The sequence below is a fragment of the Moschus berezovskii genome, chromosome 20 (assembly GCF_049115385.1).
Source record: "Moschus berezovskii isolate FMDL1 chromosome 20, NW_MosBer_1.0, whole genome shotgun sequence".
Classification (NCBI taxonomy): domain Eukaryota; kingdom Metazoa; phylum Chordata; class Mammalia; order Artiodactyla; family Moschidae; genus Moschus; species Moschus berezovskii.
Window position 1 is genome coordinate 25,764,546 of NC_142479.1, and position 288,358 is coordinate 26,052,903.

The following is a 288,358-nucleotide window of genomic DNA, read 5'->3' on the forward strand; positions in this document are numbered from 1 at the left end:
AAGAAAACTAAAAAATCAGGCATGGAAGAAAAAAAAATCAGAAAAAGATGCTAATAGAAGTTTTGTTAAGTAGTAAAATTAGGGGTGATGCTTTCTCCTCTATCTCTCCTGGGTGTTTTGTTTTTTGTAATGTGACTTTTTTATCGATGGAAAAATAAATTACATGAGAACTAGTAAGACTGCAAATAGAAGTTTATAGTATTTTTCAATGAATAATATCTAGTTAATCCTTATGATAGCCATATAAGGTGCCATCTTTCGTCTCACAAAATAGCACAAGTATTAGGCAAGTTTCTATAGTAAATATGCTTTTTGATTTCTGTCCCTCTAGTTTTGGGGTTTTTTTGTTTTTAAATATTTTCCACATTTACAGTTTTCTCCCAGATATCTGGTGTCCACTGTCCCTCTTAAGGGACAGTAAAAAGGACAATAACATCAAGCTTTACTTCCCTGGGGGATTTGCATTTTTATAGCTATTAATGGCATAGATTCTGGAATTACAGGTATTAGTAAGCAGGCATTCCAGAGCCCTGGGACCTGATGACACCCTGAAATCAAGATTCTATAGACTGAGGAGCCCTGAACACAGCTATCTTCCAATTGTGACAGATATGTCAAATCTGTTGCCCATTTGTTAACCAGAAGAAGCAATACAAATGGAAGATGCAACTCTTTGAGGGACTCATGAAGGTCTGATTAGTCTCAGGAGCAGTCATTGCCCAAGCAATTAAGGAGAATATTTTTGGAAAGGCAGACATCAGAAGTCAAGCAGAGTAGAAGTTTCCACCCTCTATTTACTGGGTCTAATCAGATCTGCTATTATTTTGCACAGAAGCTACACTGCTCTAAAGCACTGCTTATTTAGATGTAGTCAGGAGCATCCACACCTTCCTTGGGCACAGACAAGTCAGATTTTTACAGCTGACGATTTCTAAGACATTCCTACATCTAAAATAATTGACACCTATAAATGTACCTATTTATAGTCTAGTGAAGTGCTGCCCAGTAAGGAAGCCACTGGCCTCATGAGGCTATTTACATTTAAATTGATTAAAATTAATTACAATTTAAAATTCAGTTCTTCAGTCACACTAGGCACATTTCAAGAGCTCAAAAGCCACGTGAGGCTAGCAGCTGCCATATTGGACAGGGCAGTACAGGTCATCTTCAGCCCCCAAAGTTCTATCCGACAGTGCTGGTCCAGAAGACAACACCTTCAAACTGCATTTTTTTGTCGAGGCCTCCATAAGCCCACATTTCCACATTCTGTAAAGGGATAAAGCACCTCCCTACCCACAGGCTTATATGTACAGTCACTAAATGATCTTTCTGAGTTTAGCACTTTTTCCTACTTTCCTTAATCTCTAGATCTTTACACATACATTACACTCAGCACAAACTTTATTTTAGCCCTCCTCCCTCCTCTTCCCTGATGAGGATTTGATTCTTCATGGTAGGCTTAGTTCTACAATGTGTGAAAATGCCCAGTTCCTTGTCACCAAGGAGCTGTTCTGGAAACCTGCCTTCTGTGTAATAAACAAGCTTGAATCTGAAGAGGGATGTATCTATCCGTGCTGCTGAGTCACCGAATTGACTGAAGGAAAGACTCGGGGGAGAGACAGAGAGGAAAGCAGCATACAATCGTTTCTATTAGTGATTGTGCTATTTTGGTATTGGCATGTCAAAAATAAGTCACTAGATGAATTGATGGTGGCACAATTTGGTACTGGGAAGATGCCTTTCCCAGGCAAGATTTGAACTCCTAATGTGTTATCCTGAATCAAATTCTGCATTTTTCTCTCTTCAAAAGATTAATTTTGCTTAATTTTAAGGCTTTCTCTCTTTATGACGGGAAAACTAGACATCTTTCCGTTTTAGGCCTTTTTAGCTCCCTTAAGATGATCACTAAAATGACTTTGACGTTATATTTTTGTCTGGAAAGCAGACAGAACTTTTGGATATTCCTGCACCTACGGAATGACTCGGAATCTGGTTGGAGATCAGAAAGAACATGAAAAAGCCTCAAAGCTTGCGGTTGAAGATGCAGGAGGTCAGGAGAGTGGGATGTAAACCCAAAGCGCTGTGTTCACTTCCCTCACCCATCCTTCCTCCCAAAACTATGATTACTTGTTTGACTGTTCAGCAACTCTGATGCCAATGATTTACACCGGTGAGGAGCTGGGGCTGGTGAGTAAAGGACTGGGTGTGGAGTCGGGACTTTTAGGAGACTGACTCACTGCCCAGCCTCGAGGAAGTTGTTTATACCTCCCCTCATCTGCCAGGGCAGGGTTGTATTGAATGTCTGCTCTGCATCTACTCAAGTTATAGATGGACAAACCTACATTAAAAAAAAAAAAAAAGAGTGACACAGCAAATAAGCCCTCCATGAATTAATGCATTCAGCCTGTGCTCTGGAGACCCTCAGCCCTGCCTTGGAGGCACAAGGTGTGTGGACTTGATGTTTTGAAACTCAGGTGCTACCTATGGTTCATGACAGTGGGTTGGCGGTCTTGGGGCAGGCAGAAGAAGGCCACATCTATAGCCACTTCTGGGCTTCCCTGGTGGGTCAGACGGTAAAGAATCACCTGCAATGCAGGAGACCTGGATTCGATCCCTGGGTTGGGAAGATCCCCTGGAGGAGGGCATGGCAACCCCCTCCAGTATTCTTGCCTAGAGAATCCCCACAGACAGAGGAGCCTGGCGGACTATAGTCCATGGGGTCGCAAAGAGTCGGACACGACTGAGCGACTAAGCACAGCACAGCACATAGCCTCCCACGGTCTCTAGAAACTGCCCATACCGGCCCAAGCAAAATTCAGCCAACAGTTGCCATGAGATTTATTTTCTCTTCACTCTTTGGTCCCAACTCGGGCTCCCCCTTGCAGGATGGAAGGTGGGGGTAGGAGATTAGTCACTAACTGCAATCTTCACACCTTTTATATTTGTATCGTTTTCTTGCCTTTAACCCTCTCACATCCACAAAGCACCCTAGTTCGCCATCCCTGGACCCTCGCCGGAACCTAGTTTGGAGGAAGACGCTCAAGCGGGGAAACAGCAGGGTCTTATGTTGTGACCCAGACGGGGACACCGCTGGGGTTCTCTGAGCAGAGGTCTGCCCGGGTACCAGGGATGCGCGCGCGGGATGCCAGACTCCGCGGCGGACCGCACACTGCGCACGCGCTCCGCCTGCGGCTCCGCGCGCCCCCGGGGTCTGCGGGCCGGGCGCCCGCCTCTCGCCTCTCGCGCCAAGGCCCGGCTCCCGCCCCGAGCGCCGAGGCCCCGCCCCGAGCGCCGAGGCCCCGCCCCCGCCCCGAGCGCCCGCCCCGCCCCCGGGAGAGGGCGGCGGGGCGCAGCGAGCGTGCGCGCGGCCCGCCCCGGGCGCGGGCGGAGGAGAGAAGGAGGGGCGCGCGCGGCGGCCAGCCCGCAGACGCCGGGAGCCGCGCAGCAGAGAAGAACGCTGGCCGCGAGCCTGGGCGAGCCGGTACGGGGCCCGCGGGCTCGGGCGGGGGGCAGCGGGCGGGCGGGATTTGGCGCCGAGCGGGCTCCGGGGGACCTGGCCGGAGTGGACAGCCGTGGGCCCGCGCGAGCCGGGTCTCCAGAAACTTTGTGCCGGCATCCCCCACCTGCTCCCGGGCGCTTCTCGCATCTTCTGGTCGGCGGGGAGAGGAGAGGCCCGGCGACCTCCGCCGCGACCCCTCCTTCCCGCCCGGCCGCGCCTCGCGGGCGCTGGGGGCACGCCCCGACTCCGGCCGCCCACCCGGGCTGCCCTCCTGCCGCGGCGGCGCCTGCGCCCGGGTCCCGGCCCTCGGCTGCTCGCGAGCATCCTCTCTGCTCCCCTCCCCCTCCCTGATCCCTCTGCTCCCCGGTCCAGCCATGGCCTCTCTCAGCCTCCTCGCCCCGCCGCCCCCGTTCGTCCGCTCCGAGCCTCGGGAGCGTCGGCGGCTTCTTGCCTCTTCCGAAGGTTTCTGGTGCATTGATAGAAGCAACTTGACTTTCAGCAATGCCAAGTATTCAACTTGAGGGTTTCTCTACGGTGGTGGATTGGTGTGCACAGTGCCAACGTTATCTTTTTGTTTCTCTTTAAGTACCCTTGCTCCAATGCGAAGTTGAGTTCTCGTTTGCGAAAGGAGTTAGTTGCATGCTGTATGTAGCTGCCTTCGCTGGATTGTATATTTTATTTAGGTGGATGTTGCCAGTGGTACCAGCTAGTGTTGTGGTAACTGGGCATCCCAGAGGCAAGGGAAGGAGGTGTGACTTTAAAATGCAGTTCTACTGTGTAGGGATTTTTTTTTTTTTTTTAAGTACCTTGTTCTTTTCATCCAGGAAGACCTCAGGGCATTTAGCATGTGTTAACTAGCTGTTAGTTTTATGAGAGAGGTAGGTAAAGAGCAGTACCATCCTATTTTACAGATGTGAACATGGAGGCAAAATTCAAGTCCTGATTCTTTACTCATCTGACAGGAATATAGAGCAGAGTTCCTGGAATTCCTAGTCCATGAGGGATTCTTAGTCAGAAGTGTCATGGAATGTTGGAACTGACTCCCTGAGATTGTACAGAGCAGTTAAAAGCCACAGAGGCTGGAAGTGTCAGCATCTCCATGCTTGGGCCTCAGCGGTGTCACAAAGTTAAGTGATAACAGGCAAGTCATAGCTGCTCTCCGTGTGTTTCCTGCTCTTTACAACCAGAGAAACAAAGGTGCTGTATTCTTTCCAAAGTTAACTGAACGTGTAAGAAAGCTCCGCTTTCTTGAGCTGCGTTTGGTGTTTCGTGATTGTTCCTTGTTGTGGACTCCTAAAGGCCTCCATTCTTGGATTGTCTTTAGAAATGCGGGGAAGGAGGCACCCCTTAGAATGAATAGCTGCCTCTTCTTGACTAGGGACACCCCTGAGCCTTCACAGCAGGGACAGGCTGAGGCAGGGACCCTAACCTGGGTGGGGGCAGAGGATTGCCTGGTGGAGGTAGGAAGGCGCCCTGCACGGGCGGCTTGACACATGGGCCCTATTCCTGCCTCCAGCTCTGACTCATCTTCTGACGCTTGGGGGAGGAGAGGTAGATGCTTGATATTTTTGGCTTCCCCCCATAAAACGGGAGACAGTTTCCTTCATTCCAAGGCTTTTAAACGTCAGTGTCCAGCGTGTCTATGCTGAGTTATCAGTTGAACTCTCACAGTGGTTGAATGCAGGTATGATTTCTGCAGTATTCTTTAATACAATGGTATAAATGTATATTCTTATTATTATTATTAAAAAAACTGGCCAGGTGTGTAAGTCCAAGAAATCCTTTAATATTTTAGCATTTTAAAATGTTGGTTCTTAAGGAGGAATCTGTTTGGTAGATTCTTTTGCAATTGGGATTTTATTTTAAGGCAAGGTGGGTTACAAATACTTTTCCCCAGTACCACAAGAATTAAACATTCTGTTTTAAAAAATTAAAACTTTAAAGATAAGATTAAAACTTTCTTTTGAGCATCTGTCCCCAGAGTAATCACTGCGTATATTTTTATTGGTTTATGTGTGTTCTTTTAGACTTTGCTGAGCATTTTCTTGAATGATTCTTTTTTTCTGGTCTGCATAGTCTGGTAACCTCTAGCTTCTCTATTTTTTTTTTCTGAGTGACATTTTTAACTAAATTATTTTATTATTTTTAAGTATTAACTTTAAAATGTCCTGTTTTAGACACTTGGTTTCTGTCTAGAACAAGTGTTTTTAGTCCAGCTGGTCGTTAAGTTTTACTAACCCTGATAGCACTGGTAGTATTTTCTCCAGACAATAGGCAAATGACCCTTTCTTAACTTCAAAACAGTTAAATCATTAAGATCCTTGGTGTTTCTCTTGGTTGCAAAGGAAAACTTTGCCATTAAAAAAAAAAATCTCGTATATTTGTCTTTGCTTATGAGGAGGCGTAAAAGGGAGTGGAAGGTGAAGGGAGTTGCTGAAGCAACAGTCCTCGTTGTAAACTTAGCAAGCGTTTAAGATGATAGCTTTAGTTATTTATGAAAGCCTCACTGGGGTAAAGACAGAGAAAGGAAACGTTCACGTTTTCCATGAAAACCGTTCAAATCAGTGGTTTCAGAAGATAGGTGAGCTAAAACAAAATTCACGTGAAAGAGTTTATGGATTCCTGGCGGCCCAGTGGTTCGGACCCTGCAATTTTGCTGCTGAGTCCTGGGTCCAGTCCCTGATCAGGGAACTAAGATTTCACAAGTTGTTGGGCCTGGCCAAAAGAAAAAAAAAAAGAGTTTATGGGTTTACGTGTTAGACATTTATTGAGACTTCTGCTATGTGAAAAGTTAAGTGCTGAATCCTGGGGTAGAAGGCAAATAAGGTCACTGACCTCATGAAACGGACAGGCAGTAGTGATACTCCAAGCAGAAGGATTCTCTCCCCAGATTGGCCAGAATTGTAAGGCTTCTGAATTCCTGAAAACCAGCATTGTGTTTATTTAACCTTTCTTAACTTGTGAATAGTAACACACAAAAGGGTATAAAACATAAATGGATAACTTAATTACTTTAAAGCAAGCACAGCTGTAACCGTCTTGCAGGTCAGGAAGCACACTCTTTTCCAGTGACCACCTCTCTCCTCACCCTAGAGGTAACCCAGCCAGTAACTAGCTTCATTTCTGTGAAAATAATTTCCTTTCTTTTCTATAGTTTTTGTTACCTAAATATATGTATGTTTTCATTCATTTATTTTGTTTTGGGCCCCTCTGGGTCTTTATTCCTGTGTGTGCTCTTGTTGCGCTGTGCAAGCTTCTCCTCGCGGCTTCTCTTGTTTCAGAACTTGGGCTCGAGGTACGCAGGCTTCAGTAGTTGCGGTACACGAGCTTAGTTGCCCCGAGGCATGTACGATCTTCCAGACCAGGGTTTGAACTCGTGTCCTGTGCATTGGCAGGTAGATTCTTACCCACTGTACTACTAATGCTGCTGCTGTTAAGTCACTTCAGTCGTGTCCGACTCTGTGTGACCCCATAGACGGCAGCCCACCAGGCTCCCCCGTCCCTGGGATTCTCCAGGCAAGAACACTGGAGTGGGTTGCCATTTCCTTCTCCAATGTGTGAAAGTGAAAAGTGAAGTCGCTCAGTCATGTCCGACCCTTAGCGACCCCACGGACTGCAGCCTACCAGGCTCCTTCATCCATGGGATTTTCTAGGCAAGAGTACTGGAGTGGCTTGCCATTGCCTTCTCCGAAAGATTAATCTCTAAACAATATAGTTTCGTTTTGCCTGGTTTTCAGCTTTATGCAAGTAGAATCAAAGTAGGTATTCTTGTAAATCCTTTTTTGGGGGGTGGCAGCCAATGTCACATATATATATATGTAAGTGTGTGTATATATACATTCATGTATGTATTTACACACATACATGATTTTTTGGTTTAAATTCTTGCTGCATTACAGTTTTTTAGGATTCATCCATGTTGTTACCTGTGACTGTAATTAGTTCATATTTGTCTGAATATTCCACAGTTATCTATTTGTCATCTGCTGTTGATGGACATCTGGGTTATTTCTAGTCCAGGGCAGTTATGAGTACTGCTGTGTCATAGATGCCTGTATCCTCAACTTTACTAGCTGAGGCCAATTTTCCAAAGTGGTTGTACCAATTTACATTCCTCCGTTGGTGTCAGCCTTGAATTTATAATCCACTGTGCTTGCTGTTTAACCACAATATGTTTGGATATTTCCCAAGTGATTGAATAAATGTCACAGAGGTGGTGTGATTTGATCCCTGGCCCTTCCTGTACCACTGTATTTTTATATACTTATGTTTAATTGTATGGTTTGAACTAACATAACACCCAGAGCCAGAGATGGTTTTCCACTCTGTGTGGCTGAGAAATACACAATAGGATCCTTCCAAAGATCTTTTTTTCTTAGATAGATGTGTAGTTATAGGGCAATTTAAATATTGTAAAAGGAAGCATTAAAAATTAAAGTGTCTAGTAGTCTTTTAAAAGTTTTGGAAGACTTACCGCTTGGGCCATGAGATGCTTTGTGGTGGTGAGGTGCATCGTGCTGGAGAAGACTTGCTTGCTGCCCGGCCCTGAATGTGCAGGCTTAGTGTGTGACATATGCAGGAACCCAGGCTAGTCCTTGTGAAAACACCGTCTGAGGGAGGGTTTGTACTCACATGCTTGTGTACATGTGCAGATCCTGAGAGGCACCAATGCAGGAATTCCCTGGCAATACCAAAGGAGCCACAGCTTCTTTGCTACGAGAAGAAATGCTTTTACAGTCTTTGAAATGTCCGTTTCTCCAGGTCTCCCTTCGTGCTGAACGGTAGAGGTAGTTCACGGCTGGGGTTTATGGTTCCTGCTTTCTGAGTAACCAGGTGCCGGGTTAACTTGAATCACTTGTGTTTGGTGTTGCTGGCTGGATTTAAAACCGGTGTATGTGTGAGAGAGAGAGAAGAGGAGAGAAGGAGGGAGGGAGAGGGGATAGGGAGGTCATGTCAGGACAAATTAAATTATTAAGTCCAGGTGTGTGTTGAGCATCTAGTGTACCTGGTATTATCTGCTGACAGTCTGTCTATATCCTAGGGGCAGAGTTACAGTTCTGGAGGTTTAGAAAACACCCTTCAACTGTCACCATGAAATTAACTGATAAATGGGCATCTGAAAAAAAAAAAAAATGAAAACAGGGCTTCCCCGATGGCTCAGCAGTAAAGAATCGCCTGCAGTGCAGGAGACCTGGGTTCAATCCCTGGGTTGGGAAGATCCCCTGGAGAAGGAAATGGCAACCCACTCCAGTATTTTCCTGGGAAAATATCCCAGTCCATGGGGCCACAAAGAGTCAGACACAACTGAGTGACTAAGCGCACACACACACACACGAAAGAATGTAAGGTTTGTAACACTTCTTTATTTCTTCTGTGAGGCATCTTGGAAAATGGCTGAGTTGGTCTATTTTCAGTCTTTACAAGTCATGCATACTTTTTCACTCATATACTAAATAAAGGGTCCCCCCCCCCAGATTCTCTAAAATAACCATAATTTTAAAAAACTACTTATATATAAATTAGAATTTTTTAAGAAAAGATACTCATGGGGGAAGATGAAAAGTAGAGTCAGAACCTCTTAGTGATGGGGGAGATATCTTATTCGTGTTTTTTGATATCCTTTTCCAAAGGATGTAATTTACAGAAGAACTGCGTTTTCCCCGTTGCAGGGAGGAGGAGGAGCTCTGGTGCCGAGGTCATGGCCCTGCCTGCTCACCTCATCATTTCCCATTCTTACCCTTATGTTGACAGAGAGTGACCTCCCATCCAGTTTGGTCAGCTTTCTGCTACCATCTGGAGGTCTCCGTGGACAGAAGGGCCCTTTTGAAATTCATATGCAACTGCTGGGCCCGCTGGTGCCTTGTCCATCGTCAGTGGACCGTGGCAGGTCTTTTTGACTCTTTAGGTCTTTGAGTTTATGGAGTGGCAGGAAAAAACTCTTTTAACAAGAGGGTGTTGCTTCTGTTGACTAGTAAACAGTGACGTAGCGGATAGAGCACCCCTGGAGCCTTCCAGCCAGCAGCCCAGTGAGTCTCACGCAGGATTCTCATGTAGGTCCTTAGGGCCACTTGGAAAAATATTTCTTTGCCATCTACTGTGATGGCTTTATAACATAATTTCAGGGATAGGCAATTTTTTTTCTATGAAGGGTCAGATAGTACATATTTTAGGCTTGTGGGTCATACTGTTTCTGTTGCAACCATTTAACTTGCTGTTTTAAACTTACCTTGGCCGTAGTTAATATGTAACAAATGAGCGTGGCTGTGCGCCAGTAAAAACTTGACTCATGAACACTGAAATTTTAATCTCACACAGTTTTTGTGTGCCATGGAATGCTGTTCTTTTGAGTTCTCTGTAAACGGTTTAGAAATGTATTAACCATTCTTAGCTCATGGGTGGTAGAGAAAGAGATGACTGACCAGACATGGCCCGCCTGCCATAGTTTGCCGGCCCCTGATTTGAACAAGAGTAGAGTTCGGACACAACTGAGCGACTTCACTTTCACTTTTCACTTTCATGCATTGGAGAAGGAAATGACAACCCACTCCAGTGTTCTTGCCTGGAGAATCCCAGGGACAGGGGAGCCTGGTGGGCTGCCGTCTATGGGGTCGCACAGAGTCAGACATGACAGACGTGACTTAGCAGCAGCAGAGTTTAGGTTCAGGGGGCTTCCCAGGTGGCGCTAGTGGTAAAGAATTGGCCTGCCAATGCAGGAGACGCAGGTTCGATCCCTGGGTTGGGAAGATGCCCTGGAGAAGGAAATGGCAACCCACACCAGTATTGCTGGGATAATCCCATGGACAGAGGAGCCTGGCAGGCTACAGTTCATAGGGTCTGAAAGAATCAGACACGACTGAGCAGGCACACAGAATGAGGTTCATAGCCCATTGGATTCTCATTAAGCATGTGACTAGTAATTAGTAGTATAATCTAAAAACACAGGGAGCTGTGTATTATCTTTTTGTATGAGATTATTTCGTACTTAGTTTTGGCTGCGCGGGGTCTTTGTTGCTGTCTGCGGGCTTTCTCTAGTTTCAGCGGCTTCTCTTGTTGCAGAGCGCGGGCTTGGGTGCACAGGCTCGGTAGTTGCGGTGCTTTGGCTTTGTTGTTGCACGGCATGTGGCATCTTCCTGGATCAGGGATTGAACCCATGTCTCCTGCACTGGCTGGAGGATTCATGGAGCCACCAGGGAAGCCCAACATTATTTCTTTAGGAGACAGGTAAAGCCGAGGGAATAACTTCAGTATACTATGTTCTTTAACTCCTGTTTAACTAAAACTTTAATCTCTCCCTTTGCTCCAGGAAGGCTAAGATACACAGTTGCCCTCAGAATTTGGGAAGCCTGCTGTCCTTTGGCAGGGATATAGGGGTATGTGTGGCATTATCTGGTTCCCTCCCTCCAGCTAATGCGAGAGACCTAACCTGGTTATCTTGTTCAGCTCAGAAACGCTCATAGATGCCACTTCCCTCGTGGCTCAGCTGGTAAAGAATCCGTCTGCAAGGCAGGAGACCTGGGTTCAATCCCTGGGTTGGGAAGATCCCCCGGAGAAGGGAAAGGCTACCCACTCCAATATTCTGGCCTGGAGAATCCCATGGACTATATAGTCCATGGGTCGCAAAGAGTCGGACACGACTGAGCGACTTTCATTTTTGGTTTATAAAGAAAAATGGGAGGTTAATTCATCAGTAGTTTACAAATGAAGTTAATTTGGTGTAAAAGTACTAAAAATGTGGAATTTGGCCAGGAGCATGAAAAATAAATCCCTGTGGGGAGAAAGTTGAGGCTCACAGTTTGAGTTTTAATGATGTTGATATATCCAGTGAGACGTCAAATGGTTAGAAGATCAGAGTGCTCAACTCTTCACTCTTGAGCTCTTAGTCCTATGAACTTTATTCTAATTTTTAAATTCATTTTTGTCTTCTTTAAATTAATAAGGAACTTTTAAGTACTGAGATCTTATTTGTGAATGGACCTGAGATTTCATGATTCTGCTTTTCAAGGAATTTTGAGGCAAACTTATACTTAACCTTGGGTTTAGTTGCTGATGTGTAATTTTTTTTCTTTTCTTTTTTTTAATACTGTGGGTTGGGCTTTCCTGGTGGCTCAGACAGGAAAGAATCCACCTACAATGTGGGAGACCTGGGTTGGGAAGATCCCCTGGAGGAGGGCGTGGCAACCCACTCCAGTGTTCTTGCCTGGAGAATCCCATGGACAGAGGAGCCTGGCGGGCAAAGAGTCAGACACAACTGAGCAACTGAGCACAGCACAGCTGAATACTGTGGCTCCAGATGTGCTTCCCTATGGAAATCAGAGTTTACCAGTTAACCAGGAATCTATGATTCATGTTTACTTTTTACCCTTTACTCTTTGAGATTTAAAAGTATTATTTGTATAGGTTGTGGCATAAATTGGTTTCCAGTTATTACCAAGCAAGCTTAAATGTGATTGTGGAAATATTGCACCCATTTTCTTGGTTCAAGTTGATCAGGTTTTTTACACCCAAAGACCATCTCATACCACTTAGCGGTTTAGGATATTTTAGATGAATATCCATATTATAGATTAAGCACAATCAGACTGACCTTACATTCCACAATTTCTTTCTTTCTGTAGTTTTTGTTTTCTTCCCTGGTGAGATGTACATTTTGGTAGTCTTCGGATCAGTCAATCAGTTGTGGTCAGATTGTATGACTCATCAATAAATGAACCACTCATGGAGAAAGAGGTTCTGGCCCCAGTGGGGGTACTCACTTTCTGTGTGGAGTCTGGGAAAGCCTCTTAGCATCCATTTGCCTCTGATTCCTCATCTGGGAACCATGACAACACAAGGATACTGATCCCAGAGAGGCTGAGCATGCTCGTGTGGCTTCAGCAAAACAGGCACTCGAGTTTGCCTCAGCAAGTCCTGCGGGACCGACGGAGGCAGATTAATGAGGCCTGCGCCTCTCGCCCTTCAGTGTGTGTACAGCTTACCGGGGATCTTGTTAAGCTGCAAAACCGGATTCCGCAGGTGTGGGATGGGGCCCGAGATTCTGCATTCAAGCTCCAGGTTGATGGCTACTGGGCCCCATTTTGTGAGCAGTGGTGTTCTTCATTTGGAATCTCCAAGTAGGGAGACTTCTTGCAAAGCAGGAACGGAACGGCGCCTGCCTAAATGGATTGGAGAAAAAGCATGATAGTGTAATCTCGGAGACACTTCCCCGAGAAACAGCTCAGGTTTTCAGCACCACTGACAGTTTTCCTTTGTCTTGACCCTGTTGCCTTCTCTGCATTGCTGCAGCACCCACTGTTTGTACCACTCATTCGATCCACTTGATGTTAGTCTATCTCTTACTGTTGCTCAGCTGTTTTCTATGTGCATCCTGTGTCATCTCTTGAAGATGATCAAATCCTAGCACAGGGTGATATCCCTTGTTACCTTGTATCCCTGTTCTGGTGACTCTTGGTGCATAGCACACCATTCCAAAACTCAGTGGTGTAAAAGTCATTTTTCTTTTGCTCACAGTTTCATGCAGGTCAAGAATTTGGACCTTATGTAGTAAGGACAACTTGTCTTTGTTCCACAGTGTCTGGAGGTGACTTGATGGTTGGGAGCTAGGTTCACTGGGGTGTCTTTTTTTAAAAGAAATATTTTTATTTATTTGACTGTGCTGGGTCTTAGTTGCAGCATGTGGGATCTAGTTTCCTGACCAGGGATGGAACCCAGGCCCCCTGCACTGGGAGTGTGAAGTCCTGGCCACTAGACCTCCAGGAAAGTCCCGAGAACCACTGAAGTGTCTTGATTCACACATTTAGTAGTTGATCCTGGCTGTCAGCTGGGGTTTCCGCGCTGCCGGCTGGAACTCCCACAAGTGACCCCTCCACACGGTGACTCTGGCTTCTTTGGGCTGCCTCAGCCCATAGCAGCTGGGTTCCAAGAGCGCATCTTAGGAGACCAGGGAGAGGGGTCTGACTGGTTCGTGATCTCGCCTCAGAAGCCTCATTTCTACTGTACGGTTTTGGTTGGTCACGTGGGATGCAGGGTGTTATTGTGGCCATTTCTGGCAAATCCATTCTGCCACAGTCCCCAACAGCACTTGGAATAGTATTGAGCACATGGCATGAGCTCAGTAAATACTGGCGTGTGAATGAGCGACAGATAAACACCAGGGGGGCGAGGACCAGATTCAAAAACTCAGGTCCAAATGGGGACAGACTGCCCCCGGTACAAGCACATGCACACTTTCACCTTTTATAGGTAGTTAGTTATCGTCTCCTCTCCTGTCTCCAGCATGAGACTCTATGAGTTTGTCCGTGGAGCTGAGCTCCTGAAGCCCGTGCACCTCTGTCACTGCCGGCACGCTCTCTTCCCCGCTCTTGCCAAGTGGGCCGCTCATGTCTTCCTTTGGACGTGGTCTGTTCTCCACCCAGCAGCTGGCTAGTGTCTTCAAACGATGAGCCTTTGTTAGGCTCAGTTCACGGGCTGGTTGGTTGATATCCATCGGAGGATATCGAGGTGTCAGCCAGGCCACGACGACACAGGCAGTTGCTCTACAGCTACACTCTCAGGGAGTATCTGTGGCCAAAATGTCTAAATGGTGATTCTCAGATTCCTTAGCTCTCTGTGTATAATGTATATCTATCCTCTTCCCAGCCATTGCATCAGTTAAATTGTATGGCAGGAAAAGCAAAAACAACCCCTCCTCCAAATCTAAAATGTTTCAGCAAATTAGCTTTCCAAATTTAGCTCTCCAGATAAGTGAGAACAATTTGTGACTATCTTTTATTTCATTTTAACATGAATGCAGCTCAGTATTTGTTTGAATTTTATTCTCAATGCTTTATCAGAAAGTTTTTTTTTTCCCCTTAAATTTTGCCACACTGTGATTTTTTTTTGTAAGAGTTAACTTTTTCCCCCCAGTGGAACACATTTCTTTTACTTAACATTTTTTTAATATTTATATTTGGTCCACCAGGTCTTCGTTATCGCACACAGGATCTTTAGTTGTGGCTTGCGAACTCTTAGCTCTTAGATCCCCGACCAGGGATCAAACCCAGGCCCCCTGCATTGGGAGCACAGAGTCTTAGCCACTGGACCGTGAGGGAAGTCCCCCCAGTGGAACACATTTCTGATTTAATAATGAAATATAATGAGAAAAGTAGTATTTATTTACTTAGAGCAGTGTAGGCTAATGCCTCTATTTTGATGAGTTTAAGGGTTTTTTTTTTTTGAAACTAGACATTTAATGGAAGAATAAAATGTGATTACATAGGCTTTTCGTGTATTAAAAAATAAAAAGTATAGGCCTCCAGTATATATTCCAAACCTCTGAAATTCCTAAAGCTAAAAATACCTTAGATATTTTAAAGGGTCATCACTGGCACTATTGTGGCCATTTTTTCTGCTTATTCAAAAGAAGAAGAAAAAGCTGTAGATAGAATTTCAGTTCTTTAAGTCCTGATTCTAGTGGTTTTCTTGTCATGATCTTTTTTTTTTAAAGGTAGCTTCGGTGGCAGTGGGATGGATACTGTGAATAGACTGACTGCAGGTAGCCAGTCTGCACCTGCTCCAGGTTAGATCCTGGTGCCCATCCCAGGAGCGCTCCAGTTGTTGTTAACAGCTTATGCTTTCCGGAGATTACAGGCCCCCTGCTGCTGCTGCTAAGTCACTTCAGTAGACACTAATTCTGCATTTTGTTTAGCACTTAGCCCTTTGATGTTCATTATTCAGAAACCAGCATCATCCTTGACATTTCTTATAACTTGTTAAAAAAAAACAACTCTGGCGTTGGTTTAGGACAGCTCCTCCTTTTTGCCCTTCACCTCACCCCCACTCTCCTGGCCCAGAAAACATTTGTTCGCTCTCAGAAGTCAATGCAAACTGAGCGCTGTGAACATCAGTGAATGAGCTGAACACCATGGACAGCGACATGGGCATTCTTTGGCGTTCTATCTGGTCATCCTTGTCCCAGGGATCAGGGCGCTGCAGTGGGAGCAGTGCTGTCACTCAGAGGGCACCTTGGAATCCCTGATCCCTCAAACGTGGTCAGTCTTTTACTCTCCCAGCAGATATCCTGTTTTCCCTGCACACATTCACTGAGTTGATTTTGACACACCTGTGATGTCGTACCCATGTTTTCTTTTATTCATTTTGATCAGACTCTGCTAATCTTAGACATGAAGCAGACTAGGGCTTCTTGCTCTGCCTTCCCCAGGGCCTGCTTCTTGTGGTGGTCCCTCCCTCTGCCATCAGAAGGGCTTTCTGGGACCTGGAGGGTGTACCGTCTGTGGCACTGTTTCTGTCTTCTGGGCAGTAGGAGAAGCTGGAGCAGCTCAGCCTATCTGGGTCAGTCTTCGCTGTGTGGAGCCTTTGATCTGCTTAGGCAGAGCTGAGGCCCCTTTCATGCACCGAAGGCGCTGGTGGTGTGGAGGCGCTGGAAGGGCGGGCGAGGAGACCGCAGGCACCCGCCCTGGGCACCGTGAAGCCGTCTGTGGGCTTGAGCCAGGAGCCCAGACACCTTGGGTCTTTTCTCTTGAAGAGCCCTGCGCCTTGTCCTCTCCCAGGTGAAGTCACCTCACCCTTTCCGAACTTTGTGTTTTCCGGTCTGCGAGAAGGGTTTGGGAGTCTCGGTCAGAGGATCATCTGTAGCCGGTGCCCTCTGAGTGCTCTCTGGCAGAAGTTGTTTTTCTGAACCTTGGACTTGGCTTTGGCAGTTTAAGCAGGTTTTTGGCACGAGACTGACTAGCAGCAGCAGGAAGGGAGCATCCTGTCTGTCTCGCTTGGATTCTGCCCTGAGGATTCACAATCTGCTTGCTTTTCCCTGCAGCACCAAGTACCCTCTCACTGCCCAGCGAAGGAGGAGTTAACTAAGCTAGGCTTTCAGCCCACCCATCCCTTACCCATGGCCCTTGATGAAGACCTTTCTGCTGAAAAGGCCAGTGAACCTGGGACTCCAGCCTGAGGAGGGCAAGTGGCTTCCCAAACAGGATAATTATTTGGGAGCCCACAGGACATTAGTCCCTCTTCATTAGACAGTAACTGGATAACCTGGTTGGAAATTTGATTAGCATCTTCCACATTGAGGATGGAGTTATCATCAGCAGTTCAGAAGCCTTGCTTGGTGTGTTTATTGCCGCGTGGTGACTTTGCTTTTTAAACTATTAGGATTCTGCCAGGGAGAGACTTGGAAGCGGCATGAGACTGCGCTCTGCTGCAGGACGGGCTGTCCTCCCGAAGTTCTGCCCGTTTCCATGTGCATCTCACCCTCACGTCCGCACTCATTTCCTCACGCAGCTGCTTCCTCGTTTGTCTTCTTGATGCGATTTCACCTACGCGTGACCCCTGTGTCACTGGTCGGCCGATGTGGGCCCCACACAAGTGCTGGGAAGCTTGGGAGAGGCAGCTCCCTTGTAGTGAGCAAGGGCAGTTTCTGGGGAGACCCTGGGGGGTCAGCAGCGGCACTCTGAGTGCCTCAGTCAGGAAGGGGAATCGGGGGGGCGGCGCCTCGCACCATCACCTCTGCAGGGGCGCTCAGTGTCCCCGACCAGCAGCAGCAGCGTCACCTGGGAAATAAATGCCAGCTCTCGAGCCCCCTCTCCGAACCAAGTCAGGCCCTCTGGGGGCGGGGCCTAGCCGTCTGCCTCAACAAGCCCTCCAGGTGATTCTGATGCTCGCCAAGTGTGAGAACCACTGCAGCGTAAGGTCAGTTTCAGGTAGACCACGTAACGATTCCATGTTTGTACATACTGCAGAATGGTCACCACAGTAAGTCTGTCACCACAGTCAACAGAGTTTTCTTGTGGCAAGAACTTCTAAGATTTTTCTCTTAGTAGCTTTCAAATATGCAGTACAGCGCTGATGATAGTCACCATGCTGTATATCGCATCCCCGTGACTGACTTTAAAACTGGAAGTTTGTATCTGTTAACCCTCTTCATCCATTTAGTCCCCACCTCTGAGAACCAGCAATCTGTTCTCTGTAGCTTTGAACTCTTTTTCTCCAAGACTCCACGTGTAACTGCTGCTATGCAGTATTTGACTTACTTCACTTAGCATAATGCCCTCAAGGTCCATCTGTGTTGTTGGAAATGGCACGCTCTCCTCTTTTTTATGGCTCATTAATATTCCACGGTGTTTGTATATATACTGCATGTTCTTTATCCATACATCCATGCATGGACACATTAGGTTGTTTCCATGTCTTGGCAGTGAACATGGGGGTGCATCTATCTTCCTGAGTTAGTGTTTTTATTTTTGTTGGATAAATATCCAGAAATGGAATTGCTAGCTCATATGGTAATCCTATTTTTAACTTTTCAGGGACCCTGCATATGGTTTTCTACAGTGGTTGCACCAACTTATATTTGCATAAACAGTACACAGGGGTTCCTTTTTCTCCACATCCTTGCCAGTACTTGTTATTTGTCTTTTTTATAACAGCCATTATAAAAAGTGTGAATGAGGTTTTGGTTTGTATTTCCCTGATAATTAGTGATGTTGAATACCTTTTCGTGTACCTGTTGACCATCTATATTCTGTGGGAAAGTGTCTAGTCAACCCTCTGCCCATTTTATTTATTTATTTATTTTTATGTAATTAATTTATTTTTTATTGGAGGCAAATTATTTTACAATATTATATTGGTTGGTTTTGCCATACATTGATATGAATTTGCCCCGGGTTTACATAAGTTCCCCCTCCTGAACCCCCCTCCCACCTCCCTCCTCCCTTTATCCTCCCTCTGGATCATCCCCGCATGCCAGCCCCGAGCATCCTATAACATGCATCCTCTGCCCATTTTAAAATTTGATTTTTCTATTGAATTGCATGTACTTTTTATATAGTTTGGATCTTAACCCCTTATTGGTCAAATCATTCGCAAATATTTTCTCCCATTCCATATGTTGCCTTTTCATTTTTTTAGTTTCCTTTGCTGTGCAGGAGCTTTTTACTTTGATGTTGTCCTCCTTGTTTATTTTTGCTTTTGTTGCCAAATCCAAAAAATCACTACTAAGACCAGTGTCCTTGGTTTTCTTCTCAGAGTTTTATGGTTCCATGCTTTTATTATTGTGGTGTGTCACACTGATTGATTTGCAGATGTTGTACCATCCTTAAATTCCTGGGATAAACTCCACCAGATCATTGTGTATGATCCTCTTAATATATTCAGTAATATAGTCTGTTGATATTTTGAGGAGTTTTCCATTAGGTTTATCAGAGATACTGGTCTGTAATTTTCTTGTGTCCTTGTCTGGTTTTGGTATTAATGTTAACGCTGGCCTTGTAGGATGACTTTGAAAGCGTTTGCTCCTCTTCTGTGTTTTAGAAGAGTTTGGGGATTGGTACATATTCTGTAAATGTTTGGTAGAATTCACCGGAAAAGCTGTCTGTATCTTAAACTTTTGTTCATTGGTGGCACGGGGTTGTGGAGGGTGCGGGTTGATTAGGGATTCAGTCTTCTTCCTGGTTATTGGTCTGTTCAGATTTTTTATTTCTTCATGAGTCAGCCTAGGTGTATAATTACTAGTAGTCTCTTAATGATCCTCCGTATTTCTGTTGTGTATCAGTTGTGAAATTTTTTCCTTCATGTCTGATTTTGAGTCCTTTGTGTGTGTGAGTCTAGCTGAAGATTTGCCAATTTTGTTTATTATTCAAGGAGTGACCTCTTAGTTTCACTGATCTTTTCTGTTGTCTTTTTAAAAATGTTTATTTGGTTGCTTTGGGGCTTAGTTGCAGCACCCGATCTTTGGTCTTGGTGGCAGCATGCAAACTCTTGTTGCAGCCTGTGGGATCCAGTTCCCTGGCCAGGGATCACACCCAAGCCCCCTGCAGCGGGAGCGTGAAGTCTCAGCCACTCAGTCACCAAGGAAGTCCTTCTTCTCTTTCACAGTCTGTTTCTTTTCACTCTGCTCTTCGCTACTTCTTTCCTTTTACTAACTCGGGACTTTGTTCTTTTTCTGGGTCCTTGAGGTGTCAGGTTAGACTCTGAGGTCTTGTTTCTTGCCATGCGGGCAGTTATCATTATGAACTTCTTAGTTCTGCTTCTGCTGTCTCCCGTGAGTTTTGGTATGCTGTATTTCCACTTTTGTTTGTCGCAGGTATGCTTTTATTTCTCTCTTGTTTTCTTCTGTGACCCGTTGGTTGTTCAGTAACATGTTGTTTAATCTCCACTTATTTGCAGATTTTCCAGTTTTCTTCTTGTGATGATTTCTAGTTTCAGACTGGTTGATTGGAAAAGATGTCTGATGTGATTTCAGTCTTAAGTTTATTAAGAGTTGTTTTGTGGCCTAAATATATGATCTGTCTTGGAGATTGTTGCATATGCACTTGACAGGACTATGTATTCTGTTGCTTTCGGATGGAATGTTCTGTACGTATGTGTTAAGGTTACCTGGTCTAATGTGTGTATTTAAAACGGATGTGTCCTTACTGATACTGTCTGGATGATCTGTCCATTGATGAAAATGGAGTTTAAAGTCCTGTATTATTACATTACTGTCTGTTTCTCCCTTGAGGTCTGTTAATATTCCTTTATATATTTAGATGCACCTATATTGGGTGCAGAAATATTTACGAGTGTTTGATCCTTTTGGGGACATTCCCCCTCCTTTATCGTTATGTAATGCCCTTCGTTGTCTCTTTATTTTAAAGTCCATTTTGTCTAAGTGTAGCTACCCCAGCTTTCTTTTGGTTTCCACTTGTATGGAATATCTTTCCCCGTCCTCACTTTCAGTCTGTATATCCTTACATCAGAGGTAGGCAGCATGTCTTTTTCTGTTTGTTTTAATCCATTCAGCCACTTTCTGTCTTTTGATTGTAGAATTTGGTCCATATACATTTAAAGTAATTATTGATAAGTATGTCCTTACTGCTGTTTGGTTAGTTGTTTTCTGGCTATTTTGTAGTTTCTCTGTTCTCTCACTGTGCTGCTTTGTGGTTTGCTGATTTTATTTATTTATTTATGGCCCCACTGGGTCTTCATTGCCGCACGGGGGCTTTCTCTCTGTGGAGTAGGGGCTACACTTTAGTTGTGGCCTGCGGGCTTCTCCTTGCGGTGGCTTTTCTTGTCGAGTACCAACTCTAGGGCGCTCAGGCTTCAGTAGTTGCAGTGCGGGGGCACAGTAGTTGTGGCACACGGGCTGAGCTGGCCCACGGCGTGTGGAATCTTCCTGGAGCAGGGTTGAATCCATGGTGGATTCTTAACCCCTGGACCACCAAGGAAGTCCTGATGACTTTCTATAGTAGTATGTTTAGTTTATTTATTTTAGTAGAATGTTTATTAGTTTATTTCTCAGATCTTTTGTGAATCTCCCATGAATAGGTTTTTGCTTTATGATTACCGTGAGGGTTCAGTTCAGTTCAGTTCAGTTCAGTCGCTCAGTCGTGTCCGACTCTCCGCGACCCCATGAATCACAGCACGCCAGGCCTCCCTGTCCATCACCAACTCCCGGAGTACACTCAAACTCATGTCCACAGAGTCGGTGATGCCATCCAGCCATCTCATTCTCCGTCGTCCCCTTCTCCTCCCGCCCCCAACCTTTCCCAGCATCAGAGTCTTTTCCAGTGAGTCAACTCGTCGCATGAGGTGGCCAAAGTATTGGAGTTTCAGCTTTAGCATCAGGGTTACACGTAACTTATTAACAGTCAAAGTTTCAGTCATTCTAAAACTCTACCTTTTTACTCTATCCCCTGCGTTTTGTTTTTGTTGTGTTTTACACCATTTTATCTTGTATATCCCTTAACTATTATATTTTTGCAAGTGTATTTTTTTAACCTTCATACTGGCTTTATGAGTAACTCATCCATACTACCTTTACGTTTTATTTTTCTAAATTGTACTATATTTACCTCGACTAGTGAGATTTATATTTTCATATATTTTCCTACTACTACTTAGTGGCCTTTATTTTTCAGCTTAAGAAAGTTGCCTTAATTCTTGTAAGGCCGGTTTAGTTTTTGCTAGTCTGGAAAACTTGATCTTTAAATTCTGAATGACAGCTTTGCTGAGTATTCTTGTCTGGAAGTGTTTTCTTTCAACATCTTGAATATATCATGCCACTCCCTTTTGACCTGGAAAGTTTTTGCTGAAAAACTTGCTGATAGTCTTCTGGTGGTTCCCTTGCATGTACCTAGTTGTTTTCTTCTGCTTTTATTAAGGTTTACTTGTGTTTTCACTTTTAACAATTTAATTATAATGTGTCTTGGTATGGGTCTCTTTGAGGTTTGGAACTTTCCAAGCTTCCTGGATCTGAATGTGTTTTCATCCCTAGGTTAGGGAAGTTTTCAGAACTTTTTCTTTCTTTTCATGCTGTGCTCATTTGATCAGTCAGGTCCAACTCTTTGCTACCCCATGGACTGTGGCCCACCAGGCTCCTCTGTCCGTGGGGATTCTCCAGGCAAGAATACTGGAGTGGGTTGCCATACCCTTCTCCAGGGGATCTTTCCAACCCAGGGATTGAACCAAGGTCTCCCGCACTGCAGGCAGATTCTTTACTGTCTGAGCCACCAGGGAAGCCTTGGGACTCCCGTAATATAAATGTTTGCAATTTACATGTTTGCTTAAGTCCCTTAAGCAATCTTCACTTTTTTTTTCATTCTTTTTTCTTTTTACTGCTCTGTTGGTTTGAGTTTCACTGTCCTGTGTTTGAATTCATTAATCCTTTTTACTGTCATCTAGTCTGCTGTTGAACTCCTCGAGCGTATTTTTCAGTTAAATTATTATATCCTTCAACTCTGTGACTTCTTTTTGGTACTTTCTTACATTTTCTCTTTGTTGAAGTTCATTCATTCTTTTCTCAAGTGAGCATCATTATGACCACGATTTTGAACTCTCTAACAGGTAAATCATTTGTCTCCACTTCAGTAAGGACATTTTCTGAGGTTTTATCTTGTTCTTTCATTTGGAACATAGCCCTCTACTTCTTCATCTTCCTTAACTCTCTGTTGGTTTCTGTGCATTAAATGAAACAGCCGCCTCTCCCGGTTTTGGAGGAGTGGCTTTTTGGTTTCTCTTAAATCTTTATGATCGTCTGAGTAGCCTGTTTTCAGTGGCTCCCGGTAGTTAGGTGGACCCCGAACTGTCAGAGTTCTATTGGGAAAGGTCTCAGTCACCAGCTTTTAAAGTGTGTAAATTCACAGGCGTATGGGACCACTAGCATTAAGTCCCACTGTCCACCAGAAACAGGTGATCTAACGTTGTTCCCTGGTCTGCAGTCAGGGAAATTGGGTACCAGATGAGTACACAAATTCCTTTCTAGAAGATACCAGAGAGCTGGAGTGAGACAGAGGGAGAACAAGAGATGGTGTCTGCCGACCTCTGTTCCCATCCCCCTTAAGGGAGAAGCGGCCCCTTAAGTCGAAGCTCCCGGACAAGCAAATGGGCCTCTCACAGAAAGACTGAGTGTGTGTGGATGCCTGTGTAGTGCCCCAGGGCTGGTAGCCGGCCCAGAATTGTGTTTGCCTTAGAGGTAGGTGATCAGGAAGTGTCCCCTGGGTCTCAGCCTCAGAATCCATGGCAGCGCACACACCAGTGCCCTGGAGCACAGCAGAGGGAAACTGTGAAGATCGTGCTCAGCCTCTGAGGTCTTAGCGGGGGAGGGTTACGGTAGCCTGCCCCACAGGCTGAAAGCTGTAACTGTTGTTTAAAAACTATTTTAAAATGTTAAATATGCACATGTCATATGACCCAGCCCTTCCACTCCATGGACTTCCCTGGTGGCTCAGCTGGTAAAGAATCTGCCTGCAGTGCAGGCTGATTCAGTCCTGCCTGGGTTCAATCCCTGGGTTGGGAAGGTCCCCTGGAGAAGGGAAAGGCTACCCACTCCAGTATTCTGGCCTGGAGAATTCCCCTGTATACAATCCATGGGGTCGCAAAAAGCCTCGGACATGACTGAGAGACTTTCACTTCCCAATCCTAGGTAGTTAACCAGGAGAAAGGAAGGTGTATATCCACACAAATACCTGTATTACATCAACTTCACTTGTGCTAGTCTAAAACTAGTGTCAATAGATGAACAAACTGTATCTGCACAGTGGAATACTACTCAGCAATAAAAAGAAAGGAATGACCTATTAATAGACAGAATTTCACGGGTGAATGTGAAAATAATTATGGTGAGTGAAAGCCAGGCCAAACAGAAAAACACTGTATCGAATGAGTCCACTGTATAAGTCTAGAAAATGTAAACTATAGTGACAGAAAGTGGATCAGTGGTTGCTTGGGAATGGGGCTGGAGGGTGAGGGAGGCATGAATTATAAAGGAGCATGAGGACGTTCTGGGGGGTGATGGTGTCGAGTGTACATGTATCACTGTTTTACATCAGATTGTATGTCAGTTATAGCTGCACAGAGCTGTAAAAAAAAAAAAAAAATGAAAATTTCAGTGTACTGGTTACCTGGGAAAGACACAGGGACAGGCAGGAGCGGAACGAGCTGGTTCCCGTTATGCACGTGTTCCTTCCCATTGTGGTTCATCACAGTTCTGAGTGCTTGTGTGGTAGCGCCATGGTGTTCATCCATCCTGTGTGTCATAGCGATGGTTTGCAACCGCTGATCCTGAACTCCCAGTCCTCCCCTCCCCCACACCCCGTCCTTTTGGACAGGTCTCTTCTCTGTATCTGAGTCTGTTTTGTAGATATATGTGTGTCCTATGTTAGACTCCACATACAAGTTACACCATATGGCATCTATCTGACTTCACTTAGTGTAATGATGTCTAGGTCCATCCACATGGCTGCAAATGGCAATAGTTTGTTGGGCTTGCCCTGGTGGCTCAGAGGTTAAAGCGTCTGCCTCCAATGCGGGAGACCCAGGTTCGATCCCTGGGTCGGGAAGATCCCCTGGAGAAGGAAACGGTAACCCACTCCAGTATTCTTGCCTGGAGAATCCCACGGACGGAGAAGCCTGGTAGGCTACAGTCCACGGGGTCGCAAAGAGTCGGACACGACTGAGCGACGGGACGAACGAACGAATATTCCAGTGTGTGTGTTTATCACATCTTTATCCATTCAACAACTTCAGTTTCCCATGTTTTGGCTGTTGTTAACAGTGCTATGAACACTGGGGTGCGTGTATCTTTTCAAATTAGTTTTGTCTGGATATATGCCCAGGAGTGGGATTGCTGGAGTCAGACATGACTTAGTGACTAAACCACGTACCAAGTGGTAACTCTTGGGCTTCCCTGATGGCTCAGCAGGTAAAGAATAGACACAGGATGAGATGGGTTTGATCCCTGGGTTGGGAAGATCCCCTGGAGGAGGAAATGGCAACCCACTCCAGTATTCTTGCCTGGGAAATCCCCATGGACAGAGGGGCCTGGAGGGCTACAGTCTGTGGGGTCACAACGAGTCGGACACGACTGAGTGGCTAAGCACACATGGTGACTCATTTTAGTGTTTTAAGGAACCTCCATACTGTTCTCCATAGGGACTAATTTACATTCCCCCCAGCAGTGCAGGAGGGTTCCCTTTTCTCCACACCCCCTTCTGCACTTGTTATTTGTAAACTTAAATTATGTACATTCTGGCTGGTGTGAGGTAGTACCTCATTGTAGTTTTGTGTTTCTCTGATAATTAGCAGTAAGCATCTTTTCACGTGCCTAGTGTTCTTGCCTGGAGAATCCCAGGGACGGGGGAGCCTGGTGGGCTTCCGACTAAGGGGTCACACAGAGTCGGACACGACTGAAGTGACTCAGCAGCAGCAGCAGCAGCAGCATTGGTCATCTGTATGTGTTTTGGTGTCTGGTATTAAGGTCTAATGCCCATTTTTTGGTTGGGTTTGTTAAGAGTTGTATGAGCTGTTTATATATTTTGGTAATTAAACCCTTGTCTGTCACATCATTTGCAAATATTTTCTCCCAATTGTTGTCTTCTCATTTTGTTTATGGTTTCCCTTGCTGTGCAAAAGCTTGTAAGTTTGATTAGGTCCCATTTGTTTATTTTTGCTTTTATTTCTATTGCCTTGGGAGACTGACCTAAGAAAACATTGGTACTTTTCATGTCAGAGACTGTTTTCCCTGCGTTCTAGGAGTTTTACGGTGTCGTGTCTTGTATTTAGGGCTTTGGGCCATTTTGAGTTTATCTTTGTGTGTGGTGTGTTCTCACTTCATCGATTTGCATGTGACTGGGGGTCACATTTTTAATAATACTGATTGGTGCTCACAGTGTTGCATAGATGAGTAATGAGAGGGCCAACATGGACGAGAAAACACAGTGAGAGTCACTGCAGACTGCTCTCACCACCAGCACCGTTCATGGCCGAGGCCACCTCTGCAGTGCTGCTCTTTGTGAAGCTGGCTGGCTCCCTGCACCCAGTCCCACACTGCTGGCACAGCGAAGAGAGTTGAGTTTCCTGTGCCTTTCTTGCAGGCCCCTTGAGCAGAGCCTTACATTTCAATATGCTGTCTCTGAATCCTCCTCTCAAAAATTCATCTTTACTGTGGCCAAAAGTGCACTTAACGACACATAACCTGTGGTGTGAAAAATCTTAACAAAAAGCTGAGACTTGGGTTGATAGTTTTTCTTCAAAATGTTTACGTGGCTGCATTTACCTGGTCTCAGCTGCAGCACATGGGCATATGAACTCAGTTCTTTAAGTTACAGCATGCGGGATCAAGTTCCCTGACCCTGCATTGGGAGCACTGTGTTTTAGCCCCTGGACCACCAGGGAAGTCCCAGGTTGATAGGTCTCACTGGCACATTCTTTAAATACACATGGAGATATATTTAACACGCTTTCCACTTCCTAGCTTTATTCCAGTCAAACCCAGTTTCATAGTAAAAAAAAAAACCCAGGAGGATTTCTTTTGATCTTCCTGATTGACCACATTCCCACCTCCTTGTCTTTCTACAGATCTGATTTGTATCCAGTCTGATCAGCACTCCCTCACATAAGATTTTCCAGACCCAGGACTCCAGAGGAACCAGCCCCCTCACAAGTGAGTAGCCCCAGAGCCACCTCTGTCTGTGGAACGGGGATGCTCTTCTGACTGGAATCACTCCAGGCAGCCCTGTGGGGCCCTGGGTGGGGGATACGCACACTTCTCAGGGCACAGACTAAAGTGGTATGAAAGACTACACAGACATTCTGTTAAACTTTATTTCCAACACACATCTTAAGCCAGGGGTGGTGATACATCTTGGAGATTAGAAAAATCTTGGGCTGAGGAAAGTGTATTTGGCCACATGCAGGGTCAGGTCAGCGAAAATGCTCATTAACTTAGATGAGTGAATTTTTGCTATCATGACCTTGAAGTTACCTGGGATTGTTTCCATGGAAATGTCATAGCACAGGTATTCAGATGTCACAAATAATAAATATGATACAGTTAGCTCTTTTAAATTATAAAGAGCTAAGGTGACCATATGTTCCTGGCTTTCTATAACTGATCCAATTCAGTATCTCTTTAGTCCACAAAGCCCATTCATTGGAATATAATACCTAAAGCGGTATCATTTTTACATCTTTGAAAGATCTCTATGTCTAGAGTTAGGCTTATGAAAATATGGCCATCATAGCCGTGGAGGTAGGCAGGAACATATGAAAGAGCACGGCCTTAGGTGGGATCAGAAGTTCGGATCTGTTCCTAAGTACCACTGAACACCACTCCCCTCGGTAAGAGCAGGACCCCACAAGGCTGTTATTCAGGGATTAGCTGCACTTGTTTCTGTCTTTAACGCTCCCTAAAATAGGAAGACTTTCTCTTTAGTGCCTTTAAAAAAAAAAATCACCAGAGCGCTGAATTTTACATTGATTATGCATGTTGGCATCTTTGACCACCTTTCCTGTTAGTCAATGAAAATGATTGGTCTCCATCCTGGGAAGAACACGCTATTATAGAACACGACCATCTCCAATCCTCTCACCTTCCCGTTCTGCAGACACTGCAGAAGGCTGCAATGAATCAGTAGCATTTAGGGTACTGATGGATACCTGTATCTTGCAGGAAGGCGACTGTAACTTCCGGTTCCTTGGTGGAGGAAAAGAATACACTCTGGTCTTGCTTCCAACGATGCAAGTGTGATTGCTGGCATCTTCATGAGCTCCAGAGGTCACAGCACGCTCCCCCGGACTCTCATGGCCCCCCGGATGATTTCTGAGGGAGACCTAGGAGGCATCGCACAGATCACCTCCTCGCTCTTCCTGGGCAGAGGCAGCGTAGCCTCCAACCGGCACCTCCTCCAGGCTCGTGGCATCACCTGCATTGTGAACGCTACCATCGAGATCCCCAATTTCAACTGGCCCCAGTTTGAATACGTTAAAGTGCCTCTGGCTGACATGCCTCATGCCCCCATTGGGCTGTACTTTGACACCGTGGCCGACAAGATCCACAGCGTGAGCCGGAAACACGGGGCCACCCTGGTGCACTGTGCTGCAGGGGTCAGCCGCTCGGCCACGCTCTGCATCGCGTACCTGATGAAATTTCACAACGTGTGCCTGCTGGAGGCCTACAACTGGGTGAAAGCCCGGAGGCCCGTCATCAGGCCCAACGTCGGCTTCTGGAGGCAGCTGATAGACTACGAGCGCCAGCTCTTTGGGAAGTCGACAGTTAAAATGGTACAGACACCGTACGGCATAGTGCCAGACGTTTACGAGAAGGAGTCCCGACACCTGATGCCTTACTGGGGGATCTGAGCCACCGGGGCCCGCAGCAGCAGCCCCTCGAGCAGTACCAGCATCTGCTTCACGCCGTCTGCTCTCCTCCTCACCTTTCTTCCCAAATGGTGGACAAATGCTCCTCCCTGAAGTGTTTTTTTTTTTTTTACACTGGGTGTTCATGTTTTATTTTGGGAGAGGGAGCGGAGGGGAGGGGAGGAAGACACGGGGAATGCTCACATTGCTACTAACATTTTTAAAACTAACATTTTGGAATAGTGTTTATGAAAATCTTGAACTGGCTTTTAATCATTTTTAACAGTTTCAACAGTTTAATAAACTGTTTGGTTCTGCTCTGTTCTCAACCCCATGCCTCTTGGCATCATGGGAGGAGCTCAGTGCAAAAATCACTTTGGACCCCCATTAACCCTTTAGATACAGGCTTTGCCCAGGCTGCCGACCAAACAAATGCTTAGGGAACACTGATACCAGCATCAGTCTCCACTGGATCAGCCCTACTCTTTCCTTTCCTTCTATTATTTAGTGACTCTGTAAGTTTAAAAAAAAAAAAGAGCCTTTATTATTTAGCTGTTAAATAATTATAATGCAATCTGCTGCAAATACCCTCTTGGAATCATTGTGCCCCAGGAGTATATTAGCATTATTTTTAATAAATACATCTGCTTAACATATTGGAATTTTTACTAATGAGAATCTCAGGGTGTGTGTGTATGTGTGTTGATGGACAAAAGACAGCTCTTGAGTAACCATTAAGGGTATGGCTCCTGGGATAATTATGAATGCTACTTAAAACAGATATCCCCTTGAGTCATGTCAGCATTTCCCATCCTTGCAGATGGGCGGATAGTAACATCGTTCACCATGCTTGGACAATAGAAAAACAGCGTGGTGTAGACTAATAAAGTGCAGTTCTCAGCTGTCTCTTGGTAACCGGAGGGCACCAATGCGGTGAGTCCTCCATGAAAGCGATTGTTTTTTAACAGAAGGTATGCCCCTTTGCCTGCCTGACTTACACAGAAATGCCCTAAACCAAACCTCAGCACAAATGACAAGCTAACACAATGGCGTCCTTTGTTGAAACTTGGAAATGTCACTGCCCCTCGTAAATCTGACAACACAACAGGGAACCAGGTACACGTTTCTGCTAGCGTCTCACTCCACGCCCCTGGGAAGCCACTGGGAGTTCCCGGGGTGCCCCTTCCTTTTCTAGGAGACCAGCTTGTCCCAGCAACAGCTTGCGTTTACTTCATTTGCCAGGTAGGTTGTAGCCTGCCTTATCCATAGAAAAATTTCCTAGATTTTGGGTTTGTGTGGCAAGAAGCCCTACATATAATGCCAGTAGCCGCATATTTATATAAATCATATTCTTCAGATTTTACCTGGTTTGTGACAGTGGTCTCCCTCTGCATTCTAATTTTTAAAATTTGCCCACTTAAAAACATGTGCCGTTATTCTCTGCATGAAACTTAAAATGAAATTAATAGTTTCTGTGGGAAATCGGAGCAATCCATAAATGCCTTGGCAGCACATGATCAAAAATCAATCAGAAAGCAAACCAATCTACGGTTGTAGAGGCTGGGCTCCTACAATATGAAGGCAAAGCCTAGGCTTGGTGGTCTCTGGAGGAACATCCACAAGTTGCCTCTGTGCACAGGAAGAAACGCGGCGACAGATGTGCTCTGTAGTGAAGGGCATTTTCCTGCAGAGGTCCTGGCGAACATCAATGCTGGGATGCAGCTAAGACCATTCTTGACACTTAGGAAGTCTGACACCTTTCTAATCTAAATGTCAGTTTATTAGCTAATAGTCACAAAGGAAGGTGTGTGGCCTCCAAGGTGTGAGGGGAATTTCTGTAGTGATCCATATCATAAAGGCCCTATCATTTTTTCTAAGCTTAAGAACACACTAGTCATTAAATAAAAAACAATTAGAAGGCACCTGTAAATAAATAATTACGTAGATGCACACCAAATACATTCAGATAATTTAAGCAATCTCTATGAACTGCTAAGCAGTAGCCACAGGAGAAAACAAAGCATGGATAATATCCTGACAGACCCTGCGCTGCTGCTGTCTCAAGCATGTCCGGACAAAACTACACAGTAAGCCATAAAAAACTGAAAGGCAAAATACACCACCAAAACAGCGCTTACTAATTGCCACTCAAGCAGGGGGGTGAAGCAGCTCGCACAATGCATTGTATGGAAGTGAGTAACCTTGGTTACTGTTTCCAAGGACACTGGGCTCTTGGCTAACAAGCACTGAGGTGAAGCTGAATGCAGTGTTGACGCATTTTAATAAACCTGCGTAAAGAAAATCAACGTGACGGTATTCCATGCTCCCCAAATCTTTATTGATCTAATAAAGCATTTCCAATACTAAACAAGATAACAAAAGCAGTGAATACTCTGCAGCAAAGTATTTCTGTTGATGCCTGCTGCATTTCTCCTCTGGCACCTCCCACGAAGTGACTAAACCTATCACACTTGCTCCTAAGGTCAGCAGTAATTATACTTACGAGTTTTACCTGAGGCGTTCCGGAATACATCTAGAAATGGAAACCTATTTAGCTAACAGGTGAGTGTTGTCATCAATATGGACCACTGTGACAGAAGACTAGTCCACACAGCCTTTCCAAAAACGTCTCTGCCGTGGAAATTCTGTCAAACAAACTGGGAGACGTTTCTTGTTGCAAAGGTAGATGTGTGACCATGTTCTATCATGGAATGTATGAGACCACCGAGAAGGCTGCTTGAATTCTGGTGCCATGGGGAAACCCGAGGCACTGCTCAGGCTGGAGTGGAGCCCGGAGGCCCCAGGCAAGGTTCACTAGAGACTGGCCTGTTTGTGTCACCACTAACACCCACCGGCCCTGTGGAGGCAAAGGCAACAACTCAGAAACAGCTGTTCTGGTCATTAGCAGCTGGAGATGGCCTCATCCACAACAGATGAGAAAAAACAGACTGACCTCAGCAACACTTGTCTGTGCATCCTGGCATGCAGCCAGGTAAAGCAGAAGCCTCAACAGCTCAGGAATGAAAACATTCTCTACCTTTCTTGGGGAGGGTGGAAGTAAAAGATGTAAGATGGAGCAAAACTGAACTGCCCCGAGTTTTGTCCTGAGGAGGGAAAAATGATCTAATTAATTATGTAAAGCAGCAATTACACAGACAAAACCACCTTTTCCAGTTTACAAACAAAAACTAAGTCTATCTCAGACAGCTTAAGCCACACACAGTGAAGCACACAAGGTTCAAACTCGCTTCATAAGCACGTAATTCACAACAGAGAAACGTGTGTCCCAGATTGACGTGTTCCCAGAACAACACAGTCCTTACTACTGGACTTTTTTCCCCCTGATTTCACACATTTGGTTTAAGTGGCAAAGAAAATTCCCCACACCAGAGAGCATGACAGAGTTCCCTGGTAACCCAGTGGTGTGGACTCCGTGCTTTCACTGCTGTAGACGCAGGTGCAATCCCTGGTAGGGAAGCTATGATCCCACAAGCTACACAGTGAGGCCAAAAAAAAAAAACCACACAACAGACAGCATGAGCCTTTTCCTTCTAAAATTCAGTGCTGGTTCTGAACAATTTCCTGCCATTGCTTCTAAGTCACGTGCCTCTACCACAAATACACACCTTACTCTTCTCCTTGCTGGGCCATGAGCTCCACCATCCAACCCTAAGCAATTTCCAGGTCTCTCACAGAGAAACGGATTGGTCCCTGTGCAGGCATTCTTGGAAATCTGGACAGAGGCCTTCGCAAAGAGATTTCATTCAGCTGCCTTTCCAAACCTTGTATGAAAAAGAAATACCGTGTTCACAGTCTGTGTGTGAGGTAACACAGGGCTTTCAGTGAAGACCCCCAAGGGCAACAATAATTCATCCAGATACATCAAGATTCAGGGCTCGGTCGAAATGAATGTTCTTCTCCACCGCAAAGTTCCCAGGTATGCTTTGAAAGTTTTCTTGAAAGCTGAGTCTTACACATGCACGAACAGAGTGGAGAACTGGTTCTGTTCACTAATGTTGGTAAATCCACCCTCACCCACCTGCCACTGTCCAGTGGAGAGAAGCAGAAATTTTTCTATAAAAAGAATATCCATTTAATCACAATTTCCCCTTTTCTATTCATTTTAGATATTAACACATTAAATGTGGCTAAATGCATTCTACTTCACACAACAGTAAGTATTCCAGACACACAAACACTAGCTCAAAATCCTTCTGACTCCAGTCCTAGAGCAAGAATTTAGTTTTCTTCAAATATCAATTCTTCACAGTTTCAATGCCGCAGCAGCAAATTATTCCTTAGATAAAGGCAACTGTGGTCCATATTTTAAAACATCTTAAGAGAGCTAGAGATGAGTTAGCAAACTGCCAGTGCCACGTGCAGTTTGGGTACGGCAGTTTGACCTGAAATCCCAAAGACTGGCCGCGGGAACTTGGGGGCAAAGGTTGTCTGTGGGAAAGACTGGGAACTTGCACAGCCCCTCCCCCCACCTCTTGAGGCTTTCCTCCTGATGGGGTGGGGGGTGGGGCTCCACAGCACTCACATTCCGTTTATTGGTCCCTGTCACCCCAAGGGGTGTGGTGGAAAAAAACAAACCCAGCTAGGTACGTCATAGAGGAGCTGTCAGGAGCTTTCAGAGCAAATCAGGCAGGATCAAGCCAGGAGGTTTCGGTTCGACACAGTTGATCCAGAAGTTGGCACAGCTGGCATGATACTGGTGTCCCCCGTACGCCAGCTTGAAGCTGTCAGTTTCTGAGTTGAACGCCTGCCAGGAAGAAACAGACACGGAGGGGGAACGGTCAGGCCCCCTCCACACCCAGGCGCTGACCGGCAGCCGCACGGACCCCACTCCAGGACACAGAGGCTGAGGCCAGACTGGCACACACACAAAAGCTGAGCAGGTGGTTACAGGAATTCAAGCGAGAAAAGTTTTATGGCACTAATTAAAGGCATGAAAAAAATCTTTACTGTTGTTAAACCCAGTTTCAGCAAAAAGAGGCCAAATCTTTCCTAGAAAAGGCACACAGAGGCTGTGGGGGGTTGGCAGGGGTCATGACAGGGGAACGAAAATAGCCAAGGGCCGGGGATCATTTTGATCTCTTTGTGAAGAAGGAAGCCCTTCCCTGAGGCTGGCATTTGACTGTCACATGCCATCCCTGAGGTCTCGGAGGCTCATAGAGCCCTATCATCAGAGAAAACTCAAGATTAAAATGGGTCTAATGCCACTGGGAGCTGAGAGCCGAACTGACATCATTAAAATGTCCAAATGGGTTCAGGGTTTGTAAAAAAGATACCAAACACCTAAGAATGCTTTCCAAATGAATAATGCTTGCAGGTAAGTTACAGCCAGCCAGGCCTAACCTCAGCCACCTCCTAGGGTGCTTTCTAAATGTCTACAAATAAAATTCTAACCTCCCCGCCCCCCAAATTTGTTTCTGTCTGCTAACAGCCAAGTGCTGAAGCTCTCTAACCTCCTCTGTGTCACGATGACCTGGTTTTCCAGAAGGTGCCCTTTCTGTTACCCTGTTCCTCTCAGAGGAAAATAACCACCACACCAGAAGCCGATTCTGAGCCACAAAGCATGCACACAAGACGGAAGTGACCCACGTGGACACGTCAGTTGACTGAATCGGACACTGTGGGAATGGAAAGGACTCAGCAAAGCATCTATGATTGGAACAGCTCAGGATGACAGTGGAATCACTGAACTTGCCCTCCACATTCAAAATTAAGATGGGAGACACTAAGGTAACAAGTAAGTTGTTCATACTTTTTTAGGATGCTCTTCTGCAGGCTGCTCTTCTTTCTGAAATAATGTTGAAACCATAAGGTCAACAAAATTCCCAGCACAGGGCCTCTGGCCTGCAAATAAGTCCTTACAGGTTGACCCTTCTCCCTGTGCCACCCTGCCTGCAGAGGGGGCTGCAGGCACAAGGCAAACGAGCCCGCTCCACAGAAAGGCAAGACCTGCATCCACTCCTAAAACAGTTCCCCTCACCGCCCCTTGGAAGGAAGTCTCTGCTTCTGTGGTCCCATCTCAGGAGTTGATCAGCTCCCCACCTCTGGTCACAGACCGTGCGGAGAAGTGGGCCAGGTGGGCTTGTGCCCCGGGTCCTGGCAGGGACGTGCTCTGCCTTGGAAGTGGTGTGGGGGAGGTGGTGACTTACCCGGCTCCTGGAGTCCACGTTCAAGAGGCACACCCCGCAAGCCAGCTCCTGAGCGTTTTTAATCCCAGGCCGGAGCATACAAGAGGAAAAATCCAGTGAATTTTCATCAGGCTGTGAGGAGAAGACAGACGGGTAAGGAGCCTGCAGTTCCCCACGCTGCTTGGCTCAGTTCTCTGATCCCGCCTCCCAGTACGTCCAGCAGCAAATTCAGTGAACGCTCTACCACCGCCAGCACGATCATTCCATTTCCCTGGGGATGTCAGGATGCGTGAAAAATGGTCCCTACCCTCAGAGCTCAGTTTAGGGTCGGGGTGAGGTGGGTGTCAGGCAACACAGTGTGATGAGAGCCACACTAGCATGCGTGTAAGAACCGAGGGCCAGAGCAAAGCGTGGAGGGGCTGGGGCACTGACCTGACTCAGGGGAAAGGAGCGGGGTGGCAGAGGACGCTTCCCAGAACTTACAGCCATCGGGGCTGAGTCCTGAGGCGTGTCTGCTGGGGGAGGGGTGGGGCAGGATGAGGTGGGGAGGGAAGGATATTTACGTAGAATGAGCAGCATGGGCAAGGGCCTCTAGCAGATCGGGTAGGAGGAAAAATCTAGCGGGTGGGAGCTGAGCTTATGGACAGAGGGAGGAGATGAAGCTGGAGCACGAAGGCCTTGAAAGGAATACGAGGGGCTGAGACTTCATCCTGGAAAGCCCTAAGGGTTGTCACGGTTAGCTGACAGGATGAGGTGTGCGCTCTGGACAGAGCTCCGTGGCTGCAGCGCAGGCAATGAACTGGGGACTGGTCTCATTACAAGGCTGCTGTAGTGAGCAGTAGTCGGGTCCTGAAGGGCAGAATGGAGGGAGCAACGGTGGAGCGCGACAGACACACAGGGAGCTATTAAGGCCACGGAAGCAACAGGCCTGCAGGACTGGGCGCTGAGAGGATCCACCCTACCGAGGCGTGTGAGAGGAAAACAAGTTTGGGGTGGAAACAGGGAGAAGAGCCCAGGTTGGTACAAGCCAAATCGAAGCTGCCTGTGGGTCAGCGGAGCTCTGACGCTCCATGAGCAGGCAGACGGATATGTGGCTCTAGCGCTCCAGAAAGAGGGAGCTGGACATTACTAGCTAGAGAGACTACATATTGGGCTGGCCAGATAGTTAAGAGTTTTTCCATAAAATGTTACAGGAAAACCCGAACGACCTTGTATGCCAACCCAAGATAATAACAGCTAATAAATCAAGCCCTTACCTATGCTAAGCAGTACACTAGGCTCTTTATATGCGTTATTTTATTCCTTACCAAAAAAAGTATGAACTATATGGAATGTGTAGACTAAAGCTGTTAATTTGTTTAAAGTTATAATACACACCTATCATATGAAGTTTTTAATTCCTAGATATTTATCCAAGAGAAACTCAAACACGTTAACAAAAATCTTGTATGACAAATGTTCATAGTAGCTCTGTTCATATTAGCCCAAACTGGAAACAGCTTGTATCGATAAACAAGAAAATGGATTTCAAAAGAACATAGCATATTAATACAATGAAATATTACTCAGTGATAAAAGGGGATCAAACTGATACAACACAGATGAATTTTTACAACACGCAATTTAAAAGAAGCTGACACAAGAGCATATGCAGCGCATAATTTCATTTATATTAGGTTCCAGAACAGGCAAATCTAGGATAATGGAAAGTCACAGAAAATAGATGGCTGTTTTGAGAATCAGATCAGAGGACTGGGAAGGGGCAAAAGGGAACTTTCCCAGGGACGGGGGATCCTGGTGGGCTTCCATCTATGGGGTCACACAGAGTCGGACACGACTGAAGTGACTTAGCAGCAGTAGCGGGTGATGAAAGCACTCCATATATTGACGGGGTGTGGGCTACATGGTTGTGTGCATTTGTCAAAACTGATCCAACTATACATTTAAGATCGGAGCATTTCATTGCATGTAAGTTATTCTGCAATTATGAAATACACTGAATAATAAAACAAGACAAAAACAACCAAAATGACAAAGCAGAAAAATGAAACAAAAAACCAGAATGGGAGAAAATATTTGCAAACAATGGGACTGACAGGGGCTTAATATCCAAAATATACCAACAGCTCACACAACTCAACAAAACAACCCAATCAAAAAATGGGCAGAGGACCTAAATAGACACTTCTTTAAACAAGACATACAGATGGCTAGCAGGCACATGAAAAGATGCTCAACATCACTAATTATTAGATAAATGCAAATCAAAACTACAGTGAAGTACCACCTCCCACCAGTCAGAATGGCCATTATTAAAAAGTCTACAAATAACAAATGCTGGAGAGAGTGTGAAGAAAAATGAACCTTCCTGCACTGTTGGTGGGAATATAAATTGGTGCAGCCACTATGGAGAACAGTCTGGATGTTCCTCAAAAAACTGAAAAGAGAGTTGCCATATGATCCAACAATCCCACTCCTGGCCTTATACCCAGACAAAACTATAATTTGAAAAGACACATGCACCCCTGTGTTCACAGCAGCACTATCTCCAGACAAGCCAAGACATGGAAACCACCCACTGATAGACGAATGGATAAAGAAGATGTGGCACATGTATACAAGGGAATAAAAAAGAACCACAAAAAAGAACAACCGACAAAGACCACACGATATCACTTACATGTGGACTCTAAAAACATGACACAGATGAGCCTATCTATGAAACAGAAACACAGACAGAGGGAATAGTCTCGTGGTTGCCAGGAGGGTGGGGACCGAGGGAGGGGCAGAGTGGGAGGTTGAGGTTAGCAGATATAAGCTTTTACATATAGAACAGGTAAACAACAGGGTCTACTGTACAGCCCAGAGAACTATGTTCAATATCCTATGATACACCATAACGAAAAAGAATATTAAAAAAGAATGTATATACATAAGTGAGCCACTTTTCTGTACAGCAGAAATCATATATTATAAATCAATTATACTTCAATTAAAAAAACTAATCAAGAAAATAAGATTTTGGATTCTTAATGGGTAAAAGTTAGGTATACCTGAACTAATTTATCTTTCTTATATATGCCCCAGAACAAGTTTCTTAAACTTGGCGCCACTGACATTTTAAGCTGGTTAAATCTTTGCTGTGGGGCCTGTCCTTTGCATGTAGGATGTTTAGCAGGATCCCTGGTTAATCTGGGGACAAAATTCTCCCTTCCTGGCTCAATTAAGAACTGACTTTCCAAAGAGAAAGACGTATGCGTGCATGCATGCATGTAAATATACACATACACACAAACCCACACACGTAAGCTTATTATAAACTTTACTGATACGAAGAATGTGTAGCACACATTTTACAAATAATAAAATATACCATCCTTTTATTGTAAATTTCACATAGTACCTTTTTTTTTTTTAAACTGCACTGCACAGCATGTGGGATCTTAGTTGCCCCAACAGTGAAAGTGTGGAGTCTTACCACTGGACTGCCAGGGAAGTTCTCCCGCCCACCCACCCCCATTTTATCTTATTCTCACAAAATGCTTTCTTGGATTTTTGCCCAACTCTTAGATCAACAGTCAACCTCTGCTTGCTCTCCTGAAAGAGTGTTATTTCTCATGTGAATGCTGATGTCTGATGTGAAGGACAAGAGCTAGATTGTCACCACTCAGACATACCTTGGAACTTCATTTGTCTGTCAAATACATGAGTGACTTCTTTGCTGAATCAGATAATAGTTTTTGAATACTGCAGAATCTTTACCCAACTTTTGGGTCTACTCACAACATAAGGGCTACACAGAGAGCATACTTTTGAGTTTAACCTACATTAATATTTTCTCTGGATCACTTTAAATCTAGAAAATCAACAAGTCAAGCCCCAGTTTGAAGCATTTGTGGACGTCCATGGTATAAATACTCCGCCATGGTTGATTTTGAGCTACCAGTGCAATGTCACTGAACACAGGGGTGGGAAGAGATGTATGTGGCACCATCATATAGTATTTCCACATATGAAAACTGTGGACTAGGGTGACCAACTTCCTGGTCTGTGCAAGACTATCCCCATTTTATGGACTTCCTGGTGGTCCAGTGGCTAAGAATCCACCTGCCAATGTGGGGGACATGGATTCGATTCCTGGTCTGGGAAGATCCCACACGCCAAAAGGCAACCAGGCCCATGTGCCTCAACTACGGAGGCCTGCACCCCATGGAGCCTGTGCTCCGCGACAAGAGAAGCCACCGGGACAAGAGAAAGCAGCTCCCACTTGCTGCAACTAGAGAAAGCCTGGAAGCAGCACAGCCAAAAATAATAACTTTTTAAAAATGACTGTTCCCATCTTAGCTCTGAGGAAACCCCTTGGTCCTGAGCAAACCGAGACAGCTGACTGTCCTCGGACAGACAGGAATAATCTCAAACGCTAAGGAACATGCTTCATCACATGGGAAAGGAAGATGGAAGGGACTCCACAGGAGCAAGGAAAAAGGGTCAACCGTCCTGTCTGAGAACCAGAAACAACAGCAGAGCAAATCGAGAGCGAGAAAGGTCTCAAGTTACCAAGTTGGGCTCAGAAAAATGTCTGAGTTTAAGACTGCCTCCGCTCTGCAGTGTGAGGCTTGATAACAGTCCGGAGTGATCATGCAAGTGGGTGGCTTTAGTGAAACAGAGACTAGGGCTTGTAGTTCAGACAGTCATGGATCTGGAAGCCTGGAGAGTTGGTTTTGGTTTTTCTTCATGAATACTGAGATGACCAGGATAACGGCAAATTTGATGATTAAATAATGGCTACCTGTTCCATAGTTACTTTAGGCTGAACCACCACTCTGTCTTGGTATTTGCATAACTATATATATCATTTTTTCCCAGGGGGAAAAATAGGGCCACCAGGAAAATGTGTAGATTATATACGATAGTTCCCCATCCCTTTCGAATCTGAAATGATAAACCATGTGCCAGGTTCCACAAACATCTCAAACTAACCTGAGCTAAATCCATTCAGACCACACTTAGGGAAGGAAGTATGATAGACATTTCTCAAAGAAGAGAAGGGGAGGTGGAAGTTTCAACTGTATGAACCTACTCCACCTGAGCCAAGTCAGAGGATAATTCTTTTTTAGTGCAATCATGACCTATTTGGTCAAACCGAGAAGCAGGTAGCACTGTCACTTGTTTGTCGGCCAATTCTGTCCTTTGTAAAATGGCAACAATTTCACATGCCGTCCCTCCCTCCTTCAGCTGGTGTTAGGATCTTCACAGACACATAGAAAGGGTGTTGAAAAGGATCGAATACTCTAAATGATTATCACAATTATTCACTTTGATAAAATCTAACATGCTCTTTGAACTGATTAAAAACATAGTAGCATGTCTGTAATCTACATTACAGACATTCATCATGCCTGTTTGAGAAATAACTAGAACCCAAGGCAACTAAATCCTGAAGAAAAAAAAAGTTAATAAAAGTCCTTTAATATATGTTTACCTAATGAATAAAAGAAGCAAATGAAAAGGTCATATTGTAAACTCCAGTGAAAATCATAAGGCTCTGCATAAAGTACTCTGTAGTCAAATTAATCTTTCAAATGACAAAATTAACCTTTGTAAATACACATCTATTAGCAAGGGGATTACTGTAGTCCACAATTACAGTGTGACACCAATCAAAGGGCCCTAATTCTAGAAGGAGGCATGCCCTCTACAGGCCACCTTAAATTGCGTGTCACCTACTTTAATTGGCAAGTATGTCACGTATTTAGCGAAGATTAAAAACCAGCGATATTATACTTGACCTGTATACACTGACAAGTCCCAGAGGCAGGCTGGGATATATTGGTATAATCCTGAAACTTTAGCCAATAATAAACTACTAAAATGGTATCCAAGAAAATCACTATTAAGGAAGAAGAGTTTGGTAGCAATTAGCATTCCTTACCGATAGCCTTATTCTCCTTCTCTGTCCCTCTGAATTAGACACGGCTGTGTGACTTGTCATGGTGTTAAGAGACTGAGGGTAAGTAATATGCTCACTTTTGGAAGGAAGTCTTTCAGGCCAATGTGCTATGCGTCATGTTCCCTTGACCCTCTCCTGGCGGCCAGCTGTGCTCCACTCAGTGAAGCTCTACCAACCCAGGTGCTGGAGGAAAGTCACACCTTCCCACCTGAGAAGGTCACAGACCAGAAGCCGGCAACAGAGCTCTGCTGTTTCACACTGCGGAAGAGTGCGGTGCTGCTGGTGTTTGTTACCATCAAGCTTAATTTGACTGAAATAAAATTTATTCTCTTACAGTTCTGGAGGTCAGAAGTCTAAGATGAGTTGGCAACACTGCTTTTCTTATGGGAATTCTAGGGAAGAACACATATCTTCATCTTTTCTCGTGTCCAGAGACTGCCTGCGCACTCCGTGGATCACAGTTCCAGCTCCAAAGCCAAGAGTGCAGCATCCGCCAGTCTCTCTCTCTTTGGATTGTCACGCTGCTTTGCAGCCATGAAATTAAAAGATGCCTGTTATTGGAAGAAAAGCTATGACAAGCCTAGACAGCATATTAAAATGCAGAGACATCACTTTGCCAATAAGGTCCATATAGTCAAAGCAAGGTTTTTCCAGTGGTCATGTATGGATGTTTAAGAGCTGGATCATAAAGAAGGCTGAGTGCCGAAGAATTGATGTTTTCAAACTGTGGTGTTGGAGAAGATTCTTGAGAGTCCCCTGGACAGCAAGGAGAACAAGTCAATCCTAAAGAAAATCAACCCTGAATATTCACTGGAAGGACTGATGCTGAAGCTCCAATACTTTGGCCACCTGATGAAAAGAGCTGACTCATTGGAAAAGACCCCGATGCTGGGAAAGACTGAAGGCAGGAGGAGAGGGGACCACCAGGGAAGTCCTCTTGGCTTCCTCTTATAAGGATCCTTGTCATGCCTCTGGGCCTGCCGAGATAACCCAGGCTAAGTTTCCCATTCAAAGACCCTTAATGTAATCACATCTGCAAAGTCCCTTCTACCACCTAAGGTAAAACATTCACAGGTTCTAGGGCTTAGAAAATGAACATCCTGGGGTTGGGGAGGCGTTATCCTGTCTACCATATCTACCTTCGGTCAAATAAAGATGGTCGTGTGGAGACGATGAATATTCTGTCTCTAAAACACTATGCAGATTGGCCAGATGATAAAAATGCTATCATTATTAAAAAAAAATAAACTGTTCGCCTGACATGCCACAGCAACAGGAAGTACTCTGAAATTCACTGCTTATTTCACATTGAAAGGAAGCAGGGAAGAATTTTATTAGACTGAGGTTAACAGTGGAATCACAGAGCGTGGGTGATTTTCAGTTGACTAGAGGTCAGGAGAGTCACAGTCCTGTCTCTTCTCATAGATTTTATATGGCAAAATAGATCAGTTTTGCTTTCCAGGCCTGAAGTCTTGGTTACAAACCTACTGAACTTCAATCCACAACCATGAGATAAAACCTCAACATAATAATTCACTCATCAGACTTCCCCGGTGGCACAGTGGATAGGAATCCGCCTGCCAATGCAGGGGACATGGGTTCGATCCCTGATCCAGGAAGATTCCACATGCTGCAGAGCAAATAAGCCCACGTGTCACAACTACCAAGCTGCGTGCTACAACTACTGAAGCCCAAGGGTCTTAGAGCCTGTGCTCTGCAACAAGAGAAAGGGGGGCTTCTCCGCCAGCATACTGAGAAGCCCACGCACCACAACTAGAGAGCAGCCCCTGCTCTCAGCAACTAGAGCAAAGCCCCCGTGCAGCAACAAAGATCCAGAGCAACCAAAAAAAAAAAGCACTCACCTCACTAAAATAGATGATTTTTCTCTCTTGAGAAAAAAGTTTCTTCAATCAGTGCTCAGAAGAGGTACGCTTTTGCCACAAGAGGGAGTTTTAGTCCATGGATTAAGGGAGCGTTAAACAGAGGACCATGTAAAACTCTGCTGCCAGTGTAACTTCCAGCTTAAAGAAATAGTAAGGAGCCGCAATCTGGAGGTTAAGACTAGTGCTCTGCTTCCCTTAGCCCAAGCGTCACTGCTGCACCCAGAACTTTTTCACTTGGCAAAAGTAATGCAGTCTCCTTTTGATGCAGAGAGTCCCATAGAGTCTTTGTGGGAAGAAACGAGTCATTTTTTAATACTTTGGAAGCTGGGACTAACACAGTAGGAAAAGTGGTTTTAGGCAATGATTTACATTCAAATCCCAGCTTTGTGAGTTTCAGGCAAGTTTCACCTTTTCTGAGCTCCACTTCTGCACTTGTAAAACTGGGGATTATGCTGACCTTATGGGATTGTTACCAGGACTGAATGAGAAGGAATACAGCACAATGTCCAGCAGGTTCTAGGTGCAAAAGAAACAGTAACTGTGTTATCAATGTTACTGGAACCAAAGAGCCTGGCTGTAGTGATTTAGTTCATTAAGTAAAGCACAGAGCACGGGGACCTCCAGGGAAGTCCCTCAGGTAAGTTTTAAGGACCAAAGACCTACCAGTTATCAAGAGCAAATGATATGTATATATAATCAGGAGAAATATGAGTAGGGAATGATTATTTTTCACAGCTGGAAGAGCATGGGTGACTGTGGAAATAAATACTCAGCAGCAGCCACAATGTGCAATGTACTCCTGTGCTGTCTAGTGGCAGACATCTATCCTTCTGGGGACTAAAAAAAATGTCAGGTAAAGTCATACAAGCATCCAGATCCAGACATGGCTGCTAGAGATGGCTGTCCCAGTGGGAGTCTGAAGGGGGGGCATGAATGCCTGGCCACTCTTCCCCTTCACTTCCTCTGTTGCCATGTGGAGGGATTCAGAGCCACCGTAAGTGAGGGGGCAACACTCCCAGGCTAGGCAGGTGACTAGTTCACAGAATCACAAACCAAATTCTAAGGCTCCTTTAAATAGGTCTGGGCAAAACTAATCCTTCATGTAAAAAATCAGAACATGGCTTATCTCTGAGTGGGGCGAAGACAACAAAGGAGCGGAAGGAAAGCTTCTGGGAAGACGGGCTATCCTGGACCTCGACCAGGCATGGGTTACATGTGGCATGCATCTGTCAAAACCACTGAGCGGTATAACTAAGATTTTTGCATTTTACTAAGTATATATTTTATGTAAAAAGGAAAAAAGAAAATTAAAGAAAGCCAGGAAGGGCGATCAGAATCTCGAAGGCAAGCCTTTCTCATGAGCAAGATGTACAAGGACGAAACTAGCTTCCACCTCACCCCAACAGCAGCTCCCTCAGAGCCGTAATCAAGGCTAAGATTCTCCCCAAATATCCTTTGCTCTAACACATAATGAAGCTGCCTAACACACTTGGTCTTCTGTGATATCTTTTCTTTAGAGTTCACAGCTTAAAAAAAAAAAGTTCTGCCATCGCAGCCACCTTTTTCTAACAGTACCAGAAGAGATAGATTTGCATAGCAGTCTAGTTTTCAGTGTTAATTACAATAAGAAACCAACTGCCATCAAAACAAAGAACCTTAAAATCTAAGTGGCAAGGGGGACTCCTTTAAGCTCCTCTACAGTCCTGAGATATTAACCGGGGGAAAAAGTATACAGAAAGTAACTTGACTGTTTAGATCAAGTCACTGCCAAGACAGACTTCCGGTGTTTCATCTCTTTAACCCCAAAGCTAAGGAACAACCCATCTTCTGCAAGAAGGCTTTTGCCTTTCTGTTTTCACCCATCCATCTGCCCATTTCAAGGAGGCAACAGAGTACTGTGGTTGAAAAAGCAGACTTAGGACTCTTTCAAACTGAGTTCAGGTCTCACCGATATCTTTGTGCTTCAGTTTCATCTAATCAGGGGAGAATAATATTATCTACCCTCAAGACTGCTGTGTTCATTACATCCATGTAAAGAGTCATGAATAGGGTCTGGCACACAGTAAGCACTCAGTAAGCGTTGGCTAATGATGCTGACGATGTTTAGGCTTAATGTGGTCCATAGGAGTAGAGAGTTAGGAGCAGAAGATGGGTGAATTAGGAAACGCCCAGACCCACACATTCCTAATGTGTGGCTGTAGAGAACTCTCTGCTATAAAAACATGGAACAAACGGGTGTTGAGGTGAGACCTTTGTGAGACTGAATACAGAGGCTCTGATGAACGTGGATGCTAACAGTGCAAAGGGGACACACTGGATTTTATGACATCCCTCTCCATCTCATAGCCTCACGGGCACCCACGTGCATCACCAGCCAATCAACTTCATTTGTGACTGGAGTTTGGAAATACTTTTTTTAAAATGTCAGGGTTGGGACTTACTGGTGGTCCAAGGGCTAAGACTCTGAGTTACTAATTCAGGGGGCCTGGGTTTGATCCTTGGTAAGGGAACTAGATCTTGCATGCCGCAACAAAGATCAACGATCCCGGGTGCCACAACTACAACCCAGCACAGCCAAATAAAACAAACAAAAACCACCAGAGTTTTATGACCCACACACAACCCTATTACCATTCTGGCAAATTCCCTTCCAGCACTGTAATAACAGTTCTGTGTTATCTCAAGCTTTGCAATCCTTTAAAAAACGACTATGTAACACCCTACTACGAAGATTCACACAATTATATTCTCCAGATTTGGACTGTCAGGCTATTTTCAACTTTTCACTTTTACAAAGAACAACTTGTGCATTTGAGCTGCTTCTTTTTGTGAGTTTGTATGTAGAACCCTCTACCTTAGGAGTTTTCCAAAAAGTGGAACTACTTAATCAAGTGCTCTGGAGGTCTGTAAATCTTTTCATTCATCCAGCGTTCACTGGGTATTGACACAGTGCCTGGCACGGTGCTCAGAGCAGACAGACGGCGGACATGTGGTCCTGGTCCTTGTCCTCAGTGAGTTTCCAGGCGGTAGGGAAAGCATGCTGCCAGACACCTTTCCCATTGGGTGGCACCAATTTCTTAATGAATTAATTCCCAATAAATTCCCTAAGAAGCAGTCCAATTTTACCACATCAACATGCTGCTGCTAAGTCACTTCAGTCGTGTCCGACTCTGTGCGACCCCATAGACGGCAGCCCACCAGGCTCCCCCGTCCCGGGGATTCTCCAGGCAAGAACACTGGAGGGGGCTGCCATTTCCTTCTCCAACGTGTGAAAGTGAAAAGTGAAAGTGAAGTCGCTCAGTCATGTCTGACTCGTAGCGACCCCATGGACTGCAGCCTACCAGGCTCCTCTGTCCATGGGATTTTCTAGGCAAGAGTACAGGAGTGGCTTGCCATTGCCTTCTCCGCATCAACATGCTAAAGGTTCAAATAAATAAACCGAATCCCAAACTGGGTTTATTAGGTGGTAAAAAAACAAAAACAAACAAACCTTGTTTTAACTTGAATTACTGTTTACTGATTAGCCGTGCCTCCTCTTTTATGAATCACTTCATGTTTTTGCTCTGACTTGACTGGAAGCTGGTGTAGTTTGCACTGATTTATGTGTTTTCTTTACCGAACAAAGACTTGAGGCCACTGTCAGTAAAAACTGCCACCCTTTTTTTTCTCCTTTACCATTTCATCTATCGTGCTCCCCACCTGGAATAACTTTCACTTACTGGGGCTATGCCATTTGATCTACAAGGAAAGATTTCCTAAGAAACTACTTAATGAAACCTGTTGCTTTCTTCTGAAAGGGTTATTTTTGACGATAATGTAGATGATGTTAGTTTCCTCTCTACGAGAACCCACAAAAGAAATTTCTTTCAGATATAAGTACCAGGAATAGTTATGCTTCCTGAGTAGAGGGTTTATTTTTCTGTTATGAACACAGTGAATCATGGAACTGAGCACGTCTTCTTTAATCAGTGTCTGGAAGGGTCAACGGTACAGCTCACCACTAGCAAATGCCAACACTTTAAAAGCACACATTTTTGCACACAACTTCATTCCTGGCTTTAACATTTCCTGCCTTCATTTTCCTTATCCATTTATTAAAAAAATTTAAACCAGTTATTAAAATAATGAGGTATAAAAATGCTTATCTTGTTTGAAAATAAAGGTAAGGTTCAAAAAGTATAAAACAAAAGATACGAAGTCCCACTAATCGCTACGTAAGAACACAAAGAGATAAAGGACACATACTATATGATATCACTTACACATGGAATCTAAAAAATATGAATGAATATATGCACAAAACAGACACAAAGACATAGAAAACAAACTTATGGCTACCAAAGGAAAGAGGGAGGGGGGATGGACCAATTAGAGGAGTATGAAACTAACAGATACCAACCACTGATACTACATAAAATGGTTAAGTAACAAGGATTTACCGTATAGCACAGGAAATACATCCAATGTCGTGTAATAACCCAAAGTGGAATATAATGTGTCAAAAAAAAAAAAAGCAAAAACTAAACGAATCACTATGCTATATACCTGAAACTAACACAATACTGTAAAATCAACTATATTTTTCTTTTTTGGCTGAACTGTGCATACGGGATCTTAGTTCCCTGACAAGGGATTGAACCCACATCCACTGCACTGAAGTGCAAAGTCAACCACTGGACCACCAGGGAAGCCCCAGATCAACTATATTTCAGTTTAACAAACAGAAAAAAAGGACACAGTCCTGATCTTAAGGAGCTGAGAAGCTAGTGGGCAAGAAATAAGAAGACACAATTACCAAGAAGCATGGGAAGTGCCTCCCTGACCAGAACATGCTATGGACACACACAGGAAAGGGGCATCTAAAGCAGACTGAAGGTCTCTTGGGATGATTTCTGGGGAAAATGACGCAGAGTCCAGAGGGAAAAGTGATTGAACAGAGAAAGACAGGCCAGGGCAGCCCAAGTGATGGAAAAGACCTTACACACTGAGCTAAAGAGTTTAAACTTGACCCTGAAGACCATGGAGAGTCACTGCAGGATTTCAAATGGGATATAAAGCCACAATCAGATTAGCATTTTAGAAAGACCCGCTGATAGTGGTGTGTAGAACACATTGACTGTGGATAAAAAATGAACCAGTGTCTGCAGCTAAGCAGTCAGAAGTGGTAAGGGCCTGAATGATTTACCACATTAAAAAAAAGAGGCTTCCATTTTTATTATATTTTATTCCTATTGTTAATATATGGGAATGTGGTGACGTTTTGCCAAACTCATTAAATTTAACCTCTTGAATTCAGTTTTCTGGAGGCATTTATCATCAAATAAACAATTCTATCTCTTCTTTTCTAATATGCATACTTCAATTCTTATTGTATTGGCCACAATAGTATTTTTAAAAAATAATTATCCAAACAGTTTTAAGTTATAAATCGAAAAATGGCCCAAGGGAATAATATAAGAGATTTCGGAAATGATTCAAATGCTTTCGGAACTTAATATTACAAATCAGAAGCAACGTAACAATGGCGAGGACCTGCCGCTGATGACAGACAGGTTGCTGGGCGACGTGGGGTCCTCCCACCCAGCAGCGCGGCACAAAGAGAGCTGGTTGCTCTTAGAAATGGGGCACCTGGTTCAGTGTGCGGAAAGAAGGAAAGAAAATGGAACTGTGCATTTATTCCAGCTGTGGAAGGAAGATAAATTTGACTATTGTGAAATAAAGGATATTATCTGAGAAAAACTGAATTAGCATGAATATATAAAAATAAAATAGCTTTACCCAGTGAAATATTAAAAAAAAAAAAAAAAGGTGGAAGAAACAGAAGAGGCAAAAATTAACTGATATCATCTTATGTGCATATGCGTGTGTGTGAATAAATCTATTACAAATATGAAATGTATACAGTCAAAAACAATATTTCACTGAATATGTGGCCAGTCAAAAGAGAGAAATGATCAGCTTACTCACAAAGGAAATAAAAATAGTAAATCATCATTTGAGACACTAGACAGTCCCTCAGGAAGTGAAAGAAATTTAAAAAACACTTTCAGGGAATTGCTAACACACTTTTTAAATTAAGAAATTGACAAAGCTAGAATACAATGAAATGTATACTTTTATGTACTGCTGTCAACTAGCCTCTAAGCTACTTGGAAATCCATATCACACATGGAACAGCAGCTATACGCAGGCATGCATGTACATGTGCAACCACGCACTCTGATTTCTTAAGTCCTCTTGCAGAAACTGCACCATCAAAAGGGGAAACAGTCATTTATTCAATGGTATTCAGAGTAAAACTATTCATAACAGGAAAAAATGAAAACAATTCAAGACCTTAAGAAAGTAAAATGGCTCAATGAGCCACAGGATAGCAACAAGATGTATCATACAGTCTTCTGTTTTACTTAGGTCTAAAAAAATTTTTTTGCAGTATAGTTGATGTAGAATATTGTATTAGTTTTATCTATATAAGAGTGATTCACAACTTTAAAAGGTTATAGTCCATGGATCATTACTATAAAATATTGCCTATATTCCCTATGCTGTACCATGTGTCCTAGTAGCTTCCTGATTTTCTACATGGTAGTTCGTACCTATTAACCCCCTAGCTCCTGTGCTGCCCCTCCCTGCTCCCTTCTCCTCACTGGTAGCCACTAGTTTGCTCTCTGTATCTGAGTCTGCTTCTTTTCTGTGATATTCACTAGTTTGTTGTATTTCTTTGGATTCCACATGTAAGTGACATTATTCTGTCTCAGTCTTTCTCTGACTTCTTTCACTTAGCATAATGCCCTTTCCGTCCACCCACGTTGCTGCAGATGGTTAAATTTCACTCTTTTTCATGGCTAAGTAGTATTCCATCTTCTTTATCCATTCATCTGTTGACGGACACTTAGGCTGCTTCCATGTCTTAGCTGCTGTAAATAGTGTTGGTATGAACATTCAGGTGCATGTATCTTTTTGAATTAACATTTTTTTAAAAGGACACTAATGGGGAAAAAACTAGAAATGTAAAGGTAGAAACTCAAATCAATGCTTTGCAAAACAGTGACTTAAGATATAGATAGAGAATATTTTCCTACACTCTCATTTAGGTACACTGGGCCTGGAGGCCAACCTGGTGCTATTCAGCTAACAGCACAAATGTTATTAGTATCTCCTTCCTTTATAACATAACTGGCTACTGTAGGGACCTTCATCCTCCAATCAAAGGAATGTACAGTCAGCTTTATGGCTTAGGTTTTTGCAAGGAAAGCAACTGCTGAATTGTCTCGTGGGCTTACCGTGAGTGTGGCAAGTGACATGAAGCCAATCAGGTTGTTCCATACTTTATCGATGTCCTTTAGCAACTGCTGGAGTTTCTCACTGCACACCGCAGTGGCTTTTATCCCCAGCTCCACACGTTTTGTTACCCTGTACACCTCGACAACACCTGGCAGGGTGAGAGAGGAAAGAGTTAGGTGCTGGAAGTGAAGAGAAAGAGATCAATGAGACTCAGCAGCTTTACTGCTGGCTGATATCCCAGGTGAAACAGGGACTGCATCTGGACAGATGTGAGCTTATTATTCCTTGGGATCAACCAACTTTTTTGGCCCGCAACCCCTGGCATGTGGGATCTTAGTTCCTTGACCAGGGATTTAACCTATGCCTCCTGCACTGGAAGCATGGAGTCTTTTTATTTATTTTTTAAAAATTAATTAATTTACTTTAATTGGAGGCTAATTACTTTACAGTATTGTAGTGGTTTTTGCCAGACATTGACATGAATCCGCCCTGGGTGTACATGTGTTCCCCATCCTGAACCCCCCATCCACCTCCCTTCCCATCCCCTCCCTCAGGGTCATCCCGGGGCACCAGCCCTGAGCACCCTGCCTCATGCATCAAACCTGGACTGGCAATCTAATTCCACATATGATAATATACATGTTTCAATGCTATTCTCTCAAATCATCCCACCCTCGCCTTCTCCCACAGAGTCCAAAAGTCTGTTCTTTACATCTGTGTCTTTTTTGCTATCTCGCATATAGGGTCATCGTTACCATTTTTCTAAATTCCATATATATGCATTAATATACTGTACTGCTGTTTTTCTGACTTACTTCACTCTGTATAATAGGCTCCAGTTTCATCTCATTAGAACTGATTCAAATGCATTCTTTTTAATGGCTGAATACTCCATTGTGTATATGTACCACAGCTTTCTTACGCATTCATCTGTCGATGGACATCTTCCCAGGGAAGCCCAGGAACCATAAACTGTTAACGCCGCAGTATAAACTCCCTGGTAAGAGCGCAGACTGTGGAGCTACACCACCTGGATTCAAGTCCAAGCTCTGCCACTTACTAGCTGTGTGACCTCAGGCAGGGAGCAGACCTCTCTCTACTTCAGCCTCCTCATCTGTAACCTTCTCAAAGGACGGCTGAAGAGGGTAAACTGGTTAAAACTGCAGAAGGCTTAGAACAGCAGACATTAACCAAATATTAGCTATTTTTTTTCTGGAATCTTTATGAGTCCATCTGTTTGAATTTGGGAAATACAGTTATACTCACTGAAAATGGGAATATTAACAGTTTAAAAGAATCGCAATGTCAGGATCACTATAACGCACAGGCAGACCTTGATTTACTGCACTTCCCTCTGTTGTGGTTTCCAGATACAAATATATGAATTTTTTTTTACAAATTGAAAGGTTGTGGTAACCGTGCATGAAGCAGGTCTATAAGCACCATCTTCCTTCCTGACAGCATCTGTTCACTTTGCTTCTCTGTCACAGTTTGGTAATTCTCACAATAGTTCAAACATTTCCATTATCATCATATTCGCTATGGTGATCTGTGATCTATGATGTTACTGCTATAGTTGTCTGGGGGCACCATGAACCACCCAGCATTTGTTCTGACTGCTCCGCTGACCTTCTCCACCCACCCATCTCCTCCTCAGGCCTCCCTATTCCCTGAGACACAACAATATTGAAATTAGGTCAATTAACAACCCAATGACAGCCTCTAAGTGTTCAAGGCAAAGAGGAGTCTTACGTCTCTCACTTCAAACCAAAAACTAGAAATGATTAAGCTTAGTGAGGAAAGCATGTCGAAAGCCAAGATAGGCCAGAAGTTAGGTCTCTTGTGCCAGCTAACCAACTTTCGAAAGAAAGGAAAAGTTCTTGAAAGAAATCAAAAGGGCTACTCTAGGGAACACACGAATGGTAAGAAAGCAAAACAGTCTTATATGCTGATACGCAGAAAGTCTGAGTGCTCTGGAGAGATGACCGTACCAGCCACAGCATTCCCTCATCCCAAACAAGGCCCTGACTCTCTTCAGTTCTATGAGGGCTGAGACATAAGGAACCTGCAGAAGAAAAGTCTGAAGCCAGCAGCGGTTGCTCATGAAGGTTAAGGAAAGAAGCCATCTCCATAATATCCCCATAACATAAAGGGGCAAGGCGAAGCAAGTGTTGATACAAAAGCTGCAGCAAGTTACCCAGAAGACCTAGCTCAGATAATTAACGAAGGTGGCTACGCTAACCAACAGATTTTCAATGTAGATGAAACTGCTTTCTTATTGGAAGAAGATGCCATCCAGGAACTTTCATAGCTAGAGAGGAGAAGTCAATGCCTGCCTTCAAAGCTTTCAATGACAGGCTGACTTTCCTGTTAGGAGCTGATGCAGCTGGGGACGTTAAGCTGAAGCCAATGCTCATTTACTATTTCAGAAATCCGAGGGTCCTGAAGAATTATGCTACACCTACTTTGCCTGTGCTCTCTCTATAAGCGGAACAACAAAGCCTGGATGATAACACATCTGTTCACAACATGGTTTACAGAATATTTTAAGCTCACTGTTGTGGACTACTGCTCAGAAAAAAAAAAAAAAGATTAAAATATGACTGCTCAGTGACAACGCATCTGTCACCCAATACCTCTGATAAAGATATACAAGAAGATTAATGTTTTCATGCCTGCTAATAACAGAACATCCATTCTGCAGCCCATGGGTCAAGTAATAATTTCTATTTTCAAGTCTTTAGGAAATACATTTTAAGAGGCTATAGCTGCCACAAGTGAAGAGAAACTCAAAAGCCTCTTGATGAAAGTGAAAGAGGAGAGTGAAAAGGTTGGCTTGAAGCTCAACATTCAGAAAACAAAGATCATGGCATCTGGTCCCATCACTTCATGGGAAATAGATGGAAAAACAGTGGAAACAGTGTCAGACTTTATTTTTTTGGGCTCCAAAATCACTGCAGATGCTGATTGCAGCCACGAAATTAAAAGACGCTTGCTCCTTGGAAGGAAAGTTATGACCAACCTTGATAGTATATTAAAAAGCAGAGACATTACTTTGCCAACCAAGGTCCATCTAGTCAAGGCAATGGTTTTTCCCGTGGTCATGTATGGATGTGAGAGTTGGACTGTGAAGAAAGCTGATTGCCGAAGAATCGATGCTTTTGAACTGTGGTGTTGGAGAAGACTCTTGAGAGTCCCTTATACTGCAAGGACATCCAACCAGTCCATTCTAAAGGAGATCAATCCTGGGTGTTCATTGGAGGGACTGATGCTAAAGCTGAAACTGCAATACTTTGGCCACCTCATGCGACGAGTTGACTCACTGGAAAAGTCTCTGATGCTGGGAAAGGTTGGGGGCGGGAGGAGAAGGGGACGACGGAGAATGAGATGGCTGAATGCCATCACCGACTCTGTGGACATGAGTTTGAGTGTACTCCGGGAGTTGGTGATGGACAGGGAGGCCTGGCGTGCTGTGATTCATGGGGTCGCGGAGAGTCGGACACGACTGAGCGACTGAACTGAACTGAACTGAACTGATAGCTGCCACAGATGGTAATTCCTCTGGTACATCTGGGGAAAATAAATTGAAAACCTCCCGGAAAGGATTCACTATTCTAGATGTCATTAAGAACATCTAGGATTCATGGGAAGAGGTCACAATATCAACAAGAGGAATTTGGAAGAAGTTGATTCCAACCCTCATGGGTGACTCTGAGGGGTTCAAGACTTCAGTGGAGGAAGTAACCACGGACATGATGGGAATAGCAAGGGAATAGAATTACAAGTAGACCCTTAAGATGTGACTAATTTTCTACAATCTCATGATAAATCTTTAACAATGAGCAAAGAAAGTGGTTTCTTGGGGTGGAATCCACTCCCTGGTGATGACTGTTAAAATGACAGCAAAGAACTTAGAATATTACATTATCTTAGCTGATAAAGCAGCGCAGATTTCAAGAAGATTGATACCAATTCTGAAAAAAAGTTCTCCTGTGGGTAAAATGCTATCAAACAGCATTGTATACTATATAGAGAAATTGTTCATCAGTGAAAGAGTCCATCGGTGAAACAAACTTCATTGTCTTATTTTAAGAAATGACCACAGCCACCCCAACCTTCAGCAACTACCATCCTGATCTGCCAGCAGCCATCAACATCAAGGCAAGAGCCTCCACCAGCAGGAAGATTATGACTTGCTAAAGACTCAGGTAGATGATGGCTAGCCTTTTTTAATCAATTTTTTTTCAATATTTTTATTTAAGGTTTTTCAGACATAATGCTATTGCACACTTAATGGACTACAGTCCTAAGGTAAACATAACTTTTCTATGAACTGGGAAACCAAAATATTCATGCAACTCGCTTCACTGAGCTATAAGCTTTACTGCAGCGGTCTGGAATCAAACCTTCAATGTCTCCCAGTGAAGTGAAAGTGAAAGTCATTCAGTTGTGTCCAACTCTTTGCGACCCCATGGACTTCACAATCCGTGGAATTCTCCAGGCCAGAATACTGGAGTGGGTAGCCATTCCCTTCTCCAGGGGAATCTTCCCAAACTAGGGATCGAACCCAGGTCTCCCGCATTGCAGGAGGATTTTTTTACCAGCTGAGCCACAAGGGAAGCCCAAGAATACTGGAGTGGGTAGCCTGTCCCTTCTCCAGGGGATCTTCCTGACCCAGGAATTGAACTGGGGTCTCCTGCATTGCAGGCTGATTCTTTACCAACTGAGCTATCAGGGAAGCCCCAATATCTCCCAGGTCTGCCTGTAATTAAGAAATATTTCACTCCTCTGAATGCCCAAAGATTTAGAAAGTCTATGGCTTCATGTATCTTTTATACACTTAACAGGACACAGAATGGTTCTTTTCCTGTGGTCTCTGAATTATGGCTGAATTCTTCCAGCAAGGATGAGAGCTGCAAAGGTCTCCAAAGACTAAGGACAGCTGCCAGGCATTACCCAACCCCTCCCCTAGACTGTTCCAGAGAGAACTGGAAGAATGCCAGGGGGTCTTCGGTGGTACACGCTCAGCCTATATACAGCACTGTGGCTTGTCCTTCCTTCCCCAGGGGAAGGTTAGGAATTGCTGCCCACTCTGAGCCAAGTGAGGGGGCTTCTGAGTCAATCTTTCATACTAGGAAACTACTAGAGGGAAATATAGGCACCCTATGAGCTGGTGAGCATTTGCTTATGAGGCAGACTTATGCCTGTCTGGGCAGGAAAGAGGAACAAGAGCAGGAGGCAGGAGTAAGGAGAGCTCACAGCCCTTCAGAGCCACTCACCCAGAGAGCATACGCAAGTGACCACTGTGCACCCAGCACTAGGCGAGGTGCTGGAAACCCAGCCTGAAGCAAAACACACCCAAATCTCTCCCTTCTTGGAGGTGGATTTTAGTGGAGACAGATAATACATACAAATAATAGAAAGTAAAGTATTTAAGATAGTAAATGTGACAGGGCTAGGGAGAAAATCAAGCAGGGAGACGGACAGCAAGTGACAGGGTTGGGAGAGGGAACACGGTTTTGAGTGAGAGGGGCGAGAAGACCTCACTTAGAAGGTGACATCTGAGTAAAGGTCTGAAGAAGATTAGGGAGAGTCCAGTGCCTATGGTTCTGGCTACAGGCAAACCCTGAGCAGCAGAGGACCACTGAGAAGGACAGGGACTGAGATTTCACATTAGACTGGGACTCGTGAGCGCTGAAGGCGGCCAGGAAGTTAAGGAATCTGTGAGGTTGGTAAGGGATAGAAAGGCAGAATTCAACAGAGCATGGTAAAAGCTGATTGGGGACCCAATAATTTACTTTTCTTTTTTAAACCAATGATTTAATTTTAATGCCTCATCTAGTTCAGACTCTTTGATAAACCAGTAACATGTGACTTTACATTGTGTATAACAAGGACTGAGAAACCTGGCCACAGAGACCTTAAGCCAAACAGTTGTTTCAGGGTAGGATTTAAGTGTCTTATCTATAAAAGCAGAAGCTACTTAGTGAAGTCCTATGAGACCTGAGAGATCTAGATTAAACTACTTGAAATAGGGACAGCTTGAAAAGCCTCCAAAGTGTTATAATTTTGAAGAAGTAAAATATGAAAGCACATACCTAATAAGTACTCCATGCCTTGAGCTGACTGAATTACTTCTGTGCATACAGAGCTACTACTGATTCCATTTAAGGTATCATTGGCCTTCTTAATGACCTACGAAGAAATGAAATCACATCACGTTACATAGTCAGGAAGAGTCATTACAAAGCAGTTTACTGTTAGTAGAAAACCCAAAGGAAAGCAGGGAGGTGTGAAAATGCATGACTGATTGATGTGTGCAGTTGACTATGCTGAAACAAATCTGAGAATTTCATTTTGACATTGATGAACCAAGCCTCCGTTTGTTTGGAAGTGGAAAGACAAAGGTTCTTCAGCTTAAATGTTATTTTAACTTGGGCAGAGATAATGATATCACTTTGTTACACCTTAAACTCAGTGATGGAAGAGGGCACCGTAAGTCAAGTGAGCGGAGTCTGCTACAACAGGTGGGAAAGAAGTCTCACTGAAGACGTGTGCCTTTCCACACAGGTCCTCCTAGTGCAAGGCCATCAAGGCAGTGCTCGCCTCAAGTCCATCCAAAGGAACCAAGAAGGCAAGACGACACAAGAGGCACATGCGGACGTGGAAACACATGGAAGGGACAGACTCACCTCCAGAGCACTCCCCAGACACCGCTGCCATTCATACGCATACCTCTCATTCTCCTGTGAAATTTGTAAAAAAGAACTGCGTCAAGCGGGCAAGCCTGGAATCCTACTTGTGACTGCTGTCAGTTCAGAGTCCTGAAGACTTACTTTCATGTCTATGAAAATCACTAATCCAAGTGCAGTTGATCTTCTGAACCCACTAATGATGATTTTTATTGATAGTTCCTGATAACTATAACTTCTAAACACATGACTTGTAAATTGGAGGGAAATAGTTTTTAGTGTATTCCCTTTGTAAACGTTGCCTCATTTGTTCCATTAATAGTGGAAGCTTCTTTAAAGGTACCTACCACGTAGGTGTCTAGCACGTGAGCCAGTATCAAACCACAGCTTCCTGCTCCACAGTCAGGAAGCTATGTGTGCGAGTGAACGCGGGTCTGACAGGATGGGGAGGAGGATGCTAAGAGTGTTGGCTGGAGGAGGAAGCAGCCTGGGACGAACATTAACCACGAGAGGATCCAGCACATCTGTCCTCTTTTTTTTTCCCTTAAAGATGCTTACTTAATGTGGGCCAGTTTTTAAATTAGCTACAATATTACTTCTGATTTTTTTTTTTTTTTAATGTCTTGGTTTTTTGGCCATGAGGCATGTGGAATCTTAGTTTCCTGATCAGCAACTGAATCCACATGCCCTGCACTGGAAGGTGAAGTCCTAACCACTGGGTTTCCAGGGAAGTTCCTCCCGCCCCCAACCCCCGCTCCACCTTTTGAGGTTTTACCACTAAGATGATAAAGTCCACATGCTCAAAAAGAACGCCCTGAAGAAACACTTCCCTCCTTGTGAAGTCTCAGGAATAATTCCACTTTTAGGGTCACTAACTACTCTCAGTGATGTCACATCTAGGAGGAATCTTCGTCCAGGGCTAAGGTCACCATGCCCTCACTTTAGTGACCATCTCAGGCCGGGGGCCTTGGGACGGTCTGTCCCTCGTTCCCCAGGTGACCGAGGCAAGCACTTTCTCTCGGGGCCCCGGGGACGTGGAGACCGCTCACCTCCACCTCTCCCGTCAGGTCTTTGTACTTGTCGCGGATGACAGGCAGGGCAGGCTTCTCACTCAGCGTGTTGGACCGGTCCCTGAAAGCCTGCTCCAAAGCCGGGGAAGGAGAAGAGCGGCTTATTTCTTTATCACCAAGGCTCAGGCTCCTCTTGTGTGATCCTGGGGGAGATGGATGGCACAAAGGTGCTGATTACTTAGCTTAATCCAAGCAGAGGCTTTTCCTTGCTCACATGACCCTCTTCTCCAGACGCTGGCGTCAGGAGGTGGTCAGAATCACACTTCTCATTTCGCCTGTCTGGCAAGCGACACGTTGAACCCTTTCCCTTGTTCTCTCATGCCTGAGTCCCCTTTCTTTAATTTTCTCCATTACGCTTCTTTAATCTGTCACAATACTTCATAACTCTGAGTGTGGGATCACTGGAGTCTAGAGGACTAGGGTCTTTCTAAGTATCAGTGTGCAAGAGTGTGGCTGCTTTTCCAGTCATCACTTGTGGATTGGTATTGACTTCTTCCCTCTTTCTCAATGAACAGAAATCAATGAGCCCTTCTGTCACGGTGGGATTAAAACCAAAGGGGCAAACTCGAATGCCTTCAGAGAGCAGGCGGGCAAAGGAAATGACTGAAGCAGGTCAGCTGGAGAGGAACGTGGTGGGAACCATGGCACAGGGCAGACCTCACATCATCTGCTGGAGGGGATGATGCTACTCTGCTCCAGCTGATCATCAAGAGGTGGGAACACAGGCCTAGGACTGCCAGATATTATGCCTTTCCAAGAAAGGTGAGAAATCCAGGTTGTGAAGTGTCATGGTTTTTATGCATCGGCAACTGCTTCACACATTAGAAATCCTTCAGTGTGGGTCAATCAAAAGAGGTCTGCAGACTGGACCCAGATCCATAGGTACTATGCAGCACTTGGGATGAAAAGATATATTCTGTAGCCAGGGATCAAGAGCAGGACTCACTGGCCCACACGGGGGTCAAACCACTTCTCTGACTCTTCTAATACAGCACACTTCTCCCCAAAACAAGCCAACAAACTGACCATGTGCTGCACTTAATTTTAACCCCCAAAGCTGTCATCTGATGAATACTGGTTTAATTTCAGTTCAGTCTCAGGGAAACCCTCTTTTATAGTCCTTTGTCACAGACTCTGATTTTAAACATTGGAAAATATATTTCCTGCCAACCCTGGGACCAACTTCTTATTCTAAGAACGAACAAACACTTAAACGCAGTGGTAGAAACCAGGATGTAAAATCTGTGTTGAAAGCTACTCACCTTGAACAGAAAGGTCAAAGGTTGCTAGCTCACTTTTGATCATTTCTTCACTGGATTTCATTTTGCCTTGTGAATTGGCCACTAAAAAGTCAAATTTGCTGATTTTGGGCTTCTCACTCTGAAACTCTCCGAAGTCATCTGTGCATTCCTTGGGGGTGTCGTGAGAAGCGCTGCTGGAGGCCGGGCTCAGGCAGGCAGCCTCTTGGCTCCGCTCGCCTACAGGCAGGTCTTGTCTGGTGAAATCCCTGAAGTCCCCGCTTTCATACTCCTTTGGCTCGCTGGCCTGCGGGATCACGTCCTTAAAATTGGCGAAAGCTGGGAAGGTGGTCTCTGGAAGAGGATCCTCGCTGGCGAAGGTTGTGACTTTGGAGAGAGATGTCACGGTGAGGTTTTCAGAACTGCCAAACGAAGTCTCTTTCTTTTGAAGAACTGAGGCGGCTGAGGAGGCTCCGCTTCCTGCTGAGAGGACAAATGGGGACAGTTTTCTGCCCTGAGAGGCATCATCCCTGTCTGACCAGTCATAGCTCGTAAGTGTGCTGACTGCAAAATTGCTACTGTAGGTTCCAAAAGCAGCATATTTTAAGTCCTCTATATCTGAAAGGGAAATAAGACCCCACAGTTAGAGGCAAGCTCACCATGTAGGCAAAATGCCCTAAACTCTGCAGAACCAAAATGTCCAGCGTCTTTGATTAGTTCCATGCAATATTGGAATTGACTAAATTTACAGCTTGTACTAAAATTAAAGGAGCTGGGCTGTAAAATCTGATCTTTAAAAACCCACATTAGCCTTGAGCTGGCATTTATATTTAGTAACAAAGAGTCCTTTTCTTCTGATACGACAGTTCCTAAAAAAAAGACAGGAGGTTCATCCACCAATGTATATACTGTTTGATAGAAGGATAGGGTCATTTAACAAAATGTCCACTCACTTGTAAACTTGAAAATGTATTTACAATATTCCTTGCCCCAAACAAGTCCCTTACGTTTTGACTTCACTGGAACATGTTCATTTATAACATGCTCATATGAAATGTATATGACACACTAGTTAAAAATTGACTATCTTGAAACTAAAGTAAAAAAAATGTTATAGCTAACTTTTAATCAATTACTAGGAGTTTCTGTCTAGGCAAGGCCAAATATGAGATTTTAATTAAGTAGTTACTTACCCAGTTGTTATTTTGGTCACTATGGACGTCATACTGCTGTGATGGAGTATGAGGGAAAAAAAAATCAATCTAAGCTAACTTTAGCCTCTAAACAAATAGAATCAAAAGTCTGGGTCCTTTTGGGCTCTTGTTTCTCTTTCAACTATGTGTAATCTCCTCATTAAAAAAGGAAAAGAAAGAAATGCTTGGGAGGAAGATTCATTTTACATGTTTAATACATATTTAAATAATTTAAGAGGTGGCACCAAACAGCAAAAAGAATATAGGTTTTTAATTCAGACAGACCTGCATTCAACTCCCAGCTGCGCCACCTACCACTTGTGTGACACTAGGTGAACTATTTAATATCTCAACTTTGGCTCGCTTATATGTTAAAAAAACAAAAAAAGCAAAAAACAGACCAGGCACTTGGAAGGGCTGTGTTGTGCCATTAATGACAGTGTGTATAAAGGGATGTGTGACAGCCCAGAGCCTAGTGAGCAGCACAGCAATTATTACACAACACAGTTACCACCAGCCTCAATGTGAAATTTAGCTGCCTGCCTTAGGGCTTAAAATAGAATCGTTTCAAAGTAAAATGTGAAAAGTCAACCCATCACTTTGGTGGTCTTAGCAGGGAAAATCTCTTGCCCACTTTCTTGAAGCCAAACCAGCTGGGGCTGAGTCACACTGGTGTGGAGAAGCCACCTTCCAGCGCCAAGGTCCATTCAATCTGGCCGAGATGCGTTTGGTCTCATTTGGGTCACTGTCTACCAGGTAAGAAAGCCAAATGCAAGACTCCCCCTCTCCGACAACCAAAAGCAGGGCTTACAAGGAAAATGCTCGGAAAGTTCTGTGACCTAGATTCTCGTAACTCAGTTAAAAGGTGAGCCAACACTGGGCCTCTTCGTTTCTCTTACACAGCGACGCTGCCTGGTTTATGAGAGGGACGCCATTCCTGACACCGCTCCTATAACAGTGTACCACAAGTGTCTCTCTCAATCCTATTAGGAAAAGGGCACTAACTTAACATAAACAGGAGCGGGGAGGAAAAGATTTAGGTGAGAACATACAGTTTAGAACGAATGAAACAAGACTTTAGACAGAATGCCTTCTTAGTCTCTGGCTGCTGTGTTTGTTTTCCCCACTATTTAAAGGGATCAGAGGGTTCCCTGACATTAATTAAGTGAAATTCAATCAGAAGGCAGATGCAGTTAAACACAAGATGAGTGAGTCTGCAAAGGGTTCATTCAGAAGAATGTGTCACAACATAAATTTTTTATTATTAGATCCTACCAGAAAGCTCTTTGAAGAAGCTATGTTATGAACTACTCCGAGAATCTCATCTACTAAATTGGTAGCAATTTTCATAGAGACCAAAGATAAACTTAATAAAAAGTTAAGCTCTTGTTCAACCACAACTAAGTTGCTATGGTAATAAAAAGATCCTTTTGTGCAAGTATGCAACAAGAAAAAACAAGTTAAAAAAACAACAACAACCAGAAATGACTATAATATAATCAGGTAAAAGGCATTATAAACACTAAGGGAATACCTTAGTTGAAGAGCTTTCAAGTATTTTGTGTAATACTTCAACAAATCTTATTTTTACTATGAATGATAAACACAACATTCTGCCTTTTGGAACAACTCACAGAAATGACCAAACAAAAGACTAAAATGGAAATATTTTGTATTCCAAAAAATAATGCAGAGTAATTATACAGGATATATGAAAGTTAAACCTCAAGGTTGATTTTTAAATTTTACTTTTGCTTATTTACTGGCTAGACAGTGTAAAAAAAAATAAGTTACTAAAGTGCAATTTATGTGGACACAAAAGGAAGTACTGCCATTATATAAGGAACATAAGAACACTGTATTCCTAAACCAAAGCACTTTATAAGCCATATAAAAATGAGTTGTATTTCCTGGCATGGTGAATATTAGTAAACCATTTTTTTTTTTGATGTGGTAAATTAGTTCACTAAACGTAGGTTAAACCAAGAAAATTCTTCATTTCCCACATTAACAGTTCTGTTTTCTAAGCAATCAAATGATATGTATTACTGTAAGTTGGTCTTAAAAATATTAAAGATTCTGTTAAACCTACAACATGAGTGATGGAAAAATAACATGGAATAACCCACAACTTGTAATCACTGAAGTTGCTGTAGGTGAGTTTTCAATTTGACAGCTGAATTCTGAAAACTGCAGGAGAAAAAGGAAAAGAAAACAGAATGGATGCAATAAAAGGAATAGAGAATCACCTGTATTTCCAATTCTATTGGAAAACTCGGGCTGTGCTGGATTGAACTGCAATTGCACACAGACAGTGCAACAAACTGTGTGCTTTAATATACTTATTTGTTTGCAACCAGCAATGTCCTATTACCAAACCAGAGGAATAAACTACACAATCTGCTTTCCATCTTGGGTCTCAAATCAAGACATGGATTTCCTGCTTATGCTGGCAAGTAACCCCATCAGTCTCTCCCATAACCTCTATTCAAATCCCATCTGAACAGATGTACATGAGAACAAGGTATTTCTTGGAACAAAGAATGTCAGCTGCCACTACAGGACGCAGAAGGCCACACTGATTTCCATGGATCTTTTCTAAAGCTGTAAGCATGTGCCCAGGTGATTAAGAGTTATTAGCTTTTGAGAAAGCATTTAGAAAAAGAAAAAAAAAAAAAAGAGTTACATGCGCAAATTCCACCACTCCTCAGTGCTTAACAGGGCAATAAAAATGTTCATTGGACTAAGGGATTTCCAATACTGATTTAGTCCAAACTCCGTTTTACCAAAGCAAATCATGAAATATTTATACATATATTTAATATATTTAAACTTCTGTCCATTTCTGGTCTTACTCCTCCTTCTGAGATCAATCACGTTCTCTGTTAACTGTAGAGCCTGGTCTGACTGTATTGTCTTAAGTAGCAAACACCCAGACGGTGTTGTTAAAACAGGAATGAAAGTGATCACAGTGTAAGCATGACAGGCCATAAAATGCTGCTGTATAATCGCCTTCCAGTATTTTCTAACCTGCATAGAAACCTACCATTCTTCATTTGTACAGACCCATGTAAATCTAAGGTTTAAGTGCCATCAGTCTATTAGTAAGCACCTGCAGGTTTCTGGGTCAGTGTTTTAAGTTCAATTAAAAAAAAAAAAAGGTAATCCTCTGGATAGTTTCAGGTGGAGGAGGCAGAAGGCCATGGAATAGTGCCAAGACATACAGTGGGATATGGTCATCATTTTAAAAATCTCATTAAAAAAACATTAAATGAGCACAGAAGATGGCAATTACAACTGGAGCCTTTTGGCCATGCAAGGGAGAGGGCAGCACCCGGGAGAACCTCCTATGTATATCACCCCATATATAGTGACCCTATACAGCTAATGGGCCAACATTTTCCAAAACAACTTATGAAAAGCATTCAACTGATGGAAAAACGAAGCTGGAAGCTCTTTAAAAATAAAATGGCTTGATTTTTTGAGTTACTTTAGGATTTTGCTCAGCTTCTTTGATATTGATAAAATTATCACCATGTTCATCAGCTACTTTTAAAAATCAGTAGGGATTTTAATGAGAAAAACAGAGTGATTGTAAAATAGAAATACATCCGAATAATTTCTCAGACACCGAGGTGTGAAGTCAGGCACTAGCCACATCTCACTTTACTTGGCATGGGGGTAAACCAAATAGTATTTTTTGGTTTGTTGGAACTTACAGAAGAGAAGTACAGTCCTTCAAATCTGTATTGTGAATTTATATTGTTATATGTATTATCAAAACTTTCTCCCTAAAAAGTAGTAACTTTTATTGAGTAATTGCTCAGCTTATGAATGTGATTAAGTTTTATGCACAGTTATGTTCATTTACTGCAGCCTGATTTAAAGGAGAAAGGAGTTAAAGTAGCCCCAGATGGACCACACTACCACTAAACTCCATTGACAAAAGAATTCCTTCACCAAAGCCAAAAGACTGGCACAAGAAAATTCTAAATGAAAGGCAACTGATATTATTGCTAGATAGAAGCTACACCAAAATCTTTCTTCCAAATTAGTTAGCACAGATCATAATTAAAACATAATATGATTACACAAGGTTTTGCAAACCAAGTATTATTCAACTTGCTAAAGCATTATGCTCTGGAAAATACAGTATTTTGAAGGGTAGACCCACATTTTCTTAGCCTCAATATGCAATCTCCACCCCAGCCCCCGACCCATGGCATACTTCAGTTACTGAAAGTAATCTCTGGGGAATTCTATTCAAAATCTTCACCTTCAATGGTTTAATTTCCTTTCTGACTCAAATTTTTTAAAGGAAGTGTCAAAATATAAGAAAAAAAAAAAAAAAACCATGGAAATAACTCCTTTTCCCCAAAGTTTTTCTCTACTATTATACTCTAAAATGGTAAAAAAAAAAAAAAAAAAAAGCCCAAATTTGGCTTACTCTTGTGGCTGATTTCATGGGTCTTTCTTAAAAAAAAATTCTTTTCTTAAAAATGCAGAGTTAAGAACTTGCCTCGTGGACTAAGTTAAAAAAGACCAAAGGAAGGTGGCTTCATAATACATTCTGAAGTTGGAAAGGTAATGCACCCTACAGTTAGAGGATGAAGTACTCAACTTCAAACTCAAATTCAGTCCTGGAGACTCCCTAGTATTAACAATGAACACTTTCCATTGCAAAGATTATCAATCTAAATTTGGTTCACATATACTCTGTTCAGAAGTCCATCTCAATATCATTTGATAATTTAATTTATAGATACCTAGTTATTAACAGATGTGGCCCTATTTCCCCAACACTGAACTGAGGTCTTTCCTTTCTCTCTCAGTTTAACTCCTAGTTGAGGCAGGCTCTAAGATGTTTACAAAGCAATAAAATCTACTCAGTTTTGTCACTAGAGGTATGGAATAAAATTTCTAACAAGTAACATAATGTAAGGTTTATACTTTTTAAATGTTTTAAGTTATATTTTAATCCAGTGCCATGTTAAACAGTTATATCAGTGGAATTATAAGAAGAAAAGACTACAATGTACCAATACTTTCTTAGGAAAAAGGTGTTTGAGGAAACAAAATAAACAAAAAGGAAAAAACCCTCTAACCACAGGAGGGTTTAAATTTAATATGGACCAGGTATTTTTCTTTGGTCTAACCCTGGAGAAGTATAAATTACACACATCCCCACACTTTCAAAATATGCCAAAGAATTATTTATTAACGTAGGACTTACAGATCACAAAAGAGAGTGATACAGAAGAGCTGGAAAAAAAGTCATCAGAATAAGCATGCAGATCAGTATTTGCAGAGGAATATACCAAAGCAAGTTCGAAAAGGCACATTCACACAGAAAATGTCCCAATTGAAAAAAAAAGACATCAGAAAAGCAGCCAAAAAATAATAATAAGGCGCTGATTAAAATACAAAGATTTTCAATGTCAAAGAAGAGCTACTTTACAGGTAGGTAAGTAGGTAGCTACAGAAGTCTTGCTAACCCTTTGACAGTGTCACAAAGAGGGTCAGCTCTTGCTGCCAACGAAACCAGATGATCTCAATGACTGCACATCAAGCTGCTTTAGTGCTGAGAGATTCAATTTAGTAGGGGGAGGGTGGGGGTGGGGACAAAAGCAGCCTAGTTGAAATTATACGCAGCAAGGGCTCAAAAGGTTAAATGTAATAATATGCAGAGAAATCAGGCAATGTTATTAGTATTATCTACCTTCCATACAAAGAATCATAGCAGGAGTTAAAAGAGACAGTATCCCCTTCAGAGTTAAGTTAGGGTTTCCAAACAGAATTAAGGTCCAGAGATAAACTACTAGGTCTTATTCTCTCTTCATCAGCTCACTTCTTATTTCTCCAACAAAATGTACCTTTAATCCACAATCTAAGAGAGCAAAAGCTACTGTGGTCAAGATGAAGATAATGTAAAACCAAACTGCACTGGAGAAGTCTCTGTCATTTACCTTCTCCAATACATTCACGCAGCAGTTCTGCTCAAGAACAATACAGATCATTGGTCAGACATCAACCCCTTTTACAACCACTCTAAAGGGATACTGCTCCTTTCAGACAGGAGGTTTACAGATCAAAAGGAGAGAACAATCCGCTTTTAAGAATATCCTCAAATCGAAGAAACTTGGCTTGAACAACATTACAGGTTCCAAGCTGGGAATGTTCCAAATATACATAAAAGGACATGAGCACAGAAGATTATTTTAAACAGGTCAATCAGAACAAGCTCAGTCATGAAACCAATCTCCCCTCCCAAAATGGGAAAAAAAAAAAAGACACCCCAAGCCCCGAATAGACTCATCTCGTAACAACATCTAGTTTGGCACTGTGAAAGAATAGACTCACTTTCAGAAAAATAGCTTCTAATTCATAACTTCAGAGTCCAAAAGGCTAGTGTACATGTTATGAGATTTTAAAATAAAAAGCCATTATTATTGTTGAGAAAACAGAGCGCTTTGCAACCGACTGCTGTAGCTTAAGCAGCTCATACAAAAAAAGAGAAACAGAATCTCTCCAGCAAACAAAGAGCAGCAAAAAAGAAAAGAAAAACATCTGAAGAAAAGTACATTTAAAAAAAGAAGTAGACAGGCAGGGGCACAAGTTGCCCTGCAGACAGCCCACTGCACTTGGCAAAGGCCTTAGCAAAGAGCCCGTGGAACACAGCACTCCTCCAATACCTTGCTCCCGATTCAGCACCCTGTTTAAGACCATTTCCAACATCTCAATAGCCAAAGGATGGATGTAATTTTGTTTTCTGACTTGACCAATTCGATGTATGCAAAAGCCGTCATACTTTACAACTTCTGCCTGAATCTGTAAACTTGGGAGTGTCTTAAGTGTCTCTCTGGTTAAACAATGAACCCTTCACACATGTATGCATTTTTCTGAAATAATACAGTAATGCTGAGATATTTCTCATTATTAAAGGCCACAAAATAGGTGTATCTTTCTATATATATATCAAAGAACGAAACAAAATAAAGACTAAGACACTTGGGAATCTAGTTTTTCTGACAGGAAGTTGGACTAGAAAATCAACTGCTACATGTAAATCCACATGGAATTTAAACAGGGTTCCCTTCTAAGATGTTCTCAAACGTTTTCTGAGGAAGTTAGTAGTTACCCTATTCTACCGTCTACAGATCTGTTACAATTTAATACTTCTAGTCATAGCATTAGCACTGAAAACCTTACCTGAATTCCACTAACAACTGGTGCCCTTCTCCTTGCCAGACCCTGGCACGCAGGGCGCCCATACACAAGTTCTTGCCCTCTTCTTCTCTTGTAGGGATGTGGCAAACTGCAGTACCACTGGCTAGACATTTTTACTTACTTGGCCTAACACGAGTTGGTTTCTGCAAACCAAAAAGAATCCTCTATGGGCAGCTGACAAACATACCCCAGAGAAGAAAAAAGGAGGAAACACTGACTTCACTCACAGAAACAGAGGGACACTACTGACACCGCAAACGTCTTTATAAAATTTCTAGCAATGTGTGGCTCGTTTAGCAGTGGATTTTGATGTGCCTCGAACACCAAGCTGGTGTCAGGTTTCAAATGTCAAACTATTTTAGCTATCCAAGTTTCACTGTATTCACGGTAACCACATATCCGAGTAGCCAGAGAATCAAAAGCAACACTGCTTTAAGGGGACCGGCAATGAAGAGGTTAATTATCAGACATTCATAAAGGTTAAGAGCCAGAGCCTTCCTCTTCTGTAAATGAACACCCACAGAACCACCTCTGACATCTGCGTCACCATCACCAGAGTAATCTCACCAATTCCTCACCTGCGGCAGGAGGATGCTGGCCACTAACTGTCGGTAAATCCAAAGAGCTATCAGACATGACATGCTTAAGCTCTCCTCCCACATCAGCCAGTTTCATGTCAAACTGAACAGAGAGTGCGTCTTCTGAGTCCTCCTTGCCGACACTGCTGCCCCCGATGGAAGGGAGATCGAGGGACTTCACCGAAGCAGAGTCTTCTTTGGTGTGTCTGAAAGCCACCGCTTTCTCTCCCAGGGATTTGTCCGAGTTCATGGAGGAAAATTTACTGGAGTGGAAGTCAGCAAAATCATCATCGCTCTTGCCCGAAGAAGTGCTGTCTTTCAGCTCTTCACCACCTAGTCCAGATCCCTCCAGAGAGAGCTGTTTGAAGACGTCATATTTTGTGGACGTAGCAGCAGAGTTCTGTCCACTCTTCCCCGTGATGCCTGTGCTGCTGGTTAGAGGAACAGGACTAGCTTCCTCTTTAAGGGCCTCATATTTGTCATCTGCCTTTTGCTCTGACGAAACAGAACTATTACTGAAAGCCATAAAATCTGCAAAGTCATCCTGTTCCCCAACAGAGGCTGGACTAGAATATTCCCCAAAAAGGTTGAATTCTCCAAAATCATCAGCCAAACTAGCAGTCTTAGTTGACACCAATGCTGTACTGGGTGCCGCAGACCCTGCCGGCTGGGGTCGTGTGGAAACGGATTTTGATACGCTGAATGCAGCTGAAAAGGACAATGGTTTCTCGTTGCTGCAAGTAACTGAGGAAAACATATCTAGATCTGCTAAGTTCAGAGGATTTTTCACTTGTGTTTGTGGTTTCTGTTGGGTAGCGCCTGAGGGGAAGGTAGCTGGAAAAGGTTTGTCTTTTGCTGGTGGCTCTAGTGGTGAGATACTATCGGCGGTTTTAAAATCAGTGAAGCCATCATCGGTCCCTGCAGATCTGAATTCTGCAAAGTTTTCTCCTGAAAGAAAAAACACAACCAAATACAGAAGAATGCCAAGCTGAAAGGCACACGTTGCAAAGCACGTTACAGAACAAGCATATTACAGACGTTTGCCTCACAGGCTTCATATTATTTAACCATCAGTTTGATAACACCCTACACCATGTATCCTTTTTGTTTCCACACTGAAGGCTAGTGATAGGGAAATAAATAAAAATCAAACCAAACACACGTATCATATCATTTTCATTTTCTCATTTCAGTGTGGTAAGTCTGTATCAGAGCCTTCAACTTGCCGAAAGCATTGCTCTCAGGATGTTTCCTCACTATGGCTACCCAGATAAGCCTCCAGGAGGATAAGAAATGGGCGCTAGAGGTACCTGAAGAGAGGCTTATTAAAATTGTGGCCCTTTAAAGATAAAATGTGCTACACAGTGATCAATCAGGAAAAAAAAAATCACAGTACCTATGAAATATTACAAAGAATTCTACATGAAATATTTAGGATGTACAAGATTCTGCTCAGTTAGGCACTTAAAGCTTATGGTTAGATTCTATGTGGTTTTGCTGAAGTATAAGAGGCATTAATTTGAAGGAAATTTGGTGAAAATTTCTGAAAAGGCATCTACTTACTCGCAGAGCATTTTTGCTAAGGGCATATTATATGTTGCACTCCCGCGCTGTGCAACAAATACACTGAATCTTACAAAAAAAAATCTATGAGTACTTGGGCTTTTCTTGAAGTCAGCCATCTCACGATACCAATCAGCTCTTGTTCTTATTAAAATTCAAAGGGATCTGAACACCAATTGTTATAAAAATTTAGAGGGTTGGATTTAAACTTTATTTTATACTGGGATACTCTGGGGATAGAGTTACTGACAGAATTTATTTTTTTAGTTAGAGAAAATAGGTACTAAGGTATTTCTCAGAAATAATTAAACAGATGCAGTTAAGATACTGGTAAAAAAAAATCTGGGCCATGGTTCTTAGTAGGGTTTCTGTTCTTCACTATCACAGTCATGTTATCACTGGGTTTCCCTGGTGGCTCAGACGGTAAAGAATCCGCCTGCAATGAGGGAGACGTGGGTTCGATCCCTGGGTCAGGAAGATCCCCTGGAGGAGGGCATGACAACCCACTCCAGTATTCTTGCCTGAAGAATCCTCATGGACAGAGGAGCCTGGTGGGCTACAGTCCATGGGATGGCGAAGAGTCGGACACAGCTGAGCAACGAAAGCACAGGAGAGCATGTAATCACTCACGGGCATGACATTAGGACGTTCAAACAATCTCCATTTTCTAATAGCACCTGAAGGTCTCCCATACAATCCACCAGGTTATACCAGGTAATGAAAACCAGAGGTAAACCAATTATAAATGTAGCTATACTAACATCACTTGTTATTTAAAAATACGAGTGCCATTCTGGAGAGTTATAAACTAAAACACAAGAAGCTTTAATTTCCTCATCTACTTTTTAAAATTATATTTTCCCCTAAAAATGATAAAGAAGCATATAAACTAGAAAAATGTATGTAAAATCAAAATATAATTCTGAAAATTATCATGAAAATAATACAGGCTTTAAATATTCTGTGCTTGTAACATGATATATACTTTGATATATCATATGAAAAAAAGCATGGAAAATAATGGAAGCTTATTTTTCTTCCTAATCTGAGATAGTTAACCAATCCACCAGCATACTTTATCAACACAGGGAAATCTGTTTACTATTACCAGGGAAATTTTAAAAAGAGAGGAAGAGTATTCAGAGTTTCTATAGTTTATGTTTTCATACATATCACTAATAAAACTAAAGTCAATTTCACAAATTGACAGGAGAAGCAGATATAAAACTTAAAAAACTGCCCTAGAATTTTAGGCAAGTATATCACTGATAATATTTATTTCTGTAAAATAAAAAGGTAACAAGCAGCCAATTTTGACATGCTGCTTTAAAATATTTGTGAAATTGACAAGTTTTGCTTGGTTACTTTGTAAAAGAAATCAACACAGCAAACTAAACTTACTGAAGAATTGTAAATGTTTCCACTAGAAATGTAAGCTGGGTGAAAGGGTTAAAAAGAAATAAAAATGGGTGGGTTTACATGTTCAAAAACACAAGAGATTTTTGGGCAAATGAATTAGCCACAGTCATTGGACACCTGCTTATCAGGAGGTACATAAAGCATATGACTTCGTGGCTACTTTTTCAGTCCCACTTCTGAATCCTCATTAAGTTTCCCTAACCACTACTTTCTAGGCTCTAAAAACATTTCAAAAGATATCACTTTTTGCTAAAACTTAAACAAAAAGAGTCACTTCTCTATATAGTATATTTTCTGCATCTACTTTATGGTTTAAACTATAGGGGTAGTAAAAAGGAAATATTACTAAACTCGGTCATTTGGACTTAAGAAACTACACCTCTGCCATAACAGTAATGAAGCCAGTCCAACTTTTTTTTTTAGTGGTTATATAATCGAATGACAAAGAGCTACTGAAATAAAATTGCTAAATTCTACACAAAACTGATTACTTGACTAATAATATTTTATCAAGGCAAGGCAATACTATCTTAACCCTTTGTGTTATTACCTTCTGTATCAAATATTTTAAAAAATCAATCCACCTGATCAGTTTTCTACAAAGTTTGCCTTTAACATGAGAGCCCCAGTCAACTGCAAAAGTATTATAAGTCAACAAAGTTTCATTCCATGAGAGTCAGATGGCCTTCAAGGAGGTTTAATTAAATGTCACACAATCATCTTCCTGTTTTACTTCAAATTTTTGCAGTCCAATGTATTCTTAACAGGAGTAGAAATAAAATAGATTCTCCCCAAATGAACAAAGTAGGCATCGCTACATGGAGAGCCTTAAAGATAAGACTGGAATAAAAGCAGGGGGATAGCAACAACTGTCTGGGAATATGTCAGGAAGGTACTGAGAAAGCAGGGCTCGGGTGACTGCTTACACTGTGGGGGCACCAGAGCATTTCCCAGGAATAACACAGATATCACACAACCGCTAACACCAGAGCATAGAAAGAACCGTCATATTAACCCACGCTCTTTACTCCAAACTTGCCTTGGCCCATGAGCTGATGACAGCAACGCTAGGAGTAAATGCCCAGTCAACAAGCCTAAGGTTCCTCTGGGGTTTATCTTTGTACTCCTGGTATCTAATACAAGCACTGAGGGAGAAAGCTACTACATTCTGTACTATTACTAGGAAACCCAAGGAAACAGTTCTAGAACCTAAGAGCTGTAAAATATTGAATATTTCTAGAGATATTTAAGCAGTATACTTCCTGTTGATAGTTTAAATTTCACATGTATGTCTTATCCTTCCTGTAACTTCCCTTCACCTCCCCGAACCCACCCCATTACTTGGAGAGAAGGTTGGAACAAATGACTGTGGAAAGATGTTCCAACTTTGAGTGTCCAATACACTCAAAGGTAGAATGTGGTACTGTCCCCAGGAAGAACTCCTCAGTAGAGGATACGAATCTCACAGCATGCATGGGTTAAGCTTTGAAGGACGTCATTTGACCTATGGATTATCTAAATCCTACACATGAGGTTTCTAGCAGGATTTTGCCACAAATAAAACTTTGTCTTTACGTATATGGCTCTCAAATTATCACTCTAAATTCCCTTCCACTCTATTCAAGTCCTTCTATTAGAGATGGGAACCACACAGGCACACACACCCCTCTCACTCTTCTCATTAAATTATAGCAAATTTTGAAAATCTTGAGGCATACAGACTGGTTGCTGCTGCCTTTTGCGCAGTCCACAGATTGCCACACCGCCAATAGCTCCGAGTCTTACTGAGCATTAAAATAACTGAAAGTGGCCACAGGAGCCTAACGAGACTTGAAGACTTCCAGTGAAAGGGAATGCACTGTCTTCAAAGGAAATTGCATCAATTTGGGGTCTGCCCTAATTTTTAGAAAATAATTTCCAATAACTGAACCACATTTCGCTTCCTTGTAATTTCCAGAGCCACAAAACAAGAACACGGCCACAAACAGTAAAATAAAAGAACGTTTGGGATGTTACTGAAAGAGTCATAAAAATCTCGTATTAAACAATGAAATAATTCATCCATTTAAGGAATCAAAAACTTACCCAAAGATTTACTCTCTGCTGTCTGTTCGAGCTCTCTGAAAGCACTATATTTATCACCAGGCTCTATGATAAAAAGACAGAAGCTCAATTAAGGTTAGGAACCTTGAGATCACAACTCAAGGACATTTACCATAAAAGGTCACCACTGAAAACTAAGATTTACATTCACAGGTTCACGAATTTATGAACTGCTTTTACCTCCAAACGGAACAGTATTTTCAGAGGACTTGTCAGCTGCAATTCCTTTAAACACAGCATATTTATCCGTTGAAGCTGATGCTTTAGTTCCAGGAAGAGGCATCAACAAAGAAGGGGCACTAAAAGGGAAAAAGAAGTATTTCTTAATGACTAGAACATTGTCTCCCTACCATGTTATCAAGGAAGAACTTGGAATTAAAATGGCACACAGACACCTAGTTAAAACTCGTGGCTCCCTGCTTTAAAGAAACTATATATGTACACCACATATGACCACAGACACTTTTTTTCCCTTGAAAAAAATAGACTGAAACAACATTCAAGCAGTAATTCTTCCTCTGATCATGTGAAGAGGGGGTCAGATCCATGCTGACCATCTAAATCATCTTTAAGCTATAAAAACCACTGGAGTGGGACTTTCTGTTGGTCCAGTGATTAAGAATCCGCCAACCAATGCAGGGGACACAGGTTCCATACATGCCACATGACAGCAAAGCTTGTGTGCCACAACTACTGAGCCCACGCTCTAGAGCCTGAGTGCTGCACCTCCAGAAGCCCGCACTCCTAGAGCCTGTGCTCTGCAACGAGAGAAGCCACCGCAGTGAGAAGCCTGTGCACTGCAACCAAGGGTCACCTCTGCTCTCTGCTACTAGAGAAAGCCTGTGTGCAGCAAGGAAGAGCCAGCATAGCCAAAAAATTAGTTAATTAATTAAAGGGAAAAACCCACTGGAGTGGCATTAGAAATATTATAGAACAATGACCCACCTGCAATTTTAGACTTAGGTCCATAAACCTGTGAAAGTGAACTGCTCCAAGTATGTAAACCCAGGATTTTAAATTATGTTAACCTGGTGGACTTATTGGGCTTCCCTGGTGGCTCAGAGGATAAAGCGTCTGCCTACAAATGTGGGAGACCCGGGTTCGATTCCTGGGTCGGGAAGATTCCCTGGAGAAGGAAATGGCAACCCACTCCAGTACTCTTGCCTGGAAAATCCCATGGACTGAGAAGCCTGGTAGGCTACAGTCCGTGGGGTCGCAAAGAGTCACACACGGCTGAGCAACTTCACTTTCACTTTCATGTAAATTATTCTCTCAAACGGGTTCAGAATGCAGAGGCGGAATAGTTAAGATAAAAATCTATTTCTGAAATGCTGTTCAACCAAGATGCAAACTGTCCCTCTTGATCACACTACACTGCTTACTCGCAGGAGTTCCCACCTCTGATAAGGAGCAGTAAGAGTTAATACATTCAATCTGCATTATTACAAGGGTCACATCAAGAAGTTCCAGAAGCTATCTTTGCAGCAAAACAACAATCACTTCAAAATTAGATAAAGATACTTTTGCCTGTGGACACATTTCCCTGCTGAATGGAAAAACAGTGTAATGAGTAGTATCTGTGTGGGTAATTCTTGGATGGCTTAAACACATACTACAAAAGCTTTGCTTTTTTTTTTTTCCTTATCAGACCCTGGCAGCTCCCGGGAAGAACCACCTTTGCATATGAATGACTACATTCCACTACTATTTTGTGTCATTCAATACCACCACACACGCAAGTTATATAAATGGATTTCTATTGAGTTCTTCACCCTGGAGCAAAAATCTTTCCACAGTCATTTAAATCTTCTTATCAGTGGCCAACAAGCAAGGTAAAAACCTAGCTCATACACATGTGTGCTAATGGGCGCCCACAGTGCTGGAGGAGTTAGGGCTACCAAATACTGTCATTTCACTCTACTACCAGACACCTGCTACATATTTGATCTGGCCAAACAGGTCACTGTTTATACAGAATAGGCGGGGTTGAACAGTTCCATAAGTAATTAAATGACAACTCATTGGACAGAATGCTGCACAGGAATAAAAGTAATGAATGTCTCAGGAAAAACCCCACAGAGCTGAATGATTTGTTTTTTCATGATGTGCGAAAAATCATGGGCTTTTAAAGTCTATTGTAAAATCTTCTACTAAATGCGATATCTGAATAGCATTAATTTAAAAATTATTTTCAGAAGTGGGAAAAAACAGAGGCTCTTCAGAGTAATGAAGCAAAAAAAAGCTATGACTCAGACCGTAGTTTTATGCATATTAAAAATAATTTACTCAGTTCTATCCTTGAGGCAATTACTAAATAAAACTGTAACCATCATGAAAGTGTTTATGCCAGTCATGTAACATGTTTCATGTTCCAAACATGGAAACGGTTATTACTATTGTTTAATACTAATGAAAGACATTCAGTGACAGCGGCATATTGTTTTAAAATTTAAGAACCTGCATTCTATTGAAAGATGAGACTTTAAATGATTTAGTCACCAGAAACTGTTTTCTTCTTACTCTCTAGTTATCATTTAGGTTTTACAGTTACTCCATGCAGCTGTGGTAGATGATTTTACCTAGTTGCTCACCCTGCTAACTAAACCCATTTCAAAAGCAAAAGAAGGACTTCCCTGGTGGTCCAGGGGTTAAGAATCTGCCTGCCCCTACCAATGCAGGGGACACGGGTTCAGTCCCTGACCCGGGAGGATCCCACATGCCATCGGGCAACTAAGCCTGTGCACCACATTACTGAGTCTGTGCTCCGCAGCAAGAGCAGCCATGGCAGTAAAAAGGCTGCACTCGGAACCCAGAGTAGACCCCACTCACCAGAGAAAGTCACGCACAGCAACCAGGACCCAGCACAGCCAAAATATATAAATATAAAAAATACATAAAAATTAAAAGCAAAAGAAAATAAGCCAACTCAAAACCCCAATGTGCTTTAATCCTTTTGAACTATTCCAGCATCAGCACCCCATGTATGTTTTGTTTTACTGTATGCGGTTCCCCAGTGCCTGGCACACGGCAAATACTTTCCAAATGAATGATGCTGCTCCCTTCCAGATGCCCTTTCATGCCAGCTCTCCAGGACTCTGACATCCAGTTCAACACTGAGTCCAACCAATTTTTCAGATAAACCCTTCTCAGTACCTGTAACTCTGAGAGGAGAGCATCTCTCATCATCATGGAAGTTGCATTTATCCCATGCACAGTAGCAAGAATCACTTTCACCATGCCACTTATTTCTAAAACGCTTTACAGATTATGTCACAAATCATAAGGAAGTCCATAACCAGTGCCTGCTCTTAACTAATGTCATTTTCTCCCCACAGACTAACGATACTCTCCGCTCCAGCCTATTTCTAACACTTTATTTCCCTTTTCGTCTTCTCAGACAAACAATGCCTATTTTTTGGTTATAAATGCTGCCCAAAGTGGTCTTACCTAGGCTTAACTATTTATATCATGACTTAACAAATATCTTTTTCAAATAATTGACAATATGGAATACAGATCATCGTTAAGATAGGGAATTCATTACACATGAAGATACACATGACTGAAGGAGCATTTCTAAGAAAGTTTTATTAGACAATATAAATACCCAGATAAAGCTAAGCATCTTTAGAGCAGGAACTGTGCCGTTCGCGTCTGTATTTCCAGTGACTATCCCAATGTCTGGCACACAGCAGATGCTATGCAAATGTGTCTGAATGAATAAACAAACACTGAGTGTGAATTCTTAAGACACGAACAAATGTTTTTTTATGGAAACCATAGTAGTAGTCAAGCCAGAATTGAAGAAGAAAAACCTGCAAAGTATGGCTATACATGAAAGTAAACTATTACATGGAGATAATTCCACACAAAACTGCTAATACCCTATTAAATAGTTCAAGTCAGGCCACCATCTTAAAGCTTTCTATGCTCAAATTTCAGTTTCATCTGCTAAAGAGTTTTCTCCCAGAGGAATGAATCATCAATTTGATAAATTCAGTTTGTAACCTTCATACTACAATATATTCATCCAACAAACCTTTATGAGCTACATATTGTGGGCTAAGTAATATATATAGACACATGAAATCCTGTCGTCAGTTACCTACAGCCGAGGGAGGGGGAACAGTCAGGTAAACCAGTAACGGCAGTTGCTGCTGCTGCTAAGTCACTTCAGTCGTGTCCGACTCCGTGTGACCCCACAGACGGAAGCCCACCAGGCTCCCCCGTCCCTGGGATTCTCCAGGCAAGAACACTGGAGTGGGTTGCCATTTCCTTCTCCAATGTGTGAAAGTGAAAAGTGAAGTCGCTCAGTCGTGTCAGACCCTTAGTGACCCCACGGACTGCAGCCTACCAGGCTCCTCCATCCATGGGATTTTCCAGGCAAGAGTACTGGAGTGGCTTGCCAGTACCTTCTCCGAGTAACGGCAGTTAGGGCAAAGATATTCACAAGCTGCCATGGCAGTAGAGAAGGAGACGCCCTGAACTCATCTTGGAGGTAGGGACTGATGGAGAAGGGTTAGTAAAACCTTCCTGTATTAAATCAATTTTGACATGGAACTAGAATTAACTATAGAGAGAGCTTCAGATGGAAGAAAACAGGATGTAAAAGGCCAGAAGCCTGAGAGAGCATGGAAAGTTTGGCGGTTTAGGTGTGGCTGGAAATAAGCTATGGAGAAATAGCAATAATCAAGAGGGCTGGCAGAAGCCAGATCACACAGGGCCTTTTCCCACACCGAGCAGAAGCAAGGAAGGGGTCAAAACCAACATGTTTCTGATTAGGTGACTGGATATGTGATTTAACAAATTTTTATTTAGCTTTAGCAGGAAAATAATGAATCGTTTTATGCAATAATTTGAGATGCCTTGGGTATATTCAGACATGTTCTAGACAAGAGCAGAACATATCAATTTGTGGGATTTCCCTGGTGGTCCAGTGGCTAGGACTCCAAGTTCCCAATGCAGAGGGCCCGGGTTCAATCCCTGGTCAGGTAACTAGATCCCACAAGACACAACAAAAAATTCCACGTGTCACAACTAAGATCTGGCAGAGCCAAATACATATATATCTATCTATCAATGTGTGCACAGGAAGAGACCTGAGAAAGGAGGATTATGTGTTTACCACATTAATAATACATGTGTGGCTTGGGACTCTCAGTACTTCAGTCACATCCCTCATATGTCCATGTGTCATTTACAAGTGTCTGATGTAGTCTTCAAACTAAGAAAATAGTTCTTTCCCTATGCCTATCCCTAAATTCTTCGTATAGTATCTGCAGGAAGTGCTGACTAAGAGATAATCAATTGGTTAAAACAGAAAAGATAAGTGAAATTGCACAAACAGGAATATGAGAGAAATGGAATATGTATCCTGACAAAAGCAAGTTCCCAAAACAACCAAAGAAATTCACACTGCTTACTCAAAGCCTCATACGCTCTACTCGGTAGAAGAAGTATTTATTAATGAATACTTTTAAAAGACGATGGAGGGACTTCCCTGGTGGACCAGTGGTTAAGAATCTGCCTGCCAATGCAGAGAACATGGGTTCGATCCCTAGTCAGGAAACTAAGATCCTATGTGTCTCTGGGCAACGAAGCCCATGCATCACAACTACTGAAGTCCATGTGCCCGAGAGCCCGTGCTCCACAAGAGAAGCCTCCACGACGAGAGTCTCAAGCACTGCAACGAGAGAAAGCCCGCGTGAAGCAATGAAGACCCAGCACAGCCAAGAATAAGTGAATAAATTTTTAAAAAATAATGGAGGGACTTCCTTGGCCTGTCAGTGGTTAAGACTTTGCCCTCCAATGCAGGAGGTGGGGTTCAATCCCTGGTCGGGGAGCCAAGACTCTACATGCCTTGTGGCCAAAAAACCAAGGCATAAAACAGAAGCAATACTGTAACAACTTGAATAAAGACTTTAAGAATGGTCCATAACAAACAAACAAAAAAGTCTTAAAGCAAATGGAAAGGCGTTGACCACATCCTGAATCAGTTACTGTACCTAAAAATAAGCTAGTACATAAAACATTAGAAAGACATTTACGGAACTGCGGCTCAGATGGTAAAGAATCTGCCTACAATGCAGGAGACCTGGGTTCGACCCCTGGGTCAGAAAGATCCCCCGGAGAAGCAAATGGCTACCCACTCCAGTATTTTTGCCTGGAGAATCCCAAGGACACAGGAGCCTGGCAGGCTACAGTCTATGGGGTCACAAAGAGTCAGACACAACTGAGTGACTAACATTTTCATGCAAACAGAAAGCTCAAGGCCTCAAAGCCACCAATTTCACCTTAAACATGAGAGACATGAATTTTTATATTTCATGTCTATTCATATTTCAATTTGAAATATATATTCATTTCAATTTCTAAATAATGATTTCTGCAAATAGTATGCAATAATATATTAGTATATGGTACAGATTAGCAATAATATATACTGTATTGCAACATGTTAAAATATGTACACCCTGTCTATAAAGCTTTTCAGCAGTTGAATAATATAAGAATATGAAGTCATCCTTGCCACAAATACACCCAGTTGTAATAAATCAGGTTGAGCACAAGTAGAAAGAAATACTGTCAAGTAGGTGTATAGTGGGAGGGATGGTAGAAGCCGAAGTTTAAAGTGGACAAAGGGGAGAGAAGTTTGGAGAATAAAAGTATGAATACAGTGGGAATCATCTAGAAATCATGAGAGTAAGGAGCCTTAATTCTCTTGTTTATATTGAGGCTTCTTATTGTGGTCTGCCTCTTTCTCAGTTATTAAACACCGTATTAGCGACATGCCACTCTGTTCTACCTGTTTCCATGCTGAGAACTACTTGACTTTGAGGAAGCCGGCAGCTCCTGGAAATCACTGAACGAGTCATCAAGTGACCCTGACTTGGAAGCATCTTGAAACTCCTGGAAGTCGTCATCTTCTGGTTTGACCACCTAGGTTTACAGAGGACATTGAAACAGAAGACACCCAGTAATAAAAAGCTCAATAACAAATCTTTAACCATCAACCTCAAAGACAACCTTTTAAAATGCTCCCACTTCAGTACAAATATATAATTTTAGGAGAACACCCTTTAGACATAACATCAGCTCAACTGCTTAAGGCAGGAATGCTGCTTAGTACTTGCAAATACTCTTGTAAAAATGGTAAGACTGGTTTAAACTTAATTTATATAATTTTTAAATAGCTGAATCACACTTAACAAACTGAGAAACTGCCATCTTTATGAGACAGTTAAATCACGTTTGTATATGACACAGTGATACAAACTTGTTTTCATCTATCACACTTACGTATAAACTGTGAACACTGACTCGTAATCCCATGCTCTAGGAAGTGAACACAGTTAACAGTTCATTTGTTTTATCAAAAAGCAAGCTTATACTATATTGCTTTGCACTTCAATGAAATTATTTAACATGGACATCTTTTTCACACAGTACATGTGCATCCACCACATTCATCTGAATAATCCAACAGTTTACCACTGTATAGATAAACCAAAACTTATTTAACGTTTTTCTTCTGGTTGATAGATATGCAGCTATTCCTAATTTTCACTCTAACAAACAATGCTACACCAAATATTCTTGTATATTTTTGCTCATCTGAGTTACTAGCTCTGTGATATGGACTCCTAATAGCATGACTGCTGGGTCAGAAGGCACGAATATTTAGAATTTTGATAGCTACTGCCGAACGTGCCTTCCAAAAAGGCTGCACCAAAAAATCCTTTTCCGCACATTTTTACTAACACTAAATATATGTTAAATTTTTTTTTTTTTGCTAAACTGAGAAATGAAAAATAAACTGAAACATCTTAATCAGGCTTAGCAGCTTTTTCAAAAGAAACAGCTTAAGAATTTAACTAGCTTTATTAAACTTGATGTTTAAAATATGTATGATAAAGAACTATACGTTTTTAGCCAAAATTCAAGTATCTGAAGGCTTCAGAAATCCTTTTGCTTTTTAAATGATGAAAAATTCAATGTTGTATTAACACTGCTTAATTTCCACTGCCAGTGTCCATCATAATCCAGGAATCTTTTCTACGTTTCTTGGAAAAAACACTTGCTCGGATTCACTTTCAGAGATAACTTGGAATACACACAGCCTCTTCATCTACCTGATTTGCAGGGTAAGCTGACATGAAGCCGCTGGAAGTCTGGGCTGCAGCTCCCCCGACTGGCCCAACAAGGTTAATGCCCATGACTGGCTGTCCGAGGGTGAGAGGCATGGAGCCTGCAGGGCCTGAGGGCATCCCTGTGGGCTGACTCACAGCAGCTGGCAAAGTCACAGGAAAGCCACTTAATGTTGGAACAGGAGCCGCTGGAAACTGATTTAAAGCATCGGGACTCATGGCAGGAACACCCCTCTACACAGAACACGAGGAAAATGGGAACATTTTAGGAAACTGCAAACCACATACGGCCCACATCTGACACAGAGACCTAAATGTAAAATCTGTGGCCCTGGGGTTTTCTACTCTGACTCTCCCAGAATTCAGGAATTTGACACCAGAAAATAAGGTATAAGGTTAATGTAAATCTAATATTTAGCAAAGAAATAGCCAACACACACTCAATCTGACATTTTCACTCTCTGACAAGTTTGGTTAATTCACTGTAATTAAATCCTTTACAATGATTTTGTAATATGAGAAAAACTGCTGCCAGACCAAGTACACTTTATCTACGGAATTTTAGACACGGACTTCAAAGGACAGAGAGAGTAACTTCATCTATTACTAACTTTCAAGCTCAAAAGGATTACAGTTAGGTCAGAGAATGTTATTAATAAAAGTCTTTAAACAAAAGAGTATTGTGCTAGCATGCATATCATATAAACAATACATTCTGAAAAACTCTATCCTGAAAATAACCTAAATTTTAATGTCCAAAGAGTTCTATAAGTTGTAGAAAAAAGGATTCATATTCTCTCAGTTTATATTGAAAATATAAACCTAACCTTCCAAAGAATGTCTACCTGTGTCACTGCTATCATGGCAAGAACGGTATAAAGTTCTTCTTTAGTCAGTTTTCCAGGTGTGGTTCGATTAGCTAGGGCCCATATCTGTCCAAGAGTTTCCCTGGGAAGCCCAGATGACATCAGGATGGGATAAAGTTTAGCAGTGTCTATTCCAGTTGGAGTCATTGTGGTTTCTAAAATTTTCTTATAGGCATCTATTAAAGGAAAGACCAGATTACAAATGCAAATATTACAAATGACTCACCTTTTTGTTGTCATTGATGCTTATACATGAATAATCCTAAGTCAAACTGCTTTAACAGAACTGAAGCCACATCAAGGGTTTGAGTTGCTATAAAGATATTCAAGTGGAAATGTCCAACAGACAATTAGGGTCTGGAGCTTAAAAGAAAGGCTGGAGTTTGGTTCTACAGATGAAGATTTTGGGTTAAAGGTAAGAGGGAGTCTTCTCATTAGGAGACAGTACCAGCAGTAAGACAGAGGTGGTATAAGCAGATGCTTTGGATTTTAAAAAAGAAGTTGTACAGTAATGATGTTGGAACTAATCTGCAAATGTTAATAGCAGAGGGAAGCACAAATTATACCCATATCACCTTTCTCTTGTCCCAGTAAAGCAGAGGCTACTAGAGAAAACATCAACGGGTAAGGTGTTTGGGAACAGAGCCTTCAGAGAAAGACACAGTTACAGTTGAAGCAAGAGAGGAGAATAAGTGTTTGAAAAAAGAAAGGGTTCACTGGGGAGTCTTTCACAATAAAATGGACTTTCCAAAGGATAAAGTGGGAAAAGCTGTTAGGGACAGGGTTGCTGAATAAAATACAAATGCCAATACTGCATGGGGTATACTTATTCTAAATAATTATTTGCTGTTTATATAAAATTCAAATTTAACTGGACGTTCTGTATGCAGATTTGCTGAATCTGGTGACCCTAGTCAGGGGAGTTGACGGATGAAAGTAGGGTTAAGGTAGACAGAGAAAAATGTTTAAAAATAAATTTTACATCTAGCATTACAGATGGATTAAAGGTTAGCAGGCGTACCATACAAACATATGTTTTTTAAATTTGTATTTATTTATTTGGCTGTGCTGGGTCTTCACTCCTGCATGCGGGCTTCTTATTACGGTGATTCTTTTGCTGCGGAGCATGGGATCTAGGGCATGCGGGTTTCAACAGTTGTGGCTCACGGGCTTAGCTACTCTGCGGCATGTGGCATCCTCCCAGACCAGGGATGGAACCCACGTCCCCTGTATTGGCAGGCGGATTCTTAACCACTGGACCACCAGGGAAGTCCAAGAACACATATTTTGGCTAGGAAATTATATGTGTGTTTAAAAGCTTCAGTTGCTAAGTCGAGTCCGACCCTTTGCAATCTCGTGGACTGCAGCACACCAGGATTCCCTGTTCTTCACTATCTCCCAGAGTTTGCTCTAATTCATGTCCCCTGAGTTGGTGATGCTATATTTTGATAGTGTCTTTTAAAACAGTAAATCTAAGACAACCTTTTAGAAATGAAAGTTATATGATGGTCATTAAAACATTACAGCAAAACACTTTTCCTTCATTTATACAGTTATTTCATATATGAGGCAGTCATAAACACTAGCTGTACTGTATTTTTTCTGTACTTTCAGAAAAAATAAAGTTGTAATTTCTTCTGCATATTCTGTAGCCACAATAATAAACATTTACAACTACATTACAACATTTGAAGTAAAGTATCCAGATAGGAATCTTGGGCAAAAAAGCTCTTTTTACCTGGAACCAAACTCTCATTGTAAATCCAAGGAGGCATCCTGGGCTGAACAGGATCCTGTGAGGGAAACACGCCCACACCTAGGAGATAAAGAACCTCATCTAATGCATGAACGGTCCACGCAACAGAGGCGGAGATCACAGTCACGGTGTTTTATAAGAAGAGCGCTGGCTGGGGACACTAAAAAAAGTCACCAATTCAACCAAAATTTGGTTTCTAAGCAACTCTTGTACATTAACATTGTCCTAAGGCATAAAACATAAAACAAACAAAACAAAAAACCCTAAGATGTACCAAATCAATACTCTAGATCATAGGAGGCTTGTGCATTCACATATATTTACAAATTAAAGGCAAAAACATGATAGGCAATGGTTTAAAAATTACGTGTACAAAAAAAAAAAAAATTGCCCAAGCTTCACTTGCAGCTTTTAATAATGTTTCTTTGCAGTCTTATGTTTTAAAATCTTGAATATGACACTGCTGCCTCAGATGTATAGCATTTTTATTTTTTTTGTTTTTCACTTTGTCCTGTAAAATAGCCTCCACGAGTTTGCCTCCTGGGTTGTCCACATTCATCTCTGCAAGCTGAGTTTACAAAAATGTGGATCTTCAGGCAGCGGTGTGTATTGTTCATTTCAAAGAAGCAAAACATATTCTCATTGGTGACTTTTCCAGTTAAATTTTAACTTTTCAACCTTAAGGAAGAACAGAAAGTTTAAGAGGGGAAAAAGTTTTTATAAAATAAAAGAAGAAATATTAAATCAGGAATGATTTTGATTAAAAAACTGGTTATCAAAAAATTTCTTAAAGGAGTAACTGTGTTGAAAGAATTCAGAGCAAAATCGTAGGGGTTAATTACAGAAAAGAATGCGTTACATATATTTTAAGCAAAATTTCAATCAGCAAAATCAAGCAGCATTCATTTTAAGATTAACGCTTAAGGTGTTAGCACTTGAGCGACATTTGGTTAAATAAACTTTTTGCTGAAAATTTCATGAGCTCACCACTCTCTTCAATGGACAGGTTTTGGTATGAAGTCTTTTCTGCCTCTGCAGTAGTGGTACCACTTACACGTCCATCTACAGCACCCCCATTATTGGCCATTAAACTGGGGTGGTTCTTACTGGAACCTGGGCCTAGGGCTTTGTGCCCAACTTCAGAGGTATTTAATTTAATTTGTTCCTGCCCAGATGTACTTAAATCACAAGATACTAGGAGCTTCTCCTCCAAGGAAGAGCCTAAACAAACAGCATGAAGGATTATTTGTATATTATTGCAAGCTTCTAATTTTTCAACCATCCATTTCCACCCCCAGATTCTAAAGGGAAGGCCTGCCACATATAATTTAAATTTTGAAATAATTCAAGCCCACATGTTTGTACAGGACTTGAGATACTTTAGTGATTTTAGAGAACTTTACCATCATTATCTTCTTTGATTCTCAGGAATCTACCTACTACCACTACCTGTGAGACAGTAGGTAGAACAGCATGGTGGAAGATGTGTTACCTTAGAAATTTGGTGACCTACACAAGATACAGACGCTTCTATAGACTACTGCCTATTTCTGCATCTGTCAATTGAGAAAGTGTGGACAAGAACATGTCAGCTAAGAGCCCTCTCAGCACTATTCTAAATCTCAAGATAGAGTAAGTGCCCCCTTCACCCCTCGCTCCCAAATGTGATTAAAACCGAGGTACAAAAATATTCAAAGTTTTGTCCAAGGACAAACTGATAGTCAGTGGAGACCCTGGGCTTCTGAACCCCCACATTCCTTATCACTGAACCAGAGAGCACTTTCTAAAGCAGCCTTCCCTGGCTCATCACTCTTAAGAAAATGATTGTGGGTATTTCCCCAAACAAGAGTCACCTTCTGAAAAAACCAGTTTGTTCTTAAAGTTCTAACGTGGTTTAAATGGATCCTAACTTCTTAGATACACCTATCGTTCAAAAGTGGGCATTTAATTTCTAATACATGGGGTTTTTAAAATAATCTTTGCTATTAATTCTCATTTTGAAATTAATTTCTCATTTAAATGTATCTTCTCTGCAATCAGCCTTTGTGTTTTTTCAGTCTTTTAACTTTATTGAGGCTTTCAAAGGCTAAGTTTTGGTAAATGTCACAGTGCACTTGAAAATACGTGGGTTATTTTCAAATACCTTTTGATGTTGATTTCTAATATAATTTCATAGTAATAAGAGAACAGACTCTGCATCCTTCCCACACCTTTAGACCATGAAATTTTTGCACCCAGTTTTTTTTTCACCTTGTTTTATGTCCCTGGATATGTTCCAGCGTCTCCTGATTTACAGTTCAGGAAATATGAACAGAGTTTGTATCCTGCTGTTGTATGAAAACTGTATAAATCTTAATTGTTGAATTGGTTCACAGTGTTTTTCAGGTCTACTATATACCTCTGTTTTTCTGTCTATTCATTCTATTGATTTTTGAGAGCTTGATACTGAAACTTTAACAAAAACTCTTAATTTATTTACTTAAAAATAATTGTAATATTTAGTGGAACTGTATGTAACTTTTTTCTGTATTTTCCAAGTCTCCTGTAAATGTGTTAGCATACTTTCGTAATTTAAAAAATAATAATAAAAAAAAGGTCCCAAATTTAGCAATAGAAGTTTCAAATCACTTTTTCAGAATGTGAGACTCCCGGATTTAAAACAAAAAATCCAGAGTCTTATTTTGGTGAATTTCAATAGTACTCACATATTCAGGCCCATGTTTCTTTGCCAACACTGTATTATTCTACGTATTTAAGTGAAATAAATTTTTCTAGATTTTTCAAAATACTTTCATTAAGAGCTTAGGAGTTACCTGTTTCTTGCACATTGTATGAGGCCGAAGCAGTAAAGAAACAAGGAATTTGCCCAGGGACACCATGTAAGGCAACAGACACCGGACTCTGACCTGGAGGGAGAGGCGGTGCCCCAGCCTTCTGTACATGCAACTGGCCAAGTGGGGTGGTGGAATGGAAAGACTGAAAAGGCTGGGAAGTGGAGGAAGGCCCACATGTGGGAACTTCAACAGGCCCCTGCATAAAGTCACTGAATTCTTCTTCATCAAGAAAGGCAGGTGATGGGGAGACAGTTTTAGTAGAATGAGATGATGTAGGATAATCTGCAAAACGGAAAACGGCAATGAAACACACAGAAATGAAAATTAACAGGGAAAAGAAACTGAGATGTAGTACAACTCCAAAAGAATATACTGAAACATGAACAGCGGAGGTGATGAAGAAATAACATGTAACAGCAGTCATACGGAATCATACAAGGAATGCAAAACACTGATGTCTATCTATAAATAACTTTTTGGTCTTTTTAAAAAAGAGGTTTTATAGCTATTTTGCATTTGTTCAAAGGCAGAAAACTGTAAAGTTCAAAATTTCTTTCCTTCTTTTATCAGGATAGCACTAATTTTTTTCTTTGAGACCACTAGTAATTTACATCAAAGTGGTGATTACTTTTGAAACTCAACTGATCTGTTTATCTGGATAATATTTTCTCAAACCAATATAAATAAGAAAATCTACCTACATGCTGCTGAATACATTTTACAGATATATGCTGATGACTAAATTTCATCAGGTTAGTAAAAAACAATGCATGACACATAATTTTTGATAAATCATGCCTAACTGATACTTAGCATAGTTCATATTTCATATGAGGATGAAAGCTACTATACAGGGAATGAAAATTACAGGGGCAACAAGAACATCAAACACATTACCAAAGTGATGCTTTCTCGTGTGAAGCACCAAAATTAGGACACCATAAAGCGTTAAGTCAAATAACTTAGCAGCCAATTTAAAAAAATAAACCCTAGCTAAGAGCTATGTTTAAAAGAACTTTACCTCTAAAAGATACAAATGTCACTATGGCTTTTCACTGTCAAATATGAGATTCACGTCTATAATAAACCTCTCTACAGGGATGAGGTTTACTACAAGGCTCATTATTATTATTGTTGCTTCTTCACATTGCAAACTCTGAATTGCTATAACATTTATTAATACTAAAGTCTAATGTCACAAGGAGCAGTCTTTTGTTTTTTTAAAGCCCTCATTTGAAAAATGGGGACACTATGTGCTTCTCTTTTGGATCCATGAAATAAAACCTGGAAGCTTTAAAGTTCTATGAAAAATGCAAAATGACTATAAAAAATGAATAAAAAAGAAAAAAGCCATGTCATAATGAATCCCAACCCTCCCAATAATGGTTACTGAGAGTGTCTGAGAGTGTGTACTTAAGTTCTCAGTTTCGGTTCTCTGCCATTACTGGTAGAAAATAGCAATAATGGAAAACTGAGAGCTACTATGAATATTGTTCCGTTCCATCGCTCAGTCGTGTCCGACTCTTTGCGACCCCGTGGACTGTAGCCTACCAGGCTTCTCCATCCATGGGATTCTCCAGGCAAGAATACTAGAGTGGGTTACCGTTTCCTTCTCCAGGTGAATATTGTTAGGTGGATTCTATTTGGGCTAAACCATTTTTTTTTTAGGCTATACCAATATTTGCATTTGACTGGAATTACTTTAATTCTATGTGGTATATGGGCTTCCCTGGTGGCTCAGAGGTTAAAGCGTCTGCCTCCAATGCGGGAGACCCGGGTTCGATCCCTGGGTCGGGAAGATCCCCTGGAGAAGGAAATGGTAACCCACTCCAGTATTCTTGCCTGGAGAATCCCATGGACGGAGAAGCCTGGTAGGCTACAGTCCACGGGGTCGCAAAGAGTCGGACACGACTGAGCGACTGAACGGAACGGAACGGATGTGGTATATATTTGGCTTAAAAAGTCATAGCTATATATATGATTAATAAGAAGTAAAAAATTATGTGATACAGGTTGTATTCACTATTTTAAGATAAACAGTCTATGGGCGAAAATTAAAAGATGTCTTTGGTGGAAAAAGGCTGGAAACTCTTTAGGTGCTTTAGGCCTAGGTTTAAGATCCTAGCAGGAGAAGCTCTGGTAATTCCTTGGGTTTGCTTCAGAAAAAAAGTATTTTTCTAGCTAAGCATGAAGCAGTTAACTAGAAACTGCATGCATGCTGAATGAACTCAAGAGATTAACTGAACATCAAAACCCCAATTTATTATTTAACCTGTAGGGTTGTTAAACTATACCTGGTTGCCCAAACAAGGCATTCCATACGGATAGAACAGTATGTGACCTGACAGTGACCATCCCTCGCTGCCGCCTTCTTCTTCTAAGCTCCATGCTGGATCCAATTTTACCATTCCAACGACAATACTTCAATGATTTACTCACTAGCTTATTCAGCTTATCATTTTCACCATGAGGTATGCTCTTCCTTTCTAAACTCATTCTGATCACTAATATCCATTCCCTTTTCAATCTCAGTATATATTTTACTTTGGGGCACATTTTTTGTAATGATAACCTGAGTATATAAACTAACAAGTGAAATTAATGGACAGAGGCAAAGCTGTTCCAGAAAGTCAAGAGCTCATTACTGTGCCAAAATTAGATTATTTCTTCTGATATCACCTATAAAAGATACTATAAAGGTTTAAGATAAAATTTGTCAATATGATATATGCTAGGAAAAAACAGTATTTAACTGAATTATGAAAACTATTCACCCATTAATGGAATCTTGAAATTAGCTGAGAATAAAATGTCAAAATATCAAATTTTAAAAAAGTATGTGGTAACAGCTATGTGAAGATAAGATTCATTTCAACTGCTACATGTTTAATACATATGCAATCCCGCCCCCCGCCCCCCACGAATTTCCTTTACTCTGCTTTATCAGGTACTTTTCCTTTGCTTATTTGATGATGATATAATGAAAGGATTATAAAAAATAATGAAACAAAAACCACAAAGAAATAGTATTTTCATTTCTACAAAGAAAAAACTAAAATTTCATAAGAAAATTACTAAATCCATGACTTTTTAAAGGAATCATTGAGAAAATTTGTAAGTTTAATCACATTGAGTAAAACCCAAACTAGTTCACTAGTTCATAAAAAGTAAAATTAATTAAAAATAATAAGAATGCAATAGTAAACTAATTTACTACATTTGCTTTGAGTGAATGAATTTTACTAATGTTAACATACTCATTTATACAGAAGATTTACAACTAAAGTTGACATACTGACATTTACTAGAAGACAAGAAGGTTCCCCCCGCCCAAGACAGTTATCTAGACCAGAGCTCTTAATCCACTATAAATTTTAAAACATCTAAATCTGTATTTATCTTGAAGGAAGAATTCAACACTCACTCTCCATACACACACACCGGTCAATTAAAAACACAGGGAATTCAATCATCCTCCATCAAAAGAAAATTAAAATTAAAACTACCTGGTTTCTTAGGGTGTGATGCTGGAGTAGGGTGCATCTTAGCATCTCTGGAAAACCCATCTAAGTTTCCTTTTATGGCTTCCAAAGCATCATCTCTACTCTTCTCTCCTGTCTGAGAGAATAAATGTATATATATTTCTTTACTTACCTCTCACACTTTGTCCTAAATCCACACAAGATGAAAGAGAACTGCATATATTCAACTATTTCCAATATTTTTACCACATATGTCAGTGAATTCCCCAAGTCAGAAAAACAGACACACAGCAAAATAAAACAATACTCCATAGAATATTATTAAAAGGTCCATTTAAAAATACTTTAGGGCAGGGGTCCCCAACCTTTTTGGTACCAGGGGCCAGATCACGGAAGGCAATTTCTCCGCAGATGGGGACGGGGATGGCAGGTGTGTGTATTGGGAGGGGCGATGGGGAAGGCGGAGATTGTTTTAGGATAATTCAAGCATGTGACATTTATTATGCACTTTATTTCTGTTACATCAGCTCCACTTCAGATCATCAGGAATTAGATCCCAGAGGCTGGGGACCCCTGCTTTAGGGTATAGGTGTTCTATATTAAGTCTCCAGTGTTAATGCTTCCCAAGAAAAGGTTATAAGCACTCCAAAGGTAGTACACACAGGTAGAGAGTGACTGACATCTCAATCCTTCAACAATAAAGTCTCTTTATAGAAAAAGAAAAGTCCTTCACTTTTGGACTTAAGACAAAAGGAAAATCAATCAACCACACCTACGGCCTGGGCTGGTGTCCGGTGACAAAATCCACTGAATGAGTGAGCAGAGGCACGCGCGGGGGTGTGCTGTGGGGCGGAGTATGTTACCTTGGGTTTCACGCTACTCAGAAGTCTGAGCTTTTGCTTCTGCTCTTCAAACTGGCGTCTTTTTCTTTCTTCTTCTAGGAGCTTTTGCTGCTGTTCAAATCGTTTTCTGAAGGAAAAACAACAACTAAAGAGCCAGCTTCAGGGATTATTAACTGTTAGATTCATACTACTTCTACTAATAGTTTCAGCAATGTCATCGTGCATTTCTAGAATTAAAAACTTCACTGATAATTGTATCTAATTTTCTGAAGATAATCCTATGCTCCACTATATTAATTTCCAAATATATGAAATAAGTCTAAAAAATGATTTACCTAAATTATAGACCTGAACTTATTTCTTATCTAATTTGCAACAGTAGGAGACAACACTCTATATTCAAAGTGTGTGTGTGTGTGTATATATATATATATATATATAAACAAACAGGGAGGAAGACAAAATAAACACACTCTTTGCTCTGCCTATAAAAAAGAAACTTCTACTTGGGGAGGCAGTATCATACATGAGAAAGAGCAACGGCTCTGGGAATCAGGAGGCCTGCACTTGGGTCCAGGTTCTTCCAGTAACTGTGTAGCCTGGGCTGACAAGTTGCTTATTTCTTTGGACTTCATTTTCCCCAGATGTAACGTCAGCGGATTGAATTCTAGGATCTCTAAGGTCCCTTCTGGCTTTAAACTTTTAAAGAATAAGAGCATTTTAGAGCTCTAAGGGCACCTGACTGTTTCCCCTTCAAATCTGCACTACAGATTATCTGCCCATTTTAAACTTAATTGCTATCGGGCATCTTCCTGAGGTTTCTTACTGCTGCTCCTCGGCAAACTGCTTCTGCATGTCTGGAGTGTACTGCGGGCCTGGAGGACGCATTCCCAGGAACGGTGCTTGTCCCAGGTAAGGCATTCCTCCTGCTGGTATTGGTCCCATGGGGATCCCTGCCTAGAAACAACAGACAAAGACTTAGGCTTAAAAACACAATTTCTCCTCTTTTTTTGGCTGTGCTACGCAGCATGTGGGATCAGTTCCCTGGCCTGGAATGGCACCTGTGCCCCCTGTAGTGGGAGCACAGGGTCTTAACCACTGGATTGCCAGGGAAGTCCCCACAATTTTTTCTTTTAACTACTACAAAGAAACACTGTAGCTTCCATAACTTTTCTTATTTTTAATTAACAAACTACTTAAATGCATTTTTAATAAAGCATAGCTTATTTTTTTAATTTTATTTTTGATTGCTCTGGGTCTTTATTGCTGTGCGAGGACTTTCTCGAGTTGAGGCAAGCAGGGGTTCCTCTTTAGTTGCTGGTGTGTGCTTCTCATTGCGGTAGCTTCCCTCGCAGAGCACAGGTTCTAGGGTGATCGGGCATCAGCAGTCGTGGCGAATGGGCTTAGCTGCCTGGCGCCACATGGAATCTTCCCAAATCAGGGAAGATGGAACCGGTGTCCCCTGCATTGGCAGGCAGATTCTTAACCACTGGACCACAAGGGAAGTCCTGTGTTAATTAATTTTAATAGAAGATTCAAAGGACACAGGCTAAAAATGAAAAGCTCCCCTTAATATCTTGCCTCTTCCACTGCCTTCATGTCTTCGAGAGGACCACGACTAACAGTCTGAGGAAGTGTGTATCACATCTTTCTGACTGGGTGTGTTAGAAAGCACACACACACACGAGTTATATCTGGTGAGCTCACTGATCCGTATACTCTTTGAGGTGTCGTATCTTACATGTCTTTGTATTTCTAGTAAGAGCCTGGCATACGGCAGTTATTCCACAAATGAGATTAAACATGATTTCCAATATGTATGAAAGGATATTATCATACCCTTGGTATCCAAACTTTTACAGAAAAAAATATATGTAATGAATACTAAATGACATATCAATACAATAGTATAAAGTTTACTGAAGTGTCCTGAAGAATAGCACTGCACAAGAGCTAACTACAAAACTTAATATGAATCATGATGATGGTGACAATGGAAATGATGGTTAACAGCTAATTTTACTAAGTGAAAATGTCTCTATTCTTCAACCTTCTCCCTGAAAGGTTCCCCTTCAGTTCCCTAACTTGAAACTTCGCTGTCCCTGGAAGCCCTCTCACTTGGACACTGCTACTTTTCTTCCAACATTTCCTGTAAATGGACAATATTCTCCTTGATTTTAAACCCATTTTCTCGTCTCTTTTCCTTCAAAAACCTGAACACATTTTAATTTCTTGCAATCAGACTTCATCAGTTACTCTCCTACCCTGTTTATGCCATCTACTCCCTCACTCTTCAAATCCTTGCTACGGTCCATTCTACTTTTAAACTGCTCCTGGCGAGGGTCAATAATCACGTGGATGACTCATCTAACACTGGCGTCTCAGGTCTCCTCATCACAATCATGTTCAACATACCACTCTAGTTTCCCATTCCATGGTCATCGCCCTGCTTCTCTGGCCCAGTGGCTACATCATCTCCAAAATCTTGATTTTAAGCATGCCAATAATTGACCACCACTTTCTACTCTTTCAGTTCATGCTCTCCAGCAATTCTTTTATTTCATTAATACTTCCCTCCCATCCACTAATCTTTCCACTTTCCCGCCATCCATCATGCTCATCATGTCCTCACTTCTCTTCTTGCTCAGCTTAGAGTCCAGGATTCAATATTAAATATCCTTGTAAACATCCTTAGCTCCCCTACCTCTGGCTTCCTTGGTATGGTCACCTGGGACTTCATTTTTGTTAGTCAACTAATCACTGTCTCTTATCCTTATACCCAAACCACTTAATCTTACTGGAGAGAGAAACCTTGAAGAGTCACCTTAAATTCTTTTTTTAAAATGCTTGTTTTTGGGGGGCTGTGCTGGGTCTTTGCTGCTGTGAGGGCTTTTCTCTAGTTGTGGTGAGCAGGGGCTACTCTCTAGAGGCGGTGCACACACTTCTCACTGAGGTAGAAGCTCATTATGGAGCACAGACTCTAGGGCATGCAGGCCTCAGTAGCTTCGGCTCCCAGGCTCTAGAGCACAGGCTCAATAGTTGTGGTACATGGGTCTGGGTACTCTGAGCCATGTGGGATCTTCCCAGACGAGGGACTGAATCCATATCGCCTGCATTGGCAGGTGGATTCTTTGTTGCTGAGCCACCAGGAAAGCCCCATCCTAAATTTCTGCCTACAAATCTCAAATGGTTTCCCAACACAGGAGTCTTAGAGAGACTCCTACCTTGTAAGATTTCAATCCCTTGAAATGCTTGAGATTTGCTATGGCCCAGCATATTTCAATTTCAATATTCCATGTTTGCTTAAAAAGAAAGTAATTTGAGGACTTCCTTGGTGGTCCAGTGATTAAGACTCCATGCTCCCAAAGCAGGGGCATGAGTTCGATCCCTGGTCGGGTAACTAGGATCCTGTATGCCACATTGTGTGGCCAAAAAAAGAGTGTTTTGGAATTGCTGGACACAGTATCCTATTATCCATTAATCAAGTTTAAGAAGCTCGTTTAAATGTGTATCTTGATTCACTGGAAAAGACTCTGGGCTGGGAAAGGTTGGGGGCGGGAGGAGAAGGGGACGACAGAGAATGAGATGGCTGGATGGCATCACGGACTCTGTGGACATGAGTTTGAGTGAACTCCAGGAGTTGGTGATGGACAGGGAGGCCTGGCGTGCTGTGATTCATAGGGTCACGAAGAATCGGACATGACTGAGCGACTGAACTGAACTGAAAGAAAGGCCAGTTCTTGGGCAAGACACATTGTTGCACAAGGCTTAAGGAAAGCAAGAGGGAGAAAGTTCACCTTCTCCTTAAAGGGCCCTGGACTGTCTAAGCTTTAATTCTCTCTTTCACAGTAAAATAACAAAAAAAAATCCAACAAGAAAATGGACAGAAGATAGGAACAGACACTTCTTAGAAGAGAATATAAGGATAGCAAGTAAGCACATGAAAGTATGTCTAGCATCATTAAAGAAAAACCAATATGGAGGCTGCACTCTGAATATACCCCTAGACCACAGGCTCACAGTCACATAACCAAATTGTAACACTGTTCTCATTTCCCTGAAATGCTGCCTGACCTTAAACAAAACCTAAGCTTTCAAGGCAATGGTTTTTCCTGTGTTCATGTATGGATGTGAGAGTTGGACTGTGAAGAAAGCTGAGCGCCGAAGAATCGATGCTTTTGAACTGTGGCGTTGGAGAAGACTCTTGAGAGTCCCTTATACTGCAAGGACATCCAACCAGTCCACTCTAAAGGAGATCAATCCTGGGTGTTCATTGGAGGGACTGATGCTAAAGCTGAAACTGCAATACTTTGGTCACCTCATGCGACGAGTTGACTCACTGGAAAAGACGCTGATGCTGGGAAAGGTTGGGGGCGGGAGGAGAAGGGGACGACCGAGAATGAGATGGCTGGATGGCATCACCGACTCTGTGGACATGAGTTTGAGTGAACTCTGGGAGTTGGTGATGGACAGGGAGGCCTGGCGTGCTGTGATTCATGGGGTCACGGAGAGTCGGACACGACTGAGCGACTGAACTGAACTGAACTGAAGCTTTCTTCCTGTTAATGTGACCTCACAGTATTCTAGCTAATAAGCTACAAAAAAGTAAGCTTAGCAATGAAAAGAAAAGTAAGTTTCTAGAAACTAATCACAGTAGAAAACAATGAATTCATTCATGTCTATAATGAACTGCTGGAATCACTTGTGGTTTGAGGTCTCCCTGTTCAGGAATAATTTGTTTCTTGCCCAATAAAATATCCACATCAAGTAAAGCTCCCTGAATTTTCTTTTGACATTAGTCACAAGGGAAATGCAAATTAAAATAATGAGATATCACAACGTACCTATCAAATGGCTAAAACAGAAAATAACACCAAATGCTAGCAAGGATGCAGAGAAACTGGATCACTCCTATATGGCCTGTGAGAATGTAAAAGGGTATAACCACTCTAGAAAATAGTTTAACAATTTCTTTAAAAACTAAACTTCCAAATACCATGTCATCCAGTATTCCTGGGCATTAATCCCAGAGAAATGAAGCCTTATGTTCAAAAATCTCTATCACAGCTAAAACGTAAAAACAGTCCAGATGTCCTTCAGTGGGTGAATGGTTAAGCAGTCAATAGTATATCCAGTAATGGAATATTACTCAATAATAAAAATGAAGGGAATTATTGATGCATGCAACAACTTGGATGAATTTAAAGAGAATTATGCAGAGCAAAAAAAGTCAGTCTCAAAAGGTTAGTGATTCAATTTAGGTAATGCTGAAATCATATAATTATAGAAATGGGGGACATATATATGAGTGATTGACAAGGGTTAGGGGGTCATGAAGTGGGAGGGAAGTAAATTTGGTTATAAAATGGCAACATGAGGAGATCCCTGGGGTGGTGGAAATGTTCTGTATCTTGACTGTATCAATGCCAACACCCAGCTGTGATATTATAGTATCATTCTCCAAGTAGTTACCACTGGGGGACTCTCTGTATTATTCCTTATATACACATGTACCTACTTTACCTCAAAATTAAAAGTTTAACTAAAAATGGTTTACTGGCTCACACATTGTTCATCATATATTTCATTCTTACCTGTATACCTGAAATATTTTGAATATTAACCTCAAAACATATTCAAAATCTTGTTAAGTGTGTTCTTTTAATGAGTTCTGGGGAGTAGAGGGCTATGAGGCAACCAAGACTAATTTTCATCTTTGACTTTTATTTGTGTATCCTTCAAAGATTTAAGGGATGACAAGAATAAGAGGTATTCATACACGTCTGTGGTTGGTTAAGACTACTAAGTTTGGAGGAAAAAGGTAAGATTTCTTAAGTTTCTCCTTTAAGAATAGTGAACAGCTTCCAAGTAGCATATAATACCTGCCAGCAAGACTAAAGGTTAAGGAAAAAGATTTTGGATTCATTTATCATTTTTTAAATTTATTTATTTAGGCTGCACTGGGTCTTCATTGCTGCACGCGGGCTTTCTCGAGTTGCAGCAAGCCCAGGCTACTACTCTTCTGTGCGGGATCTTCCTAGAGCTGGGATCAAACCCACGTTCCCTGTATTGGCAGGTGGATTCTTAACCACTGGACCACCAGGGAAGTCTATTTACTTTAAGATCATTTAGGAACTCCTGGTACTGAGGGAAATTATTTCGGTGGTATCAAACCTAGTAGTTCACTTATTTACTGTCGCTCTGTATGTTAGAGATCCTTACTGCTTTTTGGTTATTTCAAACTCTTTAACACATTTTTCAGATAATTACATAAGTCAGAAGGGGCTTCCCAGGTGGTGCAGTGGTAAAGAATCCACCTGCCAATGCAGGAGACGCATGTTCGATTCCTGGGTTGGGAAGACTCCCTGGAGAAGGAAATGGCAACCTACTCCAGTATTCTTGCCTGGAAAAATTCCATGGACAGAGAAGACTGAGGGCTACAGTCACAGGGTCACAACAGAGCACACATACGCACAAGTCAGAAAACAGTATTTAGTGTGAAAATTGATTTTAAAATTGTATCATTTGTTAAGATTTCAGCAGGAAGCTTACAAAATCTTAATTAGAAACACACGGTATTCTTTGGTGGACTGTTTACAATGACTTGCTGCCCTTACTATAAGGAGTTGGCACATCCCTATGTGGTGTGCACTTCCCCTGGTAGACTCCCTATTGATGTTTGTTTGGGCCATGTTACCTTTGTAAGCAGAAGTGATTGATAACTCCTACCTTTGACAGAAAGCTTTAAAAGACATCACAGGGTTTGGTCATCTCTTTTTATTTAAGCCAGGAGTCTGGGATGTCCGAGGTAAAGGTCTCAGGACAAAGAACACGGAGCTGAGTCAAAGCCAACTCATCAAAGGACATGTATCTCAAATGAGAAATCTGTTTCTGTAAGTCATTGAGATTTAGGGATTTTTGTTTCTGCAACATAACCTAGTGAAAGCTGAGTAACTTGAACTTAAACCCTACAAAAGCTTATTTATTCCCATTTTCTTCCTACTGGAGATGAATAAAGAATGATTTGGGGATTTCCCCAGGTGGTCCAGAGGTCAAGAATATACCTGCCAATGCAGAGGACACAGATTTAATTCCTGGTCCAAGAAGATTCCACATGCCATGGGGCAACTAAGCCCCTGTGCCCCAACTACTGAGTACATGTGCCGTAGAGCCCGTGCTCTGCAACAAGAGGAGCCACTGCAGTGAGAAGCCCGTGCACCACGGCTAGAGGACAGCCCCCACCAGACGCAACGAGAGAATGCCCGCACGCAGCAATGAAGACCAGCACAGCCAAAACTTCAAAAAATTAAATAAAAAAAAAATGATTTGGAAATTTCCCTAAATCTTTACAGACAACATAGAAACTTCATTTGCTTAAATGACTTCAATGTGAGAACAGTTTAAATTCTGATTAACTCAACATTATTTATAAGTTACATACATGTGCTTTTGTACTAATATACATATAAAACATGCAGAAATAGAAAATTTTAAATAATTAGGTAAAAAATGAAATATATGGTACTTAAAATATTAGTAATACAAAATTCTTTTGCTCTGGTTTATTTGTGAATGCTTTCCCCCCCTTTTTCCTCTCTCCTTCTCCCTTTGAAAAAAATATAACACTTTTTGAATTCCACCAAAGATTTGACTCCCAGATTCAGTTTCAGCAGTTCAGTTCACTCGCTCAGTCGTGTCCGACTCTCCGCGACCCCATGAATCACAGCACGCCAGGCCTCCCTGTCCATCACCAACTCCCGGAGTTCACTCAAACTCATGTCCATAGAGTCGGTGATGCCATCCAGCCATCTCATTCTCTGTCGTCCCCTTCTCCTCCCGCCCCCAACCTTTCCCAGCATCAGCATCTTTTCCAGTGAGTCAACTCATCGCAGATTCAGTTTACTTGGTTTAAATGGATACCATGGCTGAAGAAGATAGTTTACAAAGATAAGGAAATCTAAATGGATATGGATAAAGCCCATTTCTTAGGCTGCACTTATTAAATCATGATACTATCAATTTCATTCACCGATTCTAAACCAAAACAAAACAGAATTATTTGCTTTAATCTACACTATCTGTGATCATGACCAGTTATACAGGGACACATGTTCAGCATGACAGCAGGAAAACTTTAATTCCATTGCAACTCTCAGATTCCCATCTATGTCTCGTTTTAAGTGTTATTTTCACCAATCCCTCGCTTTTTTTTCTAATTGAAAACTCACAGAAAACTTGAAAGAACAGTATAAAATTATCATTTTGCTCTGTTTCTACACATCTATACTTTTTTTTGGTTGAGCCACTTACAGGTAAATTGTAGACATAATTTCCTTCTTTTTAAAACAAAGAGAAAGTAAACATGAGGTTTATCAACTTCAATGAGTAACAGCATCTAGCTAGCTTTTGGTAATACTGTTTTGATTCACCATATTTATTTTTTTGGTTATCCTCTGTTTACAACGAATGAGGTTTTCTATTTACTTAGTAAGAAAAGACTCCTTTAAGAATTTTTGAAAAACATAATCAACTAAAAATGTTAATTAAATAATACACGGCAAAAAAAAAGCCCACTCCTGTAATCAAGACAGTGGAGTAGAAGGACGTGTGCTCATCTTCTCCTGCAAGAGCACCAAAAACACAAACGGCTGCTGAACCACCACTGACAGGAGGATGCTGTAACCCACCGAAACAAGAACACCCCATGGCCAAGGACACAGGGAAAGCCGCAAGTAGGAGGGGCGCAGTCACATTAAAATCAAATCCCGTACTCGCCAAGTGGGCGACCCACAAACGGGAGAACAATAATGCCAAAGAAGGTATCGCACTGCTGCAAAGCTTCTAGGCCCCACATCAGACTTTCCAACCTGAGGATCCGGTAAAGGGACAGGGAACCCCCAAGGAATCTGACTCTGGACAGTGGGATCTGATTACAGAACTTCCATAGGACTCAGCGAAAGAGACTCTTGGAGGGCACAAACAAAACCTTGTGCATACCAGGACCCAGGGGAAAGGAACAGTGACCCCACAACTGAGCCAGACCTGCCTGTGAGTGTTTGAGGATCTCCCCGTGGAGGCGTGGGTTGGGGCAGTGGCACTTATTCACTTTATTTCAAAGGAAGCCACCTAAGATGCAGACCACACATTTCTAAATATAACATTAAGCTCTGAGGACGTAGCTTGGTATGTAGACAATTAACAATAACTTTGTAAACACTGGCTAAAAAGAGGCAAGTACCTGCATAGCAATAGGTCCCTGCGACATCTGAGAGCTGTAATTCATCCCTATCATGCCTTGCATGTTAGGCTGCATGACAGAGACCATAGGAAATCCTTGCTGCTGCATCGGCATCAGACCTGCTGAAAAACAAAGATATCGTTAAGGTCGATGTGTCTTACAGTTTACTTTCTTAAAACTCTAAGTACCTAAAGGACTTGTTTCTTGGAAAGTGGCAGAGTAGAGAGGAAAAGGCACAGGCTCTGGAGTGAGATAGACTTGCTTTGAATTCCAGGTCCATCATTTACTTAGGTTTGTGATCTTGGGCAAGCTAACAAAACTTCATCTGTAAAATGAAGATAATAATACTTGTACAGAATTTTTGCGCATATTTAAAAAATACACAGTATGACCTATCTGGCCTTCAAGACGACCCCTGGGGATCTCTATTTCTTGGCATTCATGTCCTTGTCCTTCCCTCCCACACTGAATAGAGCTGACCAGTATAACCAATGGGACACTGGCTTGTTCTCAGTAACTGTGCAGCTTCATCCTTGTTCTCTGGGATCAGCTGTTGGGAAAGCCACTGCCACATCATAAGAATACTCAAGCAGTCCTATGGAGAATCCACGTGACAAGAACTGAAACCTACTACCAAAAGGCAGCACAAATTTGCCATCTATGTGAATGAGCCATCTCAGAAACAGATCTTCCAGCCCCATCAAAGCTTTAGATGACTACAGTCCTGGCTGACATCTTTACTGCAATCTCCTTGGTCCTGAGCCAAAACCACCCAGTGAGGTTACTCCCAGATACCTGACTCACAGACACAGTGTGGTTTACTATTTTAATAGTAAACTGTTTAAGTTTGGGGGTAATTTTCTATGCAGCAGCAAATAACTTTTAGTTAAGAGTTAATACTAATTAAGCTACTTTTAATACAAAAGTAGGTTAAGAGCGTGAACTTTTGAAGTCAACTAAAAATATCACTTGCTAGGTTTGGGACTTTGGGCAAACTTGCTTAACTTCTTTCTGTACCTCGGTTTCATAGTCACACGACTGTTTAATACCTAATATGCTTAAAGAAATGGTACTTCTCTTCTTTTTCCTTACATGGTTAATATAACACCACAAAACAGCCACTGTCATGCAAAGTATATAATGGATGAAAGTGTGATTTATAGTATGGTACCTCCCAAACTTTTCCAAAGAAGCAGTCCCAAGAGGAGAATGAAAACTACATTCCTCCAGGGATTTACTAAATACTAAATGTCTACTATATTTTAGGCACAGTTCTAAATACTTGGTATACAATAGAGAATAAAACAAAATCCCTACATAGCCTGAACACAAATTTCATCCTAATTTTACACTGTGCCACAGATCATATCTATGCTAGTTCTAGTATAAGGATTAAAAGAATCAAATTTTGATTAAAAAAAATTAAAGGTCTGGTAAAGTCTATATGCTTATCTAGTGGATTTTGTGTACCTTCAAGGATATTTACGGAGTTTAGTATCAGAAGCATGGATATTACATTTGAGGTAACACTGATCACAGTGGCAAGTTATTCATTTATATTAATCATTTATTCAAATATTTGAAGCCCTACTCCATGTCAGGCATCATTCTAGGTATACAGCATTAGACAAAGCCAGGTCTTTACTCTTATGGAACTTACACTGTTACTGGGGTAGATAATAAAAAAAAATAAGTGGACATCAGGTGAGGGTAGGGGTAAGAGAGTCAGTGAGAGAAGTGGCTGCTATTTCATAGCCAGAAGAAGTTTCACCAAAAGGAGGACATTTAAGCAAAGACTTGAAAGAGTAAGGGAGTGAGCCACGTGGCCACCACGGAGGAGCAGTCTAGACAAAGGAACACCAAATGCGAAGGCCTTGAGGCGTCACGGCCAATGAGAATGCAGAGACTGGATAGAGCACAGGAGGATGTCATCCCTCTGATGCCTTTAGACCTACAGTTTTATTTATTTTCATAATTTTATTTAAGTCCTGAACAGGTAACTCAAAGATATGGCATGACGTTTAAAGGCACAGAAGTACATACAGTTGAAAAACAAGTCCTGTTTCTCTCCTGTCTCCCATTCACCTTGGTGGCCACTCTTCTTGTCAGTTCCTTGTACAGACCTTCAGAAATAACCCATGCGTAATTTAAAGCCTTCAAAAGATCAAAAAGTCCACTCTAACACACTCCGTAAAAAAAAAAAAAAACAACAAACCTCTAAAACAGCTGCAAATTCCAGAAGAAAAAAGTATCAGGCAACCTTTTGGGCTCTATCCTTGTCCTGTTCCTTTGCTTCATATGTAGATTTTTACTTGAAAGTTTATAAAAATGCAAAATGAAGAGCCACAAAAATAAACACAAAACGCTGTGATGCCTTCCTAAACAACAACAGACCTCCAACCACTTGATCCAAATCTAGGACACATCTAATTACAGAGAGTTTAAATAATGAATAAGCGTGAGTCCAATGAAAAGAATACAACTGACCCTTGGAAAAATTTACCTGAAACTCAGCCTCCATCACTGATTATGAATGGAGACACTGACCGCCTGCTACTGAGCCGCTCTTTATCATTCATCTCTACTGGTGACCTGGGAGTCTCTGTTCTGTAGCAGGCCTACCATAACTGGTCAACACTGGCTGTGTGAGAAGGGCCAGTTTTCAGAGAGGCTTGGACTGTGGAGAGGAAGTGGGTACACAGGAGTGGGAGAAGTGAGAAGACAGACAAGCATATTCTTCTGTCAATGTTCTGTCCCAGTGGAACAGAGACACGTGCTGAGATCCTACCCTTTCACTCCTGTTTTCTTGAAGACAAAGCTAGAATAGATATTGGTGGGCCCTTGTCTGAAACCTAGCAGACAAACTGCTAGAAATAAAAGAGACTTAAAATAGTTTAAGCAGAATATGTGATAACTTATGTACATGATTATAGTAAGATCAAATTCATATACAGAAAACACAGGTTTAAAACAACTAAAGAGGTTCATTTATTCATTCCATAAGCAGCTATAAAGACCTGATTATTTTCTATCAGCATGCTGGGTGCTGGAGATACTCACGAGCGTGAGGCAGACACAGCCCTTGCCCCACAGAGCTAACAATCTAGAAGACAAGAGAAAGTTGGCATTCAGAGAACTACAACTCATTTCATTTTTGTCACTTGTTTAATACTCTTGTCTTAAAAGTCTCCTTCATCTCTGAGGTTAAACAACAACCCCTTGATTTGATATTTAAATAAGTTTGGGAGAAATGAGGAATAATTTTTCTTATTCCCCAGATTACCCAATTTTTGAGAAATTTTAGGAGTAAGCTATCAGGCTCAAGACAACAAGAAAATTTTACTCTTTTTGGCAACAACAGAACTTTTTTTATTCATTTAATCCCCAAGTTCAGAGACAAACAATGGAAAATGAAAGCTGACAACATAAACTTTCACGTACCTTGAGGGGGTCTCAATCCACTGGCAACCGGAAACATGAAGCTGCAAACAGAATAAAGATGCATCAGGACTGAGACCTCCCTGGTGGTCCAGGGGCCGAGAATCTGCCGTGCAGTGCAGGGGAGGTGGGGTCGATCCCTGGCTGCAGAACTAAGACCACACGCCTGGGGCAACTAAGCCTGCCTGTCCCAGCTACTGAACCAGCATGTTGCAACCGAGACCCAATGCAGCCAAATAAATAGTATGTTTAAAAAATATATGAGGATCTTCCTAGTGCAAAGATTTCAGATAAAATATGTAATATTTTACATAAGTAAAACTATAGCCAAGGCCCTGGTATCTGTTCCACGGTATAATATTTAATTATCCACCATCAAAACGGGTTGAGCACCCACAGTATGCATGACAGTCAGCAGGTTAGCCAAGGGGGAAAATTTTGAACCAGAAGAGAGAAGACTTTGAAACTGATACTGGTTCTGTCACTGTGTGACTCCCCTGGACTCTGATCTCTCCATCCATAAAATGAGAGGGCTGGATTAGATTCAATTCAGTGAACATTCATTGGGTGCCTATTACACGACAGGCCTGAATGAGCTCAGGCTTGCTGAAGACACAGATTCAGGCAAATAACTTTCAACATAGGATAGACTGTACTAGGGCCTGTGAGAGGGCCAGAATACTAACAGAAATGAGAAGAAAACAGATTAATTTGATGGGTTAAATCTTGGGAAGGTTTCTGGAGGTACCTCTTGATCTGTATCTTAAAAGAAAGGCACATTATACAGCAATAGTTTGAACAGAAGTTCAGAGGCCAAAGCTGTAGCGTGTTCAGAAAAATGATTTAAGGTTGAATACAAGACACAGGATTAGAAAAGTAAGCAGATTGGAGAAGGCCTTTAAAATGTTTGATTTTGAATAGCACATAAAGTCAGATTTTTAAGAATTGTGGAGACAGGGACGACAGAGAATGAGATGGCTGGATGGCATCACCGACTTGATGGACATGAGTTTGAGTGAACTCCGGGAGTTGGTGATGGACAGGGAGGCCTGGCGTGCTGTGATTCATGGGGTCGCAAAGAGTTGGACGCGACTGAGCAACTGAACTGAACTGAAAATATACAGAATATAAAATGTTACCATTTTAACCGTTTTTAAGTGTACGGTTCAGTGGCATTACGATGTTGTACAACCACCTCCAAGATCCATTTCCATAACTTTTTCACCATCACAAACAGAAACTCTGTAGTCTTTAAACAATAACTCCCCATTACTTTCTGCCCCCTCAACCCCTGGTAACCACTATTCTGCTTTTTGGTTTGATGAATTTGTCTATCCTAGCCACCTTAGACAGAGAAGGCAATGGCAAGCCACTCCAGTACTCTTGCCTAGAAAATCCCATGGATGGAGGAGCCTGGTAGGCTGCAGTCCATGGGGTCGCTAAGGGTCAGACACGACTGAGCGACTTCGCTTTCACTTTTCATTTTCACACATTGGAGAAGGAAATGGCAACCCACTCCAGTGTTCTTGCCTGGAGAATCCCAGGGACAGGGGAGCCTGGTGGGCTTCCGTCTATGGGGTCACACAGAGTCGGACACGACTGAAGTGACTTAGCAGCAGCAGCAGCAGCAGCCACCTTAGATGGAGAAGGAAATGGCAACCCACTCCAGTGTTCTTGCCTGGAGAATCCCAGGGGTGGGGGAGCCTGGTGGGCTTCCGTCTATGGGGTCACACAGAGTCGGACACGACTGAAGCGACTTAGCAGCAGCAGCCACCTTAGATGGAATCATACAATACTGGTCCTTTTGCATCTGGCTTGTTTCACTTAGCATAACATTTCCAAGGTTCATCAAGTTGTAGCATGTGTCAGAACTTCATTCCCTTTCATGGCTGAATGATATTCCACTGTTTGTACTTAACCACATTTTGCTTATCCAACTCATCTGCTGATGGACAGCTGGGTTGGCTGCTGTGAATAATGCTGTTATGAACACTGATGTATGAGTATTTCTTGGAGTCCCTCTTTCAATTCTTTTGGGTCTCTACCTAGGAGTGGAGATGCTGGGTCATATAGTAATTCTATGGTTACTTTTTGAAAAACTGCCTGTTTTCCACAGCAGTTGTGCCATGTTACATTCCCAGTGGACCAGGTGGAGGTTCCACATCCTCCACCAACACTTATATTCTGGATTTTTGTTTGTTTGTTTATAATGATAGTTATCCTAATGAGTGTGATGGACTATCTCATTGTGATTTGGATGTACATTTCCCTGATGTCAGAGATTCTCAGCAGGGAAATGATCAGAAATGTACTGTACGTTTCTCTGGTAATGGGGTATGCAGAGAAGACTTGAAGTAACAAGAAACAGCTAAAGAAACTATTAAAGTAATCTTAATAAACCAGAGTAGTAGGAATGGAAAAGAAGAGGTAAATGAAAGTTATTTAAAAGGAAGAATCAACAGGACTTTGGAGAACAGTATTGAAAAAGCTGAAAGAACTGAAGATGCCTCTGCAATTTTGGGCCTGAGTGACTACAAGGATGGTGACGCTGTTCACTGCAGACAGGAACCCAGTGTCAGCAGGTGTGGGGAATAAGGTGCTAGGAAGGTGTCCACGAGGAGCATTCTAGAGCAATCAGAGAAGTAACACCAGATCAAGAGAAGGGTCTGCATCAATCTAGCTAGGCTCTTTATTTTTTGGCCACACTTTGTGGCATGTGGAATCTTAGTTCTCTGACTAGGGATCAAACCTGTGCCCCCTGAAGTGGAAGTACAGAGTCTTAATCACTGGACTACCAGTGATTAAGTAAGGACGTCCCCTGCTGCTGGTGCCAAGTCACTTCAGTCGTGTCCGACTCTTTGTGACCCCATAGACGGAAGCCCACCAGGCTCCCCCGTCCCTGGGATTCTCCAGGCAAGAACACCGGAGTGGGTTGCCATTTCCTTCTCCAATGTGTGAAAGTGAAAAGTGAAAGCGAAGTCGCTCAGTCGTGTCTGACCCTTAGCGACCCCATGGACTGCAGCCTACCAGGCTCCTCCATCCATGGGATTTTCTAGGCAAGAGTACTGGAGTGGCTTGCCATTGCCTTCTCCGAGGAAGTCCCCTAGGCTCTTTTAAATAAAGGTAAAAAGAGAAAAAAAAAGTTCAGGTCTGGTTGTGGATGTGTCAAAGGGATGTGTATACATAGTGAGAAGACAACAAAAGGCAACCTTGGAGAATTCTTAGTGAAAACTGTGTAGAGAATGGTCACTGAGAACCAAGGAAATTGATTATAACTGAAAGTTATAACTGGAGTAGGACCACATTTAAGGAAGGAGTTACCAGTGTCTAATGCTATAGAGAAGTTGGTAAGAATGAGGGTTAATAAATAAAGATTGCTGTTTTAAAAAATAATGACCTTTGAGTGAACAGTTTCATCACAGGAAACAGGACCTGCAGAGATAAAGACTTAGGATACAGAAGATATAATTAGAGACTGAGAAACAAGGTTTTTGAGTGGACAGGATTAACACAGCAAAACGATGAAGGACTTCTTTCTCTGAGACCAGAGGGAAAGAAAATAGGACAAATACAGAGGAAGAAAAAATCCGAGTGGGAAAAATCGTTATATCTGGAAGATAAGAATCTGAAGGGGAGTTCTGAGAGTCTTTATAGGCACATAGTGAGATCCAGGAATAGTATGCCAAATTTAGGTGTCTTTGCAATTTTTGATTGCACGACACCCACCTTGACCCAGGAAAAGGGCTAAAACCCAAACTGCAGAGTCTTCTAACTTTAAAATACTTTGATCAAGAACTTTTTTGGTAAGGTGGTTTACAAATTTCTAGTTGGACAGCTATCTGGTTACATATCATTTACAGCCTTGTAAAGGATATGAAACACTCACAAATTCTGCTGGCAAGTGGGCCTGCACCCAAACAGAGGCCTGAACAGTAAACTGCTTTTCTGAAGGGCGCACAAAATGTATTAGCTAAGCAATGTGTTAACTGGATAAAATGTTTAAACTGCAAGTTGAAATTTGGTAGGATTCAGGTTTTTTTAAAGTTAATGATATACTAAGATTTATAAACTGAGGAGCAATGCGTTTAAGTAGTCAACATGTTGAGACTTCAAAATCAGTTTAAAAGATTATAGACCTATAAAGGTTACTTTGAAAACATACACAAAAACTAAATTAAGGATGTTACTAGATAAAGAAGATGTAGTACATAATTACAATGGAATAACACTCGGCAATAAAAAGGAACAGAACTGGGTCATTTGTAGAGACCTGGATGGATCTAGAGACTGTCACACAGAGTAAAGCAAGTCAGAAAAACAAATATCGTATATTAATGCATATATGTGGAATCTAGAAAAATGATACAGATGATCTTATTTTCAAAACAGAAACAGAGACACAGGCATAGAGAACAAAGGTATGAACACCAAGGGGGAGAAAGGGAGTGGAGGGAGGAACTGAGAGAGGGATTGACACATATACACTACTGATACTATACATATACTATATAACTATGAGAACCTACTGTATAGTTCAGGGAACCCTATTCAGTGCTCTCTGGTGACCTAAATAGGAAAGAAATCCAACAAAGAGGGGACATATGTATATATATAGCTGATTCACTTTGCTGTACAGTAGAAACTGACATAACACTGTAAAGCAACTACATTTTAACAAAAAATAAAATAAGAGTATTACTGACAAACATGACTTACTCCAATAATTATACAACAACCCAAACTACCTACTGACCTATGTACCACTCATAATACTCTCTGAAATGTTTAGACTAATACCCACCATACGAAAAGACCAGTAAGATACTGATAAAGACAGCAAAAGTTTGGCCAAAAACTGGGCAGCAAGATGACAAGCAATTTGATTTCAAAGAGAAACCACTATGCATTACTTATGTCCTACTATGAAAGCAGCACTGTGAGCTCTATTCGTCACATGCCTATCTCATTCATCCTCCACTTTCAGCTACCTTCACGACTAGCCCAGATCAGCCTTCACTTCTCTCTGAAGCCTGGACTCAACAACGGATCTCCCCACCGGCAGACTCTATGGCTTCTAATGCAGTTCATGCAGCACAGGTGAGGCATCTCCCTAGTGGGCCATCTGATAAGGCTGCATGTGTGCATGCTAAGTGGCTTCAGTCATGCCTGATTCTTTGTGACCCCACGGACTGTAGCCTGCCAGGCTCCTCTGTCCATGGGATTCTCCAGGCAAGAATACCGGAGTGGGATATATGCCGTCCTCCAGGGGATCTTCCCCAGCCAGGGATCGAACCCACGTCTCTCACATCTCCTGCACTGCCAGGCAGGTTCTTTACCACTAGCGCCACCTGTGAAGCCCTTGATAAGGCTGCTCCTGGAATTAAAACAATGTAGTGATTCCTCCTTAAATCAAATTTCCTTATATTCAAGGCCCGCTCCAGTGCCACAGTCCATCCAGCCAGCCTACCTGCTGTCCCCTATAGTTCATTAGGCCTTTCTATCTCCATGACAATCTCTGACCCCTTCCTCTTCCTCAAAATGAGGCCCAGCTGAAATAGCTCTTCTTTGCCTCCAATGATGCGTGAATCCACAAATATTTATAGAATGTTTTCTGTGTGTACAATGTGCTAGAGCCATGGAAGATAAAAAGATGAGGTGGCCCTTAAGGAGCTTATAAAAGCAGGAAATGGACAAGCTTACAAATGATACTATCCCAGAAGGATACAGACCAACCAAGATTTTTCAACTTTTTTTTCCCCTAGTATACTTAGTGCTTTTTTACTTCTCATCTCTTGGGTAAATTTTGCCCTTTACACAACTCTACAATTTATTCCAAGTAGCCCATTCAGGATACTAGACAAAAGTAGGCTAACTTTAGTAAAGTTGGAAAATGCCAGTGCTTTTTGCTTAGCCTCTTAGCAAACAGATAAGTACCTAAGAAATATAGTAAATTATGGTTAATGGATTTTCTCTATTAAAAGCTGAAAGAGACCACCTGGTTCTTTTTCTTTTTCCCTAAAATATACTTAGGTTGCAGCCATAGTAGGTTGCAGCCATAGCTTCTTCAGCCCTCGCCACTGGTCTCTAAAAATCATACACTTTTTAAATTAAGCAGTTTGTCAGCCTCAGAAAATCTCCAATACATGGAATACTTTTTTAATATTAAATTGAGTCATTCTCTCATATATCCTCTAGTTCAAGAACGCAACATTACTACAAACAAATTTTAAACAGGAAACAAAAATTTAAAGTTCTATCACAATTCAGGCTATATTTAGGGAAAAAAAAACTGTGCTCATGTTAAACTACTACAGACTAAAGGAAAGAATCCACTCAACTTTCTACACCAAAGATACCTTCATCTTTTTTGGAAAAAAAAAAAATGAAAAACAACCCTCCCCAAAAAAACCCAAAACAACAAAAAAACCCAAACCTGTGTCTGCTGATACTGCTGCTAAGTCGCTTTAGTCGTGTCCAACTCTGTGCAACCCCACAGACGGAAGCCCACCAGGCTCCCCCGTCCCTGGGATTCTCCAGGCAAGAACAACGGAGTGGGTTGCCATTTCTTTCTCCAAAACCTGTGTCTAGAATGCCGAATTCTTTCAAGTTTATATTTCCCCAGAACTTGGTGCCATGATTCATCATATACTTGATCAAATTAATGCCACTCACAAACATTTTAGAAACGGTGCTGACGTTCAGAAAAGAGATTTACACATTTGCCTTCTCCAGTCAGTAATGACTTATGCTAAAAAAAATAACAAATATGCTGAAAAACTAATGCAACAGTGAAAATCTGAAAACAAAAGGGAAAAAAAAGCAGTCTTAAATCTATAGAGAAAATGAAAGATGGAGTCGCACACAGGTGGTTTATTTAACAGCAACTGCTTATTTTTTCTGGCATATATATATATTACAAGCACCTGCAGGAGGTGATGACTTAAAGGCTTCACACTGTGGTATTCATGACTCCAAAATTAAAACCCTGCATATCAAAAAACTAACACTTGGTTTTCCAAAAATAATTTGGGATGCTTAAGATAAAGAACTGGATTTATCTCCAAACGTGTATGAACCTCGGGTTGGCTAGCAAAACAAAGTCAGACTAGGTCATTAACAGAAGTGGGATGTAAACTTCCCAGAATCAAGCATTTCCTTAAACGGTAAACTTGCAGGTTGCACTCATTCATTTCTTTAATCGTTCTGGATATGAGAAGCATTGGCAATCAGCAGCTGAAATATGACAGAAAGCAAATTTGCTTAAGGATTAAGTAAAAGTCTAGAAGCTTTGTCCTGATAACTGCATACGTGCTGTTCAACAGTGAATTGGTGTTTATTGAGGAGACAGGTGTTAAGAATTACCTCTACAAGAGCTCTTTAGCAAATGCAAAGGTTTTCAGGTTTTCCTGTTTCTGGTTATGTTAAGGAGGTAAAAGGACAAGACGGTGAAAGACGAACAGTGTGCGAAGAGACACACACACATATATCTCGGAAACACCCGTCCAGCTCTGTGAAAAGATCTTTCGGAGCCCCTGGTGAAGCCCTGGGAAAGGGAAGTCTCTGGCAGCTCAGATCCAGCCGGGCTAGAAGCGAGGCGTCGCTGTCCCTCCCTGACCCACCCGGCTGCCAGCCGCGCCAAAGGGACCCTCGCCTCCTCCCCGCTCCGCCCCAGCGCACCCGAGCGTAGAGGACAGGAGTCCGGCGCCCAGGCTCCATCCGCCCCTTCGGCCTAGGTTACCGGACGACGACCCTTCTCCCGCAGCCCTAGTTTCGAGGGAACAGGGGTGGGCGCCGGCGGAAACCGCCATAACCGCCGACCACCCGTCGCCGGTGCGGGGCCCCTGCGTCGGCGGGGCGCGTCCCGGCCCAGCTCCTCACACCCACCTGCCTCCCCCGGCGGCCCCCGCGCCGGCCCCCGCGGCCCCGCCGCCGCCAGCTCCACTTCCCGGCCGCAGCGCCATCTTGCTCCGGGCCCGCCGCCGCCACCTTCCCAGCAGCTGTCAGCTCCCGACAGCCACTTCCGGGGCGAACGCCAGGCCCCACCTTGCCGCGGCCCGGGGCGACGGGGCGGGGCCGCGGGCCCACGTGACCCTCAGCGCGTGGGGGCGGGGCCGCGCCACCTCGTCACGTGACCCGGCCGCCGCCTAGGGGACTCCCGGTGCAATTCTGTTTCGGGGAGGCTGGCGGGGCGGTCTGGGCGCAGTTCTAGGGGAGCTGATTCGTTCTCTGGGAAGGCTTTGTGGAGGGCACAGCTGGCCGAGCGGCAGGTAGTCGTCGTCGTTCCTCCGTTCGAAAAGCCATCATCTTAAAAAAAAAAAGCCATCATCATAGTTAATGGAAAGAATAGAGCGAGTCCAGTTTTGAATTTCAAACTGGTGGTGGGTACACGGGTGTTCTTTTATTGTTACTTTTTACACAAAGGATAGATGGAGCCTGAATGCCCCTTTGATAGCTTCACAGAGTCCTTTAGTGATGAGCTCTACTTCCCCCCTGGAACTTGGAAGATTTTTTTTGGCACCTCTCCTAAAAGCTTAAGTCACCTGGTAACCCGCGTTTTCCTTTTACTTACAATCAGGGCCAAAGCGGTGGTGCATGGGAAGGTTTATTGCACCTAACCTATCTGGGCATATTTTTACTGTGACTTTTTTCCTAGTCAAACTACTGTAAGTAAATGTAAAAGTTGAATGTAAACTTTTTCAAGCCTTGAGGTAGCGTTTGCTTTTTAACAAGTAACGGGTTTGTCGGGTTGAAGGAATCACAAGTTGGGATCAAGATTGCGGGGTCGGGGGTGGGGGGGGATGGATATCGATAATCTCAGATATGCAAATAACTGACAAAGTGAAGGAAAACTAAAGAGCCTCTTGATGAGGGTGAAAGAGGAGTGAAAAAGCTGGCTTGAAACTGAACATGAAAACTAAGGTCAGGACATCCAGCCCCATCACTTCATGGCAAATAGAAGGGGAAAAAGGGGAAAGTGACAGATTTTATTTTCTTAGGCTCCAAAATCACTGCGGACAGTGCAGAAGGTAATGGCAGCCATGAAATTAAAGGACGCTTTCTCCTTGGAAGGAAATCTGTGACAAACCTAAGCAGTGTATTAAAAAGCAGAGACTTCACTTTGCCGACAAAGGTTTGTGTAGTCAAAGCTATGGTTTTTCCAATAGTCATGTACGGGTGTGAGAGTTGGACCATAAAGAAGGCTGAGCACCAAAGAAGTGATTCGTTGGAATTGTGGTGCTGGAGAAGACTCTATATAGAGTCCCTTGGACTGTAAGGAGATCAAACTAGTCAATCCCCAAGGAAATCAATCCTGAATATTCCTTGGAAAGACTGATGCTGAAGCTCCAATACTTTGGCTCCCTGATGCGAAGAGCTGAGTCACTGCAAAAGGCTCTGGTGCTGGGAAAGAGTAAAGGCAAAGGGAGAGGGGAGCACCCGAGGATGAGATGGTTAGACGGCATCACCCACTCAATGGCCATGAATCTGAGCAAACTCTGGGAGATAGTGGAGGACAGGGGAGCCTGGCATGCTGCAGTCCTTGGGATTGCAGAGTCAGATACACTTAGCCACTGAACACATAACATTATAGTTAGCTTTATCTTTCACTTTTGCCTCAGGGATTTTACAGGGAAACAGTTTGTAATAATATTGTTTATTGGGCACAAATTACTGGTTAGAAACTTTACTGTATTATTTCAAATCCTCAGTGTCCTTAAGAGTTACTATTGGCCTTTCACAGATATCTAAGAAAACCAAGGTTAAAAGAAGTTATAATTCAGACCACAAGCTGCAAAACACCAGGACCAGGATCCAAGTTCAAGTGTTTGACCTCAAAGTCCTTGCTCATTTCAACTACAGTGTACTATGTTTTTCCCCTCACGTCCACACATTTCATTCCTCCCCTTTTTAGATGGCACTGTGTAGCAGATGTTCCTATTGATATAAACTGATACATACAACAGAAAGAGAGAAAGAAAGTGAAGTCAGTCGTGTTCGACTCTCTGTGATCGCATGGAATGTAGTCTATCAGGCTTCTCTGTCCACGGGATTTTCCAGGCAAGAGTACTGGAGTGGGTTGCCTTTTCCTTCTCCAGGGGACCCAGGGATCAAACCCAGGTCTCCTGCATTGCAGGCAGATGCTTTACCCTCTGAGCCACCAGGGAAGCCCTCCATATAAATCCATTGACAAATCAAGTTGATATAGTCTTATGTAGCCACTTTAAAAGATGGGTGATTTTAAAAGACAGGAAAAACTACTTAAAAAGAAAGTCAAATGAAGGGAGTATTTCAAGGATCATACAAGACATAATTTGTTTCTGCTGGGAATACTTTGTTCTCTTTTGCATGCTGGCTGTTACAAGTCTCTGGCTGTCAACCTCTCCTGACATTTCCAGTTCAGGTTAGGTGCTTTCATGTGATGCTTCAGCACTGTGGCCTTATGTCTAACATGGCATTTACCACACTATTTGTTCCTTTACTTTATCCCCACCACTACACTGTTAGGGCAGGGACTATGCTATGATGTTCTGTATTCCTAACCAAATACATAATGTTTATTTAAAGAATATTTTTTGTGACGTGATCACATGTCAGGCACAGTGCTGAGTGCTTCTAATCTTGAGACATAGTTGGTATTACCCTCAATTTCAGTAATAAAAAAAAACTGGCAAATGGGTGGCACCAGTACATCCACCTCCAGACTATATTGTGAGTCAAGGATCTGTTTGCAAGAACAAAAGCATCACAGGCTTGTTAAAGTATTTCTTGCACCCTGCAGCAATAGGTCTCCATTTACATAAATCCTGAAGATGAACAATTTTTGTCCCATCTAAAATATTTTAAGTTGGAGTCCACCCATCCTGACTCTAGAATAAAAGACTGAATAAAGGAGATAAATGTTTAATTCAAATGTTGCGGGGGAAAGTTTATTATAGTATTGATGACAATAACTAACATTCATGTCAGGTGCCATTCCAAGTACCTTACATGTATGAAGTCAATTTTTTATTCCATTGTACAAAACTCAGTTCAGTCACTCAGTCATGTCCAACTCTTTGCGACCCCATGGACTGCAGCACATCGGGCCTCCCTGTCCACTGCCAACTCCTGGAGTTTACTCAAACTTGTGTTCATTGAGTCGGTGATGCCATCTAACCATCTCATCCTCTGTCGTCCCCTTCTCCTCCTGCCTTCAATCTTTCCCAGCATCAGGGTCTTTTCAAATGAGTCAGCTCTTCGCATCAGGTGGCCAAAGTATTGGGGTTTCAGCTTCAGCATCAGTCCTTCCAATGAATATTCAGGACTGATCTCCTTTAGAATGTACTGGTTGGATCTCCTTGCTGTCCAAGGGACTCTCAAGAGTCTTCAACACCACAGTTCAAAAGCATCAATTCTTTGGGGCTCAGCTTTCTTTATACTCCAACTCTCACATCCATACATGACTACTTGAAAAACCATAGCTTTGACTAGACGGACCTTGGTTGGCAAAGTAATGTCTCTGCTTTTTAATATACTATCAAGGTTGGTCATAACTTTCCTTCCAAGGAGTAAGCGTCAATTTCATGGCTGCAATCAGCATCCGCAGTGATTTTGGAGCCCCCAAAAATAAAAGTCTGACACTGTATCCACTGTTATCCCATCTATTTCCCATGAAGTGATGGGACCAGATGCCATGATCTTAGTTTTCTGAATGTTGAGCTTCAAGCCAACCTTTTCACTTTCCTCTTTCACTTTCATCAAGAGGCTTTGGAGTTCTGACTCTTCACTTTCTGCCATAAGGGTGGTGTCATCTGCATATCTGAGATTATTGATATTTCTCCCAGCAATCCTGATTCCAGCGTGTGCTTCTTCCAGCCCAGCGTTCCTCATGATGTACTCTGCATATAAGTTAAATAAGCAGGGTGACAATATACAGCCTTGACGTACTCCTTTTCCTATCTGGAACCAGTCTGTTGTTCCATGTCCAGTTCTAACTGTTGCTTCCTGACCTACATACAGGTTTCTCAAGAGGCAGGTCAGGTGGTCTGGTATTCCCATCTCTTTCAGAATTTTCCAGTTTATTGTGATCCACACAGTCAACTCCTAGGCATATACCCTGAGAAAACCAATACTGAAAAAGACACGTGTATCCCATTGTTCACTGCAACACTATTTACAATAGCTAGAACATGGAAGCAACCTAGATATCCATTGACAGATGAATGGATAAAGAAGCTGTGGTACACATACATAATGGAATATTCAATTCAGTTGCTCAGTTGTGTCCAACTCTGCAACCCCAGGGCTTGCAGCATGCCAGGCCTCCCTGTCCATCACCAACTCCCATAATTTACTCAAACTCATGTCCATTGAGTTGGTGATGCCATCCAACCATCTCATCCTTTCTCCTCCTGCCTTCAATCTTTCCCAGCATCAGTGTCTTTTCAAATGAGTCAGTTCTTTGCAGCAGGTGGCCAAAGTATTGGAGTTTCAGCTTCAACATCAGACCTTCCAATGAATATTCAGGACTGATTTCCTTTAGGATGGACTGGTTGGATCTCCTTGCAGTTCAAGGGACTCTCGAGTCTTCTCCAACACCACAGTTCAAAAGCATCAATTCTTCAGCGATCAGCTTTCTTTATAGTCCAACTCTCACATCCATACATGACCACTGGAAAAACCATAGCTTTGACTAGATGGAACTTTGTTGGCAAAGTAATGTCTTTGCTTTTTAATATGCTGTCTATGGTCATAACTTGTCTTCCAAGGAGTAAGCATCTTTTAATTTCATGGCTGCAATCACCATTTGCAGTGATTTTGGAGCCCAGGAAAATAAAGTCTGCCACTGTTTCCACATCTATTTGCCATGACATGATGGGACAGGATGCCATGATCTTAGTTTTCTGAATGTTGAGCTTTAAGCCAACTTTTTCACTCTCCTCTTTCATCGAGGCCCTTTAGTTCCTCTTCACTTGCTGTCATAAGGGTGGTGTCATCTGCCTATCTGAGGTTATTGATATTTCTCCCGGCAATCTTGATTCCAGCTGTGCTTCCTCCAGCCCAGCATTTCTCACGATGTACTCTGCATATAAGTTAAATAAGCAGGGTGACAATATACAGCCTTGATGTACTAACTTTCTGTATTTGGAACCAGTCTGTTGTTCCATGTCCAGTTCTGAGTGATGGAGTATTACTCAGCCATAAAAAGGAACATATTTGAGTCAGTTCTAATGAGGTGGATGAACCTAGAGCCTATCATACAGAGTGAAGTAAGTCAAAAAGAGAAAGATAAATACCGTATATTAACACATATACAGAATCTAGAAAAAATGGTACTGAAGAATTTATTTGCAGGGCAGCAATGGAGAAACAGACATAGAGAATAGACTTATGGACATGGGGAGGGGGGAGGAGACGGTGAGATGTACGGAGAGAGTACCATGGAAATTTATATTACCATATGTAAAATAGATAGCCAATGGGAATTTGCTATATGGGGGGAAAAAGGAATCTCATTGTTATGGCTCCTACTACAGAAAGACATCAACAAATTTAGAAACAGCGAAATAGATGAGTAGGTTTATTCTTAGTAGACAGCTCGTGTTGTCTCTTGTCCATTTCCCTCCCACCACACCCCAAAAAAGAGTGGGTAGGAAGGGGAATTCAATCTCAAGACTTTACTTTGCAATGTGGTTCCAAATGCCTATCCACAGCATATACACATATTCCTTCACACTTGAAGGGAAAAATCCAGCTTACCACATTTGGGTGTTGTTACTTTTAGAATAAGCTTTCTATAAGAAGTTCTTCTATAAGAAGTATCACTCTGGACTCAAACCACACGGATGTCAATGAATGTGTTTTCCATTGTATAATCATTTAAAAATCACCTACGAATTAAAGCTTGACATGATACACTGAGAATTTAGGATCATTTTTCACCAGTCCCATGTTTTTGTGGTTGACTTCAAATGTTTGGTACAGATAACTGTAAGATGATATATTCCATGAGAAAAACATTCATGCTGGAATTATAAAATCACATTTGTGATTTAGCTCTTTTAAAAGTCTGTTTTTAACTTTTGTCCTCAGGAGCTACTTTCTTCTTGCTGTTCTGACCAGTGACCTTTTTCCTGTGACAATGAAAGGAAAGTTGAATTAGAAATTTTGGATATATGTACTTTCCAAAGCTCTACCAGTTTAATAAACATTTACTGAAACCGCTACAATCAAGTCTATGAGACATTAGGAACACAAAGCTATGTCTCTGCCCTTTAGAAAAACACATCCAACTAAGTGATACAGAAACACCACAATAAACTACATTACAACATGGCATAAAAGACAGATTCTGACCTAATAAAAAGAGTTCACACTGATTAAGTGCTAGACACTGTTACAAGTGCTTTATATGTATTAGCTCAGATCTTCTAACTTATGAAAAAGATTCTATTAGTATCCTCGTTGTACAGATGTGGAAAATGAGGTGGAGTGGTTGAGTACCTTGCAGATCATCACGCACTGATAATATTAGATATGAACTCCAATATTCTGATTTTAGAGTTTGGTGAATGGTGAATGCCATCAACCAACTCTTTTTTTTTTTGGATATTAAAATTAGTTTATTTTTCTACTTAACTTTTAATAAATGAGAAGAAACACAGTAGTCTGTCTAATAAAGAACATTTATAATACATAACAATCCATAAAGCCTCATGGTGAGCTAGGAACAGCTTTGGAAAACAACGCACAGTCAGAAACATACAAAAAGTTAGGTAAAATGTTGTAGCACTAAAGACATTTCATCTGCATCTGCATTTCATGAGATGATAACTGCATTTAACTGTGCCACATCTGGCCCAAAGGACACCCTGTGGCAGACACTAAACAACACAACATAGAAGCTTCATAAAGAATCACAGAATACACTGATATACTTCATTGTGCTGTTTCAAGGCAGAACCATAACATGGCAATTTGTATCAACCAACTCTTAACCCAAGAAAAAAACTTTTGAGAAAAGAATCAACATTTGCATACCACAATAGAGTAATGCCAATCAACTCACTTAATCCTTCACTAACAGAGGCAGAGTTATTATTTATATAACTATTTCCATTATATATATGGGTAAAGAGGCTTAAAGATGTGAAGTGATTTGTTCAAAATCACACAGGATGAGGTGATATTAGAGCCAGTTCTTCTTGCTCCAAATCCAGTCTCCTCCACCCTCTACTACACCAGGGTGAGTTTGCAGTGCCTGAAGTGAGGTCCACTAGGCAACAGGATTTAGGTTTATTACTCAGCAGGGAAGCGGGGTCTGAAGATATGGATTTAAGAGTAATCAGCACAGAGCTGAGGCCACAGGTGTGAGTAGGATCATTATAGCAACATCTGCAGTGGAAAGGTAAGCTGGTGTCAGATCAGCTCTTATGTGTATGCTATGTTAAGAAGTATGGTTTTTAAATGTGAAGAAAATAGACAGCCAGAGCATCTTAAGCAGGGGCTAGGGACAGATTTATATCAAGTGTCCTCAAAGTCTTAGTGCAGTCTTAAGTTTTAATAACTTCGGGCATAAAGGCTACGGACTTATAAAAATGAACAATTAAAATATAATGTAAAATATCAGTATTTTTTATTACAGTTCAACAGAGCCATGATCTCATGCTCTAGTTGATTTTCCGTCTTTGTACAAACTTTCCTCAGCTGCTAGTCAGTACCTGAAAGGATTGCGCTTTCAATGCGAGCTTTACGATCACCCAAGAATGAGGTTCTGATATACATGAAACAATTAAGAAATAGCTCATCGCAATAAAAAGTCTAGTGAGACAGATAAGGTGACAAAGCAGGGCAACCTCCTGTGACGATGCACTGATCTACTAATCCTCTACCAATCCACCCAGGAACTGTTGCCACAAAGAAGAAAAAAAAAAAATGCATTCAGTTCAGTTCAGTTCAGTCGCTCAGTCGTGTCCGACTCTTTGCGACCCCATGAATCACAGCATGCCAGGCATCCCTGTCCATCACCAACTCCTGGAGTTCACTCAAACTCATGTCCATCGAGTCGGTGGTGCCATCCAGCCATCTCATTCTCTGTCGTCCCCGTCTCCTCCCACCCCCAATCCCTCCCAGCATCAGACTCTTTTCCAGTGAGTCCGTCGCATGAGGTGGCCAAAGTATTGGAGTTTCAGCTTCAGCATCAGTCCTTAAGGCACAAAACTGATTAGGTACAAATTAGTTTTTCTAGTGATGTATTTTCGTTAAGATTGTAACATTTATTCCTCCCAAGTTATTAAAGCTTAAAACCACTAAACCCCTTGAGACACTCTTTATACGCCCTGTACTGGGGTTGAACATGACTTCCCACAATTAATCCAAATGTCAGGCTCTTTCACTCAGAAGGAAAGTGCAGGCCAGTTTTCTCACCTGGGTTCACTTTGTTCCTTCTACATGCCTAAATTTTACCTATCCCTAAAGATAATTCTACTTCTGTAAAACTTTTTGTAAATGACACCAATTCATAATGATTTTTCCTTCTCTAGCTTCTATTTTACTTAAAAATTATTTTCTAATTATTTTTTTCATGTATACTAATCTCCTTTCCCTAACTTCAGGAAAGGGGTCTCATTTCACACCCTTTGTACACCTTACTACATATTATGTATGCAGTACATATATAATACAGATATATGCAGTAAGGATAAAGATGGACAGTAAGTACTTGGTAAATGCCCACATTTTATATATGTTATATATTAACTGGCACTGACAGAATTTAAAGTGTCATTTTTCTTAAAAAATGGAAATAGTACTATGCAGAATATTTCAGTCTACCCCTACAAGATCATGGTTTCCTAGTAGTGATAGGCAAAAAAGGTAGTCCTGTGTACACTCTAAAAAAAAGAAAAAAACTGTACTTTGAAATCCTCAAAACATTAAGCTAAATGACTGAACTTATAGTTTACTCAAATTTATAGTTTATATATAAACAAATTTGTATATTTCATATAAATATGTAAATCATAAGTTTTATAATTTACACATAAATAAATTTATAATTTACTCAAATTATACTTTTCAGAGATGTTTCAACATGCTTCACTGTAAATCCTACTGAAATCATCTCCAGAATACGAAGCTTCAAGAAAGACCCCACTGACGTGAGGTGACAGTCCTAACAAGTGGCCTCAGTAGTGTGTCCCGAAGCAGGCTGCGTGGAGATAGTGGGTGCATGTGTCCTAAGTCGCTTCAGTCGTGTCCGACTCTTTGTGACCTCATGGACTGTAGCCCGCCAGGCTCCTCTGTCCATGGGATTCTCCAGGCAAGAACACTGGAGTGGGTTGCCATGGCCTCCTGCAGGGGATCTTCCCGACCCAGGGATTGAATCTGCGTCTCTTTAGTCTCCTGCCCTGGCAGGCAGGTCTTTTACCACTAGTGCTACCTGGGAAGTCCATGTGGAGATAGTGGACAGTGCAATTCTAATTCACAGTGAACTGAAATCATATTTCCAAAGATGGAAAAAAAATCATTAATATATTCAGACAAATTCCAAGAATGAATTAACCAAGTTTCCAAATCATTAGCAACCTCAGATGTATTACTTTTATTATATTCTATTATAGACTGTTGTTAATGTTTAGTCATTGAGTTGTGTCCAACCCTTTGCAACCCCATGGACTGTAGCCCCCCAGGCTCTTTTGTCCATGGAATTTTCCAGGCAAGAATCCTGGAGCAGGTTGCCATTTCCTTCTCCATAATGGACTGCAGACCTATCAAATTTTATTTCTAAAAATCTATCCTAAGGAAAAATAATGCCCATGTTATATGAATATGACAGAGTCAAACTAATTTTTACCATACACTTACCGTTTATCCTTAGCTTTTTCTAAAAAATATTTCGGAGTTGTACTAATGCTCTCCCTTTCCAAGGGCTTCTTAATCATCTTTTTCTTTTGTTTACTGGAAGTTACAAAGAGAAGAAAGAACTGAATTAAGTGCAACTTAATTTAGAGAGTTAAAACTAAAACTAGTTTTGGTTCTTGGTCACAAAATTTGTTTATCTACTTACTGGTTTACAGTGACAACACTGTATCCACTTTAATATACTAGTTTACCTAATAGTATTTAGAGTGGTAATCCAAAGAGATGAAATTCAACCAATTTTTAAAAAGGCACTGATTATGATTAAAATATGTAATGTGTCACTCTCATATCCTGCCAATAAGCACTAGAGCCTGATTCTGGCCGATTAACTACTTTTTATTAGCTTTAAGAATTAAAATCTAACCATATTTCACTCACATTTAATAATATTGAAAAAATCTGAGTATTTAAAATTTCAAGGATGAAAAACTGACAGGGAAAGAACACACAGTATTCACAAATATTTAAGAGGAAAGTTTTTACTTTAAAATGTTCTAAAATAGTAGTGTTGATAGAAATATAATGTACGAGTGTGAAAGTAAGAATGTACATGCAAAGAGAGAAAAACTCCCAAGTAAATTCAAGATTGTACCTTAGTAGTTTCTGGAAACCTTTTATGTATTCTGGGACAGGACATCCAGCCTGCTGGATAACATTGGCAACACTGAAAAAGGTACCGGTTAACATAAATTTGTATCTTGTCAAACTGTTATTCATGTACTTAGAGCCTCTGCACAACAGAAGAGGAACTAAGACCACACAAACAAGAAAGGAGTCCAGTAAAGTGTTCTGATGAATTATTACCAGAAGCAATCATATCGGACTACTGAGACGACAGTCTGCTGGGCTGAAATCAAGGTACTGATGAATAATTTTAATAGCAGCTGCTTCTACTCAACGTGTATCAAGCCCTAACCAGCACAGCCCGATCTTGGATGAAATGCTGAAGTCAGAGACACACTTAAAGTTTTTAAATCATAGGGCTTGGTCAACTCGAGCTTCTCATGTACAGTTACTTATTCAATCCTTAACAAGCTTTTGTAGTAAAAGTCATCATTATCCCCATTTCCCAAATGGAAAAGAAAACTGAAGGGCACACACTGATTTGGGGGGGTCATCAGAGTCACATGCTTAGAGCTGCTGAGGAGACCTCAGGTGAATCAAGGCTGCTGGAATATAGTCCCCTACGTATCACATGAAAATCTGCTCACGACAAAACCAAGGTTGACAGAGCCAAGGCTCAGATGGCACAAATCAAAACCTGTGCCACGATTGAGAAACAGGTCAATGTACAAACCACCTCGATCCACAGCTTGATTTCATTTGTTAAAAATATGAACTGCGGTCAGTTTTCATCAGCCTAAGATTTCTGTAGGCAGCCCAAGTGTAGGAAATATAACTCAGCTTTTACATTAACATCTACAATGATGGGCTAAATTAAGATGAGATTCTAAAAATATATCTATCATAGGTTACCCAGGCTTCAAGGGGCTACAACTGAACAATACTGGAGTGTGTTACTAAAACAGTTTTTCCTCTACGACAGGTGACCTGGGACTAAAGACATAAATGAATATTAAACGAATATTCTCTTGTGAATACTTCCAAAATCTAACAATGGAAGGACAAAAACAAAGCCTTTAGATCATTTTTCTTTCATGGCTAACATTTGGTTGACTAATACCATGACAGAATTTGGGACACAGCCATTTTGTAATTATCTATTAATTGTGTATAAGAATAATGAACCAATTTTGCCAACTTAATGCTAAGGTATTTCTCCTAACTTACCTTCTTAATAATGGTTTATCATCTTCAGTGAAAAATGTAACAGCTTTTCCTTTATGCCCAGCTCTCCCAGTTCGACCTAAGAGAAATCAGACCATTAAAAAACAAACAAAAAACCTCAGTTTTGAGGGGAATGGGACCTTCAAGATTCACATATACAAGTCACTGGACTTTTACAGGACTGAAAAAGAACACGCTGATGGGACTCTGGTAGACGTGCGAAGACAGATGAGTAGGGGGTGGGGACACATGACTCACCTATCCTGTGGATATATTCCACTGAGCTGGTTGGAAAGTCATAGTTGATAACCAAGTTCACACCTTTAAAATCGATCCCTCTGGCTAGCAAGGCTGTACAAATAAGAACCCAGATTTTTCCTGCTCTGAAGCTGTGGACTGTGTTATCTCTCTGGTTAACAGAACATACAACAAATATTTTAATACCACTCTGGGAATGGAAAACAAGTGCTTCATAAATGCCAGTACTTAATTGTTTTTTGTTATTGAAAGTTTACATTTGACTTTACCTGTTGCTGTGTTCTGTCTGCATGAATAACATCCACGTTAATACCTTCATATATGAGCTCATGAAAAAGTTCTTTAGCCCTTTCAATGGACTGAACAAAAACAAGAACAGGTGGATTGAAACCCTAAAAGAAAACACACATAACCCATAACTAAGAATATAACTGCATCGTTTACTAAGATTTTAATTCATTTCAATTTAGAAATTGCCAAATTTCTTAGACTTGTGGTCTAAGTCTGCCTCCATCTTCCTCAGCATCAATTCTCTACAGTGGGCTTTTCTTGCTCAACATCAACAGTACTCTCCATTTTGTTCATTCCAAAAATCTTGTATGATTAATCCCCCTTCACCTTCCTACAGCAATGGATGTCCACTCCTTGAAATAAACGTTTGCTTCTGTGCCTCAGAACATTTCTGTTCCTTCTTAAAATATAATAATTGTCACTTTAATCCATTATTTATCCTGATTGTGGGTATTCCCCAAAGCTTAGTCCCTGGTTCTCTGCTGCTGCTGCTGCTGCTAAGTCACTTTAGTCGTGTCCGACTCTGTGCGACCCCATAGATGGCAGCCCACCAGGCTTCCCCGTCCCTGGGATTCTCCAGGCAAGAACACTGGAGTGGGTTGCCATTTCCCTCTCCAATGTGTGAAAGTGAAAAGTGAAAGTGAAGTTGCTCAGTCATGTCTGACTTGTAGCGACCCCATGGACTGGTTCTCAGTTCTCTCAAAATAAGCTTTATCTTATCAAGTCAGACAAAATTTAAGTTATAACAACCAGCTCTAAGTAAATGATTTTTACATTTTGTATCATCAAACCCTGCTTCTCTCTCAAACCAGTTTTCTATATTTTCAACTGTCAGCATTAGGACTTGACTGTGTTATTATGGTCCACACATCCTTTCAGAATCTAATGAAAGATATGAAGCTGTCTAATAGGCAACCAGACATTCACACAATTTCAGAAGGTTCACAAAACTCAAGTTCATACATGGCTAAAAATCCTAGAGTATCAGTTCAGTTCAGTTCAGTCGCTCAGTCGTGTCCGACTCTCCACGACCTCATGAATCACAGCACGCCAGGCCTCCCTGTCCATCACCAACTCCCGGAGTTCACTCAAACTTATGTCCACAGAGTCGGCGATGCCATCCAGCCATCTCATTCTCGGTCGTCCCCTTCTCCTCCCGCCCCCAACCTTTCCCAGCATCAGAGTTTTTTCCCGTGAGTCAACTTGTCACATGAGGTGGCCAAAGTATTGCAGTTTCAGCTTTAGCATCATTCCTTCCGATGAACACCCAGGACTGATCTCCCTTAGAATGGACTGGATGGATCTCCTTGCAGTCCAAGGGACTCTCAAGAGTCTTCTCCAGCACCACAGTTCAAAAGCATCGATTCTTCGGCGATCAGCTTTCTTCACAGTCCAACTCTCACATCCATACATGACCACAGGAAAAACCATAGCCTTGACTAGACGGACCTTTGTTTGCAAAGTAATGTCTCTGCTTTTTAATATGCTGTCCAGGTTGGTCATAACTTTCCTTCCAAGGAGTAAGCGTCTTTTAATTTCATGGCTGCAATCAGCATCTGCAGTGATTCTGGAGCCCAAAAAAATAAAGTCTGACACTGTTTCCACTGTTTTTCCATCTATTTCCCATGAAGTGATGGGACCAGATGCCATGATCTTTGTTTTCTGAATGTTGAGCTTCAAGCCAACTTTTTCACTCTCCTCTTTCACTTTCATCAAGAGGCTTTTTAGTTCCTCCTCACTTTCTGCCATAAGGGTAGTGTCATCTGCATATCTGAGGTTATTGATATTTCTCCTGGCAATCTTGATTCCAGCTTGTGCTTCTTCCAGCCCAGCGTTCCTCATGATGTACTCTGCATATAAGTTAAATAAGCAAGGTGACAACATACAGCCTTGACGTACTCCTTTTCCTATTTGGAACCAGTCTGTTGTTCCATGTACAGTTCTGACTGTTGCTTCCTGACCTGCATACAGGTTTCTCAAGAGGCAGGTCAGGTGGTCTAGTATTCCCATCTCTTTCAGAATTTTCCAGTTTATTGTGACGTAAATATCTGTGAAAACCTTCCATTTCCTATTGCCAAGTGATATCATTACTGGCAAAACTAACAAATATAGCACAATGTGCCAAGCACTATTCTAAGTTCTATATTTTCACTAATTTAGTAATAAAACAAAAAAACCCACTCTAGAGGGGCCTACTCATATAAGGTCCCAGTTCTGCATGAAAGCAGCAGATTGGTAGGGGGAGATTTCGATATATAGGCATACTCTTGTTTTATTGCACTTTGCAGATAATGAGTTTTTCATAAATCAAAGGTTTCTGGCAACCCTATGTTCAAGCAAGTCTATTGACACTATGTTTTTCCCAACACCCTTTGCCTACTTCTTGTCTCTGTAGCACATTTTGGTAATTCTTACAATATTTCAACCTTTTTCATAATTATTATATGTGCCACGGTGAGCTGTGGTCAGTCCTCTTTGATGTTACTGACACACTGAAGGTGATGGTTAGCAAGTTTAGCAATGAAGTATTTTTAATTAAGGTGTATACATTGTTATTTTTCCCAGACATAATGCCATTGCACACGTGACTACAGCATAGTGTACATGTGACTTTCCTATGCACTGGGAAATCTCCCAAATTCCTGTGACTCACTTAATTGTGATACTGGCTTTACTGTGGTGATCTGGAACTGAACACCCAGTATCTCTGAGATCTGCCAGTTCACAGATGTGGAAAAAGGAGGCTTTCAGGGCATCAGCTAGGTCTTATCCCAGCCTACCCTGACCTGGGGACAGAAAACTTAACTTTATTCTAAGAGATGAGCCTCTTCTACTTGAAACGAGTTGCTCCAATGTGCTTCTTACTGATTTGCCACTGGATTACTAAACACGATGCAGGAAAATGTGCTCAGCCTCCCATTAGTAATACAAAGCTTGGTGAACTTCGCCAAAATTTGAAAATGCAGCCCAAATTTACCTTTTTAACAAGTTCTCTCATGGCCAGTAGTTTTCCAGTCTCTGAACCAACAAAGAGAAGCTCTTGTTCTACCGTCTCTACTGCAGAATTCCTGAGAAGAAAAACATACCCTGCAGTTTGTGAGAGCCAATCTTGGTTTTCCCCGTAAGTTTTAAATAAATGAAAACATTTACACACAACGGCAACAGAATGACTTTTCCCATTATCAATATAAGTACCTAATCATTTATATTTTAAAGACAACATTTTCTGAAATTCACTTTTACCTAGAGAATAATTGCTTTACAATGTTGTGCTGTGTTCTGCCATTTAATAACGTGAATCAGTCAGAAGTATACATATGTCCCCTCCCTCCCTATCCTACCCCTCTCGGTTGTCACACAGCTCCCTGTGTTATACCCAAGTTTTTTAGTTCAAGTACAGTTGATTTACAATGTTGTGTTAATCTCTGGTGATTCAGTTTCATATATATATATAATGGAAAAGAATCTGAAGAAGTCTGTGTATGACACACACACTTCTTCAAATTCTTTTCCATTACAGGTAATTATATGTGGTTAATGTATTTTACCTTTAGAAGTTTGCATCTGCTAATCCTAAACTCCTACTTTATCCCTCCCCCCAATTTCCTCTTTGGTATTCATAAGTTTGTTTTCTAAGTCCATAAGTCTGTTTCTGTTTTGTAAAGAAGTTCATTTGTATCATTTTCAGATTCTACACATAAGCAATATCATATTTATCTTACTCTGACTTAGTGTAATCTCTAGGGCCATCCACGTTGCTGCAAATGGCATTATTTCATTCTTTTTTGTGGCTGAGTAACATTCCACTGTGTATGTGTGTATATGTGTGTATGTGTGTATACACACACATCACATCTTTATCCATTTATCTGTCAGTGGACATTGAGACTGTTTCCACATCTCAGCTGTTAAAAATAGTGCTGATATGAACACTGGGGTGCATGTAGCTTGTCAAATTAGTTTCTTCTGGATGTATGCCCAGGAGTAAGACTGATGTATCATATGGCAACTCTATTTTTAATTTTTTAAGAACTCTCCATACTGTTCTCCATAGTGGCTGCACCAATTTATATTCCCACCAACAGTGGAGGAGAGTTCCCTTTCCTCTACACTCTCTCCAGCGTTTATTCTTTGTAGCCTTTTTGATGATGGCCATTTTGACTGGTGTGAGGTGGTACCTCATTGTAGTTTTCATTTGCATTTCTCTAATAATTAGTGACGTTGAGCATCTTCTCATGTGCCTATTGGCCATCTGGATGCCTTCTTCAGAGAAATGTCTATTTAAGTCTTTAAATGTTCTGTTCTGATGATAAAAATGTTATTTCAGTTAAAAAAATTAAGATATAAACAACAAATTGCCCACAATTCTACCATTTTAGGATAAATTCTGATACTTTGCTATGTTCCAGTCACATATTTTCATGTTTCCAATTACTTTCAAAATCCTTCTAAAAGTAAAATTATTGGGTAAAATGAGAACATTTTAAAGGTTGCTTCATATGGCTAAATTTTTTTCATAATGATAGCAAAGGTATATTTAAAAACAGATAGTTGGGAGTGAGGTATATTAAGGCTTTATTAACACTCTATAAGCCACTGTAATATACTACACTATGTATAAATACTTCTTCCATTCTGTTATCTCCTTCATAATTATATTTATGCTTTTCTTTTTATACACAGGAGTTTTAAGTTGGAAGTAGATAGGGTATTCTTTATTATTTCATTTGGCTTTTTACTTAACGTGGTATTACAAGCACTTTTTCATACAGCTACAATCTTCACTTTTACTACTTCATTTCCATTCTCCTGGCAACAATACTGGAGTACATAGTCATTCCCTTCTCCAGGGAATCTTCCCAACCCAGCAACTGAACAGAGGTCTCCTGCACTGCAGGCAAATTCTTTACTGTCTGAGCCACCAGGGAAGCTCCATACCATTTCATGGGTTGCACTATAGTATATCAAGGGGCAGTATTATAATTTCATAAAACTTTTTTCCTACCATTTAGCATAAATGCACCCCAAAATATTTTTAAAAAGGAATTATAAATCAAGTGGCTCAGTAACATCAGCTTCCTTCTCTCAGCCCTACTGAGTTAAGCCATCAAAGAGATTAAATCCTCTGGGGGGCCACAGAGCTCATGGTCATACTTGACAGTAATAACTACATGACAATATGAGAATATCCCTTTAGATTATTCTAACTCAGACTATCCTTAATCAATCTTGACTTTAAAGAATATGTTTCTTTTAGTAAAACTCTTTTTATTAATCTTAGGCCACACAACCTGTCTCTTTTAGTCTAAAATAATGACTTGTATGTTTTGTTTTTTTTTACATCAGTGGGATAACAAGGAAGAAGAATTACCTTGCTCCAATGGATACAGTAATGACATTGTCCAAGTTCAGTTTGCACCACTGTTCAACATCATAGGCAAAAGTTGCGCTGAACATAGCTCTCTTCACCTTGTGTGATGTACAGGCCAAGAAAATGGAAGCCAGCTGGTCTCTGAACCCAGTTTTGCCATCTTCAAACAGTTTATCTGATTCATCTACTACCAGCCATTCAACACTAAGAAACAACAACAACAAACATCTGTGGTTTATTGAACTGAAAGATCCAGGACACATCACTAAACTGTGGGAACACATGAAGAAGTCAAACCACAATGACACTTCTCAGATCTATATATTGTACCAAAAAAGGTACAAGAAAAATAAGCAATAAAAAGGTAAAACAACATCAACATAAATTAATGTATCTACTCCATTAGACCCAAAGGATATGAAGTTCCACTGGCAATGTCAGAACCTCACATAAACCACTGCTGAAAGATGTGAAAATTTCTAGGGGAACTCTGTACTAATTGCTTATCAGAATCTGTTAACTTCATTCCAGACCAGATAGCTACTTTTTTCTCAGCACCAACAGTGACTGAAAGCTGGCAGACAGTAAGCTCCAAAGGGCAATAATACAAATATGATACTACAGTTGAGGACAAAATATAATCAACTTAATGAAAAACAAACATAAAAGACATTATTAAAGTAATGTACCTTGTTAAGTCTATTCCTGGAGGATCTTGTTTTAATAAATAGATTAGTCGATTTGGAGTAGTCACAAGGATATCTGTAAGCAAAAACAAATGGTACAAATTGCAAAACATTCATCCCTCTTGAACTAGGGGACTAAGCCCCCTGCATTTCAGTTAATAACCTCAAGTGGGGAGAAGTGCTGATATGCACTATACCAATAACACAACAAACTAATGTACATATTTTTTTAATTCATTATAGCATAAACTACTAAATCCTTACTCTTTTACTTGACCTGCCTGGATCACAGTAAACTGCGGAAAATTCTGAAAGAGATGGGAATACCAGACCACCTGACCTGCCTCTTGAGAAACCTGTATGCAGGTCAGGAAGCAACAGTTAGAACTGGACATGGAACAACAGACTGCTTCCAAATAGGAAAAGGAGTTTATGTCAAGGCTGTATATTGTCACCGGCTTATTTAACTTATATGCAGAGTACATCACGAGAAATGCTGGGCTGGAAGAAGCACAAGCTGGAATCAAGATTGCTGGGAGAAATATCAATAACCTCAGATATGCAGATGACACCACCTTATGGCAGAAAGTGAAGAGGAACTAAAAAGCCTCTTGATGAAAGTGAAAGAGGAGAGTGAAAAAGTTGGCTTAAAGCTCAACATTCAGAAAACCAAGATCATGGCATCCGGTCCCATCACTGCATGGGAAATAGATAGGCAAACAGTGGAAGCAGTGGCCGACTTTATTTTTTGGGGCTCCAAAATCACTGCGGGTGGTGATTGCAGTCATGAAATTAAAAGACGTTTACTCCTTGGAAGGAAAGTTATGACCAACCTGCATAGCATATTAAAAAGCAGAGACACTACTTTGTCAACAAAGGTCTGTCTAGTCAAAGCTATGGTTTTTCAAGTAGTCGTGTATGAATGTGAGAGCTGGACTATAAAGAAAGCTGAGTGCTGAAGAATTGATGCTTTTGAACTGTGGTGTTGGAGAAGACTCTTGAGAGTCCCCTGGACTGCAAGGAGATCCAACCAGTCCATCCTAAAGGAGATCAGTCCTGGGTGTTCACTGGAAGGACTGATGTTGAAGCTGAAACTCCAATACTTCGGCCACCTGATGCAAAGAGCTGACTCATTTGAAAAGACCACGATGCCGGCAAAGGAAGAGATTGAGGGCAGGAAGAGAAGGGGACAACAGATGATGAGATGGTTAGATGGCATCACCGACTCAATGGACATGAGTTTGGGTAAAGTCCAGGAGTTGGTGATGGACAGGGAGGTCTGGCATGCTGCAGTCCATGGGGTTGCAGAGAGCTGGACACAACTGAGCGAATGAACTGAATTTGGCCTCTAAGAGGCAAGAATACAATCATCCAACAGTCTGCTTTCCAAACATTCGTTTGTTTTTCAGGAATATACTTTCCTTAAATGGAACTTTATTCAGAAGCTCAAGATAAAAACCAAGTAAAAGAGTTTCTCTGGTGGACATTAAGAGCAGGGATGTAAGCCAGTCTTATCTGCAGAATATCTCCATGGCAGGTTAATAACCAATAGAATAAAGCAGGGATTCTCAGCCTCAGTACTACAGACATTTTGGTTCAGACAACTCCTTGTTGTAGGAGGCTGTTCTGTGCACTGCAGGATGTGTAATAGTATCTCTGGCTTCTATCCCTCTAATAGTAGCACCTCTCCCCAGCTGTGACAAAATATCTCCATATATTGCCAAATATCCCTGGGGTGGAGGATGAGGTGGAGAACCCCTGGTATATATTTATGTAACTACTGGGTGAGAGGAGATTTCCTTCAGCTTTTCTAAAAATCAAACTAACTACACTTCAAGAAATTTTAGGTGGCAATTAGGATATTTGTAATTTCTAAACCCCTTACATTTCAAGCATGAACTGAACTGAATTTACAACTTCCATCCTCTTGAATGCATGCTCAGTTGTGTCAGACTCTGTGACCCCATGGAGCCTGCCAGGCTCCTCTGTCAATGGAATTTTCCAGATAAGAATACTGGAGTCAGTTGCCATTTCCTCCTCCAGGGGATCTTCCCCACCCAGGGATTGAACCAGAGTCTCTTGCACTGGCAGGTGGATTCTTTACAATTGGTGTCACCTAGTAATCCCTTACCAAATTTCTTAGCTGATTTAGGTCCAAATTTCTTGGCTGCAACTGCTGCTTTGTTGATCATGTGTATCCTGAATCCTGTTCCCTCGGACAGTTTTACTAACTCTCGGTGAATCTAAAACAGAAATAAAAACATCAGCTGCTGAAATACTTGGATAAGATGTATAGTCACTTTTTTAGAATTTATAAAATAAATCTAGTTTCAACCCATGAATACCTGAAATTAAGCTTATGGTAATCTGTAGATTAACTTGGAATCCTGGCATTTTGGAACTTCAATGCCAAATAAGATTCAGTAGTGTTTTCAGGTCTAGTAAACCAGTTCCAAGAGATAAAATAAAAACTCTTCAACTCTGAATTGTTTTTAAGAATAAAGTACCGTTTCAAAATGATTTCATACTTGGCATGTGTTTACATTAAGCGCACAGAGAGAGTCGAATGGATCACTGTACAGTTTTACTTTCTCAAAAACTGAGGTGAGGTTTCCTTTTTTCTAGGTGAGAAAAAAAAAGTTTTAAAGAGGAACTATATATTACAGTGGAGAAGGAAATGGCAACCCACTCCAGTACTCTTGCCTGGAAAATCCCATGGAGAAAGATGCCTGGTAGACGACAGTCCAAGGGATTACAAAGAGTCGAACACAACTGAGCGACTTAACTTTCTTTCTATATATTACAGACCACTTCCCACTACTGTCTGTGGCTCAGACAGTAAAGAATCTGCCTGCAATGCAGATGACCCAGGTTTGATCCCTGGGTAGGGAAGACCACCTGGAAAAGGGAATGACAACCCACTCCAGGATTCTTGCCTGGAGAATCCATGGACAGAGGAGCCTGGTAGGCTACAGTCCATGGACTTGCAGAGTTGGACTCGACTAAGCAACTAACACTTGATCTTGCCCAAAAGGCCAAGAAGCGATCAACTAAGCAACTAACACATATATTATAGTAGCCTTCCAACTACAAGGATCTTACAGCATATACCAAAGTATAAATGCTAAGATCATCATATTTTAGAAAACTGTAAGACTTTATGCAGTAAGATACTAAGAAGTAAGCTTTGTACACAACACCTGACCATGACAAAGACACGGGCCTTATTCTTCTGGACCTTTCTATTACCCTCAAATAAGGAAGATGACTGGCAAACACAAACACATACTCTTCAGAAACTACAGGTTATACCTGGCTGGCAAGTTCTCGTGTTGGTGATATAACCAGGGCTCTGAAGCCTTTATTTGTGGGTTGTTTCAGCTGCATTAAAATAGGAATGCTAAAAGCCAAAGTCTTTCCAGATCCAGTAGGAGCAGAAGCCAGCAGTTCTCGACCCTAAAAACAGAGTATATTTAGTATAAGGAAGAAGTATTTTTCAGTGCCAGTCAAATAATGCTACCAGCCATAAAAATAAAATTATACACAGCAAGTCCAGATACTCATATTCTCATCATTCTTCTAACTTCTCCCATATTTGCTTTTCTAACATCACCCATCTCTGCTACCACCACCCCAATGGAGTTTCTGAGCATTATCACTAAAGTTAATTTGAACTGGGTAAAGAAAGTAGATAACTAAAATCCAAAGATAATTCACAACTATATTCCTATTATTACAATTTTCCTTTTCCCTAATCCTCCCTATCAAAGTTAAATCAGAAAACCAACTTTGGTCCTGATATCTGTATTGCTCCATCCTTACGGAAAATTTTAATAAATAACAGAAGGACTAAATGTAAAATAAAAAGTGGTGATAACACGAGTGACAGTCATTTATAGGTGACAATCTTCAAAAAGTCACTGTGCTTCTTAAAGCTTTATGCTAAGGTCACTACAGAAACAACATTTTAATGAAAATTAAAAGCAAATTTGCTATAATGTCAGTCAAAAAAATTCTTCAAATATATTCTTATTTCAGTTCCCAAAGAAAATGAAAAGGATTAATATAGATGAGGAGGGAGGGAACTCATACCCTTTGGCTACTGGAACTGGGAAGGCTGTCTTGGTTATGTGGGGAGAAAAAGTCAGCTCTATTACAAAAAGAAACCTCAGAAAAACTTAATTTCCAAAAATCTAAGTTAACTCCTACCTCTGTCAACAGTGCATAAACAAATCACGGTATACGCATAGAAGAGAATACTACTCAGCATATCATATATTAGTAACAAATTGATATATGCAACATGTAGGAATCTCAAAAAAGTTCATAGAGTGAAAGAAAGAAACCAAAAATAAAAGAATACATAATGAATGATTCCATTTATACGAATTCTATAATATATGGCAATAAGAACCAGAACAGGGCTCCCCTGCTGGCTAGTGGTATAGAATCCACCTGGAATGTAGGAGACATGGGTTGGATCCCTGGGTTGGGAAGATCCCCTGAAGAAGGAAATGGCAACCCAATTCAGTATTCTTGTCTGAGAAATCCCATGGACAGAGGAGCCTGGTGGGCTACAGTCGATGGGGTTGCAGAGTCAGACACAACTGAGAGATTAAACAACACAAAGAACCAGAAGAGTGCTCACCTCTGGGTGAGGGTGGGGTGGTGACTGAATGGGAAAGGTATGAAACTGTTGAAATTCACTAAACTGTGCACTTAACATCTATGTATTTTTTCAGTACTTAAATATAGCTCAATAATAAAAGGTACTGGGATATGGGAATTCCCTGGCAGTCCAGTGATTAGGACTCTGTGCTTTCACTGCTGAGGGTGTGGGTACAATCCCTGGTTGGAGAACTAAGATCCCACAAGCTGCACGGTGTGGCCAAAATCTTTTAAAGTACTGGGATTAAAAACAAAGTCAGGTTATATACAAGAATTCAGTACTTCTGAAATATTCTTGGATATTATAAACCACATCAATGATGGATAAACAGAACATAGTTTCTATCTTCAGAAGATGAACACTTTTAGTTAAATGGAAAATATAAGTGCAGTTAGTGCAAATACACACTATATAAAGTGTAAGGTAAATGTTGCAAGAAAAAGAAAACACACGGAGAATTGGGTGTTAGGAGAAAGAGTGCTGGTAAAGGAAAAAGATCACATCAAGCAGTAGTGATCAAGACAAATTTTATGGAGGCACAGGCATTAGAGATGGAGTTTAGAGCATGGCAAGGATTTCAACAAGGCAGAAGGGACGATCTCAAAGAGGAAAGAAAATGAAGAGGCCTTCACACTCACATGCAGCATAACTGGAATGGCTTGCATTTGGATTGGTGTAGGTATCTGGAAGCCTGCATCTAGAATGTTCTGAAGCAGTCGAGAATTGATTTTATATTCCTGGTCAAGTTGCTGAAATGTAGCAATTGGGTCAGGAAGATCAGTTCCTTGGACATGAATTTTATGTTTATTCCGGAAGAAGTTTAGCTGAAAAGTAAAATAAAGGGATTTGGTAAAATACATTGCCAGACGTTGTAAAGCAATAATAAGTTTCTGAAATAAGCTTTAGTAGCATATGAAGCTTTCGACTTAAATTCCAGGCCCTAAAAGCGATATATTAGGTACAACTTCCGCCCTTTCATAGAAGGATGACCTTCCTAACAATGAAACCTATTTGTCTACACTTTCCACATTTAATGTGTCAATGCCATGAATAACATTATTCATATTCATGTGCTACTGTCACAGTCACAGTCTTATATAAACCGCTACAAGACAGGCACCAAGTCCGTCTGTTTGCTTCATGTGGCACTTAGCATACAAGTGCCAATGCTTAACGATCTACCCTAAACTCATTAAGACTGAATGCCACTAGAAGCGGAGAAGGCAACGGCAAGCCACCCCAGTACTCTTGCCTAGAAAATCCCATGGACGGAGGAGCCTGGTAGGCTGCAGTCCATGCGGTCGCTACGAGTCAGACATGACTGAGCGACTTCACTTTCCCTTTTCACTTTCACACATTGGAGAAGGAAATGGCAACCCACTCCAGTGTTCTTGCCTGGAGAATCCCAGGGACGGGGGAGCCTGATGGGCTGCCGTCTATGGGGTCACACGGAGTCGGACACGACTGAAGTGACTTAGCAGCAGCAGCAGCAGCCACTAGAAGACTCAAGTGATGTTGATTTTTTTTTTGGTTTTCCCACTCTCTGATCCAGACAGCCAAATTCTGGATTCAGGATTACTAAATGAGCTGAACAATACTCCATCTACAACATGGCAGGAGTGCAGCAAACTAGACAATGGCATATTTGTTGTCTCTTCTGAATTCCACTTCTCCTAGTCCCAAGTTACAAAAAAGGTTTCTTAAGAATTCCAACTCTCAAATCCCTGTCACATGAAATTCTTCAAAACCAGTGAGTTTAACATAAAGGATAAAGTGGGCCAATTTTATGTTTATCAAAGGGAAATAAGAAATCAAAAAATTTAATTCTAAACCCATTATCAAATTTGAGCCTGTTTAAGTTTCAAGATTCCAAGATACTTTCAAAAATTTTACACTTTAAAAATCTCAGCCACAGCACAGAGGCTACTTTAGGTTTTCATTAAAGTAAAATCTAGACTACTATAATAACCTTCTATCTTAACAAAATCATACTTTGATGAACAAAAAAACCCAAGCACAGTGAAAAAGGCACAAAGCCAGAAAAACAATTAGGATGAAGATATTTTTCTCACCTTTTCTTTTCTTAGCTGCTCTAACTTTCCTGAAGTTAGTTTATTTTCTCTTTTAACGTTTTTATCTTCAATCTTTGCTTCCACAGATGATACCCACTGTATAGTAGAAACTTCTTCTTCAGAAGTAATTTCTAAAATATATTTTTTAAAAAATTAAAAGATTTTAATTGCAACATTCCTAGGTGGCACAAACAGGCCATACCTTCACACTGAAAGAAAAAGTAACAGTGGATACAACTAGATAGTTTCAGTAACTGGCCTAGCTGACTTTGAAGTTTACGTGGGAAAATAAATACGCAATAGCTAAAAAATTCAAAGAACAGTAATTAGTAGAGACTACTTCTGGAATTTCTTTTAAATTTTTTTCAACTTCACTGAGGCACAACAGACACAGTAAACTGCATATATTTAAAGTATGCCTTTGAGGAGTTTTGACATAGGTATATACCTGTTGGACTTCCCTGGTGGCTCCGTGGCAAAGAATCCACCTGCAATGCAGTAGACATGGGTTTGATCCCTGACCTGAGAAGATCCCCTGGCGAAGGAAATGGCAACCCACTCCAGTATTCTTGCCTGGGAAATCCCCTGGACAGAGGAGCTTGGCAGACTACAGTCCATGGGGTTGCAAAAGAGCTGGACGTGACTGAGTGACTAAACAACAGCACAATACACCTGTTAAACCATCAACACATTTAAGGCCATTTCATCAGTTCCCAAAATTCCCTGTAGCCCCTTATAATGCATTACTCCATTCCTAGGCAACAACCTGTTTTCTCTCATTGTTGATTAATTAACTTTATTTTTTCCCGGAATCTTATATAAATGGAATCATATAGTATGTACTAAATTTAGTCTGGTTCCTTTCACTTAGTATAGTTATCCTGAGATTCATCCATTCAATCTATGTTGGAGCATGTATCAATAATTTTAAACGTTTTATTTACAGCGAGTATCCCATTGTATGGATATACAATCTGTCTAGCCTCCACTGTCCAGGGACATTTGGGTCATTTCATATTTTTGGGTATTACAAACAAAGCTGCTATGAACACAAGTATACAAGTCTTTGTGAGAACACAGGTTTTCCTTTCTGTTGGGTAAATTCCAGGAGCAGAACAGGTGGATCACATGGTAAGTGTATGTTTATTATTATTATTTTTTAATTCTTCTCAATTTCTATCAAAAAAGCCTACTAGAATTTTAATTAGATTTGCACTGATCCTATAGCTCATTTTAGGGAGACAGTATCCAGTTGCTCAATCAACAAACATGGTATGCCACACTACTATACTGGGATTTATAACACAGTATTAGTCGCTCAGTTGTGTCCAACTCTTTGCGACCCCATGGATTCTGGTAACCCAGGCTCCTCTGTCTATGGGACTTTCCAGGCAAGAATACTGGAGTGGATTGCCATTCCCTTCTCCAGGGGATCTTCCCAACCCAGGGACTGAACCCAGGTCTCCTGAATTGCAGGCAGATTCTTTACTGTCTTAGCCACCAGGGAAGCCCATTTATAACATAAGGCCACGTTAACTAAAACAAGCTTGTACTGGTGTATGACTAAAGAATCAGAAGTAAATGAAATAGAACAGAACCCAAAGACCCAAATATATTTGGGAAATAAGTTACAATAAAAGCTGTATCTGAATCCAATGGGGAGAAGATGGATTATCAATGTATTAAAACAATCGGCTAGCCATCTGGAAAAAAAATTAAATTAGTTCCTTATTTACTCCTTACACCAAATAAAATCTCAGAGGGCCAAAGATTTCTATATAACAAAGTGAAACTACAAATAAGAAAGTATGGGAGAATTTTTTTAAAAATTAAGTTTAATGCTTAGGGCACAAAAGCAAAAACAAATTATAAAGGAAAAGATACATTTAACACATAAAATGGCAAAAATAAATAAGATTATAACAGGAAAAACTAGAAAACATGTGTAAACACAGTATGCTAGACTAGAGCTAATTTCCCTAACAAATTAAGAAGAAACATGAATAGTATAATAGAAAAAAGGTGCAATACTACATGAGGAGGCAAATTATAATCATAGAAAAAGAAAACTCTCATACACTGCTGGTGGGCATCACCAACTGGAATGACTTTTTAAAAAAATTATGCTCACTTTTATGAGAAGACAGTTGGTATTAAAAGACCTGAATCATTACTAATCCATAAGACCTTGAATTCTCCAATTAAAACTCTTTATGTCTATCTGCACTTGCTACTAAACGATTACAGGACATATCTATGTGTTTCTGGTTGCCCAATATTTGAATCTTTTTCCTAAGCTGGTGTCAGATTTTTTTAGAATTCATCTTGATGGAAGGCTTTATATTAAACTTCCGTGTACCCAGGAAAGTAAAATGACTTTTATTGCAACACTGTCACCGAAACTGTGGAAACAAAGTAAATGTTCCTAACACAGAAACTTGCCAAATCAATTTATGGAATATTCCCTACAATATATAACAGGATACTATGCTATGGTTCAATGAACAAAGCAGTAGACTTCCTAATGATACCATGTTTCTGGTGGACAATTCCTAAATATCTAAATTTAAAATAAGTTTATCTGTTAACTATGATATCCCACTTTTAAGAATTTATCAAAGAGATATACCCACACATACACACAAAGTATAATAACATTTACTACAACACTGTAAAAGCAAAAGTGGAGAAACAAGTTAAAGGCCCACCACTTAGGAACTTGTTAAATCAATAATGGAATGTATAAGGCGATATGACGCTGTATTAAAATGAACAAGGCATCTTTGCATTTGTGCTTTTTTAATAAAAATACTTTTAACTGTAAAAAAAAAAAAAATGAACAAGGCAGAGCATTTCCTACTCATTCATAACAAATTCCAAGATACAGTTTTTTTATAAAAGGGGTAGAGGGAAGGAAGTTTCAGAAGAGAACAGCATGTAGAGTATGCAATCACTTGTTTTTTTTAAAGGGAGGTATAAATATATATCAATAGACTATCTCTACAAAAATATCTAAGAAACTGATGAACAGAGGTTGCCTCTGGAGAAACAGCAGACTAGAGAGAAAACTTGAGAAGAAAATATACTTTTCACCATTGTATAACTTTTAAAAATCATGTGTAAGTATTTACTTTACCAAAAAGGTAAAATGAATAGGAAACTTAATAGATGAACAAGGAAAAAGACAAATACCCCTATAGTTGAGTAATAAAAAAAAAATTGTGAAAAATAGCCAACAAGTACAAACAAGTCACAAAACTTGAAATGTAGATATCCAGTAAAGCCTATGAAAAGATGTTCAATCTCACCAGTTATCAAGAAAAACAGTTTCACTCATTAGATTGGGGAGAAAAAAAAAAAAGACCAACAGTATCCAACATTGCCATGGCTGGAGGAAGTCATTTTGCAGTTATCTGTTCAAAGGAAGAAGTGCAGGTGCCCTTTCGCCCACTGAATCCACTTTGGGGATGCTAATTACAGAAATAACAGCACCTGTATAAAAAGGTATGTTTACAAGTATCTTTACTGTAACAATATTTGTAATCACAAATACCCTGAAACGACTTGACTGCTATCAAAGGACAAACAGCCATATATTGTCTGACATGTAACTATAAGCTTGTACAATTTCTGTAAATGAAAAAAAGTTAAAGACAAAAACCATAAATCAAGCCCTAACCTGAAGTCATCTTCTTCTTCTTTTTCCTGTTCTGCTCCTTCTTCCTTTCAATTTGGCTCTCTTCTTTTTTCTCTTCATCTGGTAGCTCCTGATGAGTTCTTAATGCCCCACAATCACCTGGGACAGACTTTTTGTTTCCAAAAAAGTCCAGTCCTTGTAGCACCTCCGAGGAATCAAAGTCACACTTCCTTTTTCCTATCTAAAACCCAAAAAATTTTAAATGAAATCTATGGACAGATTTGGCATTGTTATCACTCTAGCAGCATTGCCAGGAAGGATGTGGGTACAATGACTCCCGATCTTTTTTGTCTTTCACCAAATATCTGTTGAGCTGACAAGAGTTTGGGCAAATGGAATCCAAGATGATACCTTTTCTGACCTTACAACAGTAATAATAATAATCATAATAGCAACTAACACTTATAAGCCTAACACTTATGCTTAACCTGTGTAACAATAACACTGCATAATCAGGCAGATTTCTAACCATGTTTAGAAACATTAAATTCCTCCTTCCTTCAACAACCCTAACAAGGTAACAAGGTAAACAGCAATATTGCAGATGAGAAAAATCGAGGCATTAACAGGTTAAGTAACTTTACCAAGGTCTCAAAACTGGTAACTGGTAGGCCCAGGATTTGAACTTAAATAATCTGGTTCCAGGGGCTTCCCTGGTGGCTCAGAGGTTAAAGCATCTGCCCCCAATGAGGGAGACCCGGGTTCGATTCCTGGGTCGGGAAGATCCCCTGGAGAAGGAGATGGTAACCCACTCCAGTATTCTTGCCTGGAGAATCCCATGGACGGAGAGGCCTGGTAGGCTACGCAAAGACTCGCAAAGAGTCGGACACGACTGAGCGACGGAACGGAACGGAATCTGGTTCCAAAGCTGAAACTCCAATACTTTGGCCACCTCATGCGACCAGCTGACTCACTGGAAAAGACTCTGATGCTGGGAAGGATTGGGGGCAGGAGGAGAAGGGGACGACAGAGAATGAGATGGCTGGATGGCATCACCGACTTGATGGACGTGAGTTTGAGTGAACTCCGGGATTTGGTGATGGACAGGGAAGCCTGGCGTGCTGTGATTTATGGCGTCGCAAAGAATCGGACACGACTGAGCGACTGAACTGAATCTGGTTCCAGAGTTCAAACTCTTAACAACTACATTACATCGTCAGAGAAAGAAAAAACAGAGGTGTGGCACACACACAAAAATGTCTCCAGTCCGAATACCAAAGTTGATATTCAAGATTTTTCACAACTGGGCCCCAACTTCTCTCGATTTATCACTCACCACTTTCCCTCTGTAAGAGCGCCCATTTCAAATCGTTCTTCTCACTACTTAATACGCCGTGAAGTAGCGGGAAAAATAAAAACAACCATGCCCACGCAAGCCAAGACAAACCCGGGAAGACCACCGTGAAATAATCTGTTCTCTCTGGGGTTGTTGCTGTTTTCAAATCATTTTCCATCAGTTTCGGAGAAAAGATAGTTTTTGAAAGTAAGATTCTAACGGTGCTTTCAATAAACTCAGAAGAGCGGCCAGGGAGGTGGAGTGGAGGTGAAACGTTTCCTTGCTAGACCCAACCAAGCCTACAGAAGGACAGGTAAACGGTTTATTCAGAAGGCTGCGGTAACCTCAGAGGGAAAATGCCCCACAACCAGGCCATGGGGTCTCTGAGTGCGGGCTCCCCCAGCAGTCGGCAATTTCTCCGGCTCCCACCCCTTCTCAGTTACTCGCGCTTCTGCCCACAATACCTGGAATCGAGCTGCGTCCGCCGAGAAGCGTCTCAAGTCGAATTTGGCCCCCGCACCGAGCCGGCGAAACAGATCATGAGCATCCATCTTTACCCAGAAAGCTCCGCGGTTTCACAGCGCCTGCGCAGAGGACTTCCTCCCCCAGAAGGCCTAGGGCGGGCGGAAGTGGCTCGGGGAGAGGGCGGGGCCTCCTGGCTGTGAGACGTTGGCGGGTTTACCGACTTACGGTCTGTCATTATTTGTTTGATTAAAAAAATATTTATCCAAATCTTATGCCAGACACTCACTGTTCTGTACTTTAGAGATAGTTTGGTAAACAACCACGAATCTCACCTCAGGAAACTTACATTTTAGTGGTGATAGAAGATGTTAACAAACAAGCAGAATAATTCCCGAATCAGAAAAGTGATATGAGACAAGGGTAAAAATGGAAACAGGGAGGTCAGTCAAAGTAGAAATGATGGTGGTGGCTTGGACTAGGGTGGTATCTGAGCTGAGCTTCCACTAGGGTGGAATTAAATGGGTAAATCTGAGATATTTTGGAGGCAGATCTAAGTGCACCTGATGAATTTCATGTGAGCGAAAGGAAGGAATCACTCCTAGGTTTTTGTTTTGAAATCTGGGGTAAGGGACATGCCGATTAGTGAGCTAGAAAAGACTGAAGGAAGAACAGCTGTTTTGTGTGAGGATGAGATATGGAAGGTGGAAATCAATTATGTTTTAGCATGTTAAAATGCCTCATAGATTTCAAGTGGCAGTTAAGTCCAAGTGGGTAGTTGATTCCATAAGTCTGAAGCTCAGGGGAAAAGGTCAGGGCTAGAAAAATAAATTTAGGCGTCATCAAAATATAAATAGTACAGTGGGATCATATCAAACAAGCGTTTAACTTATTAATTGAGTTATACATATTCAACCATAGAATGTGAGAAATACTTTAAATTGTGTGGCTCCTTTACAGTCAAGAAAAGCAAATGTGGAGTGAGGAGGAGATGGGGGCTTAGTGTCTGCTGAACCCTCTGATGGATTTGGTCCCTACTTCTTTCATAACAGGAGCAGTTTGTTGTTCCAACTGTGTCTGCTCTTTAAAAATAAGTATTTTTCATGAAATGTGAAAGTTCAAGTACTTTTTCATGTATTGCTCAATGAAAACAATTTATCTCAGCACAGGAGGGGACAAAATCGACTGAGCTTTTAGGAAATGGAGTATTGGTCTTCAATTTGGCACATAAATATGGCCACAATCATATGTAAAATCAACATGTATGAAACCACAACTGCTGTAGTTTATGTGTGATTAAAGGAATTTCCAAGAATAGTTACTTAATGAGTTTTTTCTTTATGAACTGACTTTAGAACCCAATCCCTGCATAAGTGGTGACAAACCTATATGTAAAAGCATGATCATAAATTGGAGTACAGAATGAAGCAGGGCAAAGGTTAATAGAGTTCTGCCCAGAGAACATATCGATCATAGCAAACACCCTCTTCCAACAACACAAGAGAAGACTCTACACATGGACATCACCAGATGATCAACACTGAAATAAGATTGATTATATTCTTCGCAGCCAAAGATGGAGAAGCTCTATAGAGTCAGCAAAAAAAAAAAAAAAAGACCAGGAGCTGACTGTGCCAAATTCAGACTTAAATTGAAGAAAGTGGGGAAAACCACTACACCATTCAAATATGACCTAAATCAAATCCCTTATGACTGTACAGTGGAAGTGAGAAATATATTTAAGGGACTAGATCTGATAGAGTGCCTGATGAACTATGGACAGAGGTTCGTGACGTTGTACAGGAGACAGGAATCAAGACCATCCCCCCAAAAAAGAAATCCAAAAAGCAAAATGGCTGTCTGAGGAGGCCTTACAAATAGCTGTGAAAAGAAGAGAAGCGAAAAGCAAAGGAGAAAAGGAAAAATATACCCATTTGAATTCAGAGTTCCAAAGAATAGCAAGGAAAGATAAGAAAGCCTTCCTCAGCAATCAATGCAAAGAAATAGAGGAAAACAATAGAATGGGAAAGAATAGAGATCTCTTCAAGAAAATTAGAGATACCAAGGGAACATTTCATACAAAGATAGGCTCAATAAAGGACAGAAATGGTATGGACCTAAGAGAAGCAGAAGATATTAAGAAGAGGTGGCAAGAATACACAGAAGAACTGTACAAAAAAAGATCTTCACGACCCAGATAATCACAATGGTGTGATCAGTCACACTCACCTAGAGCCAGACATCCTGGAATGTGAAGTCAAGTGGGCCTTAGGAAGCATCACTACGAACAAAGCTAGTGGAGGTGATGGAATTCCAGTTGAGCTATTTCAACTCCTGAAAGATGATGCTGTGAAAGTGCTGCACTCAATATGTCAGCAAATTTGGAAAACTCAGCAGTGGCCACAGGACTGGAAAAGGTCAGTTTTCATTCCAATCCCAAAGAAAGGCAATGCCAAAGAATGCTCAAACTACTGCACAATTGCACTCATCTCACATATGAGTAAAGTAATGCTCAAAATTCCCCAAGCCAGGCTTCAGCAATATGTGAACCGTGAACTCCCAGATGTTCCAGCTGGTTTTAGAAAAGGCAGAGGAACCAGAGATCAAATTGCCAACATTCACTGGATCATCAAAAAAGCAAGAGAGTTCCAGAGAAAACATCTATTTCTGCATTATTGACTATGCCAAAGCCTTTGACTGTGTGGATCACAATAAACTGTGGAAAATTCTGAAAGAGATGGGAATACCAGACCACCTGACCTGCCTCTTGAGAAACCTGTATGCAGGTCAGGAAGCAACAGTTAGAACTGGACATGGAACAACAGACTGGTTCCAAATAGGAAAAGGAGTCCGTCAAGGCTGTATATTGTCACCCTGCTTATTCAACTTATATGCAGAGTACATCATGAGAAACGCTGGGCTGGAAGAAGCACAAGCTGGAATCAAGATAGCCAGGAGAAATATCAATAACCTCAGATATGCAGATGACACCACCCTTATGGCAGAAAGTGAAGAAGAACTAAAGGGCCTCTTGATGAAAGAGAGGAGAGTGAAAAAGTCAGCTTAAAGCTCAACATTCAGAAAACTAAGATCATGGCATCCAGTCCCATCACTTCATGGCAAATAGATGGGGAAACAGTGGCTGACTTTATTTTTCTGGACTCCAAAATCACTGCAAATGGTGATTGCAGCTATGAAATTAAAAGACACTTATTCCTTGGAAGGAAAGTTATGACCAACCTGGACAGCATATTCAAAAGCAGAGATATCACTTTGTCAACAAAGGTCCATCTAGTCAAGGCTATGGTTTTTCCAGTGGTCATGTGTGGATGTGAGAGTTGGACTGTGAAGAAAGCTGATTGCCGAAGAATTGATGCTTTTGGACTGTGGTGTTGGAGAAGACTCCTGAGAGTCGCTTGGACTGCAAGGAGAGCCAACCAATCCATCCTAAAGGAGATCAGTCCTGGGTGTTCATTGGAAGGACTGATGTTGAAGCTGAAACTCCAATCCTTGGCCATCTGAGGCAAAGAACTGACTCATTTGAAAAGACCATGATGCTGGGAAAGATTGAGGGCAGTAGGAGAAGGGGATGACAGAAGATGAGATGGTTGGATGGCATCACCGACTCAATGGACATGGGTTTGGGTGGACTCCGGGAGTTGGTGATGGACAGGGAGGCCTGGCGTGCTGCGGTTCATGGGGTTGCAAAGAGTCGGACATGACTGAGCTACTGAAGTGAACTGAACTGAAATGTAATCACTTAGATTCTGTGAATAGGGAGGAGAAGAGAGCCCAGAACTGACTTTTAGTGTACTCCAGCATTTAGAGATCAGGTAGAAGAGAATGTAACTATAAAAATTTGAGAAGCAATCAGTGACGTAGGAAGACAAGGAATGTTGTATTCTGGCAGTCAGACAAAAGTTTCAGAAAGAAGGTAGTGATCAGCTGTTTAAAAAACTGTTGAGAGGCTGAGAATGAAGAAAAAAGATCACTGCGTTTGGCGACATGGCAGTCACTAATGACTTGATAATTTCAGTGGCAGGGAGGATGGAAATGATTGAGTGGCTAAAGGTGGAGAACTGGAGACTGTGATGAAGCCAACTCTTTCCAAAGGTTTAACTGAAAAGGAAAGCAGAGAAATAGACTAGTAACTAGAGGCAGATAGGGGTTTAAAGGCAAATTTTGCTTTCTGTGTTCAGTGTTTTTAAAGATGGGTGCTGAGGGAAATTAGTAAATTGCAAGAAATGATGCAGAGAAAAGATGGAAATTGTTGATAGAACAGAGAAGGGGAGAATAATGGGATGGACGTAGAATGTGATTTTTTCAGGCAGTGTAGGAAGGCTGAGGAGGAGGAAGTGATGTGAAATAACATCCCATGTAGTCAAAGCTAAGGTTTTTGAATGTATGAATGGATGTGAGAGTATGCATTTTGAGACTTGAACCATAAAGAAAGCTGAGCACAGAAGAACTGATGCTTTTGAAATGTGGTGCTGGAGAAGACTTGAGAGTCCCGTGGACTGCAAAGAGATCAAACCAGCCAATCCTAGAGGAAATCAGACCTGATTATTCATTGTAAGGACTGATACAGAGGCTGAAACTCCAATACTTTGGCCACCTGATGCGAAGAGCTGACTCCTGGAAAAGACCCTGATGTTGGGAAAGACTGAAGGCAGGAGGAGAAGGGGACGACAGAGGACAAGGTTGAATGGCATCAACGACTCAATAGACCTGAGTTTGAGAAAGCTCCAGGAGATGGTGAAGGACAGGGAAGCCTGGCATGCTGCAGTCCATGGGGTTGCAAAAAATCGGACACAACTGAGTGACTGAACAACACCAACATTCTGTAAGAATGGGAAATTTTCTCTACTGGGGAAAAGCATAGTACCTCTGGGCAGCGAATGCCCATTTGAATTGGAGACAATGAATTTAAAAAAGAGACCAATCAGCATGATTTAGCTGCTTAGATGAAAGTGTGAAGAAGTCGTATTGCTGGATTTAGCCAGGATTAAAGTTTTTCAGGCGTATGTGGTAGAAGATTATGGCAGAACCCTGTACTCCCTCTCCTCCAACAAAATCCCTTGGGATTGATAGTCAACCAAGGTTTGACCTCCTGAGAACCAAGAAGGAAGGGGAAGTGCGTAGGCATGGGTGTCTTTTATTAATAAACCAACTTGCTTCCCTTCTTTCAGAGGAAAGAGTTGTATTGAGTGTTGAGTATGTGTATTTTACTTTCATAAGCACATAGTTGGAGTTAAGTCTGAGTTTAAATTCCTCCAAGCCTCTCTTCCTATTAGCTGTGACCTGTCAAATTAAGCTCTCTTGGTCTAATTTCCTCATTTGTAAAGTGAGGATCATGAAACCTATGACAGAATTGCTATGAGGATTAGCGGCACTCATAAGGCAATGGTATATAGTGGAAGGAGCATGGATTTTGGGTGTCAGAAAGACTTATGTGTGAATCATTTAATAATTTGATCTCCTTAGGGAGGTTATTTCACTGCTCTGTCCCTCAATTTCATCACTGGTAAAATAAGGATTATAGGATTATAATATCTACCTTGAAAGCTAGGAGTAATATTGGCTCACCACACAGAACTCAAATGGTGAGAACTGGTTCAGGATTCTCTCATCTATGTATCTGTCAATCATCTATCATTTATCTTTCTATATACCTGTCTATCTTATGCATATTTGTCTATATTAGGAATATATATTACATATATGTGTATCTTATTATATAAAGCTTTTGGAACAAAATTTCAAACACAGTTCAGTTGTCAGTTCAGTTCAGTCGCTCAGTCGTGTCCGACTCTCCGCGACCCCATGAATCACAGCACGCCAGGCCTCCCTGTCCATCACCAACTCCCGGAGTTTATCCAAACTCATGTCCATCGAGTTGGTGATGCCATCCAGCCATCTCATTCTCTGTTGTCCCCGTTTCCTCCCACCCCCAATCCCTCCTAGCATCAGAATCTTTTCCAGTGAGTCAACTCGTCGCATGAGGTGGCCAAAGTATTGGAGTTTCAGCTTTAGCATCAGTCCTTCCAATGAACACCCAGGATTGATCTCCTTTAGAATGGACTGGTTGGATCTCCTTGCAGTCCAAGGGACTCTCAAGAGTCTTCTCCAACACCACAGTTCAAAAGCATCAATTCTTCGGCGATCAGCTTTCTTCACAGTCCAACTCTCACATCCATACATGACCACTGGAAAAACCATAGCCTTGACTAGACGGACCTTTGTTGGCAAAGTAATGTCTCTGCTTTTTAATATACTATCAAGGTTGGTCATAACTTTCCTTCCAAGGAGCAAGCATCTTTTAATTTCATGGCTGCAATCAGCATAGATGCTTAATAAATATTAGTCCTTATCTTTCTTGCAGTCCATTCTCCTAAAGCAATAGTTCTTCTTTTTGTTTTTAAGCAGTAGTTCTTGACCTTAACAGCACATGAGAATACCCTGAGGAACTTAAAAAACAAAACAAAAGAAAACTGGGTCCCACCCCCAGAAATGCTGTTCTGGAGTAGCTCTCTGGCCTGTAATTTTTGAAAGCTTCTGAAGTGAATCTAATTGCTGTCAGGGTTAAGAATCACTGCTAGAGTCATCTTTCTAAAGCCCAAGTGAGACTGTGTTGCTCCTCTGCTTAAAAATTTCTCGTGACTTCTGTGGTGGTCTAGTGGATAGGAATCCGCCTGCCAACGCAGGGGATGTGGGTTTGATCTGGTCTGTGTGCCACAACTACTGAGCCTGCGCTCTAGAGCCGCAACTACTGAGCCTCCTTGCTTCAGCTACTAAAGCCTGCATACCTAGCCCAGAGCCCATGCTTCACAAGAGAAGCCATGGCACGGAGAAGCCTGCATCCCGCAGCAAAGAATAGCCTGCACACTGCAGCAAAGAGTACCCCTGCTCGCCACAACTAGAGAAAGCCCGAGCACAGCAAGGCGAACCAGCACGGCCAAAAATAAATAAATCCATTTTAAAACATTTCTCATGGTTTCCCATCATCTTCTGACTGGTCTGAGCTCGTGCAGCATGTATGCTATACCCCGAGCAGTGATTCTCAACACTCTCAGGACACAGGACACACTCCCATAAGGAACTTTGGCTTGGGTTCAACTGCCTCCAGTTCTTCTACTTGCTAGTTGTGTGATCTTAGGCAAGTTACGTATCCTTTCCAAGCTTTAATTTTATCACCTAATTTCAGCTATGCTTCTTCTAACTCTGAACTTTTGTACCTATTTTTCTTTCTTCTTGGAATGTCCTCTCTCTTTCTGCACTATGACAAACACCTTATCTTCAAAATTCAGTGCTATGACTTATGATCACTAGGACTTCCCTGGTGGCTCAGATGGTAAAGCATCTGCCTACAGTGCGGGAGACCTGGGTTCAAACCCTGGGTTGGGAAGATCTCCTGGAGAAGGAAATGGCAACCCACACCAGTATTCTTGCCTGGAAAAGCCCATGGACGGAAGAGCCTGGTAGGGGGTCGCAGAGTCGGACACGACTGAGCGACTTCACTTTCACTTTCATGATTACCAAAGGGGTGGAGGGGCATGAAGGGATAAATTGGAAATTTGGGATTAACATATATTATATATATATATTATATATATGTAAACTGAATAAACAAGGGTCTATTGTATAGCTCAGGGAACTCTATTCAATGTCCTATAATAATCCATAATAGAAAAGAATCTGGGGACTTCCCTGGTGATCCAGTGCTTAAAACTTCACCTTCCAATGATCCAAAATCTTGAAAACAAAATGGAGTTACAGATAAATAGCCTGGAGACAAGGATTGAGAAGATGCAAGAAATGTTTAACAAGGACCTAGAAGAAACAAAAAAAACACTTCACCTTCCAATGCAGGAGGTGCATGATCCATCCCTGGTTGGGGAGCTAAGATTCCACATGCCTCCTGGCCAAAAAACATAAAACAGAAGCAACATTGTAACAAATTCAATAGAGACTTATAATGACACACATTAAAAAAAACGTTAAAAAAGATTCTGAAAAAGAATATATGTGTGTGTGTGAAAACTGAAGCACTTTGCTGTATACCCAAAACATTGTAAGTCAACTATATGTCAATTAAAAAATCAGTTTATGTGTTCTCTGCTAAGAAGCTTACCTTGAATGTCCCCCTCTTGACATAGTCCATCTTCTTTCTCTAAGTTCTTATGGCACTTTGTAAATGTCTCTATTTTAGCTGTTGCATTTTAATTGTTTTCCACATTATCACATACCAGACTGTAAGATTTTGAGGGCTGAGCCTGTATCTTATTTATCTCATGTTATGTTGGCCTAGCATGGATACTGTTTCATCCTGAAGTGATCAATAAATTTTGTTGAATAAATGAAGTGAAATAAAATAGACAGAGATTCCTGAAACTGCCAATCTTTTGGATTCAGCAAAGAACCTATATCTTTTGCTCTGGTTTGTAATAAACTGTGGCTGAGTGAGTGAATAGCGTCAAATGAAAACTGTTAGACTGATACCATTTTCTACTGTGACAATGTCCAGCTGACTCATTAAAGGACCATTTCCTCTTGAGAAAAAACAAAACAATTAAAAACCATCGTCAATAAAAGTGGTAAGGACTTTGAATCATGGTTTTGTGTAACTGGAATTTCTCCAAAAACCAGTATGGTCTGACTGGTAGACACACATGGTTTCTCAGCTGTAGCAAGTAAGTACACAAACTTTGTATAACGCTGCAGTGGAGTTGGTTGGGATATCTTGTTGTTATGGACAGAGTGACCACTGCATGCCCTAAATGTATGTTTTTGAAAACCTTTTTCCCCTCCACTCCCTGCTTCTCATTCAACAAACTCTGTTATTGTTTTCACAGTGTGCTTGGCATGGACTTGGGCCTGGAGATGCAGAGATAGATACAGTTCTTGTTTTCAAGTAGCTTAAAGTCTGCTAAGGATAGTGACTAAAGTCTGTTAGAACCTGTTTTCAAACAGAGCAAGCACTATAATACGAGTTATAGGAGGTAAGGGAGTGTTTGGGCTGTGGTGTCAGAATGGGGTGGACTTCCTAAGAAACTAGGAAAAGTTTGTAGAGGAGATAAAGCTTGAAAACCCTTAAAAAAATTGATGAGTTAGATGACAGGCAAAGCTCTTCTGAATAAAGGGAACAGTAGCAACAAATGTAAGGGGTTATGATGATCCCTGTTGTGTTTGGGGATCTACTGCTGCTGCTGCTAAGTCACTTCAGTCGTGTCCTTACTAGTGGTTCAACAAAACCAGAAATGGATGATGCAGCAAGAGATGGAGCCGAGCAGATGGGTAAGGACTAGATCTTGTACACCTTATGAGCACGCCAAAGAGCTTGGACTTGATCTTGTAGGCACTGAGAGCACTTGCTGCTGCTGCTGCTGCTGCTGCTGCTAAGTCACGTCAGTCGTGTCCGACTCTGTGCGACCCCATAGACGGAAGCCCACCAGGCTCCCCCGTCCCTGGGATTCTCCAGGCAAGAACACTGGAGTGGGTTGCCATTTCCTTCTCCACTGAGAGCCCTTAAGGGATGTCAAATCAGTGATATAAACTGTTTTAATTTGAAAAGATCATGCTAGCAGCGACAGGGAAGGGAGGCAAGTCTGGAGTCAGGGAGATCAGAAGAACATCGCAGTAATAGCCAAGTGAGGGGAGAAGGCTGTAGCAAAAGGGAAGAAGAGAAAGCAGATCAAAAGGATGTGAAGGTTGTGATGTTGATCGTACTCCCTTAGTGAGTGGATGTAGGAAGACAGAGAGAGAGAAGCAGCTCCCAGGTCTCGAACTTGGGTGACTCGGTGAGGGGGGCTCTGTTTATGGGGATGGGAAATATTGGAGGGCTAGGATAGTGTAAGAGCAATATAATAAAGTTTAATTTTAGAAAATTTAATTACATTTAATTATTTTATTGCTTTACAATAAAGGTTGTGTTCGTTTCTGCTGTACAATGAAGTGAATCAGCTCTGTGTACACATATATCCCCTCCCTCTCGGACCTCCCTGCCCCTATCCCAGCCATCTAAGTCATCAAAGAGCACCGAGCTGAGCTCCCTGGACTATACAGCAGCTTCTCACTATCTATTTACACGTGGTAGTGTATAAAGTTTAATTAAAAAAAAAATTATTGTAGGGCTTCCCTGGTGGCTCGGTGGTAGAAAGTCTGCCTGCCAATGCAAGAGACGCAGATTTGATTTCTGATGTGGGAAGATCCCAGATGCTGCATAACAGTTAAGCCCATGTGCCTCAACTTTCGAGCCCATGTGCTGAAACTACTGAAACCTGTGCGCCTAAGAGCCTTGCAATGAGAAGCCACAATGAGAGGAAGCGGTGCGATGAGAAGCCTTCTAGAAAAGGCACTGCAATGAGAAGCCTGTGCACAGCAACTAGAGAGGAGGCCCCACTTGTCACAACTAGAGAAATAAAATTTTATTTTATTTTATTATTAATCTTTATTTTTGGCTGTGCTGGGTCCTTGTCGCTGTGCTAGGGGTTTCTTTAGTTGCAGAGAGTCAGGGTGACCCTCTAGTTGTGGCACTCGGGCTTCTCATTGAAGTGGCTTCTCTTGCTGTGGAGCACGGACTCTAGGCACACAGGCTTAAATAGTTCTGGTGCATGAGCTTAGTTGCCCTGAGGCCCATGGAATCTTCCTGGAGCAGGGATCAAATCTGTGGCAGGCTGACTCCTATCCACTGTACCACCAGGGAAGTCCTAAATTTTAGAGAACGATTGAGTTTGAGATTTCTGTGAAATACCTAAACGGAGTTTCTAATGATCATTTGGAAATAGGAATTACTAGTTCTTTGCAAAGGGAGCTAGAAACTTCTAGATCACAGCTTCAGGGTCTTACAGGTAACAAACCTGCAGCCGTTCACACTTAGACAAAAATCTCACTTTCCCAGGGGCTAATTTTTCAATATCAAATTCTCGAGACTGACCAATACTCTAGTCCTTTAGAAATCCAAATCAAGGGCTTAAGAAATCCAGATTCTTACACTTTCTGTACATTTCTGTTTTGCCATCGATTGAATGTACAAAATGTTAAGAGTCAAAAGTATGGAATGTACTTTTCAGGTTTTAATGACAGTAATGTGTGTGCTTAGTCGCTCAGTCGTGTCCGACTCTTTGTGATCCCATGGACTGCAGCTTTCCAAGCTCCTCTGTCCATGGGGATTCTCCAGGCAAGAATATTGGAGTGGGTTGTCATGCCCTCCTCCAGGGGATCTTCCCGACCCAGGAACTGAATCAGGGTCTCCTGCAATTGCAGGCAAATTCTTTACTAGATGAACTACCAGGGAAGCCCCTTAATGACAGTAAATGCAGTGTAAATATGAACACTCAAATATGCTTGTAATCAGACCAGAATTCAAGTAGGCGTTGCCAGGACCAAAGCTGACCTCAAGGTGGCACTCCAGTCTCACCGGAATAAAGGGCTCTGGCATCATCCTATTCACCTCTAAGTGGACAGTCCACACGGAAGTAAAGAGCTGGCATAAATTCTGTGTCCACAGACCCCAAAGTTAAACCTTCTGGGAGAATTTACAGGGAAGGAAGTGTGTGTGTGTGTATGTGTTAATCCACTCTGATCTAAGGCTGAATCAGCACATGGGGTATAATATGGTAGAAGGTCTCCATCCAAAAAAACATTTCACCAGGGTTCACAACTAACCAAAATAATATCCTCATTATTACATAAAAAATAATAAATAGCTACATGTATTGGTGGGCTTCCCTGGTGGCTGAGTTGGTGAAAAATCCACCTGCGAGGGCTGGAGACTCAAGAGACATGAGTTTGATCCCTGGGTTGGGAAGATCTCCTAGAGGAGGGCATGGCAACCCACTCCAGCCTGGAGAATCCCATGGACAAGAGGAGCCTGGAGGGCTACAGTCCATGTGGTTGCATAGAGTCAGAAATGACTGAAGCAACCGAGCACTCACACACAGTGAGGACCCCTATTGTGAATTTGAGGCCTCTTCCTGAAACTCTTTACCACCTATAAGAAACAGATATTTACATAGTCATGAAATATGTCCTGTGGCGTATTTATTAATTATAAACCAAAAAATAGCAAATTTACAGTGGAGAAATCTAGTCAGCGTGTTGAGACATGAAGTATAAATGAGAAAGCAAATGCAGTAAAATACCAGTATTTGTGCCATAGAGAGATTCTTTTCCTTTTACAGTGGAAAGAACTAGGGTACCGGGAGGAGCTGTTGACCTGATTGGCCAGCAGTGGAGCAGTGGACTGATTTCTATCTTTGATCTTCATCTGAAAGCCCAAATCCCACAAAAGTTTCCAAATGAAATATTTACCTTCCTAAGGGGTAGAGAATTATTGGTGAATCCTAGACTATATAAAGGAAGACTCCCAGGTGAAAGACACAAATAATAAAACTCCAGGATAATATTATTGTACTGACCATAGACAGCAGAGGTGCGAGTCAGTTGCCCTTACTCCCACCATGCTTAATCAAGAGTGTCCAATCATATTTATACGGCATTCTTTAAATGCCTTACAGACATCAAAGCCAAAAAGCTTCTCTGCCTCTCGGGGTTAATGTGAGCATTTCGTACATCGTCACCCTAATAGAATGACCAGTTTGCCTGTGGTTTTTTTTTTTGCCTTTTTTTTCCCTTTAAAGAGCTGTTCTTTTAGTGAGAAGGAAAAGATGTCCAGAGAAGCTTTTTGTTCAACGCGTCAGTGTTTGCATGATTTACAGTATAATTAACCAGCCCTATAGCACCAGCCGACCAGCTCCTTTCACTATTCATCATGTTTCCAGTGACTTCAGATCATCAGCTCTGCTGGGAGGAAATACCTCCTCCTTAGAGATGTAAAAATATTGTGTCCCTGATCATTCCCACAGGCGGAATGTGACCCATCGCTGTATTAGTATTGTTTTTCAGACCTAAGGGATTCCTCCCCTAGCCCCTTATTTTTGCCCATCATTACTCTCAGAGCTAAAATGTAATTAAGTAATTACATGCAAAATCTAATAATACTTAGGAAGAATTTTGCTATTTGATTGTTTACAGTTACTAGAACATATTTGTTAAGATATAAAAGTCTGTAACTCAAAATCTAAAACAAAATACCTATTCTAACAAATGCATAATAAATATCATCCCAGAAACTATTTTAAATCTCTATATTCAAACCTTGCTAGGTACCTAAAAAACTTGAAAGGTGTCTACTTTGGGTTCAATAACTCTACTTCTAAAAAGTTATCCTAAATACACACCTCCAACAATATGAAAATAGAAATGCACAAGGTTAATCATTGCAGTACTGTTTGTATTTGCAAAATATGGGACACTGTAAATGCCCATTAGGGGAAAGAGACTGAATAAACTATTGGTACACACAGATAATTGAGCGCTGTATATCTGGAAGAAATACTGGAGATGATGTCTATAAACTGACAAGAAATAATTTCAAGAATATACTATTTAGTAAAAAAAGGCGAAGAACAAAAGAGCATCTATAATATGCTAGCTTTCGTGTAAGAAAAAAAGGGAAGTGAGAAAATACACAAGTGATTTTTTTTGACCAAAAAGCAAACCAGGAAGGATAAACCAGAAATTAATGAGATTACTGTTACTTACAGGAAGTGGTTGGGAATGAGGTTGAAACGGTGAGCGGAAGACAGAAAGTGATATTTCTCTTGAATATTCCTCTTTGTATAGTTCTGTCTTTTGGAGTCATGTTAACAATTCATATATCAGGCAGAACACACACACACAAGAAGAGAAAAAGCCTAAAAATGGAATACAAATACATCAGCCTAGGTTTTAAATGAATAATCACATGGAAAAACGTGTATATATGTGGGAGAGAGAATTAACCGAACCCAAGGAACTTTAGAATATAATTTTTTTTTGGCTATATACTCTCAGACTAAAGAGAAAATGAACTGTAAATGAATATTAAACTTGGCTTAGTTTTTTGCAATAGTTGGGGGTTTTTCGGTAGCAATTCTAAAACTACTTTCTGTGTATTCTGAGATTGGGTAAATAAATAAACATATAAATATATTACAGACAATGAGTTCAAATTTCTCACTGAGAGAAAAGAGCTTTGTAAAATGGAAAGAAAGTAGAGTGAATTCTATAGTATTGGATTAGAACTGGATGTGACCACCCTTCCAGTGAGAAAGTCCAGAAGCAGTGTCACCGTAGGAGCAGCTTGGCTTCTAGATTCTGTTTGCTAATAAAAAGGTTCATGGCTCCTTGAAGGATTGGCTGATTCTAGAGCTAGATCTGGGAAAGAACACACACACACACACAAATATAGGAAAAGTCTAAAATGGAATTCAGCAAATCAACCTAATGGTTTTAAATGAATAATACAATCACTTGGAAAAGCAGGTGTATGAATATGAGACAGAAAATTAACTGAACTCAAGGAATTTAGAATACATTTTTTTTTTTGCTCTATGCTCTCAGACTAATGAAAAAATGAACTGTAGCTAAATATTAAACTGTATGCAGTTTTTGCAATGGTTGGGAGTTGGGTTTGTTTGGTTTTTTTGGTAGTAATTCTAAAACTACTTTCAGTGTATTTGAGATTGGGTAAATATTTATGGACAATGAATTTCAAAGAACAAGATAAACCTTGAACTCACTGTATTAAATGAGTAAATTAGGAAATGTTCAAAAAATGGTGCAACATATCAGAAAGACAAAAAAGGCTACACTGAGAGAATTCCCTGGCAGTCCGATGGTTAACTCTAGGCTTCCAACGTAGGGAGCTCAGATTAGATCCCTGGTCAGGAAACCAAAATGCTGTATGCCTCATGGCAAAAGAAAAAAAAAAAGAGCTATACCAAAGGGACTGCAGTTCAGTTCAGTTCAGTCGCTCAGTCGTGTCTGCTGCTGCTGCTGCTAAGTCGCTTCAGTCGTGTCCGACCCTGTGTGACCCCATAGACGGCAGCCCACCAGGCTCCCCCATCCCTGGGATTCTCCAGGCAAGAACACTGGAGTGGGTTGCCATTTTCTTCTCCAATGCACTGAAGTGAAAAGTGAAAGTGAAGTTGCTCAGTCGTGTCCAACTCTTAGCGACCCCATGGACTGCAGCCTACCAGGTTTCTCCATCCATGGGATTTTCCAGGCAAGAGTACTGGAGTGGGTTGCCGTTGCCTTCTCCACAGTCGTGTCTAGTATGAGCCAAATCTGGGACAATTAAACATAAAATAAACAATGAAAGTTGGGTATTATAACCCATTGAGTAAAATAAGACTATATCAACATATAAATAAATGAAAAGAGTAAATAATGTGGAAGAAGATAAAATGAGTCTCAGTAGAATGTCAGCTAATAAACATAGAAGGAATAATGGAATTTAAAAACTCACACATACACAAAAGAAAAAAAATCACTATTGGCAACCATCACTGTAATACCTGAATCATTGATGATGGTAAAATGAGTGGGTGAAATTTGGATGAGAAACAGGATATTTACATGACAGAGTATAATCTCACAGTTCAGTTCAGTTCAGTTCAGTTCAGTCACTCAGTCGTGTCCGACTCTCCGCGACCCCATGAATCAAAGCACGCCAGGCCTCCCTGTCCATCACCAACTCCCGGAGCTCACTCAAACCCATGTCCACAGAGTCGGTGATGCCATCCAGCCATCTCATTCTCGGTCGTCCCCTTCTTCTCCTGCCCCCAACCTTTCCCAGCATCAGAGTCTTTTCCAGTGAGTCAACTCGTCTCATGATGTGGCCAAAGTATTGCAGTTTCAGCCTCAGCATCAGTCCCTCCAATGAACACCCAGGATCGATCTCCCTTAGAATGGACTGGTTGGATCTCCTTGCGGTACAAGGGACTCTCAAGAGTCTTCTCCAACACCACAGTTCAAAAGCATCAATTCTTCGGCGATCAGCCTTCTTCACAGTCCAACTCTCACATCCATACATGACCACGGGAAAAACTATAGCCTTGACTAAACGGACCTTTGTTTGCAAAGTAATGTCTCTGCTTTTTAATATATTATCAAGGTTGGTCATAACTTTCCTTCCAAGGAGTAAGAGTCTTTTAATTTCACGGCTGCAATCAGCATCCGCAGTGATTTTGGAACCCCCCCAAATAAAGTCTGACACTGTTTCCACTGTTTTTCCATCTATTTCCCATGAAGTGATGGGACCAGATGCCATGATCTTTGTTTTCTGAGTGTTGAGCTTCAAGCCAACTTTTTCACTCTTTTCTTTCACTTTCATCAAGAGGCTTTTGAGTTCCTCTTCACTTTCTGCCATAAAAGATATTGTTAATTACAAAGAGAAAAGTAGTGAATTTAGAGTGGAGAAATTGTCAGACACCACGTTAACAAAATGATCAAAGTAAATGATAATGCAAATTAATAAAATAACAATATTTGGGAAATCTTGGTGAGACATATACAGGAATTTTGGGTACTGTTTTTACAACTTTTCTGTAAGTCTGAAATTATATAAAAATAAAAGGTTAGAAAAGGTAATTAAAGCACTTTTGAGGTGTTTGCTAGGCTATAGCAAGACAAAGGTTATAATCAGTATATAGGAAGTTAATTCTGCTTACCTCCTTGGCAGACCAGTTTACAGAAAGTCATTGTTGGGGAGTAGAGTGTGGGAGGAGGGCAAAAATTTTATTAGAGGTTCCCTTGAATGATATTTTAAAAATTCTTTTTGAAATAATATAAACCTGCTGAAAAAGAATTTTTGATAGCAATTAAAAATATGTACATATAGCTGAATCATTTTGTTGTACACCCGAAACTAACAAACCATTGTATGTCAACTATACTTCAATAAAAATAAAATAAAATAACAAAATATATAGCTAAATAAAAATGAAACTTTTTTGTACTTAAAAATCTAAGCAAGAGTATTCTATAACCATTTAAAGACTACTACGCAAAATACTGTATAAAAAGAAAAGCACACTAAAATTCTGGTAATTAACTGAAATAAAAATCAACGTGATGTTCGAAAAAATAAATAAAATTTAAAACTCTCTACTATGTACCAGAGACAAATTCTTTTTTTAGTCTTTAAATAACTAGATTTATTTAAATCCCAGGAAACATAAAAATCAGAGAGATTTTAAAGCATTTAGAATGAAGTAATTTCTGCTCTCTTCCCAGATAGTAAATTTAATAGAGATTTCTGATTATGATGGCACTTATAAAACTTTGATGTTACTGATGCAGAGACATACTCCAAAACTGTTTTTCTCTGTCACATAGAGATAAGTTGAAGATCATTGAAAAGAACTGTCCTAGGTAACAAATACTACTACTGCAATGACTTGTCAGACACTGTTCTAAATATTGTTCACATGTTAACAATCCATTTAATGTCACTGCAACCCTGTCTAATAGTGTCTAACAGAGCAGTGGACACTATTATTAGACTCAGTTTACAACTGAGAAAATCAAGGTTCTCAAGCTTTCTTGATTAACTGTGCTGTTAGTGTCTCAGTAGTTTTTTCATGGCAACTCAGGCCAATACCTACTAATTCCATTAACAGAGTTGTTAGGGTCAACTATCTTAACATCTTCCCTTGAACACAAGGGCTTCCCTTGTGGCTCAGCCTGTAAAGAATCTGCCTGCAATGTGGGAGACCTGGGTTTGATCCCTGGGTTGGGAAGATCCCCTGGAGAAGGGAAAGGCTACCCACTCCAGTATTCTGGCCTGGAGAATTCCATGAACTGTATAGTCCTTGGGGTCGCAAATAGTCAAACTCGACTGAGCAACTCACTATCCACTATCTTAACATCTCTGTGATTTCACAACTTAGTGGCCATTAAAAATACATATAAACTGAAAGAGAAAATATGTTCTTATTTTATTGTTAAATAGTCATCAGTTCAATTCAGTCACTTAGTCGTGTCTGACTCTTTGTGACTGCAGCACGCCAGGCTTCCCTGTCCATCACTCACTCCCGGAGCTTACTCAAACTCATGTCCATTGCTAATGGGATGGATAAGCCTGTTGAGTGCTGTGTGTGTGTCTGTGTGTTTTCAGTCACTCAGTCATGTCCAACTCTTTGTGACCCCGTGGACTGTAGCCTACCAGGCTCTTCTTCTAGGCAAGAATACTGGAGTGAGTTGCCATGCCCTACTCCAAGGGATCTTCCTGACCTAGGGATTGAACCCACATCTCTTGAGTCTCCTGCATTGGCAAGCGGCTTCTGTCTAGCTTTGAAAACTTTGAGCTCAGATCAGACCCTGCCACGCTCATTTCCTGTTCCACACTGATATTAATGCAGTACTTGCTTTTCATCACAACTGCAGAAAATCCAGCTTCTCAAAGACATGACATCACTGGGACTTCCCTGGTGGTCCAATAGTTAAGACTCTTCAGTCCCACTTGCAGGGGGCCCGAGCTTGCATCCCTGGTTGGGGAACTAAGATTCCAGATTTCACATGTCATAACTACCGAGCCCACACACCACAACTAGAGAAGCCTGTGGTCATCGAAGACCCAGCACAGGCAAAAATAAATAAACAAAATTATGAAAAAAGAAAAGACATGACATTACTAAAAAGATAATAAAGTTCTAATGCTGGAACCATGATCTATCTTGGTGTACTAGAAGTTCGTGCAGTTTCAAACAGATGTTGAGTATCTCTGTGTTGCCCTTGAAACTTCAAAACATCCTGTGTTGCCGCATTAACTTGCTGCTGTGGCACTCTGCAGTGCCTTGGGGCACAGTTTGAGAACTGTGGATCTAACACAGAATTGTTACTCAGTCTGGTGGACAAAAATTCTTAGGGGAAAATCAAAATCAGAGTAGTGTGAACATTAACAAATTGAAGAAAGAGTTAATATTTTGCAAAATTTGTTCTCTATGTATCTCTTCAATGCATGTTTTTTATTTTGTTTTTATCTGACTGCTTTGGGATAGATTATTTTAAAAGAATTTTATTGAAACAGAGTTGATTACAATATTTTATTAGCTTCAGTTCAGTTCAGTTCAGTTGCTCAGTCGTTTCCGACTCTTTGCGACCCCATGAATCACAGCACGCCAGGCCTCCCTGTCCATCACCAACTCCCGGAGCTCACTCAAACTCATGTCCACAGAGTCGGTGATGCCATCCAGCCATCTCATCCTCTGTTGTCCCCTTCTCTTCCTGCCCCCAATCCCTCCCAGCATCAGGGTCTTTTCCAATGAGTCAACTCTTCGCATGAGGTGGCCAAAGTATTGGAGTTTCAGCTTCAGCATCAGTCCTTCCAATGAACACCCAGGATTGATCTCCTTTAGGATGGAATGGATGGGTCTCCTTGCAGTCCAAGGGACTCTCAAGAGTCTTCTCCAGCACCACAGTTCAAAAGCATCAATTCTTTGGCGATCAGCTTTCTTCACAGTCCAAATCTCACATCCATACATGACCACGGGAAAAACCATAGCCTTGACTAGACGGACCTTTGTTGGCAAAGTACTGTCTCTGCTTTTTAATATGATGTCTAGGTTGTTCATAACTTTCCTTCCAAGGAGTAAGTGTCTTTTAATTTCATGGCTGCAATCACCATCTGCAGTGATTTTGGAGCCCAAAAAACTAAAGTCAGCCACTGTTTCCACTGTTTCCCCATCTATTTGCCATGAAGCGATGGGACCGGATGCCATGATCTTAGTTTTCTGAATGCTGAGCTTTAAGCCAACCTTTTCACTCTCCTCTTTCACTTTCATCAAGAGGCTTTTTAGTTCCTCTTCACTTTCTGCCATAAGGGTGGTATCATCTGCATATCTGAGGTTATTGACATTTCTCCCGGCAATCTTGATTCCAGCTTGTGCTTCTTTCAGCCCAGCATTTCTCATGATGTACTCTGCATATAAGTTAAATAAGCAGGGTGACAACATACAGCTTTGATGTACTCCTTTTCCTATTTGGAACCATTCTGTTGTTCCATGTCCAGTTCTAACTGTTGCTTCCGGACCTGCATATAGGTTTCTCAAGAGGCAGGTCAGGTGATCTGGTATTCCCATCTCTTTCAGAATTTTCCACAGTTTATTGTGATCCACACAGTCAAAGGCTTTGGCATAGTCAATAAAGCAGAAATAGATGTTTTTCTGGAACTCTCTTGCTTTTTCAATGATCCAGCGGATGTTGGCAATTAGCTTCAGGCATACAATATAGTGATTCAATATTTTTATAGGTTATACGGCATAGACCTCTATTTTGCAGATAACAAAACAGAAACAGAATCATCTGGAATGAACAATAAAATGTTCACATCATAGGTCAAAGGTAAATGCTGGCATTTAAGGAGTGGGGAGCAAGGACAGTGCATGATAAATGGTTTAGCTGATAATATATGTAATAAAAATATTTTATGCTACCAAGCACAGAGAGTGAACTCAAGGAAGTTTGCAAGTTTAATTGAACCTCTCTTTGAAGCAAATTTGTTACCTGAAAACCTGAATGTTTTAAACCATTATACAGGGGTTTGATTATTTTACAAAAGAGTATTATTTAAGATTCCTTGGTACATCTAAAGTGTGATGGGGTTCACTGATATTAAAATGAATGCTGAATTTTTAAACACATTAGTTGATAAAATATCTCTCTGCTGTTTATGTTGCATTTTGAGTTCCTTTTCAAAAATTTTTATTTATTTGCTTATTTTTGGCTGTGCTGTGTCTTCATTGCTGCACATGGGCTTTCTCTGGTGTGGCGAGCAGCGACTACTCTCTAGTTGGCATGTGTGGGCTTCTCCTTGTGGTAGCTTCTCTTGCTGTGGAGCATGGGCTTAGTAGCTTTGGGGGCATGTGGAATCCTCTTGGACCAAGGATTGAACTCATGTCCTCTGCATTGGCAGGCAGACTCTTAACCACTGAACAGCCAGAGAAATCCTGCATTTTGAATTTTCTGTCTTTTAGGAGGATAGGAAGTAAAAATCCATCTCCTAATTGTCAACAGAGGGAAATGACGTACAGAGAGAAGCAGTGAGTTTATTTAGCATCGTATATTCAGAAATGAAAAGGCATCTCCTACTCATTTGGGTTGTAAAATTTCATGTTAAAAATTGCACCTGGCATTTTATTACCTAACAACTATATTCTTTTCACAATAAGGTGACGATATATAACAATCAATAAATAAAATCTAAAGTGCCCAGTTCCACAAGATTTTGTATTAGAGTTAGTGTATGTGATTGTTGCCAAAGAATTTAAGTCTCAATTCTATTGACTGTACTGACCTAGTAAAGATGTTGTTTAGCCTCTAAGTCATATCTGACTCTTTTTCACCCCATGGACTGGGGCAAGCCAGTCCTCCTCTGTCCATGGGATTTCCCAGGCAAGAATACTGCAGTGGGTTGCCATTTTCTACTATAGGGGATTTTCTCGACCCAGGGGTCGAACCCACGTCTCTTGCATCTCCTGTATTGCAGGGAGATTCTTTACTGCTGAACCACAGGGGAAGTTCATAGTTAAGATAATACCAGTGTATCCCTTGAGTGATATGATGAAAATAGGCTTAATAACCTATGGAAGGAAATGCTTACCCCTGTTTTATTCCAACAGCCATTATAAAGGGTAAGTTTTGATTAGTATAACTTCAGCTCATTGTTACAGCATGAATAATCAAAGAAAGTTTCATTTCACTTTGTCATCTTCATTTCAATGGCAGATTGACTCAACAAATCTGGGGTTCCTGAAGCATTGAGGGAAATACCACTGAGGTGTCTCTGCAAAGTAATTCTGCAGTCCAAACTGAAATATATTCCTTGGGGCCTCTGCTATTTTACTTTATCTATTTATTTATTTTAATTTATATTTTAATTGGCGTGTAATTGCTTTACAATGTTGCATTAGTTTCCGCTGTACAGCGGAGTGAATCAGTTATACATATACATATATCCCCTCTTTTGTATATTTCCTTCCCATTTGAGGTCACCAGAGAGCACAGAGTACAGTAGGTGCTCACTGGTTATCTGTTTTATCTGGGATTCTTTAAGGTAGAAATAAAGGCATTTCCCTGGGTCCTTGGGAAAAGCAGGGGAATCTAAGATAATCCCCCAAGGCGAAAAGGTCTTTTTATAGATCTGAATACTAGGTCTCTCGTCTGGGTGTCCTGAACAATCATCGTCATGACTGTGAGCTGTAGTTCACTATCTAAAGTTTTATTTAAATATCATGATGAGTTGGCTGCAACAAGTAGATGGGGGAGGATTGTGAAAGAATTTGTATAACAAAGAACCATAAATCATCTCTGGTACAGTGGGCCCCTTATCCCCCAGCCTGCGGACTTGTCAGGGGAGCTGCAGGGAGAAAGATGAGCGGGAGTAGGGCCTTCCAGCAGTAGGCTACAGCAGCCTGTAGACCTGGGAAAGCCATTTATCCCCAGCCAAATCCTTCTTGAGGTATCATCCACTCTTCATTAAGAAATATCCATCAAGTGAGTGGCCTCCGTGTACAAGGCGCCATTCCAGATGCTATCAGGCTAGGAGGAGAGGGGAGGGGGGAAGTAGGACCAGGATGAGTCCCTGCCTTACTATTTATTGGACATGGTTATGATAAGGACTCTGCTCCCTTCTTCAGCATAAACGCTGGTACATAATTAGGTGTGTGCTTCACTTTGTGAAAGAGAAATACTTCTGGGACCTTCTGGCATGCAAATAAATTTCCATCAAGTCAATCTCCTCTACATTCTCCATGAAGCCAACCCTGACATCCTCAGCTTTCCCTACATTCCTGGAGCCCTCTCCTTGGGCACACACTTTGTGTCTTTCTTGGTAGGCCTCCCCACCCCCACCCCCCCCATTTTAAATGTTCGTTTTATTTATTTATTTAGCTGTGCTGGATCTTAGTTCGGTTGCGGCATGCAGTATCTTTAGTTATAGCATGTGGGATCTAGTTCCCTGACCAGGGATCCCTGACTGGGTCCCCTGCATTGGGATCACGGAGTCTTAGTCACTGGACCACCAGGGAAGTCCCTTGGTAGGCCTTTTTGATGCGACTGACATAGAGTGGGAAGTGAAAAAAGCCTGGGCTCTGGAACCAACCAGGCTCAAATCAGAATCCTAGCTCTGCTACTCAATGGCCGTGTGTGACCTGGTTAGTTTTTTAACACAGCTAAGCCTCAGTTTGTTCTGTAAGATGGGGATAAAAATAGTTCCTATTCTTTAGGACACTGGGAGAATTAAATGAGTTGAGGTATGTTGGCATTTAGAAAATGCCTGGCTATACAGTCAGCATTCAGGAGTTGTTAGTCATCACCATGAGGTGCTTCACAGATGATTGCTTTATAGGTGAGGAAACCAAAGCTCAAGATTTAATAACTTAGGTACGTTATAACTTGGAGGAAGTATGGCAGTGTGTTTAAAAACTCTGGAGTCAGATAGACCTCATTCACATTCCTTCTCTGCCATTTATCCTGTATACAATCCTGAACACATAATTTGATTTCTCTTAGCCTTCATTTTTCTATTTGTAAAATGGAGATGATGATTGCTAATAATTTCTGCTTCACGCTTATTACGAGAATTAAATGAGATGAGGTGTGTAAAGTGCTTGGCACAAAGAACGCACTCAGAAAACAGGAGTCACTCTTATTACCAACAGTCACCCAATCGACAGGTGACAAAACCTGGATTTAATGGTTCTGAATCCTAAGTGCTTACCCTTTTCTACTAAACTTACTCACCAGCTCCTTTGCTCTCTGAGCTAGAATTCTAAGGAATTAGCAGATGTAGTCAACACTTGGAAGGCTTTTTCTGTTGCAATGTGTGTGTGTGTGTGTGCTAAGTTGCTTCATTTGTGTCCGACTCTTTGCGACTCCGTGGAGTGTAGCCCGCCAGGCTCCTCTGTCCATAGGCTTCTCCAGGTAAGAATACTGGAGTGGGTTGCATGGCCCTCCTCCAGGGGATCTTCCCAACCCAGGGATCGAACCCGCATCTCTTATGTCTCCTGCATTGGCAGGCAGGTTCTTTTACCACTAGCGCCACCAGGGAAGCCCCTTTTCTGTGCAATAAAAGTTCTTTACTTTTCTCTTCTGATGATTGGTTTGTATTTTTTCCACAAATATGTACTCACACACCCGTAATCTTGAACTAGCCTTTCCCATCCTCATCAATGGAATATAAATATTTACTGATTTTCCAACCTCATAGAGGAATAGCTAACATCTCAAAGGAACGGAATACTGCCTTCACCCACATGAACGTTTCAAAGTGCTTGCCTTTGTAAAAGATCATCATCCCAGAGAAAGTATTACAGGGACTTTCTTACGATGAGGTTTGGACTAAAATTCAAGTTTGTGGAATGAAGCCCAGGTGAAAAGGAAAAGCCAGAGCTCACCTTCTTCCCAGCCAGCCCTGCCTCCAGTTACTGCCCGCTCCCCATCCCAGGAGGGGAGAGAGCCCAGCCTAGGGTCAAGGAGTGGTGACCAGGTTAGCAACAAGGGCAACAGCGGGAGACAAAAGAACAGAAAGTGGCAGCGGCTGGCTGAATGCCTGAGCATGTTTCTTTGCTGAAAGAGAATGGCCGGACAGCGATTCAAACTGAGAGAGAGGAGGGTGGAGGGGGGAAGAGGACCGCTAATGGATGGGGTGGCCCAGCGGGGGTCAGAGGTCAGGAGGGCACTCAGGAGACTAATTGGCCACTCTGTGCATATTCACTTTCTGCTTCTAGCCTACAGCTGGGCCTGGAGGCAAAGCGATGGGTGGAAGCTGACGGTTTTTTTTTTTTTCCATGTCCCGAGATTCCAGGCCAGTGAAAAGCAAGTGAGATAAGGACCTTCTTTCCTTTTCCACAAACACTTTTTCCTTCTTGCAAAGGAAAATGCTGAAGGTTCCACTTCACTCCTTCATGCATGCATGCATTTCTTCTTCCCCTTCTCCTTGTCTTTCCTTTCCTCCTCCTTTATCCCCATATGTTAATTGGATGCCCTAGGAAATGTTATGCTGGGCACGTTCATAAGATGAGAAAGAATCCACCTTGAGCTTGCATCACAGATAATGAGTTAGGTCTGGGCTTCAGGGATCACCTAGTCCAACTCTCTTGTTTCAGACTCATGGAAGTGAGGAAAGCAATTTGCTCAGACTCTCAGAGCAAGGAGTGGAGGAGGGAGCAGAGCTCAGGTCTTCTCCCTCCTGGGCCGGAGATTTTTTTTCCATGACATTCTTCTCAGAAGCACATTAATTTTGAAAACCTGAGCAGACTGGTTAACAGCTCAGCCTCTGGGCCAGACAGCCTGAACTAGAATGCTGGCTGCTAGCTTTAGGACCTTACGATCCTTACTTAAACTTTCAAGGCAGCAAGTTGCTCATCTGTAGAAAAACAGGGTTGTTATGGGGATTCAGTGAGCTAAATGCACGTAAGGTGAGCATATGCTTCAATAAATGTTAACTATTACTACTGTTATTTCTTCAGAGCCCAGCATAGACTGCGCTCATGGTGATAAACACGTAACACAATGAATATCGACTCTTTCTTCTTCTATAATCTCCATGGGCAACCCATTCCAAGACGAAAATTCTCATTCCCCCTTAGTTAAGAGAGCTGTGAGGATGGGAGGGAAATTTTGGAGTCCTGTTTGAACCTTCTACTAAAAGGCTCTCCAAATTTGGAAGGAGCTGACTTGTGTCAATACATGCAAAAGGCTTAAAGCAGTTGCAGGGTACAGAGTTAGCACTCAGGAAATGCTAGTTGTCATTATTATTATTCCTGGGAAGGAGAGAGTGCTTTGTCTGTGCAGGGGATCAGGCATTAGGCTGGTTTACCCTTCATCGGGAATGTTGGGAGGGACACTCATGGATCAGTTGGTAGTTGGCCAAGATGAGGTCTGAGTTCTGTGAATTTTCTTTCTAACTTTTGTGTCGTTTAATAGAATCAGTTGTCTAGCTCTTCCCAGAGTTCTGAAACAGAACATCACTCCAGTACCATTGCACATGGACTCGGAAGCAGATAAAAAGATGAAAATTCACTAGACATATAGACCATCTACGAACACTGGCTCTCCAACCCACAGTGGAGATTTACCTTATGGACATGATAGGGTCACACAGTGATATGAGTTTTTATCCAAAACTTTTTGAAGCTCCTCTATGCCACATGTTCTTTCCATTTCATTATTCATTCATTCAGCTCAGTTCAGTTCAGTCGCTCAGTCGTGTCCGACTCTTTGCGACCCCACGAATCACAGCACGCCAGGCCTCCCTGTCCATCACCAACTCCCGGAGTTCCCTCAAACTCATGTCCACAGAGTCGGTGATTCATTCATTACTGAAGTGTAATTCACAGACAATAAAAGGCAGATCTTAATGTTCAGATCAATGAATTTTGATAAAGTTCCTCTTGTAACCTGCACTCAAGGTAAGGAACAATTTTATCACCCCAGAAATTTCCCTCTTGCTCCTTCCCATTCAGCCTCCCAGTCTTCCTCTTCCCCTCTCTAGGAATTCTTTTTTTCTTTTAAACTATTTTACTTATTTATTTATTTACGGCTGGATCATGGAGAAAGCAAGAGAGTTCCAGAAAAATATCTATTTCTGCTTCATTGACTATGCCAAAGCCTTTGACTGTGTGGATCACAATAAACTGTGGAAAATTCTGACAGAGATGGGAATACCAGACCACCTGACCTGCCTCTTGAGAAACCTGTATGCAGGTCCGGAAGCAACAGTCAGAACTGTACATGGAACAACAGACTGGTTCCAGATAGGAAAAGGAGTACGTCAAGGCTGTATGTTGTCACCTTGCTTATTTAACTTATATGCAGAGTACATCATGAGGAACGCTGGGCTGGAAGAAGCACAAGCTGGAATCAAGATTGCCGGGAGAAACATCAATAACCTCAGATAAGCAGATGACACCACCCTTATGGCAGAAAGTGAAGAGGAACTAAAAAGCCTCTTGATGAAAGTGAAAGAGGAGAGTGAAAAGGTTGGCTTGAAGCTCAACATTCAGAAAACAAAGATCATGGCATCTGGTCCCATCACTTCATGGGAAATAGAAAAACAGTGGAAACAGTGTCAGACTTTATTTTTGGGGGCTCCAAAATCACTGCAGATGCTGATTGCAGCCATGAAATTAAAAGACACTTACTCCTTGGAAGGAAAATTATGACCAACCTTGATAGTATATTAAGAAGCAGAGACATTACTTTGCCAACAAAGGTCCATCTAGTCAAGGCTATGGTTTTTCCCGTGGTCATGTATGGATGTGAGAGTTGGACTGTGAAGAAAGCTGATCGCTGAAGAATTGATGCTTTTGAACTGTGGTGTTGGAGAAGACTCTTGAGAGTCCCTTGTACCGCAAGGAGATCCAACCAGTCCATTCTAAAGGAGATCAATCCTGGGTGTTCATTGGAAGGACTGATGCTAAAGCTGAAACTCCAATACTTTGGCCACCTCATGCAACGAGTTGACTCACTGGAAAAGACTCTGATGCTGGGAAAGGTTGGGGGCGGGAGGAGAAGGGGACGACCGAGAATGAGATGGCTGGATGGCATCACCGACTCTGTGGACATGAGTTTGAGTGAGCTCCAGGAGCTGGTGATGGACAGGGAGGCCTGGCGTGCTGTGATTCATGGGGTCGCGGAGAGTCGGACATGACTGAGCGACTGAACTGAACTGAACTGAACTGATGTTGGGTCTTCGTTGCGTGCTTTCTTTAGTTGCAATGAGCAAGGGCTGCTCTCTTGCTTCGGTGCTCAGGCTTCTCATTGCAGTGATTTCTTTTGGTTTCTCATTGTGGTGGCTTCTCTTGTTGCAGAGTGTGGGCTCCAGGGCGCTGGCTCATAAACTGTGACACGTGGGCTTAGTTGCTCTGAGGCATGTGGAATCTTCCTGGATCAGGGATCAAATCCATGTCCCCTGTATTGACAGGTGGATTCTTAGCCACTGTACCATCAGGGAAGTCCTCCTCTAGGCAATTCTGACTTCTATCACCTTAGATTCATTTTGCCTGGGGTCGGATGCTACACATTTTTTTATCTGCCTCCTTTTCATTCACGTTGTTCATGTACCAGTAATTCATTTCTCTTTATTGAATACTACTCCATTGTATAAATATACCACAACTTATCTATTTTCTTGTGATAGACATTGGATTTTTTTCCAGTTTTGGGCTGTTATGAATAAAGCTGTTATGATTGTTCTTATATATTTTCCTGAGCCCCATTGCATTTATATTTTAATTATAAAATGTATGCAAACAGTCCAGAGATTATTACAGATATTCATATATCACCATTCATATTTAATAAATGCTAACTTTATGCCATGTTCAGTTCTTTCAAAAAAAGTTTTATAGATTGAGTTGAAACTCATTCTGTATCCCTCCCCTACTCTTTACCTCTGATCCTTCAGAAGTAACCACTTTTCTGAAGTTCATTTGAATCCATTCTGAGTTTTTACATGTTTGATAATGTATCTGTATGAAAGGATGTTTTCATTAACATGCTAGATACTTAACTTCTAAGAAAATTTTCTTTCATTATTTATCTGAGAATTTCCCTCTGGTTTCTTTTTTTTTTTTCGTTTTGCATTTTACTTAAACATTCTGGGAATTTTCTCAACTTTATCTTCCAACTCATTAAGTTTTCCACTGATGTTATCATATATATTTAAATTTTCTAATTCTTTATTTTTTTAATTATCTAAATGTTTCTTTTATAGTTTCCTGCTCTTGTTTTATGGATGTGCTATCTACTCTTACCTGATAAGGAATAATAATTACAGTCTTTTTTATTTGCTTTTATTTTGTTTATTTGCTTTTAGTTTCCTTTTCCTGCATAGAATCTGTTTTCTCCAGGTTGTAATTTTTAGTTTGTTTTGGTCTCTATTTTTCATGTTGGAATTCTTCTTGAGGAGCCTGGTGGTTCTTAGATGCTCTCTAAGAGAGCATGGGGAACTTAAAAACTGATTGAAAGCTCTGAATTTGAGAATAGGGCTTGTCAGTTAAGAGGCTCACTGTAGATTTACCTGGCTGTTCCATTTCCTTGGGGGAACCCCTGATGTCAGAAGTGTTAAGCTTTTTCTTGTGGACTAGTGAGAATCCCTAGGGAAGCACTGCTCATTTTCCATCCTGGAGAATGAAGGCTTCCTTCACTTCATCAACATTTGGCATATGAACATCCACTTAATCCTCCTGTTCTCCATATAATAACCTGCCCTCAACTTTGTCTGTTGTTTTCTTTCCAGAGACTCTCTCTTCAAAGTCTTGGCTGCATGAAGCAAGGGGAAAAAAAATATGTGACCCTATTGGCTTTTTAAGGGTCTTCCCTGATAGCTCAGCTGGTGAAGAATCCACCTGCAGTACAGGAGACCCCAGTTCAATTCCTGGGTTGGGAAGAACCCCTGGGGAAGGGATAGGCTATCCACTCCAGTATTCTTGGGCTTCCCTGGTGGCTCAGATGGTAAAGAATCTGCCTGCAATGCAGGAGACCTGGGTTTGATCCTCGGGTTGGGAAGATCCCCTGGAGGAAGGCATGGCAACCCACTTCAGTATTCTTGCCTGGAGAATTCCCATGGACAGAGGAGGCTGGTGGGAGGCAGTCCGTGGGGTCACAAAGAGTCAGACACGACTGAGTGACTAAGCACACACATTGGCTTTTTAAAGATTTCCACCCAGTCTTGATATGTTTCGCTCCATCTTCCCTCATCCTCATTGCCTGAAGTACTTGGTAGAACTACTTCATTCTCTCTCCACTTCTAGATTGGGATTCAGCCTTCTTAGGTTTACTGAGTCAGTTCTCTCTCATTTATTTGCTTTCTAGCTTCCAAAATTTCCAAAATTTGTTGTAATCTCCTTTTCCATTCTCTTTATCCTTGTGAGTTGATGCCTTTTGCAAAAAGAATCTTTACTGTCATCTTAGTGATGATGAAGTCTCTCTTATTGTGATTTTAAGTTAAATTTCTAATACTGAGGTCTATGACCTTTGCGTATACTTTTTACCTGTTAGGTTTCCATTTCTGTGACTTGTTTGTTTATATTCTTTGAAGCTTTTTCTCCTTGGTTGTTGGTCTCTTTCTTATTGATTTGTTAGAATTCCTTGTATAATCTGGAACTCATCCTTTGTTAGTAGCATTCATTATAAAGATTTTCTCCCACTCTGTGGTTTGACTTTTAACTTTATTTATAGTGTTTTTTTCCATTTCAAGAAAATAAACATTAAATCTATTTAATATATCAAATCTTCATTTTAATTCAGTCAAATTTATCCATTATTGTATTGTGTTTTGAGGGTCTTACCTAAGAAATCCTGTCCTACCCCAAGGGCACAAAACTATTCTCCAATATTTTCTTCTAAGAGCTTTAAAAATTTGCCTTTTTAAAATCAAAGCCATTAAGTTGCTCTTTATATACAGTATGAAGTAGGAAGCTAATTTGATTTTATTTTTCCATATTGATAATCAGTCATTCTAGCACCATTTACTGAATTGTTCATCCTTTCTCAGTGATTTATGATGTCATTTCTATAATATACCAAGTTCTTATATTCACAGGTCTATTTCTGAGCTCTCTATTCTATTCCATTGAAGCTATTTATCTTTCTGTGTGTCAAAATCATACATTTTAGGTTATTGCAACTTTATTAAAAACATTTTATATGTAGTAAGGCAAATGCCTCTTCTTTCTTTTTCAAGATTGTCTTAATTATTCTTAGCTTTTGTCTATCATACTTTAAGGTTAGTAAGCTTCCCATACATAGATACAGTCAAGTTGGTATTTTTATTAGAATTGCATTGAATCTATAATTTGGGATCAAAAAACAATATTGGGTTTTCCATCCATGAACACAGAATATTGCTCTATTTATTTAGACCTTCTGTCTGTCAATAAAGTTTTATTTTTCTCCACGTTGATTAAGACTTCTTTTAGTAGAGCCTTTACTAATATCTTTTAGTTTTGTGGACACGGCAACAGAAACTCTTAAAGGTTACATTTTCTACTCATTTTTGTCTAGGCTTATAGGAATGATTTTTGATTTTTTTGGCATGCTGATCCTGAGTTCAGTCACCTTGCACAATTCTTTTAATAGTTTTGATAATTTATCTGCATATTCTCTTGGATTCTTTATGAAGACAACAGCAAATATCCTAGAAATTAATAGTCTCAAAGGGAAGGCCTAAGGAGAAGAGATACATGGACAGGTATATGGAGAGGAGAAGGGACAGTGCCCTCTGGACCAGTGGGCAGGTTGTGGATCCATGTGAGAATCATTCAACTGTTTGACAGTGAGGTAAACCCACCCTGGGAGTTGGTAAGGCCGGGAGAATGATCTCTCAGGGATGCAGCATAAATGTAACTACATTAAAAAGGGAGTTGGATGAGATAAGAAACTCTGAAATTTGAGTTTTAGCCTGTCATGGGACAGCAGCCCCAGGTGACTTCACCTACCCCTGACCAACCAGGTGTTTCCCTGCAGTCTGTTGGCAGCCTCCAAGCTGCTAAATCCATACATTTTCCATCTGAGCTATATTTCTGAAATTCTAGCTGCCCAAATCCTCCTTGCCCTTGTGACTGTAGCACTGACTATGCAATCATAAATATTTAAAATATTCAATGCCACTTACTGCATGACACCTGTTCTTCTAAGTACTTTATTTACGTTAACTCATTTTGTCTTAACAACAAAGGCAAACTGTCTCTTGTGGTAAAGACCGTTATTATGCTTGTTTTATACATGAGGACACTGAGGCGCAGCAATGTGCTTGTTCAAGGTCACACAGCTAAAATTGGCAAGTGGGACTGGATTCCAGGCAGTCAAGCTTTAGTGTCTGGCTCTAAACCACCATGGATGCTGTTCCTATGAACTGTGAAGGGAGCTGCAGTGGATATGCTGTGGGTCTGCAGTCCCACACTTGGGTTTCCGCCCCAAAGCTACTCTTTGGCAAATGATTTCTTATTATAATCCCTAAGAATGTTCTTAGGGTAGAATCTTTCAGTATATTTTAGCCCCTTTACAGCTGAAGAAACATAGGTTCAGAGTGTTAAATAATGTTCTTAGTATCACGTAGGGAGTAAGTGGCAGAATTAGAATGTGAACCCCGCTCTGGGTGGCTTTATTTATTTTATTGGCCATGCGGCTTGCAGGATCTTAGGACTGAACCCATGCAGTGTCCTAACCACTGAACTGCCAGGGAATTTCCTCTGGGTGCCTTTAGTGTCCACACATGTCTCCTGCCCTACGCCATCTCCATCATGGAGCCAGATTTTCAGAAAGAGCCTGTACACTCTCAATTCCCTCTTTTGCATGGGATGGGCAATATGTGGGGGACAGTCTTCAGGGAAAAATCATCATCAATATTATAAAAAATCCTGTTAAAGGTCCAGCTGGGTGCTGAACCTGACAATCTGGGATCACTTTTCAGGCCTCAAAGTGAGGGTCCTTGAAAATGGGAGTGTTTCATCATTGACCTGGCAGAAGTAAGCTGAAGGGTAAATAAAGCCCAAGTAAGTAAATAAGTCCTAAGATAGGTTTCTCCATCTCTGGAGCTGATGGGTTGAATCAATTTACTTCTCTTAGATCCACAGACATAGAAAGCAAACTTATGGTTACCAAAGGGGAAAGTGAGGGGAAGGATAAATAGGAGGTCGAGATGAACATATACACACTACTATACGTAGAATGGAGGAGGGAATGGAAATCCACTCCAGTATTCTTGCCTGAATCCCCATGGACGGAGGAGCCTGAAGGGCTACAGTCCATGGGGTTGCAAAGAGTCCAACATGACTGAGCAACTAATCACAGCATGGCACATATATAAAATAGATAACCAATAATGATCTACTGTATAGCACAGAGAACCCTACTCTATAGTTTGTAATAAACCACAAGGGAAATGACAACCCACTTCAGTATTCTTGCCTGGAGAATCCCATGGACAGAGGAGTCTGGTGGGCTACAGTCCATGGGGTTGCAAAGAGTTGGACACGACTGAGCAACTAACACATACACACGTAAGGGAAAAGAATGAGAAAAATGAGACATATATTATATGTATACATATATATATATATATATATACATTCTGAGTCACTTTGCTGTATACCTGAAACTAACATCACACTGTAAATCAATTAGACTTCAAAAATACATGCATACATCTTTGAATAAGCTTTTATAATTTTTGCTGTACAAATTTACTGTTGTAAAAAATTTACTGTTTCTCATACACTGTTCTCTGCTCTTGCTTTTAGATCAAGCGTAAGAATTTGTTTTCAGAATTCGAGTCATGGGCATGCTTCCTGGAGAATTGTGGGGTGGCGCCTGGGATCAGAGATGTATACATTGCTGTGCACACATGGCCCAGACAAGCACACACATCACACCACCACAATTATGATGAGCAGACCCTGAAGACAGTGTGGGCGTTTGGGGAGCAGCAAGTTCATGGGCTCTGTGGTCTCCATTCCCAGTTCATTGATGTGGCCAATTACTCCCTGCTCTAGTGGGGTGCAGCCGGCCTTTTTGGAACTGAGTCCCAGCTGGGACAGTCTTTCCAGAGGCTCATCCAGGGGTCCGGGGACAATTCCTATTCCTCATTCTTGGACTGGCAGATCGGGTTGCTGAGTGCCCACATCACAGCCCTTAAGCAAGGTCCTGTGTTCTAGGTCGGCGCCAAGCCAGCCTTCCTCCGGCAGTGATGCTGTCTTAGGTCAAAAGGGAAAGCATTGTCGCTGCCCTGTGGCCAGGCAAACAGGCAGCTGGCTTTGAAGTCTCAGCGGGGGATTTGCTTAGGCTGGAGTGGGGAGTTTGAAGGAGAGGTTTTCAAGCTTCCCCTGAGCCTGGCTGTGTTTGTTAACTCCGCCCGACCGCCCAGGCCTGGGGTGTTTGATGTCTCAGGGGAAGCAGGAGGAGGGAGGCATGCCTAGGCATCCTCTGAGGGACAGCTTTCAACTCCTGCAGAGCCTGCGGTCCTGCCTGCGAGCCGAATGCAGACCAGGTCTGAGTCCAGAGAAGCCGTCACAGGGGACAGGCCTGTGACAGAGGGGAACACCCATGCCTGGCCCTTCAAGGTAGGCTGCCGCGGTGTGGTCCAGGGCAGAAGGCAGAGGATGATGCTTCCCTTGGGCGCTGTTTCTATTTAGCTTGTTGCTTAGTCACGCAGTCGTTGTGTCCGACTCTTTGTGACACTCATGGACTGTAGCCCGCCAGGTGCACCTCTGTCCATGAGATTCTCCAGGCCAGAACACTGGAGCGGGTTACCGTTTCCCTCCTCCAAGGGATCTTCCTGATCCAGGGATTGAACTCATGTCTCCAGCATTGGCAGGTGGGTTCTTTACCACTGAGCCACCTGGGGAGCCCATATACCTTCTATTCAGGTGGCAGTAGGTAAGAATGAATGGCCAGGGGAGACCTGAAGAAAGAGACAACAGAGGCAGCACTGGTACCTTCAGTAGCCGAAGACCTGAGGGTCCCACTTGCAGTCAGTCTCCCCCTCCCCATTTTCATCCTTCACCAATTGCCTCCTTGACTCCCCCTACCATACCATACCCTTTCTCTCCCCATCCCCCAAACAGCACAGGGGGTCAATTTGCCCTCCCCCAGGGACAGCACTACTGTGTTCCTGCCTCAGAAACTCTAGGTATGACCAGAGACACTGGCGCCCAGCCCCTCCTGCAAGCAACGAAATGTACTGGGTGAGGAACTCCAGTGGGAGGAGGGGGAGAAGCTTCTAGAAGCCTGGGCAACACAATGCTCCCACTGGGCTGACTCTCAGGGCTTGCCTTAGGATTTCCAAAGCATGTTTGTGACCTTTCAGGCCTGAGCCACAGGGAATGAGACAAGAAATTAAGCATTATTATTAACCAGTTCAGTGTCCAATACACCATTAGTCACGAACAGCTCCATTTCTGTCTCTCTCTCTTTCCTCCTAAATGCCCCTGTTCTGCTACAGCCGAAGGTTCACGTCTGCTGGAGTTTTACCTCCAACACTGCTCTCTGGTCCATCCCTACCCGCCTGCCCCACCTCCTCCTCTCCCCCCGCCCCCCAACCCCTGACATGTTGAGATTGAGAAAAAGCTTGTTTATGATAAGACCTGGAGATTTGGAGTTATAAATCCTTCCAGGATGGCCACTCTATCTCCATGCTAATGCTGGTGGTGCCGCCCAAAAGAGGCTCACCCGGTTGTGACCCATCCCCTCTCACTCCTCAGAGCCCCCTGCTCCTCTTCTGCAAACACGGGACAATGAACAAATGGGAGTTACCTGTCTCAACAGGTGTTAGCCTGGCCTCACTTTTCTATAGGGTGATGGAGAGGTCACCTCCGGGCCCCCCCCACCCCAGGCATTCCTGTGATTGCAAAAGCCCACCTTCGGATGTGACCCTCCCTTTGGTCCCCCCATGACTTCAGCTGCAGGAGGCCGAGCCCACCTCGGTGGACTTAGAAGACCTCCCTTCAGCTGCTGAGTCCATCGGCTAGAGGGCACACAGCACCCTCGTGGTCTGGGGATGTGGAGGGGGGACTCTGATGCTGCCACTCGGGTTTGCTCTGTTGGGCAGTCATCGTTTTTCATATTAGCCTTCCCTGCTAAGCCTCAAGCCCCTTGAGGGAAGAGATTGTTTCTTATTCATCACCAAATCCCTATGCCAAGTAGACTGCGCAGAACATGAATATTTAGTAAATGACTTAGCCCAATGCTTTGTCAAACTCATCACCAGCAAATATTTATTGAGGACAACTTCTGTGCAGGGATTCCGCTAAGCAGTAGTGGGCACAAAGATGAATGAGACCTCATTCCCACTCTCAGGGTTTATGCTAGAGTCAGGGAGACCCAGAGAAGCTTCACTGGCTAGGAGGTCAGAGGAAGGGGCAGGGGCTGGAACTGGAGACCCCAGGGAATCTGGCCACCAAAGTTTGCCAAAACGCAAACTCACTGTGAATACCCCCAGACCCAGATAACCATTCTCCGCACATCTCTGTATATTTCAGAGTGGAGCTGTTCACGTACCCATGATCTACATGTCTGACTTTCCCCATGTGATTCTGTGACTTTGTCTCAAACAAGTGAATAAAACCTAAAAAGTAGAGTCTCTACTTGGGAAGGATTTCTCAACCATTTGGTCCTGAGAACCAAGGAAGCGAAACTTGTCCCCGAGGAACCCCACCCAGAGCCACACTTGTGAGCTGTGCCTGGGTTGTTTGGTTTGAGCTCCCCAGGGATTTTGAGGCCAGAAATGCCACCACCCTCCAGAGACAGGAAGGAGGAGATGGAGGTGCCATTCTGGAGTTCAGGCTATCCCAACACAGCTCAACATGTCTGTGCTGGCCACCCAGAATAGAGAAAACAATAGTGGGGTTATAACTCCTCCTCTCGGACAGAGGACTTTATATCTCCAAGAGCCTGGGAGGAAAACAAGTTAATCTCTTGGGGTCCCAGAGGGGCCAGACAAGGTGAGGGCCCATTGCTGGACTGATGCCATTTTCTTGTCAAGGGCACCTTCACTGCATGGACTGAGGGTCTAGCAATGTGGAGGGACAGTGGGAGTGCCGTCAGTGGGTGGCATTTTCCACGTGACTCTTTTAGGCTAGTGTTTCTAAAACTGTTCTACTCAAGTAACATTAGTGGCAAAGAGTGAACCTCACACTTCTCATTGGGCCTAAGGATCACTCAAACAGGAAATTTCTTTGACGCCCCATATTTGATCTTAAAATTGCATGTAACTTTTATATTTTCTATCATGACCTTTGAGGTTAAAATTACTTATCTCTGAATAAAATGGATGCTCCAAGATGAACTATTTTTCTTATTGCTTCTTGGAACCCCTGACTCACTGGCCTGTATCCCAGTTTGAGAAAAAGGATGCCTTCAGGACATCAGACCCAGACACCTGTTCCAACCCAAAGTGAACCTCTAACACACTTGAACGGTCCACAACCTTGATCCCAAACTACTCTCCTGGGTTTGTCCTATGCTGCCCTGTTCATACGCTCCTCAAGTCTGACCCTGGGGGATCATCCCTTCACCTCTGGATTTATTCTGGTCCCTCTAGTAGAATTTAGAGATATGGTGGCTGGTAACCCCATTCTTCAGATGTCTAGATGCCGCTAAGCTTTTTTGCAATCTCATTCACAGAGCATGAGCAGGGCAGTATGTATGAGATCCTGAGCGGGGTTGAAAATAACTCCTAAAATGGATCCTTAATGAACTCATATCTAAAAGGTCCTCGGCTAGGGACTGTCCTTGCAATGGCCTTGGTAGGCTTTGCTTACCCTGATACAACTGCTCCACTGTACAAGGGACTGTACAAGGAAACTAGGAATCAAGGCTGCCTGCTTACATGACGATGCAGAAGTTAGGTGATCTCAAGTTCAGAGTAGATTTATCATGGATTCACTATATCAATGGATTTCAACTTTCAAAAGAAGTGCCACTAATTCATTTATTCATTCATGAAGTTGCTATTCATTTAAGAGACCTTTCTATAAAGGCCTGTACTGTGTATCAGGCACTATACAAGGTACTGGGGGTGCAGTGGTAAATAAGAATAACATGGTCTGGGCCCTTTTAGAACTTGCTAGTAGGAGACAGAACGAAATGGTCTCCAGGAAGCAAATAGAACGAGCTCAGATGGACCAAGCCCAGGGCTTTCTGCCACTGACCACTGCTGCCTTGGATGTCACACTAAGAGCATAAGGATGCAGTGAGATGGTCCAGAACTAAGTCAGAGTAAGGGTGAATTGCCTGCAACTCTTCCTAGGAAGGTTAAAAAAACATAGAATGAAATTTCCCTCCAAGTCTCCTGACCTGCCCAACTGCCCCAGAGACAATGCACCCAACCCTAAGTGTGCAAACACGCCCTAGAGTGAGGAAACTCATGATTTCGTATAATCCTCTCATTAGAGCAGCCATGTGAATTGGCACCAGGCTCTCCTCCATGTCACAGACACAGATCCCAAGGCTTTGGAGAAGGGATGCAGCCTATGGAAGCCCCTTGGCCAGGCTAGGCCTGGGATGGGGTTTACACGGGGAGGGGAGTGGGGCAGAGTGGGGCCTAATCGTGACTCGACTCTACTGAACAGCGCTGGGCTAGAACCTCCCGTAACTCTCCAGACAGATGCCCATAGTTCCGGAGACTCTAACCACAGACCCTTATTTTTTCTCCCTAGGACCTTTTCTGGTCTGATGGCACTCATTCAGAAAGCTCTAAACTCTAGAACTTGGTCAAGAGCTGGTGGACAATGGAAACCTGGGCTTTGGAATACATCTAAACAACCCCACAGCCTGTTCTCCTCCCCAAAGACTGACCAATGACCCCTGTTCGTAAGAAATCTAGTGTGGCCTTGACAGCTGCTTGGCTTGCCTCCCTTTTCACCCTTCAACACTAGATTCTCTGCATCTTAGCCTGCACTGCCCTGTAAAGGACAATTCAACCGAATCCAGAGTCAGTTAGGTTGTACAGCTAATCATGTGTAGAGTCACCTTCTTATGACATTAAGACCTCCAGGGGAGCCACTGAAAAGTCTTGTGAGGTCTGCTTATTGCCCTGCGAGTGAGGAATGTGTTTATTCTTCCAAGGGGCAAAGATCCCCCACTCAAAGTGACGCTGCCACATTGTGTAACCAGGAACACGGGTGTTGCTGATGTAAACAAATGGCCTGGGACAGACCTGCCAGGAGCCCGGGCTCCTTTTCCCAGAGGTGTTTCTTATGAATGGTTGTACCCAGTGAAGCAATTTCCTGCCTTGTAAATTTCTGCCCAGCAAACCACATCTCCTATCTAGCACTGCCTGGCTCTGGGTCATAAAACAATTCCCCAGAGACCACTCAGAGCCTGATCAGGAGTCCTTGAGTAACAGGAAAATTACCCTCCACCTGCAGACGTAATGACACTCTACAAGCTAGTAGCTTTACAGTTTCTGAACGTAAACATCACATGCCTTACCTCATGCCTCAGCTCTGCTCATCTGAGATGTGGGGCCCACGTATCTGATTCTTAGGCCTTAGTTCACTTCTCAGAGGCACTGGCTGGCTAGTGACCCATTACCTTGACCCAAGGACCTGCAGCCTGGAGAACATATTTCACTGTGTCAGATCACGATTTGCAGAGCCAGGGCAAGAGAATTTCAGGCAGGGGGATCTTGGGCACATGGAAGACAGAGGTTTGGGGCTGAGACCATACTGGAACCGATCTGGACTTTCTTTTTGCATTTTGTGGGCCGTCGGTCTGAAGTGTCTTCCCACCCCCACCACCATCTGCTTGGTGAACTGACATTTATTCATGACGCAGTTCAAGTGTCCTCCAGGGAAACTTCTTTGATTTTCACCCAAACAATACTTCTTCCACTGTCCTACCACTCTATCTTCTAACACTGACATAGAACATTGGTCATGATAACTTGCTAATTTTTCTATCTCCCCAGCCAGGCAGGCAACTCCTTCAAGACATCTTGGTGTCTGCAGTACCCACCACTGTGCCCAGCTCAAGTCAGTGTGCAAAAGACATTTGTTGGATGAATGAGTGAATGGGCATCTATTATGTATCTCTCTGCCACACTTAAGAGGCTTTGTATATGGAGCATGTACAAAGAAGACAGTCAAGGTTTGAAGCTCTGGGTTAAGCCAGTAAAGAGAGACATAACCTTCTGTCCTTGAGAAGTCTGCAATCTGGTTATATTTCTTTGGGTGATAGGAATATTTGCCAAAGGTATAGAGATCAGAGGGCTTCCCAGGTGGAGCTAGTGGTAAAGAACCCACCTGCTGATACAAGAGAATCGGGTTCAATCCCTGGGCTGGGAAGATCCCCTGGAGGAGGGCATGGCAACCCACTCCAGTATTCTTGCTTGGAGAATCCCATGGACAGAGGAGCCTGGCAGGGTATAGTCCAAAGAGTCAGAAACGGACATGACTGAAGCGACTTGGCGCACATGCATGTAGAGAGATCAGACTCACAGGTAGACAGAAGCGGTTTGTTTTTGTTGTTGGTTTTCCCTTGTGAGTGTCAGCTCAGAAGCCAGAATGGGTTCCAAGCTGGTCTAACTAACCCTAATACTGAACTGGCCGTAAGACATTACCTAGGACCTCTGTTTTCCTCTCTTTCCTTTCTCGTGGCCCCCATTTATAACAGTAATAACAACGACTTGCTCCTTCTTGTGAAGCTTGGGAGGCCCAGACAGAGGTGGTGGGAGGTGTACACCGGGGTCATTTTCCAGGCATACAACTAGTAAACTCTATGACATAGATACACACATGCATTCACGCAAAAAATGTTTACTGAGCGCCTAATGCGTACCAAGTATTAGATGCTGGGGACAAAACAGTGAATAAAACTTTAAGTCCCCACTCTCATAGAAATTACACTTCAGTTAGGGGCAGGCATTCAGTGACAAAGGGGATGGGGAGCATCGTGTTCTCTCTCTTATTGTCCAGAAAAACTGGAAAACTGGATGCAAATAGCTAACATTTAGTGCAGACTTTCTCATGTACCAGGTAAAGGACTTGATCCACCTTGTATCTCATTTAATCCCTACAAGAACCCCATTTTCAGATAAAACAACAGGCTCAGAGAAGTTAAGCACCCTTCCCAAGATTACACAGCGGGTAAGTGGTAGAGCCAGGATTTGAACTTCAGTTTGCCCGACTCTCCCAGCCTGAGCTCCTCATCACGACTCTCTATGGCAGAAGTCAATATTTACCAGTTGAACAAAGGGCTGGATGAATGGTTAACCATCGCTACAGTGGCAGCCTGTTGTTTTGCTTCCATGATACAAACGTGAGCACCATGTTTAAGTTTTTCATTTACTAATTGTGTCAAGCTTTTCCAAAGGGTGACTCCATAGAAGGTAGATTTAATAAAGATGAAGAAATAAGTATCTTTCTCCTCACCATCTGTGTTTCCTGGGCAAGGCAAGCTATTTTACAAAAATAATCATGAATTATCATTGATAAAGCTGTGCCAAAGAAACTAGCACTTTCAGTTTTCTTTCCTGGGTTTGTGGTAAAGTCTGTGTTAGACTGTGTGTGTTTGTGTGTGTGCGTGCGCACGTGCCTAGTGGCTCAGCTGTGTCTGACTCTTTGTGGGCCCTCATGGACCGCAGCCTGCCTGGCTTCTCTGTCCATGGAATTTTCATTCAAGAATATTGGGGCGGGTTGACATTTCCTACTCCAGGGGATCTTCCTGAATCAGGGATCGAACCCATATCTCCTGCATTGGCAGGCAGATTCTTTAACCATTGAGCCACCTGGACAACCCATTAGGCTGTGTAACAACTCCCCAAAACATCAGGTCTGAATCTTTGGGGACCGTCAAGGACTGTCAAGGACTCTTTTCCTTAAAAGGAAAGAGTCTTGGCAGATGTGATGAACGGAGAATATCCTGGATAGTCTGGGTGGGCCCTACATGTGATGACATGCATCCTTAGAGGGAGGAGGAAGCGGGAGATTTGACCAAAGGAAAGAGGACAACGTGACCAGGGAGGCAGGGACTGGAGTGACGTGGCCATTAGGCCAGAGAACTGGGAGGCTGCTAGAACTGCAGGAAGCAAGGCACAGATTATCCTCTATAACCTCTGGAGGGAGTTGGCCCTGCCAACACCTGGCTTGGGCGCGATGACACTGATTTTGGACTACCAGCCCCAGACTGTCAGAGTATATATTTCTGGTGTTTTTAGCCCCTGAGCGTGTGTGGTCATTTGTTAGAGCAGACACAAGAAACTAATACAGTTCTTCTAGAGAAGGAGACAGCAGGGAGAACAAATTTTTGACCACCAGTGTAGGTGTTTCAGAATTACGCTGTCTTTCCAAGTTAAAAACATGAGGTTGACCAAAAAATTCATTTGGGTTTTTCATAACATCTTATGGAAAAACTCAAGTGAATATCTGGTCAACCCAATAGAATTACCACATGATCCAGCAATCCCACTCCTGGGTATATATCTAGATGAAACTCTAATCCAAACTGATCCATGAACCCCTATGTTCATAGAAGCTCTATTCACAGTAGCCAAAACATGGAAGCAACCTAAATGTCCATCAACAGATGAATGGGTAACGAAGATGCGGAATACTACTCAGCCATAAAAAAGAACGAAATAATGCCACTTGCAGCAACGTGGATGCCACTAGAGGCATCAAGCTAAATGGAGTAAGTTAGAAAGAGAAAGACAAATACAACATGATATCACTTGTATGTGGAATCTAAACTACGACACAGTACTTCCCTGATGGCTCAGTGGTAAACGATCCTCCTGTCAACGCAGGAGACATGGGTCTGATCCCTGGTCCAGAAAGATGTCACATGCCGTGGAGGAACTAAACCCACGTGCCACAACTGTTGAGCCTGGGTTCTGGAGACTGGGAGCCAGAACGACTGGGCTAGCGTGTGGCAACTACTGAAGCCTGCATGCTCTAGAGCCTGTGGTCCACAACAAGAGAAGCCACCCCAGTGAGAAGCCTGCACATTGCAGAGAGAGAGTAGCCCCCAGTCTCTGCAACTAGAGGAAGCCTGCACACAGCAACAAAGAGCCAGTGCGGTCAAAAATAAATAAATGAATAATTTAAATATGACCCAAATGAAACAGATACAGACTCATAGACACAGAGAACAGGCTTGTGGTTGCCAAGGGGGTCGGGGTTGGGGGCGTGGTGGAGTGGAAGGTTAGAGCTAGCTGATGTCAGCTATTATATATGGAATAGACAACAAGATCCTACTGTGCAGTACAGGGAACTATAGTCAATATCCTGTGATAGACTCTAATGGAAAAGAACACAAAACCTGAACCACTTGGCTATACAACAGAAGTGAACAGAACGTTGTAAATCAACTACACTTCAATTAAAAAAAAACCAAAACATACATTCTGTTTCTAGTCAAGATGCCTCCAAGAAATCCCTGTCTTGGAAAGCAAGGGGATCCCCCTACCAAAATGACTCCACCTCCTTCCCCACCGTCATCTCCTTCTCTCAGCTTTGTGTTTCTTTTCATTACCTATCAATCAAAATCTGGCCTATTGCACAATTTGCTTATTTCGTTATTGTTGGCTCCCTCCCGGTTGACTGGAAGCCCCATGGGAAGGGGAACATTTTTTAAACTGCTTTTCTCTCCATGCCCAGAAGAGTACGTAGTACGTAGTAAGCACTCAGTAAATGTTTGTTGGATGAATATCAGATGTCAGGTTACTGTCACCCGGAGAGCCCTGACATCACAGCACGACATACTACCCAGATGCTCCCTAAAGTGCCAGTTTACAAAATGCCTGACACAGAGTCTTTGTCCAGCCAATCCTGCTTTCTGTAGCATCAATTTCTATTTCCTGCTTTGCTCAGGCCCCAGACCTTGGAATCCTCTTTGATGTCACATAAAAAGTATCAGAAAATCCTAGCCCCTGCAGAGCCTCTCCCTTTAAAACCATATCCACAATCAGACAGGCTCCCCTCATCTCCACCACCAGCCCCTGGTATCAGGCTCCAGTGATACAATGACTTCCTAATGGTCTCCTTGCTGTCATTCTTGGGCCTTCCCTACATCTCAGCAGCCAGAGGGATCCTTTTAAAGCATAAGCCAGGGACTTCTCTGGTGATCCAGTGGTTAAGATGCTGCGCTTCCAATGCAGGGGGCCTGGGGTTTGATCCCTAATCCGGAAACTAGATTCTGCATGTTGCAACTAAGAGCCCACATGTGTCAATGAAGATACAGCACAGCAAAAAAGAAGAAAAAAAAGCAAAACAGCATAAGACAGATCTTGCCCCTGCTCTGCTCACAACTTCCTAATGGCCTCCAGCTCCCTCAGAATAAAAGTCCTTCCAGTAGCTTATCACAGTCCTTACAAATGTGACAAACTCCTTGTCATTGGTCATCACTCCCACCCAGTGCTCTGCTCACACCCTGACCCCCACGCCCCCTCTCATTCAGCACTGTAGCTACTCCAGTCTCCCTGCTGCATTTTCCATAGATTTAAAAGTTGCCTGGCGTGACCACACACACAGGCGCATACTTAGTGCCTGCCTCCTTAACCAGAATGTGAAGCTCACCAGGGGAAATGAACTTTCATCTGTTTGATTTGTTGGTGTATCCTCGGTGTCCAGACCAATGGTGCCTGGCACACAGTAGATGTCAGTATTTCTTTTCTTTTTTTCTGCTTTTTGGCCACGTAGCATGTGGGATCTTAATGCCCCAACCAGGGATTGAAACTGCATTCTCTGCATTGCAACTGCAGAGTGTTAACCACTGGACTATCAGGGAAGTCCCAGTAAGTATCTCTTGAATAAATAAATGAGAAATATTATTTTGGGCTAGATGATGTTTCCAAAAGCAAAGGGATACACAGAGGCTTTATAATGGCTTAAGAAATCAGGATGCTTTCCTTTGAGTGTGATTTTTTTTTTTTTTTTGGTCTTTTATAAAACCAACTTTATCTTTTTATCCCTTTCATAATTAATTGGAAATTATTTAATATAATTGGTTTATTAAGGATGTCTGAACAATAGAGCACAGGAAGGAAACCAGCCTTTGGAGAATATCCCAGTACGTATCTAGTGAGAAAATTAAGTGTGTGGAAACTGCAAAGAAATTTTGGGTGGTCTGTTGGCATACACATACGTATACAGACTGCTTTGATGATTTCTGCTTTTGATGCCATCCCCCCCATGTTTGCTCTGCTCATTCTTCCTTAGAAAGTGGGAAATCGCCTGCAAGGCCGGAGACCTGGGTTCGATCCCTGGGTTACCCACTCCAGTATTCTGGCCTGGGGAATATTCTGGCCTGGTCTGTATAGTCCATGGGGTCGCGAAGAGTCAGACATGACTGAGCGACTTTGAAAAGAAAGGGAAAAAACTGGTCATCCAGGCGTGTGTGAAGGTCTGCATACCCCAAAGATTCATTAATAAAATACTGTCATGTTATAAATCTTATCTGACAATCTAGTATTTGCCCAGCTGGAATGACCTCTGTATGAAAGAGAGAGACAGACAGGCAGAGAGAAGAAGGGAAGGAGGGAGACAGAGGGGCTTTACAGACATTCTGTTTAGCTGATTGCAACTTCTTGTAAATATTCAGTCTGTTTGAAACAACTGGGAAGTGTTTAAAGTATTTTAAAAAACATGGATTTGTCACTGTGTGGCAAATCCACTGTGAGGTCCATTATTGGCAATCTGTTCAGAACAGATTTCAGTGGCATTTATTTGAATTACTTCCTCATTCACAGGGGACACCTCAGCTCTGACTCTCCTTTGGAGGAAGTTCACTCCTGCCTCTTCCTGACCCACTGTTCCTAGATCCCTGCATTTCCCATAACCACCACCCCACCACCACCAACACCCTCAACCTTTAGGAACTTGTAGCTGGCTTTAGTCCTAGCTTCCTGGCTCTCTGTCATCTCCTCCTGATCATCCCCACCTTTTACCTTCTTCTTCCCCTAAAGAGACAGACTCCCCAGTCAAGCCTGCCCTCTCTCTCCTCAGACCTCTTCTCCCTGACTCATCCTTGCTTCTCTGCTTGGTTGGTCATGTACCATAGACATGAGCAAAATCATTTCACCAATTATTGGCAGTTTTCTTTACCAAACGTCACATTTGTGATGAGGACATCTGGAAAGATCAACCAGGTCCAGAAGAATGTATGAGAAGGCACTCTGGAACTGTCATTTATAACCTTATTGCTACTTCTATCTCAGGTATTCATTTAGAAAAGGTGTATGGATTCATTACATATTCTAATGTATTACCTATAGATTATAAGATAAAGTCAAGCATGCATCTGCTGATACTTTTTAAGTTGACCTGTCTTTATACTTAAAAATGTCTCTTAATAGTAGGCTTCCCTGGTGGCTCAGATGGTAAAGAATCTGCCTGCAGTGCAGGAGACCTGTGTTTGATCTCTGGTCGGGAAGATCCCCTGGAGAAGGAAATGGCAACCTACTCCAGTATCCTTGCCTGGAGAATTCCACAGACAGAGGAGCTTGGCAGGCTTCAGCACATGGGGTCACAAAGAGTTGGAGAGAACTGAGCGACTATCACTCACTCTGGGATGAGAGAATAGTTAACACACAGTATTCACAATGTACCAGGCCCAAGTCCAAGCACTTAAAAAGTATGAATTCACTCACTCAACAGTCCTATACAGTAGGTACTACTGCTGCTGCTGCTGCGGCTAAGTTGCTTCAGTCGTGTCCAACTCTGTGCGACCCCATAGACGGCAGGCCACCAGGCTCCCTGTCCCTGGGATTCTCCAGGCAAGAACACTGGAGTGGGTTGCCATTTCCTTCTCCAATGCATGAAAGTGAAAAGTGAAACTGAAGCCACTCAGTCATGTCCGACTCTTTGCGACCCCATGGACTGCAGCCTACCAGGCTCCTCCGCCCATTGGATTTTCCAGGTAAGAGTACTGGAGTGGGGTGCCATCACCTTCTACGGTAGGTACTACTATAATCACCCAATTTTCCGTAGGAGGACAGGGTTAGTGGTGATGTTGGAGATTCTAATCAAGGTATTCTGGCTCCAAAAAGAACATCAAAAACCTTCCCCCCAACTCAAGAGCTCAGATTTCCTGGTTGTCTATACTGTGTTCTTATCCACCTGAATCCAGTAGTTAACACTCCATTTCTCTCTGCCTTTGGGGGAAATAATTCACTGTTTGGCATGGACAATTCAAATCCACTGTAAGGCAGGTTTCCATGACTGATTTCATTGCTTATCCACAATGTGAAAATTAAATCTGCCTTCCCCAGAGCTCACCCAAGAAACCACAGCAGGTCATGGTGAAAACAGAATTGTCTATTAGCCTGAGCTCAGGGTGTAAAGAGATCTTCTAGAAATGTTAGTCCATAAGGAACTGATCCTTTGGCTCCTGGCTCCCCCAGACAATATTATTTAGGTTAAAGCAGTCAAGAGAAAATTCATGGTTGAGTTGAAAAGGGATGGGGCTAAGGCCAAGTACCATGTATCAAAAGAGGACAAGATTTGCTGTTTCTGGTTGAGATAGCATTTGAGACTCCTACATCACTAAGAACTGCATCTCCCACTACACCGGGATTTTGAAAAACCTGTTGCTTGGGGTAGGAATCGTTGGAGTGGGTAATGCCCACCTGAATCCATGCACAGTGGGCCTTCTTGCCCCTCTTAGAGTCAGTGAGAAGAGAGATTTGATTTAGAAGGGAGGTGCTCTCAACTACCAGGGTCACCTTGTATGAGTCTTGGTCCACATAGGGTCTAGTTAAGAAAAATTCCTAGAGATTTCTGCCCCTTCCCAAGTCCTCCACACTCCCGGATGGCTTCTTGAGTGATTAAGACCTCCTGGGTTTTCAGGATTATTACAATAACACAAGATATAAAATCTATCCAATGCAGATACTTACTGCTCCAAAAACAATGTGAATTCAAACATAGGGCTCCAGTCGAGGCTGGAGTTCAAGACCTATATTCCCTTCCTCTTCCTGAACTCACAGGAGCCAATCAATAAGCCATCTCCACCAGAGTCAGCAAATCCTGGCCTCTCCTGACACAAGGTGCTCGGCTTTGGCTGCAGCCCTTTTCAACCCATCCGTGAATTTTCTCTTGACCACTTTAGCCCAAGTAACATTGTCTGGAGGGGAGCCAGAAGCCAAAAGAGGTCAGCATTTCTAACAGTCTCCATCCCTGCCCTGGGCTCTCAGTACCTTCGCCTGGCTCACTAAGAACTGCATCTTCCACTGCTTTGACATTTTGAAAAACCTGTTGCTTGGGACTTCTTCAGCATGATGCCCTCGCTTACAGCCAGCTTGGGAACTGCTCTGTCTAGAAGCCAGAAACCACATGTGGGTAAGTCTATGCTGGAGACGGCAAGGAGGAAAGGTCCAGCCTCCTTCTTCCTAGAGTCAACGCTGGATTATTTGTGGCTAAGCTCCTGCTGGAGAGTGTTTAGTCATCTGGCTTTTCACCTTTTGGACTATTTGTCTTCATTAGCATCCTCACCGGAGGCAAGAACCCAGACAGGAGGTGATACCCACAGGAGCCATTCTCCTGACTGACAGCCCTATGGGAGGGAAGAAAGGTTGGAGTTCATGCTTAAAATGAAGCTGACAATGTCACCCATGTTGATGCCACATTTCCTACTTTTTCCTCTGTTCCTGTGACCAACAGTCACCAAGAGTTGGCTCCAAGTCTACTCCGATGAGTCACAGAAAGACAAAGTACTGGAGTCTGACTGGGGGAAAAAACTTTTCTTACCTTAGCAATAAGGCCGGCTGAAGACAATGGGACAAGCAGCAGCGAGCCCCGTGGAGTAAGTGGAAAATTCCAAGAAGACCAGGGGCCAGGGGTTCTTGGAGAATCCAAGGCAGGGAAAGCATCAGAGGTAGAAATATGAGACTCTGGGCCATGATAAAATAAATCGTTTTAATGGGAGGTTTTCTGAAAGGGCAACCTTTTCTTGTGCTATCAAACAGCCAGCGTCCCTGCCTTGGGATTTCCTGGGGCTGACCTGGCTGGCCCCCCAACCCTTCCGGAAGCTAAGACACTACTCTGACACTCTGTTCAGCCCTTCCAGGGACCCAGAGGTGTGTCTTAACATCAGGAGATCAGAGCGAGCTGGCAGTCAGTCCAAAAATACACAGTCTCTGTGTATGTCCAAGGCCGAGGAAGCAGGTCAAGGGCTTCGCTTCTGCCTTAGGTATTTCTCCATGGGGGAAGAGAGAGGGAGCAAATCACTTTGAAAATTCAACTCTGACCTTTACAAAGAAAATCGATAGACGCTTTAGTATTATATACAGGGCAGAGGGGAGAGGAGTAGAGGGGGGAAATTGCACTTAATTACAGTAGTTTATAGTTTACACACATTGGACAAATTTACTTCTTTAAAAGAAATCTCCAGATCAGCCGGGATCGGGGGCGGGACGGGGGAGGTGGCTGATATTTACAGTGTGTTTGGCTCAGTTCAATAGCACGAGTCCTCCTCTTCTCATTTCAGTAACAGATTCAAGTTTTCACTTCAGTTTGTTCGATGAAAGAGAGTGATGCAGACGCTACGGCTTTCTCTCTTCCTCTTCCGCCGCTTCTTTGTCCCCTGCCTCTAAGGACAGATCAGACTTCTTGGGGCAGGCATCGTGACAATACTGCATAGAAGGGGCTGCGCCTCTCAGAGTGCGTGTCCGAGGCGCTGGCAGGACAGCAGGTGAGCAGGGACCTCTCGCAGGTGCTGCGTGTCGGGTCACTGAGCTTCTCCGTGACAGCTGCCCAGAGGGTGATGGTGTGGAAAATAAGGGTCCCTGTGGCTGTGCACAAAGTGAGTGATGTGTGGGCATCACCAGGCTTGGAGAGGACACTGCGGAGAGAGAGGAGAGACAGCTCAGCTGTGCGCCTCTGGCGGGGACCTGGGCCCTTAGCGTCTGGCTTCTCTGGGGGAGCTGAGACCCAAATCAACCAGCAAAGAGCTGGGGGCTGGAGGTGTGGGGACCCCGCGCCCTCAGAGTCCTGCAGGGCTGGTCCTGAAACACGCTCCCTTTAGGAACATCTAGGAGCCGGATTCCCTGGCCACTTCAGAAGAGAGAAGTGAATTGCCAATGGCCTTGAAATAGTCATAACTTGCTGACCTTTATCCTGAAATGGGACTCCTCTTCCTGTGAGAGTGCTTTTTATAAATTGCTCAGTTTGGTGGCAATGACAGCTGGATGGGGAGCTTTTGCTTTGGAAGGAAGTAAGGGTCTCTTCCTAAGACCTCTAAGAGCAGGGGTCCCCCAGATCCCTTCCCAAATGGAGTAGCAGAGATCCTGTTAAAAGGTAGATTCTGACTCAGTGGGCTGGGGGTGTGCCTAAGAACCTGCATTTCTAATCAGCTCCCAGGTTGGGCTGATGCTGCTGGTCTATGCTGAACCCCAAGGCCACCGAACACAAGAGAAAATCACCACATACTAACGCTCCACCAGGAAGAAGTGTGGGAAATTGCAAAGTGCTTTCTATAATGCTTGCTACTATCAAGACAAGAAATCAGAGAACTGGGATCCAAGGGCTAAATGCCTTTGAGACCAGGCTTCTGGGTGGGTTGGGGCAGGAGACCCAGCATGGCAGAGTTCCTGAGAAGAGCCAGACCCCCTCGTGGGGCAGCCTCCACTCCCAGAACCATGGGCCTTGCTCATCTCAACTGTCATGGAAGATCACAGCTTGTGTTTTCCTTCCGGGAAGTCCTTTTCCCCCCCCCCCGCTTTGTTTCTCTTCCTTCCCTTTCCCCTTTGTTGTCATCTCAGAGGAAGGTTCTGCCCTTTGACTTAATGGTTCATTCTCTCAAGACTCCCCCTCAAACATTCCCCCCTCCACACAGACACAGACACACACAACACGTTCACATATCCATCACACTGTTAGAGGCCTCTTAGCCCACTATTATCCCATTAACCAATTCTCCCAGCCATAGCCTTGTGTGGGGCTGCTATTATGTCCATTTTACAGATTAGGAAAGCAAGGTCAAAGAGAGTCCAGGAATTGCCCAAGGTTTCGGAATTAGGAGAGTGTGGAGCCAGAGATTCAAACCAGTTCTGGGAGACCTCCCAGACAGTGTTCTTTACGTTACACAGAGGTTCACTTCAGTTCAGTTCAGTTCAGTCGCTCAGTCGTGTCCGACTCTCCACGACCTCATGAATCACAGCACGCCAGGCCTCCCTGTCCATCACCAACTCCCGGAGTTCACTCAAACTCATGTCCACAGAGTCGGTGATGCCATCCAGCCAAGAGCCTTCTATTAGCTTTGTTGTTCTTTTTTTTTTTTTTTTTTTTTAGTATTTATTTGGCTGCACCAGGTCTTAGCTATGTCATGCAAACTCTTAGTTGCAGCATGTGGGATCTAGTTCCCTGACCAGGGATAAACCCAGCTCCCTGGCCTTGGGGGTGTGGAGTCTTAGCCACTGGACCACCAGGGAAGTCCCTACGAGCTTTGCTCTTGTTCAAACTCCTTTCTCTGGACCTTGGTTTCCCCACCTTTATGATGAAGGTTGTTGGGGGGTTAGATGGGCTGCTAGGCGTGCCGTCCTCCCCATGGTGCTGGTACAACTGTCCTTGTTAAGCTGCCCGGGGTGCCCCGGTCTCAGCTGCTCCCCAGCCCCCATCACCCCCCCCACCCCCCCCCGCAGCCGCCAGTTCTCCTCGGAGCGGGGCTGAGTGGTGCGTCCATGTGCGGAGACAGGTTTCTGGCCCTTCTGCATTCTCGAGGCCCTGGGCAGGGTCCTCTGATATCTTTTGCCTCCTCTTCCTCCCTCCTCCCACCCCTGCTCTCTCCAGTCTCTTTACTCCTCACCATCAAGCTTTTCCCAATTTTCAGATTTCAGGTGGAGGAGAGAGAAAACGGCTTGTGACCTTGCAGGTTTCAATGGAAGAGCAAACACCAAGAACAGATAAGCAGACGCCAGCGAGATTCTATGACCTGTCATTAGGGATGGGCTTCCCAGCTATCAAATGTTTGCTCACATAATAAAATGGTGGCAGAGCCCTAAATGTTGTCAAAGGAACTAGAGTTATTTGCCCCCTTCAGAGTCTAAACACAAACATCTGATAAGGGGCGCGCTGGGCTCCCTCAGAACAGAGGCCCGGCTCAGCCAGCCCTGCTGGGACCCTGCCTGGGGGTCCCTGAGTGACTACAGAGCCCTGTCTGGAGGGTGGGGTGGCTAGAGGAATCTTAAGGACGTCCTCACCCTATGAAGATCTGATCCATAATGGGAAGAGCTTACATTTACTGAGGTCCTACTGTGTGCCAGGCTGCATTGCTAAGGAAAACCTTGATATGCATCATTCCATAGAATTCTCACATCACGCCTTTGAGGCAGGTAATTGTCATTCATTCATTTAACATGGTTTTGTGGGCCTTCCCTATGCTCAGCACTTTCACAGGCACTGGGCATGCAGCTGTGAACGGGACTCTGTCCCCACCCCCACTGAGCTGAAATTTTCGTGAGAGTTTTGAACAATGAATGAGTTAAGAAATGTATCACATAAAAGTTCTGGAGGAGATGAATACTCTCGAAAAATAAGCATGGTAAAAGGTCACAATGACTAGAGGGAAGGGGGAAGAAATTATTCTGGGGGGTTGGGAGGTGACCCCCCCCACTCTTTGAGGTTTGAGCTGAATGCAACAAGCATATGCAAAGATGCACACTAAAGTATCTTCCAGCAGAAGGTACCGCAGGAACAGAAGTCCTGTGGTGGGAGCCCTTCAGCTCTGGCTGAAGCCGAGGGACAGAGGAAGGAGAGGCTTCAGTCTGACCACAATAGCGTCTTGGAAGTCTCTGTTTCAGTCTGGTTACAACCAGAAGCTAGTGGAGATTTTCGACAGGGGTGGGGGGAATAACATGATGGGTTTTCCTTTCTCAGAGACCACTCTGGGTGCTGAGTGGCGAGCAGAGCACACCCATCCCTGTGGGGCAGGGATGGGAAGTTAGGGGCTGCTGTAGGAGCACAAGACCAATGGGGTGGATGAGAAGCAGTCAGGCAGAGGATGCATTTTAAAGGACCCTTAGCAGAACTTGTTGATGGACGGGATGTGGAATGCGGGGTGTGAAATGTTCACGGGTACTCTCAGGAGTCTCACCTGAACAACTGATGGCATTTTTGGAAATGGACAAGCCCAAGCAGACAGCAATTTGGATCAGGAGAAACTGGGGCAAAATGAAGAGCTGCTGTGCTAGGCAGATTTGATCCAAAATGCTGGTGAGGTATATTAGGTGCACACCTGTACATGCCAAAGAGGCACAGGGTTTGTGAATGTGTCCTGAAGAGAGAGGTCCGTACTGGAGATAGAATAATAAGACCCATGGTCGTGTACACCTGATCCAAACTCATGCGACTGGAGACCACCCAGGAATAAACATGGAGGAGAAGAGGCCAAAGAATGAGTCCCAGGGCCCCTCAACTAGTAAATGTGGCAAAGATGAGCTGGCAGTCAAGGAAATGAGGAGTGGCCAGTGCCATAGGAGGAGAACCAGGAATGGGTAGTGTCCTAAGACTCAAGAGAGAAAAAGAGGGAGTGGTCGGCTATGTCAGAGATAGAGATTGAGAAGTAGCTGCTGGATCTGGCAATGTGGAGATATTAGTGAGCTGGACAAGAAGGGCTTCAGGAATGTGGGGACAAAAGCCAGTCTGGAATGCTCTCAAGAGAGAATCGAGGGGGCGTACAGGTCTCTGTACACCCCCCACCCCAGGTATATGCAATAGAATACTATGCAGCCATAAAAAAGAATGAAATTTCACCATTTGCAACAACATAGATGCATTAGGAGGGCATCATGATTTAGTGAAATAAGTCAGACAGTGAAAGACAAATACTGTATGGTGTCACTACATGTGGAATTTAAAAAATACAACAAACTAGCAAATATAATAAAAAAGAGACAGACTCACAGATATGGAGAACAGACCAGTGGTTACCGGTGGAGAGAGGGAAGAGGGGTGGGACAAGAGAGGACATTAAGAGGTACAGACTACTATGAATCAAATAAATAACCCATAAGGATCTAACGTGCAGCATGGATACTGGAATGTAGCCAATATTTTATAAGAACTATAAATGAAGCTTAACCTTTTAAAACTGTGAATTGCTATGCTGACACTCAGAGAATAAAGCAACTATACCTCAGTAAAAATAAGAAAATAAAAAAAAATTGAGGGTGAGGAAGTGGAGACAGTGAATACAGATGATTATTAATAATCGATTAAGTTAGATTCATGATAGCTCTATTTACTACAAGTAATGATTATACTTCCAGTGTTTTCGATGAGGGAACTGAGGCTTAGAGAGATTTTAAATGACTTGCCCAGGATGTCTCAACAGAAAACCCACTATGTAAGATTACTGCCTCTTATCTTCTGAGTGGGACACCAGGGGGAAATAAATGCCCTTTACCATTTAAAATCCTCCTTCCTAAGCTCGAGAGACACCCAAGGTCACCCTCAGGGAAAGCCAAGTTTGACCCAGCTGCCACAGACTGGGTGTTCCCAGCCAAGCACTGAGCCGAGTGTTTTACAAGTTTTATTGCATTTTGCCCTTTCAATGATCCCACAAAGGAGGAATCGTTATCTTCATATTATAGGTAAGGGAACTGAAGTTCAGAGAGGCTGGACCTTTGCCTTTAGTCACATAGGTAGAAAGTGGCAGAAGCTGGGGATGCGGTCTAATTCCCACATTGGCTCTTCACCATCCAAGCCCACACTGCCTCACCACTAGGGGGTGGGGGGAAGGTCGGGAGTGGGTGGGGAAGGGGTGGGAGGGGGTTGTGGGGTGGGTGCAGCTTCAGGGGATTTATGATAAGGCTGCCCACCTCCTTCTCATCAGCACCCCTGATGGTTGACTGCTCTGGGCAGAGGGTGGGGTGCGGGGGTGGTCCTCTCCTGACCTCTCTCTATATAAACTAGGAAGTGGAGCGGTGGGTAGAGTTGTGGAAACAGGAGTCTGCTCACAGCCTGCCCACACTTGTTTTAGCCAAGGCTGGTGCTTGCTGTGGTCTGGTTTCCAGGCTGTTGTTTTTGCAGGAGGCTCAGGCAGAGACTCACTCAGATGGTAACTCGCCAGGACTCACTGGGGGTTGGGGGGTGGTGGTGGCGGGAGACAGGCTCTGGAAAGGATAGAGGGCAGTAGCTGCCAAGGATTCCCAGCAAGAAAGTTCCAGCCTGAGGTTTCTGAAACATGATCCACAAGGTCTTGCGGCATGCCTGTCCTGACGGTGGAAAACACTGGAAGACAAGGTCAAATCCTGGCTTTAGCCTCACGCCAGCATAACCTTGAGTCATTTTTATGAGCACTTTAAAAATGGATCTTAGAAGGTGGGTGTTGTTGAGTGGATTTCCAGTGAGAAGAACCAAAGTCTGGTACTCTAACTACAGATTTACCATCCTGTATGCTTAGCCAGATTCCACCCCATCTTTGAACCTCCGTTTTTGGCTCTGTAAATTAGGTATAAAAATTTCTACCTTGCAGGAGGGTTAGCCAGGAAAGGTAAGATGGAAAAGCACCTGGAGTGCTACATGGCAAATGAAAGGTACTGAAAAAAAAAAAAAAAAGCTAGATTTGAATTTATTCATTCATTCACTGATTTATTCACTCACTCATTCATATTTACTGAACATCTACTAAAGCCCAGGCATTTGACCACACACAAAGGACTTGGGTGCTTTGAAAGGCCCTGAACTATTGGCTTTTTTTCCTGGGAGGTGGGTGAAAGGTCATTCTTGTGTAGCAGGAGAAGGGGAAGCAGGGATCTGGAGCCCCGGCCCAGGAGGCAGGATGTGCCAGAGAAATGGTCCTAACCCTGAGACATGTTATTGTCAGAACCTCCTTTGACAACCTGCAGACCAAGCCGTGAGTTCAACACTGAAGAAGCTAATGGAAGGTGTCTACTAAGGGATTACAGACAGAAAGGGGTAGGAACAGGGAGGAAGCTGTCACTTTGAGCACATGACTCAGTACCAGGCATGATCTTCAGGCACTTTGAATATTCTGTATGAGGTAGGTGGGAGCTTCCCCTTTAGAGATGAAGAAACTGAGACTCACAGCCCTGAATTAACTGCCCAAGGTCAAGGAGCAGGAGTGAAGGAGCCAGGATTGGCTCAGACCCGTTGGCTTTTCCTAGCATTCTATGATGCCTCTAAAGCAGCCCTGCCCGGGATGGGTCCCGGTTCAATGCCCACACTGGCACAGGAGAGATTCTGAGAAGCCCTGTCCTGTGGGGTTTCTGCTAAACCCAGCTGTTCCCCCAATACATTTGGCCAAGGAATCTTCCTCTCCTTACGTCATAGGCCCCTGATTCCTAGTAATAGTCTTGAAACTCTTTTTGGAAAAGAACACTTTCAAACAACAAAAAAAGCAGAATTGCCACCAATCCCCATCTGAAACTCACTTCTGACCCTTTGCCTTCAGAACAGAGCGTGTACAACTTTTCTTCACCTTGGGTTCCTCCTGCTGCATCTTCACCCTCCTCTTATTTCATCCCATCTTTCCTATCCTCTCTTCTGCTGTTTGCAGGAAGAAAGTTTCCTGACTGGAATATAGTTATGTAGGGTTAATTTTTACTCTTGTTTCTGGCTGTTACAGACCACAAGAGCAGTGACTACCATGGGCGTTTTAAAGACGGGTATTGCCAGGACTTCCCCGGTGGTCCAGTGGTTAAGGATCTGCCTGCCAATGCAGGGGCCATGGGTTTGATTCCTGGTCTGGGAAATAAGGTCCCATAAGCCTTGGCTCACCTAAGTCCCTGCGCCTCAACTACGGAGCCCATGAGCCCTAGAGCCCATGCTCTGTAACAAGAGAAGCCACCTCAATGAGAAGCCTCCGTATCACAAGGAAGAGCAGTCCCTGGTTGCTGCAACTGGAGAAAGCCCGTGCACAGCAGTGAAGACCCAGTGCGGTGAAAAATAAACAACAAGATCAATATTGGAAGATGAGTACTGTTTAAGTGGGAAAAGTCCAGGAATTAGAATCTAAGACCAGAAGTCTGGAACTTCAGTCCTAGCATATCATCTCTTGTGACTCTGGGCAGGTTACCCTGTATCTCTGAGCCTTGGTTTATTTCTTTGTACTTCTTAGGAGGTTTTGGCAAAAAGAAAACAACGAGATAACGTTCATGAGAAGCATAAACTGTACAGTTACACGAAGAGTATTAGCCTTACTGAATGTCATCATCATCATCCTATAGAACTGTGAGTCTATCGTCAGACTCCTGAAGTTTCTGGGGGTTTCGAGATGACTTCACAGTAGTTCTAGAGGGTCGTTGATGTGGCGTCAAGGTCGACTGGCCACTTGGTCCTGTTTGGGGGCCAGTACAGCATCTCAGAGAGCATCTCGAAGCGTTTTGATTAAGAGGTCATTTCCTGAATTCAGAGGACTTGTTTCAACAGGCAAGCATCAAAGTCAACTTGGGAAAGACAGGAATCATTAATCACAGCCCCGTCCAGGGCTGCCCAAGCGGCAGATGGATTGATAAACCTTTCAAAGGGGAAGGTATTCCCAAGCAGGGCTGCTGCGCCTGGCTGCCCCCCTGATTGAGATTGGTGAGCACAGATAAATGTTTTCCCTGCTCACTACAAAGAGTGGGAAATCGCACGGGAGTCGAAGGGCAGGGCAACGGGGGCTGTCCTTTCATCTTCCAATGGGTGAGAGAAGGGTGGCAGAGTTGGTCCCACACACCTCTCCCTCCCTGCCCTACCTCATTCCACAGCCCGAAGACTAGGTCATGTGTGTTTCAGAGCCCAAGATGTGCCAGGCACTTAATCTACATGGCATCATCAAATCCGCCAAACAAGTAGATGCCACGACTTGTTTTAGAGATGAGGAAGGTGAAGGCTCAGGGAGGTCAAGGTCACTGAGCAAGTGGCAAAGCCAGGAACTGAATCCATCTGTTTCATGACACTGCAGGACCAGGAGGAGATGGGGGCAAAGAAAGAACAGAGAAGGCTGAGCCCATGCAAGACCTTGCTCAGGAGCACATGGCACTGGATGAAGTGTGATTTGATGGGGGCAGAAAAAAAAGACCATCCACAGGACCAAATGCTGCCAAGAGCCTCTGACATGAAGTTCAAGGTTGTCACCTACTTATCTAGCAATCAATAAAGGCCAAACAGTTCCCACACTGCATAGACCCCAGCTACTAAAAGGTCCTATTGTGTTATTCTGGAATCGCGACCTGTGTTCAGACATCTTGTCCTGTTTCCTAACTCTCAGCGTCTCGTTCGAGTCCAGCTGCCCAAGCTGTAGCCTCACCATGGGTCATCTTTACCCTCATCCCCTTTATGTATGTGGAGGTGGGAATTAGTCATCAATTGAAATGGTGACTAAGCCTCTGGATTCCCCACTTTCAATGCACCAGGAAGCTGATTCTGAGCTTCTCTATAAAACACCAAGTGAACACAGGCCCCTGGCCAGGCCAGGCTGTCTACTGGGGAGTCCCTGTGGGTTGGCAGAATTGGGTCATTTTCTGGAGCTTCCAGCATTGGGGGTTCAGGATGAGTTCTGAACTGGGTGAATCAGCCTCGCGACCTCTGACTCACTGTTCATTTTCTCTCTTCGTTAGCTGATGGGAAATCCTCAGGGATCCCTCTTGTGAAGCGTGAGACTCCAGAGGGTCTGACTTTCTGAGCCCTCCTTGGAAATACCCTGTTGATGGGTCATGACCCCTCCACTGGGGATACGCAACCTCAGTGCCCACAGGCTCTGTATAATCCAGTCTCCAGCAGCTGATCACACTTCGCTACTCTAGTGCTCCTGTTAGGGATGCGAGGGGAGCAGCAAGCCCCTTCGGCCCATCTTCTTAGCCTTGTGACCTCAGGGGTTCTTTCAGAAAGTACCAGGGGAGCCTCAGAAGGACCGCACTGAGGCCGAGTCCACACCTGTCGCGCTCTCCACTCATCAGCAGTCACAGACATCCCTCCCCTCCCCCACCTTCCTGCCGGCATTACCTGTTTACTGGAAGACATGTTGGTGAGCGTACTGATGCTGCTGGTATCTGTGACCACCATCGCAGACGGAAACCGGGAGGTGTGGGAATACTGGGGCGGTTCCTGCTTGTGTGTGTACACTGAAGAGACACAGTGAAGACAAGATGAGTGTAAGCACAGCTACAGACCACCCCTCACCCCACACCACTGTTCCTTCTTCCCCAGGCAGATGAAAGGGGGTGCGGGTGGGCGGTGGTTATGTTTGGGCAAGGCAGTGTGATGCGATCGAAGAGAATGGCCATGCGTTTAAATCCTGGCTCCTTAATCAACTCAGTTAGCCTCAGTTTCCTCCTCTGTAAAATCGGAATGACATCTGTTGTAGGATTAAAAGAGATCGTGTTTAAAGCAGTTTACCAAATCGATAAGTAGGTTTCCACAGTGCCTGGCATATAGAGGTGGATGGCGCTTCTGTGGTGGGAACACTTTCTTTCCCTGACTTTCAAAATATTAGATGCCTGGATATCAGCAAGTGATCCTGGGACTTCCCTGGTGGTCCAGTGGCTAAGACTCCATGCTCCCAATGCATGGGGCCAGGGCTCGATCCCTGGTCAAGGAACTGGGTCCCACATGCTGCAACTAAGATCGGCACAGCCAAATAAATAAAGAAGTATTCAAACAAGCAAACACCGCAAACACAACTGATCCTGGGGCATATGTCGTGCATCTGAGAATTCAAGTCCAAAAAAGTTTGTAGTAGCTGGCAAAATGAAGGAGCTGGCCTGCTTGCTTACCATTTCTCTAGTGACTCAAGTCCCAGGTCTCACGCTAGCAATTGTAGATCGAGTAATAATTGTTAAGTAGACACGGGTGTCATTACTTGTATGATTTTGGGCTGTCCCAATTTGCACTGAAATGCCTTATGACATCACACAGATGAAGCATAATGGGGAAAAGTGTTAGTCGCTGAGTCGGGTCCGACTCTTTATGACCCTACGGACTGTAACCCTCCAGGCTCCTCTGTGATTTGGATTCTCCATACTGAGGTGGGTTGCCATTCCCTTCTCCAGGGGATATTCCTGACCCAGGGACTGAACCCACATCTCCTACATTGCAGGCAGATTCTTTACCGTCTGAGCCACCAGGGAAGCTCCCTGAGCCTAGATTCCAATAAAAGCTTCAGAAGCATGTGGTTTTCCAGTATGTGTCCACCAAGCCTGGAACCTTTGACTCATGCTAGTTTGTCCATAAGATTCATGTAAATTACAGGTCACATGACCAACCCAGAAAGCATGTGGATGTTTGGCCTTGAGGGAGGGACCAGCTTGTTCTACCAAGGAGTCCTCCAGTAGGGAATGGGGGTGAAGGTCACAACCTGCCGTCTCAGCCTGTCCTTCCCTTGGTGGGAGGCTGGTAATTTCCTGGTCTGGGGCCCCATGAGCTCTCTCTTCAGAGCCAGCCAGGACAGCGGGGCCTCGGCAGTCCACAGGTCGCTGGTGACCCCTCTCTGACGGTCCCACCCAAGCCTCGCCACTGAGGAATCCTGCCCAGGTGAGGCGGGGGAGCACACTGCCAGGGCCGGGGAGGAAGGACAGCGTAACACCTGTGGTCCCCGGCTCTGCTGCAGGCTGTGGCAGATTTTTTAAAAGCCACGAAAATGTGATTGGAATGTGAGATGGTACGCAGAAACCAGCTCCACAGGCCTGGGGCGGGATGGAGCCCCAAGCGTAGAAGGAGGCTGAACTTAGCTGTTGCCCCTCAGACCTGCAACCAGAAAAGAAATTGAAATCCTGTTTCCCACCCCTGCCTCCTCCTATTAGACTTGCTTAATAAGTAATTAGTGGCATTTTTATAACTTTTTTAAAAAACATTTATTTTTCAAATTTTTAGGCCATGTGGCATGCAGGATCTTAGTTCCCCAACCAGGGATCAAACCCACGCCCCTGGCACTGGAAGCATGAAGTCTTAACCACTGGACCACCAGGGAAGACCACATTTTAATAACTCTTAATGTTTGAGTGAACTCCGGGAGTTGGTGATGGACAGGGAGGCCTGGCGTGCTGTGATACATGGGGTCGCAAAGAGTCAGACATGACTGAGCGAGTGAACTGAACTGAATGCTCACCAAACACAGTTCACACCTACTTTTGTTTCACTTTCAAAGTGACTCCACATGCACACTATTTCCATTTTAAGGTGAAAAAACTGAAGTTGAGAGTGGCTGAGGAAATTACCACTGGCTACATAGCTGCTAAGGCTCAGAGCCAGGATTTAAATCTAGGCCTGTCTGATGCAAGACTATTGCTTTATTCCAGAGGCAGCCCAGGTGTGTCCATGGGGTTGTGCTTGAAGACACAAAACCATCCTTCCCATGCTTTCTCCCCAGACTCGGAGGCAACAGCCTATAGCTTGACATAGCCAGAGGGCTGGGGCTCTGGGGCTCAGGAAGGGGAGAAATGGGGACTAGGGGTAGGTGGGAAGTAAATGGTTGAAAGGGGGACTTCCTGGGGGGGTCTAGTGGTTAAGATCCTATGCTTCCAAGGTAGGGGGCACAGGTTCGATCACTGGTTGGGGAACTAAGACTTCACAGGCTGCTCAGCATGGCAAAAAAAAAAAAAACCCCGAAAGCTAAATGGTTGAAAGGTAGTCTTAGGGTAGGTGAAAACATCAGAGGTGGGAAGCAGCCTCTCTGCGCACAGTGGAAACTCTAATATTCTGTGTGCAGGTGGTATTTTCCACCCATGTTCATGGTTCTCAGTTAGAGATGTTTGGGGTGTGGAAATCGGAGAGTGTGGGGACTCCAGAAGATTTTTCAAATTCAGAGAAGACAATTAGGAGGCAAGTTATATGCCAGGTCTGATCATCTGGTAACAGCTGCCTGGAATTTTGGACTGAAAAGGCTAAGTTGAGGCTCATTGGGAGAGGGGGTGTCTTTGCCTGAGGATTTCTTCCATGGGAACCAGGGCGGAAAAGGGGGCATGGGTTCGTTCCACATTAACATTACCTCCTCAGATCTCTATCTCTAGCTTCTCTTCCCATATCGGCATTATCTGTCCTCTGCAAAATCTTCCCTGGGAATTCCAGGGGTAGAGAAGAGGACCAGAAAAGGCACAGCATTGTTTAAGGGTTGTGCTTAAGAAATTGTCTTGGGACTTCCCTGGTGATCCAGTGGCTAAGACTCCACGCTCCCAATGCAGGGGTCCCAGGTTCAATCCCTGGTCCGGAACTAGATCCCACATGCTGCAACTAAAGATCCCATGTACTGCAACAAAGACTGAAGAGCCCATTTGCCGCAACGAAAACTCAGTGCAGCCAAACACATTTTTTAAAAAATGAAAGAAAGAAATTGTCTTGGTTGATCACAGATAGGGAAAAGTGACCAAACCAGAAAGCTTCCAAGAAACTTCAGACCCAGAGAGTGAACACACTGGCCGTTGAGGCCCCTTGGGGCTCCCTCCCCGATGTGTCTGGGTCCTTACTGTGTGAGTTCTGCAGCTGTGTCACTGCAGCCATGAAGGGCTGCTGGGCCATGTGGCTGCCCGGGCTCTGCTGCATGAGGGGCTGCTGGTGAGGGCTGTGCAGCTGCTGGGAGAACTGGACAGGCTGCAGGGCTGCTAGGCTGCCGGCCACGCTGTTGATGACGGGGACGCTCTGAGCTTGGGAGGAGTTGAGGCCTGTGGGAATGAGAGGAAGGATCAGAGAAGGCTGCAAGGGCAAGAAAAGGTGAACAGACTTGAATGGTCATCAACAGAGCCCCTGCTATTTGCCAGCACTGGGTTAAGGCTGTTACATAAGAGGTTGCCAGGGAAGCGATTTTATAGACCCATTTTATAGACCGAAAAATTGAGGCTTAAAGAGATAAAGTGACTTGCCCACATTCCACAGACAGCTGAGATGGGAATGGGGTTTCAACAGGTCTGACTGAGGTCTGAGGGTTTACCAAAGTTGTCCAGTGACCTTCCAAATTTAGCCCCCTTGGGGTTGCAGCGCTCTATGTCTGTCCACTCATTGGAAAAGACCTTCATGATTGGAAAGATTGAAGGTAGGAGAAGGGGATGACAGAAGATGAGATGATTGGATGGCATCACTGACTCAATGGACATGAATTCGGGCAAACTCTGGGAGACGGTGAAGGACAGGTAAGCCTGGCGTGCTGCAGTCCATGGGGTTGCAAAGAGTTGGACATTACTGAACGATTGAACAACAACAACATATCTGCCCACTCCATCCATGCCTGGTTCTGAGGAAGGCTTGCCCTGGTGCACTCAGGACAGAGTTAAAGGCATCCACTCTAAGGTACAGATTACTGCCCAGATATGTCTGTCCAGCAGGGGGCAGGAGTGTGCAGGGGCCCACATTTTGACTAAAAAAACCTCCTCCACAGGCCTAGAGGTGTGCAGCTTAAAGACCCTCCTTCGGCCAGCTGTGCAATGACCTGAGAGAGGTCAGATGCTCATTCTCTTAACTAGAGCAGAGAGGGGATAAAACACTGCGACTCAGCCAGTCTGTGAAGTGAGGGTGTCTTATCTGGCAGCACAGGGCTGGTTGCAATGGAAGGACCATGTACTGGAAGGAGGAAGTAATAAGCTGAAGGCTGGTGGTTACAGTAGGTGCTGCCATCTTTCTCTTCTGGAGGACGGGGACCTCCGTGGTTCTGTACTGTGTCTCTATCCTGAGGTGTCTTTAGAACTGGGGCCAGTGCTGCCAAGATCAGGTCCCTGGTACCCACCCTCCGTTGGCTCCCTGGGCAGGATTCTGGGACAGGTAGCTGAAGCGGGGTGGGGCTGGGGATGGGAGGATGAGGGGAAAGATACTCCCAACTTCTTTCTTGGAGTTGCCAAGGTTCCTTTGATTTGACCTCATTTTTGGGGGGCTTCCCTGGTGGTTCAGATGGTAAAGCACCTGTTCTCTGGGCTGGGAAGATCCCCTGGAGAAGGAAATGGCAGCCCACTCCAGTAGTCTTGCCTGGAGAATCCATGGACGCAGGAGCCTGGTAGGCTACAGTCCATGGGGTCACAAAGAGTCGGACACCACTGAGTGACTCCACTTTCTTTCACTTTTTTCTGATAAATGGTGGGGGGAGGGGTAGAACGAGCTGAAGACGGAAACCCAGAAAAAAGATCTCTTTTTTAGGCAGATGCGGGAAAAGACACCTAGAGAGCCTTTCCTGAGATGGAGAGGGTTCCATAAGCAGGTTTGCAGGAGGCGGGAGTGCTCTGTGGAGATAGCACAGAGGCCTCAACAATTGCCTGCTCAGAGCTTTAGCTGATACCGTTATCAGAAACCTAAAAGGTGAGCAGAGAAGGGAAGGGAAATAAGCCCCCTCTTGGCTCTCCTGGGTGGGGCTGGGAAGGAGGGGTCCTCTCATCACTCAGAACAGCACTATCTCTAACTTCCCATGGGCTCAGCTTCTCCTCCAGGCGCTGTCTCACCTGACACCTTGATCTCCTGTTTCCTAAATTTCCCATAAGGTCTCAGCCTCCAAGGGAGCCCCATGGATTTGCTGTTTTCTCCCCAAGCCCATCGCCACTGCTCTTTTCAGGAAGTCTCTGCCTAGAAAAGCAAATGATGCCGTCTAGAATGGATGACATTGGAGGACCTAGTTCTGCAACCAGCCTATTGTTTTTGAGTCGTCCTGAGGAGCCCTTTAAGAAATACACATTCCTCGGCCCCACCCAAGACATAATGAGTCAGACCCTTTGGAGGTGAGGCCCAGGAATTTTATTTTCAACATAGGCTGTGCCCCTAATGTGCCTCAGTTCCAGGATGGAAAGCCATTGATGTCATTTGAGCTCCCGCAGAGTGTGACTCTTGGCTTTCCCATCTGTTTTCTGGGCACTGGTTCCTGCTTAAGAAGCATGTTATCCAGTCCAACAGGTGAGTAGGGAATGATGAATCGGCACTGCTGGGGAGTCTGTTATCACATTCTTCTTGGGACTCTGCAGTCACCAAGCAGGGCCCACATACTCAACAGGGTGTGTGTGCAAAGTCGCTTCAGTCGTGTCTGATTCTTTGTGACGCTATGGACTGCAGCCTACCCCCAGGCTCCTCTGTCCAAAGGATTCTCCAGGCAAGAATACTGGAGTGCGTTGCCATGCCCTCCTCCAGAGCATCTTCCCAACCCAGGGATCGAACCCTTGTCTCACGTCTCTTGCATTGACAGGCAGGCTCTTTACCACTAGTGCCACCTGGGATGCCCCACTCAACAGGGCAGGGGTTGGCTATTTATTGCACAACTGCAGACAGCAGAACAAGCTTGGACTCCACAACCGATTCTCCATCCTGACACTGCCTAGCATAGGACTGCTGTGTCTCAACTATGGTTGCTGGTGACCCTCATCATACTTCATGCTTTCCCCACTCCAAGTACACACGTACACACACATCTAGGTCAGTGCACTCTGGTGTTGGCTGTCTGCAATAGGAGAATAAGATTATTGTGAGAAGGTAGAGAATTATGATGCTATGCTAAGTCACTTCAGTCGTGTCCGACTCTGTGTGACCCCATAGATGGCAGCCCACCAGGCTCCCCCACCCCTGGGATTCTCCAGGCAAGAACACTGGAGTGGGTTGCGATTTCCTTCTCCACCTATAGAGAATTATAGGTGAGAAAAATTAGGAGGAGCAGAATGAAAAAAAAAAATGTAACAGCTCCAGGGAAAATTTTAATTCAGATAGTGCCTAAGAAAATATAGAACTGTGTGTGTCAGCCAAAGCTGGAGGTGCGAAGAAAGAAGGTAAGTGGGACAGTTTGTATAGTTTTGGTTGTAGAAATAGAGATGAGATATCTTATCCATGGGCCTTTTAATCAAATCTCCTAGAAGTCAAGCAAGCTGGTTTCAGGAATCTGATCTCTTTTAGCGTGGTTACCATATTCCTGGAGACAGCCCCGTGAAAAGGCAGCAAATTTAAAATAGCTTTTTTTATTTTGTGAGTCCTCTAAAGGTCCCTTTTATAAAACTAAGTGGGGAGGGGGTCAGTTTCCCAGCAGCTGAGGACAGAGAGGGGGTCAAATGTACTCATTCAATAAATTCAGGTGACTCCTACGGGCCTGGCTCTGTTTCGCCTTCAAGGAGCACATAAGCCCCTCCCTTCAGAAGTGATCTGAGGCCAGATAAGGTTTAGGGAGAGTGGACAGAGGAGCAAAAAAGGCAGGAACAAGTAAAAAAGTGGTTCATGTGGGCACTGGACACAGGGAGGCCACGAAGACAGGGGGTGATCCCCAGGGTAGAAGAAAGATGGGAAATGTACCTCCCATAGCTATCCCCCAAGGCCTCTCATGGATGCTTCCCGGATCACAGGGAAGACTTGGCCTGAGCTGCCAACAAAGGCTGAAAATACACTGAATACACACCAATGTCATTATTCTGAGAGCGGCATCCACAGGCACACCCATGTCAGCCTTCTTGCGCTGAACTGGCCCATCTGTGATGGATGGGGACAGACTGGCTGTGGGAGGTGAGACCCCAGCGCTGGAAGGACCTGATGCTTCGCTCTATTTTCAGGCCTGGGCATAAACAATCTATTTCTCTTTAAATCTGTCAAGGCTCAGAGATGCTATGACAGTTTCCCGCAGAGTTCCTTCTCAGTGTGTTTTCACCACCTGCCAAAGAGGTCTCATTTGACCATGCAGAATTCCCCATTAAGAAGGAGGCCCATGGACTTTCCAGGTGGTCCAGTAGTTAAGACTCTGCACTTCCACTGCAGCGGATACAGGTTCAATCCCTAGTTGGGGAACTAAGATCCCACATGCCATGCTGTGGGGGCAGGTCCAAAATAAGATCAATCAATTAATAAATCTTATATTAAAAAAAAAGAAGGGAACCCCTCATGTCTTACTCCACCTCAAACAACACAAAGAAACATGAGCACAACCCAACCTCCTGGAAAACCCATCACACACTCAGGGATAGGAGTGAACACTGGACAAAAATATAAGCTACAATATTATACATATTCATACTTTATCAATGTACAAGCGAGTTTACATACGCAGTCATTGGATTGCCCCAACAACCCATTTTTCAGATGAGAAGACTGACCCTCAGAAAGATGCAATGAATGATTTGACCCAAGAAGCACAGCTGGTGAGCTATGACCCAGATTCAACTCCATTCCCTAATTTCTTCTAATTTTAGGCTGAACAATCCAAATCTTGAGGAGAGAAATAAGGAACGAAATGAGTTGAATCAAATCTACAAGTGGTGGATGAGTTGGAAGAATATCTTCTTTACTGTTTGTTTTTTTTTTTCAAATCAGGTTGACTCATTTCCCAAAGCACTCCTCCCTGCCCCCAAGTTTTCTGACCAAGAACAGAGCTTACTTTGTGCAATGGCCATGACTCCAGAGAGGGGGGTCATGATGAGGTTTTGAGATTGCTGGGGATTGTGGTGGGACAGGCTGTGGATATTCGTCAAGGTGCTGACAGGGGGCAAACCTCCTCCCGAGACTGAGATCTGCTGGAGAGAAAAAACAAGAGCAGCTTGAGTGGAACCCAGGTTGCGAAGAGCACTGTCCAAAATGACATTGCTGAGCAATTCCTTGGCACGGCTAAATCACTGGTGCATTCACGCACTCATTCAGTAACAATTATTAGGCACCAACTGGGGGCCGGCACTGTTCCAGATACAGAGGTAAGTAATATTGACCATAATCCCTTCCCTAAGGTGCATCTTTGTTGACTTCCTTTGAATCACTAGCCTGTCTTAGAGATTCTTCAGCCCACGTGTATGATATGATTGTCACTGGTTTATGTTGGAAATGGTTCTGGAAACAGACTCACAGATTTAGAGAATGAGCTTATGGTTGTCAGGAGGGGAGGAAGCTGGGAAGGGACAGTTACGGAGCTGGGGATGGACGTGCACACGCTGCTATATTTAAAATGGATAACCAACAAAGTCCCACTGTGTGGCACAGGGAGCTCTGCTCAATGTTACACGTCAGTCTGGATGGGAGGGGAGTTTGGGGGAGAATGGACACATGGATATGTATGGCTGAGCCCCTTTGCTGTCCACCTGAAACTGTTACCACACTGTTTACTGGCTGAACTCCAATGTAAAATTTAAAAGTTTAAAAAATAAAATTAAAAAAAGGAAAGAAAGTATCCTCTGTTCTGCTCTTAGTTCAGTTCAGTTCAGTCGCTCAGTCGTGTCCAACTGTTTGCACTATGCTGTCTTTATTATTGGTGCTAAAAATATGTGATTGCTACAAGTAATAACTGGAGAAATGCCCTGGAATTCCCTAGTGTAGCAGATTAGGGCCCAGGTCTAGAGCCTGGAGTACATGGAAGCTTTCACTGAGTACAGGATCTGGGAAACACTACTCGTGTATTAACTCACTAACCTCACTATACCCATGAGGCAGATGCTTCTGCCCTTTCCATTTCACGAATGAAAAAACAGGCTCAGAGTAGACACGCATATTATCTGAGAACCAACAACCAACAACCTAATAAATTATACCTCTGGTATTCAAACCTAGGTCTGTCTGACTCTAAAATTCAAGTCCTTACTTTTTATAGAGGGCTCTTCCCCTGCAATTATTACTAAGGTCTGTCTGGGGGAGATCAGTTATTATCCATTATTGGGCTTCTCTACTTTTCCCAAATCTCTACTGTAACATTAAAAACAAACAACCCCCCCCCATTTTTTTTCTTTCAAGGAGCTACTATCGTAATGACAAAGCTACTAAATAAGGCTTGGTCCCAGGTACTCCCACTCTGTTTCATCACTATATTTTAATGACAGATTAGTAAGAGAAAGCTACTGAGTTTTGTGTATTTTATCCAAGGCCACTCTGATTCCTTTTATTAAGGGTTGAATCCTTTCATTTATTCCTAATAGTGTCTTTTCCTTAATGACTGTCATTTTCCCAAGTGTACATATAATGGCATTACAAGCATTTAATGCTAAAAAGGTCTCTCCTCCTTGCTCGTGGTAATCCGTCTATGTGTCATATTGCATGGGTTAGAACTTTCTGAATTGTATTAACCAGTAACAGATGTAACAGACATGCTTAATTTGATTCTATGTTACCAGAAACACTTCCACTATTTCCCCATGAATTATAAGGAGCTTTCAGTTTTATACACACACACACAACACACATATACACACAACATATTTCTATTCATGATTAAGTAGCTTACTTTTTGTGGTTTTAAAATAATTTTAAAAATTATTACTAAGAAAGAACTGTTCCCCCCTCACTCTGAACTAACATCAGACATTCTTGATGGCACCAGGAATGCTCACAGGTGGCTTAGGGTTGGGGTACATACATCAGATGTTTGAGTCGCCTTTTCCTTGTGACCCAGAGCTCCTCAGATTACAGCTCTCACACCAGTACCCCTGGAAGACACTATCTCCTGCCTGTCCTTCTGATCAATCCTATAGCTTCCAAAGTGAATTTGAAAAAGAAAGAAAAAAAAAAAACCCAAACAGGTTTGTTTGTGTTTTTAAAATGAGCATCACATTGTGAGTTAGGGGTCACGTGACCATGAAAGAATTCTGACCACATCAAACAAGAAAGAACCAGCTTGTTTGCCGGACTTGTTTTTCAAAATGTCAGAGTCATAAAAAAAAAAAAAAAAAATCAGTGACCTGCCTTCAGACTCTCTTGAGTAATGCAGTCCTTTGCAGAAAGTCAATGGAGTGACAGTAATCTCTGCCATTTCAATGTTTGGTTTCAATGGTGAAAGAGAAAAGTGGGTGCCAATAATAAAAACAACTTAAAGTGTGTATGGCTTTAGTGTTTCTCTAAATCATTCATGTAAAGCAGAATTTAATTTTCAATTGGAGGATAATTGCTTTACCATGGTTTCTGTGGTACGACAGTGTGATTCAGCCAAAAGTACTCATACAGCGCCTCCTTCTTGAGCCTCTCTGCCCCGCCCCCAGCTTTACCATTTCTAAAGTGCTTTCACTGATTGTCCTCAATGGATAAGGACACATGTAGGAAGACATTACGATTATTGCCCTGCTTTACAGATTAAGAAGGGCTTCCTGTGTGGCTCAGTCCATAAAGGCTCTGCCTGCAAGGTAGGAGACCAGGGTTCAATCTCTGGGTTGGGAAGATCCCCTGAGAAGGGCATGGCAACCCACTCCAGTATTCTTGCCTGGAGAATCCCATGGACAGAGGAGCCTGGTGGGCTACGGTCCACTGTGTGGCATGAGTTGGACACAACTGAGCGACTAAACCAGTACCATAGATTAAGTAAACTGAGCCTCAAAAGAGTCGAGAGAGTAGCTCTGTGTCACCTGACTAGTAAGCAAGGGAGCCAGAATTCAAACCCAGTTTTGCTGGACCCCAAATTCTATCTCCTTCCTATTTGGGTCACCTTGGTCAAGCTTCTTCCTACTCTAAAATGCAACCATTGGGACTTCCTTGGTGGTCCAGTGGTTAAGACTAAACCTTCCAATGCTGGGGTTGCAGGTTCCATCCCTGGTCAGGGAACTAAGGTCCCACATGCCTCAAGGCCAAAGGAAGAAAAAAAAATTGATAAGGTAACAAATTCAATAAAGACTTTAAAAATGATCCACATCAAAAAAAGAGAAAAAAATTAATATCATAAAAAGAATAAAACACAACCATCGCCTCTTTGCCTCCAGGACTGATGGAAGACAGGGAACTGCCAAGAGTATCAGTCACCATCCTCACAGGGTAGTCTGGAAAGTTTGGATGGTATCAGCGTTGCCTTCTGCAGTCCTTTGCTATACACTTCATATGCCTACTGCCTATGAGGCTGATCCTGTTACCCCTTGCAGACAAGGGATTAGGAGTTTGGAGAAATTAAGAAATGTGCACAAGTCGTACAGTGGCCATGAAGGGCGGGCGATCTGCCTCTAGGGTTGAACTTTTCACCATGAGGGACTGTTGCTTTGATGCCGTGAGAGTATCCGGAGTGTGCTTTTCTAAAACACAAGGTTGAACACGCACAGACTGCAACCTGAAAGCTGGCCAGCTCTTTGAGGACGGGTGCCACTCGGGAATGGGATGGGGTCCCTGGAGTGCAAAAGAAAGCTCAAATGGGTCACCCTTGTTTCCAAAACCAATCCCTGGGGGATGATTTCAAATGCACATTCTACTTGAAGTCAGCACACGGACACTGTCATTCCCTGACAGGGGCTCACCCCCAGAACAGCAGAATTACAGGCAATCCTCACCCCACCCTGATGACGCAGGCCTTGTTATCCCCCATTTTCCAGATGAGGAAACTGAAATTAGGCAACGTCCATCCTTCGACTGATAAACAACACAGCCCAAGATGTGGGCACACTGGTTCCCTCGCCGGCGTTATTTTTAACCATCCTCTCCACTTCTGTCTTTGGTGGACCAAGATCTGCGATGGGCTCGTTACATATTAACTGAAAACAGACTCCTGAATTTGGGCATCCAGCGATAGTGACATAACATACAAGCCAGGGTGTTGGAAACTAGTGAAAAGCTGGTCGCTGCAAACAAGCTTCCAGGTGTTTGCTAACGTTGAGGTGTGCTGTCCTGGTCAATCATCAATCCAATAACAGACTGCCTATTAGGGCGCTGTCGAGCAGAAGAGGAAGAAAATAGCGTGTCGTGAGGCTGCCTGTGGAGCACCCCAGCCTGGGTGAGGCCGTTTGCTTCTCAGCAAGAAGGAAAGAAGGGCTCCCAGGGAAGCACCAAGGACCTTCAAGCAATAGGAGAGGTCTCCCTCCAGATGTCTGCCACTGGGAAGCCATGATCTCTTCCTCAAGGCCACCCCCTCCTCCGGGGAAGTCTGGGCAATCCTTGGGTCTCACGAGGCAGCCAAAGAAGAAGCTTAAGGGATGAAGGATGGGTAAGGGGGCTGCAAAATGCCTCCCACGGGAGCATCTTTTGTCTCCTGTTGCAGAGCCCACGACCAGGAAGCCATTGGCCCAGGTCCCCAGACTAGAGCTGGCACTCCCCTCGGAAACTACACTTTGTTTTTCCTCCAGGGAGCTGGGGACTCAGTCACCTGTGACTCACCACTCCTGTGTTGCCTACACGGCGCACACGTCAAGGTCTAAAATGGCCTTGGTTCCCTGCCCTGCCCCCCACCTGCCTCTAGGTCAGACACCTTGCGGGTGCGGGGCTCCACCTCGGGCTCGGAAGCCAGGAATCCGCAGCTCCTCCCTCCCCTGAAACACAGAGCATGACCCGAAGAATCAAGTTTTCCACGTCCTACCCTTCTCAGTGTCGTCACGCTCATATTGTCTCGGAAGCCACCCTCCCCAGGCTGCGCTGATGTTGCTTGTGGCTTAGAACCTTGAAAACTCAGCATCAGCTAGACTATCCCTCACCGGGGTGCTCAGCTGACATCTGAGCGGGTGGGCTGTGGTTACTGGTAGAGAAAACGTCATGGGGGCGAAAATAATAGTGACATTCACCTAAGAACCACCATGCTGTCATTCACTGAATATTTACCGTCCCAAACACGGTGCTGAGTACCTCTCATGCTATCATATTTGTTCCGCCAACAACCCTAGTGTTATTACCCACGTTTTATAGACGAGAAAGAAAGAGCTTAGAACCTGGCCAAGGCTACACGGCTATTAAGTGTCGGAGCTGGGATTGGAACCTGGTCATTGCAAACTTCAAAGTCGGTGTTTCCCACTCCCCCCACCAATAAGCACTGCCCCACCCCACCCACCGTTTTGTGCTATGATCTTCACTGCCGCCCAGTGTCCTTCAAAACCCCAGGGCCAGAAACTTCGCCACCTTCTGCCACCCACTCAATCCTGACTCCATTCAGCCTCCTGGGCAGCATCAGGGGAGTGCTGAAGAGAAAGGGTGGTGGTGGTGGTGGTGGTGGAGGGGTTGTTTCAAAGTGAGGTGCTCTCTGGGTTAAAAAATCTGGGTTTGGAGGCCCTGGGTTGGGTGGGGGTGGGGGTGGGGATGAATGAACATTTTATCAACTTAAATGTCACTGGCAGCCCCAAAACAAACAGGGTCCCACCCGGCTTGCTCCTTTATGAGGCGTTCAATCAGTAAAATGAGAGCAGGGCTCTGTCAGATTTATTGGCTGGGTTCAAACCGAACACCTCTTCCACCCGCCGGAGGCTGGGTCACTGGCTCTACCTTTCCGCTCCAACTCTGGACGGCCCCCATTTTCCCCTGTGGGGCTACAATGGTTCATTGTTTCAGGCAGGCCTTGTGAGAAGTTGTGTTTGTTTTGCCTCTTATCTTATCAGCTCCAGAGCTACAATGGCCCAGGTGTACTCACCATTTTACCATCAGGTGAGAGGAGATTGTGGCCCGGGTCCAGGCTGGCTGGAGAGACTTGCTGTAAAACCGACTGGCTAGTCACCATGGCGCTGTTGCCATGGTGACTGATTGTTGAGGAGGAAGTGACCTCATTGCTTCCCTGCTGGCTGTAGCGCACTCCTGCAAAACAAGGCAGACCCAAAAGTGGGATATTAGTGCCACCTGACCCGGGATCAGTTGTTTGCTAGGGTAGATGACAAGGAGGGAAAACACTGCCTTCTTTCCCCTGTCTGTCTATGAGACATATCAGCTGTCTTTCTCTAGGGCAGAGGTTGCTCGGCCTCTGCTTGAAGTCTGGAATGGAAGCTCCATGAGGGCAGCATGTTTTTAATCTGTGTTGTTTTGTTCCTTGCTGTATTTTCTTAGTTGTTGTTTAGTTGCTAGGTTGTGTCTGATTCTTTTGCGACTCCACGGACTATAGCCTGCTGGGCTCCTCTATCTGTGGGATTTTCCAAGCAAGTATACTGGAGTGGGTTGCCCTTTTCTTCTCCAAGGGACCTTCCCAATCCAAGGATTGAACCTGTGTCTCCTGCATTGGCAGACAGATTCTTTACCACTGAGCCACTTGGGAAGCCCCTTCTCTTGGGAGTCACATGATAAACATGTCAAATGAATGAACGAACAAATGAACGGATTCTACTTCTTGTTGCTTCTACATAGTGTTCTTAGGTTTTAGGGGCTTTCCCTTCCCAGATGGAGTCATTCTTTTGCTCTTCAAAATGCCTTCTAAAAATGTTTCCCTGGCATTGCTGGGCTATGTAGGGCTGCAGAGTATAAGCTCACAGGTTTTACAGAGAGGCACTGGTCCAGTGACCTGTGAAAGTGAAAGTGGCTCAGTTGTGTCCAACTCTTTGTGACCCCATGGGCTGTAGTCCATGGAATTCTCCAGGCCAGAATACTGGAGTGTGTAGCCTTTCCTTTTTCCAGGGGATCTTCCCAACCCAGGGATCGAACCCAGGTCTCCTGCCTTGCAGGAGGATTCTTTACCAGCTGAGCCACAAGGGAAGCCCAAGAATACTGGAATGGGTAGCCTATCCCTTCTCCAGCGGATCTTCCCAGCCCAGGAATTGAACCAGGGTCTCCTGAATTGCAGGTGGATTCTTTATCAACTGAGTTATCAGGGAAGCCGTGACCCTTGTAAGGGCCACAACAAACTGCATCATTCTGTGTACCGCCATTCTGGCCAAGCCCCAGTGACCAATGGGACACCAGCAGAGCAGGATGGGGCCAGGGCTGTAGCTAGGACTCTTTGGTCCTGGAACTCACATTCCTTCAGTGGGGTCCCCTTTGGCTGACTTCCAGGGCCCGGGGGAAGGCGTGTCTGCCCGGAGGTGGGGCAGGCAGCACCCATAGGCAGGAAGTGAGTGCCTAGTAGACCACTGCTGTTTGGTCTGCAAGGGAGGGGAGAAGCAAGCATGTGTACAGCCTTGCTGCTCTGACACTCCCTCTCGCTCAGGAACCAAAATGCAAGTCTGTGCTCAGGAGAGGGACAGTGCTGGGCAGAGACCCGGCGACTGGAGGAAGCTGAACGGGGAAGAAAGCCTGGGTCCAGTGTTCAGGGTTCAAGTCCTGTGTGATGTGCCCGTGAAACAGCCAGAGACAAAGCCGAGGGGAAGCTGGGCCATCCTGCCCTAAGCTCAAAGCTGAGAAAGACCGCATTCTTATTTTCTGCCTTGGACTTGACAGAAAGGTTTAGGGGACTCTGCTCCTACCTGCAAGAGACAGAGTCCAAATGCCTAAGGAATCATTTGGCATGGAGGGCCAAATTCTTCATTTCTCCTTCCTCCCAGTTCCCCAGGATGAAACATCACTGTATCAAGCGTCCAAGTTCTGTTGGTCCGCTCACCCGCTGCCCTGCCTCTGGCCCCCAGGGGAGCCCCCACCTGCTCGAAGAGACTACAAAAGTCCCCCTGGGAGCCAGGCAGGGCTGCCATAACCAGTAGCCTGTAATTCACCAAGACGGAGCTTGCCAAGAGGAGACCCAAGCCAGTTTTCCTTGGATTGTTCGAAGGACGTTCCCCAAAGCTGAAATGACCTAGAGCCTAAGAAGGGTGGGGAGAAAACAAACACATGCTAGGGCAGGAGTCTGACCTTCAAGAGCGGTTTGATGCATGTTCTGTGTATGGGCTTCTTCTGTTAGTTGTTTCCTTTGATTCAAGGGGTTGCTGATGGAGGTGGTGTCGGCAGCAGGACAGCACTGGAATTCAGCAGTGATAGGGCTGGGGCACTGTATTTTACGGGGGAACAGGGGCCATGAAGCTCAAAGGAATAAAGGAAGACCTCTACGTCTCCAAACCAACATCGCCCGCCTGGTGCTGTCTGTCTGCCTCTGCACCTATCTGCAGCTCCTAGGTCTCATCGCCACTACCCTCTACTCCATCCCCCTGGGTTAAATTAGGTCCTTTTGCTCCGCTCATATCTGCCCCTGGGTTCCCAGGAGGATGCTTACCTAGAAGAGAGATCTGAAACTTTGTGAGCTCAGAAGGCAGCTGGGTCCACCGGAAAAGGGTGGGTTTTCTAATGAGGAGGGCTAATGGGAAGATTGTGTGCTCTGGAGCGTGACAAACTTGGATTTCAATCCTGACTTTGCTCTTAACAGATGTGTGATCTTGGGGAAATCACTTCTCTCTCTGTGGTTCAGTTTCCTCTCGTAAAATGAAGAGATCGCTTTCTTAATATGGCTAGTCTGGATCAGAAATAACATCTAGGAAACTCCTCATAGAATGTCAAATAAACAGCACCCACGGCTTGGGATCCTACAGGAAGGGAGCTGGTGTAGGGGTGGACTCAAAGATATTTGTCCTAAGACTCCAGAATTCTGGATGATGGAGGGTAGATTCCAAGTCCTGAATGGAATTACCTTCCCACGGAGAATCATTCCCAAAGAATCTGACTCTGCTGTAACCACTGATGCTTCGTCCTGGAAGCAACTTGGGAGGGAGACCTGGCCCCTGCCCTCTTGTTCTTTCCTTTCAGAGAAAATGGACTTCACCCTGCTTTTCTCCCACTTCCTCTGACTCCCTGACCAGCTATTTACCGCCCCAAGATGCTCTGCTCCTGAGAGTGTGGTGATAACGCTGGGAGTCAGGTGTGTTTTCACCTCCCAGCTTGTCCCCATCATCGATCTGGTCTCAAGTCAAACAGACGCTCGCTTTCCCCTGTTTAATTTGGCTGAAGGAAGAGGGCCAGTCCTCGGAGGATCAAATATGGGTCGCGGGGAGACTTCTCCCCTACCCCCAGGCTACATAATTATTTATTTAAAAATAATTAACCAAAGGTATCCACAGGAAACAAAAGCCTGCTTTACATGGGAGCCTGGCAGGAGTGAGGCAAGAGCCATTTGTTAGAAGCCAGGCGGTAGAACCCAAGGCTGCGGCGCCTTGCAGTCCTTGTTTTCTCCCCTAGCAGAACTTCATTACGAGAGGAATGTAACAGGGAGATGCTCTCTCGAAAGGCAGATGGGCCCAGACCTACGCGCCCTCCTTGAAGGACCTCTGGTTAAGAGACGGTGTCTGGTTGGGGACTAGGGGATTCTGTTTTGAGCTCAGCTCTGCCATCAGTGTATTAGGTGAGCTCCAGCCCGCCTTCAGTGCTCAGTCAGACGACTGACTGCTTTGGTGGGGTGCGGGGGAAGGGGCTTTTATCACTGCAAAGTGGGGTGGGAAGCAGGTGATATTTTCTCAAGTATCACAATGCTTATTGATAGATACAAGTATATAAAATCAGAGCATGAACATGACCGGATAAATTAAGCAGACTTATTTCAATACCATACAAAGTGTTAGTTGTTCAGTTGTGTCAGACTCTCTGAGATCCCACGGACTGTAGCCCGCTGCCAGGTTCTTCTGTCCATGGAACTCTCCAGACAAGAGTATTGGAGTGGGTTGCCATTTCCTTCTCCAGGGGATCTTGCCAACCTAAGGACTGAACCTGGGTCTTCTGCATTGCAGGCAGATTCTCTATCGTCTAAGCCACCAGGAAACCCACTGCTAAGAGGGACCAGTTCAGAGTCTCACCGTTTGTTTCACACAAAGACCACTTTAAGGGCATTTATGATCTCTCAAAAGTGATCAGTTCTGTGCAAGGAAACCATGTTTCTTTTAAAAAGACTTGCGCACTTGCCCAGGCTCAAGGATATTAAAATGTAGCACATAAAGCCCATTACTAGAGGTGGAAATACCTCTACCAAGAGTGGCGCTAGTGGTAGACCCCAGAGGAGGGCAAGGCAACTCACTCCAGTATTCTTGCCTGGAGAATCCCATGGACAGAGGAGCCTGGCAGGCTGCTGTCTACGGGGTAGCAAAGAGTCAGACATGGCTGAATGACTAAGCACAGCATGGTGGTAAAGAACCCACCTGCCAACCCAGGAAACATGAGACCGGGGTTCGCTCCCTGGGTCGGCAAGATCCCCTGGAGGAGGGCATGCCAACCCACCAGTATTCTTGCCTGGAGAATCCCACGGACAGGGAAGGCTGGTGGACTACAGTCCATAGGGTTGCAAAGAATCAGACATGACTAAAGCATCTTGGCACGCATGTGCACTTGCCTAGGCTCAAGGATATTAAAATCTAGCACATAAAGCCCATTACTAGAGGTAAAAATATAGGCAATATACTATTATAGCAACAAACATTAATTACAGTTAAGAATTTTTCTGTAACAGCCAAATGGATAATCAAATATTGCAACAACCTGCTCCAGGGGCACCTGTAACCTTTCCTGCTGATGCTTCTCTCACCAGGAATTTGGCAATCACTCAGGCTCCTGAGAGGGAGGCCGTAATGAGCCAGCCGCCTTAAAAGGGGATGCCGAGGTGAAGGGTATATCACAAGGTCTCTGCCCCCGGCAAGACCAGCCATGTGTTCTTCTCAGAGGATGGAGAGGCCAGGTCCTTGTGTATTTCACAAACTCAGAAGAGGGCTCGAAAGGAGAACCGAAGTAGAATAGGCTCCAGTGACCGGGGTTTAAATCCTGATTCTACCACATAATAGCTGTGTGACCTTGGGGGAATTACTTAACCTCTCTGATCTTCGGTTTCTTTATTGTTAATGATTTCCATCTCTTCAGTCACTGGGGAAAAGACTGGATGTGTTAATGGGTGTGAAATTACCCAGATCATATAACAGTTACTTGAGACACGTCTGTTCCTCCTGTGGGGGGATGGTCTTTGTCTAAAAGACATTTTTAGGAAGATTGAGTTACAGAACTCAGAACTTCATTGAGCATCTATCCTGTGCCAGGCACCATGACAGGAAGCCTGTAAGAAGTGGAATGGCATCTTCCCTTCTCTGAAAATGAATATATGATGCTCTGGTTTAACAGTGACTATCTAAAGGTGCCAGGCAGATAGCCACAGAGCTCCCACAGGAGCGATGAGAAGGCCAGAAAGTGGCCACGTATTTTCCACTCAATTCCTGGTTTCAATTCAGTTAATTGTCCACATCCCCATCACTGGCCCTAAGAACGACAGCAAGTGTGTCCAGCTGCAAAAAGCTGGTATCAAGAGGCATCCCTGAGGCTTTGGTGAGGAGGCATCTGCTCTTGCCTGTTCCCGGTCCTCAGCATCATGGGAGGTGATGCTGTTTCTGAATTGCCAACAGCACGTGGGACAGAGACAAATCACTTGGTTTCTATCCAGTATGGCTGCAAGCTTATGGTTTCAGAAGCCAGCCTCTCCAAGCCCTGCATTCCTGCACCCACACCCATCTCCAGGGCACTCTTCACATTGCAGCATGTCGGGATTTCTTTCTAAAACAAAACTGCACCATTTCACTGCCCTGTTTGGACACTTAACACTGCTCTTCACTCCCTCCTGGAAAAGCCCCAGCACCTGAGACTGGCAAAATTGGGCCTTTACGACTCCATTCTGCCTTATTTGTATCATCTGTCACCATATCTCAGACAGTCATGTCAGAACCCCGCCACCTCCCGCCTCCGGGCCTTTGCTTATGCTGTTCCCTGTGTCTGGAACGCTCTTCCCTTCTTCTCCACGTCCCATCCGTTAAACAGGCTAAATGTTGCCTCTTCTGGGAAGCTCTCCTTGATTCATCCTGGTAGTTATCTGTTCCATCCTTTGTATTCTACTCTGACAGCAGAGGCTGGTCACCTGGACAGAAATGCTTGGATGATCTGTTTCCTTCTCTCTCTCTCTTAAAGGAAGAGATGACTTTTTACTCACTCGCGCACCCTCAGAGCCTGGCAGAGCAGCTGATGTGTGAATATGCAGTGAATGAGAATGAGCCCTCGGGTGCTTTGAGCATCCCAGCCCCAGAACATGGGAGCATCCCTTCTGGCAGAGGGGCAAAATACGGTCAGTGCTGTGCTAATACTGGTACCAAGAGTGTGGGTTGGGGGAATTCCCTTGCCAGTCCAGTGGTTAGGATGCTGTGATTTCACTATCCAGGGCATGGGTTCAGTCCTTGATTGGGGAACTAAGATCTCGCGAGCTTTGTGGCAAGGCCAAATTAAACAAAAGTATGGATTGACTCTGGGCTTCCCTGGTGGCTCAGATGGTAAAGAATCTGCCTGCAATGCAGGAGACCCAGGTTCAAAACCTGGGTTGGGAAGATCCCCTGGAGGAGGAAATGGCAACCCATTCCAGTATTCTTGCCTGGAGAATCCCATGGACAGAGGAACCTGGTGGCGGGCTACAGTCCATGGGGTCGCACAGGACACGACCGAGCAACTAATAAACGCACAAGGATGGGCTTCAATTCTATTGATATATTAGGGAATAACTTGAGTGTAACATCAATTTCAGAAACCTGCATCCAGCTGAATGGAGCCACAATAGAAAAACCCTACAGTCTTTTAAAAGCTTTTTTTTAAAAAAAAAAATTGAAGTATCATTGATTTACAGTGTTCTGTTAATTTCTGCTGTACAGCAAAGTGACTTAATTATATACATATATATATTCTTTTCTATATTATTTTCCATTCTGGGTTATCCCAGGATATTGAGTAGAGTTCCCTGTGCTAAACAGTAGGGCCTTGTTTATCCATTCACATAGGAATACACTAAATGCATGCACATACACACACACACACAGTCTCACACCCTTCAAACACGTCAGTTCACTGCATGTGCCATAGCCACATCCGTCCACATCACCTGAAGTTACAACTTTCCTTCCGATTTCAGATAAGTCTCTGCCCACCACCTCAATAATTCACCCGCTTCGCCGCCTCCGACACCCACTTCAATAGGCAAACTTCAGAACTTTCTCAAGGTAAAGTGCCATATTTATTGTTGTACAGCGTTTATGTATTTCCTAAGCATTTAACAGGTGTAAAACTGCTAATGTTTTTTTATTAGACTCTTATCTTTTTTAAAAGGTGTCACTGACGAAGCTTTTGAGTATTGTGCCCTTAACCCCATTTTTTACCATGAGCCCTGCAGATTTTATTGTGTGACCTTGCAAAGCACGGTGGTTTTTACGATGGGTATGTCAGGTTCTAGAGGACTGAATGTGCCCCTGTCTTCAAAGATGGATGCAATGCCTGTCAGGAGGACCCTGAGGAGGAGCTGCCTAGGGTGTAATTAACCACAGGAACTTTCCATACCAGTGCTTCAGGAGCTTAGAACTACCCCACAGAGCCCTCCGTGTCTAACCTAGCTCTCGACAAGTTTCAAAAAACAGTTTAGGAGTTTGGGACTAACATGGACACACTACTAAATACGAACGAGATAAGCAGCAAGGACCTACCGAAGAGTGCAGGGAACTATACCCAATATTTTGTAATAACCTGTAGGGGAAAACACTGAAACAGAATATATGTATGTGTTATTGAGTCACTTTGCTATACACCTGAAACTAACACAAAATTGTAGCTTAACCATACTTTAAATTTGTCTGTCCCACGTACCCTTTAGTCACGAAGTCCTTCCACAATTCATTTTTCATCCCATCAACTCTATGAGGAAGAGAGTAGACAGGACTTGTCTAGACTGGCTGCGTCAAGCCGAGTCTTGTGGCTCCAGAGAGCCAGGGCGCCACGCTCCTCAGGATGGGTGAGGGCAAGGTGCGGTCTTTCTCTAGACTTGCCACCCCATCTTCTGTCTCACGTAGTCCACTCAACAGCAGGGTCTGACCTGACCGTCTCCTCCCACTTGTCAAAACTTTGTTCTTTATACTTCAGTTTTTCTGTGTGTGTGTGCACACTCAGTCTTGTTCAACTCTTTGCCACCCCATGGACTGTAGCCCGCCAGGCTCCTCTGTCCATGGGATTCTCCAGGCAAGAATACTGGAATGGGTTGCCATCTCCTCCTCCAGGGGATCTTCCTGGCCCGGGGATCAAATTTGTGTGTCCTGCAGCTTCTGCACTGGCATGCAGATTCTTTACCACCGAGCCATATGGGAAGCTTCAGTTTTTTTAAATGGTGGATAAAAGACCAGTTGAGACCCCGATTCCACAATTCTAGAACTCAACTGGGCACCAGTGTTCAGCCACTTTAAACTCATACTCTGTCTCTCTGCTTTGACTTTCTGATGATTCCTGGCCTGTCAATTTCTGGGCCTCAACATTTTTGTCTATAACCTGGGCATACAGATCTCCCTTCCTCAGAAGCCAGAATGATAAATGAATAAAATGAAGTTAGAAAAAAACCCATAAAGTTAGGGAAGCTCTGGGTTTTCCTAGAAAAGAAAATGCTGGGCAAACAGAAGAGCAGTGTCGGTCTAGAAAGTATGACCAGAATTGCTCTTTTGTAGAAAGAAGCAAAGAGGTGGGGTCTCCTGGGTAGTGGGAGGCTCAGCTTGACCCCATGTGGCCTTTGACCCCGAAGCCTGGGGGTCTCTTTCACTGGGGTCTGTGAGCTGCACCCAGAATCCGGTGGGATGCCTTTCACCCTTGACATTTCCAAGCCAATCACCCATCCCTGATAATGCAGGAATGTTCCTCTGGCTGGTGGACCTCTGCCAGCTCAAGGGCTCGTCCCAGCCACCAACAGAGTAAACATTACTCAACCGACCAGGGCCCTGTCACACACATTCTTCCCCTGTGTTCCTAACCTCATGCAGAGCGCAGACCGGCCCTGTCGGGTCTGGAAATGGGAATCGAAAAATCAGGCAGGAGCGAGCGTGCAGAGGAGAAAGCTCTTCCAAAAAGGAAACAACCACGTCCACCAATTATAAGTAGACAGAGTTGTCTTCCCTGTGAAGTCAAAACACATTAGGTTGGTGGGGGTGGTGGCTGCTACAGAAAGGAATTAAGCCAGTCTTGATGGGTCCAGTACCGCATCCTTATAAGTCCTCTCCTCTTTTTCCTAAAGAGGAGTCACTTTTTAATTTTTAGTTGCTGCCTGCGGGATCTTGAGTTGAGGCAAGTGAACTCAGTAGTGGCATGTGGGATCTGGTTCCCTGACCAGGGATCAAACCCTGGTCCCCTGCATTGGGACCTCAGCCTTAGCCACTGGACCACCAGGGAAGTCCCAAGGAGTTCCCTTTCTTGAGGAGAGAGGCAGAGACACAAATTATTCAGACTGGTGAACTCCTAAGACACTCATCTGGGGATGAAAGAATGTGAACAATTCCCCCGGCTGGAAATTGAGAACTCAAAAACTGAAAACTTTCGAAGAGGCTGGCATTGCTGCCTCAGTTTCCTCACTGGCCACACAGGACCATCGCCAGTTCTTATTAACATTTTCTTCTCTCCGAGGATACAGATGGATGTTTGCCAAAGGTTGAGGAGACTAAAAATCTGAAAGCCTGGGAGTAAAAATCTGAGGCAAGATGAAAGCAATTTAAACATGGGGCTGGCTTCAATTCCAGATCTCTTTCTCCCTGAGGTGGCTTAGTTAGGAGTCCAATTCAAAAGAGGAGAAACACAGACAGGCCTGCGGGAACGGTAAACATTCTTGAACTCAAGGAGTAAAAGCTGAAGGATACTTCAGGGAAGCCCACAAACTGGTTTTCTTATAAAAATCAAAGCAAACGTAACCAAGGAAAGAAAAAGGCTTCTATCAAAAGCATCTTGGCTGAGAAAAGCAGCAAATGCTCACCTGAGAAATGGCCCAGGTGGGGCGGTGGACAGGGTGCCAGGGACTCCGCCTGTCCTCTGCACAAAGCCCAGCTCGGCCACCGAGCCTGCTCCTTAGCAGAGAGAGGATTTCTGCTGGCAAACGCCAGAGGGTCTGCCGTGAACACATCAGCCTGGAGATGCAATTGCAGGTGGAAGCCACCCAGGCTAACCCTCGAGAAGCTGAGAGTTCCTCACGCCTGTAAGTGTTTTACATGGTCTGCTTCTCAGTGGGTTCCAGATGTCCACTGGACAGAGTGGAAAGCCAAAGTTCAAAGAGGAAGAAGTCATTTCACCACCTCTTACCTAGGGTCTCCCAGCAAAGAAGAGCTATTCTAAAGCCGACCTCTCTCCTTCTTTCCTGAAAGCCCCACGTTGACCCCAGATACACATTGACCCCAGACTGAACCTCTGGGCTTCCCAGGTGGCGCTAGTGGTAAAGAACCTGCCTGCTAATGCAGGAGACATAAGAGACACGGGTTCGATCCCTGGGTCAGGATGATCCCCAGGAGGAGGGCTTGGCAACCCACTCCAGTATTCTTGCCTGGAGAATCCCACGGACAGAGAAGCCTGGCGGACTACAGCCCATGGGGTCGCAAAGAGTCGCACACAACTGAAGTGACTTAGCATATACACACATACTGAGCCTCCCATGATGATGCACAAATAGTTTGAAATGACTTTGTTTCTTTTCTTGTTTTTTGGCTGCATCTCTCATTGGAACATAAGCCCGATGAGGGCAGGACCTTGTCTGTCTTCTCCACAATCTCCTTCCTCAGAACCTTGCACAGACTATGCTCTGCCCTCGATAAGAGGACATGATGAATGAATGCATGACCTGCCCTTCAACCCCGACCAGGCAGTGGAGTGACAATGGTATAACTGATCCTCTGAATCTCTTGAGTTTTCTGAGGTTGATGAGACACATGCATTTTTAAGGAGGAAGAAGGGGGAGTGAGAGAGATGGAGAGAGAGAGATTAAAACACAACCAAAGTGAAGAGAGAGCATTGATGCATTTCAGCAACTTCATGTTGGAAGGTGTGAAATGGGGGTGCCGAGAAATAAGTATGACACAGCAGCTCTTTCTTTTCCCACCAGAGACCCCGGACAGTGCTTTATCCAGAGTGGAAAGAGCCAGTGGGATGCCTGTGGGGAGCCATTCCCCACTTCCTTTTTTTAAAAAAAACTTTTTATTTTTATTGGAGTCTGGCTGATTAACAATGTTGTGATGGTCTCAGGTGGACAGTGAACGGAATCAGCCACACATATATGTGTATCCATCTCCCCCGGACTCCCTCCCATCCAGGCTGCCACATAACATTAAGCAGCACTCCTGGTGCTAGATGGTAGGTCCTGGCTGCTTATCCATTTCAGATATAGCAGTGTGTCCATGTTCATTCCCACCTCCCTAACTATCCCTCCCTCCCCCATCCTTCCCATCCTTCCCTACCTCTTAAGGCCTAAGCATACACAAGGGGCCTTTAAGGGGGTGGGAATAGGCACCTCCATTAACACGGGCCGACCATTTCTAAAGGGTTTAGGCTGCTGGCAGGAACCCCAAATTTAGTCTTGCCATGTTAGAACCCATTTTTAGGCCCCTTGGGTTAATTTGGGGGTCAGCAGGATCAATTACTAGGGATTTACCATGGCAACCTGGGTAACTCAAACGGCTTTTTCTCCAGAGGGGTCTAAGGTAAAACGAAGAAGGGTTAACGATGGACATCGTTAGCCCCAAAGGCTGTGGGGGCAGACAGAGGCCTGCTGCAGTCTGGCTCCTGGGGTTTCCTTTCTGAGAGGCTGCCTTTGCTGGCAGGGTAATGTGGCTGCAACAAAGGCCCCCTTGGCTGGGCTGACGGGGAGAATCATGATGCTTCTAGTGGGGCTGGGGAATGGGGAGGCTATAAAGTCATCAGCAGACCGAGCCACTGGGTGTCCACACAAAAGTGAGGGCCCATAAACAGACATCTGTATTGTGACTGAAGGGCTAATAAAACTGCCTTAGAAGAGAGAGGTTTTCCACTGTGACCTATTCATACGCAGGACCCTACTGGGAAGTGATACCCGAGAAGAAGATCCCTGGAGGCCTGGCAAGTGTCAGAACTGCCTCATTATGGGACGCCTGCCCAGCCAGACCCCAGCCTCTTTCTCACTGCCGTGGAGGGCAGCTTCAGCATCATTGTCATCATCATCACCATCATCAGCGACAGACGGCCCCGGATCACCCGGCGGGCTCGCGGACGCTGGACCAGGGAGCAGCAGGCGTTGGGCGCTGAGACCACGGAACGTGGATGACCACTGGCTTCCACTGACCGGGGGCAGCAGTAGTGTGTTTAGGGAGCACCCCGAGACCTGACCCTGCTTAGCTTCCTTACTGTCTCTCCAGGTGACTGGTAGGCAGTAAGTCCCATCCCTTTTCTAGACCTCAGTTGCTCAATGGAAACTCAGGAAGAGTGATTCTTGCTCTCTTCTTGCCCCAAGGGATGCTGGGAAGAGATGATAAAGAGAAGTGGTCTAGAGCAACGTATGTCAGACAGAGAAAGACACATATCATATGACAGCACTCATATGTGGAGTCTTTAAAAAAAAAAAAGAGTACAAACGAACTTCCCTACAAAACAGAAATAGAGTTACAGATGCAGACAACAAACTCACGGTCACCGGGGTGGGAGGGAGGGATAAACTGGAAGATTGGGACTGACAAATACACACTGCTATACACAGAACAGATAACTAATAAGGACCTACTGTACAGCACTCAGTACTCTGCAATGGCCTCAATGGGACAAGAATCTACAAAAATGAATAGATGTGTATCCGCCTGCAATGCAGGAGACCTGGGTTCGATCCCTGGGTCGGGAAGATCCCCTGGAGAAGGGAACGGCTAGCCACTCCGGTACTCTGGCCTGGAGAATTCCATGGACTGTATAGTCCATGGGGTTGCAAAAAGTTGGAGATGACTGAGCGACTTTCACTTTCACTCTTTCATGTATATATAACTGAGTCATTTTGCGGTATACCTGAAACTAACACATTATAAATCAACTATACTCCAATACAAATTTTTTTAAAAAGGAAGTCATCTAGTAGAACTAAACTGAACTAGAAATCTAAGCTAGGACACCAAACCAGGAGAAGCTAAATTAGTAGAACTTAAGGGAGAAAGAATAATAACACTTTCTTTGAAAACGTCCTGGGAGTGTTTAACAGTGAGTGATTTTTTTGGTGAACTGTATACTTTAGTTAAGCAGTATTCATGGAGGTGGAGCTGAATGACATCGTTTCTAGAAAGGGGAGAATATGTTTTATATAATAATATGTACATACATTATGAATAGAATGAAAGTAATTTCATGTTCACTTGAAAGTGAAAAAGAGACTTATAAAGCAGGGCATTTACGTATGAAGCTTTTGGACAGGAAGCTCCCTGGAAGAGATACTGTCAGTCCACAAATACATGGAAGGTGTACTATGTGCCAGGCACAGGGCTATGGGCTGGAAACTCAGTGGTGAAAAAGCCAGCTCGGGCTTAGATGTCAGCACAGTCCACGTTTCTCTCGCTTGGAATACATGTTAAGCTCAGCATCTGTCTCTCTCCTCCCTGCGTGAGCTGGAGTTTCAGTGGGTTCAGGGACGACCTTCTTCATGGTGAGAGTAGACTTATTCAGCTTGTTTCTCTGTCTTTGACAGGTAGGAATGCAAACCCTACACTCCACCTGGAAATAGGAGTCTCAAAAAGAAGGAGGAAAGTTTTCATCCCTAAGACATCCTGAGATAAATTAAGCTCCAATTGTATCCACCATGCAAACTGATGTTTCACAAATGGGAGATGCTGTCCAGAGGGTTTCCATCCTTGCTAAGCAAGGACTCACTGGGCCTCACGGCCAGCCCAATCCAGCAGGTGCTGACTGCGAAGATGCCCCCTGTAGCAGGCAGAGCCAGAAGGCTTGGGCAGGCACGCTGCCACTCAAAGGCCCTGAAAGTGTTAATTTTCAGCAGTTATAGGTGTCTCGTTTATACCCATTATAAATCTGTTTATTGTGACTGGCCCCACCCAATCTGCTGGAGCTGTAAAGCTCTAATGGTCCCTAATAAAGGTGGAAGGCACACAGTTCCTGAAACGGGGAAGGAGAAAGGCAGGAGGGAGAGAGGCAGATAGGAGCTTAACGATAAAATATCACAATGGCCAAACTCCCTCTGCAACTTCAAACAGCAGAGCCCCAGAGCCCCAATCTCCAAATAATAACCTGTCAGAGCTGAAACTTCTCATCGGCCAGAATCTCTGAGATGTTAAACGATTGGCCCAAGGTCGCCCCTGCTCCTCAGTGCCTTGGGGCTCCTGGATCCTAGTCTAGGGCCCTCAGACCAGCTGTCTCACCTCTTCTACTTCGACAGGAGACCTTCAGGACTGCCTCCAACCCCTTTAGACTCCAGCCTTACCCCATCTAGTCTGTGATGTCCAGCCCTGACTATCCATCCACATCTCTTAGGGAGTTGTTGAAACTTCCCCTGCCTGTCCGCTTATTCCATATTCTGACTCTAAAAGGAGTTGATGGGGGTCTGCGTGTGTTTTCAGTTGCTTAATTGTGTCCGACTCTTTGTGACCCCCTGGACTGCAGCCCACCAGACTCCTCTGTTCATGGGATTTTTCCAGGCAAGAAAGCTGGAGTGGGATGAAATGGCTTTCCTTCTCCAGAGCTCACCCAAGGATCGAACCCATGTCTCCTACATCTCCTGCGTTGGCAGGCAGATTCTTTACCACGGTGCCATCTGGGAAGCCCCAAAGACATAGGTAGTTTTATAATAATAAGCTCCCCAGACACCTTTGATGTGGCCTGGGAAGCAGATCTGAGAACCACAGATCTTGTCAATACTTGAGTTTCATTCTTCCTGATGTCTCAAATGACTAGCAGGGTTCATGAAAAGGGAAACTCTTCCAGGGTGAAACTACAAACCACAGCCTTGTCCAGCACTCAGGCAGAACCAAAGCTCTTTCTCTCTCTTGATGCCCTGAAGGTACCTGAGTCAACCCAATAACTCCTTCCGGGTCAAGCCCCATGTGGGGGTGCTGGATGCATTTTATCACGTTTAAGCCTCACGTGATAGCGTGAGGGAGATATATATCGTGATCCCCATTTCACAAATGAAGAAACCAAGGCTCAGAGAGGCTAAGTCACTCATTTGAGGCCACATGGCCAGAGCGTGACTGAACCATAATTCAAGCCCAAGCTTGTTTGGGGTGCTACACCTTGCTACCCTGAGACACCCCTCTGAGCATGGTCCTGACAAGGGACTGCCTGTGACCAGCTCGCCTGGGGGATGTGGACTTCCCATAGGACATTCAATAGACACTAAAGAGCGTCTACATGCATGGTGTGTCTCCAGTTTGGCTGGGAGACGCAGTGTACACGTCCTGAGAAATCTCTTGACTACCCGAGAGCACTGGAGAGACTGAGCCTTGCTGGTCAAGCTCCTCGGTGGCTGAACTCCCACAGGTGTGGTTTGGACAGGGCTGCTGAAGCCAGACCAGAGGGTGCTAGGGAGGTGTCTTAAAGCAGATGGCCCAGGTAGAGGAACGTCGCTTCCAGAAATTCAGTCCTCAGGAGTATCTGAGGTTTCCGGTGTTCACTGCGGGAACTGTGTCCACCCAACCCCTTCTTACAGCTCTTTTGCCTGAAGTTTGGGGAGCTTCTTTCCTAAGAACAAAGGTCATGAAGCTTCTCAGATTTGGCCTCTACCAGGAAAGCACCACACCCGCTCTAAGTGGCAGGTTCCCAGGGCTAATTACCAACAAGCAAGGGTACTCATATCTTTCATTAAAGGAGAGGAACGCCTTATTAGGTGGAGGAAATTCAGGGTCATCTTACGTACCTGACCCTTTGCTACATGGTCATGACCCCCCTGTACCCCATGGCCATCTGTGGTTCTTCCCAGCTTTCTCTCACTGTTTAGCATCAATCCACTGAAGCCTATGGCACTGGATGTGTGTTCAGTCACTCAGCCATGTACACCTGACTCTTTGTGACCCCATGGACTGTAACCCACCAGGTTCCTCTGTCCATAGGATTTTCCAGGCAAGAATACTGGAGTGGGTTGTCATTTCCTCCTCCAGGGAATCTTCCTGACCCAGGGATCGAACCCGGGTCTCCTGCATTGCAGGTAGGCACTTTACTGCTGAGTCATTGGAGAAGCCCATGGTGCTGCAAACACCCTATGGCTATCACAGAGCAGTCCTTCCTGGAAATAGGAAACCCTTCCTCAGACCCAGTTACTCCAAGAAGCCAGCCTGAGTCTGCCACAAACACCAAGATGATTATCTAGTAGAACTACTCAAACTGTCTCAAAGTCAAGATCAAAAGATAAGAGGAACAGAAGGAAAGAAGAATAACCCAAATCACTAAGCTCTGCAAGGACTGCTAATAGGTACCATTGATGAGAGCCTGCTACATCCTGGGTGCTTTACATACATTATCTCATTTAATCCTTTGGCATATGCATGAGTGGATGCCCCCATTTTACACATTGAGAAACTGAGACTTCAAGATCCCAGATACTTGCCCGGGGTCACACAGCTGATGAGTGGCCAAGTTGAGGCTGGAATCCAGGTTGACCTCCATAGCTCATGATTCTGTTGTTATGCCCACTAAATTTATAACAGCATTTCCCTACAGTATCTTTTTTCTTGTTGTTCAGTTACTCAGTCCTGTTCAGCTCTGAGACCCCGTGCACTTAGCACACCAGGCTTCCCTGTCCTTCACTGTCTCCTAGAGTCTGCTCAAACTCACGTCCATTGAGTCAGTGATGCTATTCAAAACCATCTCATCCTCTGTCATCCCCTTCTCCTCCTGCCGTCAATCTTTCCCAGCGCCAGGGTCTTTTCCAATGAGTCAGTTTTTAGCACCAAGTGGCCAAAATATTGGAGTTTCCGCTTCAACATCAGTCCTTCCAGTGAATATTCAGGATTGATTTCCTTTAGGATTGACTGGTTGGATCTCCTTGCAGTCCAAGGGACTCTCAAGAGTCTTCTCTAGCACCAGAGTCTGAAGGCATCAGTTCTTCTGCACTCAGCCTTCTTTACTGCCCAGCTCTCATCTCTGTACATGACTACTGGAAAAACCACAGCCTGGAGTATCTTTAGCATGTATTAAACGTCAGTGTTGTTGATAGTCAGGCATCTATGGCACGGCCGGGCACTGGGGTTTTTAGAAGTCCTCACCTAGAACACAAGTCGGCAAACAGTGGTCTACAGGCCAAAGCAGCCTGTTTTTGTTTGAACTATGAGCTCAGAATGGTTTTTCTATCCTTAAGTGGTTTTTAAAAAGAAAAAAAGAGTATTCTGTGATACACAAAAATCACAGGAAATTAACATTTTAATCCCCACCACAGCCGTGTCCATTTGCTCCTGGTCCAGGGCTGCTTTTGCTCTCCAAGGGCAGAGCTGAGCAGCTGTGACTGAGACAGTGTGGCCTGAAAAGCCTGAAACAGTCACCACCTGGCTCTTTACAGAAAGTTTGCCAACCTCAATCCTAGAGCTCCTTTTTGAGGGGCTGCGCTGGGTCTTCGCTGCTACATGTGGGCATTCTCTAGCTGCAGCGAGTGGGGCTCCTCTCCAGTTGTGTTACGTGGGCTTCCTATCACGGTGGCTTCTCTTGTTGCAGTACATGGGCTCTAGGCACACGGGCTTTGGTAGTTGCAGCATGTGGGCTCAGTAGTTGGGATGCATGGGCTTAGTTGCTTCGAGGCATGTGGGATCTACCCCGGCCAGGGATCGAACCTGTGTCCCCTGTATTGACAGGCAGATTCTTAACCACTGGACCACCAGGGAAGTTCTATAGCAGAGTTCTTATGAACAGAAAGGATGATAACCAGATGGTATATACATATATATGCTTTTTCCCCTCCTTATTCATGTTTGATACTGTGGTTTCCTATTGAGCAGGTAGCTTCAAACCTTGCACAGCTCTCTGCCTCTCTCTCTCTCTGCACCTTTGGCGGTTAATTCTCTCCCAGTTCTTGTCAGTTTCCATCAAACCTTCAACAAACAGACTCCAAGGACACTTCTCCCATAACCTGCAGGCAGGGGACATGTGCTTGCAGGCAGCTTCCTTCCACTTTAGGACCCCACGGGAGGCAGCAAGGAGTCCTTGAATTCCCTAAAGGTCCTTCAGGGGGATTAGGCAGGCAGGTAGGGCTGCTCCAGCGATAGGACTCTAGTATCTGCTCGGCCCCTTTGTGACGAGGCTGGAGCCCCACTGGCCTGGGCAGCCGGGCTTCTTTGTATGCAGACCAGGGCTGGCCCGCTATCATGGGGAGGCTGCCAGCAGAATGCTCTGAAGGCTGGGCCTCTTAATCTCATTAATATCCTGATTGTCTTCCCCAATCTAGTGGCAGCCGATGGGGTGGTACCCGCAAGATAAAATGACCTTTGAATTCAACAGATAAAATGGCAGTCAGATAAAGTCCCTACACGGAGAACATTGGAGCCCTGGCCACCCCGGAACTCCACATCTCTATAAACATGTTTTCTAAAATAGCAGACGACTCAAGGCAGGGTTTGCTTCTCTTCTGAACGAAAAGAAGCTTCTACTGAGGGACAATGGGGCTTCTTTACTATGGGGAGGTTTGCTGCTGCGGAGATGAATATTTTTACAACTGCCCTCATAAACCCCCTCAGCTTGTCTGCTGCCCAGGGAGTGGGCGGGACTCCAGAGGTGAGCCGAGGTGCTTGCACTGTCTCCAAAGCCCCATTAAGTTGTTAAGGCATTTAGTGCCCCAGACAGTGCCGACTGCAAGGGCAGTTCAAATCTCCACCCAGATGGGGATGGGGTGTTGGAAGAGGGGGCTTTGATTTCTTCCCTGGGCAGGGCACAGAATCCACCTTGGTCAGGGGCAACAGTTGCGGGGGTGGAGGGTGGGATGAGGCGGGGGAAGCCGCAGCAAAATAGCCAGACTGGGAGACCCCACCCTTAAAGCCCCTTTGTCATTCAAAGAGGAACAGTAAGAATGTGGGAGAAGAAGGAACTGAAGGAGGATCCTGTGTGTGTTGATTTCCATGCCTGAAAGTGCTTAGCATCTGCGTAATGCAAAGAGAAAGTCGCGTGTATCGGTTCAAAACCGGTCTCTGCCGCTTATAAACTCTATGTGCACGCACGCTCAGTCACTCAGTTGTGTTCGACTCTTTGCCCTCTGTCCATGGGATTCTCCAGGCAAGAATACCGGAGTGGGTTGCCATTTCATCTTTCAGGAGATTTTTCCCCACCCGGGGATTGAACCTGCGTCTCCTATGTCTCCTGAATTGCAGGCAGATTCTTTACCACTGGACCACTGGGGAAGCTGGGCAAAATACTTGCATTCTAAACACCTCACCTTCCTTGATTATAAAATGGGGTAAGGATATAGACAGTGTCTATCCTATGAAGTTGTGAGGATTAAATAAGATGATGCAAATGTCAACCCAGGGCCTGGTATCCAGGAAGGGCTCAATCAGCATTAGCTGATTATTCAAAGTCACTCACAACCCTGCCGCTGGGCACTTTTGAGATTTCCTTGGATTCTGTAGATTTCACTGTCAGGGAAAGTCAGAGTGACCACGTGGATGTCCTGACACAGGAGCTGGTTAGTCTAAGACCCAGGGTTAGATTTCTGCAGGCAAGTTAGAAGGAGATGTAACAGGGGATGAGGGGGAAGCAGGAGGCAGGATTCTCTGGTTCTCCAGCTCTGATCTGACTATGGCGGGGGCGGGGCGGGGGACGACAAGGACAGCCCCTGGGCTAGGAGAGGGAGGAATACCATTTGCAGGGAGGGAGGAGCAAGCAGCCACAGAAATACACGTCTCTATAATAGTAGTGGCCCACCGGCTTAGTTGCCCCACGGCATGTGGGATCTTCCCAGATCAGGGATCGAACCTGTGTCTCCTACGTTGGCAGGTGGCTTCTTTACCACTGAGCCACCAGGGAACTATTGAGCCTGTGCTCTGAAGCCTGGGAGTCGCAAGCACTCAAGCCTGTGCATCCCTGCTCTGGAACAAGAGAAGTCCTTGCACCACAACTAGAGAGTAGCTCCTGCTTGCCTCAACCAGAGAAAACCCACACAGCAACAAAGACCCAGCACAGCCAAAAATAAAGAAGGAAAAGGATATCAAAACAACAACAAAAAAGAAAGACACATCTCCTCTCGGGTAAAGAGGCTTTGAGGCTCAGGGCATCCAAAGGTTATCCTGTGAGGCTTCTTCTCGCCTCTGGGACTCCCTTTATTTCCAGGAGAATGAGCCTCTACCTCCTTGAAAGGTGATACAGGAGATCAGGTGCTGGGTGAGTGAAGGCTGATGGAGACCTCTGCCCCTCCCTTGCTGTCGCAAGGAGGCCAGGGGACCTTGCTGGAGGCGGCTGGGTGAGTTTGCCACAGTCAGGAGCAGAGAGGACAGTACACAAGGCCACCAGAGATGCTGTAGCCGATCTCAGGGCTTGAGCCAAGGCTGGCCCAGCTTCTATCCCAGGCCAACTTCCTCCTCCTCCTCGGGCAGATCAATACAGGCACCAGTCTCCAACCAGTCCACTTCCTCGCCACAGCCCTGCTCCCTGACCTTTGGGGGGCCTTTCCCTGATTCTGCTCCAGAATGGAAGTTGGGGCCATCACTCCGGGCCTGCTCAATGGCCTCAGAATGGGCTGTCACAGGGCCTATAACCGGGGACAGCTCCTGCTGGCGAGAGCTGGCATGAGGGGCTGCAGATAAAGGCCTTCCCGGCTGAAGATAAATGGCTGCTGGCAGCCGGCTACAGTAACTCCAGGCCCCCAAGCAGAGCAAACAAAGGGTGCCCCTGTGACACTCCCTGGAAAGATGAAGGCCCATCAGCGGCAGCCAGGCTTGTTCAAAGCCCCAACTTAATTGTCAATTAAGCATGCATGAGGGAGACAAAGCCATGACAACCCTGGGCTGCATGCTGGCGTGTGATTGTAAAGCCGGGAGGGGCAACGCTGAAAACAGCTGATTCTGCTGACCATGTGTTTGTAGGGCACCTGGTAACCAATCAGCCGCTGACAGAGGCAAAGGGCTCCTCCTGCCACTCCTATTGTGCTGGACATTCCAGGGCCAGGGTCACACTGTGGTCACTGTGGGCAAGTGGGGCCACAGCGCTGTCAGCGTGGCCGGAGGGGTCGGGGCTCAGGTATAGAAGAGATGCTCTCCTCCCCAGAGAGAAGGGTCAAGGGAAGATGTGTCCTGTCCTCCTGGCTCGGGGATTGGGGTTTGAGGGGAAGAGGGGAGAGGGCTTGGGGGCTTGGGGATGGGGACTTTGTCTCCCCAGCTCAGTCCTAGAAGTTGCGAGTCTTGAGTCTGGATGTTTGTTTCTCCTTGGCCTCTGCAGAGCTCTTTTCTGCATCCAGGTATGTTTGGGGCTTGGTTAGAGACCATACCTTGGTTGCAGGGACCGTGATGGGAAGTAAGCATATCACAAGGAGTCCAGACCAAACCTTCCCCGAGCGCTGGGCTTCACCCAGTTATCTGGGTGACCCTGGGGACACTTCCCAGGAGACGGTCACAGCTCATGTGCTGCCCATCCTGGGAGCTGATGATGGGGACACCTCCTGGGGTGTAGCATCCTGCACCCCAGCCTCAGGGCCAGAACATTTCACTGTCTCTTAGCAATAGGTCCCTAATGTGTGAAACTGAAAAGGAAATAGATTCCTGCTGCCTTTCACAAAAGAGGCTTGCTCCTTGGCAGAAAAGCTATGACCAACCTAGACAGCATATTAAAAAGTAGAGACATTATTTTGCTGACAAAGGTCCTATACTCAAAGCTATGGTTTTTCCGGTAGTCATGTATGGGTGTGAGAGTTGGACTATAAAGAAAGTTGAATATCAATTCTAAAGAAGAATTAATGCTTTTGAACTGTGGAGTTGGAGAAGACTCTTGAGAGTCCCTTGGACTGCAAGGAGATCCAACCAGTCCATCCTAAAGGAAATCAGTCCTGAATATTCATTGGAAAGACTGATGCTGAAGCTGAAACTCCAATACTTCGGCCACCTGATGTGAAGAACTGACTCATTGGAAAAGACCCTGATGCTAGGAAAGATTGAAGGTGGGAGGAGAAGGGGATGACAGAAGATGAGATGGTTGGATGGCATCACTGACTTGATGGACATGAGTTTGAGCAAGCTCCGCGAGTTGGTGATGGACAGGGAAGCCTGGCGTGCTACAGTCCGTAGGGTCACAAAGAGTTGGACACGACTGAACTGAACTGAACTGAACTGACTCTTGCCATGACTACTTGTTTAGCTTTCTGTGATAATGATAATGGTGACAGTAATTATGGTTTGGGCTCTCCTGGTGGTTCAATGATAAAGAATCCTCCTGCCAATGCAGGAGACGTGGGTTCGATCTCTGGGTTGGGAAGATGCCCTGGAGAAGGAAATGGCAACCCATTCCAGTATTCTTGCCTGGGAAATCCCATGAACAGAGGAGCCTGGCGGGCTACAGTCCATGGGGTCGCAAAAAAGTCAGACACAACAGCAACTAGACAACAACAAACAACGGTTATGGTTTACTGGGAAAGACAGTGTTCACACCGTCTCTCATTGAATTCTCAAGTGGACCCCAGTGGTAGGTACCCTATCTCCATTTTACAGACAGGAAACTCAGACTCAGAGAAATTCTATGAATTGGCCACGCTGCAGGTTATGGGGGCTAGATCCAGGATTCAAAACTAAGTCCAGAGAATCAGTCCCTGGTGGGTGTGGACCATCTTGATGAACTGAGTTAAAATTCAGGGAGAGAGAAAGGTAGCCCTAAAAATATACAGTGGCTCATAACTATAGTTCCATAAACAGCAGCTCCTCCCTACAAAGAGGCACAAAACTCTCAAAGATAAACTTGATCCCTGGCAGCTCTGGGGGCTCCACGCCAGCCTCCCAACTAGCCCAGAAGCCCCCAGAGGCAGGGACGCACGTCTTAACGCATCACTAGCTTGGTGCCCGCACTCAGCCTGTGTCTGGGCTGTAGGAAGGTACAGGGAGGGATTCTATAGCCCCGGGTTCTAGTTCTTGTTCCGCTACCATCGCCTTGGGAACTCTGCAGAGTTACTACCTCTTTCTGGGCCTCAATTTCCTTCTTACAAGTACCTCCCAGTTCTAACAATCTCTGATATGTAACACGGTCTCAACTTCCGGGGACTCCGGAGAATCCACTTCCAGGGGGAAGTGCCTTCTGAGACTGATCAATCGGTGGTGCCTTGGGCTGTGTTTCCCGGGCCCCCTGCCCAGGCTCTAGTACCTGCTCTGGCCCCTCCAGCCCCGCCTCTCTGGGTCTCCTGTCACTATACAGAATGCCTAAGCCGACGACCCAGTGGTGACCTCACTACAACCCCAGCTTGTCAGAAAGCCACTGGGCCTTTGTTTGGCTTGCAGGCTCCCTGACTTTGGTGTGGAGATCACAGGTCCCAGCACAATGGCCATTGTCTTCTCAATAACGCCCCTTGCCCCAGCCACGCCCCCTGCAGCTCTGAGCTCCAGTTCTGTGGATTACTACCGCAGAGGGGCTGCGTTACTTTGCTGTCGGCCAGTGTTCATCCTCAGGCATCGTTGCCTCTCAGGAGTGGCCCCAACTTTCTTCCTATGTGGCTGAGCCCTTCCCTTCGGTGGCAATAGCACCCAGAAAAGTGCCCCTCCCTGGCCCAGGCTTCACGCTGGACAGAGACCCCCAAGGAGGTCATGCCTGCGGTGGGAGGTGGGGACACAGTGCGGAATGGATGCTTGCAGATCGCTCTGAGCCAGCGCCCCTGGCACTCAGGTCAGCCCCCCGGTCTCAGGCCTCTCCCAGCAGAAGGGCAACCAGCCGGTGAGGGTACGGAGCAGTTTAGAACCATCCCCAGAGTTGGAAGTGGCTCCTTCTGCAAACCCTTCCCCGAGCAGGCAGTATATTGTACCATGTTCTGTCTACACAGGCCACACACCAACCTTGTAAACACAACACACTGGGAAGAAGCCAGCTTTCCTGGAAGGACCCACGCAGCCCTCAGTGTGCACATGGGGGTGCTCTTCCACCAGGAAGGAAGGTGTGGGATTCCGTCCCGACAAGCCCACGCCCCAGAACAGGGGCATCCTCATCCAGGCCGGGCAGGGCCTGGCACACACAGCACACAGTAGGAACTCAGCCAATTTTGACCAACTCATCACTGCCAGGGTTTCATGTGACCAACCCTACCCTAACTCTGGCAGCGCACAGATGTCCCCAAGCAGAGGGGTCCTTGCCCAGAGGCCCCTGGCCTCCTCCTGCTGCAGCTGGACAGAGCCCTGGGGATGCACAAGAACGGGATGGAGGAGGCGACCCCTCTGCCGGCGGTGTGGACCCGGCACACCGACAAAACAGGCTGCTCCGTCTCATCCGGTGGTGGCCTGACCTGCTGAGTCAGCAGCCACACACACACACACACACACACACACACACACACACACAGCAGCCACACACACACACAGCAGCCACACACACACACGAAAAAAGCCTGGAGAAGAATGGGGAGCAGGGCTCCCTGGAGGCCGAGCAAGGATGCAGAGGAAATCCGACCAAGGCCGCATTCTACTCTCATAACATTTCAACAGCAGAAGGAAGTCAGCCCTAGGACCGTCCCAAAGCATTTCCTCTTCTGAGACATCATGAGACCCCTGGGGGAGAGGCCAGAAGGTCGGGTTGCCAAGCGGTGGGGCTGGGCCCTGCTTACCTGGCAGCTTGTTTGGAGGGGAGGTGCTGGGCTGGTGGTGGGGGGAGCCATGGGAGAGCAGGGTGTTCAGGCTGTGCGTCTGGCTGGAGCTGTAGGCGTCCATGGCCAGCTTCTGCCGGAACGCCTCCTCCTTCCTGCGGTTTGCGAACCAGTTGTAGACACGAACCTCAGTGACCAGGTTGGAGCCCAGGCCGTGGGCTTTGGAGGGGGAGACGCCTCGCTGCAAACATTCTGCCCTGAGAACAGGAGAGAGGGGAGACGGTGAGTGAGGGTGGTCCGGGGGAAGGCCCGCTGGCATTTGGCCCCAGGTACACGATAGCAGGGGGCTTCCCTGGTGGCTCAGTGGTTAAAGAATCCGCCTGTCAGATAGGAGACTCAGGTTCGATCTCTGGGTCAGGAAGATCCCCAGAAGAAGGGAATGACAAGTCACTCTAGTGTTCTTGCTGGGAAATCCCATGGACAGAGGAGCCTAGCGAGGTACATACAGTCTGTGGGGTCACAAAGAGCTGGACACGAGTGAGGGATTGAGCACACACACATACTATCGTGGAGCGGGATGGGTGCTGGCAAGGAGTGTGAAGTGGCCAAGGATAGAGTATGGGAAGCCTAAGAAATGGCCAGCCTGTGTGAGATGGCTGGAGCAGGGTGGAACACAGGTTCGGAGCAGGCTCACTGCCCCAGAAGTCTGGGGCTTAGCCTTTGGTGTGGCTCCTGAATAAGAGAGGAAGGTGAGGGGCAGGCGTCTCAGGCGGAAGGCCCAGGTGAGCCTCCTGACACCGTATGTGACTATTTTACCCGCCCTACAAAAGACCATTTCTTTTGCTGGTCTAGTCTGAGTCCCTCCATAGCACTCTGAAATGACTTCTGGTGTTCCAGGGTTTGGATACCCCGCAAAGGTGCCACGGAAGCCAGATTCCTTATTCACACAATAGGAATCCCTTCCAAAGGGCAGGCTGGGTGAGGGATCAATGAGGACACAGCAGCAGAGACAGCTGGTCTCCAGTCATCATCGCTGAGGAAACCCCAGGACCAGGCGTGAGATTCTTAGACACCACTGGATACTGGGGGGCTTCTCTCTCATCAGTGGGGGCCAGAGCATAGCTGAGGACTCTGTGACACATCTGGGCAGATGGTTTCACGTCCCCAGGCCCCTGCCAGACCTTCCTGGTTGCATCATCTCTCTGCCAGAGCTGGTCCAGCCCAGAGACAGAGAGAACTCATAGGTCTTAGCCAAAGCAAAGAGCAGATTTTTTTTTAAAGTGAAGGTTGGAATCAGAGCAGATGGGGCAGGAATTAAGCTAAAGGATATATAGAGGATTTTCTAATAGTTTTCTTTAAAATGTGACAGCCTGGGTAGGGGGGAGTTTGGGGGAGAATGGATACGCGTATATATGCATGGCTGAGCCCCTTCACTGTTCACCTGAAACCATCACAGCGTTGTTTGTTAATCGGCTATACCCCAATACAAAATAAAGCTTAAAAAAAAATTCCATGTCTTTAAAACAAACGAACTCTACAAAAACAACTCTAATCAGTGTGGGCAGAATGGAGGGAATTTTACCAATTCTTGCTCTCCTGCTAAGTTTCCCTTTGAACCAACGTTTGGTCTCGTCCAAAGCCAGTCTGCGGCTCAGGAATAGCTTTTCCTTGGTCTGCAGGGGGACCAAATGCATGATTCTCCCTTCACTGGCATATTTTAGACCATCATTCTCCATCATTCCCTGGGATAACAGTTCATAGGGCTGTGCCACAGAAAGACATCCCCTGGTTAACAATCAGGTCAGCAAAGTGAAGTGAGTTTGTTGACTGCAGGACTTCTCAGAGCCTTTAATATAGGAATGTATGTTGTGACCCCCTAAGAGAAAGTATGCAGATGATGTTTCTTAGACTGACTTATTAATGACTTGGAATGAGGGTTCTGCGGGGCACACTTTGGGAAAGCCTAATTTACCCACATTTATCTGGGTAAGTGGGCTTCCCTGGTGGCTCAGACGGTAACGAATCTGCTTGCAATGTGGGAGACCTGGGTTCAATCCCTGAGTTGGGAAGATTCCCTGGAGGAGGGCATGGCAACCCACTCCAATATTCTTGCCTGGAGAATCCCCTTGGACAGAGGAGCCTGGAAGGCTGCAGTCCATGGGATCACAAAGAGTCGGACACGACTGAGTGACTAAGCACAGCACCACTAGTGTCTCAACATTCCAGGACTGAGGGGATGGAGCTCAGGTCCATGTGCTTGCCTGCCTGCTCTGGGGGAGCTTCCGGTGGTGTTACCTGTTGCACTCCTCCACTAAGGCCTCCCTCTCTTCCTTGCTGGGGTTCTTTTGCCGGTCGTAGGCCTGGTACAAGATTTGCTGGGATGCGGGCCCCCATTTGAACCGGTTGCGACGCATCTTCTTGTTGGTGGGCTCAGAGCAGGCGTCATCGGACTGCCCAGGCCCCTGGCTCTGTTGACTGAACTCTGGAAAGAGAAACAGCAGCTGATCCTGACTGCTTTTGTCTGTCAAATTTCCAGAACTCTGGACTGTCTGGTTGAATTCTGAAAAGAGAAAGGAGTAGATTTGATAGGGTCTGTAGCCTTCACTCAGCAGATAGACAGACAGACAGACAGACAGATCAATGGACAAAAATACCTTTATGTCTCTCCCCTGAGCTTTGGGGTCTGCTGTTAACTATAGCTGGGAATGCAGGGGTGGGGGCAGGCTCACCCCAGGCCCCTCACTGCCCATTTCTGTTGGCTCCACCAAAACCAATTCCTTTCCTTTCTTTAGAGGAGCTCAAACGTGGCTGACCATTGTTCTCAGGACAATTTATTATTATTATTATTTCATTGGCTCACTGGCTCTCAGACATGAAGCAACACTCTGAATCCTGAAGTCTTGTGTTTTGATGTCAAGGAGATGGGTTCCACCAAATCTCAGGTCTAGAGGGAAAAATGCTAAAAGGTACAGTTTGCACTTAGACAAAATGTTCAGAGGCTGAAAATAGCTCTCTCCACTCATAGATCCTAGGGATCCACATTATGCTATGCTCTTTGAAAAACCCCAAACCCCAAACCTTTTGACTACTGCTTTGAAATAAATATAACTGGACCTTTGTATTGGAAAAAGAAGAAGCAGCTCTTTAGAGCTCAGTCATCTCAAAGGCAATGGTGTGTGTGTGTGTATGTGTGTTCAGGGGTCCATTTATGAGGGGAACAGCCCAAGAGGGAAAGGTCTTACACACCTGCCCACACATTTGAAAGATGGGAAGTGCAAGAGATGGCAAACACAGGACTTTCTTAAGAATGGTGTTTTAAGAGTTGGAGACAAGTAAATGTAGATGGTATGGAGCCCCCTGACAGTCCAATTCCCAGGACCCGGGCATATCATGACCCTCAATGTATTTTGATTGAATGAATGAAAGATGACAAATCACCCAGTGGTGATCCCCTAGCCTCTGTGGCTGCAATGAGATTTGATGTTTACTCATGGAAAAGGCACCCTCCTTGTTCTCTTCCTTACATCTGCAGGAAGCAGAGTTCATCCTGGTATTAACTCCATTTTGCAGATGAACAAGCAGAGAAGCCAAGCACCCTGCTGAGCGAGGACCCATAACAGATTCATTTCCTAACTCCCGGTCCCCGTGTTCTGGACCTTGATGTTTTTCTTTCTTGGTTCCTGGAGTCATCCCTGCACAGCTCAGAAAACTCTCAAGGTCCAAAGTCAGGCCACAGCTTAAATCCTCTGCATAACACCCTACCGTGCGAACTTTCACCTACCTACCTCCAGCAACGGGGAACTTGCTATGATCTAAAGATCCATTTCCATTTTGGCCCATCAAGAAGTGGTGGGTCCCTAACAAGCCTAGACCCCTGATGCAAGTAGTGCTGGCTTTTGTTTAACTAGTTGTTGGTCAGCCGAGTTAACGAGCTGTGTCCTTGGTAGACAGACAGAACATGTCACTGGAACCTTTGACTGGAGCGCCATCCACTTTGGAAGATTCTCAGGCCACTTTGGGCTTTGTTTTCACTGGTTCCCAATAATTCCTTTAGATACCTGAGAGTGTCTCTGCCACATCTACTAGCAGGAAGTCACTGACTCCATGGGATAATGAGGGTCCCAGCCAAGTTCTGCAATTCCTGGTCCCTCGGCTTCTCTGCCTGTGGAATGGGCCTGGTGAGGACTTAAGGGCCCTAAAGAGTCTTTTAGAACATATGCCCCTGGTCAGGATGATGGTGATGACAATGGTGATCACCCAAATTCCCAGGGAAGTTCTACTTTTCAATTCCCGTATTATTTGGTCTTCATGGCAGCCATCTGAGTGCAGGGAGTTTGGGACAATCAGGGGGAGAAGGAAGTCCTCTGCTCAGTGGATGTCTCTCTCAGCGTCCTCTCCTCCCTGTGGTCCTGTGGAGTTGTCGTGAATAACAGCCAAAGCCGCTATGGATAATCACAAGGACCCAGGATCAATACAGGTTTCCTCATTTGATGTGAAGAGATAACCTGTCATCACAGTGAACATGTAATGAGCCATTTCTACAGTGAGGTTATTACACAAAGTCCTCCAAATGTATATCTTCAACTAACTCTCATACCTCTCTTAGGAAGAATTGTTATCTCCATTTTGCAGATGAAGAAACTGAGGTTCAGACCAATTAGCGGCAGGGACAGGAGCCAGGATGTGAACCTAGCCTGTAGACGCTGAATTCACAACCCTTGATCAGTGATGCCCCACGCGCATCACCTCCCACTAAGAACAAACCCAAAGCACACACCCACAAAACCTTCCAACTGGCCTTGGCTAGAGGTCACAGAACCTACTCCTGAAGGTCTGCCTGTGGTGGGCGTGAGACACACTGGCAGCTGCCCACAGAGTAGGGGCCGCCTCGGGCTGTTGGCTGCCCTTTTTGAAGAACTAGACTCCCACACATTCTTCACCCACCACCAACTCTCCTCTACTTCTTTCCAGATTAATGGCAGGAGGGTGGGGGGCGGTGCACAGAAAGTGTTTGTTGCCCATAAAAATTAACTTGGAGAAGATGGCATCAGTAACCTCTTTATAGGCTCAAGCACCAGCCTGGATAAGGAGATTCTATCCGTGAAGATAGGCTCATGAATATTACCATTTATTACTTTTACCTTCTTATGAAAATTTGTTATCATGTGTCTTTTTTATTCTCCTGATTCTCTCTTACTACTTGCCACTTGTTACTTGTCCACTTGTGTCCTTCTTTTATTCATCTCTCTTCCTATTTTTTATCCAGTGCTAGTATATCTTGTATTTAACCCTCAAGAATTGGTTCAAATGACACCTCCTCCAGGAAGCCCTCCATGATGTCTCTAGGCAATTTAGCAATTCCTCTGGCTGTCCCTTGTGTACACTTTTATAACAGTGCTTAGAAAGCTGTCATTATTTATTCAAACTTCTCATCTCCCTCACTAGGTTGTAAGTCCCTGGAGAAAAGAACCTGTGTATCTCACAGCCCAGCAAGTGCTTGGCACCTCATAGGTGCCCATATAATACAGAAGGAAGGGATGCTTCTTAAGCTTTCTGTCTCATGGGACTTTAAAACAATAATAATAATTGAAAATCCTTTGCAGAGATGGTGATACATATTTTGCAAAATGTCACTCTCAAGCATCTTGAGAACCTTTCTGGGGCTTCTATCTTTTAGAAGTTTTTGGCTGACCTTTCCTGCCTCCATCTTTCTGAGGGAAATCCCACACAACACAGAGAGGCAACTCAAATGCAAGATGATGCCTGAGGCTTGGATTGGAGTGAAAGTGCATCCCAAGGGTTCTCTGGCCTTTGGAGACTATGGCTCCTGAAAATTTTTCTTGGGCTTTACAGGAATTACAGGGAGTTGCTTCATGTCAGACACACAAATTCTTAAAGACATAGTCACCTTGGCTAGTGGATCATCCCAGAGTTTAAAAGGGGCCTCTTCCTCTCAGGAGCAAAGAACTCTCATTGAGCTTCTTATAACCTAATTATCTAACCACCAGGGAAGCTCCAACTTATCTAATGCTACCAGCAAAAGAGCAAATCACTGCAATATAAGGTGAACCCATAACCCTTTCCTTGCATTTTGAAGGCCTTTCCGGCCCACGGACATTGAGACAATAAATACTGAAACCACCACTTCAGGGCAGTGTGTGACAGAAAACAAGAGTGATTTTTAAAAGTAGTCCTCTAGTAAGATGGGAAAAACTCAGCCCAGAAAGTGGTGGAAACTCATATCTTAACGAAGACAGAGAAGCCCAGAGCCCAGAGGAGAGTATGTGGGAAGAGTGAAAACTTACATAAAATTTTCCTAGGAAAAGGGCTGGATTGAAATAATCAAAATATAATGTATAAGCACACTTTTCCTAAAATAAAAAACACTAGGTCACTGATACTCTTATCATTCAAATGCAGTTCAAACTTTCCTAGCCTTCCAAACCCTTCCAAACACGGTTATTGCGTGGAAGAAATCTTGGGACAGAAAGGGAATTTGGGAAAGACAATGGGAAGGATAAGAATTAATCACTCAGAGTTGCAAATGCAGATGCTTTTATTGAGTCCTGCCTTAGCCAGAAGCAGATTCTTCCTCTGACAGGCTCACCAGCTGGGGTCTCAAAGCTCTACCGATTTTGGTAAATGTGAGTAAGCATCTTAAATTGCTTCGGAGATCAGTTGTACCCCCCCCCCCCATTCTCCCAAACAGGGTCAAGTTCCTAACATATCTATATGTACAAATGCCTTCTATTTTTTTATACTCTTCAAGAGAGAAGGAAAATAACAATAATAGTGATTGATATTACTGATTGCTACTAAATGTCTTCCCTGGAAAGTCTGATCCATGGTCATGGACCAAGGGGAGAAGATGCTTGGCTTACTTCGGGTTCAATATTCTGCTGTTACCTACTTGGTTTCAAAGAGAAAGATGTTGGAAGCAGGGACCAAAATATTCAAGGTGTGCTACACACACCGACGGGCTTGTCAGATCAACTGTCTGGGGACCAGGGCATCTCGGGAGAAGAAAATGACATAAACCAACTCATTACAGGGCAGCCAAATCCACCTGACAGCTTCCTTATACTTGCCAAGTGCCACACAGACCTTGCTGATGAGAAGGAAACTGAGGCATCCCACAGGGGTCAGAGTTAGGGCAAAGGTCAGTCTTGGTTGAGACAGAGGCAGGTTGAAAGCACTTACGTCGGAGGATCTCCCGTTGCTTTCGGACGTACCAGGTGTACAGGGCAGCGCGCTTCTGGGTCTTCATGGGGGTGCCTTTGTTGAGATGTTGGGAGAGGTGTGATTGGTTCAGGCCGGTGACATCCACCACTTCCCTTTGGGGGATGTTGTGCTGTTGCATGTAGCCCTTGATCATTTTGGCAGCCCTCCACGGGTCTTCGCTAGACAGATTAAGCAGAGGGTTAGGATGCTGGTGGAAGAGGTAGGGGACAAATATCCTCCTTCTAGAGATTTTACTTAAACTCTGTGCAAAACTCTGACCTTCCCCTATTTCTCCTCCTGCCCAAGTTACATCCTGGGGAGAGAGGCAAGACCGAAATAGGGTCTGGACAAAAGAGGAGATGAAAGCTGCCCTATAGTGTACTCCATCCCTTTCAACTGAGATGGGGAGCATGAAGAGGAAGATGCTTTCCTTGCTTCGGTAATAGGAAAGCAAGCCCATCACTCTCTTTCTGGAAGCAGAAAGAAAAGTTCCTGGGTGTTTCTTTTCGTTTTTGTTTTACATTTTTGTTTGTTTTGCTTTCCTTCACTTTCCTAGAATGTGAGAGATTTTAAAGGAAGAGGCACACCAGAGAGCAGAGGGATCATTCGCTTGTGACTAGGCTGGTTGATCCCCACGATAGGCGGTAGCATCTCTAAATTCACCTGGACTTCTCCACATCACCCCCCTCTGGGGTGGGCGTCTCCGCTTCTTGCGTATAAAATGGCAGTAAAACATAAGTGACCACCTCCCGAGAAGCAAGGAGGACGTCTTGGCCAAATGTTAAACAGTTTTCAGAGTTTCAGAAAACTTTTAAGAAATGATGTTCCTCCCCTGAGGGGCTGAGGAATCACTGCATTGATGTGAAGCAAATAAAGTTAAAACAAAAAATTCTTCACAGCCCCGCCTCCCAAATAAGACCACACAGACGGTCGGATAATTTCAATTTCTGAATAAGATGTGAATGATTCCAAATGCCACTTTCTTTCTAGATTCTTACATTTCTCCTCGACTAGGGTAAGAGTGTCTGGAAGTTAATCTTTCTTATAAATTTCAAGCTTGGGGTAAGAACTCAAACTTTTCATTTAAGTGTTTTCATTTAAACTTTTCATTGAAGTTCATTTCATTCATAAACACAGATAATGTAATAAAACTTCTTTAGAACAACGTATTAGTGCCTCTGAATTTATTCCAAATGTTTTCAACTTTGCCAGTATCTTTTCCTGCTTATTGAATAGGTGGCTTAAAAATGAGCAATCTAATTGAAAACAAAAATTAAGAGACGAGTGCACAGTATAGAATGAAAATATTCATGAAGCAATACATCCATATATATTATTTGTTTAAGGCAGCTACATCATTAACTTAAAAAAAACCAGCATCCCCTTATGGTATGTTTATGTATATAATAGCCTGGTAAAACTTGAAAAAAATGAAGGGAATAATTAGTTTCAGAGGCAACAATAAGCAAAATTTCAGAGGGCAAAACAGAGGGCAAAAAACAGATACAGTTGAAGTAAGTGATTTATTTCTAGATGATGTCTATGTCAACTGAAATCACGTTTGTTAATGAGTTTTTTAACCTAGTAACTAGATTTTTGTAAGCATTTGAAAAATTTGGATTATTTTAGCAAGTCTTTGATATTAAATTTATGAGAACACAAGTTTTGATAGAGATGTTTTTGATAAATGCAAACTCAAAATTACACATATATTTCTCAAGTATTTATAAACGTACTTCCAAGTAATACAACAATATTTAAGTAAAAACAGGAACAAAAAATGAACTGCGTCCATTTCAAACATGGATAATTCACCTTGAGTAAGAGAAAAGTAATGTAACATTTTGAACATGCCCGTGTAAACATCAGCACTCATTTTAAAAGTTTATTTCTGCTAAATACTTGCACAGATATTTTTAGAGTAAAAAACACCTTCAACAGATACCAACAACAGCTTTGAAAGTTAGAAAAAGTATTTGGGTTTTTAAAGGTAATGCTGCTTCGACAGATGCTTTAACATTTTTGGTTTTGTTTAAATTTTTTACTAGTATTTGTTTTGTGTGTTTAAGAAATCTAACTGAAATAGTGTAATGTTCTGAGAGCAAATAATTCCGTGGAGAAAGTGAATGAGCTTAACGACTGGAAAGTTTTAAAACAAAAAACAAAAGGCCAGGGAAACCATATAAACGATAGCAAATCTTTCAGCCGGGATTGAAGACCAGAGCTGGGGATAAGTAAGATGGCGTAGTTACACCTTTATAGCTCTGACCACAGAATTCTCATGGATTTACCGGGAAGGGCCCCAAGTGTCGGTTACGTTTTGAAATTTTAAAATAACAGCCAGTGATCTGGGGTTCGCAACCCCGGTAAACACACGGGAGAAGGGCGCTCGGCATTGTCCTCAGGGCGCAGGTGTCAAGCGCCCGACCTCGGCGCCCGCCTGGTCGGCCCAGCACGCTCCTTTCCAAACAATACCACGAACCGAGAGTCCCTGACCCCGGCTCCGATCGCCGCTATTTCTTCGTTAAGAAGCCTCCACCCGGGTTTCCTGGGGAGCAACCAACTTTCCAACTTTTCCCCGCGCGCGCCCGTCTAGAGCCGGGGCCGGCACCGGAGCGCGCAGCCCCGACCCGCTTTTCAGGCCTCTCTCTTCTTGGAGATGGAAAGAGCGGCTAGCCTCTCCCCAAAGTGACCTGTCCTGTTCTTTTCTTTCCGCCTTAGAGGAGCAGGGTGGACCAAAAGGGGAGTGCGCGCGTCTGGCGTGTAGCAGCCAACTGCTCAGTGACCGGGAGACCACTAGCGATTTCTTGAAAAATTACTTTAATCAAGTCTGACCACTCCTGAAGGTAGGGGAGGGAAGTTAGCAGCCGCTGGGGGAAAGGAGGAGAAACCTTAGGGCCTGTCCTGTGTGTCCCACCCCCGCCCCGGGTGGGGGTCTTGGGCCCCCTAGCCTGGCTCCCCGCCCCCTGGAGCCCGGAGCTCTGCGCAGCGAAGAGAGCTGAGGTCCGGAGCCCAGGGCCGGGCCTGGCTCTCCGCCCGCCCGGCCTGCGGTGTCGGCGATCTCCGGGGCAGCCGGGATCCGGCGCGGGGGCTCGGGGCGGCTGTCCTCGGAGGTCCAGGCAGCCCGGTGCGTGTGTGCTGGGAGCCGCGAACAGCCCCTCGCGTCCGCTTTCTGATTTCCTTCCCCCTCGAAGCCGCGTTTACAACTTCACCAATGAATAACCCGCCTCCCCGTTCAACCTAATCACGACTTTTTGTGTATCTTTCTGTTGATGATTTATAGAAATAAATTAATAACACCCTAACTCCACGTGCTTCAGTTTATATTACATCTCTGCCACGTCTAACCCGGCGCGGGGCTGGGTGCCGAGGGACGCCCCAGGTTCTTCTTCCAAAACCCCGCTGGAAGGCGGGTGCCTGCGGCCAGGCGGATGGGCCTAGGCCCCGCGGGCCCCGGTGGCCGGCGGCCGGACATTGGCGGTTCCTCCCGGCCCGGGGTCAATCTCCGGGCCGCCCCGGCGACCCAGCCGCTCTCTTCTGACCCCTTTCACCTTCCTGCACCCCTAGCCGGGTCCGGGGAAAAACCGCCGCCAAGGGGGCAACCGCCAGGCAAGAAAGACCTCAAACCTAACTAACTGTAGCAACAGACTTTCGGGAAGTTAGAAAAAAAAAAAAAAAATCTAGAAATCCCCCTGATTGTTTTGCTAGAGAGTAAGCCTCCGGGTCCCCAGGTAGCAAATCCAAATGCAAGGTCATATCGCATCCCAAACGGCCACTGCGGGCGGGTGACCCGGGTTGCCCCGGTCCCGGGCGCAACTCCGGCCCTGGCCCTGCCTGGGGACTGCGGCGCTGGAGGGTCCGAGGCCAAGCGAGGGTCTCGGTCCCAGAGCAGCCTGGCTGGGAGCGACGCGCGGTGTAAGGGAACCGCTCGGCTCCTTGAATAATTAGTAAAAAGCTGTCAAAGCCCTAGGCCGCTCGGAAAGGCTTAGCAAACCACTCGGGGCCGGGAGACAGACCGCCGGGCTGCCGGCCTGCCTGGATTCCCCGGGGACTCCGGGGTGTCAGCGGCGAGATCCGGGAACGCCCTCCTTTCTCCCACCAAATCCACCGCGAACTGGAGGCTTGGACGCCCTGATCCCTTGCTTGCTAGAGACGCGGTTTCATTGCCCCTTGCGAGTCTACTCCGACCCGACAACGTGCAAATATTTCCTTTCGCAGATCTAAAAGGGCTTTGGGGATTCCGGATAACCTCGGGGCCTTGCTCCGGCGCTGCAGACCAGAGCGCCCATCGGAGAAGGCGCCCGCCAGATCCCGGCCCCGGAGCCGCCGCTCCCTCTGCAGAGAGCCGCAGGACGCCGCGCCCCACGCCGATTCGGCAGAGGCGGCACCCCGGGAGAAGTGCTTGTGGCCTGGGGTTGCTGCGGGCCCGGAGCCTCGGCACCGGGCAATCGCCGAGGTTTCCGTGCGCCCACTCGCACCTTCGGCCGCGTGGGCAAGAGCTCTGCAAGCTCGGTTCTCCCAGGCCGAACCCCAACCCAGCCGGGAGGGCCCCGCCGGTCCAGGGCGCTGGGCTGGGCAGGAATTCATGAAGTTTCGGGGCTCGGGCCGTCAGATTGAGGCGCTGGGAGGGGTCCAGGTGTTGGGAGAAAAGCGGAGCGCCCCCCGGGGGACTTCTCTGGTGGGAACCAGGCTTGGCAACAGAAGTCAAGGGCCGTGTGGCTCGGCCACGGGGCCCGGGGCTCCGGGTGTTCAGGCGCCCCTCCGCACCTCGGCCCGCGCCTACCTGAGCATCCGGTCCACCTCCGCCCGCTGCTCCGCCGCCTCCTCGGTGTTGAGCGCTTGCAGCTCCTTGAGGATGGGAGGGGTATCATAGTCGTCCCCGTCCTCGGAGCCCTCGTCTCCAGACAGGCGGCCCTTGGCGTGGCCGTTCGTGAGAGTATGGAAGACCGGCTTGGTGTCCGGCTCGGCCCCGCTCCCAGGGGACAGGGGCAGCGTCTCCAGCTTCACCCCGAAACTCGGGGACGGCAGCAACTCCTCCAAGGCCTGGATCAACACCTCCTTGGTGACCCCGGAGCTCAGCAGGGCGCTCAGGAGTTCTTGCTGGAGCGACGTGAGCTTGGACACCATTTTCCAAGGACAGAGAAAGAAGGGGGTGAGGGGGTGGGCGGGTGGGTGCCAGAGAGCAGGGTGGAGGGGAGTTTCACAAGCGAACCCCAAGTCCAGGAACCCCCCCCACCCTTCAGCCTCCAGACACCTGTTACTCCCCGGGGTCCCGGAGTCTCCTCCGAGAGGAGTCAGAAAACTTCTAACATGCCATGATCGCCACCATTAGGCCATATAAGATATGCAAATTAGCGGGAGGGCCCTGCTTTCGGCAAGATGCAAATGGTCCCCGGGGGGGGGGCGGGGGAGGGGAACCGAGAGAGTGAGACTGTTCGAGGCAGACCGAGAGCCCGAGACCCGAGCTGGGAGCCGGGATGCTAGGGTCCAGGGTGTTCACGCCGGGGGGCTAAAGAGAGTCTAGTACCGCTTCCGTGTGTCAGCCAAACTTCAGCTGACCTTTGGACTCGTTAAACAAGTAGCTTGCAGCCTGGTGTGCAAGGCGCCGGGACTTTTCCACTCGCTGCTTTAAGTCCGGAGAGAAGGAGAAACTGCGCTCGGGGGCTCAGGTGAGAGCTGGAGGAAGCTGGGGTGCTCTTGGGAGAAGCAGACGGAGGAGGGGGGCCCTCGCACGCGTCCCGACCAACCTGCAAGCGGTGGGCCCGGAGAGCCGAGCGGGCGGAGGAAGAAACTGACCGCAGGGGAGTGGACGCGGAGACCCGGGGAAAGAGGGGCGTGTTGGGAGGGGGTGAGTGTGGAATGCGGGGTGGGTGGCGGGCACCAAGTTCTACCTGGGTTACCGATTTGCCGACCCCAGGCCTTCCGGCGCCGGGGCTGGTGGCTTGGATTTGCAGAACTGTCTGCCCCAGAGCGTAGGCCAGCGGGAAGGAGGCCGGGAGAACCCTTGGGAAGAGGAGGCGCCGACTAACCGGGTGCAGCGGGGCCTCACGTGCACCCAGCCCGGCCAAGCCGCTTTAAAACCCAGAGTATCAAAGCGCGCTTTCCGGGCAAAACTGGGATTGAGGGGCCTCCTTTCTGTCAGTGAAACCTGTCTGGACAGTTGAAGCCACACGTCTTCTGGGAGCACTGATTTCTGGTTTATTCGCAGCTCCAGGACACAGCGGTTCCCGGGGCCAGAAACTGATCTCTGCGGACGCGAGGTCAAGGCGGCGGTGGCTGGCGACTCCCACGCCAAGTTGGGAAGGGGCCGACCAAGCCAGCGAGGGACAGAAGTGATTGTTCACGCCGGCCCGGCCCAGGGAGGAAGCTGGGAACCTCTCAGCGCTCTCAGAGTTTCACCTGCATCTCCCCGAGGCGCTCGGGGGGAGGAAGGAAGCAGGAGGTGCGCCCGACCTCCAGGCTGCCCAGGACCTGCAGAAGACCCAGGGCAACAGGGGCTTTTTAGGACCCATGACTCACAGTACCATAGTTCCTGGGGCAGAGGACACCTCCTTCCCCTCTCTAAGTCTCAGGTTCATCACCTAAGAAATACTGAAACCTAACGGCCAGAGGATGCAGCATTGTGTACATTGAATGAGCCCACCTGTGAAACCCTGTATTCCAGGAACAGTGTTAACACTTTTCTGAGAAGGCAGGAAGCCGGTTCCTAGTAGGAAAATCTAGCCCTTTGGGAGGTTTAGGATTCTCAGAACCACGCAGATTCAGCGCTGGGCTTGGAGGGACTGGGAGCTTAGGGACAAACATTCAGAATGAGCAGGGAATTTGCGAAGGAGCTTCTAAGCAAAGTCTCCCCCCTTTCCCACCTTTTAAAGACAGGAGGAAGAGGAGTAGGAGTGGGAGTGGGGAGGGTCATCAGATCTGTCTGCTTGGTTCAGGTACCAGGGCTGAAACCCAGATGTGGTTGATCCAAGTCAGGCGGCTGAGGAGCTTGTTGTTGTTTAGACCCTAAGTCGTGTCCCACTCTTTTGCGATTCCATGGACAGTAGGCCTGCCAGGCTCCTCTGTCCATGGGATTTCCCAGGCAAGAATACTGGAGTGGGTAGCCATTTCCTTCTTCAGGGGATTTTTCCCGCTTGAGGGATTGAACCCGTGTCTGCTGCATTGGCAGGCAGATTCTTTACCACTGAGCCACCAGGGAAGCCCTGCTAAGGAGCTAGGTTGACTTTTTAAAATATAGGGTTTGCTCTGCACTCCTGGACCACCCACGAGAAAAGGGTGATTGTGTGCACGGAGCTCTGGGTGACCTTTACAGCATCTCAGTGTCTTTCCCCGAGAAAGGGGTAAGAAGTTCATAGAAACGAGGGCTCTTCATTTCACCTCATTGTCTTGGAGTTTGTTGTGACATATGGCACCTCCTTGCCCCTCACAGTTCAGCCCATTGGGAGAACATTTTTTGCCTCCCCAGCTCCCCTCAGCAAGGATAATGAAGTGTTCTGAGTAAATGTCCCTGGAGAACAATCGCTTTTTTTCTCTGTCTCTCACTTGCTATCATGATAGAAGCAGTCAAGTGTAATGAAGATCAGTTTCTGTGTTTAGCTGGGAAAACCCATTAAAAAACCAGCCATCACTTCCCTTTTAACAACAAAGCTTTGGTTTGTAGTTCCGACTGCTGTGTGCCCAGTCTGACTCTCAAGCTTCCTTATCTCTCAAAATTCAGGTGTCAGCAAACCCATTCTTCCCCCCACCCCAGCCAATGGAAACACACAGAATGTTGCCCAGAGTACAGGGATTTCCTATGTGTGTCCAGGTAATCTGACTATTCAAAGCTAGCAGCCTCCTGTAACCCTCTTGCTCAGGTATTGGTGTATACCACCTGATGCAATATGGGTGCTAACCAAGTAACTGCAACTATAGATCTGTGGGCAGACCCGTTATCTATCTCTTCATATGGAAATTTAGAAAGAAAAAGTGTAAGGATCCCAGCAGAGGGTCCTTCAGGATGTGGGTCACAAATGCTCACCAAATGAATTATTTCATAAAACACTTTGGTTAGGCTTCCTCCAAACAGAGGAAGCCAGACATAACTGAAATACTCTTGTTTATGTTTCACACAGGATAAATTAATGATGGACTGACACAGTAGCCCCGTTTTAAAGAACTGGGAAAAGAAGACGTAGGACATTTTAAAGAGGTGGCTTTGGAGCTACCGTAATAAGTTAATAGAAGGATTGAGATTGGGGCTCAGAATTTTCGAGTAGGGCTTTAGGATGAAAGAGAAAGGGCTCCAGTTTTATTGCGTTGGGAGATGGGAAGTTGAAAGGGGGGGATTCTGCTGTGATTCCTCAGCAGAGAATAAAGAGCAGATGTTGGCGTCAAACAGATCTAAATGCGGGTTCTGCAATCTGCTTAACCAGCTGTGCAACTGGGATAAGCTTGCATTACATAAGCTTCTGAGCCTCAGTTTCCTTAGGTAGCAAATGATCCTAATACTCTACTGTGTTTTTGTGAAGGTAAAAGAATAATGAGTTAGTAACTGCAGGTTCAAGTGTCTGACATGTTTAGAAACAGACAGCCCATCATGAAAACATGCAAAGAAGTAAGGCAGCTGATCTTCTGGGGCTCTTTTATTCCCAGCTTTTTTTTTTTTTTTTTGAGTTACTGAATTTAAGGAGACCAGATTAGGTTCTTCTACTCAAACAATGAATCCACTCGTTCACACCCCAAGATTTTTCTATGGGAAATGTAGTCCATGATCCAAGATAATTTAAAATCCAGTTGGCTCATTAGTCTATGAAAGTTTTCTGGGCACCGTCTTGGAAATTTCACAGAATGTCACTTGTGGTTCCCATGGACTCGGTCTCTCCCGTAACTTCACAGCCTAGGTGATCCTGCTTTCCTGCCCTTATGCACACAGTCTTCTTCCTACTTTCCACAGTTCTCCTGATTTGCTTACAGCTGGGAGAACCCAATCCTCCCTGTTCTCTGATGCTCCCTTCTCCACATTGATTCAGGAGAGTCTCTAGAAAGTCTCAAAATGAAAGCATCTCTAGAGTTAAGCATGAATACTGCCCTGTCCTAGTCTGAAAGAGGCTGGAAGCCTTATTGTTAAGAGAGCAGTGTTGTAGCCTAGAGAGCATTCTAGACTGTGGCATTAGAGCCTGAGTTTCCATCTCTGGATACAAAAGTCTTCTCTGGATAACTCTTCACCTCCCCAAAAGGCTTGGCTGGGCACCTTCTCTGATTCTGCTTTTGAAAGATGGCCACTTGGTCTGAATGGCCATTTAAGTTCCTGATCTTTTCCATGATTTGAAATTCCAGAATGACCACGTTGTCCGTTTCTGGACTTTTGGGCAGATGATACCTGAGCTCAGACTGGAGTAGTACTAGATATGGGACACTGTGGAAAGTAAACTCCAAGAAGATGGAAACCGTCTTATGACTTACTCTTCAATGTCCGGAGAGGTGTCTGATCCATAAAGATGCTCAATGAAACCTTGTTGAATAAATGAGCAAGTAATCATTCCTCCACAATACCTTTAAGAGTGATTTTTGTGTCCTTATTTATACTTGATTTTTCTAGTTGTCAGCATGGAAGCTGTAGTTTAAATACCTTTCCCAGACCCAAATGGGTATATGATGTGTGACTCCATTTATATAAAGTTAAAAAGCAGGAAAAACTAATCCATGGTGATAGAGGTTAAAATTGAGGCTACTTGGGACCTCCCTGGTGGTCCAGTGGTTAAAACTTCGCCTTCCAATGTAGGGGGTGCAGGTTTGATCCCTGGTTGGAGAGCTAAGATCCCACATGCCTCGCGGTCAAAAATACCGAAACATAAAACAGAAGCAACACTAACAAATTCAATGAAGACTTTTACAATGGTCTTAAAAAAAAAAATTGAGGTTACTTTGGGGGATGTATTCACAGGAATGGGTAATGAGGGAGCTTTCTGGGATGCTGGGACAGTTCTCTGTCTTGATCAGGATGGTGGATACATCATCAGGTTACACACTTTGGATTTGTGGATGTTGCTATAAATTGAAACTTTGTTAATGTTAGCTACTCAGTCATGTCTGACTCTTTGCAACCCCATGGACTGTAGCCCATCAGGCTCCTCCATCCATAGGATTTTTCCAGGCAAGAATACTGGAGTGGGTCGCTATTTCCTTCTCCAGGTGATCTTCCTGACCCAGGGATTGAACCTTGGTCTCCTGCATTTCAAGCAGACTCCACTGTCTCAGCCACTGGGGAAGCTCAAATGATAACTTGGTAAAAAGTATATAATTCCAAAGCATAAAATATAAACAGTGGCAGGCACCTCCTCACTGCCCACTTGTTTACAGTTGCTGCATGGCCCTATACACCCTTTCCCATTTGTCATGTACAGTTTATCACCATTGAGACTTACAGACTAGCATATTTCAGGGATGGGCAAACTTTTTCCATAAAGGGCTGGATTGTAACACACTGGTAAAGAACCTGCTTGCCAGTGCAGGAGATGCAAGAAACTCGGGTTTGATCCCTGGGTTGGGAAGATCCCCTGGAGTAGGAGTTGGCAACCCACTCCAATATTCCTTCTTGGAAAATTCCATGGACAGAGGAGCCGGGTGGACTACCATCCATGGGTTCTCAAAGGGTCAGACATGACTGAGCACATCAGTGTGTTAGCAAGTGTTTTAGGCTTTTGAGGCTTATAATCTCATCACAACTGCTCAATTCTGCTGTCATAGACAATACACAAATGAATTGTGTGGCTCTGTACCAATAAAGCTACTTACAAAAGCAATTGGATGGACTTCACTGGTGATCCAGTGGTTAAAAATCCACCTGGCAATGCAGGACACAGCAAAACAAAACCAAAAAACAATTGACTGGCTGGATTTAGCCTGTGGGCTACAGTTTTGCCAAAGCTCGGATAAAACTATATATCTGAAAGAGACCTGAGAGGCATCTCACTTCACTTCTGCGTCTTTGGGACGAGGAAACAGATTCAGGGAGGAGAAATGACTTTCCCAAGAGATATTAGCACAGATCACCTGAGAGATCCTGGATTTGGAATCGAATAGAGCAGCTGTTTGTGGGTGTGGCTTTGGGAAAGTTACTTAATTTGAATCTTTATATAAGCACCATATGTCAATGGTGATAATAGTGGAATTTCTATCTCCTAGAGTTATTGGAAGGATTAAATTAGATAACACAGAAAAACACCTTGTAGGGGGCTTGGATTTGGTTTCCAATGAAGTGTTTTCTTAATCATAGCACACAGATCAAGGGCTCCTTCCTGCCTCCCTTCCTTCCCTCCTCCTAAAGCACACCTTCTAGGCTAAGTTCACTGACAGACACAACCAAGGGTCTACTACCTGTGAAGTCCTCCGGGGACAGCTGCAAGCTTGGGACAAGTGGCTCCAGGAGGATGTCAGATCCTACCACCCCAGCCCTCAGCTTCCTTTCTAGAAATCCCTTCCAGCTCTGCGCTTTTATTTCCCCAAACAAGCTGCTATCAGATGATCTTTGCCAGGAAAACTCCTAAGGGTAGAGGACATTTCTCTCATTTGATTCAACAACCCACCTCCTTCTTGCCGGGTCATTTTTAGAAATAGGGTGTTCCCAGGAGCTTGTAAAAGATTAAATTAAAAACGAGCAACCTAGTATGATATTAAACAATAAATACTACACCTGGCATAGACAGCCTTCACTCCAGAGCAATAATCTAGCCCTTCTACTACACCCATGAAAAGTGAGGTTGGCAGGGGGCCCGGAACACAGCAGGGGCTGTATAAGTGTTTATTGAATCAATGATATGGGCCAGGCTAGTGTTTGGAAAAGAAAGAAAGGCAATACCCTTTACTAAGTTTTCCTGGAATCTGTTTTCAGATTAATAGTCAAAGAATGGTTGGTGAGGGATCCTCCTGGTACTCTCCTCTGTATTCTTCCCGCAAACCTGTGAGCTAGGCAGCACCAGTCCTGCTTTAATGATGAAGAAATAGAGGCTCTAAAAGGGTAAATACTGGCCCAAGGGCCCACAAATGGTTAAGGAGTGGAACCTTGGCCTTGAACTGAGGACTCCCTGGTGCTCCATTAAGTACCTTCCTTCTGGTCCTTTGCATCTTCCAAACCCAAACAGGATGGGAGAGACAGGGCATAGAGAAGCACCCTAAACAGTTTCAGGCAGAGAAATCTTGTGATGTGTTAGAGAGAGAAAGGTCAAAGTCTTTCCTGTCTAAGGTGATTCCAGCCACATAAAGAACTCTAACATTTGTACAGTGTTTTATGGTGTTCAAAGAGCTTTCTCCTTTCATTTGATCCTCAAGACAGTCTCACAAAGAAGGCAAGGCAGGCATTAGTATTCACATTTCACAGACGAGGAAACCGAGGCTCAGAGAGGAAAAAAGACCCACCGAAGATTCCAGTACCACTCTCTATTGACCCAAGTCTTCTGAAGCTGGACTCTACAGTGCTCTCCACAATATTGTGTTTGTGCAGTGATGAGATTAGCACAAGGCACAGCCCAGAACAGATACAAGATTTAAGGATTAGGTAAAAAGAGTTACCCCCCCATTCAAAAGTTGGTTTAAAGCTCAACATTCAGAAAACTAAGATCATGGCATCTGGTCCTATCACTTCATGGGAAATAGACGGGGAAACAGTGGAAACAGTGGCTGACTTTGTTTTCCTGGGCTTTAAAATCACTGCAGATGGTGATTGCAGCCTTGAAATTAAAAGATGCTTACTCCTTGGAAGAAAAGTTATGGCCTACCTAGACAGCGTATTAAAAAGCAGAGACATTACTTTGTCAACAAAGATCTGTCTAGTCAAGGCTATGGTTTTTCCAGTGGTCATGTATGGATGTGAGAGTTGGACTGTGAAGAAAGCTGATCGCCGAAGAATTGATGCTTTTGAACTGTGGTGTTGGAGAAGACTCTTGAGAGTCACTTGGACTGCAAGGAGATCCAACCCATCCATCCTAAAGGAGATCAGTCCTGGGTGTTCATTGGAAGAACTGATGTTGAAGCTGAAACTCCAATACTTTGGCCACCTGATGTGAAGAACTGACTCAATGGAAAAGACCCTGATGCTGGGAAAGATTGAAGGCAGGAGGAGAAGGGGATGACAAAGGATGAGATGGTTGGATGGCATTACCGACTTGATGCACATGGGTTTGGGTGGACTTCGGGAGCTGCTGATGGACAAGGAGGCCTGGCGTGCTGTGGTTCATGGGGTCACAAAGAGTCGGACATGACTGAACTGACTGACTAGTCCTGAAGTCATGCTCAAGTGATGGAAAAGCTGGGACGGTGTCAGGAAAGATATGGGGCCCAGGCCACGAGACAGGAGCCACTACCCACTTGGTGTGCCACCCTGTTTCTCTCCACCTGTGTCTCCTCTTCTTCCACGGTGGACACACCCCTGCTCTGCGGGTGGTGTCTGGTCAGGTCAGTGACATGATCTTAGACATGAGTGGCCACTGGGCCTCAGCTAAGGGATGAGCAAGGTCTTCAATGCTAGGTGACCAGACACAGACCCTGCTCCCAGGCCTGGGGGTGAAGAGCACACAGGGCTGCTGAATCAATGCAGCAAATATTTATTGAGCACCTACTGGATGCTGGGCACTTTGGAAGCTGTCTAGTCATGCAGAGATGAATGTGATTTCATTGCTGCTTTGAAAGTGTTGGTTTATAATGGGAGAGACAGACACATATACACATATTTCTCTTCTTTGGATTAAAAAATGTTTTGTTGAATTATTTTATGTTGTTTTTGGTCACACCGTGTGACATGTGGGATCTTAGTTTTCTGATCAGTGATCTAACCTGTGTCATCTGCAGTGGAAGCAGAGTCTTAACCACTAGACCACCAGGGAAATCCCATATACTCCTATTGCTAGACAGGGTGGAACAGGCTTTGCAATAAGCATGGTGCTGATCGCTCTGCATAAAGCATCTCATTTATTCTTCATAACGGCCCTGTGAGATAAAACTATTCCTTTGACTTTTAGTTTTCTCCATTTGTGCTCAGAAAGCTCAAGATTTACACTGAGATCTTGTGTTGCCTAGCTTCACACATTTTCTGTACTTGTCGAGATGCAGCAACGAAAGGGAACTCAGGGTAGGGCTTGGAATCAGGCTGATGTGAGTTTGTAACCTGTCTCTCCTGCTTCCCAGATGTGACCCTGGGCAAGCTGCCACTCGGAACCTCAGTTTCTTCATCGGTCAAAAGGAAAACAGTGTAGAATTTGGCAGAAAAGATAAATATGTAAACCACTTGGCACAACGAATAAATAGAAGCAAATGCTAATAATAATAGGGGAATCAGCCCAGTTCTGTGGGGACTCAGAGCATTTGAAAGGTAAGTAGAATTTTGACAAGAACTCAGAACACATTTCAGGCAGAAAGAATTATTAAGCAAAGGCTTGCAGGCGTGAAAATAGGTGAGGAGGTGATGGGGGCAGAGGGCAAGCTGAGTTGTCTGGACCATGGAGGGATCTTGCTAATGATGACGCTGGGAAGTTAGGGAGGACTGATATGAGCAAACACTGGATGCCATGCCCGGGGGTCTGAACCTTTTTCCTTAGGCAATGTGTGTGTGTGCGTGCATGCTCAGTCATGTCCGACTCTCCGTGAGCCCATGGCCTGTGTGGACTGTAGACTGTCAGGCTCCTCTGTCTGTGGAATTTTCCTAACAAGTACACTGGAGTGGGTTGCCATTTCCTACTTCAGGGGATCTTCCCAACCCAGGGAGGATCCTTTCTAGGGTGGGTTTGAGGCTCCAGCTGCAGGCCCCACCAGTCCTGTTTCTTCCCAACTCCCATCCAGCAACCACCGCCCTCCTCGCCACCCTTAGGGAGCCTGATATAGGCACAGAGAGGTGGGGAGAACATGCTGGAGCCTCACGGCACTGCAGGGACATGACAGTGGCCATCCCTGACCCAGGCTGACAGTGTCTGTCTGCCATGGGTTGGAGCTGAGGCCCTAGGAGGAAGAGCTGCTTGGCTTGACTTCCACAGCCTCAGCTGGGGCATCGTGCATTGGTCCAGCAGCTGGGCAAGGGGGAAACTGGCAGCTGGTGGGCTGTGCGCCCAGGTGTGTACTGAGTCACAGGCTGGGGTTCCCAGACAGTAACCTGTTATCTTCCCTCTCCCCCAAGGGAATGAGGCATTAAATAGCAAATAAAAAATAAACAGGGAGGGAGAAGACAGAGAGAGGGAGGCAGAGAGTGAGGGGGAATGTCCCCAAGATCCCGCTGGACAGAGGCAGCGTGCGTTCTCCCTGCCCGGCCTTTGCCCAGACCTCAGCCTGGTAAGAATGTTCTGTCACAGTCCGTGGGCTGGACCTTGGCCTCTTTCCACACATTCAGAATCACCGGCTAATGAAGTGGATATTGTTTTCTGGTCCATCTCTCTCACCCGATGGCTAGTTCCCCTCCATGGGCCTCGCTCAGCAGTGGTGTCAGGAGTGATATAGAGGCTGACCGTTTCCCATCACTGTCCCACACACCTCATTAACTCCTCCTTGCAGCTGGAGGTGACCATTACGGATTAGAAAAGCCAGCGGGCTCTTCAGAGAGCAGAGGACCCGCGGTTTCCCAGAAGTTCCTGACCCATGTGTTCTCTCCCGTAAGACATGGGAGGTGACCTTCTGAGTTATAGAGCCATCGGAACAAAGGCACGTCTGCAGCTCTTAGAGAATCACTTTTTTTTTTTTAAATAAGAGACTTGCCTTTAAAAGCAGAGGATTAGGTTTGAAACTTACAAAAACAAACTAGTGAATGTAACAAAAAAGAATCAGATTCACTGAATCAGAGAAGGAACTAGTGGTTACAAGTGGAGAGATGGAAGAGCGAAGGAGCAATAAAAGGGTAGGGAATTAAGAGGCAGAAACTCTCAGACATAAATTAAACTATAAGGATACACTGTACAACACAGGGAATCTAGCATATTTTTTGCCATAGATGGGGAAGTAGTGGAAACAGTGTTAGACTTTATTTTGGGGGGCTCCAAAAATCACTGAAGATGCTGATTACAGCCTCAAAATTAAAAGATGCTTACTCCTTGGAAGGAAAGTTATGACCAACCTAGATAGTATATTAAAAAGCAGAGACGTTACTTTGCCAACCGTCTAGTCAAGGCTGTGGTTTTTTCCGTGGTCATGTATGGATGTGAGAGTTGGACTGTGAAGAAAGCTGATCGCCCAAGAATTGATGCTTTTGAACTGTGGTGCTGGAGAAGACTCTTGAGAGTCCCTTGGACTGCAAGGAGATCCAACCAGTCCATTCTAAAGGAGATCAATCCTGGGTGTTCATTGGAAGGACTGATGCTGAAGCTGAAACTCCAATACTTTGGCCACCTCATGCGAAGAGTTGACTCACTGGAAAAGACTCTGATGATGGGAGGGATTGGGGGCAGGAGGAGAAGGGGACGACAGAGAATGAGATGGCTGGATGGCATCACTGACTCTATGGACATGAGTTTGAGTGAACTCCGGGAGTTGGTGATGGACAGGGAGGCCTGGCGTGCTGTGATTCATGGGGTCGCAAAGAGTTGGACACAACTGAGCAACTGAACTGAACTGAACTGAAAATGATTAGGGGACTTCCCTGGTGGTCCAGTGGTTAAGACTTCGCTGACCAAATCAGGGGGTGTGGGTTCAATCCCCAGTTGGGGGGCTAATATCCCACATGTCTTGCAGCCAAAAAACCAAAACATGAAACAGAAGCAATCCTATAACAAATTCAATAAAATCTTTAAAATGGTACACATTAAAAAAAACTTTGAAAAATTATTAATACTATAAATTTATGTATATTTTAAGTTAAGTATATATATTAACTTAAAGTTAAGTCATGTATATTCTTAAGTTATGTATGCTGCTGCTAAGTCACTTCAGTCGTGTCCGACTCTGTGCGACCCCATAGGCAGCCCACCAGGCTCTCCTGTCCCTGGGATTCTCCAGGCAAGACCACTGGAGAGGGTTGCCACTTTCTTCTCCAATGCATGAAAGTGAAAAGTGAAAGTGAAGTCACTCAGTCGTGTCCAACTCTTAGCGACCCCATGGACTGCAGCCCACCAGGCTCCTCCGTCCATGGGATTTTCCAGGCAAGAGTACCGGAGTGGGGTGCTATTGCCTTCTCTGTAAGTTATGTATATTCTACCACAATAAAAACTTAGAAAAATAAAGAAGAATGAGACGAGAGCACTTCAATGTGGAATAAAAGAATATTTTTTTGGAATCAAAGAACACCAAAAAAAAAAAAAGAATACAAAATTACTTTACAAAATTACACCAGAGGAACCCTGAAGCATTATCTATTGAAAGGAATGTCTCTGTTTCAAATTTGATCTAGCCCTGGCACTGGGAGGCATGTGATACTTGTTGGGTGAAGGAAAAAGTGAAAACGGTGTATTTTCATGACAGTCCTGTGATGAGTCAAGGTGGATGGTGTCTCTGGAAGTGAAGTGCCTGGTCGCACAGTGCAGAAGCCAGTGGCAACGCCGTGTCCTCCACTGTCACCTTTCTCCAAGCCATCTTTTCATCTCCTCCGAGATCTACCACTTGCCAAGACGCTCTGGTGAAGTCATCCTGTGAGGACAATGGTCTGTACTGAGCACGTCCAAGAAGGCAGGTGTGGTGCTGGGCCCGGGTTGCGGCGCAGTACGGGGCTGCCAAACCAGCCCTGCCCTCAGGAACGGCCCGGCCCGGCCACCTGCTCCTGGCATCCCAAGAGCCCCACTCCCTGGTCCTGAAGCTCTTCATTTTCTCTGTGGTCTCCTATGGCTCATTAGTAAACATTGTTTTCTATTCTATGTGAGTATTCACTTAAAAAAATTTTTTTTTTCTAAGTTACAAAACTAATAAACATCACCCTGTGATCCAGCAATTTGACTTTTGGGGGGATATACCCCAAAGAACTGAAAGCGGGGACATTCGCACAAAAAAGTTCACAGCAGCACTATCACGATGGCTGCAGAGTGGGGAGTTCCCTGGCAGTCCAGTGCTTAGAACTCAGCGCTCTCACTGCTGAGGGCCCAGGTTCATTGGCTGGTCCAGAAACCAAGATCCCACAAACCATGCAGGATGACAAAAAGAAGAAGAAGAAAAAAAAACAGCGAACATGTGGAAGTAACCCAAGGGGCCAAAGCAGATGGATGGATAAGCAAACTGTGGTGTCCACATATAGTGGAATATTTTTCAGCTTTGAAAAAGGAAGGGGATTCTGGCAAATGCTACAACAGAGATGGACCTTGAGGGCACTATGCTAAGTGGAAGAAGTCAGTCCCAGGAGGACGAATACTGTACGATTCCACCAGAGGAGATGCGGAGAACACTCAACCCCACGGAGCGAGAAACAGCGACGGTTTCGAGGCAGGGTGGGGGTGGTGGGAGTGGGGAAGGTGCAGTTAGTGTGTGATGGGTGCAAAGGTTCAGTCTGGCTGGATGAAAAACGTTCTAGAGAAAGATGGTGGTGATGGTTACACGACACTGTGGATGCACGTGATGCCACTGAAAGGTACATTTAAGAACGATTAAGATGATACATCTTGTTTGTTTTACCACAATGTTTAAGAACTTAACAGACATTGCTGAACAGAAAACAATCAAAACTGGATAAAGCAGAAAGAGAGGCTCCTTTCTTACCTGTTCACTACCTGCTTCCCAATCCCCAACTCTCTCTTTCTCTAAGCATTTGCTGTTCAGTTTACCTGCTTCCTGCATGCATGCTCACACTGGGGGTGTGTGTGTGTGTGTGTGTGTCTGTGTGTGTTTGTGTGTATACTTAAAAAAACCAAACCAAGGTCCCTGGTTCCCTCATTTCTGTTGTATACTCCTCAAGGGCTGTCCAGAGGAGACCTCAAGCCCACAGGCAGCGGGGACAGATTGCCGCGTTTGAATTTCCATTCCATCCTGTGACAAGGGACTAAGGGACTTAACCTCTCTGGAGCTCAGTTTCTGCTTCTGAAAATGGGTACATTATTAAACCTTGGTCTCTGGAAGTTTCTCCCTTGACCTGGACTCTGAGAGCAATCAGGGCTCAGGGAAGTCTGCAAACAGGGAAGGCGGGGGAGGACCTTCCAGGAGGTGGTAAACGCCTATTTACAACATGTGTTTCATCTTTCCGCAGAGGGTCTAGCTAAGAACAAGTTATCTTTATCTCTCCAGCAATCGAGAGCAGCTGTTACAATACCGATATCCTTTTCAAAACAGCAGATCCTTGGAGTGAAAATTCATATTTCAAACTTTAAGAAGAGGTGACAGAGCAGTATCCAGAAAATATCTAGGACCCGGAGCACATGGGTTGGTAATATTAGGAAGATACTGGGGTAGTGGATTATGTGAAGCACTTGGAGTCAAGGTGCCCAAGTTCAAATTCCACCTTATAGAAACAAATAACCTTGAGTCATACAAACTGTAATGCTGCAAGCCTCAGGTTCCTTGCCCAGAAAGAGGGCATCATATTTCATATTATATAGGATTACTGTGCGGATTAAACTGCCATAGTATGCAAAAGTGCTTTGCAAACCATACAGCTCTTAAGCAAGTGTAAATGATTATTACTGACTTATTATGATAATGGATTTATGTCAATGTTTTGCCAGAGGCTCATGCAGTAGCAGAATCTCTTTTTTATTTTTCAAGAATGAAAATAATTTTTTGTTGTTGTTGTTCTTGGTAATATATAATCGTTTAAAAAATTACAGCAAAATGAAAAAGTACAAGTTTCAATAATCATAGCTGCTGTTGACACTTTGAAATCCTTATTATTTGGAGAGATTTCAATAGATTAAATGAGAAAAAAAGTTTCAAACACTTTTATAGCATGACCCTAGTAATAGCTCATAAATTACTCCCAATCAAGTATTAGTGATGAGAAGAAACCTGCAAGTTACTAATTAACACCATATGAGACTTCCCTGGTGGCACAGTGGATAGGAATCTGCCTGCAGGAGATATGGGTTCAATCCCTGGTCTGGGAAGATCCCACACATCTCAGAACAGTACCAAAGCTCACGTAACATAGCTACTGACACCCGCATGTTTGAGCCTGTGCTCTCCAACAAGAGAAGCCACCGCAGTGAGAAGCCTGCCTACCACCAGAGAGTAGCCCCTGCGGGCCGCAACTAGAGAAAATCCCATACAGCAATGAAGACCCAGAACAGCCAAAAGTAAAATAAATGAGCAAACAAAAATTTTTTAAAAATAAGATGATATGATCTTTTAAGATTTGTATAATCTGGAAATTCTATCAATTATTTATATAGAAGTTTCATGTATTTATATTATAGTAATGTACTAGTTAGGACCTAGGTTCAACCTGGGTAAAAATGGATATAACAGTGTAAATTCATAGTTTTGGTGCAGATTAGATTAGAGAATGCACAGTGTTGTCACAAACTGAGCCTTCATAAATGTTAGTTGTCACTACTGTCAATAACAATATATTAAGGTTATTTTGTTTCCTGTTTCTGATGACAGTTAGTAGTTGATCTGACTAATCTGTGATCACCTGAGGTAAAGTAGTAAAATTCTCAATTTACAAGGTTTGAAGGTAGAACAGAGGAAGAGATGATTGTATGAAGACTCTTTGAAAGTCAGGAGTGGTGGGTGGTAACGGACAGGTAGTCAGGCTGGGTGACGGTCCTGGGACTTCTAACCTGTGGTTACCACTGTGGCTTGTTTGGTCTAAACTTTAACCACTATACTGAGATTTCACGTGACTTTCTCCCTATCTTCTGGTCCAAAGCTGCTTTGGTGCTACTGCTGGATTTGCTAATATGTGAAGAAATAGTACTTTTTACCCCTCTGCCAAAGATGGGAAATATTACAGGAACTATCTCATAATTCAGAGCAGAAAAAATTTCTTCCATTTAATCTAATTCTACAGTCTTTCCCCATCCCTATCAGATAGGAGTTGTTAACACTTGGTACATGCAAAGCTTGGGAGAGAATGGAGACAGGTTTTTGAAGTTTTAAAGTTACTTTTGAAGTTTTGGGGAGAATGGATGCATGTATCTATATGGCTGAATCCCTTTGCTGTCCACCTGAAATGATCACAACATTCTGAGTAGGCTATTATACTCCAATACAAAATAAAAAGTTAAAAACAATAAAAATGAAATGTTAAAAAAATTTTTTTAATGGTTAAAATATTGGGAAAAAAAGTTACTTTTTCACTTTTGCTATCACAGGAAATTTCTTCTGTATCATGGAAAACACACACCTCTCCCAGTTTGCAATGAATAGTGTAAATAACATTTGTGACTTTAACCACAACAAAAATGTGCCACCTTTTTGGTGGTCTTTGAGGTTTACCTTTCAAAAACTATTTCAAGGAGCTAAGTTTTGTTTTTTTTCTCTGATCACTGCTGACTGACTAAGGACTCCAGGCTGTTTACATGGGAGAGCTTTAGATACGGTTATTTGTGTGGCATTGTATCAAGTCCTTCAAATATTTGCCGGGAGGTTTGGTGGAAAATGTCTAGGCCAGTGCAAACACTGCCGGCCCCAGAGAAATCCAGGCGGCTCAGAGGACCATTCCAGAACCTGTGCTCTGTCGTATTGTCCCTACAAGGAGACCCTCTGCACCTCTGTCGGACAGAATGAGCCCATTAAAGAGCCCTATATGGGTTCACGTCATGAGAGTCTCCTGATTTAGCCACCGCTGGATTTGTTCATTCCTCATCTGTGAGAGGTCCGGTGGAAAGCCGTTGACCTCACAGTCAGGCAAGCTGAGCACCAGTCCTCCATCTGCTGGGCCACTTACTTGCTGGGCCACTTTGGCAAGTCACTGGCCCACTCTGGGCTCTGATTTTCTTAATATTAAAAGGAGAAGACTGAACAAAATGAGCTCTAAGATCCCTTTGTTTGAGCCTATCTATAAGGGCTTCCCTGCTGCCTCAGACAGTCAAGAATCTGCCAGCAATGCAGGACACTGGGGTTCAACCCCTGGGTGGGGAAGATCCCCTAGAGAAGGAAATGGCAACCCACTCCAGTATTCTTGCCTGGAGAATTCCATGGACGGAGGAGCCTGGCGGGCTATAGTCCACAGGGTCACAAAGAGTCAGACGGGACTTAGTGACTAAACAGCAACAATCTTTCTATAAAGTACCTCTTGGGTGTAGTCATTGAACCAGGCCAGCAGCAGACGATACAAAGAAAAATAGATTCTTTGTCTTCAGAAAGTTTGATTGAATGTTTAAACTCTTTTATTAATTTCTCAGCTCCCAGCAGTTCCCTACAAGCTCACAATCTCAGAGGGTATACATGGGCACATAATAAATTATTTATTGATATATTACAATGCATGTTGAAATAACACTGTCTGTTTCCCTGAAATAATATTGTCTGTACACTCTGAATTTTTGTACAGGTGACCACACACTCAGAAGGCCAATGTATGAATAAATCAATCTATAATAACAGTTACGTTTATGTGTAACAATGGCCATAATTTATTAAGCACCTACTATGTACCAAGCTCTTTGTTGGTACTTTAAAATTTTGAGCTCAAGAATTCTCACAACAGTCTTGTAAGGTAAGCCGTGTTATCTCCACTTTACACACAAGGAAAACAAGACTTTTAAGAGGTAAAGAAACCAGCCCAACTTCATATTTATATTAAGAAGCTACACGTTTGGCTCTGTGTTTCCAGAGTCAGGTCTCCTAGCCCTGAACCTCTTGCTTTGGGTGTAATGTTCTGCATTTTATGAAGTGTCTATATATATATATATATATATATATATATATATATATATGCATGTATATATGCTTTCAGATTTGAAGATGAGGAGATTAAAGCATAGAGAGCCGGGGTGGGATGGCAGAGGTTTTGGGGAAGGGAGGTTCAAGAAGGAAGAAATATATGTATACTTACTTATGGCTGATTCACACTGTTGTGTGGAAGAAACCAATACAACATTGTCAAGGAATTATCATCCAATTAAAAATAAAACAATAATAATTTTAGAAAAGCATAGAGAGCTTAAATGTCGTGCCCCCAAATCCCTTGATTAGTGAGTGGCAAATATGGGATTCCAAACCAGGTGTTCTGACTCTAAAAACCAGAGCTTCCCCTCCTTGCCACATCACTTGTGCGTTGATGCCTGACTTGCTTCTCTATAGGATTTTCTGAACTGCCCACTTCCAGGTGGGGCCAGCATGCCACATGTATCTTCCCCTTCCTACTGTTTATACACGGCTTCCTATTTCCTTCCTCAAACCTACTTTTCCTCCAATCTCCCAGTTCTATAAACGGTATGTCCATCTTTCTACTGTTTCATGCCTCCAAACAAGAAGGCATCCCTGTCCCTGACACCTGTATCTTACCCTTCAGCAACCCCTGTTGGATCTTCCTTTAGAGTAAACCCAGAATCTGGTCCCTTCCTGGCACCTCCATCAACACCCCCTCCATCATCCCAGGCATCTTTCCTATTGTCTAATCTGGTCCCCCTGCTTCGTCTATTCTCTACCAAGCAGCCAAGGAGTTTTCGTTCAATCAAAAGGTAATGTTTGGACATCCCCTGTGGTCCAGTGGTTAAGAATTCACGTGCCAATGTGGGGGACATGGGTTCGATCCCTGGAAGACTCTATATGCTGTGGGGCAACTAAAACTGTGCATCACTACTGAAGCCTGCGCACGTATAGCCTGAGCTCCGCAACAAGAGAAACTTCCACCACGAGAAGCCTGTGCACAGCAATTAGAGAAATTTTATGTGCAACCAAAATAAAAAAAAATAAATAAAAATTTAAAAAGCGATCATCATGTTGTTCTCTGCTTCTATATATACAGTGGCTTCCTGTCTTACTCAGAGCAAAAGCCTGATGGAAGGTACTTGACTCCAGCCACAGGGTCTCCTTGCTGTTCCTGGAAACTGCCAGACACGTCCCTGCCCCAGGGCCTTTGCACTTGCTCTTTCCCTGCCCTGGGGTATTTTCCCCAAAGATCTCTCCCTCAAGTCTCTACTGATTTGTCATCTTCTCTGTGAGGCTTTTCTTGCTCATCCTTAATAAAACTGTAGCCCACCCCCTATTTTATACTCTCAAGCCCATTCCCTGGCCTTTTTTTCTTCTTCTCCAAAGCATTTATCATTATCTGACAAGTCATGTGCTGAACTACTTAATCCGGTTTATTGTCTGCTTTCTCAACACTAAGCCCCAGGAAGGCAGGGATTCCTTTTTTTTGGTGGTGGTGTGGGGGGCTAGGTCAGGCTCATTCTCTGTTGGTAGAATCTCCTAGTGCCACCTGGGCAGCCCGTATAATCCCAGAATCTAGAACAATGTCTGGCACGTAGTGGTCCCCCATAAGTGTTTTGTGAATGAATGAAAAACTCCCCTGGTGTTTGAATTTCAGTCCTACCTGGTTTCATCTTTTCACCATCTGCAGAGCAGATCATTTTTATCTCAGTCACATGGCCATTCTTCCGAGGTATGGTTCAATTATCACTGCCTTTTCACCCGAGCCCAGCTCCTACCCAAGAAGCTCTCCCAAGAGGCTTGGGTGATGCGTGGCGCTACTGGGAACTTCCAGACTAACCTGCGTTCTGTGATTGTAACAAGGGACGTTGACTTGGGCATTGTCCTAGACTCCTGGATGCTCCCTTCTCCTACAACACTCTCATGTTTAGGAGTCACCCAGCTACTGAAGGCCAACCATTCTGCTTGTTGAATGATAATTACTCAAATGTTGCCTGGTCATATGGGAAATGTTCAGCCACAAAGACAGAGAGTGAATCAGGCAAGAAAAAAACCTCACATGAATACCCATCATTTCCCCTCCTCTCTAAAGGGGTAAATGCCCTCGAAAGAGCCCCTGCATTTCTAGATTGAAGAGAGAGGGCAGGAGAACAGGAGGAGAGGCAAGGCCATTCATTTTGTAATTTGTGAAAAACGAGTCACTGATACAAGTTTCTGCCTGAGATATTGCATGATAGGATTGTCATTCAAAATTTCTTTAGGGGTGACGCTGTTGATTAAAAATGAAGCATGCACTTAATTTTGTGAATGAGGAAACAGACATCAAGGAACTGTTGTATTTGCCTTCATCTACCTGAAGTGCCCCTGACCATCTCTGGAGGAGTGTGTCATCATGAAATTACCCAGCAGTGAGAGAGAGAGGAAGAAGTAAAACTCATTATTCAAGCCCTCCAACCCCACCCTAGTGTTGAGTCATGGCTGGGAGCAGAGAAGGCAGGGCTGGGAAGAACTTTAGAAGTGGCATCAGAGATCTAGCTGGAATGGTTCCTAGAGATTTCGAGAGCAAGCTTAGTGGTCCCTGGCACATGGGGGCAGGGCAGAGGGGATAATGACTCTGGATCCTGGTCACATGGGGAGTTCATGACTGGAGAAGAGCCAGAATGCTCCCATCATCAGGTGCCACATGGAGCCATGTCTAGGGTCTCCTTAAATGACCTCGGTGACCAGCCGGTCTCATATCCTCATTTTCCAGATGAGGAAACAGAGACCAGTAAGGCAGAAAGAGCAGTGAGGCCAAGAAGGATATTTTAAAATGGACCTTCACCCCTTCGGGTTCTTTTGAGTTTATTTAAGCAGGCCTTGCAGTTCTTTCTGTCCTTCAGTGTCAGAGTAACTGATCCATCAATTCTGTCTAGTCTCTGAGGAAATGATCTTGAACTTGAAAATCAAATGCCTAAATTCACTGGACCAAGTTAGTTTCTTGTACTGTCCCTTCTGTTCCATGCCAGTGTTTCTGCCCAGGAGTGGGGTCAGTTTGGTCAGAGCAGAGGGAAGTATAGGGTACTCTCCCAGGGCCATCACTTAACAATAAGAAAAGGAATGTCCTGCCGATCAATGAACTCCAGATAGGTGAAGCGCAAGCTGGGGAGCTGGAAGAAGATTCAAGGAGCCATGGGAATTGTAAACACGCTTTATTTTGGGGTGGTTGATGCAGCGGCCGGGGACTTTCCGAGTGGCCTTATTTAGCACTGCCAACAGAAGCGGCGACTCTCCAAAGAGTTGTATAATGGTGCACCTGTACCATATCCTGTATGAGTCCATTTATCACATAAGCATGCTAAGTCATTGTCTACAGGAAATGAGGCAAGAAAGCCTGACTGCCGCCATCTTGGAGAGCCTGACTGCCGCCATCTTGGCCTGGTAATGCTCCCCCACAGAGGGATACCTAGGACAGGCTCCCCAGAGCAGACTCTCCCAGTGTTCTTGGCATACAGCAGGTGCTTAGCAGGTGATTGTTGGATTACCCCAGTAGATGCCATGCTGGAAAACTTGCAAGCTATCGATTTCACCATTGGCCAATGGATGAACTTACCCATCACTCAAATACTCTACGTCTAGAATTATACTCAGAGTTGTGTAATAGTCAAGAGATATATGTGTGTTTTTATTCTGACCTTCATGGGTCTGGAAATCTTGTTCAGAAGTCAGTTCCATCACACGTGACACAAATTGAGCAAAATATGCGACAGTTCCCATGTAAGACCATGTAACGGAGAAGACTGTGGGAGTGGATGTAAAAGCAATTTTTTAAAAATTAATTATTTTTTATTTTTGGCTGAGCTGGGTTTTCATTACTATGCACAGGCTTTCTCTAGTTGCAGTGAGCAGGGGCTACTCTCTAGTAATAGTTTGTGGGCTTTTCATTGAGGTGGCTTCTCTTGTTGCGGAGAATGGGCCTTAGGGTATGTGGGCTTCAACAGTTGCCTCACATGGTCTTATTTGCCCTGTGGCATGAGGAATCTTCCCGGACCAGGGATCAAACCTGTGTCCCCTGCATTGGCAGGCAGATTCTTAATCACTGGACCATCACAGAAGTCTCAGCAATGTCTCTACATTGTTGTGCTGATGTAACACTGTGTGCATGCTAAGTCATGTCAGACTCTTTGTGACCCTGTGGATTGTAACCCTCTGGACTCCTCTGTCCATGGGATTCCCCAGGCAAGAATAATGGAGTGGGTTGCCATTTCCTCTTCAATCCCAAACCAGAGATCGAACCCAAGTCTCCTGTGTCTCCTGCACTGCAGGCGAATTCTTTACTGCTTGAACCATTGGGGAAACCTGATGTAATAGTGATGGGTTTCCCTTGTAGCTCAGTTGTTAAAGAATCTGCCTACAATGTGGGAGAACTGGATTTGATCCCTGAGTTGGGAAGATCCCCTGGAGAAGGGAACGGCTACCCACTCCAGTATTCTTGCCTGGAGAATTCCATGGACAGAGGAGCCTGGTGGGCTACAGTCCATTGGGTCTCAAAGAGTCAGACAGAAGACTAACACACTTTACTTTTCAGGGCTGAGTCAAACTGCAATGATTTTCATGGGCAAAACAAACACAGTCTGGCAAGCATGGGGTCGCAAAAAGTCGGACCCGACTGAGCGACTTTCACTCAGTAATAAAGATCACCATCATCATCATAGATGCCTTTCTCTGAGCAGTCAATGAAGCTACTACTAAGTACCTGCTACTTAGTAGCACACGCTAATTACTTTACAGATGTTGTCTCATTTAATCTGCCTAACGACCCTAACAGGCTAATATTACCCCCTGTCTGAGGTCGCATAGCCACAGAAGCTAGAATTTGAACCTGAGTCCGTCTTGCTCCAAAGCCACGTTCTTGGTGTTGACACCCACAACACGCACTCAGCCTTCTGCCCTACTTTAGGCCTGTGTGTGTGTGGCTTCTTTAAATATGACTCTAAGGCAACCCACTCCAGTACTCTTGCCTGGAAGATCTCATGAACACAGGAGTGTGGTAGGTTACAGTCCGTGGGATCGTGAAGAGTCCAGCACGACTGAGCGACTTCACTTTCACACATTGGAGAAGGAAATGGCAACCCACTCCAGTGTTTTTGCCTGGAGAATCCCAGGGATGAGGGAGCCTGGTGGGCTGCTGTCTATGGGGTTGCACAGAGTCGGACACGACTGAAGTGACTTAGCAGCAAGACCTTTTAAACTCTCTCCCCACCAACAGGCCACCATATCTTTCCAGACCAGTGGCTCTCAAACTCACACAAAAGGGTCCAGACAAGTGAGAGAAGAAGGGGAACTGGCCGAAACCTGGGGCTCCTTTGCTTCCACCCTGTTTGAGAGTGGGGCGCACAAGCCGACACTGTCCCAGCATCACCCCCGCTGCTCTGCCCCATCTGTGCCCCTGACCCTCCTGTTTTCCTCTGTGCAGACTTGCTCTCGTGAGGTCTGCCTGAAATGCCAGGAATAAAGTTGTCTCTAAAGCCAACTCTCCTTGATTTTACCTTAGGGCACGCCTCTCACCCTGTTCCTCACCCAGGTGTGTTTCCCTGGGGGTGGATTCAGGTCCTATGGGTGCCCAGTAACTTCTCCCCTCTAGGACTGTGCCTGGGAGCTGCAGCTCTCCTGTTCTGTTCTCGGGGCCTCTGGCAATTAGGTGCTGGATTACTTTGTTTCTTCTTATTTTTTGGCTCTGCCGCGTGGCCTGCAGGATTTTAGTTCCCTGACCAGGTATCTTCCCCCTGCAGTGGAAGCTCGGAGTCCTTACCACTGGATCACTAGGGAGGCCCCTGTGTGCTGGATTTCAGTTCCACCCTCTCCTGCTCCTGTGGTCACACAGTCTCCAGGTTAATGTGGTAGGACACTAAGAGGACAAACCCATTCGACCTCCTCAAATCACTGCGTTGGCTTCTGGAGACATTGCAGTGAAAATCACCCTACAGAGACAACTAAAGGAAATCAACCCCGAATGTTCATCGGAAGGACTGATACTAAAGCTGAAGCTTCAATACTGTGGCCAACTCGTTAGAAAAGACCCTGATGCTGGGAGAGACTGAAGGCAGGAGGAGAAGGGGTGACAGAGAATGGGATGGTTGGATGGCATCACCGACTCAATGGGTATGAGTTTGAGCAGGCTCTGGGAGATGGTGAAGGACAGGGGTGCTGCAGTGCTTGGGGTGGCAAAGAGGCGGACACGCCTGAGCGACTGAACGATGACCACTGCCACCACTGCTGTGACTGCCACTCTCGCAGTGCCTGCTACCACTGTTCTCGCTACCACTACTTCCACCATCACTGCTGGCAGCTGTAGCTGTGACCACTGTTAATACCAGCACCACCAGACTTCCTCCTACCTCTACTGTCATCGCCACCGCTCCTACCATCATTAATCGGTTGGTGGTTTAGTCCCTAAATCGTATCCAACTCTTTGCAAGCCCATGAACTATAGCCCGCCAGGCTCCTCTGTCCATGGGATTCTCCAGGCAAGAATACTGCAGTGTGTTGCCATTTCCTTCTCCAGGGGATCTTCCCGACCCAGGGGTCAAACCCAGGTCTCCTGCATTGCAGGCAGCTTCTTTACCAACTGAGCTATGCGGGAAGCCCGCCGTTGGTACCTCCATTACTATTTATTACAATTACTACTACTGCCCCTGTTATGGCTGGCTGCTGTCGCCAAAGACTTGTGTGCCTGACTCAGGGTATTTTACTTAAATTGCCTCATTCCATTCTCACAGCAATCCTTGAGGTAGGAAATACCCCCATCCTTATTTTACAGATAAGATAACTAAGCCTTGAAGAGACCCATGAGTTGTCAGAATTTCCACTGCTGCTAAGAGGCGAGTCAGGCTCTGAATCCGAATCGTCTGACTTTTGGAGCCCACGCACTTCATCCCTGGGCTCGGTGGTCTGCCGGGTGAGGAGGTAACACGAGCATTGCAGTCAGGGAGGCCTGGGTTAGACGCCCCACCTAGGTGGGTAACAGGCAAGTTAGTCTTCCCTGTAAAATGGGAGTTTCCCTGACATGTACAGGGTTCTTTTGAGGATTAAATGAGAGGATGTATATAAAACACGTAACAGAGAAGCTACACATAATCTACCCTGATTCCCAGGGAGCCTAGCAGACCTTCTATCTCTGACACTCCGCCCACAGCCAACAATAGGTCCTCTACAAACGTTTGCAGAATGACTCACTCTCCACTGAGGCCATACAAACTATGCGTTAATCATTCATTTGTTCACTCACTCATCACACAATTATTGAGTACCTACTGTATGCCAGGCACAGCGCTCAGATCGTGGGGGATAGAACGTGAGGAAAGCAGATATGGTCACTGCCCTGGCAGACCATGCGCTGGTGGGATTTTCTGTGTGCAGGCTCCAGGGTCTGCAAAGGCCAGTGTGGACAGGGAGGCACAGAACAGCTAGGTGGTGGCACCACAGGTGGTGGTGGTGGTGGTTTAGTCGCTAAGTCGTGTCCGACTCTTTGCAACCCCATGGCCTATAGCTTGCCAGGCTCCACTGCTCATGGAATTCTCCAGGCAAGAATATTGGAGTGGGTTGCCATTTCCTTCTCCAGGGGATCTTCCCAACCCAGGAATTGAACCCAGGTCTCCTGCATTGCAGGCGGATTCTTTACTAACTGAGCTATGAGGGAAGCCAGGTCAAATAACGTCTTAGGAGACTGGGAAATGGAGAGCTGAAAGGGAGAGAACTCCCATCAAAGGAAAGAGAAATTCTGCTGGTGGATGGATCAGGCAAATCTTGTCAAGGGAAAGGAAGTGGCCAAAGGTAGCAGCCCAGAGACGCATGCCAGGTGACTGGTGCCTCTTCGAGGGTACTAACCTATTCTCCGATAGCAGTTTCATTGAAGAGGAGGCACCGGGATGGTGGAGGTGACTTCAGAATTGGTAAGGGACAGATTACTAACCAAGAGAAAAAACTCCTATCTCATGCCAGGCACTGGACTGGACTCTAATTCTTGCCACTCACAAATGGGCCCCCACTTCACAGATGAGAACACTGAGGCTCCAGACAGTCAGTGACTTACTCAAGTTACGGAATGCGGATGTCAGCATGGAAACCTGGATCCACTTTTTTCCAAAGCCCAGACTCTTTCCATCATGGGACACGTTGTCTCTTTCTTTTACTGAGGAGGCAGGAGGCCCAGGGAACTCTCCTCCCTCAGATCTGGTCCCCCAGGCAAGAGGAGTGGTCTCAAGCAGTGTTTCCTGTGACCTAAGGGAATGGCAACGTCTTCCATATGAAGGAAGCAGTGCTTGGCACCGCATAGGGCCATTGATGGAACGAGGTCAAGGCCATTGGGCAGTGTGGGGAGTGAAAGGCTGTGGAGAACAGCAGTTAGTATCAGGCGGACTTTGGCTTGAATCTCAGTTGGGCCATTTTTTTTTTAACCTCTTTAAGCCTCAGTTTCCTCCTCTGTAAAGTAGAAGGTAAACTCATGGTACTTATTGTAGGATTAAATCAGTTACTACAAGAAGAGCTTCTGCAATGCATGTATACGGTAAGCACCCGATGTGTATTACTAGTTATCAGTGCTTTTTTTTTTTAGTTCTTTGTTTATTTACTGTTTATTTTTGGTCTGCACTGAGTCTCTGTTGCTGCGTGTGGGCTTTTTCTAGTTGCAGTGAGTGGGCTTTTCCTTGCAGTGGCCGCACTTGTGGAGCTCAAGAGAGGGTGCCGGAGGGTGGAGGTTTCCGTAGTTGAGGCCCACGGGCTCAGTAGTTGAGGTGCACGGGCTTGCTGGCCCACAGGATGTGGGATCTTCCCAGACCAGGGATCAAACCCGTGTCCCCTGCTTGGGCAGGTAGAGTCTTACCCACTGGACCACCAGAGAAGTGCTATGACTGTTCTTTTACTAGAAGGACCTAGCACCATGCTTGGTCCTCAGGATGCAGCTAGCTGCTCGGCTTCCTTTTTTCTTGGGCCTGACAACATTCTGGCCACCATACCCCTTACCCGAGTCAAGTGGGTGCTTGGTGAGCTTATGCATTTTTATAAGGTTCTGTTTTTTCGTGTGATGCTCCAGTGCCGTTGGACACGTCAGCTCCTGACCTTTCAGCCGGTGGAGCGCTTCCCATAAACAGAGCCGTAAAAGCCCACCGGTTTTCTCCTTGGCACTTGGTGCTCTCCCTCTGTCCTTCACCATTTGAATAGTGACGTCATATTCCAACATCCTCTCACCTCTGCTGAAAAAGTCCTCCCCGTGATTCCCTCCTGAGCACTCAGCAGTCCCCGGAGGGGAAGTTGTGGTTCCAACAAGGTGCAAGCATCATGAAACCGAGACAGAACTGGTGGGGTGGAGAAGTTACTCAAACGTAGGAGACAGAGAAAAACACCTACGTGCATTTATAAAGCCCCCGTCAGTGACCAAGTCAGGTTTTTTTGTTTGTTTGTTTTTGAGGCTTGCTGTTAAGACCTTGGCATGAAAACATTTAAGAACATATAAGTAGAATAAAACATCCACTCATTTCCTCCCCTAAATGCTAGGCCAACGACTTTCCTCTGTGACTGCTTTCAAGTTTTCAAACATTTTTATCTATTTTATTTTGGCTGCGCTGGGTTTCCCTATCCATGTTGCATAAGCTTCTCTTGCTGCGGAGCCTGGGCTCTAGGTCGAGCGGGCTCAGTAGTGTCCTGAAGGCTCTAGATCAAGTGGACTCAGTAGTGGTATCCCGTCGGCTTCATTGCCCGTGGCACATGGGATCTTAGTTCCCCAACCAGAAACCCACGTCCCAAGCATTGAAAGGCAGATACTTAACCACTGGATCACCAGGGAAGTCTCTGCTTTCAGTTTTTACACATATTTTTATGGATATTATAATCAAACTGTGGGTTTAATTTGGAGTCCTTCTCTGATCCCATAACGTTCTTTCAGGAAGGCCTCTTTCACCTCGCTGAAACCTCTTCACGCTCACCGTGGAGGTCATGGCATCATGTTTCACTCCTGACACTCACCGCTCGGGTGTCTGGGTCCCAAGTAATCCTGGGCGTGAGCGGAACACAGCCTTTGCTTCAAGCCTGGGTTCCTCCATTTATTAGGCATTCAGTGATCGCTTAGTGCTCCGAGCCTTGCTTTCCACATCTGTGATGGAGGCGTTGTGAGCTTTGGAAGGCTGTCCAGACCTGTGAGAGAACCGTTTCAACAAATAACAGCTAGCAAGGGAGATGTGCTGTGGTTAACTTATTGTGGGATAGTTTTAAATGACACCAAGTTGGACATCTTCTATAGATTTTCTTTTCCTTTTGATTTTTTTTTGATAATTTGGCCCAATTTCTTTTGATAATTTAGACCTCTTTGTGGCTTTTGATATGCCATGTCAATTTGCCTTCTGGAAAGCTGCTACGAATTCACAGAGTTGACAGTGTAACCTGTATTTGATCCCAAGTTAGCAGAAAAGGAAGGTGCGGGGACAGTAACGTCAGTAATGCAGCTCAGCAATAGGCAGGTTCTTTAGGAACCAAGATGCTGCAGTTAATGGAATTTTGATGTTGGAAGCTAGCAACTGGCAAGACGATGTGGAGGTTGTGGAAGTTAGGCAGGGCATAGTTTTAGACCAACCAAAGGCAGACGTTTACCGTCTGGGTATTTGTTAAAACATGTACTCCAGTTGTTGTTGTTCAGCTGCTAAGTCATGTCTGACTCTTTGCGACCCCATGGACTGCAGCACACCAGGCTCCCCTGTCCTTCACTATCTCCCGGAGTTTGCTCAAATGCATGTCCATTGTGTCGGTGATCGTACCTGACCATCTCATCCTCTGTCACCCCCTTCTCCTTTTATATTCAGTCTTTCCCAGGATCAGGGTCTTTTCCAACGAGTCAGCTCTTCACATCAGGTGGCAAAGTACTGGACCTTCAGCTTCAGCATCAGTCCCAGTAGGGTTCAAGGATCTGATGTCAGAATGCGTCTCTTCCCCAAATACACACTGCTATGTTTAAAATGGATAACCAACAAGGACCCGTTATGTCGCACAAGGAACTCTACTCAGTATTATGTGGTAGCTGGATGGGAAGGGAGTTTTGGGGGAGACCGGATAGATGTATATATGGCTGAATCCCTTCACCGTTCACCTGAAACTGTCACAACATGGTCAATCAGCTGTGCCCCAATACAAAGTAAACAGTTTAAAAATAAACAGAAAAGAGGTCTCCTCCCTCATTGTATTTCTGGCATGGGGTGGGGGGAAAGTCTAAACAAAATTTCTGCTTAAACCTCTGTGGGGAGTTAAACTGCTCCATGGAAGTGGTTCCACTTATCGATTCTTTGTTTTATAATACACTAAAGCTATTGCTTTGCTGGTTTTTATTTTGAATTTTTACTTGAGTTTTATTTTTTAGTTTCTGCCCAGCCAGACTGTAAACCTCAGTGCACAAGTACCATTTGGCTATTTGGGGGATGGAAAATTCGGTCCTACGAAATTTTCACTGATGAACAGAACACTGAGTTGAGAACTGCTTGATCTGGGTTCAGGACCTCATTCTCTAGTTACCTTCCAGTGTGATTTGGGGGCAATTTCCCCTTTCCCAAATTCTGATGCTTCCCTCCATGAAGACTTACTGCTGTAGGGGTCATGCTACAGGTGACTGATGGAAATATAGCCCTTGGACCAGAGTCTCCTTAAATTATTTTTCATAATGTCCTTGGTGGTCCAGTGGTTAAGATCCTGCACTTCTAATGCAAGAGATGGGGGCTCTAACCCTGCTCAGGGAGCTAAGATTCCACATGACAAGCAGCACAGCCAGAAACAAACAAATAAATAAAATTATTTTTCATTTCTAATTGCTAAAATGATCTGAATTCCCAAGTTCAAGGGCACTTCTTGACTCTGCCCCATCCATCATTATTCACCTATACTATTCCATAGTCCCATGGGAACTTCTGGAGGAATCCACACCTTTATATTGAAGATACTGAACTACATAATATTGAAGGTCTCCATCTAGGTCTTATTTCCAAAAATGATTTGGAGAATGTTGGAACTGACCCAGGAAAAACACCTGGGCATTGAAAAGTAGTTAGGTCATTATTTCTTAAGTTTGATTTACAAAAATGATAACTAGAAACAAGCCAGTGTCCAACACTAGGGGATAGTTAAGTAAATTGTGGCACATTCACATCATAAAATATTTTGGGGGCCATTAAAAACATAAGAGCTTGAAAGAACATGGAAAAAGACTTCTGGGATAATGTTCAGACAATAAAATCAAGTATGACGTCAATTAAGTACTAAAAACATGCCTGTGTATAGAAAAGAAAACTGGAAGGAAATATCCAAAATGCCTTAATGATTTCTTTTTTCTGGGTCTGTGTATTCATATTTTGATTTTACTTTTTATTTCTTTTTAAATTTTCTTGGCCATGGGGTATGTGGGGTCTTAATTCCCCAACCAAGGATCAAACCCACACCCTTGCATTAGAAGTGTGGAGTCTAACCACTGTACCCCCAGGAAAGTCCTGGTATTCAGATTTTGGTTGATTTTATTTTTTTTCAAATTTTGATGTGAGAGTTGGACTGTGAAGAAGGCTGATTGCCGAAGAATCGATGCTTTTGAACTGTGGTGTTGGAGAAGACTCTTGAGAGTCCCTTATACTGCAAGGAGATCCAACCAGTCCATTCTAAAGGAGATCAACCCTGGATGTTCATTGGAGGGACTGATGCTAAAGCTGAAACTGCAATACTTTGGCCACCTCATGCGACGAGTTGACTCACTGGAAAAGACTGTGATGCTGGGAAAGGTTGGGGGCGGGAGGAGAAGGGGACGACAGAGAATGAGATGGCTGGAGGGCATCACCGACTCTGTGGACATGAGTTTGAGTGTACTCCGGGGGTTGGTGATGGACAGGGAGGCCTGGCGTGCTGTGATTCATGGGGTCACGGAGAGTCGGACACGACTGAGCGACTGAACAACAACAACAACAACAAAAATATTTTACTAAATTTTATATAATTTATTTCTATTTTTAATCAGAAAAATTTTATTCAGGCCTTATAAAAATGTTGAGACTAATCTAATCAGGAATCAAATTATTCCAAAGTTTAAAATTTTTCTAATGCTAGAAGGTAAGGTAAGAATAATCAATGATGACATTAAAGTAAATATGTGGATGAGGAAAATGGGCAAAAATTTCCCCTTTTTACAAAAATAAAACTGCTTGGCAAGATATATTGAGAGTATTTTGAATCTGAGTCAGAGAACGTGGGTTCAAACCCCAGTAGAATTCTGGCTGAATGACCTTGAGCATAGTTAACTAATATTTCTAGCTGTCGGTTTCTTCATTTATAAAATGTATCTCTCAGGATTGTTGTAAAATCAAATGAGATAATGTCTGTAGAACTCTTCTGTACAATGTTCAGTTTGGTAGAGAAGACTAATAACTGGGGGAGAAAAAGGGAAGGGGCCCTTCCTTGCTTTCCTTTGAAGGAATATAGCAAGAGTTTTCAACCTGTGGGTCCTGGTCCATTTAATGGGATATAAAGTCAATTTGTAGGTTCACAGACAGAAACCAGTGGTTCTTCAAAGAATATGTTTGAAAATGCCAGCGGATGGCAGAGTAATGTTATTTTTTGTGAAGTATACACACCAGATTATGATGTAAAACATATATCTTACTGCCCTGAGGACCTAAGATGACTGAGAGGGCTGGAGAGTCTTTTGCTTTGAGGTCAATACCCTTGGGGAGACCAGAATAGCACAGGCCCCTTTCTCGTGTTTGCTGCATGAAACTCAACAGAACCTACGTCTGGTGGCTCGTGAGTTAGTTTCAGGAGGAGAGGGGAAGTTAAAGTGGGGGAGGGTTTATGCTACTGCCTGTAGTGAAATATTGACGGGTGTAACCTGCTCTTCCATTTGTAAATCTTTTTGCACATATGATCCATCCTTCCTTCCTTCTTTCCAAAAGAAACTTATTAGGCAGTCAGTGATGTGGCCTGAATTGCCTGCCCCTCAAATATACATGTTGAAACTCTAACCCTCAAGATGACTACATTTGGAGATTTGGAACTTTCAAGAAATAATGAAAATTAAAAGAAGTCAGAAGAGTAGAGCCCTAATCTAATATAACTGGGGTCCTTATAAGAAGATGAGGGCTTCCCAGGTGGCGCAGTGGTAAAGAATCTACCTGCCAATGCAAGAGACACAAGATATGCAGGTTTGATCCTTGGGTTGGGAAGATCCCCTGGAGTAGGAAATGGCAACCCACTCCAGTATTCTTTGCCTGAAGAATCCCATGGATAGAGGAGCCCGGCAGGCTACAGTCCATGGGGTTGCAAAGAGTCAGACATGACAGAGCTTGAGCTATCCTCTAAGAAGATGAAAAGAAACCAGGGATAAACACAGAGAGAAAAGGCCTTGTGATGACACAGGAAGAAGGAGGCTGTCTACAAATCAAGGAGAGAGGCCTTGAGAGAAATCAAACCTGCTGACATATTGTTCCTTGGATTTCCAGCCTCCAGAACTGTGAGAAAATAATGTTTCTGTTGCTTAAGACACTCAGTCAGTGGTATTTTGTTACAGAAACTCTAGCAAACTTATACACTGCTATGTGCTACATGTGGTCCTAGGTGCTGGGGTGGGTGGGGGGCGGGGTGGTGGTGGTCCAGAGATGAAAAGATCAGGTCCTTGTCTTTCTGGAGACAGATACACAAATCATCATTTACAAGGCAATGTGTTAATTGCAGTGTGATACTGAATGCTGTTTAAGGTTCAAAGGGGCTCAAAGGTAAGTGTCTCTAAGTCTTCCCAAGGGAACAGGGGCAGTGTCTCAGAGGAGGAAATTCTAGAGGCTTTTTCATTCACCCTATTTTCTGACACATTTTTTTTTCCTTTTTGGCTACACATGCTCTTTGCTGGGGTGCTAGGATTCTTCTCATTGTGACTCACTGGTTTAGTTGCCCTGAGGACTGCAGGATCTTAGCTCCTCAATCAGGGATTGAACTCTCATCCTCTGCACTGGAAGGCAGATTCTTAACCACTGGATGACCAGGGTAATCTCTCCGACACAGTTAATACCAGGTCAAAGCGCACATTTCTGATTTGGATGCCTTTATTTCCAATCTCTGACTATACCAATAGCAGACACAAGGTCTCAGATTGAAGGTGTACCGGTGATACCTTCACGGGAAAGGCTATGGTCTTTAAGGAACAAGTGGAGGGGCCACCAGAGGCTCTGACTGAGGGGCATTCAGAACTAAGGTAGGTTGTCAAACGCAGGGAAGGCCCAGAAATGAGAGAGGCAGCTCACAAAGACACGACCCTCTCTCTGCACAGGGGATTGATCCTTGCCCTCTCCATACATGGTCCCCTGTAAGCTTGTAGAGAATTTTCTTCATGAGTGATGTGTCCCACACCTACCCCACCTTGGAAGTTTCTAGCTTTAGATGGCAAAGCCTGGAATCACTTCCAACATCCTACTCCAAACCTTTATTCTCGACATGAAGGACCTGCAAGCTCTTTCTGTAAAGGGCAAGATGGTGAATATTTTTGGCTTTGAACATGCTATGGTCTAGCCAACTGATGGACTTGGCCATTGTAGTATAAAAGTGGCCGTAGTTAATCTATAAACAAACTCACGTGGCTGTGTACCAACAAGACTTTACTTACAGACACTGAAATTTGAATTTTACCTAATTTTCTTGTCATGAAATGTTATTTTTTGTTTGTTTTCTTTTCAACCATCCAAAAATGTGCAAACCATTCTCAACTCATGGGTGTCCAAACCAGAGGGCTATAGTTTCCCTGCCCTTGACTTAACGTGGTCACATACATCTTTCATGAATGTGATGACTTCTTTTTCCCCCAAGTGAATCCAGGAAGTCCTGATAGTATCAAAGAGAAGGTTAAGGATGGTTGAGCTTGCTTTACAGCTCTTGAGCCTTCACAGATCAGTTCTGAAGTTCTCCTTGATAATAGTCCAAGAGGATTTTATTAAAAGGACATATGCCCATATTCTATTTCATTATTTATTGATTTATTTTGGCTACACCGGGTCTTCCTTGAGGTACAAGGGCTCATCGTTGAGGTGTGCTGGCTTTCTCTAGTTACGATCCATAACAGAGGCAGGGGGCTTCTCTTGTTGCCTCGCAGAGTGTAAGATATTAGCTCCCCCAGCAGGGATTGAACCCCTGTCCGCCGCATTGGAAGGCAGATTCTTAAGCACTGAGCCAGCTGGGGAAGTCCCCTCATCCCTATATTTCCATAAATGCATTTAAAATATACTAGGAGCATTTGCATAGAGACTTGGGTCAACTCTTCCCCTGGCTGGGCCTTGGTTTCCCATTTGTAAACTGATCTAGACAACCTCTCAGGCTCCCTCTCCAAAATTCCAGTGTCCCCAGAAGAGCTACCTCCATTCCCACTCCCACGCTACCACTCTTGTGCTCTGCCTCTGATCATGCACTTGGGGTCTGTTGCCTCTGAGGCACTCTGCTCAGCTTAGCTGCTTTCCCCCTGTTAATCTTTAAGAAAGCAGTATTAGTCACTCAGTCGTGTTTGACTCTTTGTGACCCCATGGACTGCAGCCCTCCAGGCTCCTCTGTTTATGGGATTCTCCAGGTAAGAATATTGGAGTGGGTTTCCATGCTCTTCTCCAGGGGATCTTTTCTAAGAAAGAAAGGATAAGATATACAGAATTGGAGGGCTGAGGCTTTTGCATCTTTCTTGGCAGCAACTCTTGGGTGGCTCCTTCGAGGAACTTACTTCCTCATCTTTGTTCCCTTTCCCAGCCTATTTCAAAGAGCCCTTTGGAGAACTTGCTGTCAGAGTTGGCATGCCCATCCCCAGGGGGAATGGGGCAGACTCCAGGTACCCAGCAGCTCCAGGCTGGCTCAGGGGACCCCATCTCAGTTTCTCTGGCAGGAAGTGACTATGACCTGAGGGCCCCAGACACTGTTTATAGGCCACAATCATTGCCAGCAAAGAAAAATGCCCAGGGCAATGTAATTAAATGTAAATGAGATTATTACTGAAACAAGGGTTTTTGTTGCTGTTTTTGTGTTTTTCATTCTGTAAGAAAAAAATCCCACGGAGTCAGAGTAGCAGAGTTAAGGAGCTCTCACTCAGAGCACCCCAGCTATATGATAACCGATAGGCAGATGGCCACCCCTTTTCATCACAATTTCCCCCTCTGGCCAGCACCATACTAAGAAGTCAGGCATTCACGCCCTGTCTGGGACGGTATCTCAAAACCAGGTGGACTCAGAGGAACCAGAGAGGCTGAAGTCTGGGTCAATATCTTCTGATTAGTACTGCAGAGACACTGGGGATGTGGGAGAGGATGGGGTCCTTGGGCCTCTGAGTATGCATGCCTGAAGGAGGCTGCCTTGGGTACACTTCTGCTTGAAAACTCAGAAAAAAAAAAAAGTGTTAGCGTTAGTTCCTAGAGAGGGAAATGAGTGCCCTGCAAGGAAATACATTGAAGTTTCCTGTGGTTAACCCAGGGAAATAGTTGGTTCTTCCTTCTCCTGTCACCTAGGATACTATGAACAGACTTTCACCCTAACCACACACGTTTCCGGTCTGCATTTTCCTGTGGCCTTTGAACTCTCAGCTTTGAGAGCCTGGATCTTTTCTTTGTCTCTTATACGTTGTTGCTCTTTTTCAGTCTCTCAATACCAACCCACATGCTGTGTGTCCACAGCACAGGGTCTGTCTTGGGTTAAATCCTTGCTAGTCGGAGTGTGGTCTGTGGACCAGTGGCACTGGAATCCCTGGGAGCTTGTTAAAAATGCAGAACCTCAGGCCCTATCCCAAACCTTCTTAATCAGAATCTGCATTTTAAACACCACCCTGCGTGATCTGTGGTCGGTTACTATCTGAGAAGCACTGGATTCAGTTCAGTTCAGTCGCTCAGTCGTGTCCGACTCTTTGCGACCCCATGAATCACAGCACGCCAGGCCTCCCTGTCCATCACCAACTCCCGGAGTTCATTCAAACTCATGTCCTCTGAGTCAGTGATACTATCCAGCCATCTCATTCTCTGTCGTCCCCTTCTCCTCCTGCCCCCAATCCTTCCTAGCGTCAGAGTCTTTTCCAGTGAGTCAACTCGTCGCATGAGGTGACCAAAGTATTGGAGTTTCAGCTTTAGCCTCAGTCCTTCCAATGAACACCCAGGACTGATCTCCTTTAGGATGGACTGGCTGGATCTCCTTGCAGTCCAGAACAGGTATTTGCTGAGTGTATATGACGGTCCTAGTGTTGCTGACACTATTTGCCACTGTCTTGATGTGCAATTTTTTAAGTTTTAATTTAAAAAGATTTTTTATGGCCACACCACATGCAGGATTCTAGTTCCCTGATCAGATCAGGGATCAAACCAGCTCTCCGCTGCATTGGGAGGACAGAATCTTAACCACCGGCCAGCCAGAGAATTCCCTCATTGGTGTGCAATTTTTAGTAAGCAATTGAACAGTCTTGGGCCTCAACTGCTTTTGTGAAGTGAAGTGAAATCGCTCAGTCGTGTCTGCTCTTTGCAACCCCATGGACTGTAGCCCACCAGGCTCTTTCATCCATGGAATTTTCTAGGCAAGAGTACTGGAGTGGGTTGCCATTTCCTTCTCCAGGGGATCTTCCCGACCCAGGGATTGAACACGCATTGTGGGCAGACACTTTACCGTCTGAGCCACAAGGGAATCAACCCAACTGCCTTTGGACTAGATCACATAGGACAAAAACAATTTGAAGCAGAACTTTACAGAACTATGGTTTTCCCTGGTGGCTCAGACAATAAGGAATCTGCCTGCAGTGTGGGAAACTTGGGTTTGACCCCTGGGTTGGGAAGATCCCCTGGAGAAGGGAATGATTACCCACTCCAGTATTCTTGCCTGGAGAATTCCACACATACAGGAGCCTGGCAGGTTAAGTCCAAGGGGTCACAAAGAGTCGGACACGACTGAGCGAATTTCACTTTCACTTACAGAACTATAGGATGAACCAGGCGTGAGCCCTGACTTCAGGGGGTTTTGATTACAGTGATGAAGATGAAAAATATGTGCAAGCAGTGATAATACAAAGTGAAAAGTGGCAGGTGCCCCAAGAGACGTGCAGAGCAGGGGCTCTGGGCTTCAGAGAAAGAGCAGGCTCCTGCAGGTTTGTTCTAAGTTCTGCCCTTCTGTGGCTTCAAGGGGAAAATGAATTTCATGTGGTAGGGCTTGCTGAGACACCTTATACTTTACAAGCTACCATGAAGTGAGGTCCAAAAATGCTGCTCCCACTGTTCAGGAGAAAGGGGAATTTTGAAAAGTATTATTATTTTAGATGTAATCCCATAGACTGACTTATTGGTATGAACCAGAATTTTTTTGTTTGTTTGTTTGTTTTGGCCACCGTGTGGCATGTGGGATCTTAGTTCCCTGACCAGGGATTGAACTCATACCCCCTGCAGTCGAAGTGCAGAGTCTTAACCACTGGACCACCAGGGAAGTTCCAGAAGGGAAATTGTTTAGGAGGAATGCCAAAGATTCTAAGTAGGAGAATAAATGAAAATAAAATGAAAAAAAATCACAGAAAAGTTTCCATTTTATCCATGTTTCGTATCATCCAGACTGTGAGGGTTTGGAGAGCCCTCATCCTGTTCAGCTCTGTGTCCCCTGGTGGCTCAGATGGTAAAGAATCCACGTGCAGTGCAGGAGACCCAGGTTCAATCCCTGGATCGGGAAGGTCCCCTGGAGAAGGGAA

The 288,358-nt window shown here is 44.1% G+C and overlaps 4 protein-coding genes across 16 annotated transcripts; 1 reads left to right on the top strand and 3 right to left on the bottom strand.

The window, feature by feature from the left end:
* Window positions 1–3,342: 3,342 nt before the first annotated feature.
* DUSP14 (dual specificity phosphatase 14) lies at window positions 3,343–28,762 on the top strand. Of its 2 annotated transcripts, none has more exons than XM_055400713.2 (3): window positions 3,343–3,481; window positions 26,330–26,414; window positions 27,423–28,762. In XM_055400713.2, exon 3 carries the CDS (start codon window positions 27,515–27,517, stop codon window positions 28,109–28,111), a length of 597 nt encoding a protein of 198 aa, XP_055256688.1. In that variant the 5' UTR covers window positions 3,343–3,481; window positions 26,330–26,414; window positions 27,423–27,514; the 3' UTR covers window positions 28,112–28,762. The 2 variants fall into 2 exon arrangements, with proteins under 2 accessions (XP_055256688.1, XP_055256697.1); XM_055400722.2 differs by lacking the exon at window positions 3,343–3,481 and adding an exon at window positions 5,124–5,183.
* Window positions 28,763–30,424: 1,662 nt separating this feature from the next.
* SYNRG (synergin gamma) lies at window positions 30,425–111,088 on the bottom strand. 9 transcript variants are annotated; one of them, XM_055400669.2, is made up of 23 exons: window positions 110,942–111,087; window positions 103,061–103,101; window positions 99,620–99,738; window positions 91,208–91,338; window positions 90,403–90,508; window positions 89,564–89,675; window positions 86,130–86,339; window positions 84,211–84,444; window positions 83,206–83,283; window positions 81,447–81,643; window positions 80,587–80,835; window positions 79,260–79,393; window positions 72,635–72,753; window positions 72,437–72,499; window positions 67,370–68,317; window positions 58,396–58,989; window positions 57,113–57,276; window positions 56,064–56,117; window positions 55,470–55,566; window positions 49,371–49,519; window positions 34,276–34,386; window positions 33,879–33,914; window positions 30,425–32,873 (listed from the first exon to the last, which is right to left on the bottom strand). In XM_055400669.2, exons 1-23 carry the CDS (start codon window positions 111,016–111,018, stop codon window positions 32,742–32,744), a joined length of 4,155 nt encoding a protein of 1,384 aa, XP_055256644.1. In that variant the 5' UTR covers window positions 111,019–111,087; the 3' UTR covers window positions 30,425–32,741. The 9 variants fall into 9 exon arrangements, with proteins under 9 accessions (XP_055256644.1, XP_055256615.1, XP_055256634.1 ...); XM_055400640.2 differs by having other exon boundaries at window positions 86,037–86,339; XM_055400659.2 differs by having other exon boundaries at window positions 99,620–99,741.
* A 5,504-nt stretch (window positions 111,089–116,592) lies between these two features.
* Window positions 116,593–141,639, bottom strand: DDX52 (DExD-box helicase 52). The gene is made up of 15 exons (XM_055400739.2): window positions 141,531–141,639; window positions 139,773–139,971; window positions 136,094–136,224; window positions 134,660–134,845; window positions 132,665–132,808; window positions 131,484–131,595; window positions 129,356–129,428; window positions 128,667–128,870; window positions 126,273–126,363; window positions 123,274–123,396; window positions 123,005–123,155; window positions 122,750–122,825; window positions 121,551–121,622; window positions 120,902–120,994; window positions 116,593–117,168 (listed from the first exon to the last, which is right to left on the bottom strand). Exons 1-15 carry the CDS (start codon window positions 141,615–141,617, stop codon window positions 117,111–117,113), a joined length of 1,800 nt encoding a protein of 599 aa, XP_055256714.2. The 5' UTR covers window positions 141,618–141,639; the 3' UTR covers window positions 116,593–117,110.
* A 48,114-nt stretch (window positions 141,640–189,753) lies between these two features.
* Window positions 189,754–251,280, bottom strand: HNF1B (HNF1 homeobox B). 4 transcript variants are annotated; one of them, XM_055400776.2, is made up of 9 exons: window positions 250,745–251,280; window positions 245,941–246,140; window positions 241,036–241,222; window positions 238,762–238,997; window positions 213,994–214,154; window positions 208,096–208,228; window positions 203,252–203,446; window positions 199,797–199,915; window positions 189,754–190,692 (listed from the first exon to the last, which is right to left on the bottom strand). In XM_055400776.2, the coding sequence occupies exons 1-9, from the start codon at window positions 251,086–251,088 to the stop codon at window positions 190,672–190,674; spliced, it is 1,596 nt and encodes a 531-aa protein (XP_055256751.2). In that variant the 5' UTR covers window positions 251,089–251,280; the 3' UTR covers window positions 189,754–190,671. The 4 variants fall into 4 exon arrangements, with proteins under 4 accessions (XP_055256751.2, XP_055256740.2, XP_055256745.2 ...); XM_055400765.2 differs by having other exon boundaries at window positions 241,036–241,300; XM_055400770.2 differs by having other exon boundaries at window positions 208,096–208,231; window positions 250,745–251,279.
* Between the last annotated feature and the right edge of the window lie 37,078 nt (window positions 251,281–288,358).

Coding starts and splice junctions, on each gene's coding strand:
- DDX52 (XM_055400739.2), bottom strand. CDS start 141,617: ATGGATGCTCATGATCTGTTTCGCCGGCTCGGTGCGGGGGCCAAATTC. Junction 136,225..139,772: donor GAAGAAGAAGATGACTTCAG/GTTAGGGCTTGA, acceptor AATATATTTTAG/AAATTACTTCTGAAGAAGAA. Junction 129,429..131,483: donor TAAATCAGCTAAGAAATTTG/GTAAGGGATTAC, acceptor TTTTGCTTACAG/ATATCCTTGTGACTACTCCA.
- DUSP14 (XM_055400713.2), top strand. CDS start 27,515: ATGAGCTCCAGAGGTCACAGCACGCTCCCCCGGACTCTCATGGCCCCC.
- SYNRG (XM_055400629.2), bottom strand. CDS start 111,018: ATGGCGCTGCGGCCGGGAAGTGGAGCTGGCGGCGGCGGGGCCGCGGGG. Junction 33,915..34,275: donor ACGTGGACTCCAGGAGCCGG/GTAAGTCACCAC, acceptor ACATTATTTCAG/AAAGAAGAGCAGCCTGCAGA. Junction 32,874..33,878: donor CAGAAGAGCATCCTAAAAAA/GTATGAACAACT, acceptor TCTTCCTGGCAG/GCGTTCAACTCAGAAACTGA.
- HNF1B (XM_055400755.2), bottom strand. CDS start 251,088: ATGGTGTCCAAGCTCACGTCGCTCCAGCAAGAACTCCTGAGCGCCCTG. Junction 241,301..245,940: donor GCAACGGGAGATCCTCCGAC/GTAAGTGCTTTC, acceptor TTCTCTTTTCAG/AATTCAACCAGACAGTCCAG. Junction 203,447..208,095: donor AGTCATGGCCATTGCACAAA/GTAAGCTCTGTT, acceptor TCATTCCCACAG/GCCTCAACTCCTCCCAAGCT.